Raw genomic sequence first — 283819 nt, forward strand, 5'->3', positions numbered from 1 at the left:
CAAGCGGTCAAAAACGGATCAGTTTGCATTCGAATGTATTCTGAATGGAAAAGGATCCGCTCAGAATACATCAGTTCAGTCTCCATTCCGCTTTGTCCATCTGATGAAACTGAGCCAAACGGATTCGTCCTGGCACACAATGGAAGTCAATGGGGACGGATCAGTTTTTACTAACACAATCTTGGCTATGTTAACGATGGATCCGCACAAAACGCGAGTGTGAAAGTAGCCTTATCAGGAGTGGTGACAGATCCTCTTTAATATACCATATATGGTGATAATAAATTAGGCCTCTTTCACACTTGCGTTGTCCGGATCCGGCGTGTACTCCACTTGCCGGAATTACACGCCGGATCCGGAAAAACGCAAGTGTACTGAAAGCATTTGAAGACTGATCAGTCTTCAAAATGCTTTCAGTGTTACTATGGCACCCAGGACGCTATTAAAGTCCTGGTTGCCATAGTAGGAGCGGGGAGCGGTATACTTACAGTCCGTGCGGCTCCCGGGCGCTCCAGAGTGACGTCAGAGCGCCCCATGCACATGGATGACGTTCCATGCGATCACGTGATCCATGCGCTTGGGGCGCCCTGACGTCACTCTGGAGCGCCCCGGGAGCCGCACGGATGGTAAGTATGCTGCTCCCCCGCTCCCCGCTACACTTTACCATGGCTGCCAGGACTTTAGCGTCCCGGCAGCCATGGTAACCACTCTAAAAAAGCTAAACGTCGGATCCGGCAATGCGCCGAAACGACGTTTAGCTTAAGGCTGGATCCGGATCAATGCCTTTCAATGGGCATTCATTCCGGATCCGGCCTTGCGGCAAGTCTTCAAGATTTTTGGCCGGAACTGAAGACATCCTGATGCATCCTGAACGGATTTCACTCCATTCAGAATGCATGGGGATAATCCTGATCAGGATTCTTCCGGCATAGAGCCCCGACGACGGAACTCTATGCCGGAAGACAATAACGCAGGTGTGAAAGAGCCCTAAGGCGGATTTCTGCCCTGCTGTGTGCCAGAAACTGAAGTCTATGCCCGCCAGGGGCTGGTATAGACTTTAGCTATAACTTACTGCTGCTTCAGAGAAGTCTATAAAGTTGCAAATTATTGTGCACATTTGGCGTGTGCCATAATGCGTGACTTTTATACTCCACAATAGTGGAGTGAGGGGCTTAGTAAATGTCCCTTCTCATAATCTATGCTCTACCCTTGAGGATATTTGTGTAATTGCTAGTTTACCAGGAATTTCCTTAGCATACTTGGACCACATCAAGAATAAAAAGCTTGGCCTAGCTAAACATCTAAATTAAAAGCTTCAATATTCCAATGGTTGTTCGTTCATGCAGGACTTGAGTCCAATCTTCTCTGAGAGATAAACATGGTGCTTAAAAAACTAAGCACACAAGTCAATCTGCGGAACTGTGCAGCATATCCGCTCTCCTCCTCTATTCTACAGTCTCCATAAAAAAAAACATCATTTTAATAACATTTTGTTCGCAAGTGACTCCTGTACACGATACTTTGTGTAGATCTGTAGGGGAACAATTGCACTGCGTGTGGAGGTGGATTAGTACAAGATGGCTAACACTCCAGGATACAGCAGCCACATGAAGCTCACATCATGCAGTGTGGGTATCGCTTTCATCACTCGCATCAGAAGTGACTTTTGCAACATGGCTGACACCAGGTACAGAGTCCACATTTACATCTTCATCATCTGACTGGATTATGGGCGACTCTCCACCATCTTCACTGTTTTCCTGACTGGCTGAATCAGTGCATGTGGAGGACAATGAAGAAAGTTTATGTCGGAGTTCTGCTTGGCTGGGAACCTGAAGTGTTAATTCATTTCGACAAATGTCAAAGTCGGGCCCTTGAGAGGAAAGAACACAAAAAACAATTAAGGTATGAGGTCTGCTTTCATGATATTAAAAGCACTCGTGAAGAGAACATTGGAGAAGTATTTAAAGGGAGTCTATCACCTAAAATGACCATTATACACCCCAAACATGACGATATCCATTACATTCCCCATTTTATAATCTTACCTTTGATATTGCTGTCCGTCGCCTATTCGCTCTTAAAAACACTTTTAATCCATATGCTAATCGGGTTCTGAAGGTGCCCAGGGGCGGCGTTTATGCAGCCGGTGCCCAGGCTCCACGGCGCTGTTCAAATCAAACCCCTCCCCTTTCACCCCTCTGGCCCGCCCTCGGTTCTTCAGATACCATCCTCCAGTCAATGAGCAATCCGGCGCCTGCGCCTGCGCCCTCCATTACTCACTAGGGCAGAGGCAGCAGAGCGTTTAATGCGCATGCGCCGGCCCGTACATCCCGATCTAGCCGGCGGAAGTAAACTGCCAAAGTATCGGGATGTACGGGCCGGCGCATGCGCATTAAACGCTCTGCTGCCTCTTCCCTAGTGAGTAATGGAGGGCGCAGGCGCAGGCGCCGGATTGCTCATTGACTGGAGGATGGTATCTGAAGAACCGAGGGCGGGCCAGAGGGGTGAAAGGGGAGGGGTTTGATTTGAACAGCGCCGTGGAGCCTGGGCACCGGCCGCATAAACGCCGCCCCTGGGCACCTTCAGAACCCGATTAGCATATGGATTAAAAGTGTTTTTAAGAGCGAATAGGCGACGGACAGCAATATCAAAGGTAAGATTATAAAATGGGGAATGTAATGGATATCGTCATGTTTGGGGTGTATAATGGTCATTTTAGGTGATAGACTCCCTTTAAGGGAACCTGTCACCACAAAATGTAGTGCAATCTGCAGGCAGCCCGTTATAGAGCAGGAGGAGCTGAGCAGATTGATATATAGTTTTATCGGAAAAGATTCACCAAAACATGTAAATTTACTCATTTAAACCTCTGCTCTTTTTATGTTTAGGAGTCATGTGGGTGGTCTTATTGCTGACTGATGGCTAGTTCTGCATGACAGCATATAGTAAAGGCTGTCAGTAGGGCCGGCCACATGTCTCCTGAACATAGAATGAGCAGAGGTTTAAATGAATAAATTACAAGGGTTACTGAATCTTTTCCCATAAAACTATATACCAATCTGCTCTCTGCCTGCAGATTGCTTTTCCTGGTGACAGGTTACCTTTAAAGGGAAGCAATGGAAACAAAGCACATAGCAATCATCACATTTCAGCTCTTATTTTGCATGATGTCACAGGCCTAGGAAGAGGCTGTGACAGTCTCTTCAAACAGAAAAGTCAGGGAGTCGGGCCCCCACTTTTCAGATACTGATGACCTATCTTGAGGATACGTTAACAGTATTAAACACTCGGAAAACTTTAACGGGGTTGTCCTATCTAGAACATTTATGATGTATCGATACGATATGCGATACATGTCCAATAGGTGCGGCTCCCAGCTCTGGGACTCATTTCAGTGCACGCTGCCATTTTCGGAAGTCCCAAAGCATATTGCGTGTTTCCTTCTTCAAAAATATTAAAAGCCCATAAAAACTAGGAGGCGTTTGTGTTTCTACGTATTTTATTTCATTTTACACAATCCAGAACCCTAACACCCCACCCGACTGACAGTAGGAAATAAATATTAGATCACCATCTACCAGTAGATGTTGATGTCAGGCAGGTTCCTTGCTGCCTACGGTTTTCTATGTTTGTATTTTATGATACCCGTCTATATTTAAGTCTTGACCAACATTATGAACCTCACACTTTCCCTGACAGCTAATGTACACTATAAGGGAGGAGTGTCAGTATGGTCATGCATCAAGAAGGGCATGTCTGTAGAGCAAATGCAAAGTGAAACGAACTGTAGCTGGCATTGGAATATCTGTTAAAAAAAAGGGGAATTAAAAGAATTTCAGGAACAAAATCTCCATATACCTACCCCTGATAGATCTTACGCGCTCCACAAGGAGTAAGGCTGGAGCTACATGGCCATCCTGGCAGTGACAACAGTCGAGCTACCAAAGATCTCCTTATAGCGCAGCCATTGAAATGAATGGGGACACAGCGCCACTTGCCACAAACCCAGATATGCAAAAAAAATACAACACTTCTGGGATAGTTGCAACCCCATTCAGTTCATCTGCTGCACTGCTAATATTGATCTTTGGTCACAAGACAAGTGTTGTGGCCAAGATCACCACGTAGCTCCAGCCTAAACAACATAAAACTGTCTAAGGCTACTTTCACACTTGCGGCAGGACGGATCCGACAGAGTGAACAGCCTGTCGGATCCGTCCTGCCGCAAGTGTGAAAGTTCCCTAACCACCACTAGTGGTGGCCTACAGGGTACTTTTATCTTTATTTTAAGGAAGCTTAACATTTGTACCCATTTTGCAAATGCCAAAAAAGTTTAAAATCATAAAAATATTAATCAGCTCCTGTATTGTGAAACTAGTTCTGATCAACAAAATAGACAATTTTCAGCCATGATAAGTTATAACTTTTTATTTAAACACACAAATAAATTCATTGTCCTTTTATTATAGTATAAATTATTTAAAAAAGGGCATAACCAATCTTCAGATTCGAGCCATAAACATGACCATATACTAGTCTGCTCAGACCCCATATATTCATGGTCATCTTCACGCTTCACGCTAGGTTAGCCAGCATCACAGAAAGAACACCCAAAACATCTAGCTGCAGTCCTCAATGATGCCTCGGGGTCCTTGGGGCTGTTTAGAGATCCTTCCTACAACTGCAATATAACCCCTACTTTATTAATTGGTTACCACAGTTTCTACTAACATTCAGAGTAACAAAACTAAAAGAACAGCCAATACTAACTATAGACTCAATCACCTAAGAATGGACATTTACTGTATAATACAGGCCTAGCTTCACAAACGATATATGGGTGTGGGAAAAGGATCTGTGTGCTCTTTTGGAGAACTGTACCCAGCAACATCAAACAGTGATGTCAGTAGTATGACACGTGACCACTGACATTTCATAAACAAAGACCAGCAGGCGACTGCAAGAGAATCTATGCTGGATTGAGATCTTAGGTCATAGGGTCTCAATACCAGAAAAAATGCTTCCGTTTTGTCCCCATTCATTGTCAACGTAATTGAACAGAACGGAATGCTCCAAAATGTATTCCGTTCTCATATCAGAGAGCAAACCGCAGCATGCTGCAGTTTGCTTTCCGTCCTGGGATGCGGAGCAAAACGGACTGGTCATGACCCACAATGCAAGTCAATGGGGACGGATCCATTTTCTCTGCCACAATAGAAGACGGATCCATCCCCCATTGACTTTCAATGAAGTTCCTGTCGGATCAGTCTTGGCTATGTTAAAGATAATACAACCGGATCCGTTCAGAACGGATGCAGACGGCTGTATTATCAGTAACGGAAGAGTTTTTGCTGAACCCTGCAGGCTCGAGCAAAAACGCTAGTGTGACAGTAGCCTAACCCCTTTAAAAGAATTTTCCAAGTGTTTAACACTAATGACCTAACCTCAGGATTGGTGAGAGAGTCTCCAGGCATCCCCAATGAACAGCTTTTTAAAGGGGCCAGAGTGTTACGGTAAGCACTGTGGTCTTTTTGCAGCTTACCAAGCAGGGTATTGCAAATCAGCCCCATTCATTTTAACGTGAGCTGCACCTAGGCCATGTGACCGATGAACATGACGTCACAGGCCTAGGAAGAGACTGTGGCAGTCTTTTCAAACTGAAAAGTAGGGCCCCCACTTATCAGAGATACTGATGACCTATCTTGAGGATATGTCAACAGTTTAAACACTCGGAAAACTTCTTTAACGGTGTTGTCCTATCTGGAACATTTATGATGTATCAATACGATATGCGATACATGTCCAATAGGTGCGGCTCCCAGCTCTGGGACTAATTTCAGTGTGCGCTGCTATTTTTGGAAGTCCCAAAGCAATGAGTGGAGAGGATTCCGCACATGCACAGTGTGCTCTCCATTTATGGTTGGGCCCCACTCTGTAGATAGGAGCAGTTTTAGATGTGGGACGACAACTATTGTACATTTATGGCATATCATAACCATCTGCCATAAATGTCCCAGATGTGAATACCTCTTTAAATTCTCCTTATTGACAGAATACAGGCACCATAAGCATTACATTTTAAATGATGTTACTGCTATATCTGAATACCTTGCAGCGTATAAAAAGTCTAAGCATCAAAATCGACAGGATTTTTATGAAACCCAAAGGCTCTCATAGCTACAGTATGTTACATACTCATTAGACTACTGCCAGAGAATAATATAGAGAATATGAAGGTTACCAGTACCTATCATAGGGGAAAGCATGGCGTTGTCTTCTGAATTTAAAAAGACATCTAATGCTTCCTGATCAGACATGTCCATCAGGTCCATTTGCTCCAACATGTCCACATTGACCTCCATGGAAGACATACTTCCTATTGGTTCTATAACAAAACAATAAGATCATTCTGAATGTGCGATTAACAACCACTCATTTACAAAACCTACAAGGTGGGCAGGTGCACCATCAGAAATCACAGACATCACATTTATTAAAGGTTTTAGATCTGGATCTGCTGCTCTAGCAACTCTATAGAGGCATTTCATACTTCATTGCTGGTTAGAAGGCCCCAGGTTGCCTGTCCATGATCCGTGTAAACAGTCCTGGGTCAACCTATCAATGCTTGTCAAGATGTGGGTGGTCACCAACTTCCTCCTCTGCGCAGGCGAAGGATGGTAACTGAACCGCTCCAGCGCCTGTGAAGAAAGGAAGGCAGCCAGGAAAGCAGTCAAATGTGTAAATCATGTGACTGACACCATATTGGTTGCCACTGTCCGGGCAGAAGTGGCTCTGCACTGTTCACATCGGTCATGGATGGGAAGCTGAGGATCCTCTAACCAGGAATGAGGTGAAAGATACTCTGTACAGTTGGTAGTGCCACATTATGTTCTTTAGAAGCATTTAAGAAGGAATGTTAAGAAGTGGCTAACCACTTGAAAACTTGCTGTGTTTCTGCCTCAGTAAACCTGTGTACACACAATTAATCTATTCATCTAAGTCAAGAGGATCCATCATGGGTCATTAAGAGTGATGAACACATGACGAAGACACAGGCAGTTGTTTAGATGCATGAAATTATCAGATGACTGGTAAAAATCATTAGCAAAGTTCAGAAATACTGTTCGTAAGAGTAACTTTCTTGATTGTGAATAATATGAAGATGACACATTTCCATTACTGCTGTCTAAGGCATTATTGAACACAAGGGTCCAACGGCAATACTGGTAGCAGGATCCAAAATCATCATACCACCAGCAAAACCCATTTCTGTAGCTTTGTTTAAAGGGAAATTGTTATTTAAAGAACAATTAAAGGGAGCCTGTCACTAAACCACCAACATACCATTATGCACCTGGGATTTAGCCTTCTAAATTTGACCTTGTGAAAAATGTTCATTTCCAGTTTAGCTAAAGAAGTCACAAATTAGTCTGAGACTTCTCTCCGTGCACATTTCACATATGAATCTTGCTCGTACACCTTGGTTCAAGGTTTATGCGCAGTGGTTTAGTGAGCCCAAAGCTACTGGCACGCTCCTTTTAAACGGAGAGCTACATATTTGGCACTGCTTGTATAAACTGCTCAGTGATCCAGGCGTTTCTGGTTAATGCTCTTGGTGCCTAAACAATAAATAAAACCAAACAGTAATAAAATATATTGATAATATATACAGTAATAACGTGCCTCGTCTCTCTGCTATCTGCAGGTATCCAGTGGACAAGTATTGCTCCATGTCCTGCTGGAAAGCCTCTTCAAAGAACTTTTGTCGTTCCTTCAGCTTCATCTGCTGGGCATACTCCATGTCAAAAACCCTCTGAGTATGTTCTGAATCCAGATCAGCTATATGGAAATAAAAAGAATCCACATGAGTCTCCAAAACACAGCATAACATGTAGGTTTTAGCACATAACCTAAGGCGTTGTCATGATCATTCCCACAAATCAAGCTGTACTTGTCTCAGTATTACTGGATTCATTCTACCCTCTTATCTGCACACAAATAGGGGGGAGGAGAGGGACTAGGTTTATCAAAACATCAATCAACACTGTAGATAAAGGAGAGGTCCACTTTGTACCACCCCTACTTGTTGAAGGATCCTATTATAATAAGCAGATCACAAAGTTTCTGTTTCCCTCTGCTGGGATCTCAAGTGTTCAGCTGTAATCTGTGGAGAAACACAGCAGTAAGTGTCCCATATTCATGGACAGCCAGCAAACTAATATTACACAGTGCCCACTCAAATCAATGGGTTGTCAGTGTAATGGAGGACTGGACAGGTCCTCCAAAGCATAAGACAAGTGCTCTCCTCTCTGGCTAAGAAGTCTTTTTTTATTATGAATCAATTCGTACAAATCATTTAGATCATCTCCATGTGTGCGGCAATTACAGGTGGCTTAATAATCTGTTCTTTATAATCAGATTCTGTCCTTTCTGTAATAAAAAGGAGCTCTTTGTATACAGACTTCCTGGTGAGTCAGTGACAAATCTATGTTCATGCACAGCAGCAAAAGCTGCGGGAGGAGGGCAGCAGCCTGAGCCAATGAGGAGACAGGAGGCGTGTCTCAGACTCCCTGCAGACACTATACTGGGGTCACAGATCACAGCCGGTCTGAGCTAATAAAGAGCAGGCAATGTAGTTACGGACTTCACGTTAAACTGTACTGAGGCAACAGCTTACAAGATGCATAACTTTCAACTATGAAACGTTAAAATTCTTAAAGCCCTCCCATACAGTCATCATATGCGTTTCCTGGGCTTTAGAAAACAAGTGGGCATAGCTTCAAAGAATTTACACACATAACCTTGTTCCATGCTGAAGTACAGAATTTACACTGATCAGCCATAATATAAAAACCACTGACTAGCGAAGTGAATAGCATACCACAAAGTGAAGGCTAGCCCATCTGGTCCAGTTCCACAGAAGAACTACTGTAGCGCAAATTGTTGCAAAAGTTACTGCTAAAGCTACTTTCACACTTGCGTTCGGAGCGGATCCGTCTGGTATTTGTACAGACGGATCCGCTCCTATAATGAAAATGATGGTATCTCTTCAGACGGATCCGTCTGCATTATATTTCACTAAAAAAGTCTAAGTACAATTTGTATTCAGACGGATCCGTCCAGACTTTACATTGAAAGTCAATAGGGGGGGGGGGATCTGTTTGAAAAATGCACCATATTGTGTCACCTTCGAACGGATCCGTTCCATTGTAACTCTGGACAGATCCGTTTGCCTCCACATGGGCAGGCGGACACCCGAACGCTGCAAGCAGTGTTCAGGTGTCCGCCTGCTGAGCAGAGGACAGACGGTGCCAGACTGATGCATTCTGAGCGGATCCGCATCCACTCAGAATGCATTAGGGCTGGACGGATGCGTTCGGGGCCGCTTGTGAGAGCCTTCAAACGGAACCCACAAGCGGAGCCCCGAACGCTAGTGTGAAAGTAGCCTAACCATGATAGAGTTGTGAGAACACACAGTGCATGGCAGCTTTTTGTATATATAAGTTCCACAGATAGGTCACATATGTGGATTGCTGGGTGTGTGCTCATCAAATACTTTCAGAACAGATGGCCTATGGATGAACTATGGGAAGAAGACAACCCTAACCTGGCACCTACCATGTACCTAAACATGCTACAGACCAAGCACACTCCTTGGTAATGGTACTAATGCACCATGCAAAGAAAATTCAGGAATGGTTTGAGGAACGTGAATATTTGTAATTTTCTTTCTGTTACAATAATGCTCCAGTTGTGAGATATTCTCTTCATTATAATGACCCCCCTGGTGCTTAAAGTGCATAATAATGTGCATAGTCCACCTACTCAGGTGGTTGCAAATGCTCAGTTCTATCCTTCAACTGTCTGCAACCAGCGGTCTACTGTTAGAACCTGTGACTAGAACCAGCCCTGTACCGCACATGGATCCAGAGATCACCCAATTCATTGCTTCAGTTGCTCTGCTAGATTCTCTTGAGGCTGGCAGCGCAGAGAGAGCTGCAACCGAAAAAGACGTCCCCCCCCCCCCAACCCCCTCCTGAGCTGCCAGCCTGAAGAGAATCTAGCAGTGCAACTGAAGCAATGAATTGGGTGAACTCTGGATCCATGTGAGGTACAGGGCTGGTTCTAGTTTTGTTAGAAATAGATTGTCATGTACTATCGGACGTCTGATTTGGATTTTTTACATCATACCATAACCCTTTTAAAAAGGACCTGCTGCTACTCTTTGTGCCACGTAGTACCACAGAACTTGTGGTCTTGGGGAGTCCATGCTTCAATGGGTCAAGCTGTTTTGGTGGCATGAAGAGCCTACACAATATTAGTTAATGTAATGGCTAATGTATAATCTTCATTTCTAGACAAGTTACGCAAAGAAAGGGTAAAAGTTGATTTCTGATAATTTCCCCCCCCCCTGTAAAGTAGCAAACTGAACAAGGAATACAGCATTTGAATTGTGGGCAATCATTCACAGCTGCTGAAACATGACCTCTACTAAACTACCAGGTATCAGAATGGCCATCTTCTGCTGACTACCAGTTTCCTTCACTAAATATAAAATGAGCATTTCCTTTCCGTACATCCTATGAATATGGTGTTAACAGTACCGGTAACTATAAATGGAAATTGTTAGACAAACTTCTCCCTTCACAAAAATAACTGAGGCTGGAGAATTGGCTTCAGCAGCAGCCACAACCCCCTCCCTTCCCAATACACTAAAGATAAAGGGGGGATGGGGGTTATCAAGCCTTGCACTCCAGAATTCTGGTTTTCAAAAGCCACACAATACAGCTTTGTGACATTTTCTTACAACATATTGCATTTTTACACCATTCAATGGATGTGAGAGTGGCCATGGTTAGCCTGTCAAGCTACTTTAAACCAGTTTTATTAAAAGTTGCAAAAACTGTGACAATCTTCGTTCAGTAAAGGAGCGCCGTAGAAAGTGGAGTAACATCTCCAGACAGGAAAGGGATGCAAATGAGCTCTTAACAAGCTCTGCCTCTAATGCCACCAGATGTTAAGGCAGCTATACTACAAGTCAATGTTCAGCTCTTTAACTAAGCCTTGAGACATGACTTGGATATTAAATAAGCCAGCATCTCATCTGCAGACAGCTGTTTCGGGATGATTGCCCCTCATCAGTGCAGAGCAGAGAGTGTACTGGCTTGACTGGATGAGGGAGGCCTGTCAGGGTTGGGGGTACTATCTCTCCTAAGGGAGAGAGCGCCTTAATCAGCATGAGGAGACTTATAGGCCATACATGCTCCTCTGGAATTCTGGGAGGGAAGGGATGCAAATGAGCTCTTAAACTCTGCCTCTAATGCGACCAGATGTAAGGCAGCTATGTCAATATTCAGCTCTTTAACTAAGCCTTGAGACATGACTTGGATCCCCAGACAGACATGTTAGACTTGATGCAATAAATTTAATAAACATCGTGCAACATTTCAGCAAGGCAGACTCCTGAGAAGTGACTTTAAAAACTCCCCTCATGATAAATCCCTTGTCCAGATGGGATAACCCTTTTTTTCTTTTCTATTTTTTCTTTTCTAATTTTACTTAACAGATATATTTTTTCTGTTTCATTCTAGCAGCCATATTTGTAAGAGAGATGTGCGGCCACATTGGACTTTTCAATCAGTTACTTAGCAACTACTCCCCTCATTGTGTTACATACGACTGATTATGCTGATCGAGTGACAACGCATGGTTAGTTTCTGAGGAGATCCTTCAAAAGGGACAGCCATAATATGACTTCACTTCATGGCTATAATAACAGAACCGCTCTGTAAGCCAAATAAAAATAGGTTGTCCAGAATGTTTATAGTCCGCCCTCAGTTATTATGAAATTAGACATCTCTTACTAGGGTTTCCAGTGGAATCATTTTGTATTTAAAAAAAAAAAAAGGTGCAAAAGGAGGAGTTTAAAAAAATAGCTATTACTCAAATCGTCGTTTACCCTCTCCCTCCATTTTGACATCATTGTCCACTTTGTGGTTCTGGGCTAGACACATAGGAAATGGCTTGGACTGTCCAATCACTGGTCCTAGCAGTGACCCAACTCACCCAATGACTGGCTGAGCAGGGAGTCCAAGTCAGGCACCAGAAAGAGATCACTGCGGCGAGTAATATTTTTATTATTATTTTTAACCCTTCCTGCATCTTTTTTTGTATGAAATTATTTCACAGGAAAATCCCTCTATAGGGAACACACTTAAAAAACAAAACAAAAAAAAACAAACAGAAATGCAGTAATGTCACATAATGACACTGCCACGTAAGGGAAACCTAGTATTCGTGAGTGACAAGGCCACAGCAGGGATGCCTTTTGCAGAGGCACAGCTGGACCCCTGCATCACACAAACAGCAAACCACTGGCCCATTGCTGCACAAGGGATCGTGTGTACAGTCAGCACAATTTTCAGGCGATGGTCATGTGACATACGCCCGCCGATCTGATATTGATGATAGGTCATCAATAATTTATCCACTAAACAACCTCTTTAAACTGAAAAGAATCTAATTCTCAACATGTGAACTATACGTGTTAAGCACACACAAGCTTTACGTGGATATCTAGTGGTATTTTTAAGCAAGTAACATCTTAATTGTTGTTTAATGCTGTTGTCTGCCGGCTGAAGTGTTATCTGTACGTAATCATGACCTTGCCCAGTGCGCTGCCAGAGGAGACTTAAGGCTTGTTGAGAAAAATCATAGAAATCTTCATATATGAGATGTGAAATATTGTCAAAGAGATTCCATAACCCCATGTCAACAGAGAAAAGGAATTAGCTCACAGGCCAACCCGAAGATCTATTATTACACAGTCCAGAAATAGAAGGCCGCATAATGCACTTTTCATTCCCCGAGATCAGATTAAAGGAGTGAAGATCTCCAGAAAATTGGAGAATGTGCTGTAATGACTATTCGGACACAGTGCCGAGCACTAAAGCGATCTGCTGGCAATTAAGACCTTGTTTTTTCCAGCCAAATGCGAATCCAAGCAATCATTCAGATAAAAGGAGCTCATGCATCCAGCTCAAGGCCTGATTTGCATATTCAAAAGCTGTTTCTTTCATGGAACTAATCACATATCCACACTTCTTTCTATATGGGTGTATTTCATAAACTTATTTGGGATGGTCCCACAAAAAAAAAAAAAAAAATAGTATACAGTTTTCAAACCAGCACCTGGATCTGAATATTTTTTTTAACTGCATGTCATTAAAAATTTACTATAGCCACTGAGCTATTCAATAAAATGTATCTGTATAGCGCCACCTGCTGTTTGTTTTTTTTCTCATTCCTTTGATCTACTCACTGAGAAGGCCGCACATGCTCAGTGTTATCCTTCAACAGCTTTGTTAGAAAGAGATGGTCATGTACCGACGTCTCCAGACATGTCTCATGTAATAATTCTGGAACGTCTATTCTTATGCCTGTGTTGTGCCAATCCTTCATTATTTCTGCTAGAAATATTTATAAATGAATTACTAGCAGCTTGCAGTTAAAGGGGTTGTCCGGAATTGCGGACATTGTTGTAAGGGTACAACAAGCACATAAATATTACATACATTCCTGTCATACCTTTGCCAGAGTTTTCTAATGCCCTGTATTTCTTTCATAAATTCTCAGCCGGAAGTTCAGATTTTCAAAGATTCAGTGACGTACCGGACTCCTTACTGGTGTACTAAGCCTCTTCTTCCGCTTAGCAAGGAGCCCGGTGACGTCACCAGCACACAGGATCGTTCTGCAGCTAGCAAGGAGGCTGTCAGGAGGAGGTAAATGTCAGCTAAACCACGCCCCTCTTTGACATCACCGGGCACAGAGGGCGTTAGTCTGGGAAGAAGGAGGCAGTATTTGGAGGAGGGACGTCGCCTCACTAAGGAACGCCCCCCTCTGCCGGTGACGTCACCGGCCATAGAGGAGTGTTATTAGGAGTAGAAGGAGGTTCTATTGGAGGCAGCAAACTATGCTATTTAGCATAGTACACGCGTCCCATGGTCAATTGCAATGAATAGGATGTGCTACAATATGGGTGCTAACCACGCCTCCCATGTCCCTACATGCCAGTCAGGTCGCTCCCTGCCACTATTGTCTTTTATGCAATGCTAGCAGAGAGAAGATACATGGAAGCAGGGAGGGATCCAGTTTGTAGGCTTAGAAAAAAGTGGTTTTAGGGGAGGAATACTGATGAGGAGTATGAGTGGCAGGAGGCGGAATACTGATTAGGGGGAGTGGAAAGGCTTGTGAGATCCAGCTGCAGAGTCCCGCAGCCTTGTGGGACCCATAAGGCAGTGTGGCCGGAAATGACATAGCACAGGAGCTGCTATGTAAACAATACTGACAGCAGTATTAGGGACTCATAGGAGCAAAGGGGATGGAAAAAAAAATACACAGAGCATCAGAATGACTTTACTGCGTAATGTCAAGGTGATTATTAACGTTTTAAAAATTACTTTGATCCCGGACAACCCCTTTAAGGTACAAATGGGTGTTACCAGTCGGGGTCGGGGGTTTTCCCTGCACAGTCCGACACCAGCAGCACTGAGTCAAACAAACACACCCGCTACATCATTATTGAAGTCTTATGAAATCACAGGCAAGCACATGTGCAGTTCAGTTATTCAAGGTAGGTAACAGATGGCACAGGCGCACGAAGAAAGGAATGTATGCCTGCCTGAGATTTCAAATGGCTTCATGATAAAATCAACGTGGCAGAGAGAGCAAGAGAGGGGAGGAGCGGGGCTCCTTTAGCATGGGCTACTTTCACACTAGTGTTTTGGCTTTCCGTTTGAGATCCGTTCAGGGATCTCACAAGCGGTCCAAAACAGATCAGTTTTGCCCTAATGCATTCTGAATGGAAAAGGATCTGCTCAGAATGCATCAGTTTGCCTCCGTTCAGTCTCCATTCAGAACTGGAGGCGGACACCAAAACGCTGCAGGCAGCGATTTGCTGCAGGACCCCAGAATGCCGAGCAGCTGTTTGAGAAGGCAGCAGCGCTCCAGGAGCGCTGCGGCCTTCTCACTGTTTATCGCAGGCCCAGTGACGTCACGACTAATATCAACTGGGCGGGGCTGAGCTCTGTTCACTTGAATTGAGCTTAGCCCCGCCCAGGCCAGTTGATACTAGTCGTGACGTCACTGGGCCTGCGGTAAACAGTGAGATGGCTGCGGCGCTACTGGAGCGCAGCTGCCATTTCAAACAGCTGATCGGCGGGGATCCCGGGTGTCGGACCCCTGCCGATCAGATGCTGATGATCTATCCAGATGATAGATCATCAGTTTAACCGCCTCCGGACCGCCTAACGCAGGATCGCGTTCCTGAGGCTGCAGCTCCAGGCACAGTCACGCATATACGCGTCATCTCGCGAGATTTCCTGTGAACGTGCGCACACAGGCGCGCGTTCACAGGATCGGAAGGTAAGCGAGTGGATCTCTAGCCTGCCAGCGGCGAACGTTCGCTGGCAGGCTGGAGATGCGATTTTTTTTAACTCCTAACAGGTATATTAGACGCTGTTTTGATAACAGCGTCTAATATACCTGCTATCTGGTCCTCTGGTAGTCCCTTTTGCTTGGATCGACCACCAGAGGACACAGGCAGCTCAGTAATAAGTAGCACCAAGCACCACACTACACTACACCCCCCCCTGTCACTTATTAACCCCTTATTAACCCCTGATCACCCCTTATAGACTCCCTGATCACCCCCGTCATTGATCAACCCCTTGTAAGGCTCCATTCAGACGTCTGTATGTTTTTTACAGATCCACGGATACATGGATCGGATCCGCCAAACACATACGGACGTCTGAATGGAGCCTTACAAGGGGGTGATCAATGACAGGGGGGTGATCACCCCATATAGACTCCCTGATCACCCCCCTGTCATTGATCACCCCCCTGAAAGGCTCCATTCAGACGTCCGTATGTTTTTTACGGATCCACGGATACATGGATCGGATCCGCAAAACACATACAGACGTCTGAATGGAGCCTTACAGGGGGGTGATCACCCCATATAGACTCCCTGATCACCCCCCCTGTCATTGATCACCCCCCTGTAAGGCTCCATTCAGACATTTTTGTTGGCCCAAGTTAGCGGAAATTGTTTTTTTTTTTTTTTTTCTTACAAAGTCTCATATTCCACCAACTTGTATCAAAAAATAAAATCTCACATGAACTCACCATACCCCTCACAGAATCCAAATGCGTACATTTTTTTTTGACATTTATATTCCAGACTTCTTCTCACGCTTTAGGGCCCCTAAAATGCCAGGGCAGTATAAATACCCCACATGTGACCCCATTTCGGAAAGAAGACACCCCAAGGTATTCCGTGAGGGGCATATTGAGTCCATGAAAGATTGAAATTTTTGTCCCAAGTTAGCAGAAAGGGAGACTTTGTGAGAAAATACAAAAAAAAAATCAATTTCCGCTAACTTGTGCCAAAAAAAAAATAATTTCTTTGAACTCGCCATGCCCCTCATTGAATACCTTGGGGTGTCTTCTTTCCAAAATGGGGTCACATGTGGGGTATTTATACTGCCCTGGCATTTTAGGGGCCCTAAAGCGTGAGAAGAAGTCTGGGATCCAAATGTCTAAAAATGCCCTCCTAAAAGGAATTTGGGCCCCTTTGCGCATCTAGGCTGCAAAAAAGTGTCACACATCTGGTATCGCCGTACTCAGGAGAAGTTGGGCAATGTGTTTTGGGGTGTCATTTTACATATACCCATGCTGGGTGAGAGAAATATCTTGGTCAAATGCCAACTTTGTATAAAAAAATGGGAAAAGTTGTCTTTTGCCGAAATATTTCTCTCACCCAGCATGGGTATATGTAAAAAGACACCCCAAAACACATTGCCCAACTTCTCCTGAGTACGGCGATACCAGATGTGTGACACTTTTTTGCAGCCTAGGTGGGCAAAGGGGCCCACATTCCAAAGAGCACCTTTAGGATTTCACAGGTCATTTTTTACACATTTTGATTTCAAACTACTTACCACACATTAGGACCCCTAGAATGCCAGGGCAGTATAACTACCCCACAAGTGACCCCATTTTGGAAAGAAGACACCCCAAGGTATTTTGTGATGGGCATAGTGAGTTCATGGAAGTTTTTAATTTTTGTCACAAGTTAGTGGAATATGAGACTTTGTAAGGAAAAAATAAATCATCATTTTCCGCTAACTTGTGACAAAAAAGAAAAAAGTTCTATGAACTCACTATGCCCATCAGCGAATACCTTAGGGTGTCTACTTTCCGAAATGGGGTCATTTGTGGGGTTTTTCTACTGTCTGGCCATTGTAGAACCTCTGGAAACATGACAGGTGCTCAGAAAGTCAGAGCTGCTTCAAAAAGCGGAAATTCACATTTTTGTACCATAGTTTGTAAACGCTATAACTTTTACCCAAAGTTTATCAAAAGACATGTAGAACAATAAATTTAGAGAAAAATTTATATATGGATGTCGTTTTTTTTTGAAAAATTTTACAACTGAAAGTGAAACATTTAATTTTTTTGCAAAAAATCGTTAAATTTCGATTAATAACAAAAAAAGTTAAAATGTCAGCAGCAATGAAATACCACCAAATGAAAGCTCTATTAGTGAGAAGAAAAGGAGGTAAAATTCATTTGGGTGGTAAGTTGCATGACCGAGCAATAAACGGTGAAAGTAGTGTAGTGCAGAAGTGTAAAAAGTGGCCTGGTCATTAAGGGTGTTTAAGCTAGGGGGGCTGAGGTGGTTAAACAAACTGCAGAACCCATTTAAGGAACCAGGGAAAGGTGGCACTACTAAACTGTAATGAATACTGAAGTATCACTACTACTAGATGTTAGATATTGATACTCTAAAGCACGGAGCAGCAAACTTCAGCACGGAGCAGCAAACTTCAGCACTTCAGCTGTGGTGAAACTACGATTCCTGGCATGCATACTTGCTTAGCTGTTTTCAGACCTCCCATAGAAGTGAATGAGAGTTGTAGTTTCACCACATCTAGAGTGCAGAAGGTTGCTGAACCCTACTCCAAGGCATCCAACAACGAGTTAAACTATGGTGGTCCCTGAGCCCCCTAACAATCTAAGGGTACACAAGGGTTTCCCAGGAAGCCACTGTTTGACTACAAACAGCTGAATAATACCATAGAACCGGTAGATCCTACATATTTATACCTGAACCTCAGTGGGAAAAAGAGCCGCTTTGAAGGTATGATCCGATTCAGCATCATCATTCACTTGCACCTCCAGAAGCAATAATTACAGAGAACGCCTCTCAATGGAGCACATAGTACTAAATGTATGAAGGCCACAGACAATACGTGTGGAAGAATAAATCAATGTAAAAACAGATGAACAGTAGGCAGATGGATCGTTTACAGTGTGCATGGTAACTACATACACGTTCTTTGTAAGGTTGAAGTGTCTGTCATTAGGAGTGCCCTTTTACGTGTAGGCAGGCAGTATCCATGACCACATATTAAATCTGTGCTTATTTTATGTTCATGTTCTTACAGCTTAGCAATCAAGAGCCAGAGCAAACGCCAGTCAGTCTTTGAAAAGTCTCACAGCTATAAGGAATGTAAACCAGAGCTTGTCATGTAGGGCCCCTCCAGAGCCTCCAACCACAGAACAAAACCATTTCAGTCTCCACTATATTTGCTCTACACAGCTCTGCCAGAACTGTACATACGGGTCAATAGTCTTCTGAAGTAATTGTTCCAAGAGAAGTGAATGATGAAATATTTGAACTGCCCATCATAATATTACCTTGGAGGATTTTTCATTACTTTATTAACTTATATTGCTGGACTGTGCAAAAAGACAGATTCCTATAGATTTTAGCATAAAAACCTGATCAAGTGAATAACCCGCTTAAACAGCCGTAGAGGGACAATTAGGCTTTGGTAGAAGAAACCACACAATCTTATGCTTTTGTTGGCACCCTCAAACATCCCCATAGGCTTCTACACAACCTATATATTTAAATAAAACCAGTCCCCTACATTATATAATATTACTATAATTCATAGAACTATAAAGAGAGCCGGACAGATCCTTGGAGCCAGGGAGCCACTGCTTCGGAAAATGTGCTCCTGGCATCTACAATTCTTTTTATGTCTGTAAAAGATCCTATGACTCTAATTGGCTCATGGACTGGCCTGGCTTGTAGAGCCTGGAGTATTTTATTTATATATATATATATATATATATATATATATATATATATATATATATATATATATATATATATATATATATATATAGCATATGTTGGGCTGCACTTTGCCCATACGTTGTATTCTACAGCAAACTGTATGCCGTGGGGCTAAGACTTTGTGGTGCCTGTTCAGTTCTAACAGTTGCACCCAGTTTAGGCAATGTTTTGCAAGCAAGACACATCAGCAGCTGCAGAAAGCTCACTGATGGTTCGCTACAATGGAAAAGTGAAATGAGAAAAGCGAAAAAGAAAAAAGATCCATCTTCCATTTCTATATAATTAACATGGTCCTGTTAGCGGACAGTCCTTCTGTAGCTCCGGGAAATAAAATAAAAAAATATATATATACAGTACAGACCAAAAGTTTGGACACACCTTCTCATTCAAAGAGTTTTCTTTATTTTCACGACTATGAAAATTGTAGATTCACACTGAAGGCATCAAAACTATGAATTAACACATGTGGAATTATATACATAACAAAAAAGTGTGAAACAACTGAAAATATGTCATATTCTAGGTTCTTCAAAGTAGCCACCTTTTGCTTTGATTACTGCTTTGCACACTCTTGGCATTCTCTTGATGAGCTTCAAGAGGTAGTCACCTGAAATGGTTTTCACTTCACAGGTGTGCCCTGTCAGGTTTAATACGTGGGATTTATTGCCTTATAAATGGGGTTGGGACCATCAGTTGCGTTGTGGAGAAGTCAGGTGGATACACAGCTGGTAGTCCTACTGAATAGACTGTTAGCTGCTTTTTTCTTGCCATAATACAAATTCTAAGTAAAGAAAAACGAGTGGCCATCATTACTTTAAGAAATGAAGGTCAGTCAGTCCGAAAAATTGGGAAAACTTTGAAAGTGTCCCCAAGTGCAGTCACAAAAACCATCAAGTGCTACAAAGAAACTGTCTCACATGCGGACCGCCCCAGGAAAGGAAGACCAAGAGTCACCTCTGCTGCGGAGGATAAGTTCATCCGAGTCACCAGCCTCAGAAATCGCAGGTTAACAGCAGCTCAGATTAGAGACCAGGTCAATGCCACACAGAGTTCTAGCAGCAGACACATCTCTAGAACAACTGTTAAGAGGAGACTGTGTGAATCAGGCCTTCATGGTAGAATATCTGCTAGGAAACCACTGCTAAGGACAGGCAACAAGCAGAAGAGACTTGTTTGGGCTAAAGAACACAAGGAATGGACATTAGACCAGTGGAAATCTGTGCTTTGGTCTGAGGAGTCCAAATTTGAGATCTTTGGTTCCAACCACCGTGTCTTTGTGCGACGTAGAAAAGGTGAACGGATGGACTCTACATGCCTGGTTCCCACCGTGAAGCATGGAGGAGGAGGTGTGATAGTGTGGGGGTGCTTTGCTGGTGACACTGTTGGGGATTTATTCAAAATTGAAGGCATACTAAACCAGCATGGCTATCACAGCATCTTGCAGCGGCATGCTATTCCATCCGGTTTGCGTTTAGTTGGACCATCATTTATTTTTCAACAGGACAATGACCCCAAACACACCTCCAGGCTGTGTAAGGGCTATTTGACCATGAAGGAGAGTGATGGGGTGCTGCGCCAGATGACCTGGCCTCCAAGGTCACCGGACCTGAACCCAATCAAGATGGTTTGGGGTGAGCTGGACCGCAGAGTGAAGGCAAAAGGGCCAACAAGTGCTAAGCATCTCTGGGAACTCCTTCAAGACTGTTGGAAGACCATTTCAGGTGACTACCTCTTGAAGTTCATCAACAGTGTGCAAAGCAGTAATCAAAGCAAAAGGTGGCTACTTTGAAGAACCTAGAATATTACATATTTTCAGTTGTTTCACACTTTTTTGTTATGTATATAATTCCACGTGTTAATTCATAGTTTTGATGCCTTCAGTGTGAATCTACAATTTTCATAGTCATGAAAATAAAGAAAACTCTTTGAATGAGAAGGTGTGTCCAAACTTTTGGTCTGTACTGTATATATAATCACTTAATTCCGGTTTAAACCATTTTATAAAATTCCAATGGCCCACATCTACTAAGCAACTTACGCCAGGCATACAATCTCAAACAATTCAAATTTGAAAAAAATAAAATAAAATGGTGTAATTTCTGAGCACATGCAACATTTAAAAAATACACAAGTTTCTAATGTACTGCAAAGTGTTAGTCAATGGAGGACGCTGATGGACAGTACTGGTCACATGACCATCCATCAGAGACCATTTTGTGACCGGAATTCTGGGCTCTGAGCAAGAATCAAAGCAGTAAACAGAGTAAGGCCTCATGCACACGACCGTTGTGTGCATCCGTGGCCGTTGTGCCGTTTTTTTTCGCGGACCTATTGACTTTCAATGGGTCCGTGGAAAAATCGGAAAATGCACCGTTTTGCAGCCGAGACCGTGATCCGTGTATCCTGTCAGTCAAAAAAATATGACCTGTCCTATTTTTTTGACGGACAACGGTTCACGGACCCATTCAAGTCAATGGGTCCGTGAAAGAACACGGATGCACACAAGATTGGCATCCGTGTCCGTGATCCGTGGCCGTAGGTGACTTTCATACAGACGGATCCGAAGATCCGCCTGCATAAAGGTTTTTTCAGAACGGGGCGTGGCTTGACCGTCCGGCAAGATGGCAGCTTAGCGCAAGAGCTCCGCTGCCTTGAGCTACTGCAGGAGCCTCTCTAGCCCGGTGCCCGTGTCCCATGGGGAAATCGCTGCCTTCCAAGCAACCTAGAGGCAGTCCGGCACCTAATCTGCGTAGTCACAGTATCGCAGCCTACCTAGACCGCCGCATTCCAGCGCCGACCGCTCCGGGGGACCTGAGGCGCGAAACAGATACAGGTGCCATAGTAGGTGGAGACGGAGGGGAGAATCTTCTGCCTCAACGGCCGGGTCGCACGGACAAGCAGCGGGTAACCGGCTCCCTCCTGTCCCCGCTAGCGGAGGAATATATTTATCGACCTGCACTGCAGGAGGGGAACTTCGGGGTAGTAGGACACTTGCAGGAGCCCGAAGTAGCGGCAAGTATGCCGCCAAAAATGGCGCCTAAGCGCAATAATAACCCGACCACACCGTCCCAGCGCAGAAGGGACTGGGCTGAGTCCCCTGAAGACCCCTTAGACCACCTTCAGACCAGGGGGAGAGTGGGGGGAGAGGGACTCACAATCTGACATGATTGAGGACATGGATGATGGGATCCCGCAGTTATCGCAACCGTCAGCTTCCTTGCAGCAGTCCCTGCAGCACCTCCCTACCAAAGAAGATTTTAAGAACCTTATTAAAGAAGTGAAAGCTGCATGTAAAACAGAAATCTCGTCCCTGCGTCAGGACTTTCAACAAATTGCGGCCAGGGTAGACTCCCTGGAAACTGAGCAAGATGTCACCCGCAAGTATATTTCTCATCTACAATCTACTATATTGAGTTACTCTCAGGTCATTCGGGATAATACCAGGCATTTGGAAGACCTTGATAACAGGGGTCGTAGGCACAATATTAGAGTGAGGGGCCTGCCTGAACAAGATTCTGAAGAAAATGTGCAAGAAGTCCTAAATGACTTATTTAATGCTATATTGGGGTCCCCACCTTCTACCATTATTAAAATGGACCGTGCCCACAGGGCCTTGCGCCCCAAAAATGCTTCAGCGCAACCCTGAGATGTCATATGCTGCATCACTGACTTTCAGCTTAAGGAGGCTATAATGTCTAAAGCTCGCACGCTTCATGCCATTGATTTTCGGGGTGTCCAAGTACAGCTATACCAAGACCTGTCATGGCTGACCCTACAAAAAAAGGCGGATATTGCAACCGCTCCTAGCTTCCATGAGGCAGAAAAAAAATCCCATACCGGTGGGGATATCCATTTGCGCTTATAGCCAACAAGAATGGGAAAGCTATACCTTTGAGGACCCATGCGGACTTGTCTGCCTTCTGTGAGACACTGGGGGTTCCTATACCCCCCATTGAGGACTGGGAGATCGCTGACCCGATGGTAGCGCCTGCACCTGTCTGGGAGCAAGTCCGGAACAAGAATCGTAGATCCCCGGCGGGAGGGGACACCAGGAGATCCACAATGAGAGATGAACTGACCTGATTTGCTGTGTCCTAAGTAGTATCTTATTACTCGTCTCCTAAAAGTTGTTTGCATTTTTGATCGGCGGCGGATGTTCTCCTTGTGTTTTTTTTCATACATTACAGTTTGATAGCACCGTTTTGTAGAGCTTCCATAGAGCTCAACTTCTATACATACAGTTTTTTTTTTTTTTTTTTTAAATATAATCTTTATTAACTTTTATCACTTTTCATATCACAATCAAAAGCAAGGTACAGAATCATGAAGAATGGACAAAGGTAGGCAGAAAGATACAATAAAGTTATCTCATGTCGCAAGATTCTTCATATAAATCAAGTTCGCCTCTAGCATGGCCTGATATATAATGACCTCACAATCAAAATTCTGACCTTTGTAACCATTTTCGCCTAGCTCCCCCTTGAAGATAACCCCCGAACCCTCCCCACCACCTCCCCCCCCCCCCCCCCAAACTTTTCTCCTTCAGTATACCGGGTTCCAGCCAAATTTATACCTTAATCGGACAGCAGCCTCCCTAAAGTCCCCGCCACTTTTCGTTTCAGATACCACTCTGAAGATAAGAATGGCGTCATTAAGCTCTTCAATTCCACGTCTGAGTACACTATTAACATAAAGTCCTCCCATCGTTTGAAAAACTGGCCGATGCGCACTCCTCTAACCGAGTTCGCCTCAACCCTTTCCATATCAAAGCATTTTTTAACATGCTCTAGTATTTCGTTCATTGAAGGTACTTGCGGTTTAAGCCAGCTGTTTAGTAGACATCTTTTGGCCGCCAGAATGATAATGTGAACGATTGGTCGTACTTGCCTATTCTCTGGGAATGTATGAAACAAAATACATTCGGGAGTACCGGGGATGGCGACCCCAAGATGCCTCTTAATTTGCTGTCTCACTAGACTCCAGAATGTAGACGAGGCCGGGCACGACCAAATCCCATGTAGCATGTTAGACCCTTGTAGGAGACATTTAGGGCAGCACGTCAATCTATCCTGTTTTACCGACAGAGGGGAGAAGCGAAAGCCATATATTGCCTTATGAATAAGGCGAAACTGAGTTTCCCTCCATCCCTCATTAATAACTGTCTTTCTGATCTTCTCCCAACCTGTCAGTATTACCCTTTGTATGTCGCTTTCCGGGAAGTCCCTCTTCCAAGATGAAAAGAGAGTCTCCGCAGTGGGTTTATGTCTGGTTTCACTGATTCCCTGATACAGTTCCGATAGTGATTTCTTATTCCTTCCCTGTCCTAGTAAGTTGTCAAAGCCGCTCGCAGAGAACAGTGGTCTAGGGTCGTGGATCCTAGTGTATAAAAAGCTTTTGACTTGGAGAAAAGCAAAAACATGTTGCGGATGCCCTAAAAGAAACTTCTCTTTTAAGTCTGAGTAAGTATAGAACCGCTGTTCCTGCACATGCCACAAATCCAATGCCTTTCTGATGCCAGCAGCCTTCCAGGCGTTAAAGTGTTTAAGTTGTACACCCGCTGGGAATTCTGGATGACCCCACAGAGGCATATATTTAGATAGGGAGAAGGGCAGTTTGAAGATTTTACGAACTTCTTTCCAAGTCGCAATGGTGTCCTTTATTATTAGGCTTGTTTTTATCAAAGGGGGTTGGTCTGAGTACTTTGTATGCAAAAGGGCCTTCAGGCACCAAGGCTTTACAAGTTGGGATTCTAGCGATCTATTAGTGTAGAAATTGGTGTCAAACAACCAGTCAATGCAATGTCGCGTGAGACTCGCCAGATTATACAACCGTAAATTAGGGAACGCCATACCTCCCTTAATCTTGGGCAACTGCAATTTTGATAATGCTATTCTGGGTCTCTTCCTTGCCCACAGAAAGCTATTAAAAGCTCGCTCCAGTAGTTTGACGTCCTTATGCTTAAGCAGGATTGGGACTGTCTGCATGGGGTAAAGAAGTTTTGGGATGATAATCATTTTCAGTAGTTGGCACCTCCCTCCCAGGGACAGGGGAAAACTCATCCATCTCTCTATGTCTGAAAGAATCCTTTTAAAGAGTGGAGGATAATTTAAGTGATAAAGGGACTCTGGTTGTTTACCTATATGGATTCCTAAATATTTAATAGACGTCGGGGCTATTTGAATGGGGACACCCAGCTGCTGGGGACTTCTTTTGCAGCGCTTGTTTCCTAAAAAGAGGATTTCAGACTTAGTGGCATTCACTTTGTAACCAGATACCGAACCGAAATCTTCCAATAACTTAAATACCCTGACTAAGTCCCTTTCTGGGTTTTCCAGGAAGACTAATAAATCGTCGGCGAAAAGTGAATGTCTAATGGATGCCTCACCAATCTTAATACCTTCTATATCCTGACTAGAACTGAATCTGCGCGAAAGGGGTTCAATAGCAAGATTAAACAGTAAAGGAGAGAGCGGACAGCCCTGCCTAGTCCCTTTATACAGCTTAAACGGTGCCGACAAAAAGCCCGGCGTGCATATCCTAGCCTGTGGGTCAGTATACAGTGCCGAGATATAATTACGGAATGGACCACTGAACCCCATATAATCTAATACAGCCCCCAGCCACCCCCAGCTCACGTTGTCAAAAGCCTTTTCAGCGTCTACCGACACAATAGCCGCCGAGGGGTGGGCTAGGGGGTGCATTTTTACTTCATCTAGCACCACCAAAACCTTACGCAGATTAGTCACTGCCGCTCTCCCCTTTACAAACCCAACCTGGTCTGGAGCAACCAATGAGGGCATAATACGCGCCAAGCGATCGGCCAAGATTTTAGAGACGATTTTCAAGTCTACATTTATTAGTGATATCGGTCGGTATGAGGCCGCTGACAGAGGATCCTTTCCTGGCTTCGGTAGTACTTTTATGTGAGCTGTGTTAGTGTGCAGAGGTATGGCTGCTCCCTGTAAGTATCCCGTATATATCTGGGCTAAAATCGGAGCAATATCCGATGATAGAATCCTAAAGAATTCCCCAGAGTATCCATCTGGGCCAGGGGCCTTACCCAGAGATACATTTTTGATGGCGTTGGTGACTTCCTCTACGGATATAGTCGCGTTAAGCGAGTCTCTATCAAGGTCAGAAAGTGTGGGTAGATTAGTCCCCTCCAACCATTCAGACCGGTTACCAATCAAATGTTCCGGTTTCTCATATAAAGATGAGTAGAAATCCTTCAGTATGGTATTAATCCCTTTGGGGTCCGAGCATAAATTTCCTGAGCTATTTCTAAGAGTATTAATGTTTGTCACTGGTCTATGACCTTTCGCCAAGGTAGCTAGTAACTTGCCAGCCTTATTTCCGTGCCTAAAGAAATGGGCCTCCCATTTAGATTGGGCCAATAGTTCCCAACTCCTAAGGACGCCTTCATATCCCAGTTTGGCTGCTTGCCATTTTTTAAGTAAGAGTTGTGAGGGCGAATGTCTAAACATTGTGTATGCTGAACTAAGCTCATCACTTAACTGTCTGATTTTATTTTTTAGGGATGCTTTTTTGTTGTACATGTATGCCATGATTCGGCCTCTGATAACCGCTTTCCCTGCATCCCACAACAACTGCGGGCTAATGGAAGCCTCATTCTCTGACTTGTACTCAAGCCACCATCCTCTAAGAAGGTCTCTAAAATTTTCGTCTTGGATTAGTGAAGAGGGGAATCTCCAAATAAAATCTGTGCCTTTTAGGGATTTCTGATGTATTAAAAGCGATATTGGCGCATGGTCAGAAATCACCATCTCTTCTATGTTGGGCTCTATACATACAGTTTTATCACTGTACTACTTTCTGTGCCAGACACGTTCAACCATGTCACCACGGAGGGGATTGATCTTATTTGCCCTCTTCCTTTCCTTTGTTCTTTCGGGAACTGGGGAAAAGAGACAGGGCCGTATCCGAAGTTTCAGGCCTTTTATAGACGCCCCCGTCTGGACGTTACAGTCCAATGTTTGGATTATTCCTACCAATTCTATGCTAATGTCCTGTGTACCCTTTTGTACCCTTGTGTGTCCTATGTCCTACTTTATGTTTGCTATACTCAAGGATATTGACTATGCTCTTTTACAGATTGTCAGTGGAAGCGTCTGGAGTGAGGTCTCCTGGGTGATTGCCTTCTGCTCTCCAAATAGCAAGTATATGGTCCACTCATTTTTTCCGCCATGATTAAATGTATGTCTTTAAACGTCAAAGGCCTGAACTCCAAATGTCAAGAGGAGACTAGCCTTGACAGAGTGTCGCACCCAGAAGGCGGAGGTGGTTTTTCTCCAGGAGACACATTTTGACGCTTTGGGGTCATTCAAATTTGCAGCTGGGCTATTCCCCAAAACGTACTCGGCTTGTAATGATAAGAAAAAGGCTGGTGTGGCGATTCTACTATCTGTCAATTGCCCGCTTCAGGTATCCTCACAAATATATCGGATCCCCAGGGTCGCTATATCATCCTACAAGCAACATTGCATGGTGCCCCAATTGTCCTATGTAATCTATACGCTCCAAACTCCAAGCAGATCTCCTTCCTCAATAGGGTGCTCACGAAGGTCACTCGTTTACTTCCAGCAGCACTTATTGTGGGAGGCGATTTTAATATCTCCTTCTCAGAAACGTTAGACAGGAAGACACTGTCCGATAAACCCCCTTCCAGAGAGCAGGCTAGGATTTCACGCCTCTTTAGACGAGTGGTGCGAAAATTTGAGTTATATGACCTGTTGCGAGTGAACTATCCAACAGCTCGGACATTTACGTTCTACTCACACCCTCACAGTACGCACTCCCGTATTGATTACTTCCTAGGTAATATCCCAATAATGCGCTTAATGTCGGACGCTGATATAGGGTCTATCACTTGGTCTGACCATGCACCCATCTTTCTAACGCTAAACTCTAGACATCTAGTTACTAGGGTCTGCCACTGGCGCTTAAATGAGAGTATTCTTTCCAATCCTATACCCAGACAGTCCCTACAGGAGAACTTGTCAGAATATTTTAGTATTAATCAGCAATCAGTTTCTTCCGTGTCTACCTTATGGGAGGCACACAAAGCCGTCTTCAGGGGTAACTGCATAGCCATTGGAGCTAAAATAAAAAAGGATAGAAATATGCAGTATAGTTCACTCAAAAATGATCTGGAGAGCTTAGAGGGTCAGTTGGGATCCCGCAATTCTCGCCACCTTTTAAGGCGCATTATTATGTTGAGAGCTAAGCTGAGAGAACTTGCATTGGTGAAAACAGATGAGCTGCTTTTGTATTCCCGGCAACGCTATTATGCATGAGGAAATAAATCACATACGCTTTTGGCGAAACAATTGCGAGATTCTAATCTGACGAATGCCCCGACAGCCCTTGAGACAGGCGGACGGTACCATTACCTATGACCCTAATAAAATAGTCGCTCTCTTTCAGAAGTATTATGAAAACCTCTACTCTCTCCCACAGCAGGTTCCTAAGGACCCTCAGAGGCAGCGGGAAATCTTTTCCTCCTTCCTCACACAGTGTAAACTACCTAAATTGCCTAATGACTTGGCAGCTACTCTTAATACCCAGATCACAGCAGAAGAAATCTCAGAAGTAGTTAAAAACCTTCCAAACCGCAAAGCACCTGGACCGGATGGTCTGCCATATCTTTATTACAAGACATATGTAGATACCCTCCTTCCGTATATGGTCAAGATTTTTAATTCTTTCTTGGAGGGCTCCCCTATACCGGACTCAATGCTTCAATCTTTTATCACCCTCATACCAAAACCGGGGAAAGACCATATGGACTGTGCCAACTATCGCCCTATAGCCCTCCTTAATTCAGATTTAAAGATATTTACAAAACTATTAGCAAACAGGCTTGTTAATCTGCTCCCGAGTCTGATCCATAAAGACCAAGTTGGCTTTGTGCCGAACCGCCAGGGAGGTGACAATACTAGGACTATAGATCTGATAGATATTATTAAATCGGCGGAAACAGCAGGCGTTAATTCTGGGCCTTGATGCAGAAAAGGCCTTTGGTCGCCTAAGTTGGCCATTTATGTTTACCGTGCTGCGGGGTTTTGGTATAGGGGGACCCTTCCTGAGGGCCATCAGTGCTCTTTACACTCGCCCAACAGCTTACGTGAAAATGGCACACGCCCAGTCAAAGCAGATAACTATTCGGAACGGAACTAGACAGGGTTGCCCGTTATCCCCCTTACTTTTTATACTTTGCATAGAGCCTTTAGCGGCGCTAATACGGGCCCATCCTGACATTCAGGGAATAGAAGTCAATAAGGTGTCCTTTAAGGTATCACTCTTCGCTGATGATATTCTCCTTACACTGACAAACTTACACATTTCCTTACCAAATCTGTTTAGGATTATAGGGGAATATGGCAGATTGTCTGGGTATAAGATCAACACTTCAAAAACAGAGGCTCTGCCTATTAATGTCCCACCGGAGTCACTGAGAGACCTACAAAGCAATTTCCATTTTAAATGGAATGATGTCACCCTTAAATATTTGGGAGTTCAGCTAACGAAAACATATCATAACCTCTATGCTCATAATTTTGTCCCTCTCTTCCGAGAACTCAACTCGCTTATGGCTAAATGGATGCCCCTGCCGATTTCCCTAATGGGACGTATTGCAGCGGTCAAGATGACCATACTGCCTAAGTTATTATATGTAATGGAAACTATTCCGGTTTCAATAACTAGAAAAGACCTGAGAGCTTTGCAATCTTCCATCCTAAGGTTTGTTTGGAATGGGAAGAGACACAGAATTTCATGCAATACTCTTATCGCCCTTAAATCACAAGGTGGCTTGGGGCTCCCTGATATAACTAAGTATTACTGGGCGACGCATCTCCGTCGTATACCAGCGTGGTCTTCCCTCTTGGCATTTTCTAGATGGATGGAAATTGAAAAGCTATGGCTAGCTCCTGTTCACCCCAACGCCCTCTTGTGGTCTCCACTACCGGCCACTTATACTGCCCAATTGCTGGGTCCTATGTCCTTAACATTGAATGTATGGAAACATTGCAGGCAGAAATTTCCGTTAGTATCTGATAAGTCCTCCATGACTTCGTTTTTATTTAACCTGATATTCCCATTAGGACTGCAGTACACGTCCTTTAAGCCGTGGTTCTCCAACAAATTATTCAGACTGGCTGACATAGTGGAGTACAGAACCCTTGAAATTATACCGTTTGACTTGCTCAGGGATAAATACAACCTACCGGAGTCCTCTAGGTGGCAGCATATACAAATCCAACACCTGTTTAGAACCTTATTTAATGATAAGAAGGTGTCTACTCCGACAATGTTTGAACGACTTTGTAAACTTTCCACCTCCACCAGGGGTCTTATATCAGACATATACGTTCTTCTTTCAACTCCAGAACCCCCACAGGTCATGCGACATGCATATATGTCTAAATGGGAGAGATACCTAGAGAAGGAAATATCGCCGAGCGACTGGCAGCTTATATGGCGGAGAGCAGCACTGTCATCTACCTGTGTGACCTATAGGGAAAATGCTTATAAGCTTCTGATGTTTTGGTATCATACACCTCAGATGCTTAGACACTTGAATCCTACTATCTCTGATGCTTGCTGGCGGTGTGACTCAAGCCGAGGGTCGCTATTTCACATTTTTTGGGATTGCCATGTCATCTTTCCTTTATGGAGAGAGGCCCAGCAACCTCTATTGCAAATTACTAATATAAAATTCTCACTGGATCCGTATATGTTCTTACTGAACATGCCCCCAGTAGTACTAAAGAAAGCACATGCTTGTGCTTGGTATTACACATATTGTCGGCTACTAGACGCCTTATAGCTAAATATTGGAAGAGACGTGACATACCGACTAGGTCGGATCTGTTCTCCAGTATTATGGAGGTTAGACGTATGGAGTATTTATCTGCACTTATCAATGATTCTATGGATAATTTTCATAAGATATGGCAATCTTGGGACATGCTCACAGAGACAGCTGAATAGTATCCTTCCTACCGCCCCTCCCAACCTTCTGTCTACCCTCTTGTGTCTTGTCCTGTCCTATGTTACGACTGCTTAGAAGCAGGCATTTATGACTCAGTTTTGCCATTGTAAAAAAATAAGTTCGTGAAAACTCAGATCCGACAGTATATTCTAACACAGGCGTTCCCATAGTGATGGGGACGCTTCTAGTAAGAATATACAACGAACTGTGTACATGACTGCCCCCTGCTGCCTGGCAGCACCCGATCTCTTACAGGGGGCTGTGATCCGTACAATTAACCCCTCAGGTGCTGCACCTGAAGGGGTTAATTGTGCGTATCATAGCCCCCTGTAAGAGATCCGGGGCTGCCAGGCAGCAGGGGGCAGACCCCCCTCCCTCCCCAGTTTAAATTTCATTGGTGGCCAGTGCGGCCCCCCCTCCCTCCCTCTATTGTAATAATAACATTGGTGGCACAGTGTGCGCCGTCCCCCGGCCCCCCCCCCCTCTATTGCATTAATAACATTGGTGGCAGTGTGCGGCCTCCCCCGGCCTCCCCTCCCTCCCTCTATTGCATTAATAACATTGGTGGCAGTGTGCGGCCTCCCCCGACCCCCCTCCCTCTATTGCATTAATAACATTGGTGGCAGTGTGCGGCCTCCCTTCTCCCCCCCCCCCGATCATTGGTGGCAGCGGAGTTCCGATCGGAGTCCCAGTTTAATCGCTGGGGCTCCGATCGGTAACCATGGCAACCAGGACGCTACTGCAGTCCTAGTTGCCATGGTTACTTAGCAATAGTAGAAGCATCATACTTACCTGCTGCGATGTCTGTGTCCGGCCGGGAGCTCCTCCGACTGGTAAGTGACAGCAATGCGCCGCACAGACCTGTCACTTACCAGTAGGAGGAGCTCCCGGCCGGACACAGACATCGCAGCAGCCAGCAGGTAAGTATGATGCTTCTACTATTGCTAAGTAACGATGGCAACCAGGACTGTAGTAGCGTCCTGGTTGCCATGGTTACCGATCGGAGCCCCAGCGATTAAACTGGGACTCCGCTGCCACCAATGATCGGGGGAGGGAGAAGGGAGGCCGCACACTGCCACCAATGTTATCAATGCAATAGAGGGAGGGAGGGGGGGCCGGGGGAGGCCGCACACTGTGCCACCAACGTATTAATACAATAGAGGGAGGAAAGGGGGGGCGGGGGGTGCGCACACTGTGCCACCAATGTTATTATTACAATAGAGGGAGGGAGGGGGGGGCCACACTGGCCACCAATGAAATTTAAACTGGGGAGGGAGGGGGGTCTGCCCCCTGCTGCCTGGCAGCCCCGCATCTCTTACAGGGGGCTATGATACGCACAATTAACCCCTTCAGGTGCGGCACCGGAGGGGTTAGTTGTGCTGATCACGGCCCCCTGTAAGAGATCGGGTGCTGCCAGGCAGCAGGGGGCAGTCATGTACACAGTTTGTAGTATATTCTAACTAGAAGCGTCCCCATCACCATGGGAACGCCTCTGTGTTAGAATATATTGTCGGATATGAGTTTTCACAATGTAACTAATATCCGACAGTATATTCTAACATAGAGGCGTTCCCATGGTGATGGGGACGCTTCAAGTTAAAATATACCATCGGATTGGAGAAAACTCCGATCCAATGGTATAAAAGGGACTCCTGACTTTACATTGAAAGTCAATGGGGACGGATCCGTTTGCAATTGCACCATATTGTGTCAAGGTCAAACGGATCCGTCCCCATTGACTTGCATTGTAATTCAGGACGGATCCGTTTGGCTCCGCACGGCCAGGCGGACACCCAAACGACTTTTTTTTCATGTCCGTGGATCCTCCAAAAATCAAGGAAGACCCACGGACGAAAAAACGGTCACGGATCACGGACCTACGGACCCCGTTTTTGCGGACCGTAAAAAAAAACGGTTGTGTGCATGAGGCCTAAGTCATTTAAATTATCAGACTTCGGTGCCTTTATGTACTGTTTTTAGTACATGTGCAGAAATACCGTGCCTTGCAAAATAATTCACCCCCCTTGACTTTTTTCGTATTTTGGTGCCTCACAACTGGAATTAACATGGATTGTTTGAGGATTTGCATCATTTAATTTACAGAACATGCCTACAACTTTGAAGATGTTTTTTTAAATATATTTATTGTGAAGTAAACAACAAATAGGACAAAATAACAGAAAAAGTCAATGTGCATAACTATTCACCCCCCTAAAGTCAATACTTTGTAGAGCTACCTTTTGCGGCAATCACACCTCCAAGTCGCTTTGGATATGTCTCTATGAGCTTGCCACATCTTACCACTGGGATTTTTGCTCATTCATCCTTGCAAAACTGCTCCAGCTCCTTCAAGTTGGAAGGTTTGAGCTTGTGAACAGCAATCCTTAAAGTCTGACCACAGATTTTCTATTGGATTGAGATCTGGGCTTTGACTAGGCCATTCCAACACATTTACATGTTTCCCCATAAACCACTCAAGTGTTGCTTTAGCAGTGTGTTTGGGATCATTGTCCTGCTGGAAGGTGAACCTCCAGGTCTTAGCCTCAAATCACGCACAGAGTGGTACAGGTTTTGCTCAAGAATATCTCCGTATTTAGCACCATCCATCTTTCCCTCAACTCTGACCAGTTTCCCAGTCCCAGCTGCTGAAAAACATCCCCACAGCATGATGCTGCCACCACCATGGGGATGGTGTTCTTTGGGCGATGTGATGTGTTGGGTTTGCGCTACACATAGCATTTTCTTTGATGGCTGAAAAGTTCAATTTTCTGACCAGAGCACCTTCCTCTATACATTTTGGGAGTCTCCGACATGCCTTTTCGCAAACTCAAAACGTGCCTTTTTGTTTTTAGTTGAAAGTATTGGCTTTCTTCTGGCCACTCTGCCATAAAGCCCAACTATATGGAGCGTAAGGCTTATTGTCGTCCTATGTACAGATACTCTCTGCTGTGGAACTCTGCAGCTCCTTCAGGGTTACCTTAGGTCTCTGTGCTGCCTCTTTGATTAATGTCCTCCTTGCCCGGTCCGTGAGTTTTGGTGGGCAGCCGTTTCTTGGCAGGTTTGCTGTTTTGCCATGTTCTTTCCATTTGGTTATAATAGATTTGATTGTGCTCCATCTACCATTGACTTGTACTTCTCAACAACATTGTCCCTTACTTGTTTGGAGAGTTCCTTGGTCTTCATGGCAGTGTTTGGTTAGTGATGCCTCTTGCTTAGGTATTGCAGCCTCTGGGGCCTTTCAAAAAAAGGTGTGTATATGTAATGACAGATCATGTGACACTTAGATTGCACAAAGTTGGACATCATTTTTACTAATTATGTGACTTCTGAAGGTAATTGGTTGCATCAGAGCTTTTTATGGGCTTCCTAACAAAGGGGGTAAATACATACGCACATGCCAATTTTCTGTTTTCTATTTCTAAACAATAGTTTTATTTATATATTTTTCTCATTTCACTTCAGAACACAATAGTGTAAGTTGGTGATCGATCACATAAAATTCAGATTAACGAAACATTAAACTAAAGGCTGTAATGTACCAAAATACGAAAAAGTCAAGGGGGGGGTGAATACTTTTGCAAGGCACTGTAAATGTACAGTGGCCAACCCCTTTAAAGGGGTTGTCCAGTGTTTATCGATTGATGACCTATCCTCAGCACAGAACATCACTAGATGATCGCCCACACCCCAATTAATCAGCTGTTCAGGTGTAGCTCAGTCATGTGAAGTTGGCCCCGTTACTACACAGCACCGTCAATTGCGTAACGGAGGGAGGCCATCACTAAAATGGGAGCAGCATTACAACAGTGAGCTCTCTCCATTACACGGTTCACAGTAAAGTCAGGACAACCCTTTTAATACCTGCTGATGAGTGATCACTGGACCCATCAGGACTGTCGCTACTTAGTGGGGACGTCACTTAGTTGACAAAAGAGTCGCAAAAATGTATCTGTAGGCATTATAAACTAAATGACCAATATGAACCAACCCTTTTCGTCCAATTAGAGCAATAGAAGGACTGGCAGAATATCTGGTTGCGAGTAACATCCAGCAGGATCACAGAGCAGTGTTCGATTACTGTTCCTGCTGACAGAAGTGTATCTATGGAGGAACAACAGAAAGCGGTGTAAAACGTGACACCCATTTATATCAGATTACACAATAAGCTATACTATTAGCCACGTAAAACACAATACACTTCCACATCCAGATTGTGCACTAGTACAAAGAAGTCAACATTTTCTGTCACTTTAACCAACTCTTCCTACACAATTATTTTCTAGTCTGTTCACTTATTTTACCATTTAAAATGTGCAGCTGCACTGTCACATCTCATCTCCATCCAAACTTAAATAGGCAACGGATATACTGTCTAATGGATGTCTAACTGTGCCCTGGATTTCCCCCAAAAGTCCTGGGGGGACGTTGGCCATCATAGCACAAAAGACCTATTCACTATAATTGCAGCTAGGCCACAGTTACTTCAGTCTGCACAGAGGCATCCCTGAGTGATACCCAAAGCCGTTAAACCGATATATATATATATATATACATATATATTTATCAAAAAATATACCGCTACTGTGGTTAGACTTCTATTACACTATTTACATCCATATTGCAGACAATCATTCTATACACGTCGGAAACTCGCTAGACCTAATCTTTCAACATACCTTTCATACATTGGTAAATGAATCAGGATGTATAAAATAAATCATGGCAGAACGTTCTGCAGTTTTCGAATATACTTTGTATCATTCCTGCTATTATCTCAATTTCTGCTTGCTTTCAGTGAAAAGAAACATTAATTAAAACCCAGGGGCTGAAATACTGTGCTAGAGCTGTGAGTTTGTCACAATTGTATCTGGTCTAGATGTCAATCGCACAGTTATGAAGGAGATCAGATTGTTGCCCGAGATTTATCAGTAAGGCTACTTTCACACTCGCGTTTTGGCTTTCCGTCAATGGGGACGGAGCCGTTTTTACTGACACAATCTGGCAGAATAGAAAACGGATCCGTCCTCCATTGACTTTCAATTGTGTTCAAGACGGATCCGTCTTGGCTATGTTACAGATAATACAAACTGATCCGTTCTGAACGGATGCAGATGGTTGTATTATCTGAACGGATCCGTCCACGATGGATCCGCACAAAACGCGAGTGTGAAAGTAGCCTAAGGCCTAAAGGTCCCTTTACGTCACCTGCACACATTGCAGAATACAAAGCGCATTACAGTACCGGCAAAGTATATAAGATTACGCAAATCGCTAATTTTTTTCTGTGCACAAATTCTTTCTGAGCGGAAATTGACCTGCCATGTGGATTTCCAAATCTGCAGCATGTCGATTATGTTTGCGGTTTTAGCTGCAGATTTCACCCTTTTCAATGAAATGGTGAGATATGTGGCAAAACACCATCAAATAAGCACCAAAAACTATCTTCAGAAATGGCGGATTTTGGTGTGGATAAGTTGCAGAAACACACATAAATCCACAGGGAAATTATGTGCGTGCCCCCCGTACTCATGTGGAGGTGACCTTACACTAAACTAAGCAGACGATTGTCAGGAAGTGTTCCTTATCGAAAATTGCGTGCTCATCAATGAATGAGACTGCTGTATTTACATGCAGCGATCCCCCCACAGTTTGGGGAGGAGGCGATCGCTCGTTCCGATATACAATCACTGTTTGCCAGCAGCAGAGTGCTGTGTAGATGGCACGATCTGCTGCCAAACTATGATTTAGGTGTCCGCACAAATGATCACATTACTCGATGAACGTACATTTCACAGCACTTTTACACCGGTAGATTATCGCTAATAAGCTTTTGTTAGCGATAATCTGCCCAAACATCGGACGGTCTAAAGGGGCCTTTCTTCATAGGTCAGTGTTTGACCAGCAATTTTCATTAGTGATTAGTGGCAAAGACCAAAGGCAGAGGCTACATAGAGATAAGGTATAATGGAAAGATCTGCACCCGTTCTGTGTTTTTGACCCATATCTGGATTTGGCTCACAATTACTGATGGAAATCACTGACCGAACACTGACTGTGTGAATAAGGCCTATGTTAACGTGTGCATATTCTGAAAATTTAAATCCCTGCAACTTTCCGTACAGATAATTTCTGATCATGTGTTAAGTATACTGTGGTCAGCGACCTTCTATTAGGGCACATGGACGTCATAAAGGAGATTCCAATCTATGAGCCAAGATGGAGAGCAGCTCTTCAAGAGTTTCTCGTGCTCATGTGGATTCCACCTGTCCATCTACCACTACAATACGCCTGGAGTGACCACTGGGGGAGCAAGGTCTGGCTAATAATATCTTCCCCTAAAAAATCCCACTAGACAAACCCTTTCTAAAGGGGTTTTCTGTAAACAAGAAGATATCCTATGGATACGTGATAATTGGAATTGCATGGAATTGGACATTTAGCATAGCCACTGAGTTATATGGCGGCACCTGCTGTTTTTTTTCTCTTATTTCTTTGTCCAGCTCAGCGAGATTGCCTCCTGAGCTGTGATAGGGAGAGCTGCAGCAGAATGGACACGCCCATTAGCTGCAGCAGAAGATACTCCCCTCGAGCTGCAGCAGAATGGACACGCCCCCTTAGCTGCAGCAGAATGGACACGCCCCCTTAGCTGCAGCAGAATGGACACGCCCCCTTAGCTGCAGCAGAATGGACACGCCCCCTTAGCTGCCAGCTTGATATAAATCCAGCAGAGCAATGAATGTGGAGATCTCTGGATCCATGTGAGGTACAGGGCTGGTTCTTGCTTTGTTAGGAAGAGATTGTCATGTACTATATGATGTCTGCTTTTCATTTTTTACATTAGTCATGGGATAACCCCTTTAAGCACTCATGCACACATGCCTTGTTGCGGCTCTGAACAACCCCGGAGCTCTACGGACCTGTAATATGACAGCCGTAGAAAAATAACTACACATTTACAATAGTAAGCAATTACATTACAAATTACAGCTCATGTCTAAATACTGCCAATGAACATTATCAAAAAGATTGTAAGGCAGATTTATAGAAAGATCATAATATGTTGCTTTTAGAAGGTTGACAATGAGAAAAAAAAAAAAAAAAAAAACGTGTCCAGGAAAATAAGGATGCTCATTCATGCTAAAAGGTCAGAAGCAGCAACTGTAGTTGACATTTAAAGTCAGAGCGGTCATTAATTTACCTGTGAATAAAGGTCTCCAGAGATGCTGAGCTGTTTTTACAGAATACCCGATTGCCTTCTGTATTAGATGGGAGTGATATGTAATGCAGCATTATATAAGCACAAATACAATACCTAGCACGGTAAAAGATTTAGCGAACCAGCATTTCTACATCAGAGTTAGAAATGGTCCTGGAGCCGAGATGTCCGACACCTCGCCGAGTGGAAATAAGGTAGTTTACCTACATCCTCGTGTATGATGCAGCTATAGCATAGTTGTGCTGTTGGGCAACAGGCCTAGCCTATGGACAGGTCTGTGTTAAAGGGGGATGTTCAGTTTTCTTTCAATGATGGCCTATCCCTAAGGAGTTACACAGAACAGCTGATTGGCAGGGGTGTGGAGTGTTGGACCTCCTAAACATAGGTCTTCACTTAAAAAAGGCTTGACAACCCTTTTAAACATTTTGTGTTCTTAGGTTACGTTCATCTGTCTGTCAAGAAGTTTAAAACAATCCCTGAGGTATTGTGAGCCATTTACTATGCCCCATATGTCAGAAACTTCCACCAAAAAGTAGCAAATTGTGACTTTTTAAACTTCGAAATTTAGATGCAAGTGGCATTTCTATGTTGTCCTCACCACATTCTGAAAAGGGGGTGTGGTGGGTCCAATCTTCTGGCACAAATGATAACTGAAATGTATGCCAGCTACGAGCTGGTGTACATTTCAATCTAGGGGCACGGACTGCCTGAGGTTGCTCTTACTCTATGGCCAGGAATGTGCCTCACCACAAATTAATTGCATCCACTGGCAGCATAGGGTGATATCAAGACTTGCGTACAAATGCCTGTCTTGATAAATGACCCCCATTGTCTTTGGTATTTACAACCACAATTCCCCAAAATTTGGGGTGCTGTGTAAACTGTAAATAAAAACAGAATGCAATGATTTGCAAATCTCAGACCCAAACTGAATTCACACATATCATATAACACATATCAGATGTTGAAAGTGAGACATCTTACTTTTTCATTAAAAAACTAACAAAAAAAAACCATTTAGAACTTGATTGCAGCAACACATCTCAATCTGGTACTAATCAAAAACAAACAGGAGCAATTTGCTACTAGGTCACATGACTAGGTATAAACATAGCATGTTAGAGGGGCAGAGTGTCTCAGAAGCAAAGATGGGCAGAGGTTCACCAATCTGCGAAGAACTAAATCTAAAAATTGTGGAACAATTTCACAAAAATGTTTCTCAATGAAAAATTGAATGTGTTATCGTCTACAGTACATAATGTAAAAAGATTCAAAGAATCTGGAGAAATTCCTGATGATCAATATTGGATGTTCATGATCTACAGTCCCTCAGGCGGCACTGCATTAAAAACAGGCATGATTCTGTACCGCAGGAGCTCAGGAACACTTCCAAAATCATTGTGTGAACACAGTTCACAGTGCAATCTTTAAATACAAGTTACAGCTGTGCCATGCAAAGAAGAAGCCATAGGTCAAAGTGATCCAGAAACGCTGCCGTCTTCTCTGGGCCAATGCTCAAAATGGACTGAGCATTGGTAAAACTGGGCTGTGGATAGATGAATCAAAATGTGAATCAAATCTTTTTGAAAACTAAGGACACCGTGTTCTGGAGGCCCAAGAGGAGAGGGACAATCCAGCTTGTAATCAGCACACAGTTCAAAAGCCTTCACCTCTGATGTTATGGGGTTGCATTAATGCCCATGGCATGGCAGCCATGGCAGGTTTTACAACATATGCATCCATCCAGAGGTCTCTTTCAGCAAGACATTGCTAAAACACATACTGCATCCATCTCAACAGCATGGCTTCGCAGAAAGAGTCTGGGTGATGAAATGATCTGCCTGAAATCTAGACCTTTCGCCAATAGAAAACATTTGGCGCATCATGAAACAAAAAAAGACAACCCGAGACTGTTGAGCAGCTAGAATCCTACATCAGACAAGAATGGGACAACAGTCCTCTCCCAAAACTCCAGTGATTGGTCTCCTCACTTCCCAGAGGTTTACAGACTGTTGTTAAGTTGCTCTGTCGCCAGGTCCAACCTTATTAAACCAGTCATACTGGCTGGTAGGGCTCATCATGCCGATTAAAACAATACCTTTCTTTTGTCTGTATGCTAAACAGCTGCATAGAAATGTGTTTTTATTCACATGCAAATGAGAGGTTCGAACACCACGAGACAGGATACCCCCTGTGCTCTGCACACTCCCCCTCCCCTTGATTGATGGGGCTAGACATGCTGAGGGCAGAGCTGTGTCCTAGCATCTATGTACTTTAGCTTCACCACAATGACATATGCTCAGAAAGCTAATCTACATATTACTGCTTTGTTAACCATATAATATATAATTCGAAAGACACCAGTAATATGTGTTAGCTTATAAGCATAGAAAAAACACGCACCTCTATGTGGTAATGCTATAGCTTTGTGATAAGTTTATGGAATTGCATGCAGAAATCCCAGGTTTAAATCCTGGGAGAGACTTCCAGTTTTTTTTCCCTTCAGATATTTTTTTTTCTTCTACATTTAGGGCTTTTTTACACAAGTGTGTCCCTTGTGGGAATCGCGCTCCAGGTAAGAGAGATCATGCTGTCTGAACTCCAGAAGCGCACGGCATTATCATTATTGATAATGCTGTGTGCCTCTATCAGACCTTTCTGTAAGGAAGCATACTGACATAAGGCTGTCACTATGATTCCATTACAGAAAGGTCAGGCAAAGGCACACAGCATTATCAAACTATCAATCATGATAATGCTGTGCGCTTCTGTAGTTCAGACAGCATGATCTCTCTCTCACATGGAGCGTGATTCCAGCAAGGAACATTCTCCTATGAAAGAGCCCTTAAAACTTAAAAAGGGTACTCCTCACCCCTCTGGCAACAGGGGGGGGGGGGTGGGGGGCTTGCCAACAGCAGGCCGTGAGGGAACGAGCTTCCCTAGCATCACCCGCTGTGGAATGTATTGGATAAAACTGACATAATGCTGTCAGTGTTCTACAATACATTTCAGAACTGTAAGGGTTACATAGCATCATAAATCAATATAATGCTATGCGACCCTGACAGTGCTGGAAGTTCAGGACGTGTGATGCACTGCAAGTCCGGAGCGTGACACTTGTGTGAAACCAGACAAAAAATGAGTAACCCCATGTGAGGAAGTCAGCCATATTACCAATTTCTTATAAAATATACTGTACACGCTGTGCCATTAGAATTTCCTAGTTTTGGCCTGGAGTCTCTTCCCCCATTACTTCACAGCTTCTAATATACTAATGTTCTCAGCAGAACTGCTTTACATTTAATTAATACTGTTTAGAAGCTAATGGAAGTTTACCTCGAAGTACCTCTAGGGCGCGACAGTACATTAAATATATGTCTTACACTAGTTTGCTAACGGCAAATAACAGAGCACCTGCTTCCATTTGCACATTTCCCCACAAGCAGCAGAAGTACTCCTAAATCCTTGGCATCCACGTTCAGAAACGTCCTATAACTAGACTATGGCATTAACCACTTCCAGGCCATTCCCCCCTTTCGGACTAACTCCCCAGAGGGTCTCCCAGCTAAGACTAGGCCAGCTCTGCAGACTCCCAGGGGTCACACCGGACCGCTGGGACCAGAGCAGGAAGCAGCACTGTCCTTCCCTGATCTCTCTAGACCACGCTCAATAGTGAGATTGGGGAAGGCAGGGATGGGAAAATTAAAAAAAATTCTGCCGTCTCTATGGAGAGCCCAGCTGTGACTGACAGCAGGCCCCCTACTCCCACAGCTGCGATCTCTACATGACTGTAGAGATATATGTTGGACGTATATAGTCTAAGGGACTTTGGCAGGTAGTTAAACTGTAGGTAAAAATGTACAATAAACACAACAAGTAATACAAATCCAGTATTACAGATGACCTGTCACCTCTCCTGACATGTCAGTTTTACTAACTACTTGCATTCCCCCTGTAATACAAATTCTGGAGCATCTATTCTTATGACTCTATGCTGAGCCATTCTACAGGGTGGTCCATTTATATGGATACACCTTAATAAAATGGGAATGGTTGGTGATATTAACTTCCTGTTTGTGGCACATTAGTATATGTGAGGGGGGAAACTTTTCAAGATGGGTGGTGACCATGGCGGCCATTTTGAATCCAACTTTTGTTTTTTCAATAGGAAGAGGGTCATGTGACACATCAAACTTATTGGGAATTTCACAAGAAAAACAATGGTGTGCTTGGTTTTAACGAAACTTTATTCTTTGATGAGTTATTTACAAGTTTCTGACCACTTATAAAATGTGTTCAATGTGCTGCCCATTGTGTTGGATTGTCGATGCCACCCTCTTCTCCCACTCTTCACACACTGATAGCAACACCGCAGGAGAAATGCTAGCACAGGCTTCCAGTATCCATAGTTTCAGGTGCTGCACAGTATATGCTGTGAAGATACGAGATGTGCAGCACCTGAAACTACGGATACTGGAAGCCTGTGCTAGCATTTCTCCTGCGGTGTTGCCATCAGTGTGTGAAGAGTGGGAGAAGAGGGTGGCATTGACAATCCAACACAATGAACAGCACATTGAACACATTTTATAAGTGGTCAGAAACTTGTAAATAACTCATGAAAGAATAAAGTTACGTTAAAACCAAGCACACCATTGTTTTTCTTGTCAAATTCCCATTAAGTTTGATGTGTCACATGACCTTATTCCTATTGAAAAAAAACTAAAAAGTTGGATTCAAAATGGCCGACTTCAAAATGGCCACCATGGTCACCACCCATCTTGAAAAGTTTCCCCCCTCACATATACTAATGTGCCACAAACAGGAAGTTAATATCACCAACCAATCCCATTTTATTAAGGTGTATCCATATAAATGGACCACCATGTATATTATTCCTGATAGAAGTTTAAAAATAAATTGCCAGCAGTCTGCAGTAAAGGTACTGCTGGGTGTTACCAGTAGTGGTTGTGACTGACTCTATCCAATCAATGCTGCTGGTGTCAGAGTGTGCAGGGACACACCCCCAACTGGTAATGTCCATCTATACCTTTACAGCAAGCTGCTGGCAATACATTCATAACTTCTAGTCAAAATAACAAAGGAATTGTTATTACATGGGGAATGCAAGTAGTTACTACAATAAACATATCAGGAGCGGTGACAGGTCCTCTTTAAAGAAGCACTCCAGCAATTTTTTTGTAAGATGCAGGGAGAATTTATTATGTCACTTGTGGCAGAATTCTTGTGAAAACAAGAACGGACATTTTGGTATATGCCATTTTTTCAACTCTTTATGCTTTTACACCAATCTTAGAGATCTGAAAATAAGAACATAGTTACATATGTTAAATTAGATGCACCCCAGATTGATCAATTGTGACTTGTCAAATGTCTTTATGATGGTGGGTCCGCTATATACAGGCACTTGTCACGTGCATTCCGTGCTGTGGAGGCGGACCCATTACCTAAATGGGTCCACGATCGCAAGATACGGCCAAAAGATAGGAGATGTTCCATCTTTGGCAAAGCGGAGGCACAGATCAGAAGCCTATGGAAAGACTATGAACTGTAGTTTTTATTGGTACCTATTTGGGGTATATACTTTTTGATCACTGTTATTCAAATTTTTTGGGGGTAATTACGTGACAAAAAAAATATAAATGCCATGATTTATCTGATCAGTGGGGTTACAATACCTATTACTCCCAGTAACACTGTAGTCTTCTCCAGCTTTTCCTAGGCCATGTGATTTTACGTTCATTGGTCACATGGACTAGGTGCAGCATAGCCCTTTTGAAGCGAATGGGGCTATGCTGTGCTTGGGGAGCAGAGAGAAGGCTACCGCGCTACTGCAAGCGCCGATGCCTTCTCGTACAGCTGATCGGTAGGGGTCCCGGGTGTCGTTCCCCACCAATCAGACACTGATGACCTATCCAGATGATAGGTTATCACTCTTGGAAAACCCCTTTAATAAAAGCCAATGCTGTACTACATAGGCAAAGAAGGTTTTCTGGAGTGCTTCTTTAAAAATACAAAAATAACATAATGCAATGTGAATATGTGAACCATGCATTGTTTTTTAAATCTTATTTTTAAGCCAATTATGTTTGGCAGCATGAGAACAGATGTTTCCTTATCTTCTTACCCAGTTGGAATATCTTTATAGCGCATTTTAGAACACACAATTTAGCTCCTTGTTATGGCAATAAATAACATTCATTATATTTTTATTTTACTCATTTTGGTCTAGAAAACATTGTTTAATTTGTCTTTATTAAAAAAAAAAAATGTTTATCCGTTTCTGAGATACAAGGGTTAAAAATTTGTCTGTTTTGCAAGCTGGTACAGTCTGTTTTCTTTGAATCTGTCCAGTTCATGTGTAGCTCTTATCTCTGATGTCCTGACTTAAAGGGGCCGTCTCACTTCAGCAAATGGCATGTATAGAAGTAAGTTTATTCATCTTTGATGGGGGTCAGATCAGAGGTCCAACATGGGGGTATGATGTGAAGTCTGATGAAAAATGTGTTTTCTTATTTTCCTGAAACCTTAGTGAGTGGTGATTCTTATAATGTGAAAAAAAAAAAAAAAAAAAAAAAAAAAAAAATAATATATATATATATATATATATATATATACTGTATATATATACTGTATATACACACACACACAGACTTAGTGCTCGTGAAATTTCCCAAGACGTTTCTTTATCAGCATGCATAAATTACCACACAATAAGAGATGATTTTATTTGCCATCTCTGAAATGGAGATTTGGCGAGATGTATGCCTGTCAAACTGATACAAGTCCTCAACCTAGCCTAACAGAAAGGCCACAGTTCCACCTGCGTGGGTCACAGATGTCTCTAATATACAGGAAGTATGCATGTACTTAGATCTTGCATGCCCTTTATATGCAAGGCTACGTGCATATACTACGGCATTTCTGGACAAACTGTTCATTTTCCACTCTCACAATGATACACATTGTATGAGAAAAACTAAAATAGAAGCACCGTTTATAAACCATCACTCTTGGGTAAAATTCTAATGTCATAGAACTTTGCCTCCTAGTTCACATACCTTCTATTCTTTGTAATGTAGCGTAACAGAACAGGGCACAGGGTACAAAAACTACTTGTTCTGTTGATCAGTGGGGCTCTGTACTGCCTGAACCCTACAGTCACACTTCTTTAGATGTTTGATACATGTCAAGAGGGTTTCAGAGGAATAGCCCTTAAGGCTAAGACTACACGACGAGATGTGCCGCGCGACAATTTTTATAATTATAGTCTATGGTGTCGCACTGCGACATGCTGCGCCTGCGACAGTAGCAAAACATCCATCCAATATGGATTTTTATGCGACTGTTGCTTCGCAGTTGCAGCATGTCGCAGTGCGACACCAGACTATCATTATGGCAATTGTTGCGCGACATTGGTGTGACATCAATGTCACGTGACATATGTTGCAGTGTAGTTGTGACTTATTGCCGCGCAACACATGTCGTCGTGTAGCCCTAGCCTAAAGCATACCTGAGTTTAAAAAAAAAAGTTTGCATAATGGCTGTGCTTCTTTGTACAATCATAACTGTAAAGGAACAGTTATGTTTGGACTTCCTAAAGTCTCTTTCAGCCATATTATTCTCTGTTCAGCTGCACACCTAGATGCATTTCTATCACAAGCAGGGGTGTCTCTCTTCTGTCAGTACTGTATGCAGTGACCTCACTTCCCACTATGTTTTCTTCTAGGAATCTGAGAAAGCTGATAAGGAGAGATAAAGCACACTTACAGAAAGGCACGAGTTTCCTGTGTTCAGAAGCAGTTGTTTATCAGACTTATGATCTCAGAGTTCCAACACCCCCCCAACTTCCTCTCAGTTGTCCTCTGAATCTCTGTTTCCAGGTACGGATCTTGCCTAACAACAGGCAGTAGACTGCAACTTAGGTGGAAGTGGGACCCCTAGTGGCCATGACTTTACAGCTTTTCTTTTTCCAGGTGGAAGCAGGCATACTTTTTAAATGAAGTGATTTAGAAATTTGTTAGTTACACCATTCTCGATCAAATGAAATTGTGTGAAGAACAGTGACTCTAAACATTAGACTCCTAGCACCGTACATGTACAGCTCTAGGAGGGACTTTAAACATGGCGCTCGCTCATCAGCACAGCGGGCACTATAGCTGGAGGGTCTCACCAACAGAGGCCTGCGGCTAATGTCTGCAGATCGCAGGCATTTAACCCTTTAGATGCCGTGGTCAAGCGTGAAAAAAAAAAAAAAAAGGGCCGGCTCAGTCATGCGGCGACTAGGAAAGCCGGTCCTTGATTCTAATGCACTGAGTCTCTCTGAAGAGTCCCAGCGTATTAGAGCTGCAGGTGGCAGGCCAACATAGGATAACTGCAAATTGAGCTTATACTGTAGTTCTATGGAATTACAGTATAAGCTAAAACAAATCTAACTACTGAATATTGTAGCTTTCTACAGGGGCTTAAAAAAAAAGTTAACACAAAAGAAATAATTAAAATCACCCGTTTTTCCTAGAAAAAAAAAAAATTGGCACATAAAAACAATAAAAACAGTAAACTTCATGGGTATTGCCACATCCAAAAACGCCTGTACTAATATAAAAATATTTATCCCATACAGCGAATGGTATAACGGGGGAAGCCCCTATATTGCATTGCCTCCCTAAAGAGTCATACTTACCCGCTCCCGTTCCAGTCCCCCAGCTTGTTGTCTTCTGGCCTGGCCAAGGACCTTGTGACGCAAGCCGCTGCAGCCAATGACTGGTTTCAGCGGTAATGTGTCACCTTGTGTCATTTTGTTAAGGCAAGGGTCCTTCCCTTAAGGCCTCTTTCACACGGCCGTGGCGGAAACATGTGCGGGTGCGTTGCGGGAACACCCGCGATTTTTCCGCGCGAGTGCAAAACATTGTTGTAACGGATCACCCGGCACCCCGACTGAGTACCTCCGTTGCTGGATGCTCCTAGCGTTTTCTTGAGGTTTCCAAGCACTCTGGCAGACACCACAATCACCGAACCGAAGCAGCATATAAATCCTCTTCAAGCATATGAATGCTGTAGACAGTTGAATAGGAAACCATACGAATAGGTTTACACTCCTAGCAGTCAAACTGGGACAGCATGCAATAAATCCTCCCCCAAGAATGAGATGACACTTCACCTTGAGGGTTAAAACAGGAACTGCCTTTATTTAGACATAGCACACCTACTTTAAACCCCCCCAACAGCCTCATTTGCATACAATAGGGCACATGGAGGTCTATGGTACAAGGAAGGGTGGGGCCCGACAATAGCAAGGGCTGATGGGAGATGGAGGAGGGACAGGAAAAGGGGGAGGAGAAGAGGCACAGAACAGCAATGCCTTTAACATCACAGCAAGAGCAAGATACACACAGCCCACAATACATCGCAACACAATCCAACCGAACCCATAACAACATACACAATATTCAAGACAGCCCGAATGCAATCTGCTACACAGTCTCAAAGGCCATTGTTCCCAAAAGTCACATGTCCACGGATGGTCCCCAAAGGGCCAGCAGCAGCAACACAAAACACCACATGCCCAAATTGCATTCAAACGTACAAATTTACCAGGGGCCATAGTCAGCAGGTAGGAGGCGGGTAGCCAGTCCTCTCCAATGCCCAGTGGCGTTCCGCCACAATTGTCATGCGTTTTGCACTCGCGTGAGAAAAGTCGCGCATGTTTGGTACCCAAACCTGAACTTCTTCACAGAAGTTCAGGCTTGGGATCGGTATTCTGTAGATTGCTATTATTTTCCCTTATAACCATGTTATAAGGGAAAATAATACATTCTGAATACAGAATGCTTCGTAAAATAGCGCTGGAGGGGTTAAAAAAAAAGTAAAAAATATTTTAACTCACCTTAATCCACTTGCTCGGGTAGCCGGCATCTCCTTCTGTCTTCATCTTAGCTTTGTGTAGTAACAAGGACCTTTGGTGACGTCACAGTCATCACATGATCCATCACCATGGTAAAAGATCATGTGATGACTGTGACGTCACCAAAGGTCCTTGTTGCTACACAAAGCTAAGATGTAGACAGAAGGAGATGCCGGCTATGCGAGCAAGTGGACTAAGGAGAGTTAAATTATTATTTTTTTAACCCCTCCAGCGCTATTTTACTATGCATTCTGTATTCAGAATGCTATTATTTTCCCTTATAACCATGTTATAAGGGAAAATAATAATGATCGGGTCTCCATCCCGATCGTCTCCTAGCAACAGTGCTTGAAAATCGCACCGCATCCGCGGATGCTTGCGATTTTCACGCAACCCCATTCATTTCTATGGGGCCTGCGTTACGTGAAAAAACGCAGAATATAGAGCATGCTGCGATTTTCACGCAACGCACAATTGATGCGTGAAAATCACCGCTCATGTGAACAGCCCCATAGAAATGAATGGGTCGGTATTCAGTGCGGGTGCAATGCGTTCAACTCATGCATCGCATCCGCGCGGAATACTCGCCCGTGTGAAAGGGGCCTAAGAGTTCATATTCCCAGAAAACCCATTTAACAGTCATATTAAAATTGGGAAAACCCACCCGAAAATGTGTCAAGTGAATATAGTTGCCACACAACTCAGGGAACACAAGTGCATTTTAACCCCTTAGTGACATGACCTCGTTTCCAGCGGTCATATTAAATTTTTTCTTTAATTTAGCTGAATGAGAGCTTGAATTTTGTGGGACGAGTTGTAGTTTTATTTATTTTTTCTTAAAAGGAAAGATAAAAAATTGCAATTAACATTATTTTGTGGGATTTATCTTTACAGTGTTTACTGTGTGGTCTAATAACATGATAACTTTATTATATGGGTCACAACAAATCTGATGTTGCCAAATTTATATATTTTTTCTCTTTGGACTGCAGCCTGTCAGCTCCCCCAGTGCCCCATCCTCCTGCAGACTGTCTAAGACAGGCATGTCCAAACTGCGGCCCTCCAGCTGTTCCAAAACTACAACTCCCAGCATGCCTGGATAGCTTACAGCTATTAGAGCATGCTGGGAGTTGTAGTTTTGCAACAGCTGGAGGGCCGCAGTTTGGACATGCCTGGTCTAAGATCATACCAGTTAAAGGGGGGGGGGGGAATTTAGCTTCATATCTTGAGCTGGATAAAAACAAAAGATATAGGACTGGATTAACCCTATACAACCAGGCATATAACCTGGTAGAGTTGCTGATGCTGATTAAAATGATAGCTACCATTCATCTGTAGGTAATAGTATTGTGGAGAAATTTGAACTTTCATAAATATGCTAAGGAGCTATTGGAGCACCAGGAGGTGAATTTATGTGGTTTGAGCACCGCTCCAAAGATGCCCATCTGGTGCTTCATACTGATGTCCCTCTCGTGTTTTTAAGGAGAGGGGCGTCAGTATTGTACATCACATGCCTGTTTTTCAGTGTGAATGTGGCTTTAAAGAGGTTCCAGGATCCTCATATTGATGACCCCTCCTCAAGATCCTAACTGGTGTGCATCCAACACCCAACCATCAGCTGTTCTCTGCAGGCTGCAGAAAACGGGGTTAACGCAGTTCAGCTCCTATTCTAATGAATGGTCACCCAGCACAGCTGTGCTTCCGGCTCAATTCACAGTGCTGATTTGGCACTGAAGGCTACAGACAACAGTTGATTTGTGGGGTTGCAGGGAGTCAAACCCCCACCAATCGGATATTGAGGATAGGTCATCAATATCAGGTAGCTAGAAAACTCCTGCACACGGCCGTTCCGTGCATTAGGGACCGCAATTTGTGGTCTCCAATGCATGGGCACCATCCGTGCAGCTGTCGCGACGGATCCAAACCCATTCAACTTGAACAAGTTCTATTTTTTTGCGGTGCAGAGGCATGGAGAGGACTCCACGGAAGCACTTCGCATTTCTTCCGTGCTTCCATTCCGTACCACACCTCCGGATTGCGGATCCATTCAAGTGAATGGGTCCACATCCATTATGCGGTGAGCACGCGGTCGATGCCCACATATCGCGGACCTGCTGTTTGCGGGCCAGAATATGAGGCCTAATACTACGTTTCCTGTGCAGAGACTGCTGCAGGAAAAATGCCTGGCAAAGTAATCAGTTTGCCAGGGGTACCAAAAGGGGGACCCCATGCATTTTTGAAAGGGGTTGTGTCTGATAAGGCAACCCCTTTAAGGGTAGGTTCACACTTTGCGTTAAAATGTGGCACTTGCTAATACATGCTCTTTTACAGTAGTAAATTTAAATAAAATTTTTCCAACCCATTCACATTTCACCAAATCTGACTGCCATATTTTTTCCATAGTGTAACATCGAAATGAAATGGCGTAAAGCGAAAACCTGCCTTAAGGCATCAAGCACACAATCGTGTTGTGGTCTTCGAAATATGGACACCTTCCGTATGCACTCCACGTTTTTTCTTACTCCCATCACTAGAAATGATTATTCTTGCCCGCAATACGAACAAGAATAGGACATGTTCTATAATTTGCAGAACGGACATAGGGATACGGATAGCAAGCACTCGGATGACATCCATGTGCTGTCCGTTTTTTTTTTTTTGCAGATCCACAGAAATGAATGAGTCTGCGTGCTAGCTGCAAAGCAGACACATATGGGACATATTAAACACATAATTAAAGCGAAAAAGTCCCCTATGTATCAATGCATTACATTCTGAATGACAGTACTATCTGTTGTACGTACACGGCATGCTGAATCTGGTCCTTGACCACTAGCCAGCACAAGCTGCTTCCTCCAAGCGTTCTACACAGATGTAGACCGTGGCATTGTATTCCATGACTCATCCCTATTTGTTGCTTCTGCACAAGCAGTGATTTTAGTGAAAGGTACTTCCCACGGGGGGTCAATGATAATTAATTTAAGAGAGAATATAAGAAATAACACCAAGGCGCTTATCAACAGGCACCAGGAAACCCGTATCAATTTGCAAAGGAACCAATGTATTTGGTCACATGGCCAAGCAGCCAGAATTCACCATCGTTCACTACAACATTCCAGGACTCATTCGTTTCACACTACCCATCAATAAAAGAAATATGTGAAGGCAAAGAAAAATCCTATTACACGCCCAGTGAAAAGAAATCAATACAATCCAATTACTACCATTTTATGCACTTTATTTTACGATTCAAAAGGTCAAATAGCAAAATACAACATTCTATTACCTCTATAAGCCTCCCCAAAAACGACAATTCAGAGCTAGGATTAGATTTAAGAGGCAAGCATGCAAATTATAAAAAAGGCAAGAAATACCATGTGTCCGGATTTCAGCAAATTACCTATGGCTTAGTTAAAAAAAAAAAAAATTTAAAGTGAAAAAATAAATGAAAGAAAAATAAAAAAGGAAATCAAGTCGCACAACCCTTGCTTCTTGAACCAGCCTGTGCCAGGACTGCAGTGCAGCGCCCTGTTCTGGACAGCTGTAAGTCTACACCCCTAGACCAAATCTCCTCGTGGCCCAAGAGACCATAGGCAAGCGGTGGTACCTACAGGAATTTCTTTGGCTGCTCCCAGTGGATCCCGGGGATGACATTGCTGGCAGGCTTCAGCGAGCAGACAGAAGATGTGAGCTGTCCAAGCCTTCAGTTACCAGGCAGGGTAGAGCATCCTCTAGATGACAGAACAAAGGCTGGAGAAGGAGATTCGGGCAGTCTGCTATATAAATGAATAGTGCCGAGCGCCACAGTTTTTCAATTGGTTGCTGGAGCACATGGGCTCAGACATGGACACTACTGGCTCTGCCTCGACAAAAGGCTGAATATGAACTGTCAGGCTCTCTGGTGCACACAGATTCATGAATCTATTAAGGGGGGGGGGGGGGGGGACGTACCACATGCGGCTAAAAAGAAAGGGGTGGTTATTTCTTACCAATACTACCCAGTGCAAGCCTCCAACAGAATAAATATAAAAGGGCCATACAAGCAAAAGAAAAGCAACAGACGGATTATAGATAAAAGATTGGGATTTTAGGAAACGGTTACATTTTTATTGAGAGGTTCCATCACATCTTTCAGGGATGGAGAGTGCCAAGTTTCTGAAGACCCTCTTAGGGGTCCTTGACATTCCTGTCACTGAAACGAGAAAATGGTAACACGCTGGCATCAGATCACAAGTGCTTCATAGCCTCAGATTTCTACATTCAGAGCATACCCCAAAACAGTACAAAATATTCTGTAATCATTTTAGGAATATGCATTATAATGCTATTTGTACAATGAGCTACGTGACAAACTCATCTCTGCTAAATCGGTGTTCTTTACTTAGCACTTCTGTATCTGTACTATCTTTCTGTCTGATGAGTAAATAAGACTGCATGCACCAATGAAGTAGTAGTAATCCTAGTGTGGTACGCGGCTGACGTTAGCCAAAATCCTTACACAGTGAAAGAGTCGCCACAAGTCCCAAAAGGATACAGGGTCATAGTATAAACAGCAACAGACAGGACCCGTATAAAATCAAATGATCCTCAAACCACTCCATGAAACATCCACATTTTCTTCATGAATAAGCCGCAGTCCGCAGAAAATTACTCGGAATATGTGACAACCCAAAACATACCCTCCAAGTAAGGCTACTTTCACAAAACCGGAGGAAACCGCTTCAGTTTGATTTAATACAACCGTCTGCATCCGTTCTGTTCGGATGCGGTTGTAATAAATCGAAAGCGTATAATCCGGCACTACCACTATTGTAAGTCAATGGGCGCCAAAACAGTTTTTTCCTGTCCGAAAAAAAATTATACGGCACCATTGACTTAGGGTACTTTCACACTAGCGTTATTCTTTTCCAGTATTGAAATCCGGTAAAGGGTCTCAATACCGGAAAAACGCATCTGTTTTGTCCTAATGCATTCTGAATGGAAAGCAATCCGTTCAGTATGCATCAGGATGTCTTCCGTTCCGTCCCTTGTACAGTATGTGACCGGCCAAAATACCGCAGCTTGCTGGGGGTTTTTTCCAGCCAAAATACCAGAACAATGCTGAACTTGCCGGATACGGCATTAATTTCCATTGAGCTGTATTAATGCCGGATCCGGTACCAAGTGTTACGGAAATTGCTGTGTCACCGGATCTGGTTTTCTGGTGTGCAGCTGGATATAGGAGGAGCTGGTGTCGCAGCTACCTGTTTGCGTTTTTGCTCCAGCCTGCAAGGGAGTCGGCAGCACGCCATCTAAGGCTACTTTCACACTAGCGTTCGATCGGATCCGTTCTGAACGGATCCGATCATAATAATGCAGACGGAGGCTCCGTTCAGTACGGATCCGTCTGCATTATTTTAGCATATAACAGCTTTAGTGTGAAAATAGCCTCGTACGGATCCGTCCAGACTTTCAATGTAAAGTCAATGGGGGACGGATCCGCCTGAAGATTGAGCCATATTGTGGCATCTTCAAACGGATCCGTCCCCATTGACTTACATTGTAAGTCTGGACGGATCCGCACGGATCCGCACGGCCAGGCGGACAACCGAACGCTGCAAGCAGCGTTCAGCTGTCCGCCTGTCCGTGCGGAGGCGAGCGGAGCGGAGGCTGAACGCCGCCAGACTGATGCAGTCTGAGCGGATCCGCTCCATTCAGACTGCATCAGGGCTGGACGGCTGCGTTCGGGTCCGCTCGTGAGCCCCTTCAAACGGAGCTCACGAGCGGACAGCCGAACGCTAGTGTGAAAGTAGCCTTAGGCGAGTATAAAGTTTTTTGTTTGTTTTTTCTTGTGCAACAATAAAAAAAAAATGAAATATAAGCAGCTCCTATGTACTTATACATAGAAGCTGTATGTTATAAGAACATAGACACTTCTCTGTACAGTAACAGAATGTATGGGCTCTATGTACAGTACTTGTATGAAATGTTTTTGCAATGCAACTTGCTATGTAGCCTCAGAAATCTCTTTGCTTACCTCTATTCCAGAGGTTCTTCACTGAAATCCAATTGCCAATTGTGTTTTTTTTTCTTTGCAGAACATCAAGCAGTACTCGGGCGCCCGAAGTTCCTCAGGAGGAGGTCCCTGATGAGCCTGCCACTACGGGTCCCTCTCGTCCTGCTCAAGCAACTGGTCAGGACTCCGATGTTTCCCTACCGCTGCGCTCTGGCAACGCAACGATACGATGGACCAATTAGCCCCATTATTTGAGGCCATCATGTGTCGCCAGAGGGCAGGTAGGAGCCATCAGGCAGACTATGAGGATCTCACGAGGCTCATTTACGAGTCCTTGATGGGATTCACAAATAGAGTTGCCAGATTGGAGGATAATTTGCATCGTCTTCAGGAGGGGGCGGTGTTGACGTTGCAAATGAGTCCGATGCATTTTATTTTAATTGGTTATTCCCTGTGATGGAACAGTTTACGCCTGACCAATTGTTTGAGGCCAGAAGACAAGTGGACTGTGCCTTGTGGCAAGTGCAACACCGCCCCACATCCTTTCCTCCTCCCAGCCCCATCCCCCAACTATCCCCCTTCCCAGCCCCACCCTCTTTCCACGTCCAATCCCCATCCCAGTCCTAAACCCCTGAGCTATTTTCTCACCACTTTTCTCCTTCTCCTCCTCATTACTATCCTCCAACCTCTTTCACCACTCCCTCTTCCCTAGCTCGGCAAACTCCATCTCCTGCCCCATTCTCCACTTTAAATACTCCCACTGTTGCACTTGCCCCAATGCGCACTTATTTGTCCACAGTGGCAGAACAGCAACAGGACTGAGGGGTCCCAACCCACCCGCGCACTGCCCTCCACCCCCCACTCTTCTAGTCCCCCAGGCCTGTTTTAAGACAATTATAAAAAAAAATGTTTTATTTATTTATTTATATTTTCGGATAATTTTTATATATTAGTAAAATGTTATATGTTTTTGGAAATCAATTAGTCTTTTTTTCTGTTTATATTATTTTTTCAAGTTGGGGGGATTAAAAAAAAAAAAAAAAAAAAAAAAAAAAAAAAAAAGGGTTCTTTTTGAACCCTTAAATTTTCCCTGCACTGGTGGAGCGACACAAGTATTTATCGCTCCACCAGCCTAGGGAGATAGAGGGCTCTAGTGCTCACACATTCTGCCTACACTGGCAGGGCAAAACAAGTATTTGTCGCTCCTCCAGTGTGGGGAGAGTATGTTGAAGACTAGTGTGGAGAAGAGAGGCCTGACAATCTCCCAACACTGGCAGAGCGACACAAGTATGTGTCACTCCTCCAGCGTGGGGAGAGTATGTTGACAAGAGGACTATTGTGTAGAAGACAGGTCTGACATAATCTCCCAACACTGGCGGAGCAACACAAGTTTGTCGCTCCTCCAGCGTGGGGAGGTCAATATATGCATAAAGACTCAGTATATGGTATAAAAAACTGTTTAATAAACTGAAACCAATTTTACAAAACCGGTTTTGAAAATCAACAAACACACTACTGTACCCACCCACCCACCCACATAACCACGCAACCAAACTGCATCAAGAATATATTCAAATTCACCTATAATAATAATTTAAATCATTTGGTTCTGCCAGTCCACACTTCCTGCATCGAAGCAGAAATATTCAGCAAAGGAGTCTCTCATCCTGGGAACTGCTACAGTGGTCCTTAGTCCAAAACTTTCAATACTGGCCAAATCGCTGTCTTCAGGGATCTGCTTGACATGTAGCGGTTATTTTAGTGAGGAGGTAGCTGTGTAACACCACCCATGCCTTTACTACCTCATCAACAGTTTCTATTTTTAGTTGAATGGGTTTGGTGAAAATCTGCCATTTAGCCACCAGAATGCCGAATGTGCATTCCACCATTCTTTGGGCCTTAGTCAGGCGGTAGTTGAATACGCGTTTGCTCCGGTTTAATCCACGGCTGCAATAAGGTTTAATTAGATTGCCACACATCTGCAAGGCTTCATCAGCAACCAACACAAAGGGCATGGGGGGGGGGGGGGGGGTACCTGGTAGAGGTTGACAGCGACGGCCATTAATATAATTGAAAAATATTTTTTGTAGTTAAAAGTACTCTGAACCAGTGGCTTGGGGATTGATAGGTTCAACTGGCACACCTCCCCAAATTTTTCTGAAATTTCGATCCACTGTTGCCTGGTTTGATGTGGTATAAATTCTGCATGCAACTGCTCCCACAAAGCACGGCACGTATGCTTAACAATCAAGGAAGCTGTGGATATTTCTAGACTAAACTGATAATGGAGGGACGTCAAACTTTCTCCTGTTGCCAGAAATCTATCAGAAGAAAATAAAAACAACCAAAAAAACAATACAAGCTATATAATTTGGTTGGCCTTGTTTGGGACCATAAACTGGCCATACCACCGTTAAATGCTCAAATGCTTTCCTTTGTTTTGTGGTTATTCTCACAGGGAAAAGGACATTTTTTGGAAATATAGTGATGGAACGGGCTCTCCATGGAGAACGATGGGTGTATGCTTCTGGCTAGCATTGCTCACAGTGAAGTCAACGTCCTCTGACCCTAAGTTCACACCTGAGCGTTTTACAGCGCGTTCAAACGCGCTGTAAAACGCTCAACACATGAAAACCAATGCTTCCCTATGGGAATGGTTCTCACCTGGGCGTTTTACAGCGCGTACGATCGCGCTGTAAAACGCCCGACGCATAATCAAGTACTTGAGCTTCTTTGGGGCGTTTTGACGCGCGTTTGTGGCCATAGAACACTGCAGTCAATGACACAAACGCGCGTCAAACGCGCGTTTACTATTACAAAAAACGTGCATAAAAAGAAACGCTCAGGTGTGAAAGCAGGGTAATGGTCGAGATAGGGGTAAAGCCTGACCATAGGAACCGGTGAAGTCATAGTGAACAATACTAATGTAGAGCCTCTAAAGCCCTTGGCCTGCGCTAGGGTAGAGTATCAAATACACAAAAGTTTCGTACAATGGGGTAGGGAAATATGTCTGGGTTCAGCTTTGAAACCGGAAAAGCTATGTTAAAAAAAAAAAAAAAGAAAAAAAGAAAATCATACAAAAATAACAGTTACTAGCAAAATATAAAAATTTACCAAAAATGAATAATTACCTTACGGTAAGCATTAACCGTTCTGCAGGTCAAATACTTAGACGGAAAATGGTCTTTCGATGCAATGAAAGCAGTCAGTAGCAGATAGTCAAAACTGGAGACGGTCATCTATAGGGTAGTTAAAAAACTTGTCCGGATAATTCCGCAGTTTGGGAAACAGAACTTCAAATGATCCCCTTCTCATTCTGGCAGAAGTGATCAGATGCACCCAATAGCAGGGGGCCGTCTGGCTCAAAGACATCGCCACCAGCGGGAAACCAGGATTATAGCCTGAAATCCAAACTAAATGTGGTCCGGCATCATCCTCGCTATCTTCTCAGGCAGCATCTGAGGGGAACGTAACCTTCGGTTGTCCTTTATAGTCACTGTACAATTTGCATCTGAAATTGGTTCATTTGATCTTTGAAAAATGTAAATACCAGATCCGTTTTTTCCATTTGAAACCGGATAATACGAATCCGGTACTTCACGTCTAACGGATCCGGGAAAAAAAGATATCTGTTTGCCGCATCCGGCAGGCAGTTCCGGCAACTGCTAGTGTGAAAGTAGCCTTACATTGTTTTTAGTGCCAGATACGGCTTGTTCAGTTTCGCAAACCAGTCACAAAACTGCAGTTTGCAGAGGTTTTGTGTCCGGTCCCAAAACGCAACAAACCGGAACGGAATGCATTCTGATGTATTCCGTTACAATTTGTTCAGTTTTGTCCCCATTGACAATGAATGAAGACAAAATGGAAGTGTTTTCCTCCAGTTTTGAGATCCTCTGAGATTATCTCAAAACCGGAAAGAAAATCGCACATGTGAAGATAGCCTAAGCGGGCTCTAACAATATCCTACAGCATGTATATACATTACCGTCGGACAGACAGTTTTTAGAAGGTATTCAGCCCTGCAACACATGATAAGGTCTACCACCTGTTTCATTTCATAGGAAGACTGAAGTGCTGTCTTTAAAGGGGTTGTCTCACTTCAGCAAATACTGTAGCATTTATCCTGTAGAGAAAGTGAATACCTTCCTAATGTATTGTTATTATCCATATTGCTTCCTTTGCTGGCTGGATTTTTCCATCCCAATATACACTGCATGTTTCCATGGTTACGACCACCCTGTAATCTAGCAGCAGTGGTTGTGCCTGCACACTATAGGAAAAGGTGCTGGTCTGGCTGGTGGCCAGGACCATGGGGGAGCACATAGGCTGGTGCTTTTTCCTATAGTGTGCACGCACAGCCACCACTTATGTATTGCAGGGTGGTTGTAACCATGGAAACATGCAGCGTACAATTTAATAGAAAAATAAAATAAAGCCAGCAAAGGAAACAATATGAACAATCACAATACATTAATAAGTGCATTGTATTAACTTTCTCTACATGATGAATGCCTTTTGCTGAAGTGAGACAACCCCTTTAAGTATAAAGACTGAAGCAGTGCTAGATGTCTGGACACACTCTTGGCAGTGCTATATAATACAGTACTAGACTATGGAGCATGGCATATCAAGTCACATGCACATGACTGTATGTATTTTGCAGTCCGCAATATATGGAAACCGTCTAAACCTACAGTTTATATTGGTGTTGGAGCCTATACCAAAAATAATCCACTAAAGAAATAAAAATATATTTTCTTTATTAAAAACTCAATTAAAATGAGTTAAAAAGTTAAAATGAGAGGAATCCACGTGATTGTAGGAGGAAAACTAGTAGGGGACTAACTGACATGAAGACAGTTACAAACTTATATAAAATATAATAGATACCGGGAAAAGGAATATTGAAGTTGCATCATATCCAAGTGGATTATGCCTGAACGTCAAGGCACATAAGTACACACAGCGACTCCACAATAAGCAGCATATGAACTGGTACCACAAGCCCAAAAATAGTAGAACAATGAAAAAAGTACATCAAGTACACACTGTCTGCATGAAGGTCCCCCAGTTACCCAACGTGTTTCGCCAACGGCTTTGTCAGGGAGAAATATGGATACCGTCCTGTTTCGCATTTTTTGCAGACCCATTGAGTTCAATGGCTCCGTGATCCACATTTTGAGGCCAAGTATAGGACATGTATCATTTTGCGGAACAGACAAACGGATGCAGAAAGCAAACAGATCATATGTATATCAGTTCTACAAAAGATAGAATATTCAGCAAAATGCGGACCACGCACCCACTGAAGGGAAGGTTTCCACAACAAAATGTGGATAAACACAGACCACATAGTATTTTCAGGATCTGTGTTCTGAAAAATCTGTAAAGAAAATGTGAAAAAAAAAAATGACACTTCTGACTGCACATACTCTCAAAGAACTATGGGACACATTTATTAAGACCGGCACGCCCACAATTTTAGATCTGGCGTAAGTGGGACGAAGTCGCAGATAACGACGCAACGGCTATCTGTGCCTGAAAAACACCCAAATTTTGTCCATGTCTGGTGGGCAGACTTCCATGTTTGATCCCAGCATTGTGCTCAGTACTTGGAGTAAGACTTTAAAGGGGTTCTCCAACTTGTGTTTTTATGTAGCCCCAAGACACCTTTCATGCCAGAAGTTTACAAGCGTGGACTGAAGCGCAATAAAGACAACGGTGGACCCACAGATCCAGAACCGAGAGTCAGGGAGCAGGTAAGTATACTTTCCTTGACAGGTCCTGCTTTTATTTTAATAAACACTTGAAAGTTTGGGAATCCCTTTAAGCTCACAAGTGTATTTGGGATCAGTATCGCACTGGTTGCACACATGGAGTCAATGTATTTCAATGGGCCATGCATACCACCAAGTACAGTGATCTATGCAGGCGTGTGTTTTTTTTTTTTTTTATGCTGAGCCCCCCAGAAAATAAAAATAAATGCATGTGCCAAGAGATACCTATGCTGTATGTGGACTGTAGTAAGGGTGTGCAATATGGTTCTACATTATGGATCGAAGTGTAAATGCATGAGGCCTCATGCATATGACCATCTCCGTATTTCAGTACGCAATTCACAGTTCCACAAGATACAGATACCTTTCCTATCAATAGAAATGACTATTCTCGTCCGCAATGCAAACAAGAATAGCACATGTTCTATAAATTTGCAGAACGGCCACTAGGAACTGCAAAAAAAATAAAAATAATAATAATAATAATAATACGGATGTGTACATGTGTTCTTGTCCGCAATATGGACCCCAATAGGAAATGTTCTATACTTTGCATTACGGCCACATGGAACCGCAAACAAAACAGATCTGTGCATAGTCCCGTAACAACGAATGGGTAAGTGTGCTAGCCACAAAAAATACAGGTAGCAAACAGATGAAAAACACGGTTGTGTGCACTTTCTGTGCAATGTAGAGGTGTCCTGTACATTGCACAGGCAGTATGGGAAGGGGGCTTGGGCCTCCTATTCACTGGGTGCCGGAGGAGATTGGCATAGTTTTTAAAACATCTCATTGAAAAGCCCTTTTATTCTTCAAGAAACAAAACCCTGAAGGTCTGCAAGGCTTTCCCGTGGCTGTACTTTACTGAACACAAAGTGTGAATTAGCCCTAAATGTAAAGAAGCAGGAAAGTGTATACTAAAAGAAGAATTCCAGGCGACAATATAAATTAGAGGGCTTATTTCTCATGGACGTGTCCTGTTGTGATGGGTTCCTTTCAACATATTGGTGATCTAATTACTCAAGGGTTCTGTGGATAACAGCGATATAAATCTGAAGTCAATATAGATACAGGCATCCATCAGTCACAGCGGTAAACCCAGTGTGAGATTACATTACACCAAAGACCAAACTCTGGTAACAAGCACACTAAAACAAATAAAAACTTGCAATCCCCACAAATGCTGCCAAATACACTGAAACCACTGACAGGTTCCCTTTAATAAACACTTTGGGGGACATTTATTAAGACTGGCGATTTAGGCTAGGGCTACACGACGACATGTCGCACAACATATTTTGCAATGCTAGTCTATGTGCGACTGTTGTGTCGCAGTCGTCGCATGTTGCAGTGCGACACCATAGACTAGCATTACAAAATATGTTGCACGACATTGGTGCGACATAAATGTCGCACGCCATATGTTGGAGTGTCGTTGTATCCTATAGGTTACGCGACTTAGTGTTGCGCCGTGTAGCCCTAGCCTTAGACGCCGGGGTTAGTCCCTCTGCGCTGACGGTGGATGTGCCAAAGTTATGTGAAGGTGCAGGCCTCTACATAAAGTCTCATTCACACGTCAGTGTTTCACGTATGTGTTCTGTACGTGTTCTCCGCGGACAGCACACGTCCCCAATTATTTGAATGTGTGTATTAACACATCAGCGTTTTAAAACGGTCCGTGGTTCAGTTTTTTCAGCACAGATGCATGTCCTATCTTGGTCCTTGTTGCCGGATCCCTCACGTCCATTATAGTCCATGGGTCCATGAAAACCCCGGATGCAACACGGATGCTATCCGTGTTTCACGGATCATTAAGAAGAGATGCTTTGAAAATTATTTTTCAGCTGTTTAGTGTAACATGGATGCAACACGGTCAGCAAAAAACAGACACACGGACCCAACACGGATCCTCCACGGATGCATCACTGACCACTTGCTCGCGAATTTGAGCACGGACACTGAAATGAGTTTTAACTTTGGAGCTTCCTCCAACAGGCCGACATACTAAAATGTACCCCGGCTCCTTGCTGGCGTAGATCCTGTCATTCTTTTTTTTTTTTTGTAATGTGTAGGGGCAGTGATGAGGACCATTTTTGTAATATATTTTAATTACTGAAATTGTACATTTCTTTCAGAAAAATAGCTCTAAAGTGGTTCATTTTGAGCCTTAGCAACGCTCCTCTGTCTTCTGTTTACATAACTGCAGAGACTTGCTCACACTGACTGTGTTATGTAAGCAGAAGACAGAGGAGCGTTGCTAAGGCACAAAACGGGCCACTTTAGAGCCATTTTTCTAATAGAAATGTATATCAGTAATTTAAGTATATTACAAAAACGGTCAGTATCGCTGCCCCTATACATTACAAAAATAAAAAAAAGAATGACAATTACACTTTAAGTCATTTTCCACGTCAAAAGCTGGCTCAGAAAATGATAAATGAGAGGAGCCTGTCGGCCCACCCTGGCGACATGTCACTTTTCCTGAGTGCCGAGAAAAGGGGATGAGAGGCAAAAAGTAACAGATTTTGCCTTAAAAACCATTGCAACAATATCTGCAACGTTAATGCCCCAAAAAGTGGTGTATAAATGTCCCCCTTTGTTCTTTTTGCATCATGCAGGACCTGGTCTTGGCATTTGATCTTCTAGGTCGTAAAATACGTTGTGGCCCATAAATATTACACTTGTACAAAGGCAAAAAACTCTCTGCACCAAAGCCCCTTGCTAGAGCCCTCTTCCATGGACTGATAGAGCAAGCACTGATAAGTAACAAGGTAGTTCATTCCTGATTATTGCTCGCTCATTAGCTGCATTTACATACAGCCATCAACTATTGTCAATGACGCATGTGTGTAAGGCAGCTCAACACTGCATTATAATGTCCTGCAGCTTCTAATGGTCATACTACACAGAGACAGGAGGGCAGAATCTCCTCTTCTGTGCGTGCAGTGCATGGGAGACATTATGCCAGCTATGGAGCTGAGCTCAAGAAAAACCTGCCTATTAGATATGAGACCTGCAAATGAAAAATACGCCGATATATCCAGAATACGGGTCTCTCCAATGAACGGACACACAACAGCTCATTCTTAAAAGTCATTTGAAATGACTCCCTTTAAAAAATGCTCCTGTGTCTAGATATTACTATTACATACTTATGGCACCCCTCTAGGTCCCACCGCCTATATTCTATTGTTCAAAGCCAGTGAGGTGACTCCTGCTACCAGCCAATAAGAAACTGCACACTAAAAAGTGGCGTATTTTCACCACCGATGAACACTTCCTTAGCCTTGGTTTACAGTCTTGCCTCTCATTATATTTTAGTACACCGCAGAGGCCCTGACTTATTACTGTAGGGTTACAGTTCTGTTTAGTAAATTAAATGTCATTTCAATTAGAAGGGATTTTAAAGGCCCAGGGGGTACAGAAAGCATACACAATTTACACTTGAAAACTGCTTATGATATATATCCTGGAAGCTATCAATCAAGTCTGCAGAGATTATTGCATACTAAAATAAATAGCCACAAAATAGCACATTTCAGAACCAATCCTAAATAATCTGTGCCCTTCATTATCTAAAAAAGAAAATGAAATGGTCTGTGTCAAAAAGCTCTGGACTGTCTTGACTTGATCAGGGCTTACGTGTAGGTATTACAATCTAATTTCTTGACCACACACTGCATTTGCAAAAAAATTTGACCAGCAGATTGTGCAAATAATTTTCATTTTCTGATGTAAACTTGTTAAATAAAAAAAAAATAAAAAAATAAAAGTTCTCTATTCCTATTGGTTAAAAGGGTTTTATTTATTTTTTTACCGGTTGACCTATCTGGAGGAGCAGTGTCTGACCAGTGAGGGTCCAACAACCAAGACCCCGCCGATCAGCTGTATGAGAAGGCACCAGCATTCATAGTAGCTTGGCGATAGCCTTCTCTCAGCTCACCAAGCACAGCGCCGTAAATTGTACAGTGCATGGAATTGCAGCTCAGCCCCGTTCACTTCAAAGGGGCTGAATTGCATCTAGGCCATGCGACCGATGAACATGATGTTACATGGTCTTTGCTAAGCTGCAAAAAGGTTGCAGCGCTACTGCAAGTGCCAACGACTTCTCAAACAGTTGATTGGCGGGTGTCCTGGGTTCTGACCCCCACTGATCAGATACTGATGACTTATCTAGATTTTAAAAAATCTCGCAAAACCTCTTTAAATGCATTGCATCGGTTTAGACAAAAGAACCAATATTTATCCATTAGATCTCAGGACATTGTCTGTAAACCCATGTGACTGCTACAGCCAATCACTGGTCTCGGCAGTCAGACACCTTATACACCACTGAGGCCAGAGACTGGCTGCAGTGGTCGCATCGGTATACGAGGACGTCATTGCTGCAACCAAGTAAACTGACCAGTGTGGAGTAGGCCGGGATCTAACAAGAGAGTGTTGGTTCTTTAGTAATTTTCAATAATTTTTTTTCTGGGGCCAAAGTTTTCATTATCTTGGAAAACCCCATTAAGAAAAGAGAGATGGTCATCTTCCAGACAGATATGGTGCTGCAAACTGCCGTAGGGAACAAAGGAGGTCAATATAAAAGGCAGATTGAAATCCAACATACACAAGCCTCCAACCCAAGAAAACATGCTATCACATTCTATATTTTATTAAATAAAAATTACAGAATCCAAGGGGGTCATTTATCAAACTGGTGTAAAGTAGAACTGGCTTAGCCATAGCCACCAATAAGATTCCACATTTCATTTTTTACAGCTCCTTTGGAAAATGAAAGGAGGAATCTGATTGGTTGCTATGGGCAACTACGCCAGTTCTGCTTTACACCAGTTTGATAAATGACCCCCAAGTGTTTATTACAAACAATCTATTTTGGTTTGGATTATAACTAAAATATGTAAAATTATACTCCAAGGATAAGGGTACATGCAGTTTGATCTGAAGGCAGCATGTTTTAGAGCAGTTAGAGTGGAGCCAATGATATATAGCTTTGTGGGAAAAGATTCTGGAGGAGATTTATCAAAATGGGTGTAAAGGAACACAGGCTTAGTTGCCCATAGCAACCAATCAGATTCCACCTTTCATTTTCAATAGGAGCTCTGAAAAAATGAAATGTGGAATCTGATTGGTTGCTGTGGGCAACTAAGCCTGTTTTCTTTTACACCAGTTTGATAAATCTCTCACTCAGTATAATGTTAAATTCTTGTTCTTTCTGGACTTAGCGTTCAAGGGGCAGTCCTAATCAATGATTTACAAGGAGAATGGGAATTAGAATTAACCACTTCCCAACCGCCCATAGACTATAAGCGCCCTGGGGGGCAGAATTCATCTGAGAGATTGCAGTCGCTAATCATGCAGGGGGGCCTGCCGTCAGTGACAGCAGGGCTCCCCATAGAGAAGGCAGTTGACTGTTCCTCAATGTCCCTGCCTTCTGGATCGTTTTGTGTACAGCCGAGAAGGCGCTATGCGCTTCCTGTCCCGATTCAGCAGTCATGTGACCGCCGGAGCCAGGAGACTGCAGGACCAGGTCTTCTTTACACCGCGATCAGCCCTGCAGTGAGGCTGTACAGCGCTGTATAATGCTGTACAACCTCTCTGAAGCGTTTATTCTGTAACTGGGGCTACTATGCCAGTATGCCATAATCATATTAATCTGCAGAATAAAGTTATATCATATATATCACATGGTGAACCTCAAAAAATAAGGGTTAAATGTGACCACGGCATCTGAGTGGTGAAAATGCGGGAGTCACATGCTCCTGAGCCCAGCTGAGATGGGGGAAGCTTTTATGTTCCTGTGATAGCCCAGAGCCTGCTTGAGGTTCCGCTGCCCATAACTGGCAAGCTACAATACAGGCCTGCAGGAGGCAGCACTGCATTGCAATATACTGAATGCTGTGTTCTGCAATGGATAAATATACATCACAAAATACAAGTGGCAATCTAATAACTCCATATTATAGTCACCTAGGATGGCAAAAAAAAAAAAAAAAAAAATAGAATTATAAATAAAAGATATAAATAAAGAATAAAAGAAAACCCATCATTAGCATTAACGCATCCGGAAACCCCTGTACTATAAAAATATTCAAATAGTTATCAGTGTAATGAAAATCAAAAAGGCCAATTTTTCATTTTTTTTATAATCATTTCACCTCCCCCAAAAAAGTAGTTTGCTATGGATTTCATGCTTTACAATGCTTAAAGGGAACCAGTCACAGGGATTTTGTGTATAGAGCTTAGGAAATGGGTTGCTGATCACCGCTAGCACATCTGCAAAACCCAGTCCCCATAGCTCTGTGTGCTTTTTTTGTGTAAAAAAAAAAACTAAACAAAAAACGATTTGATACATATGCAAACTAAGCTAAGATGAGTCCTGTCCCTGACTCATCTCACATATAGGACACATCTCAGGTTAATTTGCATATGTATCAAATGTTTTTTTTTTGTTTACAAAATAAAAATCACAAAGAGCTATGGGGACTGGGTATTGCGGATGTGCTAGCGGCCATCTAGCAACCCATGTCCACAGCTCTATACACAGAATCCCAGTGACTGGTTCCCTTTAAAGTAAAATCTGCTGAGAATCTTCTACAAAATCTGTGTTAAAACCTGGATGCAGCTAATGCAGATTTTGAATCAGATTCGTAGCGTATTTTGTCGCAGATCCTCTGCAAAACCCACATTGTGAATACCAAACCTCAACCTGTTATCTAAGAACGTCTCTTGAGCCAATGGAAGATTGGAGATCACTGCCTTATAGAAATACATGATACGTTCAGTCATCTCAAGCAGGAGTCAAAGTGGTTTCTTCTGTTTCAAGTTTTTCATAGTGACTACATTACTATTTTCACGAAGGTTATAAAGTATGCAAATTAAACAACATAATGGCAAGTTTCTTCACAGGAGACCATCATCACAATCCTCTGCTGGCTGCTCTTCAGTAACAATTACAGTCCAACCTCCTGAATCATCACTACATGAATCAAAGAACCAACTGCTTCATTCCAACCATTTCATTAGGTTTGATCCTCTGCGCTTCCTGTAATTACAGCTTACCGTTCTATCCTAACTACTTTTCTATTTAGGGAAATTCAGAAAAAAATTGATCTACTAAGCTTAGAGCTACAAACATAAATCACGAGGAGACTGAAGAAGGACCTAGCATCCAAAGTGAATGTCTGCAGTATGTGCACAAATGTGGTGCTTATTTTTAATGACACAAATCCTATTTGTGGGATCATCACCAATAAGTAGATGAATTCCACCCGATACGGAGGGTAGTACAAAGTGTAGCCGGACCGCGGTAACCACATTCGGATTACTGTTTATTGCTGGCCTACTTATGCAACCTAAACTAGGGCAAGTCTAGGTGCCTCCCAGCAAGGGAGCATACGGTTGCATACGGTTACTGTGGCTTGGCTGCACCATGTACGGGAAACCAAAGAAGATACCACCATGTACGGGCAACCAAAGAAGATATTGTAATCCTTTAGCTCTGATCCACTTACTGAAAATCTGCCTTCAGATAGCAGTTTACATTCCTAAAGGAAAGATGTAAGTTTGGTATTAAAACTGCACCCAAGAGTAAGGCCTCATGCACACGACCGTTGTGTGCATCCGTGGCCGTTGTGCCGTTTTCCTTTTTTTTTCGCGGACCCATTGACTTTCAATGGGTCCGTGGAAAAATCGGAAAATGCACCGTTTTGCAGCCGAGGCCGTGATCCGTGTATCCTGTCCGTCAAAAAAATATGACCTGTCCTATTTTTTTGACGGACAACGGTTCACGGACCCATTCAAGTCAATGGGTCCGTGAAAGAACACGGATGCACACAAGATTGGCATCCGTGTCCGTGATTCGTGGCCGTAGGTTGCTTTCATACAGACGGATCCGAAGATCCGTCTGCATAAAAGCTTTTTCTGATCTAAGTTTTCACTTCGTGAAAACTCATATCCGACAGTATATTCTAACACAGAAGCGTTCCCATGGTGATGGGGACGCTTCTAGTTAGAATACACTACAAACTTTGTACAAGACTGCCCCCTGCTGCCTGGCAGCACCCGATCTCTTACAGGGGGATATGATAGCACAATTAACCCCTTCAGGTGCGGCACCTAAAGGGGTTAATTGTACTATCATATTCCCCTGTAAGAGATCAGGGCTGCCAGGCAGCAGAGGGGAGACCCCCCCCTCCCCAGTTTGAATATCGTTGGTGGCACAGTGTGCGCCCACCATCGCCCCCCCCCTCCCTCCCTCTATTGTAATAAATCGTTGGTGGCACAGTGTGCGCCCACCATCGCCCCCACCTACTGGTAAAAGACTTTTTTTTCATGTCCGTGGATCCTCCAAAAATCAAGGAAGACCCACGGACGAAAAAACGGTCACGGATCACGGACCCCGTTTTTGCGGACCGTGAAAAAAAAAAACTGTCGTGTGCATGAGGCCTAAGACTGAAGAATCCATCGGCAAGTTTCTGAAGAACCTTCTAGGTCAACTTGCAAGCTCAACGGCCTACATGAAGCAGAGGGTGGTAACTATTGGGGATGGAATGAAAACTGTATACGTCTGCTGCTAGGACCTTGACACCTGGGCATGCAGAAGTATCCCGCATGCCACGCCGACTCAATGCAATTGCTCAAGGTTAAAAACTCAAATTGACTCAGGCCACTGGCTCCATGACTTCACTTCCCATATTATTTTGTGTGTTCTAAAATGGAAAGCAATCGTGGGTAGATCAAAGCCGGTGTTTATGGTACTTAGCGATAACTATACATGTATACCGATGTATCATTCAAATCAATATCTTGTGCAGTTTATTATGCATTTTTTTTTAACCAAATCAAAACAGTACAGAAGTAGAGAAAGCTGGAACAATTCATCGAACAATTTTAATAGGCCAGTAAAATCAGCAGGAAAAAAACCAAGGCGTATTCAGCTACAAGTGACAACAAGCCAACCTGAACAAATCAGTAGCTGCTCGAGGTAGACTGCCATTTCTCATTATTAAACTGTAATTGCCTCTAGTTCTTCAGCTCTAATGTACCATAGGCAATTAAAGGAGATATTAGCAGAAAATGGTTTGAGAGAGAGAAGCACAGTTGCTTCTTAAAATGTGTCTAAACAAAACAATCCATCATGGATGTTCTGTAGCTAAACATTTAGACAAAAGTAGGCTAAAAGCATCACCAATTAGACACCCAATACAGAAGAACTGCAGGTAATGGTCGCCTCGCTTTCTGCAAATCTTCTTTAGATGCTTGACAAAGACCTCTGTTTGGAGCAGTACTCAGAAATGAGCGACAATACTGCAGATACTGGAAGTCACACACTTGACAAATGCAATCATCTGCAAACACTGACAAGGTAAAAGTCCTCTGTGACTTATCAAAAGTTTTACCAGAATTCAGTGACCATTTAATATCCCATATAATGTACTAGGAAACTGTAAAAAAAAAAAAAAGTAAAAACTGTGGGGTGGAATGGAAAAAAAATGTGTGTTTTGTTTCAGTTTTCACTTTTAAGGCGTACACTGTGTGCTAAAAACGACTAACTTTATTCTAGGACTCAGTTACAATTAGTGACAAAAAATGTATATAATTTTTGTTATGTTTTACTATTTGAATGTTTTTTTTTAACTTTCTTAAAAAATTGCTTTGCATCGTCACAGCTTAACACCTGTAACACTTTCATTTTTGCATCAAGGGAGCTGTGCACGGGCTTATTTTTTGAGCTGTAGTTTTTATTGGTATCATTTTGAGGTACATGCTAATTATTTGGGAGGAAAGACGATCAAATAAATGGCAATTTTTGGATCCCTGGGGCATTTGGAGACCAAACATGGCATTGCTATTTGGTTTCTACTAGAAGTTCTCTGTATCTTCCCTTCCCTGCATCCTATAAGCAAACGAAGACTGGGAGAACATCCGTCTCGGTCCCAGGGTCTCAAAGACGTAAACTGTGCATTTCTGAGATGTACGATCATTCCATATTTTCTTATGAACTCCCGGTTTCATGATGTTTGGGGAGTTCTTTTGTTCTAGGAAGAGCAACTTGGCCCCCCAGCAGATGGTCAATCCTGCTAGTGGAGCTTGCTTCCAGCTAGGCTGATGGAGGTGGGAAATATTAAGCTTTGAAGCAGGCCCACCTCCCATAAGAATGAACGGAGGGGGGCCACGTATGTACGGTGCACCCTCCTTCACTTTGCAGGCACCTTTCTAAAGATAGGTGCGGGTCCCAGCACTGGGTTCTGCACCTATCAGACATTAGGGGCATATACAGGTCCTTCTAAAAAAATTTGCATATTGTGATAAAGTTCATTATTTTCTGTAATGTACTGATAAACATTAGACTTTTCATATATTTTAGATTCATTACACACAAACTGAAGTAGTTCAAGCCTTTTATTGTTTTAATATTGATGATTTTGGCATACAGCTCATGAAAACCCAAAATTCCTATCTAAAAAAATTAGCATATTTCATCCGACCAATAAAAGAAAAAAGTGTTTTTAATACAAAAAAAATCAACAATCAAATAATTATGTTCAGTTATGCACTCAATACTTGGTCGGGAATCCTTTTGCAGAAATGACTGCTTCAATGCGGCGTGGCATGGAGGCAATCAGCCTGTGGCACTGCTGAGGTGTTATGGAGGCCCAGGAGGCTTCGATAGCGGCCTTAAGCTCATCCAGAGTGTTGGGTCTTGCGTCTCTCAACTTTCTCTTCCCAATATCCCACAGATTCTCTATTGGGTTCAGGTCAGGAGAGTTGGCAGGCCAATTGAGCACAGTAATACCATGGTCAGTAAACCATTTACCAGTGGTTTTAGCACTGTGAGCAGGTGCCAGGTCGTGCTGAAAAATGAAATCTTCATCTCCATAAAGCTTTTCAGCAGATGGAAGCATGAAGTGCTCCAAAATCTCCTGATAGCTAGCTGCATTGACCCTGCCCTTGATAAAACACAGTGGATCAACACCAGCAGCTGACATGGCACCCCAGACCATCACTGACTGTGGGTACTTGACACTGGACTTCAGGCATTTTGGCATTTCCCTCTCCACAGTCTTCCTCCAGACTCTGGCACCTTGATTTCCAAATGACATGCAAAATTTGCTTTCATCCGAAAAAAGTGCTTTGGACCACTGAGCAACAGTCCAGTGCTGCTTCTCTGTAGCCCAGGTCAGGCGCTTCTGCCGCTGTTTCTGGTTCAAAAGTGGCTTGACCTGGGGAATGCGGCACCTGTAGCCCATTTCCTGCACACGCCTGTACACGGTGGCTCTGGATGTTTCTACTCCAGACTCCACTGCTTCCGCAGGTCCCCCAAGGTCTGGAATCGGTCCTTCTCCACAATCTTCCTCAGGGTCCGGTCACCTCTTCTCGTTGTGCAGCGTTTTCTGCCACACTTTTTCCTTCCCACAGACTTCCCACTGAGGTGCCTTGATACAGCACTCTGGGAACAGCCTATTTGTTCAGAAATTTCTTTCTGTGTCTTACCCTCTTGCTTGAGGGTGTCAATGATAGCCTTCTGGACAGCAGTCAGGTCGGCAGTCTTACCCATGATTGCGGTTTTGAGTAATGAACCAGGCTGGGAGTTTTTAAAAGCCTCAGGAATCTTTTGCAGGTGTTTACAGTTAATTAGTTGATTCAGATGATTAGGTTAATAGCTCGTTTAGAGAACCTTTTCATGATATGCAAATTTTTTTAGATAGGAATTTTGTGTTTTCATGAGCTGTATGCCAAAATCATCAATATTAAAACAATAAAAGGCTTGAACTACTTCAGTTGTGTGTAATGAATCTAAAATATATGAAAGTCTAATGTTTATCAGTACATTACAGAAAATAATGAACTTTATCACAATATGCTAATATTTTGAGAAGGACCTGTACTAGCAATTTGCCCCCAATGTCTGAGGTGAGACAGTCTCTTTAATAGGCAGTTTTCTATGGAGGCCTTTACAGGGCCCCAGGCTGCCATAGCAACAGAATGGAACCCCAAGATAAGGACGCAGGGGCCATGGCACATTTTATTTCTTCTACAGAACCCCCCTGTTCGTCCGCTGTTGGCCCCGTATATTTTGGCGCCTTATATTATAATGAGGCGACTTGGTTATACTAGGCAGAGACTTTTTATTTTCCCAGGGAGTGGTTATCTTCTCCCTGGCTGTGAGCGCATCCAATCAGAGCGCCCCGCTCTTAGCCAGGGAGAATGAGCTTAAGGATGTCTACACGCTCAAGTTCTCGCGAAAACTTGAGCTCATGATTGGATGCGCTCACAGCCAAGAGGAAGATAACCACTGACAGGGAAAATACAAGTCTCCGCCTAGTATAACCGAGAATAAAAGTCTCCGCCTAGTATAATCAAGTCGCCTTATTATAATACGAACGGGGGTTCTGTAGAGAAAAAATAAAATAAAAAAGTGCCATGGCATTAGTGGGGGCCACCCTATAAGGTAGGATAATAATTAGACTAGAGCTAGCCTGATAAAAGGTCCTCTTTAAATAGCATGAAACACCAAAACTAATTCCCATATAAACGTATTAAACCCATATATAATCAAATTACCAACACCAAAAGAAATATATGAATCCTCACTAGATCACATAAAATAATATACCAATACAAGGTGTAATCACAGACACCTTCACAGACAAGGTGTAATCAGTCACTACATAACTTTATTATAATCAATCACTATAATTCACATGATTAGCAAAACACAATATTAAAATCAAGATTAAAGACAATAGGGCTAATGGTGCATGATTGGTGGACTATTAAATAACATGCAAGTGCAAACATGCGGTCAGCGATAGAACTAAGTCGGACACCCGCCGATCAGATGCTGATGATCTATCCAGAGGATAGATCATCAGTTAAAACAAAGTGAAGAAACCCTTTAATAAATTGGGATTGCAGAAATGAGGGTAGGAGTATATAAAATAACTTACCTTTTACACTTTCAATCTCTTTCCTAGAAGAAAACACAATAATGTTACAATCAGAGACTACAACTTCTGTAATTCTTACTGCCAATCTATAAACTATAGAAGACTTGCAACCAGATATTTATAAAAGGCTTTTTACTGTACATGAACATGGGACATGACTTACTTCTCTGCTGCCATATTCGGTCAGGAGTAATGGAGACTTAAAGAGGAGAAGATAGAAACGCATATGGATATAAAAAAATAAAAATAAAAAAAAACACACAGCTTCAACATACTGCATAAAAAAAAAAAAAAACTCTAGGCACAAAAAAAATCCACTACCAACATCTGGATTTTTTGTACCATGAAAAAACATCAAAAAGTTGGTGCAAAAATCACCATTAAAATGCAAAAGTCCTGAAAAACACCACAAGAAAACATCTTTTGCAATGCATTAGGTGAATTCAAAGGCGGTATTTTCACACTGGACATGCAGAAAAATCTGCAGTGGAAATTCCTCTGTAGAAAATTAGCTAAGTTCCGTAGAAGAGAGGATGGAGGAGGCAGGCCGGGAGGATGGCGCGTCACTCACTACGTCATGCACTGGCGGCGCCCACTTTATGAATAAAGCAGGCGTGACGTATTGAGTGACGCGCCGCTCGCCCAGCTGGATTATTATATTTTAACAATGCCTACATGTTAGATAATATTATACAACAGTGAGCGGGGCCGGTGCATTAGAATACAGGGACTGCACCGGTCCCCATCGTCATTCTTAATATCTGTGGATGGCACATAGCAGAAGATGAGATATATGGGGGGGGGGGGGGGGGGGAGAGATCTATGGATGGCACATAGCATAAGATGCTATATATGTGTCATCCACAGATCCCCTTCATAACAGTGCAAATAGACCTAGCACAATTCCCTTAAAATATCGCATATCGTTATCGCAATTTTTAGGGCCCTAATCGCTATCGCACAAAATTCCCATATCATGCAGCCCTAATATATCACAATAGAAAACCATGATTGATGAAATAATTAATTGATTCATACATAAAAGAGCATAAATGCCTAGTCCCCAACATAATGATAATGTTAAAGTGCATGTGCAAATATATCAACAAGTCGTTCCCTCATATATAGTAACAATCAAGTATTATATACCCATTATAGGGAAATACATATATGAGGGGAGCAACAGGGGACCTACGAGTACAAAATCCCACAGAAGAGCCGTAATTGGCAAAATAAATAATTTGATCATATGAATTCATATATAGGAGAGCATAAATGCAGAATCCCTAGCATGATAATGATGTTAAAGAGCATGTGCAAATATATGACTGAGTCGTTCCCTCATATAACACACAAGTATCACATACCCATTGTAGGGAGATTCACCTCAGCAGAGCCGCACACCCCGACGCGCGTTTTGGCAATGCCTTCCTCTGGGGGCGCCACCCTGTCATTTCCCTCATCTATGTATTTTGAAATTATCTCCTCAGGAGTAGACCGCACTTCACATTTGATGCATGTCTCTATTTATGTCATATCGTGTAATAAATAAAGTATTCTTTGATTTGTAATCTGTTTAGTCCCCGTTTTTTCCGTGTAGGTATATTCAATGTATACCGAGTAGGTTTTGATTAGGGTCTGTTATAGTGCCCAATTTTATTTCTGGGCTAATATTTGACTTTAATGTTTTGTAACCTGTGTATGCTAATCAAATGGGTGTAAAGCAGAACTGGCGTAGTTGCCCATAACAACCAATCAGATTCCTCCTTTCATTTCTCACAGCTCCTTCAGTCTGATAAATCTCTCTCATAGTGTTTATCTGTAGCGCCTCGTTTTCCTGCACTCCACCACAGTCAAGTGACATTTCCCACTATGTTAGTTCCCTACCCTGATATCACGTTGACATCTGAGTCCTGTAGACACCTCATCATCAATGACCTTCCCTCTGAAGCGGTGTTCTACTCATTCTCCTGCATCCTGCCCTGTAGACATGTCAGCAATGATGCTGTGCCTTAAAGAGGACCTTTCATGGGTCCAGACAATATAAACCAAGTATCAGGGTATGTAGGGCATAGTGCACTTACTATTTTTTTTCTGGACGCCGCACCGTTCGCCCGCATTGGCCCCCGTTGTATTCTCCCGCCTGGTATGCTAATTTTATTATCGGTACGGGGAGGAGGAGCCTGCCCTGTTACTCAATGGGGTCTCCTTCTCCCTGGCTGTGAGCTGTCCAATCGCAGAGGAGAGTCACAGCCACGGCGGTGAGTTTTTTTTTCTCCCTGGCTGTGGCGCTCTCTGCTGCACAGGACAGTCTCCTCCTCCCTGTACCGATGCTAAAATTTGCATACCAGGTGGAAGAATACGGGGGCCACAGCGGGCAAACAGAGTGGCGCCCAGAAAAAAAATTGTAAGTGCAGTTAGATCCCTGCACTATGCCCTAGATATCTTGATACTTGGTTTATAATGTCTGGACCCATGAAAGGTCCTCTTTAAAGGAAATGTGTCATCAAAAATTTTATCTGACAGTTAGTAACACCTCTCCTTTTTCTCTAATCAGTTTTTTTCTGATTGTAGATTTTTTTATTCTATTTTCTGAACCTGATTATGGGGGTGGCCATCTTGTATGAGCTGTTCTTAACAGCATTTAGAAAACTGCTTACAGCAGCCCCTTGGTCCATAGACACAATGGTCAGGAGCTGGCCTCATTGACTTCTATGGGAGCGTTTTCTAGGCATGCTCTGTGACCTGTGCAGAGGTCATTGTACAAGGAAAGAATATCTGACAATCACCTATTGTGAAGGGTGGATCCCATCTTATCTATACACAGAGGTGATCTTATTACAAGCATGATTAGAATGAGTTAACTGCAGTAAAGTGATCTGTACATACCAAGAAGTGGCGCCAATTATTAGACATAGTGGCCAGTGCAAAAACTGCAGGATTTTTTATTTTAGTATAAAATGTAAAAAGTGACATGGAAAATTAAAAAATATCAAAAATTATTTCAAAATATGTTAAAACCTAAAAAGTGATTTAAACAGCAGGTCATTTTCTGATGACACATTCCCTTTGACGCCATGTTTGCCGAGTCCTTAAGGACTCAGGACGTACCGGTACGTCCTAAGTTTAAAAGTACACTGCGGCGCGGTGGGGGTTAATAGGAACAGGATGCCCGCTGAAATCATTCAGCGGGCATCCTGTCACAACGCCTGGGGGGGGGGGAAGGTATCGCGATCGCAGCAAACCGCAGGTCAATTCAGACCTGCGGTTTTTACCTGCGGTTGCGGCGGGCGGTGCCATCGGGTCCCCATGCGGCTGTGGGAGGGACCCGATGGAATGGAAGGCATTGCGCTGCCTTACGGTGACGAGCCTGTGAGATCCAGCCCCCTGGATCTCACTGGCCAGAAGCTGTATGAGTAATACACACAGTATTACTCATACAGCCAACGCATTCCAATACAGAAGTATTGGAATGCATTGTAAAGGATTAGACCCCCGAAAGTTCAAATCCCAAAGTGGGACAAAAAATAAAGTGAAAAAAAGTTGGAAAAATTAGGTTCCCCCCCCCCCAATTTTTTTTTTAAAGTTTCAAGTAAAAAGAAACAAACACGTCATTTTCACCAAATAAAAGTAACAAAAAAAAATTGGTAAAACATTAAAATTTAAAAAGAAGTATACATATTCGGTATCGCCACGTCCGTATCGACTGTCCTATAAACATATCACATGACCTAACCCCTCAGATGAACACCGTAAAAAATAAAAACTGTGCTAAATAAACAATTTTTTTGTCACCTCACATCACAAAAAGTACAACAGTAAGCGATCAAAAAGGCGTTTGCCCACCAAAATAGTACCAATCTAACAGTCACTCATCCCGCACAAAATGAGCCTCTACCTGAGACAATCGCCTAAAAAATAAAAAATTAAACCATGGCTCAGAATATGGAGACACAAACATTTTTTTTTGTTTTAAAAAAGCTGTTATTGTGTATAACTTACATAAATAAAAAATAAAAAAGGTATACATATTTGGTATCGCCGCGTCCGTATCGACCGGCTCTATAAAAATATCACATGACCAAACCCCTCAGATGAACACCGTAAAAAATAAAAACTGTGCTAAATAAACCATTTTTTGTCACCTTACATGACAAAAGGTGTAATAGCAAGCGATTAAAAAGTCACACGCACCCCAAAATAGTGCCAATAAAACCATCATCTCATTCCGCAAAAATCATACCCTTCCCAAGGTAATCGCCCAAAAACTGAAATAATTATGGCTCTCAGACTATGGAAACACTAAAACATGATTTTTTTTTGCTTAAAAAAAGAAATCATTGTGTAAAACTTACATAAATAAATAAAAAAGTATACATATTAGGTATCGCCGCATCTGTGACAACCTGGTCTATAAAAATATCACATGATCTAACCTGTCAGATGAATGTTGTAAATAACAAAAAATAAAAAACCGTGCCAAAACAGCCATTTCTTGTTACCTTGCCTCACAAAAAGTGTAATATAGAGCAACCAAAAATCATATGTACCCTAAACTAGTACCAACAATACTGCCACCCTATCCCGTAGTTTCTAAAATGGGGCCACTTTTTTGGAGTTTCTACTCTAGGGGTGCATCAGGGGGGCTTCACATGGTGTCAAAAAACAAACAAACAGTCCAGCAAAATCTGCCTTCCAAACACCGTATGGCATTCCTTTCCTTCTGCGTCCTGCCGTGTGCCGGTACAGCTGTTTACGACCACATATGGGGTGTTTCTGTAAACTACAGAATCAGGGCCATAAATATTGAGTTTTGTTTGGCTGTTAACCCTTGCTTTGTTACTGGGAAAATGGATTCAAATGGAAAATTTGCCCAAAAATTGAAATTCTGAAATGTCATTTCCATTTGCCAATAACTCTTGTGGAACACCTAAAGGGTTAACGACGTTTGTAAAATCTATTTTGAATACCTTGAGGGGTGTAGTCTCTTAGACGGGGTCACTTTTATGGAGTTTCTACTCTAGGGGTGCATCAGGGGGGCTTCAAATGGGACATGGTGTCAAAAAAAAAAAACAGTCCAGCAAAATCTGCCTTCCAAAAACCGTATGGCATTCCTTTCCTTCTGCGCCCTGCCGTGTGCCAGTACAGCTGTTTACGACCACATATGGGGGTTTTCTGTAAACTACAGAATCAGGGCCATAAATATTGAGTTTGGTTTGGCTGTTAACTCTTGCTTTGTAACTGAAAAAAAAATTATTAAAATGGAAAATCTGCCAAAAAAGTGAAATTTTGAAATTGTATCTCTATTTTCCATTTATTCTTGTGGAACACCTAAAGGGTTAACAAAGTTTGTAAAATCAGTTTTGAATACCTTGAGGGGGTAGTTTATAGAATGGGGTCATTTTTGGGTGGTTTCTATTATGTAAGCCTCGCAAAGTGACTTCAGACCTGAACTGGTCCCTAAAAATTGGGTTGTTGAAAATTTCTGGAAAATTTCAAGATTTGCTTCTAAACTTCTAAGCCTTGTAACATCCCCAAAAAATAAAATATCATTCCCAAAAAATCCAAACATGAAGTAGACATATGGAGAATGTAAAGTAATAACATTTTTTGGAGTTATTACTATGCATTATAGAAGTAGAGAAATTGAAACTTGGAAATTTGCATTTAAAAAAAAAAAAAAAAAGTAAATTTGGTATTTTTTTTTATAAATAAAAATGATTATTTTTTTTACTTCATTTTACCAGTGTGATGAAGTACAATATGTGACGAAAAAACTATCTCAGAATGGCCTAGATAAGTCAAAGAGTTTTAAAGTTATCAGCACTTAAAGGGAGTCTGTCACCTCCATATGGCCATATACAGTGCTTACATGGCGCTGTAGCACACCTATACAGGATTGTAATGGTACCTTTGTCTTTGGACTTGCCCCAGCAGGAAAAACGAAGTTTAATTCATATGCAAATGAGCACTCGCAAGTGCCCAGGGGCGGCGTTCAGTGTGTAGGTGCCCAGGCTGCTCTGCCTTCTTTTCACTTTACTCCTCCCCAGTCTCTTCCTTTGCCCGCCCTCCAAGTCTCTTGCCTCATCGATAGGTCCGGACTTGGAGGGCGGGCAAAGACAAAGACTGGGAGGAGTAAAGTGAAAAGAAGGCAGAGCAGCCTGGGCACTTACACACTGAACGCCGCCCCTGGGCACTTGCGAGTGCTCATTTGCATACGAATTAAACTTCGTTTTTCCTGCTGGTGCAAGTCTACAGACAAAAGACAAAGGTACCGTTACAGTCCTGTGTAGGTGTCCTACAGAGCCATGTAAGCACTGTGTATGGCTATATGGAGGTGACAGACTCCCTTTAAAGTGACACTGGTCAGATTTTCAAAAAATGCAAAGTCCGTAAGGTGAAATAGGGCCGAGTCCTTAAGGGGTTAAGGTGGGTTTTTTCCAGAAGGGCTGAAAGCAGGTTTGGATCTGCGATGTTCAAGCTGGGAGAGGCAGGAGCGGCAGAGACCTGATGCTATACACACTCCCCATGAGTCTCAACAGGGATGTAAACACAGGGCGCGGGTCACATATCACAATTAGGCTGGAGAAGTCAAAACGCACTTAGAACTTCATCACCTGACTTGTGTAATGCAGTAAGGTTGAACGCTGGTGTTATTTTTAGTTTTTGTGAAACCGGAAAACCCTTTTAAGTAGGGCCTAACAGTTGAAGGGAAATTCTCCCCCTCCCCCCAATATGCTTGCTGATATGTTCAGGAATGTGTCTGGCAGAAAATTTGACTTTCCTAACTTGTGAGCAGCCAGAATGCGCAGCCGCAGGTCCTCACTGAGCTCCTTTGTCTTAGCCATGACTGTCCACAAACCAACTGCAGAGAGCTGCTGTTTTTCACCTGTTGAGTTGATTAAAACAGCTGTTCCCAATTAATCAGGGTAATTAGGATGCTTTAGAACAGCTTGGACTATTTGGAATGGTATGGAACTTTTGATTTTCCCACAGACTGACAGTTTGTGAAGGGTATGAATAATTTTGGACTGGACACCTTTTGCTCAAATGTAAATAAAAGCTGAGAAATGGGTTTTTTTCCCGCAATAATGCCTCTTGTACATAGTCTTATTATCTTTTGGGAGACACCCATGTCATTTCCTGTCAAAAAATGACTTGCTGGTTGAATAAGGGTCCATTCACACGTCCGCAAAATGGATCCGCATCCGTTCCGCAATTTTGCGGAATAGGTGCAGACCCATTCATTTTCAATGGGGCAGGAATGTGCTGTCCGCATCCACATTTGCGGATCCGCACTTCCTCATCCGTGCTTCCATTTCCGCAAAAAAACAGAACATGTCCTATTCTTGTCCGCAATTGCGGACAAGAACAGGCATATTCTATTAGTGCCGGCAATGTGCGGTCCGCAAAATGCAGAATGCACATTGCTGCTTTCCGTGTTTTGCGGATCCGTGGCTCCGTGTATCCGCAAAACACGTTGCGGACGTGTGAATGGAGCCTAAAAGTAACTTTAAAGGGAACCTGTCACCAGGATTTTGGGTATAGAGCTGAGGACATGGGTTGCTAGATGGCCGCTAGCACATCCGCAATATCCAGTCCCCATAGCTCTGTGTGCTTTTATTGTGTAAAAAACAACAACGATTTGGTACATATGCAAATTAACATAAAAGAGTCATATCTTACTTGTGTGACCAGAGAAGAATCATATTTTCAAGCTCTGACTCATCTCAGGTTAATTTGCATATGTATAAAAAAAAAATTGTTTTTATACACAATAAAAGCACACAGAGCTATGGGGACTGGGTATTCTGGATGTGCTAGCGGCCATCTAGCAACCTATGTCCTCAGCTCTATACCCAAAATCCTGGTGACAGGTTCCCTTTAACCCCTTAAGGACACAGGGCGTACCGGTACGCCCTATTTCCCGAGTCCTTAAGGACCAAGGGCGTACCGGTACGTCCTGACTTAAAATCGGCATTCCGGCGCCGCGGGGGTTAATCGGAACGGGATTTCGGCTGAAATCATTCAGCCGGCATCCCGTAACAACGCAGGGGGGGGGGTCATTTGACCCCCCCGTATCGGCGATCGCAGAAAACCGCAGGTCAATTCAGACCTGCGGTTTTCTGCGTTTCCGGTCCATTCGGGTGTCCGGTGACCCGATGAACCGGAAAAAGACTGCGATCGGTGGCGTAATTATACACCACCAATCGCAGTCCGAGGATTTGAGGAGGCGGTGCTGGCCCTGGTGCTGAACACTGCTGTCCAGGGTGCTGATTGGTGCAGGGGAGAGAGGCGCGAGATTCAAACTTCCTGCGCTCCTCTCTCCCCTCCTCTTCCTGTTCTGCACGAGCACCCGGCAGCATCGTCCAGCACCAGCTCCTGTGTCCCCCTAATCGCCATCCATCACCCTCCTGCACCCATCGCCACCCAGGTAGGTTAGGGTCAGTGAGGGAGAGGAATCGTTAGGCAGGGAAAGAAGGGAAAAGTTAGTTAGGAAAAAAAAAAAAAAAAAAAAAACTTTTAACTTTTACACAAAACTTTTTTTGATCCATCTATCAGACCCCAGACCCCCCCCCCTGCCACTTGCCCCCCCCTACCAGCCCCCCACCACCACCAGCCCCCCCACCCCCTCCACCCATCCCCCAACCCCCCCCCCCCCCACCACCACCACTAGCCCCCTCACCACCACTTTTTTTTCTGCGTTCGCTGACTGGTCGGCACTTTTTAGCGTCCGTCCACTGTTAGCGCATCGCCTGCCCCACCGCTGATCAGCGTTGTACCGCTAATCAGCAACTTTTTTTTTTTCCTAACACTTGCCCTTTTTTCCTTTTTTAGTACGCGAACACCCGTTGCCCCCACACACACGCACATATAATAAAGTTTTACACACACGCACACCTACACGCACACACACCCATGGCCCGCCGGGTGTTCTCGGCCGAGGAGGCATATGCCCAGATTGCCTCCGACTCCGAGAGCCCCAGTGAGGATGAGGATGACCCCACATTCCTCTTATCATCAGCATCCTCCTCATCATCATCGGATGACGATGAGCCACCAAGGCGGCGGAGACGCCGCCAGGCGGAGCCAGGGGCCGCACATGCTAGGGATCCTGTGGCCCACCCTAGTACGAGCCGCCCTGGGGTTCGTACTGGTTTCCCGGCCCACCAAATAAGTTCACCGGAGACCCCTGCCGATGAACTTAGCTGGTGTCCCCCAGTGGACTTTGAGCCTGAGATTCCGGATTTCGCTGGCAATCCTGGAATCCAGATTCCCACAGTGGGGTTTACTGAAATTGACTATTTTAGTTTTTTTTTCAGTAACCCACTGGTGAATTTGATGGTGGAGCAGACGAATCTGTACGCCCAACAGTTCGTCGCTCAAAACCCAGGCTCAGTTTTGGCTAGACCCGGTGGCTGGACGCCGGTCAGTGCAGCCGAAATGAGGACATTTTGGGGCCTCGTGCTGCATATGGGTCTAGTCCAAAAACCCAGTGTCAGGCAATACTGGAGTGGGGACGTCCTGTACCAGACCCCACTGTACAGTATGGTCATGACACGCTCCCGGTTTGAGGCCATCCGGAAATGTCTGCATTATTCCGATAATGCAGCATGTCCACCCCGAGGTGATCCTGCCTATGACCGGCTGTATAAGATACGGCCTGTCATCGATCACTTTGGGGCCACATTTCAGCAGGCCTACGTACCTGGAAGGGAGGTCGCGGTTGATGAGTCGCTCATTGCGTTCAAGGGGAGACTCAGTTTCCGCCAATATATTCCCACAAAGCGAGCGAGGTATGGCGTGAAGCTATACAAAATTTGTGAGAGTACCTCAGGGTACACTTACAAATTTCGTGTGTACGAGGGGCGAGATTCCCGTATTCAACCCCCAGAATGTCCCCCCACTCTGGGTGTTAGCGGGAAACTCGTGTGGGACCTTATGTACCCACTGCTGGATAATGGTTACCACTTGTACGTGGATAACTTTTATACCAGCATTCCCTTGTTCAGGTCCCTTGCCGCCAGATCTACGTTCGCTTGTGGGACCGTGCGGAAAAATCAGCGCGGCCTCCCTGCCTACCCCCTCCAGGTACCTATCCCCAGGGGTGAGACCCGTGCACTTACCAGTGGAAACCTGTTGCTGGTCAGGTATAAGGACAAGAGGGATGTCCTTATGCTGTCCACAATCCACGGTAACGGCACCACCCCAGTCCCTGTGCGAGGTACCGCGGCAACGGTCCTCAAGCCCGATTGTATCGTCGACTACAATCGGTATATGGGAGGAGTTGATCTCTCGGATCAAGTCCTCACGCCATATAACGCCATGCGCAAAACCCGGGCATGGTACAAAAAAGTTGCGGTCTACTTGGTGCAGGTTGCCATGTACAACTCTTTTGTACTATCCCGAAGCGCTGGCAGCACAGGGACATTCCTCCAATTCTATGAGGCAGTCCTCAAGGACCTGATCTTTTCGGACCGGGAAAGAGCAGGCCGGAGTACCTCGGGAACTGGAGGCGCCCGGATCGTCCCTGGCCAACACTTTCCAGGTGTGGTCCCCCATACTGGAAAGAAGGGACGAACCCAAAAAAAGTGCAGAGTGTGTCGCAGGAGGGGGATACGGAAGGACACCACCACTCAGTGCGACACGTGCCCCGATCATCCGGGCCTCTGCGTTATCGATTGCTTCAGGGAGTATCACACTTCCATGGAGTACTAAATTTTTATAATCCCCAACAGTTCACTAGAGAACATAAAACACTATGGCTCTCAGACTTTGGAGACACGAAAACTATTTTTCTTTCCCCCAAAAATATTAGTTTTAGTGCAGGCATCCTCAAACTGCGGCCCTCCAGATGTTGTAAAACTATAACTCCCAGCATGCCCAGACAACCTACAGCCATCAGCAGGGCATGGTGGGAATTGTAGTTTTACAACATCTGGAGGGCCGCAGTTTTAGGATGCCTGCTTAGTGTCTCCAAAGTCTGAGAGCCATACATATTGGGCATCGTCGCGTGCGTAAAAGTCGTCGCTATAAAAATAACTTTTGACCAAACGCCTCGGATGAACGGTGTTAAAAATATAAAATAAAAACGGTGCCAAAACACCTATTTTTGGGCAAAATTTCAATTTAAATCCATTTTGCCGGTAATAAAGCAAGGGTTAACAGCCAAACAAAACTAAATATTTATTGCCCCGATTCTGTCGTTTGCAGAAACACCCCATATGTGGTCGTAAATGGCTATATAGCCGCACGGCAGGGCATAGAACGAAGGGAACGCCATACGGTTTCTGGAAGGCAGATTTTGATGGACAGTTTTTTTTTTGACACCATGTCCCATTAGAAGCCCCCCCTGATGTAGCCCAGACTAGAAACTCCAAAAAAGTGACCCCATCTAAGAAACTACACCCCTCAAGGTATTCAAAAGTTACTTTACAAACTATGTTAACCCTTTAGGTGTTCCACAAAACTAAATAGCGAATGTAGAAACAATTTTAGATTTTAATTTTTTTGTTACATTGCCTCAAAAAAGAGTAATATAGAGCAACCAAATATCAAATTTACCCCAAAAATAGTCCCAAAACAACAACCACCTTATCCCGTAGTTTCCTAGATGGGGTCACTTTTATGGAGTTTCTACTCTAGGGGTGCATCAGGGGGCTTGAAAGGGTACATGGTGTAAATAAACCAGTCCAGCAAAATCTGCCTTCCAAAAACCATATGGCGTTCCCCTTCTTCTATGTCCTGCCGTTTAGCCAAATAGTAGTTTACCACCACATATGGGGTGTTTCTGCAAACTACAGAATCAGGGCAACCCATTTTGAGTGTTGTTTGGCAGTTAACCCTTGTTTTACTCCTAGAAAAAATTGATTATATTGGAAAATTTTCCAAAAAATTGAAATTTCATAATTGTTTCTCCATCTGCCATTAACTCTTGTGGAACACCTAAAGGGTTAACAAAGTTTGTAAACCCAGTTTTGAATACCTTGAGGGGTGTACTTTCTTAGATGGAGTCACTTTTTTGAAATTTCTATTCTAGGGGTGCAACAGGGGGCTTCAAATGGGACATGGTATAAACAAAACCAGTCCTGCAAAATCTGCCTTCCAAAACCCATATGGTGTTCCCCTCCTTCTATGTGCTACCGTTCGGCCAAACAGTAGTTTACGACCACATATGGGGTGTTTTTGTAAACTACAGAATCAGGGCAACCCATTTTGAGTGTTGTTTGGCAGTTAACCCTTGTTTTACTCCTAGAAAAAATTGATTATATTGGAAAATTTTCCAAAAAATTGAAATTTCATAATTGTTTCTCCATCTGCCATTAACTCTTGTGGAACACCTAAAGGGTTAACAAAGTTTGTAAACCCAGTTTTGAATACCTTGAGGGGTGTACTTTCTTAGATGGAGTCACTTTTTTGAAATTTCTATTCTAGGGGTGCAACAGGGGGCTTCAAATGGGACATGGTATAAACAAAACCAGTCCTGCAAAATCTGCCTTCCAAAACCCATATGGTGTTCCCCTCCTTCTATGTGCTACCGTTCGGCCAAACAGTAGTTTACGACCACATATGGGGTGTTTTTGCAAACTACAGAATCAGGGCAACCCATTTTGAGTGTTGTTTGGCAGTTAACCCTTATTTTACTCCTGGAAAAAATTTATTATATTGGAAAATTTTCCAAAAAATAGAAATTTCAAAATTGTTTCTCCATCTGCCATTAACTCTTGTGGAACACCTAAAGGGTTAATAAAGTTTGAAAAAACAGTTTTGAATACCTTGAGGGGTGTAGTTTCTAGAATGGGGTCATTTTTGGGAGGTTTCTATTATCTAAGCCTCACAATATGACTTCAAACCTGAACTGGTCCATAAAAAGTGGGATTTTGAAGATTTCTCAAAAATTTCAAAATTTGCTTCTAAACTTCTAAGCCTTGTAACATCCCCAAAAAATAAAATATCATTCCCAAAATGCTACAAACATGAAGTAGACATATGGGGAATGTAAAGTCATCACAATTTTTGGGGGTATTACTATGTATTACACAAGTAGAGAAACTGAAACTTTGAAATTTGCTAATTTTTCAAAATTTTTGGTAAAAAATGTATTTTTTTATGCAAAAAAAATAACTTTTTTGACCCAATTTTAGCAGTGTCATGAAGTACAATATGTGACGAAAAAACAATCTCAGAACGGCCTGGGTAAGTCAAAGCGTTTGAAAGTTATGAGCACTTAAAGTGACACTGGTCAGATTTGCAAAAAATGGCCCGGTCCTTAAGGTGAAAATGAGCCCGGTCCTTAAGGGGTTAAGTAAAAATTTGATTCAGATTACTTTATTACTTTATTTGGGGCCTCTTTCGAGTGAATCTCCCTGTACAACTTTGTGTTGTCCTGTTCCTATGTTATTCCTCCTGGAAATGTATAAATGAATTATTAACTGGTTGTTACTATTCCCGTTGTTGAGTTTTTTTTCCCCTACACAGTATGATATTGTCAGCACTAATCAGAGTCACAATGTGGGAACACAACCTCAACTGGAAACACAAAGTAGTAAATTTATTTATAAATTTCTAGTAGGAATAAAACAAACAAACAAACAGTCATGTCAGAAGAGCTGACAGGTCCTTTTTAAATTAGCAGGCTAAGGCTACTTTCACACTAGCGTTCGATCGGATCCGTTCTGAACGGATCCGATCATATTAATGTAGACGGTGGCTCCGTTCAGAACGGATCCGTCTGCATTATATTGGCAAAAAAAAAAGGTAAGTGTGAAATTAGCCTGAGCGGATCAGTCCAGACTTTTACATTGAAAGTCAATGGGGGACAGATCCGTTTGAAGATTGAGCCATATTGTGGCATCTTCAAACGGATCCGTCCCCATTGACTTACATTGTAAGTCTGGACGGATCCGCACGCCTCCGCACGGCCAGGCGGACACCCGAACGCTGCAAGCAGCGTTCAGGTGTCCGCCTGCTGAGCGGAGCGGAGGCTGAACGCCGCCAGACTGATGCAGTCTGAGCGGATCCGCATCAATCAGACTGCATCAGGGCTGGACGGAAGCGTTCGGGTCCGCTCGTGAGCCCCTTCAAACGGAGCTCACGAGCGGACAGCCGAACGCTAGTGTGAAACTAGCCTTAGGTGGCTACACAGATATTTAGAGTTTGTTATAGCTGACTTAGGACCCCAAGCAAACAGCTGTAATTTGTGATGGAATCTGGAAGTAAGCGATGAACATCCCACAGCTGAAATTAAAGAATTTCTCTGGGAGCAATTTAAAACCACTAGAAACCAGTCGTTGCAAGGATACCATCATGGCAGAGTAGCCTGGCAGGAAGGGGAACAGGATTCCCATTCCTATCAGGCTGCCCAGCCATGACTGCAAAAATTGGATTTATTGTACTCACCGTAAAATCATTTTCTCATAGTAGGCATTGGGGGACACAGCACCATGGGGTATATGCCCAGCTGACACTAGAAACAAAAAAAGTGTTGGCTCCACCCAGGTGGGCTATACCCCTCTGCCAGAGCCGAGAGAGATCAGTCGGTACAAAAGCAGTAGGAACGTCACACCTGAACCAAAAAAGAAAAACTGAAAGCCAACAAGTCTTCAACTGGGGAAACCCGACAACCAACCAGGCAAACGCCGGGACCTCAAACAAGAAGAAACTCAAGAAGGGTGGGATCTGTGTCCCCCAATGCCTACTACTAGAAAAGGATTTTACGGGGAGTAAAAAAAAAAATCAAATTTTCTCGTGCATGGCATTGGGGGACACAGCACCATGGGACGTCCAAAAGCAGTCCCCGAGGGAGGGAAGAAAAAAGCGCCATGCCACCAATCTAAAGCACAGCTGCTTGCAGAACCTTACGCCCCAGACTGGAATCAGCAGAGGCCAAGGAATGAATATGGAAGAACTTAGAAAAAGTGTGAACTGATGCCCAGGTGGCGGCCCGGCTGACCTGGGAAGCCGACGCCTGATGACGCACCGCCCAGGAAGCCCCAACCGCCCTAGTCGAATGTGCGGTCAACCTGGAAGGGGGAGCCCGGCCCTTCGCGACATAGGCCTCCTTGATGGCCGACCGAACCCAGCGAGAAATGGTGGCCTTGGAGGCAGGCAAACCCTTACGAGGGCCCGCCGGGACCACAAAAAGAGTCCGAACGACGGAAGGGCTCCGTGAGGCGAAGATACAGGCGAAGAGCCCGAACCACATCCAGGCAATGGAGGGATTTCTCCCTAGGGTGAGAAGGATTAGGGCAGAAAGAAGGAAGGACGATTTCCTCATTAATATGAAACGAGGAGACCACCTTCGGGAGAAAGGAGGGAACAGGACGCAAAACCACCTTGTCCTGATGGAACACCAGGAAAGGCGAACGGCAAGAAAGCGCCACAAGTTCGGAAACCCGGCGGATGGAGGTGACTGCCACAAGGAAAGCCACCTTAAACGAGACAAACGACAGATCTCTGCCAAGTCCTCGAAGGGCGATGACTGGAGGGCGTCGAGGACGAGATTCAGGTCCCATGGCTCCACCGGAAAGCGAAAGGGAGGGGCTCGCGAGCAACACCCTGGAGAAAAGTCCTAACCTGGGCCCGCGAAGGCCACAGGACGCTGGAAGAGGACCGAGGGGGCCGAAATCTGCCCCCTGAGAGAAGCCAGACGAAGACCCTTCTCAAAACTGGCCTGAAGGAAGGCCAGAATGTTAGGGACGGAGAAACTGAGAGGGCGAAAACGCCCGGATTCGCACCAGGCAAAATACGCTCGGGTCCAGGTCCGATAGTAAATGCGGGCCGACTGGGGCTTGCGAGCGTGAAGCATCGTCTGGATGACCGAGTCTGAGAGACCACGGGACTTCAGAACCGCGGTCTCAACAGCCACGCCGTCAAACCAAGCTGAGGTAAATTCGGGTGGAACAGAGGGCCCTGGGAAAGTAGATCGTGGCGCAGAGGAAGTCGCCACGGAACGTCTGCAAGCAGAAACACCAGATTTGCGTACCACGCCCTGCGGGGCCAATCCAGAGCCACCAGGATCGCCAGAACACTGGCTGCCTTGAGACGCTTGAGCACTCGGGGAAGGAGAGGAATGGGGAATAAAGATACAGAAGGCCGAACTGAGACCAAGGCAGAACTAGGGCGTCGACTGCGAGAGCTTGAGGGTCCCTGGACCGTGCCACATAGCACGGGAGCCTGCGGTTGAGGCGCGACGCGAAGAGATCCACGTCCGGAGTTCCCCAACGGTGACAAAGTTGGAGGAACACTTCTGGGTGTCGCCCGGGTCGACGAGCTGACGACTGAGGAAGTCTGCCACCCAATTGTCGACCCCGGGAATGTGTACGGCGGAGAGGACCGAACCGTGTTTCTCCGCCCACAGCAGGATGCGGGAGGCTTCCTGAAGGGCCATCACACTCCTGGTGCCCCCTTGGTGGTTCAGATAGGCCACAGCGGTGGAACTGTCCGTCTGAACCAGTGAGATGGTGCCAGGAAAATTGCCCTGAGTTCGAGAACGTTGATCTGCAGGGAAGACTCCTGAACAGACCAAAGACCATGGACAGTGAGGGACTCAAAGACCGCCCCCCAACCCGAGAGACTGGCATCCGTGGTGATCACCCACTAACTGGGGGGAATTAAGGACCGGCCCAGGGACACCGTCCGAGGATTCAGCCACCAGGAGAGATCCTAGCAAAGCTTGGGAGGGAGATGGGTCCGGCGATCGAGGCCTGCCGTGGACTTGTCCCACCTGGATAGGATGAACAACTGAAGGTCCCGGGAGTGGAATTGGGAATAGGGAATGGCCTCGAAAGAGGCCACCATCCTGCCCAGGACAAGCATACACATCCTGATGGTTAGAGGGGACGGGTCGCTGGAGACGAGTCACCCCCGCCTGAAGAGAGGCAATCTTCTGTGGGGGAAGGAACACCCGCCCTAGGTGAGTGTCGAAGATCATGCCCAGAAAAGGCATCCTCCGGCATGGGACGAGGAGGACTTGGAGTGGTTGATGAGCCACCCGAATTGGGCAAAAGCCGAGAGGGTGATGCGTAGGCTGGACAAGTTGTCCTCCAGTGACGGCGCCCGGATCAGAAGGTCTTCCAGGTAAGGCACCAATGCCCATGCACGGAGAAGGGCCACGAAAGGCGCTAGCACCTTTGTGAAAACCCTCGGGACAGGAGGCCAGGCCAAAGCGCAGGGCCACGAACTGAAAATGAAGAGAACCTACCGCGAAGCGAAGGAACTTTTGATGGGAGGGGGTAATGGCGACGTGCAGATAAGCGTTCTGAATGTCTATGGACGACAGGAACTCGTCCGCCTCCATGGAGGCGATCACCGCCCGGATGGATTCCATGCAGAAATGACATGACACGGACGAAGTGATTGAGTGCCCTTCAGGTCTAGGATAGGGTGGAGCGAACCGTCCTTCTTGGGAACCGTGAACAGGTTCGAGTAGAAACCCTGAAAGCGTTCTGATACCGGAACTATGACCCCTAGAGAGCGACGGTAACGAATGGCCCGAAAAAACTTGTCTGCCCTGGCGGGGGACCTGGGAGGCGATGTCAGGAAGAACAGTCCCGACGGAAGACCGGAAAATTCGATCTTGTATCCGAAGGAAACCACCTCCAGAACCCAAGCGTCCTCCACACTTGCTTGCCAGATATTCTGAAAGGCGAGCAGACGCCCCACCTTGACCGGAGCCGAGTCATGCGGAAGGTGGCTTCGTGGACTGGGGGCGAGCAGGTTTGGGCTTAGCATGCCAGGAGGGCTTGGCCTTAAAGTAAGGCCTGGTGGACTTCTTTTCTGATCGGCCGGGAGGAGCCCGAAAGGAACGAAAGGACTGCACCCAGGAAAGCGGCGGCAGCGAGGCTGGTTCTGGGGATGAAGAGAACTCTTCCTGCCAGTGGCCTCAGAGATGAGCTCCTCCAAACGCTTCCCAAAAAGCTTCCCACCGAGGAAGGGAAGGGAAATTAGAGCCTTCTTGGAGGCGGAATCCGCCGCCCAAGAACGAAGCCAGATGGTGCGGCGAATGGCCACAGAGTTAGCGGCCGCACGGCCGGAGCGGCGAGCCGATTCCATGGAGGCATCGCAAAGAAACTTGGATGCCTGGTAGATTTGAGAGGCAAGTACTGACAGTTCCCCCTGGACTGAGTCTGGAGGTAAAGCTCGGATAAGCTGTTTTGCCCAGATAGCGCAGGCCTTGGCCACCCAGGAAGCGGCAAACGCAGGACGGATGGCGGCACCCGCTGCCACGAACACTGACTTGGCCAAGGAGTCGACCCGTTTGTCAGCGGGATCCGACAAGGAAGCCGCGTCAGCCAGGGGAAGGGTAGTTGCCTTCGCCAGGCGAGCCATCTGAGGGTCTACCTGAGAAGGAACCGTCCAGAGGTTGACGGATTCCTCAGAAAAAGGATAAGGGACATCCGAGGCCTTGGTAAGGTGAAGGCGCCGATCAGGGTGACGCCACTCCTTAGCCAGAAGTGCGTCAAGATCCTTGTGATTCGGGAAAACCACAGTGGACCGTCTAGAACGGCGGAAGGACACCGACTCATGGGAGGAGGAAGAAGGATCGTCCTGCACATGGAGCGCGTCCCGGACGGCTTTAATGAGATCCTGTATGGTCGCAGACATCAGAGTCAGAAGCAGAGGAGTCCCCAGGAGCGGCGGAAGCGGCTGAAGAAGAAATCTTGCCCGTCTCAGACTTATCCGGGGAATGATCCGGGGAAGCTGAGGAAGAGTGGGACCCGGCCGAGACCGTACGAGGTCGCTTGCGGGATCGCGTGCCAGAGCGAGAACGGACGTCCCCAGCAGGGGAGTCCCTGCTAGAGGCGTCCGCAATCTTGGCAGGCAAACTGTCCAGAGACTGCGCCAGGGATTGGGAGAGGCTGGCAAGGTTCCCTATGGCTTGGGACAGGGTAGCAGCCCATTCCGGAAGGACCGACACGGAGGGGCCCGCAGGGGCGGATCTGGGGTTGAGACACTGTTCGCAGAGGGAGTTAGACTGGCCGCATGGTAACTTCCTATTACACAGTGAACAAGCATAATGGGTAGAAATCGCGGCAGGGGGAGTGGGGTCCTGACCAGAAGAAGACAGGATGGAGGGATAGGGCTATGATGGAGCCTGCAATGAAAAAGAGTCAGCCAAAAAGGCTACCTACCAGACCCAATGGTGCTGTGTCCCCGACAGAGAAAGCCGATCGCAGTAGCAGAGCAGCAAGATGGCGAACGGGTGAGGCACTGCAGGAGAAGGAAAGAGCCGGCAGAAAGGAACGCCCCCTGCAAAGGCCCGCGCAGAGACAGGGTTGGAGGAAAAGCCAAGCGCCTCCCAGGGCTCCACCCATGGATGGGAGTGTGAATGAGAGAGCCCGGGAAGCCAGGAGTGGGCGGATAGAAAGCTCCGCCCCACGTGACCTGCGTCCTAGTCGGCCGAAAAGCCGGGGCCTAAATTAGATTGTGCGGCCGGAAATGGGCGATCGCGGTGGCATCCGGAAGAAGCCGCGGAGCGGGAGGGACACAGCGCCAAGGGAAAGACTGCGCCCGTGCCAGGAAGCACCCAAAAAGACCCCTAGAGGTGAGGAAACGCTTCTTAATTGTGCCCCCAGTGCCGGACCCAGAAGACATGGGCCTCCTTGCAGACACCCTGGCCCCAAAATGACCCCCTGGAGGTGGGGGAAGATAGGGAGGAAGGGCCACCGAAGCAAAAATGCCTCAGGCACTAAGAGGCCATGGGAGGGGGGGGAGAAGGAGGGGGGGGGGAGGAGGGAGGGGGAAGGGAACTATAGGGTCCCCGCAATGGATCCGGATCCCTACTTACCTTCCGATGTCTTCAGGTGCAGCAATGACCACCCCCTCAGCGGACTCAACACGGGAGCCGTGGGTCTACCAGAATTCCACTGCGGAAGCAGTTTCAAGTGGGGACTGGGTGGTTGCCAGGTACCTGAGTACGTGCCCGCAGGGGGGCAACTAAAGTGGAACACGATGGAGCCACCCCTGCAGCAGGCCGAAACCTGCAGAGAAAAAAAAAAAAAGAGAAAACAAAATAAAAAAACAAAAATAAAAAATTTGCAGGATGACTTGCGAAAAAAGATAGCAGGTCATGTCTGCCTCCTACGGACACTAGAACTAGACTGATCTCTCTCGGCTCTGGCAGAGGGGTATAGCCCACCTGGGTGGAGCCAACACTTTTTTTGTTTCTAGTGTCAGCCTCCTAGTGGCAGCTGGGCATATACCCCATGGTGCTGTGTCCCCCAATGCCATGCATGAGAAATAGGACTGAGTCATTAGTATCTATTGTAGAACAGAGACATCCCACGTGCCAAGTCACGGAGAAGCAGCCCGACAAGAACACTCACCACTGTACTGCATGTGTTGCGAAGCCCCTTGCCTATCCAGCTGGACAAAACCTGTCCTATCCACTTTCTAGGATGCGTCGCTAGCAGCCATTTTAAATCATTACTGGAGAACCTGTTTAAAAGGGAACCTGTCATGTGGATATTTGATTATAATCTAATTATATACAATCATTAACTACTAAAAAAGTACATTAGATGTATTCACTTACTGGTGTGACAGATGGTTACCTCATAATATACACACAAAGATGCCACATGCTAATGAGTCCAGCGTGATGTCAGTGAGTTCAGCGTTTTTTTAATTCTGAGATATAGCCACTCCCCTGCCCACCTGCTGCTGATTCATATGGAAAAAAACTGTCAATCAGCAGCAGGTAGGCAGGGAGAGTCAGGAGCTCATAAATATTCATGACTCATCATTATCAGCTGGAGCTTTTCAATACAAGATGTTGGCAGATTGACTGGGTCAATTAAAGAAAGTGACCCAGCATTTTGCTAAGAGAATCAGTCACTTATTTATGTTGCCCTTAGTTAGGACACCATAAAACTGGTGACAGGTTCCCTTTAAGCACTACACAGACACTGAAAACATTAGACTGTCCATGTAATGCACAGACAGCCCCTTCTAAACAGAAGCTCTTTGAACCACTTCCCTGTTTGGTGGTTAGGGCTACAACGTGACTTGTAGTTGAACAACATAAGATGGCAATCAAAGGTTACAATAACGCCTGTACAAGACATTTTATTCTCTAAAAAAAGTCTTAACATGAGTTAGACTTTCCCCTGCTCCCTGCTTTTCATAAGCACAGTGTGAATGACACAGGCAGCACACCGATACTGCTGGTGCCGGAAATATCCGTACAGCAAGGAGTTTCGTCATTTGTAAGGAACCTATTTTTCAATCAGGGCTCTGTCACAAGTCGCTGTGTTTTTAGTGTGGCAAAAAAAAACAAAAAAACACGCATACAGTTTTTGCAAAAATACACGCGTTTATGGAGCGTTTTATTTCAGCAAAGAGAAAAAAAACACACAGCAAAACTGAATTACATTAATTCCAAAATAGAGGTACATTAATTAAGGAAATGTGAGTTGACTGTGTGGTTTCCCGTACATCTGTCATCAGAGCTGGAAAATAAATGTGCTGGTGTAGCGATCTGCTTTAATGAAGAAAACTACATTCAAATGCAGCGCAACAAGCAGAGAAAAGCATCCAAAGTTGAACAAAAAAGCCAACGTGCTTTAGGGATTATCCTGCATATTTCACTTGCAGAACAAAGACATGACAAAGAGCAGCGGAGGGAGGAATGATCTCACTTCCTGCCTCTCCGCAGTTGGCGCAGTTCTAATTCTGTCCACAAAGCACAAGTGTTCTGTACTAAAAACGGGCAAATGGAGTCTAATTTTATCATAAATTAAAAAGCATCTCAATCTCCTGTCTTTAAGGTTAGGAAGAAATTAGTAGGTAACCAGTTTGGGGGAGGATGAACATTTGAGAATCTCTGTGCTTGCGCTTTATTACACTGAAAGCACCCATTACTAAAACAGCTTGGACAGGCTCATTCTCTTCAGTAATGGTTACTATTCTTCGTATGTTGTATATGTTCACACAGCTACAGGCACATAAGGAAGAAAAGGTTGGGCCAATCTTGAAGCTGTATGCTTTATGAATAAACACAACTTTTAGTGAATATCTGTATCATGTTTTTAAGGCCTCATGCACACGACCGTTTTTTTTCACGGTCCGCAAAAACGGGGTCCGTGGGTCCGTGATCCGTGACCGTTTTTTCGTCCGTGGGTCTTCCTTGATTTTTGGAGGATCCACGGACATGAAAAAAAAGTCGTTTTGGCGTCCGCCTGGCCGTGCGGAGCCAAACGGATCCGTCCTGAATTACAATGCAAGTCAATGGGGACGGATCCGTTTGAAGTTGACACAATATGGTGCAATTGCAAACGGATCCGTCCCCATTAACTTTCAATGTAAAGTCAGGAGTCCCTTTACTTTCACACTTGTGTTCATAATGCAGACGGTGGCTCCGTTCAGAGCGGATCCGTCTGCATTATATTGTTAAAACAAAGTGTGAAAGTAGCCTCAGACGGATCCGTCCAGACTTTACATTGAAAGTCAATGGGGGACGGATCCGTTTGAAAATTGAGCCACAGTGTGTCATCTTCAAACGGATCCGTCCCCATTGACTTACATTATAAGTCTGGACGGATCCGCTTGCCTCCGCACGGCCAGGCGGACACCCGAACATAACTTGAAGCGTCCCCATCACCATGGGAACGCCTCTACGTTAGAATATACTGTCGGATATGAGCTACTTCGTGAAACTCATTTCCGACAGTATATTCTAACACAGAGGCGTTCCCATGGTGATGGGGACGCTTCAGGTTAGAATACACTGCAAACTTGGTACAAGACTGCCCCCTGCTGCCTGGCACCACCCGATCTCTTACAGGGGGATATGATAGCACAATTAACCTCTTCAGGTGCGGCACCTAAAGGGGTTAATTGTACTATCATATTCTCCTGTAAGAGATCAGGGCTGCCAGGCAGCAGGGGGCAGACCCCCCCCTCCCCAGTTTGAATATCGTTGGTGGCACAGTGTGTGCCCATCGCCCCCCCCCCCCTTCCTCCCTCTATAGTTAAAAATCGTTGGTGACACAGTGTGTGCCCATCGCCCCCCCCCCCTTCCTCCCTCTATAGTTAAAAATCGTTGGTGGCACAGTGTGTGCCCATCGCCCCCCCCCCCCTTCCTCCCTCTATAGTTAAAAATCGTTGGTGGCACAGTGTGCGCCCACCATCGCCCCCCTCCATCTCCCCCCCCCCCCCATCATTGGTGGCAGCGGAGTTCCGATCGGAGTCCCAGTTTAATCGCTGGGGCTCCGATCGGTAACCATGGCAACCAGGAAGCTACTGCATCCCTGGTTGCCATGGTTACTTAGCAATAGTACAATTGTAGAAGATTCATACTTACCTGCCTGCTGCTGCGATGTCTGTGACCGGCCGGGAGCTCCACCTACTGGTAAGTGAAAGGTCTGTGCGGTGCATTGCTAAAGAACTGTCACTTACCAGTAGGAGGAGCTCCCGGCCGTTCACAGACATCGCAGCAGCAAGCAGGTAAGTATGATTTTTAACTATAGAGGGAGGAAGGGGGGGGGCGATGGGCACACACTGTGCCACCAACGATTTTTAACTATAGAGGGAGGAAGGGGGGGGGCCATGGGCACACATTGTGCCACCAACGATTTTTAACTATAGAGGGAGGAAGGGGGGGGGCGATGGGCACACACTGTGCCACCAACGATTTTTAACTATAGAGGGAGGAAGGGGGGGGGGCATGGGCACACACTGTGCCACCAACGATTTTTAACTATAGAGGGAGGAAGGGGGGGGGGCATGGGCACACACTGTGCCACCAACAATATTCAAACTGGGGAGGGGGGGGGTCTGCCCCCTGCTGCCTGGCAGCCCTGATCTCTTACAGGAGAATATGATAGTACAATTAACCCCTTGAGGTGCCGCACCTGAAGAGGTTAATTGTGCTATCATATCCCCCTGTAAGAGATCGGGTGGTGCCAGGCAGCAGGGGGCAGTCTTGTACCAAGTTTGCAGTGTATTCTAACTAGAAGCGTCCCCATCACCATGGGAACGCTTCTGTGTTAGAATATACTGTCGGAAATGAGTTTTCACAAAGTGAAAACTTAGATCAGAAAAAGCTTTTATGCAGACGGATCTTCGGGGGCACCTTAGCTCTAACGAAATGTTTCAACTGCAATTCGGATAGTAATCCTGTGCCTGCGCCGTGCAGTATATCTGCTTTGGCTTCCCCAGGAGCACAGATAACGATTGTGCCTGTACAGACACTGTGAATCAGGCGGCAGGCATGGGATTACAGGGCCAGGCAAGATGTCTGGCCCCGTCAATCATGGGGAGTGGCAATTGAGACACTGCGTCGTAGCCTGCCGCTCGGTGTACTTAACACCTCATCTGCATAATGATACAAACGTTAACTGCAGGTGAACTGCGTAAGTGATCTACATAAGAAATTTATGCTTTTTACTTGGCAAGCAATGTGGTTAATAGGGATGATCTTGCTGAGGGTCCTCTTTAACTCTTTCAGCCCCGGAGGATTTTCCATATTTTGCGTGCAGTTTTTTTACTCCCTGCCTTTCCAGACTCTTTCGTTCATATAGCCGTATGAGAGCTAGTCGTACTTTCTGATGGCACCATTTAATACTGCATAAAATGTCATGGGAAGTTGGACAAAATCCTAATGCGGTGGAACTGGAAAAAAAATAAAAAATAATAATAATTCTGCCAGTTTTATGGTTTTTGCTTTTACGGCACTTCCTAACTGACCTGTTCCCTTCATTCCACAGCTCCATATGATTGCAGGGATTACACATTTATATATAGTTTTTCAGCAGGCACATAGCGTGGTAGGGGTTATCCTAGTTTAAAAATAATACCTTCCTCCTCACTGTCAGCACCATGGTTGTTGATAAAATTGTACTTTGTATTATTCCTTTGCTGACAGGCAATTTAGAGCACCATAAGGCAGGCTGTTTCAGTACGAGCACCCCCCTCCCCTTGCTTCACAGCGCTAGACCAAGTCATACTCTAGAGCGGTCAATCAAGGGGAGGGGGGTGTTTAGACTTCACATAGCCGTGCTCCTACTGAAAAAGCCTGCCTCCTGGTGCAAAATTGCCTGCAGCAAAAGATACGATTTTTATCAACAACCGTAGCGCCAACAATGAGGAGGAAGGTATTATTTTAACCTGCAGAATCACCCCTACCAGGCTATGTGCCTGCCTTAATACAGATGATCTGGTGACAGGAGGGAGATTTTTAGATCATCCTAGGTGACTATAAGAAGCAATTATTAGATAGCTTCTCCCTTACATTCAATGCATCTTTGCAATTCATTGCAGACTTACTATTTTCCCCAAGAAGCCTTGCATTCATGGGTTTCTTCAGAGACACCCATGCTATCTAATACAGTGAACGACTTCACCAAATCGCCATGCGGGGAGCTGTTCAGGACACAGGAGCGCAGCACTCCTGGGTTTCCTGCTGTCAAATGCTGTGGTCACATTTGACAATGGCATCTAAAAGGTTAGGTGTCTGCGATCGGCGCTATCACCAATTGCAGACATTATCCCGGAGTGTCTGTTGTTTAAAAATTTAGAAACCCAAAAGACTATGTGCCTGCTAACAGGCGCCAACTTTAAAGAGCTGTCTTCCCCTGTGCATATATGGCGGTGGTTGGGAAGGGCTTAATAGCTGGTGGACTGGTGGTTTCCTTACGATCCAGAAATGTCCCGACTCACATTCAGCTTCCCTTTCTGCCTTGCACTGATCATCACTGCAGCCAAAACATTACATCACAGCTGCAGCATTGTAAGTGCGTAATATATATATATATATATATATATATATATTGTGGGGATTCGCTCTGGTAGTTAGGATTAGCGGGTGCAGCACAGAGGCAAAGTGCAAGTTCTTGGTCCAAAACATCAGTGTTTATTCACACGTGAAAGCAAAACAAAAACGCAAGTTCACATACATGAAAAGTTCATATACAAAAAACAGTCACCTTTTCTCCTGGGTTTTACTTCACACCCTGTTGGAAGTTCTGCTTTGTCACGTCCACAGACCGGCGTTAGGCGGCCCGTTCGCCCTCACAGGGGTCTGAGCCCTCCAGCCCGGCTCAAGTTGCGGATCCCAACACAGCCCTTAGATCACAGCACACAGACCTCCTGAGCTCCACTGTCAGACGGAGGTAATCCTCCCCCACCTGGCAGTGCTGGCTGGTTTTTATGCCTGGCAAAACCCGGCCTGGAACATGGGGAGTAGTCACCCACCCAGCACTTTGACTACTCCCAGTAAGAGCCGTCCCGGATCAGCTATTACAGCCATACTAAGATACTAGGTGTCAAACAGCAACTGCTGCTGACACATAAAAAATGTCTCTTATTCCACCGAGGTCAGGAACCTCGGTGACACGTACCCATCATCTAAAATGATTCCTTGTACCTTCTTACAATATATATTTTTTTGTTGTTGTTTTTCCCAACTAAATTCAAGTCAATAACAATTGTCTCAATGTGTGAAGACTCACGGACTACTGCTGTATATAGTCAAAACTGCAACCACAAATCTTCAGAAGTACTAAATACTTGGATCATAAGATCAAAAAAAGTCATGGTTGGTTATCTGCAATCCCGCGATGGATTCGTGAGCGTTTTGCCTTAGTTATTGCCATAAGTTATAGTTCACACAATGATGAGATTTCTCCATGCATTAAATAATTTCTACATAAAAAGATGCATCACATGCTTCCTTTATAATCAGGAACTGTATGCATTATCAAAGTGTGTAAAACCACTGTTACTAATAGATATAGCTGATAAGGGAGTGACAACCAAAACAGCTTCCATGGAGCTATGGCAATGCAGAAAATAATTCTCGGAACCTCAAAGTAATGTACAAAGGACAGCCCAACTTAATCAGGCCATAAGTGTGCATAAGAAGCTGCTTTCACAGCATACGGCCTCATGTACACAACCGTGGTGTGTTTTGCAGTCCGCAAATCGCGGAACCACAAAACACGGATGGGGTTCGTGCGCGTTCTGCAATTTGCGGATTGGCACGGACAGCCTTTAATATAAATGCCTATTCTTGTCCGGAAAGCGCGGACAAGAATAGGACATGTTATATTTTTTTAGCGGTCCACGGAACAGAGCAACGGATGTGGACAGCACACAGAGTGCTGTCTGCATTATTTGCGGCCCCATTGAAGTGAATAGGTCCGCATCCGAGCTGCCAAAACGGCGGCTCGGATGCGGACCAAAACAGCCGTGTGCATGAGGCCTAAGAATGTGACATGATCGAGTCAAGGAGCCATGGTAATCTTGTCACACTAAATGACATATACTTTAAATTCGGTGGGGCAGATTTATCAAGACTGGCGTTTCTAATGCCAGTTTTGATCTGCTTAGTGATGGAGTGGGGTGCACGCCTTATGGCTTATTAGCACTTCTCAGCAGGTCTGTGGGCCAGAATCTGAAATCTATGCCAGCTAGGAGATGGACACATTTAAAATTAGTTGCGCTGTGCAGGCCTCTCGCCAACCCTTTTATAAAAGATGGCAAAAAGTTACAAAGGTTTGCAGAAAACCAGGGCTTGGTGCAAAAATATTCAGCTTTCTGGAACCACTACTTTGCCACAAGGGGCTTGACAAATCTTCCCCTGTATATAAAATACTAGCAGAGGGACCCAGCTTTGCACGGGTATATTTCATCCATTTAATTTAATGCTTGTGTAGGTCATTAAAAGATTTTAACAGTATCCCCCTTAACAGTGAGCTCTACAGCACCCCACCCTTTAACACTGACCTTTATAGCGGACCGTCCCCTTAACTGTGACCTCCACAGTTCCCTGTCCCCTTAACAGAGAGACGTCCACAGTGCCCGCCCCCTTATCAGTGACCTACACAGCAGGCCGCTCCCTTAACAGTGACCTTCACAGCAGCCTGCCCCTAGGGTGGTCAGAGGTCCGGTTTTAGGCCGGACAGTCCGGCTTTAAGACTCCCTGTCCTCCGTCCAGCGCAGGGCCTGGACAGACACAGGGATGTTCTTTTGAACAGCTCACTCTCAGACAGCAGCACTGTGCTGTCTGAGCATGAGCTGCAGGGAGAAAGTCACCCTACCTCAATCCCCTGCAGCTGACAGAAGTTGATTTTTACCTTAATTTTTTCAATCCCCGTCAGCTGCAGAGAGGGAGTGTAATGACCGGCGTCACGCACAGGGAGGGAAAAGGGAAAGCCCTGCCCAAGGGAGAGGGAAAGGTGGTGACCCCTGACTCACCTTGCGGCTGGCACCTGACGTCCCTAGACGGGTTCCTCACCCGTGCGGCGATCACGTGCCTAAACCCTGGCTTTCCCTAAAATGAGCCCTAGGTAGTGAACGGGCCGGTGGGATCGCTAGTCCGCACCACTGACACTAAGTGGAAAACACCAAGGAGAGGACAGACAATACAGACAAACATAAACCCAGGTGGGCGACAACAGCAGACCACAAAGGTCCAACAGGGATCTGGAGGGAAACGTTCTGGATCAACAACCAGAGAACGCAGCAACACAGCTCCAGTGGGTCAGTATAGAAGTCCAGGCAGGAAGCTCTATATCTGGCAACCAGAGAAGTGTGAGAGGGAAATATAAGGAGGTTGGGAGTGCTGGACAAGGAACAGCTGAGGAGAAGGAGCTACGGATCCCTGAGTGAGCCAAAAAGGGTTGCAAAGCAAACCCAGAAAGCTACCATGAAGAAACAGCCCTATCTTACTACATAGAGCGCGCAGCCAACCGCTGCGACTTCCTGACCCCGGGTATAACGGAGTCAGGCGTGGTTCTTGACACCCTCGTGACAGGGAGGTGGCGTGGCTTAGAGGGACCTGGGGGCGGGGGGTTTTAAGTCTGTCTTTTAAGGGTTGCCTGAATGGCCACCCTATCTGCCCCTGAACTGTGACCTCCATAGCACTCCGCTCTCTTAATAACGTCATCCACAGCTCCCTGCCCCTTTAAAGCTGACCTACAGCAGTGAAGAAAAATGGCTGGGTTGTTATGGAAACCTAGTGTAAAACTGTGTGTATGTGGAGACTAAGGACCTGTGAGCTTCTATTGGCTGATAAGGGACATGTGACCAGGCTTTTATTGGCTAATGCATTTTTTGGGAATATCTTACACAAGAATGTCCTTTTGAACCGCTCACTCTAAGACAGCAGCACTGTGCTGTCTGAGCGTGAGCTGCAGGGAGAAAGTCACCGTCCCTCTCACCCCTGCAGCTGACAGAAGTAGATTTTTACCTTCATTTTTTCAATCCCTCTCGGCTGTAAAGTGGGAGGGGGCGTGGCATAACCAGATTGGGGGTGTGACTTAGTGGGACCTAGGGGCGTGGATTTTAAATCCATCTTTTGAGGGTGGCCTGAATAGACACCCTACCTGCCCCCTGATGTGATGTGCCATATTTGCATTTTTTGGTAATATCTCAGGAACAGTACATGCTAGAGAGAGCTGTGACACTCACAAGAGTTCTTTCCAGGTAGCAAGGGATGTGTATACTAAGTTTAGTTGAAATCAATGGTTGCGTTTTTGAGTGATCGCGGAACATACATATGTCCTTTTTTATATATATATATAGATTGACACCAACCTTTTCATTTTCTTGTAGTTTTCTAACTGTCTGTACTGCATATGCTGGAACCGCTGAAATTCACACTGTTCACATAGTTCCTCCAAGTCTGACAGGCGTTTCTCTACATCTTCAAAACTTCCTTCCAGCATAACTGATCAATGAACAAAAACACAATTAGATCAAAAGGTAGAAACAATACTTGGTAAATCCTTAAAGCGTACCTAACTTTTTAACAAACATATTAATCAATAGTACAGTGTAGGGTTGTTGCGGGTATCGAAATTTCGATACCCAATCGATACTTTTGTCCCGGTAACGATACGATACCGGGATTTCCGTTTTTTCGATACTGGGCTGCGCTTCTGCGCAGTCTAGTATCTCTGAACATGAGCGCGCTGCTATCGGCGCGCTCATGTTCTCTCTCAGCAGCACGGGGAGAAGGAAGCTGTCCTCCCTCCCCCCTGTGCTGCTGCAGCTGCCACCAATGAGAAGAGAGGGACGGAGGAGGGGGGGCAATGAGAAGAGAGGGGCGGAGGAGGGGCGGCAATGAGAAGAGAGGGGCGGAGGAGGGGCGGGCGCACTGCGCCACCAATGATAGGATTATTTCCACACAGAGCGGCGCCCAGCGATGCCCCAGCACTCACCATTAGTCCTGGGCGCCGCTCCGTTCGCCTGCAGTGCTCCATTACTGTCTCCTCTCCTGCTCCACATGCTGCTGATTACTATCGGAGCGATGGGAGGAGACATCAGCTTCACTAGTGGGCGTTCCTTCTCCCTGCGCTGCGATTGGACAGCGCTACAGCCAGGGAGAAGGAACGCCCACTAGTGAATCTGATGTCTCCTCCCATCGCTCCGATAGTAATCAGCAGCATGTGGAGCAGGAGAGGAGACAGTAATGGAGCACTGCGGGCGAACGGAGCGGCGCAAATGGTAAAATCAGCGGTGGGTTTTGCTGCCGGTTTCCATGGGTTTCGCTGCAGAAATGCAGTAAGATTCACAGCAGACTTACCCTTGAGTGCGCCCAAAGCAGCGGAAATTGAGCAGATTTGCTTTTGGGTTTCGGCTCCAGCTCCTGGTGAACATGAAGCAGTATACCCCTCCTCTGTCACTACCTGACATACTGTACCAGGTCCTGTGCCAGTCTTTGTATAACCAGGCTGTCTGCAATGTCCTCTCAGGAAATCAGGTTGTACATAGACTGGCATGGGATGAAGGGAGGGCAGTATAGCTATTTTTATTTATTTAGGACTTTTGCTGTGGCTGCATGGGTAATTCAGCAAAATGTGAAACATTTTAGGATTGCTGAGGATATGCCACCTACTTCTAAAACGGGGCTCACAAAATGAACGAAAGCGAAGCGGACAGGTGCAGCCACCCTCGATTCACTTCTGTGGAAGTTCCGAAAATATTTCCGGCAGTCCTATAGAGGTGAACGGAGGAGATGGGCATGCTTGGAGCACTCTGCTGTTCTTGGATCTCCCACAGAAGAGAGCGGAGAGCACGCCGCGCAGTGCGCTCTAGTTCTCTTTGGGGGTCCCGTTCCAGAGGACATTGGTTGTATATCCTAGTGACGTGCCACCCCTTCTAATGGAGAAAATCTGCAACAATCCTGTCAGAAATGGACAGGCTGTGGATTTAAAAATGTATGCAGATGGCTTTGCATAAATCTTACTCACTTTCTCCTACTATAATCAGCTGCATATTTTTGTATGCAAATCAAAATGGAAAATCCGCAGCGCTTCAGTAAAAGGGGGTCCACAGCATATCCACCAGATCCTCAGCCATGTTTGTGGTTTTTAGCCATTGGTGGTGCAGTGGTGCAGTGGCAGCTTCTGATCGGAGCCCCAGCTGTGTAAGCCTGGGGCTCCGATCGGTTACCATGGCAGCCAGGACGCTACAGAAGCCCTGGTTGCCATGGTAACATCCCTGATGCTGTGTGCACAAGGCACAGAGCAGCAGGGACAGTGGGAAGTCCTATTCACCCTGATAGAGATCTATCAGGCTGAATAGGAAAAGGGATGAAAGATCCCAGGTTCTAGCCCCTAAGGGGGAAATTGTTTTTTTTACACTTTTTATTTAATAACTAACAAAAAACACTAAAATATGAAGTATAAATCACCCCCTTTTCCCAATTTCACATATAAAATATATAAATAATAAACATATTACATCGCCATGTCAGAAAAGTCCAAACTATTAAAATATATTAAAAAAATCTAGGTGGTGAATGCCGGAACAGAAAAAATAAAATAAAAACTGTGCGATTCGCCATTTTTAAAAATGAGGAATGCACGTGGCTTTTTTTGTTTATTTTTTTCGCGTGGTATCGAATGGTATCGAGTATGGCAATACTTTTTCATGGTATCGAAACCGAATCAAAAAAATGGTATCGCAACAACTCTAGTACAGTGTGTGTACAAACACTAATCGGAACCCAAGCCAAGTTAGTTTTAAAGTGGCTTTCTACTTTAAAAATCAACTATAGAATTTATTCAACAAAGTCACGCTTGACTTCGCGAATAACTTACTTCGACTCATCGGAGCCCATACATTCAAATGATGTACGGAGACGAATCTCTGTACAGTATTATGCCGAAGTTTTGAATGAAGCAGATGAAGCATCAGAAGCTTGCTTCGCCCAACACTACAAATAACATCTAAATCAATTTAACAAAAATGGTTCCAAAACTTTCCATATCCTTTAAAGGGAACCTGGGTTGCTAGATGGCCGCTAGCACATCCGCAATACCCAGTCCCCATAGCTGTGTGTGCTTTTATTGTGCAAAAAACCCGATTTGATACATATTCAAATTAACCTGAGATGAGTCAGAGCTTGAAAATATGACTCTTCTCTTATGTTAATTTGTATATGTTTTCCCACAATAAAAGCACAGAGAGCTATGGGGACTGGGTATTGTGGATGTGCTAGCGGCCCGGTGACAGGTTCCCTTTAACCACCTGTTTTGCCTGAGTTCAGTGGGAAAAGTAGCTAACTGGAGGGGGGAGGGCTGCCATCTCTGAATGGTACCAGCTAGAAACAACTGGTCTTGTTTGAAAGCTGACATTCCAGGCTTTCATACAAAACAGTCCAAGCAAACAGACGAGAAATCACTGTTAGAACCTGTTTTTACTTTCACTTTCAGCTGCATTCACAGTATGTTGGTTTCTATCAGTGATATCTCCCCTTGTACTGATTGCTGGAATGTCAGCTTTCAAACAAGACCAGTTTCATGTTTCTAGCTGCTACCATTCAGGAGATCTAAAGCAGCCCCCTCCTCCAGTTAGCTACTTTTCCCACTGCTGGAGCTGGACTCAAAACAGTTAGGTGGTTAAAAGGCTATGTACACCTTTGGGGCCATTTTTATTTATTTATTACTGCATTGTACTTATTGTGAGCTAAAAATAATTTATTCAATTTGTCTTTATTAAAATCTGCAATCCTTTTTTGTGTACATAGCTGAGATGCTGTAGTAGCAGCCTGTGGATTTTCTGTCTTTTCCGTTATCTAGGGAGAAAACAGACTCCTAATCTCTGCTCTCTGACATTATAAACATCAAAGCTCAATCCTTATTTTACTAAGAATGTGGCTAAATGAGTGTTTGTGACCTCTCAGTAGTTTAGAGATAAGGGTTGTTAGATGACAAAGTAAGGCCATGTTCACGCCTCAGTTATTTAAATCTGTTTTTGTGAGCCAAAACCAGGAGTGGAGGCTACACAGAGATGAGGTATAATGAAAAGATCTGCAACTGTTCTGTGTTTTTGATCCTCACCTGGTTTTGGCCGACATTAACTTATGGAAATAAGTGATCAAATAACTGACGTGTGAACAAGGCCTAAAAGTGAAAGTACCAGTCACACAGCTAGAAAAAAAAGTTAACCCTTTGTGACAAAATGGCTAAATATTTTAATAAACGCCAATTGAAAATATGATTTTTAGACAAAAATGAGTAAAATGCAATCAAACAAAAACTGCCTCCAAAAAGGTGTACATAGCCTTTAAAGCTTAACCAAAAAAAGACTTAAAGATATGTCCTACAAATTTGGTCCCACATATCCTACTGTTTTAAGTTTTCTTTTCTGGGTGTCTTCTTGTTATTTTTATGTTTTCATTTATTTTGAGCCACAGGAAAAGAATCATTAAAAGGTCATCTGTCAGCAGATTTGTACCTATGAAACTGGCTGACCTGGTACATGTGCACTTGGCAGCTGAAGGCATCTGTGTTGGTCCCATGTTCATATGTGCCAGCATTGGTGAGAAAATGAGGTTTCAATATTTGCAAATGATTGTCTAGGAGCAACAGGGGTGTTGCCATTACACCTAGAGGCTCAGCTCTCCTTGCAACTGCTGCATCCTCTGAACTTTGATTGACAGGGCCAGGCAGTGGTGATGTGTTCCCTGCCTGGCCCTGTCAAAGTGCAGAGGGCACGGCAGTTGCAGAGAAAGCAGAACCCCTAGGTGTAATGGCAACCCCGCTTTTGCTCCTAGAGGCTCATTTGCATATATTAAAACATAATTTTTCTCAGCAATGCGGGCACATAGGAACATGGGACCAACACAGATGCCTTCAGCTGCCAAGTGCACATGTAACAGGTCACCCAGTTTCACAGGTACAACTCTGCTGACAGATGCCCTTTAAAGGCTCAAGAACCAATGCTGATATTTAATGAAACACTAATGGTCTATTGAGGTCAAATTTATGGCACTAAATCTAAAGAGTTATCATAGGGGCTGGTACGGATGGTACAAGAGGAGGCCGACTCTTTGCAGATGAGCATGCTATGAAGATAAACCAGAGGAGTACAAATCATTCAGTGTTTTCTTCAACACAACTGTTTATCTCTTCCACTGAAAACAGAAATGTGCATTGTGTCACGGCAGAGCAGATGACCACAGCCATACACACTGATTTTTAGGAGAATATCCTCAGAAATAACAGCTTAGCAAGATTTAGGATTATACAACATGCTCTACTGGCCAACAAATTATTTTCTTATTCCGCTGAAGAGTTCGAAGGAGAATAATAGAAAGACATGACTGTGAAACTTTGTTTTCCGTCTTGCATAACGGGACCCAGACGGATCAGTTTTGATTCCCATAGACTTCTATTAGGACTGAGAGCAAACGGACTGCCTTTTAAAGGTTTCCGTTTTGCATTCCGTCATAATACAAGTCTATGGGCAGAAGAACGGATCCGTCCTTCCGTCTTATGGATTCCGTTATTTTCCGTTATAACCATGTTATAATGGAATCCCTAATGCTAGTGTGAACCCACCCTTAAAAGGTAAGCTGTCACCATGAAAATACAGTGTAACCTGGAGCGAAGAGTCTGAGCGAAGGCAGCATGATATAGAGCAGGAAGAGCTGAGCAGATTGATATATAGTTTTATGGGAAAAGATTCTGTAAAACCTGTATTTTATACTCTTAAATTCCTGTTCATTCTGGGCTTTGCGGTGAAGGAGGCAGTCCTATCAGTGATTGACAGCCTTCCTTCTATGACTGTGTATACAGAGATAGCTGTCAATCACCGATAGGACCTCCTACTTGACTTCAAAGCCCAGAATAAACAGGAATTTAAATGTATAAAGTTTAAATATAGTTTTACTGAATCTTTTCCCATAAAACTATATATTAATCTGCTCAGCTCCACCTGCTCTATAACCTGCTGCATCCAGCTTAGACACCATGTTCAAACTGACAGGTTCCTACACTTTTTTCTTACTGATGACCTATCCTCTGGATAGGTCATCAGCATCTGTTCATTGGGGACCTCCGTCCATAACCAGTTTGAGAAGGCAACGGTGATCACAGTTGCGCCGCGGCCTTCTTGCCGCAGGCCAGTGCCGTCACAACTATTTCACGTGGCCTGGGCTCAGCTCTACTGAAGTGAATGGGGCTAAGCTGCGCCCAAGCCATGTGGCATAGTTGTGACGTCACTGTCCTACGCAAAGTAGCGTGAAGGCCACAGCGCTACTGCCTCCTCAAACAGCTGATCAGTGGGGATCCTGGGGATCGGACCTGTCGATCAGTAAGAAAAAGGTGTAGAAACCCTTTAAAGGATTTGGCCACCTGGGACTTAAGGCATATGATTAAAGATAGGTGTGGGTGAGGGAGTGGCCTTGTCGGCAATGTAGGAGGATGTGTGCGCTAGAGCTCCCGGGCAGCGCCTGCTAAAATCCGTCTCCATCCTGTGGCTGTGGCGAGCTGAACAGCCGAGCACCATCACACTAAATAGGGAGATCTCCCTACTACCCCTGGCCAATATGTTCGTGCAGGAAGGACAAGGAGGCGGCGGGACCGACCCCAGCGAAGCAGCATGGCGCGATCGCTTCGCTTAAGGCGGCGGAGGTAGCGGTGTGCCTGGAACAATATGCACATGTCCCCCCCTCTAAAGAGACTCTTGCATCGGAGGATAATGTGCCCGGAGTCCTGGCAGAACAAGTGGTGACTTCGGCCGCTCATGCTGCAAAGGGAGACTCCTGTTCTCAAGATGGCGGATCCCACATGGAGGAGGTGAAGGCAAGTGACGGGGGCCCCCCACCGAGCATAGTTCTCTATGCAAAGCCCAAATACAACCCTCTATCCCCATGCTTCCACTTCTGTCTGATCCTACCACTAAGGACATTTATGCATCCGTGCACCAATGTAGTGCAGCCTTGATGACCCTCAATACATCCATTGGGTCCCTCCAAGAGAATGTGTTCTTTTTTTTAGACAGGACATGAGGAAAGTTAACGAAAGAATGGCTGAAGCAGAGGGACGCGTATCCCGCCTGGAAGATCAGGTCTCCCCTATGAAACGTGATCTGGCTAAGTAATCCACAATATCACCCTCCTAATAAATAAAACGGAGGACTTGGAAAATAGATTGCGCAGAAACAACCTTCGCATAGTGGGAGTTCCTGAAAAATCCGAAGGGTCCCACGCTGTCCAGACTCTCTTTCTCCCTTCTTTGCTATAGAGAGGGCGCACAGAGTGCAGTCTCGCTCACCACCACCGGGAGGCCCTCCTAGACCAATGCTAATAAGGATTCTACACTTTCAAGATAGAGATGCCATTCTCCACAAGGCAAGAGAACACCAGAATCTATTCATAGATGGACAAAGAGTCTCAATTTTTCCGGACTTCTAAGCGGAGGTGCAGAGACGGCGTGCACGATTCCTTGCGTCAAGAAACGACTACGCTCACAAAATATCCAATACTCCATGCTTTATCCCTTAAAGCTGCGGATAATGTTTAAAGGGAACCTGTCATGTGGATATTTGATTATAATCTAACTAATTATATACAATCATTAACTACTAAAAAGTGCCTTAGATGTATTCACTTACTGGTGTGACAGATGGTTACCTCATAATATACAGACAAAGATGCAACATGCCGCATGCTAATAAGCTGATTTGAGTCCAGCGTGATGTCATTGAGTCCAGCGTTTATATAATTCAGAGCTATAGCCATTCCCCTGCCCACATGCTGCTGCTTCATATGTCAATCAGCAGCAGGTAGGCGGGGAGAGTCAGGAGCTCATGAATATTCATGACTCATCATTATCAGCTGGAGCTTTTCAATACAAGATGTTGGCAGATTGACTGGGTCAATTAACCACTTCAACCCCGCTAGCTGAAACCCCCTTAATGACCAGGCCACTTTTTACACTTCTGCACTACACTACACTACTTACAATCATGCAACTTACCATCCAAATGAATTTTACCTCCTTTTCTTCTCACTAATGGAGCTTTCATTTGGTGGTATTTCATTGCTGCTGACATTTTTACTTTTTTGTTATTAATCAAAATTTAAAGATTTTTGTGCAAAAAAAAAGTCATTTTTCACTTTCAGTTGTAAAATTTTGCAAAAAAAACGACATCCATATATAAATTTTTCGCTAAATTTATTGTTCTACATGTCTTTGATAAAAAAAAATGTTTGGGTAAAAAAAAAAAAAATGGTTTGGATAAAAGTTATAGCGTTTACAAACTATGGTACAAAAATGTGAATTTCCGCTTTTTGAAGCAGCTCTGACTTTCTGAGCACCTGTCATGTTTCCTGAGGTTCTACAATGCCCAGACAGTACAAACACCCCACAAATGACCCAATTTCGGAAAGTAGACACCCTAAGGTATTCACTGATGGGCATAGTGAGTTCATAGAACTTTTTATTTTTTGTCACAAGTTAGCGGAAAATGATGATTTTTTTTTTTCTTACAAAGTCTCATATTCCACTAACTTGTGACAAAAAATAAAAACTTCCATGAACTCACTATGCCCATCACAAAATACCTTGGGGTGTCTTCTTTCCAAAATGGGGTCACTTGTGGGGTAGTTATACTGCCCTGGCATTCTAGGGGCCCAGATGTGTGAGAAGAAGTTTGCAATCAAAATCTGTAAAAAATGACCGGTGAAATCCGAAAGGTGCTCTTTGGAATGTGTGCCCCTTTGCCCACCTAGGCTGCAAAAAAGTGTCACACATCTGGTATCGCCGTACTCGGGAGAAGCTGGGGAATGTGTTTTGGGGTGTCATTTTACATATACCCATGCTGGGTGAGAGAAATATCTCGGCAAAAGACAACTTTTCCCATTTATTTATACAAAGTTGGCATTTGACCAAGATATTTATCTCACCCAGCATGGGTATATGTAAAATGACACCCCAAAACACATTCCCCAACTTCTCCTGAGTACGGCGATACCATATGTGTGACACTTTTTTGCAGACTAGATGCGCAAAGCGGCCCAAATTCCTTTTAGGAGGGCATTTTTTGACATTTGGATCCGAGACTTCTTCTCACGCTTTAGGGCCCCTAAAAAGCCAAGGCAGTATAAATACCCCACATGTGACCCCACTTTGGAAAGAAGACACCCCAAGGTATTCAATGAGGGGCATGGCGAGTTCATATAAATTAATTTTTTTTGCATAAGTTAGCGGAAATTGATTTATTTTTTTTTTTTCCTCACAAAGTCTCACTTTCCGCTAACTTGGGACAAAAATTTCAATCTTTCATGGACTCAATATGCCCCTCACGGAATACCTTGGGGTGTCTTCTTTCCGAAATGGGGTCACATGTGGGGTATTTATACTGCCCTGGCTTTTTAGGGGCCCTAAAGCGTGAGAAGAAGTCTGGAATATAAATGTCTAAAAAATGTTACGCATTTGGATTCCGTGAGGGGTATGGTGAGTTCATGTGAGATTTTATTTTTTGACACAAGTTAGTGGAATATGAGACTTTGTAAAAAAAAAAAAAAAAAAATATTTCCGCTAACTTGTGCCCAAAAAATGTCTGAATGGAGCCTTACAGGGGGGGTGATCAATGACAAAGGGGTGGTCACCCATATAGACTCCCTGATCACCCCCTGTCATTGATCACCCCCCTGTAAGGCTCCATTCAGACGTCCGTATGATTTTTACGGATCCACGGATACATGGATCGGATCCGTACGTCCATACGGACGTCTGAATGGAGCCTTACAGGGGGGTGATCACCTCATATACACTCCCTGATCACCCCCTGTCATTGATCAACCCCCTGTAAGGCTCCATTCAGACGTCCGTATGTGTTTTGCGGATCCGATCCATGTATCCATGGATCCGTAAAAATCATACGGACGTCTGAATGGAGCCTTACAGGGGGGTGATCAATGACAGGGAAGTGATCAGGAAGTCTATATGCGTGATCATCCCCTTGTCATTGATCACCCCCCTGTAAGGCTCCATTCAGACGTCCGTATGCGTTTTGCGGATCCGATCCATGTATCCGTAAAAATCATACGGACGTCTGAATGGAGCCTTACAGGGGGGTGATCAGGGAGTCTGTATGGGGTGATCAGGGGTGATCAGTGGTTCATAAAGGGTTAATAAGTGACAGGGGGGGTGGTGTAGTGTAGTGTAGTGGTGTTTGGTGCTACTTTACTGAGCTGCCTGAGTCCTCTGGTAGTCGATCCAAACAAAAGGGACCACCAGAGGACCAGGTATATTAGACGCTGTTATCAAAACAGCGTCTAATATACCTGTTAGGGGTTAAAAAAATCACATCTCCAGCCTGCCAGCGAGCGATCGCCGCTGGCAGGCTGGAGATCCACTCACTTACCTTCCGTTCCTGTGAGTGCGCGCGCCTGTGTGCGCGCGTTCACAGGGAATCTCGGCTCTCGCGGGAGGACGCGTATATGAGTCCACCCAGAAGAGCAGGGCCGCCGGCAGGACGCAATCCTGCGTACGGCGGTCCTGTAGCGGTTAAAGAAAGTGACCCAGCATTTTGCTAAGAGAATCAGTCACTTATTTATGTGGCCCTTAGTTAGGACAAAGGAGAAACCCATTTTTTTGACTCCCCGGAGGAAGCCAGCTACTGGGTTGAACAAATAGAATCCCTGTCGTCTGAACGCTATGAAAACGACTGATAGAAGAGTGGGAAATGCCATGCCTGGGACTTTTCCTGAGACACCATGGAAGACTATGGGGACAGGCGGATAAGTATAATGTTTAATGCTTGTTATGAGTCTGTTCTTACATGATCACTACCGTGTCCTGGAGCAGCGATCAATCTGGTGCTATACAACAACACAGACTTTAGTATTCATACCTGTGTTATTGTTACTTGTCTTGTTGACATGTCAAGGGTTAAACATGCCATTATGCCACGTGACGCCCTCTTTTATTGCTGCCCGGATCTCATTATCAGAGTTCTGGTCCGTAAATGCGGATGTGTTACCGCTTCCTATGTTGCGGGTTACAGGAACTTTTCCTGTGCCTCAGGTCCTGCTTGGGGACCACCAAAAGTTAGTTCTTTTATAGGAATTATTATGTTTATGGTTCATCGGGGGTTAAGTTCTGCAGAGAGACAGTGCATGCTATTGTTCATTTGCATACGGCGATTGTTTTATATGGGTACCTAGTCCGCCCTCTCTCCTATGCTTATCACGGAATGATGGCGGATAAAACTCACGTTTTGGCATGGAATGTTAGAGGCCTGGGAGATCCTTCTAAACGTCAGGCGGTTTTTACGGCTGTCCAGACATATCAACCAGCTATAATGTGTCTCACTGAGACTCACCTGTCTAAACAATCCCAAAGACTGCTTCATAAACCATAGATGTCACAGGCCTTTCAGTCCACCTTCTCTACGCATGCTAGAGGGGTTAGTGTCCTGGTTCATAGAGCCATTCCCTTTGAGTGTCACTCTAGTAAAATTGATACTGAGGGCCGATATGTTTGTCTGCACTGTTCTATTTTTGGGGTACAATTTCTTCCAATTGCCATATACAATCCACCGCCATACTCCACCGGTGTAATAAAAGAGGTAATGACATGGATAGTGCAGGGCCCCCAGGCGCCAGTCCGGATGGTGGGTGACTTTAACAAATATCTGAACCCTTCTTTGGATAAGTTCCCGCCACCTAATGATCTAACACATACTGGGGAAACCTTCTAGGTAGGAAACTTGCCACAATCTCTTTTGTAACCAAAGTTTGGTTTAAATTTAAGGAATTGGCAAATCTAACAGGTTTTAGCGAGATTACACCATTATGGCGAAACCCCCAATTACCTGAGATGTTCAGACTAGAAGGCTTTTCCCCATGGGAGGAGAGGGGCATACTATTTTGGGCCAAATTCAAGCTCAAGGATTGTTTAAATCTTTTACCCAGCTCCAGGAAGAGTTTGGCCTACCCAAAACGGCATTTTTTCCAATTCCTCCAATTAAGACATGCATGTCAAACACAATTTCTGAAGGGTATGGTAGTTGACACCTCCACTCCTGTGATAAAACAGCTACTGGAGGGTAGGTCCACTAAAGGCCTGATATCACGTTTATATAAATTTATACTTGATGCCAATGCCTCAACTCCCTTGGTGGTAAAAGGAAAGTGGGAAGAGGATGTAGAGACAGTGGGCCAGATTTATCATGACTCTGACAGCTCACTCCACTTTCACATATGGCTAAAGTCAGTTTTAGCCAAGTCAGATTTATGATCGGCCTTTTAAGACTGTAATAAATGTGGTTTGACGGTAGCAGTTTATCCGTCAGTAAGCAGCTTTACAAAAGTCGCACATCTTTATGAAAAAGTCGCACGTTTTATGAAAAAGTCGCATGTTCTATTAAAAAGTCTCATAAGATAAGCATGGTCCTCACTGGAGTGAAATTGCGACTTTTTTGGGACTTTTTGCGACTTTTTAAATAGTCCCAATAGTAAATCTGTCTAGAGATTCATTTACATAAGAAAACACGCCCACTTTCAGAAAACTGGCGAGCATAGTGCAGAGCAGAAAAAAAGTTGCAAATTTGTGCGCAGTTTTAGCCTTTGGGACTTTTTTGAGACTTTTTCACTCCATTATTCTGACCTGAGCTAATGATAAATCTGGCCCATTATCTCAAGAGCAATGGTCTGACGTTCTGGCTTTGACAACTAGTCTTACACTGAACGAATCTCAGAGATTGTGTATTAGGTATAGCTGAGACAGAGTGTATAGAACCCCAAAATTGCTATTTAAAATAGGCGCACGACCAGGCTCCTCATGCCCCCGCTGTGGAGAAATAGAAGCAACACTGTTTCATATGGTTTGGAATTGCCAAAAATTAGAAAAATTATGGGAACATATACGTAAATCATAACCGTTACGACTCCGTTAAGATTGCCTAATGACCCAAGAGTCTGCGTATTGGGTATTCTGAACTCTAATCGAGAGTTCTAATTGCTAAATACTGGATACGAGGAAATCTACCTAACAAGAATATATAAATAGGCTGAATACAGTTTTACGCCTTGAAAGAGGGGTCTATGTCAAGAGAAAATGCCCTAACAAATTCCTGTCGATATGGAGGGGTTGGGTGGAGACCGGGAGTCTGGCCTCTGCGGCTCTATCGAGGGATTGCATAGGTGGGCAATTCTCTCTATTGGGCCAGTTATCTTAGCACACGCTGTCGAATAGGGGATGTCGATTGGTCACTATAATTTCAATTATCACTGTAATGCCCTTCCCGAGATATAACTAATGGTGAAATTAAAGTAATGCAGCTGTCTCTCTGTTGGATCAAGTAAAGGGGGCAGGGGGGAGAGGTTGGTTGGTTGTTATGTTAGGTAATTATATAACAATTATGCAATGTCCTGTACACTTATAACAAGTATCTGTCTTTATATCCTATATTACGATGCTTTCATGTTATTATGACGACAGACTCATAATATTGATAAGATTTGTATGGACTGACAAGATCTTTGCTATTGTATACAAATCTTTATTTTGTTAATAACTTTATTGATAATCAATAAAAAAATTAATGAAAAAAAAAAAAGATAGGTCCCAGAACATGCACCGTGTGTTCTCCATGCAACGACTTAGAAGTTCTGAAAATAGTCAGAAGTCCCATGGCGGTGAATGGGAATGGAGAGTGCACTGTGTGCATATTGATGGCATACGCGATACGCCATCAATGTCGCAGATGGGCCAACTTTAAACACCCATCATTAAAATAGAAAAAAAAAAAAAATCTCCAAAAAGGCCACGTTTTTATTGTAGATTTAAAATGTATGGCTCAAATAAATATAGTTGGCAAATAACAGGTGACTTAAGAGCATTTTAAACAGGACCTGTCATCCGTTTTACTTATAGGAGCTAAATGCCTGTACTTGCGGGGTACCCCCCGCTGTTGCTGCTACAAAGTTTTTTTTAAACATCGCTCCTACGCCCTGCTGCGCCCTCCTGAAGTTTTCGCGCTCAGTATCCAAATACAGAGCATCGGAACAGGCAGGAGGAGACGCCAGAGTTTCTCAAAGGGAGTCTCGTTCTCCTTGGCTATGCCGCGATCCAATCACATCGGAGAGCGTCACAGCCAGGGAGGTTTTTCTTCCCTGGCTGTGACTCTCTCCGCTGTGATTGGAACGTGGTACAGCCAGGGAGAAGGAGACGCCCATTGAGAAACCCTGGAGTCTCCTCCTCCCTGTTCCGATGCTCAGTATTTAGATACTGAGCGCGAAAACTTCAGGAGGGCGCAGCGGGGGGGAAGGGGCGATGTTGAAAAAATGAAAAGAGAAAAAAAAAAAAACACAACACACACACACACACAACGGTGGCAGCATCAGTACAGGTACAGGTATTTAGCTCCTTGAAGTAAAACAGATGAAAAGTCTTCTTTAACCCACTATTGATGTAATTAGTTACATTTTAGCCTGAAATGGGAATCCGGGTTGTAGCAAGTTATCCCCTATCCACAGGAAGGTACGAATTGAGAGGTAGAGCATGTGCTTTGCCGCTCCATTCATCTCTATGACAGAAAATAGCTGAGTGCTGTACTCAGCTATCTCCGCAGCTCCCATAGAAATGAATGGAGCAGCAGGGGCCCTGTTCTTGTGATCACTGGGGGTCCCAGCAGTAGTACATCACCCATCTAATAGTTATCACTAGAGATGAGCGAAGAGATTTCGGGTGCTACATCCAAAGTCGCTTCGCTAAAAAATTTGTTGTTATAATACTGTATGGAGATTAGTCTTCATACAGTATTAGAATGTATGAGCTTAGTTAGTCACGAAATCGCGCGCAAAGCCGAATTCGGTTCTAAGTTTTGAAGTGGTTTTTCACTGTAATAATCAATTACCGAAGTTATTCAACGAAGTCTCGCACGTCTTTGTGAATAACTTACTTACAAATATTTTTGCAAACTGGGTTCTGATTGCGCTTCCGAAGCCTGTTTCGCTCATCTCTAGTTATCACCTATCCTGTGCTACAACCAGTATACCCCTTTAAGGACAGTAACATTTTCCCCCATTTGTATTCCAGTAGTCATAACGTCTTATATATAATGTATTAAATAACTTTCATTTATATTTTTGTGGGGGAAAGAAGAAATTTTTTTTAAAAAAATAATGCATTTCATTTTTAAAATAAAATGCAGCCAAGAATGATGCAAAGGCATGATGTGTGAACAGGTACAGTATTATTGAATAAGCTTTTATGGAGAAGCAAATAACTACAAAGCCAGGAGAAATACCATACACCTATTTCAGTGCTCCTCCTGACTGCCAGAAATCTTTTATATGAAAAGAAAGAAATATAATAGATATTCCTCTCTGGTGATAATCGGTATCGCTATTACTGAAATAAGTGGCATCACTAGAGAAGTGGTCTGGATATTTTACATTACAATTCAGATATGGAAAGGATGGGGACAGAGTAAAGAGGAAACTTTATTGAGGTCCATGTGTGTGGGGTGTAACTATTTGGTGTGACTTATTTGATGCTGTCATCTAGACACTGGCCAATATCTGGCATCAATGAACGGCCTAATTAGGCACACAGGGGTGATTAAATGAGCAAACGCATGTTCTCACTTCTCTATCGTCTCAGACTGAGGCCCCATGCACACGGCCGTGTTTCACAGCCGTGTGCGGGCCGTGGAACCGTGGCCTGTATCCCTCCTGAGAGCAGGAGCGCACGGCGTCACTGGTTGCTATGACGCTGTGCGCTCCCTGCTGCCGGCACAGTACAGTAATACACTGGTATAGATCATACCAGTGTACTACTGTATTGCGGCGGCAGCAGGGAGCGCACGGCGTCATAGCAACCAGTGACGCCGTGCGCTCCTGCTCTCAGGAGGGATCCAGGCCGCGGTTCCACGGCCCGCACACGGCTGTGAAACACGGCCGTGTGCATGGGGCCTGATGGAGAGAGGGATTGATAACCCAGAGAGAGAAGATCTAGGTCTCTTTCTGCTCCCACAGTCAGTCAGCCACTGCTCCCCTCCTCCTCCATTCTAGCTGAGGATCACAAGGAGGTGATGGACTGCTTTAACCTAAAATATGTAAGGCTACAACTGAGCAAGAGTCACATTCCTGGTTTGTGTTAAAAGTGACAATCTAAGTTTTAAAACAAGACAAGGATAGCAGTACTAGCTGCAGGTGCTCTAACTGGGATCCATGTCTTAGGACTGTGTTTCGGTCGTTTAGATTGTCAGCTTTAAAACAAGACCAAAAATGCTGCTTGAGCTCCGTTATACACTAAGAAAAAGTTATCCGAAGGGGGAGGGGGGGGGGGGGGGGGGTTTATAGGGGTTATCCACTTTATAGTTGAAATAGATGGATTGGCTCACTCTATCAATCACAACGCGAGGGTGCTCCCCCAAAAAAAGATATCCCCAATCTTTCAGAATAATTAGATACAAATAAAAATGACATGAGGGGCACACCTGCACCTAGAAATCACATGGAAGGCCAGCCAAAACGTATGTGTAACAATAGTTTTATTAAAACACACTATATGTACAGAATGTATATAAATATAAAGTGAGGATCCTCAACTTTCACATAAATCAATACGTAGACATAATAATTAAAATATCTGTGCAACAATTTAAAGTTGACTAAATGGTGCAGACTTGTTATATTTCGAATGCACAAGGTGGAGGCACACTGACTCTATTTAAAGTTCTGACTATGGTCAGTGGTGGTATCCAATCCTGATTGAAAATGTTTTCACAGCTTATATGGCTTGCTTTGCAGAAAAACCGCTCTATGTAGCTGGTATACAGTCTAATAATGCCGCACCTGTGTGGCCGGTAAAGGTGTTTATATGAACAGTCTTTATAGTGAGGTTTTTTCACAGCCCATATCTCTGAAACTGCTGTTAAACCGTACTTAATGTACCCACATTACTCACTGTTCTGATGTGGTACAATACCCGATCCTCCGTGCTTAGCGTAGCGTCCCACGTGTTACAGCATCGGTGGTCTGGGTTCCGGTCTGTTCTTTTTAACTGGCGAGCGGATTGTTGGGACAGGGTAAGCAGTGATTGAGACGCCGGGGTCAAACTTATTTGGGACCCGATGTAGATTTCGGCGTTGTTTAGTGTCTTTTAGTTCAAGGCACTTTGCCACTTCACCGCTTGTGTTCCTTTCTGTCCAATGTGTGGATAAGCGCTTCCGGAAGTTCTGTAGTGGTGCGCAGGTAAATCCGCTGCGGCTTTTTTCCTTTTTGGTTGAGACTTGTTACCAGACGCGTTTCGGAGTTGGCAGTGACTCCTTCCTCATTTTTATTGTTATCCACTTTATATTAACATTTTCAAAATGTGCCAGAGACACCTCCACACAAAAGGTTTGAAGACAAAATGTGTGTCGAGGTGAACGCAGGTTACTTGATCATTATTTACATGGGCTGGTATTTAAATTATACGTTTTTTTTGTCCTTACTATTATCTTTTTTTTTTTTTTTTTTTTTTTTTTTTTTAATGGGGCACTTTACTGTGTATGTATTAGGTAAGAACTAGTTTATCTCTTTATGCCAAGTTTATCTCTAAACTTGGTTTAGCCAGACTCATCTTTATTTTTATTATGTGATATATTTTCAATAACATTTGTTTTAACTTTTACATTATTTGCCTTTTTTTTTTTTTTAGCAATTTTTGAATTATAGAGAAGTTAGAAACAGCACTATATTCAGTTTACTAATCACTGTTTTTAAGGCACCTGCATCTTTGTCCCCAGCACAAGGAGGCATGAAGGTGTTTTTTGCCACTCTTCTTGCTGGTGATATGTCTACAGTTTGCGCAGTAAACTGGCTAAAAATATAATCATTCTAAGTTATCAGATGTGCTCTACAGAATTCAAGGATGGAAACATGAAATTCACATGTAAAAGTTAACCTACCAAGTTTAGCTGTCACTGATTCAAGATCCGCAAGGAAGACTGGTATGTTTTGCAGCTGCTCCTGTAGTTCCACCAAGCCACTTTTCTTCTTCTCCCAGTGAGCAGACAGCATCACCACCTCACTGTCTATTAGCTGGAAACATGAAACAAATAAAAATAAATAGCTTTTTAAATGTTGAAAACAATAAAACAAAAAGTTCAATATTCCATTGGAAACAAAAATGTGAAAATGTTAGGTCTAATGATACACCTACATTTATTCTGGAAACTTTATGCTGTGTAAGGGCATGGTAAGAAACGTCATCAGTGTAAATGCTGACACCTAGTGGCAGAAATAGTGCACTTTTCCATTACAACAAGACAACATCTCTAATTTACAGCCTGCTGTACCACTACTAACCCCTTAGTGAGCTGAACAATTTTTTAATTTTTTTTTCATTGTCGCATTCTAACAGCTGTAACTTTTTACATTTTCCATCGATATAGACATATGAGGTTTATTTTTTGCAGGACAAATTGTGGTTTTTAAAATGCGCCACTTGGGGGTACGCATAACTTACTGATTAACTTTTATTAACTCTTCTTGGGGAGCATAGGAAAAAAACAGCAATACTACCACTGAGTTTTTAACACTAAACTTTGTGGCCTTCCTTGTTTGGCATAAATACCATGAAAACTTTACTCTCTGGGTCAGTACGATTACAGCCATAACAAATATATACATTTTTTATTTTATTTTTATTTATTTTTTTTACTACTTTTTCACAATAAAAACTTTTTTTTTAAAAGAAGAAAATGTTTTTGCATTGTTAGGGCTTGATGTTTGCAGGACGACTTGTAGTTTTCTTTTGTATCACTTTGGGGGTACATAACACTTTTTATTCCATGTTTTTTTTTTGGGGTCTGGAAAATGAGCAAAACACAGCAATTGTGGTTTTTTTTTATTTTATTTTTTTTATTTACTGCGTTCACAATACCGGATAAATTAGATGATAAATGTGTAGTGCAGTTTGTTATGCTCATGGAGATATCAAATATGTGGAGGAGATTTTGATCACTGTTGTTCAACTTTTTTGGGTCGACAAGGTGACTAATAAAATGGCAAACTACGTGTTTTTAGAGGTTTCCCCCCCCCCCACCATTACAGCGTACACTGTGCAGGAACATACCCGATAGCATAATCGTGCACTTAAATGGTATTCTCATAAATAATATTTTCTCCTAAAAAAAAAAATAAAAAAAAAAAAATAAAAATCGATGGATTTGACTTGTAAAACAAAATCATTTCCTCATCCAAAATACCTTTATACAATGAAAACAAAAAAAAGGACTTGTTTTAGACACTGACGTTACATATGGCCTGGCGACACCTCATCAGAAGACAGACCGTACCAATGGGGTTTCTATTAGGTTACATTGTGACTTATACCTGTGTGACATTAAGATGGTTGTCAGGTGTGCTGCCAAACACACCTAATGATGGTAAGTGAGGGCACGCAGAAATCCAGAAGGTTTGGATTTCTGCTGACTGTTGCGTTTCAGGAAAATTGCAGGTCGCTACACAATCACATTCACAAATCATCAGGGCAATGTAGCACAGCAACATTGCCATCTTATATCGCATGCCTTAATTCACACTAGTAATATTTACCTCTCCAGCTTTAGCACATTCTTTTGCCCCTTTATGTAGTGCAGCCCAGGAATCTTCATACCTAGAAAAGAAAATATATGAGAGCAATCATAAAAACGCATGTCATAGTGGTAAGGTTTAAACTTCAAGCGCCAATATAAGAAGCTGCATTAGTACATCAACAATACAGATGACACTGACCTGATGACCATAAATTTATATAGACTTCATTATCATTTATTAAATCTTACGTTTGTGGGTCAAATAATGCATGGGGGACATATCACTGCTGCGGTCAGTAATTGGCTGCAGTAGTACAACTGACCCTCATCAAATCATATGTTAACGAGTGGGATGGGTGCAGCAGTGAGAGACGGAAGGAGCCGGAACCCAGCACAGCAGGTAAGTATGCTTCCCTACAGAAATGTGGTGGGAGGGACGAAAAGATTTTCAGTAGAGCAAACAATTTTTCTATCTTGGGTGCAAGGCACCGGCCGTGCCACTCTTCATAGCTTTCCTGTGTTGTGCTGTGTTTGGAACACTGCTTAAAAAGCTCAGCTAAATGCGGCTTCGGCAATATAGACCACTGCATTTCCTTTGCCGCCACATCAAAGGGATTCGATATTGGTGAAGCAATTACCTGCTAAGAACTTCTATCCCGGCTGGAAATTTCACAGAGTGTTCAGTTGGCCTATGAGTTTAGAAAGAAAACATTCATAAGTGGTTACTTCTTACATGAGGTACATAGAGATATTCTGACAACTGAGCCAGTCATTATACTACAGATTCAAGGCTATTCCCACTAGTCATGGATGGCATATACCTAGGATCATTGGGGGCACGACTGCCTTCACTACCACAGAACCGTTGAAAGAAGGGATGCAGCTATTTTGCCGCATAGCAGCTCTAAAACTACCCTGTGTGTTATGAGCCACCACAGAGCTTGGCTCTCCATGAATCATAATGTTATGGAATTTCCTAACTATCCTTATATTAAATTAGGGAATACCTCTATAAAGGTGACCTCTAGTCGCCACTATAAAGGATCAAAATAAAGTTCGTAACCTTATTCTTTCAGTAATTGCTAATTCTCCCACAATTCTGTGTAGCAGATCTAGGAACTGCACAGGTCATCTAGATAAGCTGTCTAGATACACAGTCAACTCACATTATGATGACCACTTTCTACTTTCGATGTTGGCAGCGCATAGCTCATGAAGTGACGTGTCATGGGCTGGCTTGGAGGGTATATAAAAAGGTGTGCGATAGGCTGCTTGCAGACATATCGCTCATTGCTGACAATGGTAAAAAAAGGGGGATTTACCAGAGTTGCAAAAAGGGATGATTATTGGCTTTCAGGCCAAGAGTGGCAGTATTTCTGAACCGTTCGTGTGCCGCTGTGGTGAAAGTGTATTGTGAGAGGACAAATGGCACCATTGAGAATAAACATGGAAACTGTGGAGCACCACTTGATTGAGTGGTGAGATGTGAACATCGCTATGAAGGTGTGCAAGGGCGGATCGACATGCTACAGTGGAGCAAATCACTGCCAAAATGAACCAGGGGGCTACCAGACGTGTGTCTAAAAAACAGCTCAACAAAGCCTACCGCGTATGGAGCCCCGAAGTACATGGATGGTCACTGCACCTCTGCTAATGAAGATGCATTGGTAGAAAAGGTTTCGATTTTCACTAAAGTACTGGAAATGGACCTCCACTGATTAGCAAAGTATTGCCTTCTCTGATCAGTAATGTTTTCTGTTTCATAAAACAGATAGTTGAGGTGTCAGGCGAAAAACATCAGAGAACAAACACCCATCAACCACTGCTGGAAGAACACAAGTTCTGGGGAATGTTTTCATGGCATGGGCCCACTTATCCATGTGGAAGGCTATCCCAACTGATTTGGGTATGAATCCATCTCTGTAGATCACGCACACCCATATATGCTTATTGTTTTCCCTAGGGGCAGATGGAATCTTCCAGCAAGACAATGCGACATGTCACACGGCTAGAAATGTCCAACCTTGGTTGTAAGAGCATGACCAAGGCTTCCAAGTAGTACCCTGGCCCCCTATTTCCCCAGACTTGAACCCAATTGAGCATCTGCGGGACCACCTTGATCATGGTGCTCCTTCTATGGATCTTCCCCCATGCTCCCTCCAGCAGTGGTGGGATGCAGTGCAGTCAGCATGGATCCAGATACCTGTGCCAACCTACCAGGACATTGCTCAGTCACTACCAGCCTCTCTAGCTGCTGTCCGTGCTGCACATAGCGTTACTCTGGACATTAGCTGGTGGCCATAACAACATGACTCTCTATATAGCCAGTATAAACCCCTCTTTTGTACTTTTGCTCCCCGCACCAGTTCTGAGTGCTGAATGCTGCTGCAGAACAAGGCATTACCTTCTATAGTCTGGGCTATTGCAGGTATATATATTTAATGGGTGCAGCCACCTTTAATATAGCAGGAGAAGACAAGAGCTGCTGCAGGGGGGACCACCAAGATAAAAGGAAACACATTTTTTTATTTGTACCTGTGCTGCTTTTTGATCTTCACATCTCTTGATTTGTCACCCAAACTTTTCAACCTGCAATTGAAACATTAAAATAAGCTTTAAACCCTAGAGGCAAGAAAAAGCTTTCAGCTCCTTTCATACAGTTGTGGACTGCTGGACATCAGCATATTTAGTTTTTTTTCCATTGTAGACCTTACAGTAGGCCAAATATCAGTGAAGACAGAACGCAAGCGCCTGGAGTGGTGCAGATATTTTCCACGTGAGAAGATAAGAGTTATGTATACTGAAAGTTCATCATGCAGTGGAAAATATGAGTATGAATGTGACTGACTTCAGTAAACAGCACAACGAGAAAATAAGCACCCATGAAAAAAGGAAAAACTTGACCCAGACAACCAATATTTGTTCTGCCTCCACCATGTGAGAGTGTTTTCCACATACATACCGCCCAGTGATTGGGCTCTGCATATTTAATGTGGCAGGTTCCCTTTAAGGGTAAAGCTAGATTTCGGGAAACCTGGGGCATAACTGCATGAAATGCAGCAGTTTTATTAGAACGGTGTTCAGATATGCTTTGAGCTACAGAAGGCTGAACATTAGGGTGTGGGTTTAGTTGACACTTTGTTGTCAGACCAAGTGGTTTGTAAGAATAGATGAGATTACAAAAGACAAGTACTCATTTCCAGAAAATGAGTTACACAGCAGGTATTGGGCAAGGATACATAAAAGTCAGACAGGTGCCGATCCCAAAGGCGAGATCCGCACCCATCTCCAGAATGGGGCCTCTGAGGTGCGTGGCCACCCTCACTTCTCTGCTAGCTGAGCGCTGGCTCTCAGAGGATGGCAACACAAACCGTTGTTTTTCTCATAAAACACACACACAGTACTGTGCGAAAGTGTTAGGCAGGTGTGCAAAAATGGTGCAAGTAAGAATGTTTTCCAGAATAGAAGTGTTTATTTTTTAGCAGTTAACAAAATGCTAAGTGAATGAACAAAAGAGAAATCTAAATCCAATCAACATTCGGCGAGAACGCCCTTTGCCTTCCAAACATCATCAGTTCTTCTAGGAACACGTGCACACGGATTTTGATGGCACTCCGCAGGGAGGTTGTTACAAAGATCTCAGTGGATTGAGGTTTGCTCATATCCTTCTGTCTGACAGACCATGCCTTTGTGGAGGCCATATCATCACTTCCAGGACACCTTGTTCTTCTCTACACTGAAGATAGTTGTTGGGGCGCTTTCACACAAAGTCAGGTCATTAAAAACGGACACAGTTTTCCTTGGCCACTTTGCATCAGGGCATGCATTCATTTTCTGGCCATATATCCGTTTTTAATTGGCATTTTGCATCAGCCATTAAAAACGCATGTACCGTAGTGCATTGTTTTTTTTTGTTTTTTTACATCGCAAGTGTCAATGTGCATTGAAGAGGATGAGTTTTTTTTATTATAATTTTTTTAACCTTTGAATGGCTTCTCTTTTAAAACAGTGTACCCGTTTTTAACAGCAGTTAAAAATGATCCCATTTATTTCAATGGGGTCCATCTGGCCATGGGCAAATTGGGACATGTCCTATTTTTTGACGGCCACTATATGCGATTAGCTGCACAGACTTCAATTGGTTCTAAAAATGGTTACTCAATTGTCCATCACATAGCCAGTTTTCCTGTTCGCGTGAATGCAGCATTAAAGGGGTTATGGAATAGCACAAATACCCCCAACAACACCTGGGCCCTTCCTATAGACTATGCTTACCCGATCCCCGGCACCTGTGTCCCTCTGGAACCCTGCACGGCCACCGCTGCATCTCCCCGTGGCGTTGTTGGGGGTCTTTGTACTACCGGATAACCCCTTTTATGACAATAGCTGTATGTTTGGGGTCATTGTCCTGCTGCAGAATACATTTGGAGGAATTCAGACACCTCCTTGTTGGTACTGCATGATAAATAAGGATCTGCCTGCAACAAACTGCCTTCTGTCCAGACTCATTAGTCCAGAGCATCTGCTGCCATTTTTCTGCACCCTGTGTTCCTATGTTTTCATGCATAGTTGAATCACTTGGCATTGTTTCCACATCGAAGCTATGACTTGGGTGCAAATCTTCAATTTAGACCACTTCTGCCCAGAGTTCTCCGAATAGTAGATGGGTGTACTTGGGTCCCGCTGGTTTCTGACAGCTCTGAGCTGATGGCAATGCTGGACACCTTTTGAAATCCAAGGGAAGTACATGATAGGTTTTTCATCTGCTGCACCAAGCTTCCTTGGCCAACCAATCCATCTACGGTCCTCAACGTGGCCCGTCCATTTGTGCTTCTTCAAAAGAGCTTGGCAGACAGATACTTATTTATCATGAAATACCATCGGGGAGACGTCTGATTGGTACCAATTTATTCTGCAGCAGGACAATGACCCCAAACATACAGACAATTTCATTAAGAACTATCCTCAGTGTAAAGAAGAACAAGGAGTCCTGGAAGTGAAGATATGGCCCCTAGAGAGACCAGATCCTAACAACATCAAGTCTGTCTGGGACTACATGAAGAGACAGAAGGATTTGAGCAAGCCTACATCCACAGATCTGCGGTTAGTGCTCCAAGACGTTTGGAACAACCTCCCTGCCGAGTGCCATCAAAATATGTGTGCAAGTAAGTGCACCTAGAAGAAATGATGCCGTTTTGGAGGTAAAGGGGTATCCTACCAAATATTGATTTGACCTAGGCCTCTTTCACACGGGCATCATGGATTTGGGCCGGATAAGATGCGTGTGTGTCGCGGGAAAATGTGCGATTTTAATGCGTTTTGCACGCGCATGAGAAAAATCAGCATGTTTGGTACCCAGACCCGAACGTGTTGTGTAGATTTTATTATTTTCCCTTATAACAACATGGTTATAAGGAAAAATAATAGCATTCTTAATACAGAATGCATAGTAGAATAGGGCTGGAGGGGTTATGCAAAACAGAGAACAAACCACGCATGCATAGCGTTCTCTCCATTCACTGCTATGGGACTTCCGCTATTTTCAGATGTTCCATGGTAGGAAACGGAGAGTGGCCGTGCATGCACAGCTTGTTCTCCATTCATTTCGGGGCCCCGTTCTTGATATAGGATTTGGTGTCAGAGATGGAGCCCGTACCTATCAGACACTTATGGTATATCCTATCGAGATGCACTTTTCACCAACAATATCTTTTATTGAGAGGGAAAGGATTTCCATAAATATACATTACAAAAAAATAAAATAAAAAGAAAATAACATCTTTATTAGTAAGTCAACCTGATATCACAGACACGGACATCAGTGCCAGAGTAGAAGTAGAAATTATTGCACGTCCTCCATTTCACACAAAAATCCGCGACTCTTTGACGCTTTGTTAAAAGTGGGTGGGGCCTAAGCGGCCTAGTACATTTATCATTAGTCAAGTTAGTTGTCTAGTGCAAGTAATGCCTGAAACGTACACAAGCTCCCATCATCTCACGTAGCTTTCAGATTCTGGCTCATGAACCAGCCAGGTTGCACCAAAATGATTAACCCCTTTAGTGACCACACAGATTTTTTTCATCATCACTTTTCAAAAAGCTATAACTTTATTGTTTTCTCATCAATGAACCTGCATGAGGGCTTATTTTTTGCAGGACAAGTTATAGTTATAAAATGCACCATTTTTGGGTACATACAATCATTGATTAAAGCCAGCTGTCTAGCTTGAACCCCCCCCCCTTGTTTACATCAGGCGTATTAGTGGTCACTAAGGGGTGGCATGCATCTCTTAGGATACTTTCAAATATGCGTCATTGCTGTCCGATTTTGAGATCCGACGCGAGATCTCAATATAATAGCAAAACGCATCTATTTGAATAATACAACCAGCTGCATCCGTTCAGGACGGATCCGGTTGTATTATATAAAAAAGGAACATACCGGATCTGACACTAAAACCACTGTAAGTCAATGGGTGCTGGATCCATTTTTTTCATGTCCGACATGCTTTACATGTTTTTTTGGTGCCAGATCCGGCATGATCAGCTTCCCATGCTGCACACAAAAACGGTTTTGTGTCCAGCGTGGGAACACAACAAACCGGAACGGAATGCATTCGGATGCACTCTATTCAGTTTTTTCCCCCATTAAAAATGAATGCATTAGAATGGATCTCACCCAATGTGTCCCTATAAATACAGAAAGGTGTGAAAATAAGCTCATCTGTATTGTATTACGACATTAAAGAAGTTACGTTAGTCAGCCTAAAGTCACAATTTATTCATCCAGATCAACCCATCCTTCCCGTTTAAAATGAGGTGTGAAGGATTACAGCGGGCAAGCTCCTACAGGTTCACACATGTTTCTATAGCAAGACAGAAAATTCATTTAAGTGCCTGCAAATGCTGAGAAGTCCTACAAGAACCTGGCTTTCACACTTGCAGCAGGACGGATCCGACAGGCTGTTCACCATGCCGGATCCGTCCTGCCGCTATTTCGCCGTGCCGCCGCTCCGTCCCCGTTGACTATAATGGGGACGGGGCGGAGCTCCGGCGCAGCACGGGGAAAGCTGCCGGACTAAAAAGTCCTGCATGCCCGACTTTTTAGTCCGGCGGCTTTCGCCGTGCTGTGCCGGAGCTCCGCCCCCGTCCCCATTATAGTCAATGGGGACGGAGCAGCGGTCCGGCGAAGTAGCGGCAGGGCGGATCCGACATGGTGAACAGCCTGTCGGATCTGTCCTGCCACAAGTGTTAAAGTACCCTAAGGCTGGGTTCAGACCTGAGCGTACTGACCTGAGCGCTCTGTATGCGCGATTCTCCGGCGTCTCACATACGCGGCTCCGGTAGTATGCAAACGCCCATTGTCGCGCGTTCCCGGAAGTCTATGTACGGGAACGCGCGACAAGACGCCCCAAAGAAGCTCCTGTACTTCTTGGGGCGTCGGGCGTTTTACAGCGCGATCGTACACACTGTTAAACGCTCAGGTGAGAACCATTCCCATAGGGAATCATTGGTTCTTGCCTGCTGAGCGTTTTACAGCGCGTAGAAACGCGCTGTAAAACGCCCTAAGTACCAAGTCCACTGCCAGCGGCAAGCCTTTTTAAGGGCTCCAGAACATGGCTGTATTATGGATACTTACAAACTTGACAGAAAACAAAATTGAGGCATGCTTCTACCGACTGTCTGTATAGAGCTATGGAGTCTGATGGAACCTATACTCTCCTCCAGCGCAGAAAGTACACGGTCTGCGGAATCTGGTCAGGTCAGAGATGTCGTGCTTAGGTTAAGGCCTCACACACACGACCGTACCCATTTTGCGGTCCACAAACCGCAGGTCTGTGTATCACCCACGTTTTTTTGCGGACCCATTGACTTCCATGGGCCCACATGATGATCTGTGTGCTTTCCTCATCCATAGGTCTGTTCTGGAAAAATATAAAATATGTCCTATACTTGGCCGCAAAATACAGACCATGGACTCATTTAAATCAATGTGTCTGCAAAAAAGAGGGATGCAACACAGATGGTATCCGCAATCTGCAGACCGCAAAATACATATGGTCGTGTGCATGAGGCTTGTTTTACAGTGACATGATTGGCCGGGAAAAGCGGCTGGACCTCCCAGGCCGACTGTGCTCCCCTGAATTGGCTATCATGGTGTTTTATGATGCAGTCAGTTCAAATCTGATCACAGATCTCCTTTACTGTGTTCACAAGAGATCCATGAGAAGATGACTGACCATCATAAAACACTAGGAGGCGGTCAGCTCAGAGGCAGTGGCTGGCCTGGGAGAACCGGCAGACACGCGGCCGATTATGTTCGAATGGAAAAGCTCTTAGGCCATTTTTACACAATCTGAACTAGTGGAGAGGAACCTACAGAAAAAAAGAACAACCAAAACAGGGGGGGGGGGGGGGGGGGATCTGACAAGTGACAACTGCAGACTGCATACAAGTCAATTCACTGCTTTAGACTACAGCTGTAGCTCAATAAAAAAATTCTACAAAAAGTTTATGTATAGTAAAGCCTAAGGGCTCATGCACACAAACGTGTGGTCCGTGCCCAGGCTGCAGACCGCAAATAACGGTCCACAATGCACAGGCACCGGCTGTGTATTTGCCGTTTGCAGATGTGGACCTATTCACCGCAACATTCAGTAAGCACCAGAAAAAAATAGAACATGTTCTATTTTTTTGCGTTACGTAGGCACTAATCGAATCCAGTCCGTGTCTCTGCTCCACATCTTGCGGACTGCAGACCCATTCAAGTGAAAGGGGCCACGTCCGTGATACAGAGGGCACATGGCCGGTGCCTGTATTAGGATTATTTATTATTAAAGCGCTATTCATTCCATGACGCTGTACAATAAGCATGAACAAGACGAGTTACAGACTGGTACAGAAGGAGAGAGGGTTCTCCCGCGAGGGCTTACAGTCTACAAGTATATGTCGCGGCCGGGATAGCAGAGTAGAGGTGATCCGATAGAAATTAATAGGAAGGCCGTGCGAGAGACTTTTTATTTATTTTTCCCCACTCGCGCAGCACTCCCATTCATTTCTATGGGATAACCGCTACTCTGGTATCCTGGCTGCTACACATTTTGTGCAACTAGTGTCGCCGTACCCTTACGCTGGGTTCACACCTGAGCATTCGCGATGGAGCGCTCTGTATGCGCGATTGTACGGGCATTAGCAATCGCGCATACAGAGACAAGCGAACGCCCATTGTCGCGCGTTCCCGCTGAAGTCTATGTACGGGAACGCGCGACAAGACGCCCCAAAGAAGCTCCTGTACTTCTTGGGGCATCGGGCGTTTTACAGCGCGATCGTACGCGCTGTAAAACGCTCAGGTGAGAACCATTCCCATAGGGAATCATTGGTTCTTGCCTGAGCGTTTTACAGCGCGTAGGAAAGCGCTGTAAAACGCTCAGGTGTGAACCCAGCCTTAGGCCTCTGACAGATCGGCTCCGGATGTGTTCAGTGAATCTCGCACCATTTTGCAAGCAAGTTCAGTCAGTTTTGTCTGCAATTGCGTTCAGTTGTTCACTTTTTTCTGCGAGGGTGAAATGTGTTTTGATGCGTTTTTCCTGCAAGTGATCAAAAACCTGAAGGTTTACAAACAACATCTCCTAGCAACCATCAGTGAAAAACGCATTGCACCCGGACTTGCTTGCGGATGCAAGTGTTTTTCACTGAAGCCCCATTGACTTCTCTGGGGCCAGGGCTGCGTGAAAAACGCAAAATATGGCTACATGCACACGACCGTATGTGTTCTGCGGTCCGCAAAAAAAATTAAAAATTAAAAACAAAAACGGATGACATCTGTATGCCATTGTTTTTTTTTTTGGGCGGATCCATTGAAACAATGCCTAAAACGGACAAGAATAGGACATGTTCTAATTTTTTTCCGGGCTACGGAAAGGACATACAGATGCGGATAGCACATGGTGTGCTGTCCGCATTCTTTGCAGACCTATTGAAATGAATGGGTCCGCATCCTATCTGCAAAAAACGGAACGGACACGGAAACAAAATACATTCGTGTGCATGAGGCTTATAGAACATGCTGCGCAGAACTGATGCGTAGAAAAAAACAAAACAAAAAAAAACAGACCCATTGAAATGAATGGGTCAGGATTCAGTTGCGGGTGCTATGCGTTCACGTCACGCATTGCACCCGCATGGAAAACTCGCTCGTGTGAAAGAGGCCTTAGGGTACTTTAGCAATTCAGCCACACACTTCAGAAAAAACCTGCAGTGGAAACTGACCTCTGCTACAGAGTTTAAGGCTACATGCACACGACCGTATGTGTTTTGCAGTCCGCAAATTGCAAATCCGCAAAAAAGACGGATGATGTTCCGTATGGCATCCGTTTTTTTGCAGATCCATTGTAATAATGCCTATCCTTGTCGGCAAACTAGAAAAAAATAGGATATGCACTATTTTTTTTTGCGGAGCAACGGAACGGACATACTGATGCAGACATACTGAATGGGTCCGCATCCTATCCGCAAAAAAACCCCCCAAAAAACGGAACGGACACGGAAACCAAATACGGTTGTGTGCATGAGGCCTCAGTCTGCAGCGTGTCAGTTTATTCTGTGGATTTTCATTGCAGATTCCACTCTTTGCAATGTCAGGAGGAAAATCTGTTTCAAATCAGTAGCATTTTCACAAACAAAAAACTATAAAAATGTGGTTTCGTCGCAAGGATACTGACCTGGAGAATGAAGGTCACAAGTCAGCTTTACTGCATAGGTGACACGGTAGAAATAAAACCCATAAAATTGTGGTGTAATTGAGTTTTTTTTTTTTTTTTTTTTTTTTTACAGCTTCCCACTATGTTGTAAGGTGCCATTAAAAAGTACAACTGTCCCTCAAAAAACAAGCCCTTAATCAATTTTGTGAATGGGAAAAAAATATATATATATAAAATTATGGCTCTGGAAAGGTAGGGAGTAAAAATCAAAAATGCAAAAACAGAAAATCGCCGGGTGCAGAAGTTGGTAACCTGCGCAGGAATTCTAGTAGAACCCCCAACATCCATCGGACAGACAGAAGCTGCCTGAACATTGTATAGTGCAGTGTTTCCCAACCAGCGTGCCTCCAGCTGTTGCAAAACTACAACTCCCAGCATGCCTGGACAGCCTTTGGCTGTGCGAGCATGCTGGGAAGTGTAGTTTTGCAACAGCTGGAGGCACACTGGTTGGGAAACACTGGTATAGTGGCTGCACTGCTCAATCGATGAATGGCATACTGGGTATCATCACACACACCACCGTATGGGGCGATACTCTGTGTTACAGCGGGTATGGCTGCTGCACACCTTTAGGCCAGGGCTCCATATTATCTACAATATGTGGTGGTCACACGCAAGGTGACAATCCAAGCCACCATGTGATACGGTAGTAACCTTGGCGGAAGGCCTGAAACTTGATTACTGTGATAACCTCCAAACATCCAGCCGTGTGACAGCGAACGGCAGACACAAATGTGTTCCCAGAGGCCACCGCGCCAAGCTACTAAATCACTGCCGCATCCTGGACTTTGCTCACAGCATGCTTATGGCCCGCTTAACCCCTTCCTGACACAGAAGTTTTCCATTTTTGCGTGGAGGCATAACTATCTTTCTTGTTTGTTTTGTGGGACAATTTGTACTTTCTATTGGCACCATTTAAGATTCAATAGGATGTAGTGGAAAGCTGGAAAAAACTTCTAAATGGGGAGGGAACTGGGGAAAAAAAATAATAATTCTGCAACAGTTTTATGGATTTCATTTTTATGCCATTACCTATTCGGTAAAACTGATCTATCCCCTTCATTCTCTGGGTCAGTACGATTAGGGTCCATTCACATGTCCGTAGAGTATTGCGGATACGCAATACACCCGGCCGGCACCCCCATAGATCTGCCTATCCTTGTCCGAGAGAATAGGACACGTTCTATTTTTTTGCGGAGCCACGCTCCAAAAATGCGGTTGCGGAGAGCTCTCCACAGCCATTCCTGCCCTATTGAGAATGAATGGGTCCGCATCCGTTCCAGATATTGTGGAACGGATGCGGATGAGTGAAAGGACCCTTACAGCGATAACCAAATTTTATCATTTCTCGTCTGGTTATCCAATATCTAAAATACCCCTCCCAATGCCTGGGCCCCTTGTATGGATTATACTTGCCTCGGCACCCGCATCGCTCCGGATCCCTGCACGGCCGCCGCTGCATCTCCCTGTCGCTCGGATGAAAACATCCAGCATGGGGGGTGCTGCCAATAGCTGAGGCGGTGACCCTTGAGGCTGGTCCCTGTTGCGGCCTGCTATTGGCTGAAACCCCCGTCGCAGGATGTTTTGATCCAAGCAATGGGGAGATGCAGCGGCGGACGTACAGGGATCCGGAGCGACGCGGGTGCCGAGGCAAGTATCATCCATACAAGGGGCCCAGACATTGGAAGGGATATTTTAGATATTGGATAATATTTTATTTTTTTCTTTGCATCGCCATATTTTGTATGTTTACACATGGAGCTGAGGCATTTTTTTGTGGGACATCTGTAGTTTTTATTGACACCATTTGATCACTTTTTATTTGTTTTCTTAGGGGAGGTGAAGCAAAAAAAACTAAAAAAAAAAAAAAAAAAAACGAAGAATCAGCCATTGCGAATTTCATTTTCTATTCTGCTGCTCACCGTACGGGATAAACACATTTCTATTTTAATAGTACAGTCATTTTGGGACACGGCGATGCCCCTGATCTTTATAGGGAAAGGATGGTGATCTGAATTCATTTTTTCATTATTTTAAAAACTTTTTTTTTTACTTTTTTTGTCTGATCGCATCCACTTTGCTGGGATCAGCAGCATATCCGTCCCATATACTGTAGCTCACACGGTTTTGCAGAGGCAACTAAACCGGTTCCCTGTGGCATTCGTCCAGTTACTGCGCCAAGCATTCTACGGCATAAGACCCTGTGTGAACAAGGACTTTCCATTTATCTCTAAAGGGGTTATATGGAAATGAGATATCACATGGTACATGGCAGCCTCTTTAGAACCATCTCCCCATTCATTGCTCGGCTAGGTTTATCTCAAGCTGCCAGCTTAGGGGGCGTGTCCTGTCTGCTGCAGATGGAACTGAGCATGTGCGGCCATCTCAGTGAGCAGGACAGAGAAATTAGAAAAACAGCAAACAGCAGGTGGCGCTATACAGCTAGATGTCACTGAATAACTCAGCAGCTATACACAATTTGTAATGACATGCAATTATAAAAATATTCAGATCCAGGTGCTGGTTTGAAGAATATTTTTGATTGGACAAATATTTTAAAAAAAAACACTGCTTATGTATTCCCATCAGCCTGGTTGGTGGGCAGAAAATACAGAGCAGGATTTTAGGTTTTAAATCAATAAAAAAAAACTGCCGTTGCTCTGACAACTTGCAGCTGCCCAGCCCTGACCACAACAGTTACACAAACCAGCCATTGCAACATGTGACCTGCAGCCAGTCCCAGTATCATCCATGCCACAGCACACATTTACCCGCTGGTCAGGTCCTGCTGCACGGTGAGCAGCCGCTCCCTCAGGTTCTCAAACATCCTGCTGCGACAGGGGACATGCGTCAGCCGTGCGCCTCTGCGGTGCCGCCGCTGCAGCTTACCCTCTAGCGACAAGCGGGGATGTTTTTCCTCACAGCGTCACAGTCACAAGGAGGGAGGCGGGGCCGGAAAAGCAGCTCGCCCCGCCCACTCAGGCGCTGCTCACGCGGTTTTCTTTGGGTCAGGCTAGTGAATGGCACGCTTCTGACGCTAGAGGGCAGCACAACCCGTGGAAAGGCTGCTGCTGGTTTCATGATGTCTCTGCTACTTCCCCAAATTTTGTAATAAGGCGCCATGATGCCGACTATAAGATACAATTACATAGATAATTCCTACTACCGTACAAAATACGTGCTGGTTCCTACCAAAGGAAACATAAAGCCTTCAGTGCATTTTAAAAATAGGAAAATAGGTTTTTAATATCTATCTCTTGCTGTTCCATACCTAGAGCCGGATGCTGTTCTGCTGTCAGGTCCTGACAACTTGTCCCCTTCTGATTCCTGTCAGGAGCCATGTTGTCACAATGTCTTTACGCCACGTGAATGGCATAAAAGTATCATAAATGCCAAATTGGCAACATAATTTGTGAACTTTTGTGACACCTTTCAAAAGGGGGTAGGCCGCAGCCTTCGAGATTTAGGTTACATACACACGACCGTATGTGTTTTGCGGTCTGCAAATTGCGGATCCGCAAAAAAAAAAAAAAAAAATGACATCTGTATGCCATACGTTTTTTTTTTGTGTGGATCCATTGTAACAATGCCTAAAACGGACAAGAATAGGACATGTTTTTTTTTTTATTGCGGGGCTACGGAACGGACATACGGATACAGACAGCACACGGAGTGCTGTCCGCTTTTTTTGCGGACCCATTGAACGGAACAGACACGGAAACAAACAACGTTCGTGTGCATGTAACCTATGGAACATGCTGCGTTTTTCACGTGACGCAGAACTGATGCATGAAAAAAACTGCTCATGTACACAGACCCATTGAAATGAATGGGTCAGGTTTCAGTGCGGGCGCTATGCATTTGCACCCGCGTGGAAAACTCGCTCGTGTGAAAGAGGCCTGAATGACACTAGAAACTTGCATGGATTCGAGTTTCTGGCGCAAAAACCGATGGAAGGCCATCTTACTCCATCTGTCTTTTTTCCAAGAATGGCGTATGAAATGCCAGTCTTAGGCTACTTTCACACTAGCGTTCGATCGGATCCGTTCTGAACGGATCCGATCATATTAATGCAGACGGAGGCTCCGTTCAGTACGGATCCGTCTGCATTAATAACTTAGAAAAATTTCTATGTGTGAAAGTAGCCTGAGCGGATCCGTTCAGACTTTCAATGTAAAGTCAATGGGGGACGGATCCGCTTGAAGATTGAGCCATATGGTGTCATCTTCAAGCGGATCCGTCCCCATTGACTTCCATTATAAGTCTGAACGGATCCGCTCGCCTCCGCACGGCCAGGCGGACACCCGAACGCTGCAAGCAGCGTTCAGCTGTCCGCCTGGCCGTGCGGAGGCGAGCGGAGCGGAGGCTGAACGCCGCCAGACTGATGCAGTCTGAGCGGATCCGCATCCATTCAGACTGCATCAGGGCTGGACGGAAGCGTTCGGCTCCGCTCGTGAGCTCCTTCAAACGGAGCTCACGAGCGGACAGCAGAACGCTAGTGTGAAAGTAGCCTTAGGCTACTTTCACACTAGCGTTCGGAGCGGGTCCGTCTGATGTTTCATCAGACGGATCCGCTCCTATAATGCAGACGTTTGCATCCGTTCAGAACGGATCCATCTGCATTATAACTTAGAAAAATTTCTAAGTGTGAAAGTAGCCTGAGCGGATCCGTTCAGACTTTACATTGAAAGTCAATGGGGGACGGATCCGCTTGAAGATTGAGCCATATGGTGTCATCTTCAAGCGGATCCGTCCCCATTGACTTCCATTATAAGTCTGGATGGATCCGCTCGCCTCCGCACGGCCAGGCGGACACCCGAATGCTGCTTGCAGCGTTCAGGTGTCCGCTCACTGAGCGGAGCGGAGACTGAGCGCTGGCAGGCGGATGCATTCTCAGTGGATCCGCCTCCCCTGAGAATGCATTAGGGCCAGACGGCTGCGTTCAGGGCCGCTTGTGAGCCCCTTCAAACGGAGCTCACGAGCGGACACCTGAACGCAGGTGTGAAAGGAGCCTTAGTAAACCCTCCCCCCTTGTTTCTTTCTCTTGAATAAAAGTGCCCTTGCTCACATTTAAAACGATCTGTCAGCATAATCAACCCTATTAAATCAGGCATCATGACTGGTGGGGTTGATCCTGCTGAGCAATGGCATACATTTCTGATGTAAATCGGTTACGCCGTCCATGTGCAGTTAAAGCTTTTATTATTATGTAAATTAGGTTTGGTGCACAGAGTGGACGGCGCCTCGGTGCACCTGTCTTAATGGCTACCCCATCCTCTTGATTGACAGAGCCAGACATCTCTCCTGGCCCTGTAATCCCTGCCTGCACCGTGACTTAGGCCCCTTTCACACGGGCGTTGCGGATTGGGGCCGGATGCGTTCAGGGAAAATGGTGCCATTTTGACACTAAAACAAGTCAGTTTTCACTGCGAATGCGTTCCATGTTTGCGTTTTTTCCACGCGGGTGCAAAACATTTTAATGCGTTTTGCACGCGTGTGAGAAAAATCGTCATGTTTGTTACCCAGATCCAAACCCAGACTTCTTCACAGAAGGCTGGAGGGGTTAAAAAAATAAAATAAACTAATTTAACTCACCTCATCCACTTGTTGCGCAGCCCGGCTTCTCTCCTGTCTTCTTCTGTCACTGCGCTCATCACATGGTCCATCACATGATCTTTTACCATAATGATGGATCATGTGACGGACCATGTGATGAGCGCAGTGACGTCATCAAAGGTCCTTTTCCTGTGCACAGCAAAGAAGAAGACAGAAGAGAAGAGCGAACAAGTGGATTAAGGTGAGCTATATTATTATATTTTTTTTTTAACCCCTCCAGCCCTATTGTAGTAAGCATTCTGTATTCAGAATGCTATTATTTTCCCTTATAACCATGTTATAAGGGACAATAATAATGATCGGGTCCCCATCCCGATCGTCTCCTAGCAACCGTGCGTGAAAATCGCACCGCATCCGCACTTGCTTGCGATTTTCACGCAGCCCCATTAACTTCTATGGGGCCTGCGTTGCGTGAAAAACGCTGAATATAGAACATGCTGCGATTTTCATGCAACGCACGAAAAAATCACCGTGAAAATCACCGCTCGTGTGCAACACTGAATGAAACTCGCAAGCAAGTGCGGATGCGGTGCGATTTTCACGCACGGTTGCTAGGAGACGATCGGGATGGGGACCCGATCATTATTATTTTCCCTTATAACATGGTTATAAGGGAAAATAATAGCATTCTTAATACAGAATGCTTAGTACAATAGGGCTGGAGGGGTTAAAAAAAAAATATAATAATATAACTCACCTTAATCCACTTGATCGCGCAGCCCGGCTTCTCTTCTGTCTTCTTCTTTGCTGTGCACAGGAAAAGGACCTTTGATGATGTCACTGCGCTCATCACATGGTCCGTCACACGATCCATAACCATGGTAAAATATCATGTGATGGACCATGTGATGAGCGCAGTGACGTCATCAAAGGTCCTATTCCTCAAAGAAGAAGACAGAAGAGAAGCCGGGCTGCGCGAACAAGTGGATGAGGTGAGTTAAATTAGTTTACCCCCTCCAGCCCTATTGTTCTATGCATTCTGTATTCAGAATGCTATTATTTTCCCTTATAACCATGTTATAAGGGGAACTAATACAATCTACACAACACTGAAGCCAAACCTGAACTTCTGTGAAGAAGTTCTGGTCTGGGTACCACATTCAGTTTTTTATCACGCGCGTGCAAAACATATTGCACCTTCGCAATAAAAACTGAACAACGGAATGCAATCGCAGTCAAAACTTACTGCAATTGGGTACCAACTCGCGCGGGTTTGCCGCAACGCATTCGGACCTTATCCGGACACGCTTGTCTGCAAGGGGCCTTAGGCTGGGTTCACACGGGCGAGATTTCCAGGTGGGTGAAATGAGTGAGGTGAATGCATTGCACCCGCACTGAATCCGGACCCATTCATTTCTATGGGGCTGTGCACATGAGCGGTGATTTTCACGCATCACTTGTGCGTTGCGTGAAAATCTCAGCAGGCTCTATATTGTGTGTTTTTCACGAGAAGTGAATGGGGCTGCGTGAAAATCGTAAGCATCCGCAAGCAAGTGCGGATGCGGTGCGATTTTCACGCATGGTTGCTAAGAGTTCACCTCCCCAAAAAATTAGATAAAAGCTACCAGAAAGCCAAACGTACCCAAAAATGATGCCAATAAAAAGTACAGCTTGTCCCGCGAAAAATAAGCTCTCACGCAGCTCAGTCAACAAAATTTTTTAAAAGTTAGCGCTCTTAAAACCATGACAGAAAATTCTATGTTAGAAAATCCAGATGCCACTCCTTCCCTTCTGAGCCCTGGTGTATCCCCAGATAGCGCCAATGTTAGGTTAGGAACCACTCATAGAGGCAACCTTGGCTTGGTGAGTGGGCTTATGCCTTTTGATCAAAATGTACACTAATGCCTCATTCAGCATGCAGCATAGGAGGTGGTACACATGCGCTATTTAGCGCTGTCTCCTGCAATAGTAGCAGGGATGAGATCAAAGCATAGCAGTGGATGTGCGATTCATTTCTTGTCTTTTCTCCCTTTATCACATGTATAGAGATTCTGTCCCTGGATCAGCACTCCTTCCATACGCCAGGTGATTTTAATTAGCCTAGTATTCTGCAGTAGGGGTTAAATTAGCCTATCATGCTCTCAGTTGGAGTTCCTGTGAGCTTCAGATGAGGTGAGCTTTGACGACTGTTCACATGGTGCGGTACTGCACGGGGGTCACTGTGCTGTTTCTCTGGCTGGTTGGTGGGGCCCAGTGCTAGGTATGGCATGGTCAGGCTGCTGGGTCCCGCCGCAGCGTCGGTGGTCGCCGTGCAGCGCCGAGCCAATGTTAGGTTAGGACCCACTCATAGAGGCAACCTTGGCGTGGTGAGTCACAGGGGCGTAGCGTGGGGGGGGCCAGGGGGGCCATTGCCCCGGGCGCCAAACTGCAGGGGGGCGCTCCGGCGCCGGCTGAAAGTTTTTATATTGTAAGTTTTTTTCACGTTGCGGCGCAACGGCCGGCCAGAGTCTGAGGCAGAGAGCTGTTTAGTGCGTGCGCCCACCCGGCCCTGATGCAGATGATTCATTTGTGCGGTCGCGGCGGGCGGGCGCACTACTGGTTAACTGAACTAGCTAGACTAATTAACATACATCATGATTGGCGGCTGGCGCCGCCTCCTTCTCCTCGCCGCCTCCTTCTCCTAGTGGCAATCATTAGGCTGGCCGCTGGCCTGGCTCCCTCCGGCTCCGCCCACTTTCCAGGCGGGAAACAGTGCAGAGTGCGGGAGCCAGAGCCAGCAGAAGATTGCCAGGAGGCAGGAGCATGAGGCGGCGCCGCGGCAGAAGAGACTGAGTCAGTCGGAGTCCACTAGCAGCAGTGTGCACTGTGTCACTTCAGACTCCAGTCAAGACAAAGTACTGTTGAGTCTGACCACTGTGACCAGGCCCTGAGTCTGATGAGTGAGCCCTGAGCCGCCCTAGAAGAGTCCAGAGTGACAGAGTCCAGACTGAGACTGTCTACTACAGAGCAGAGGTAGAAAGGGAGTTAGTGGCACTAGTAGTGATTAAGTTGGGTGGCCATGTCAGATGTCACAATGATGACCTCCCTGCCTGTCCCTGAGTCTGTGTGTGGGGGGATGGTGGCTCAGCTGGTGGGTTTACAGTGTGCACCACTGTTTGAGCCAGGCTGAGCAGCATGCAATAATAATGGTAATAAATCAATCAATGAGTGAAGTGCCAGATCTCTGCCAGGCCAAATAGGTGGCGTGGCAGTCTGGCATTCATGGTTCTGATGTGGCAGCCAGGATAACTGTAGAGAGGCACTGAGACAGTACTGCCTCTGGGATGCCATCTGCCCACCTCTATACCAGGCCTATGCTGGGGCTGGGCTGGTATGGACATCAGAGATGGGCGGAAGATGGCATCCTAGAGTCAGTACTGTCTCTGGTCACCCTTCACCAGCACCCTGACTGCCACCTGCTTGGCCTGCCTGGCTCTCATGGCACTTCACTGCATACCTGCTGTTTGGCTATCAGCTTCCTCTTCACTTCACCTCATGTCCAGACAAGTATCTCTGGCAGTCGCTGACCAAGTTTTAGGCTAATTTCTCATTAGCGGCAGGGCAGGCTGTCGGATCCTGCCGGTGATTTACATGTGCCCCTGGACTGACAATCCATCCCCATTGACTATAATGGGGGCGGTGGTGGAGTTCTGGCGGCCTCTTACTGTGCGCTGCCATACTGCCACCACCCCCATTATAGTCAATGGTAATGGAGCGTCAGTCCAGAGGCACGTGTAAACTAGCGGTGGGACAGATACGTCAGGCTGTTCAATCGCCGGAATGCTGGTTGCTAGGAGCAACGTCCAGTACTGCAGCCTGTGCTTTCACTTCAGTATTCATGCGGGCTCCCCTCCCTGTTTAATTCTGATGGGGTTAATGGTCTTGGTCTGGGTGTGTGTGGTCACAAGGTGGTCTAGCTCTTTATAGACCTTTGTGACTGAGTTTAGGGGTGGTATGTCTCCAGCCTTGCTGGGATGCAGGAGCCATGTACCTCACCTTGGTGATGCCCTCTGCCCTGTTTGTGTGGCCACCTAGCCAGGGGACTAAGGCTATATGCACACAACTGAAAAAAAACTCAGTTTAGGGTACTTTCACACTAGCGTTTTTCTTTTCCGGCATAGAGTTCCGTCACAGGGGCTCTATACCGTAAGAGAACTGATCAGGCATATGCCCATGCATTCTGAATGGAGAGTAATCCGTTCAGGATGCATCAGGATGTCTTCAGTTCAGTCTTTTTGACTGATCAGGCAAAAGAGAAAACCGCAGCATACTACGGTTTTCTCTCCGGCGAAAAAAACGGAAGACTTGCCTGAATGCCGGATCTGGCATTTTTTTCCCATAGGAATGTATTAGCGCCGGATCCGGCATTGAGAATACTGGAATGCCGGATCCGGCCTGCGCATGCACAGACCAGTAAAAATGTGAAAAAATGTACAAGACGGATCCGTCTGTCCGCATGACAAGCGGGGAGACGGATCCGTCCTTGCAATGCATTTGTGAGACGGATCCGCATCCGGATCCGTCTCACAAATGCTTTCAGTCAGCGGCGGATCCGGCATTCCGACCGGATCACACTGCCGCAAGTGTGAAAGTAGGCTAAAAATGAACATTTTTAATGGACGTTTATTTCACTGATTCCTTTGGATCCATTCAATTATATGGGGGCAGTCTGTCATTTAAAAACGGACAAGATAGAACATGTTCTATTTTTTTAGGGCTGCTGGTTTCTGTGGAGGGAGGATGTCAAGTCTGTGTGCAGCTCTGCCGGTGACTGCCATGGGTCAGTCTACATGGGGTCCAGGCAGCTGCTTATTTGCTAGCACTTGGTATGCCTGTGGGACGTCATTCTATAAAAAGGCGCATGCACAAACGTTAGGGGGCGCCATACTAGGTTCGCCCCGGGTGCTGACAACACACGCTACGCCACTGGTGAGTCAGCTTATGCCTTTTGATCAAAATGTACACTAATGCCTCATTCAGCATGTAGCATAGGAGGTGGTACACATGCGCTATTTAGTGCTGTCTCCTGCAATAGTAGCAGGGATGAGATCAAAGCATAGCAGTGGATGTGCGATTCATTTCTTGTCCTTTTCTCCCTTTATCACATGTATCCACAGATAACAGTTTACAACCACAATTGGGGTGTTACTGTATTCAGCAGAAAGTGGGTAGCAAATTGTGGGGTGATATTCTCCTGTTATCTTTTTGTGGAAAAAAAGCATCATTTTCTTGTTAAGGGGAAAAAAATAAAAAAATTTACATTTTTCATTTTCACAGCCAAGGGTTATAAATTCTATGAAACGCCTGTTGGCTCAAAGTGCTCGCTACACCCCTTAGAAATTCTTTAGGTGGTGTAGTTTACAAAATGTGGTCACTTCTTTTTGAGGGTTTTCATTGTGGGGTACCTCCAGGGTCTCTTCAAATGCAACATAGCTCCCTAAAACCATTCCAGCAAAATCTACCCTCTAAAAACCATATGGTGCTCCTTGTCCTTCTGCACCCTGCCATGTGCCCATACAGTGGTATATGACCACATATGGGGTGTTTCTGTATACTGCAGAATCAGGGTAAAAAATATTGAGGTTTGTTTTGTCGTTAACCTTTGATGGGTTACAGGAAAAAAATGATTAAAATGAAAAATCTGCAAAAATTGAATTGTTTGAGAGGTGTAGTTTCTTAAATGGGGTATTTATGGGTGGTTTCTATTATGTGAGCTCCTCAAAATGACTTCAGAACTGAACTGGTCCTTAAAAAATTGATTTTGGAAATGTTGCTGCAGCCAGTCTATGGTCTCAGTGGTACTGTATACAGCAAGAGACAGCATGTACAAAGTTAAGCCACAGACATAAAGAACTATATTGCCGTTTATTTGCATATATCGGGGACATACATCTTGTTTACAATTTCACACCTGCAATCTAAAACCAACAGGCTCCATATATCTTTATAGTTGCGTATCAATTCAATTTTTTCACCATGATTACAACATCCAGTGGTGTACTTTCAATGGAGGTAGACCACATGAGGGCCTGGAGGGAAGGGGTCTGAGCATTGAGCAACTTGAGATGTGAAAACATTGCATTTTCATGCAGCCACCACTAGGGGGAGCTCAGTGCAGACAGATGATTACAGCGTCCATTTCAGTCAATGGTAAGTCCTTTCACACATGAATTAGCTTTTTGGGCATTTTTTTTTTTTTTTTTTAGGGCACCTGCATTTTCTGATGTTTTTTGTGTCTTTTTTTTTTAAGGTGTCTCTTGCAAAAAATGTATTCATGATGTTTTTTTCTTGATAAAATGCTGTCAAAATGACTAGAGATGAGCGAATAGACTTCAGATGAAACATCCGAAGTCGATTTGCATAAAACTTTGTTAAAATACTGCAGGAGCTCCGTACAGTATTAGAATGTATTGATTTCGATGAGCCGAAGTTATTGCTTCGAGAAGTCATACGAGACTTTGCACAATAACTTCATAAATTAATTTGTACTGTAAAAAAATAACATTTCCCGAACTCGGGTTCAGTTCCAAGTGGTACCTTAGAACCTAACCCAAGTTCGGGAAATGTTTTTTTTTTTTTTTTTTTACAAAATTGCCACAAAACAGTCCTATAAAGTAAGCTGACCAAGAGGGAGAACAAAGTATCTAAGATATCTATCGCAATGCACTAAATTCTCCTCACGACGTGATCCACTGTGATAAAACTGGTGCATTTTGTGCCTGACTGGTCGAAACTAAAACCAATTATATAAAATCTGCCCCTATGTGTTGACCTCATTGGAAGAGACTCACTGGGAGACATTTATCAAAACTGGTGGAAAGGAAAACTGGCTTAGTTGCCCCTAGCAACCAATCAGATTCCATCTGAGCTCCCTTGGAAAATGAAAGGTGGAATCTGATTGGTTGCTAGGGGCAACCAAGCCAGTTTTCCTTAATCTCCCCCACTGTCATGGAATATAACTGAAAACGTAGAGCTAAATTAATTATGACTGTCTGCAATTTCAGTCTGAATGTAATCCGCTCTATTCATTTATCTCCAGTCTAAGTAATAGTGCCCTCTATCAACCTGGCACGCAGCCGGGCTCATGCACAAGTCACAGGTTCTGCACTCATCAGCCTGAGTAGTGTGAACCAGTACCATTCCCACAAAGAAGTTATTATACCACAGAAATGAATTGATTTCACCTGGTCATTTCACAGCCTCAAGATTTTAATTGTATTTTCTTTCATCTGGTTTAACTGTGTACTGTACATCATACATTGCTGATTAACAGGCAGCGTAAAACTATCAGCAAGCAATTTCCAATTGTGATTTGTCGCGGCTTAGGGGTTGTTGAAATCATTACTTCCAGGCTGTCATGGCTTCCAGTGAATAATCCTTTCAATAAAAGGGGTTCTTCTGGGCACACTTCATTATTTGGTCAGTTATTTCCATCAGTTAGGGCTCATTCACACGACCGCCTGAATGGGTCTGCATCCGTTCCGCAATTTTTGGGGCCGCAAAAGATATGGACAGCCTACTATGTGCACTGCATCCATAGTTCTGTTCCGTGGCCCCTCAGAAAAGATAGAAATTGTCCTTTCTGGTCCACAATTGCGGACAAGAATAGGCATTTCTATCATGGGTCACCCATTCCGAACTGGCTGTAAATTGTAGCTGTACATTTTAAGGAATTTGATCAGGGAAAGCTTTAGGGAGTGAGAGACTGGGTCACCCAGTCGTGTGTTTAATATTACTGCAAGATTACAGTATGTTCAGTTATAGCGAAAGCATCTTACAGCAATAACGCCAATATTATACCTGTTTTATTAAACGGGTTGCATTACACTGCAAGATAAGGTTCAGTTATAGCAAAAGCATTTTACGGAAATAACGCTATTATTATACCGGTGTTATTAAATGCATTAGTTCAAAGACATTTTACCGCAAACATTGCATTGTTTTATCTGTGTTAGTGAAAGCATTACTGCATCAGACCGAGTAGTTCAAACAGATTTTGTTGCAAAAACTGTATTATTACCAAAGTAAATTGTCAATACCAATGTGCAGTGGATAGCCATACTTTTAGACCAGGCATCCTCAAACTGCGGCCCTCCAGCTGTTGTAAAACTACAACTCCCACAATGCCCTGCTGTAGGCTACCTGTAGGCTGTTCGGGCATGCTGGATTTCTGGGCAGGCAGATTGGAACAGTAGCCGTAACTGGCCCAGTATGCTCTTTCTGTACTGTTTTGCCCAGACTTCAGTGTCATCTCAGAGAAGGTTTTCAGTGAGTCAGGTGCCATTGTGACCCCCAGACAAAGTTGTCCTCCACCAGTGTACAAAATATCGCTTTTGTCAAAATAAACTAGGCATGGATTCGCAAGAATTTTCACACACAGATAAATAGATTTGCCTTTGCTGATGGTGCCCCATCATGCAACTGTCTGCCTGCCTACCATCATGTTCCATACTGTATAGCTGCTACTTCTACTGTCATCACTTAACTGCTACATCTGACTGCCTATCATCATGTTCCATACTGTATAGCTGCTACTTCTACTGTCATCACTTAACTGCTACATCTGACTGCCTATCATCATGTTCCGTACTGTATGGCTGCTGCTGTTGCTGCCATCATGCTACTGCCACTGTCTGCCTGCCTATCATCATGTTCCATATGGTATTGCTACTGCTGCAGCTGCTACTCCCCTTACTGTGACTTTCATTACCCCCTGCTTCCTCTACCATTACTGCTATACAGCCATCACTACTACTACTACCTCTAAACCGTCGCACATAATACTCCTGATTTGTCTGTTCCATGCTTTGCTCCTACTGCTGCTGCTACTATTGTGGTCACATGCTACTATTACCCTACCCTTTCTACATCCACACTGTACTGCTGCTCCAAATTTAAAAAGGATAATTTTTCTAGGCTTGTTCAGAACAAGTTATGGTCCATTGTAGCAGAATCCATAACGGAATTCTTAGATCACCCGAACCTTGTACACCGAACTTCAATACACAAGTTCGCTCATCCCTATTAGGCTGGGTTCACACGAGCGAGATTTCCACGCGGGTGCAATGCTTGAGGTGAACGCATTGCACCCGCACTAAATCCGGACCCGTTTATTTCTATGGGGCTGTGCACATGAGCAATGATTTTCACGCATCACTTGTGCATTGCGAGAAAATCGCAGCATGGTCTATATTGTGCGTTTATCAAGAAGTGAATGGGGCTGCGTGAAAACCGCAAGCATCCGCAAGAAAGTGAGGATGCGGTGCGATTTTCACGCATGGTTGCTAAGATGACAGCCTATTCACTGTATTATTTTCCCTTATGACATAAGGGAAAATAATAGCATTCTTTAATACAGAATGCTTAGTAGAAGGTCAATTGAGGGTTAAAAAATAAATAAAAATGAACTCACCTCCTCCTCTTGATCGCGTAGTTGGCGATCTCTTCTTACTACTTTAATCATGAGCTGCCGGCTAAAGGACCTGTGGTGACGTCACATCACATGGTCCATCACTGTGGTGATGGACCATGTGATGAGCTCAGTGACGTCACCACAGGTCCTTTGACAGGTCCTGAAGAAAGAACAGGAGATCGGCAGCTACGCGATCAATTGGAGGAGGGGAGTTCAATTTTATCCCTCAATTGACCTTCTACTAAGCATTCTGTATTAAAAAATGCTATTATTTTCCCTTATAACCATGTTTATAAGGGAAAATAATTACATCTACACAACCTTGAACCCAAACCTGAACTTCACACCCACGCGATAAAAACTGAACAACGGAACACAATCGCAGTCAAAACTGACTGCAATTGGGTACCTACTTGCGCGGGTTTGCCGCAATGCACCCGGGACGCATCCTGAGCCAAAACGTGACACCAGTGTGAACCCAGCCTTAAAGGGATTCTGTCATCAGATTTTACCCCTATAACCTAAAGATATCCTCATGTCCGGACTAAGAAGAAGAATCCTAAGCTGGCCTTATTAAACCTCACTGAGGCTCAGTTTTTTGGACAAATAGGTTTTTATAACCTGCCAATCACTTACTTAAGGTGCCCAAGGGGAGGTCCGTTAATACAGGGTGCCCGTCTGCACCCCTCGCCGTCCGGTGCCCAGCGCCGCCTTCCGTCTTCATCGCCGCCTTCCCTGTCTTCAGAGCCGCCTTCTACAGCTCAGCACCGCCTCTGCAATCCTCCCCGTCCCTCTGCCAGATCCCGCGCCTGCGCACTAAGCTCAGGCAATCTGCAGGTCATATTAGGGTTGAGCGAAGTGCGCATCACGCCGGCGCATGCGCACTTCGCTCAATGAAGCCGCTGCCAGGAGTCCGCACCGGCGCATCAGGCCGAGCCTAGTGCGCAGGCGCGGGATCTGGCAAAGGGACGGGAGGATTGCAGAGGCGGCGCTGAGCTGTAGAAGGCGGCGCTGAAGACAGGGAAGGCGGCGATGAAGGCGGCGCTGGGCACCGGACGTCGAGGGGTGCCGACGGGCACCCTGTATTAACGGACCTCCCCTTGGGCACCTTAAGTAAGTGATTGGCAGGTTATAAAAACCAGTTTTTTGGACAAATAGAGCCTCAGTGAGGTTTAATAAGGCCAGCTTAGGATTCTTCTTCTTAGTCCGGACATGAGGATATCTTTTAGGTTATAGGGGTAAAATCTGATGACAGAATCCCTTTAAGCAACCAATTTGGCTTAGAACCAAAATTTTATGCTACAGATCTGATAGCAGCTCCTATTGTTTTGAGTGCATTTCTTGACACTGTGATATCTAGAATCTCACCTGTCTTCTTTTCTTTGGTTGACACATGCTGCATCTTTTGTTTAATCTGTAAGTAAAAAAAAAAAGTGTTAATTTTTTTTGATGCATTGTCTCACTGACTTCATTGTAAAAATTGACACAAAAACCTGTCTATTTTTGCCATGTCAATGGAGCGACATATACGTATTTCCATTCATCATTTTTGGTAAGTTAAAGGGACTGTAGATGGGAAGACTGATGTGATGGATATCAAGTAATGTCATCCGGTGCTTCAGTTGTCATCTGTAGGAAAGTGAAAAGGGTGAACTGGCTGACAAGTTTATGCGGTCTACATTCCTTTTTATTTCATCCATTTTTTACAGCATAGCTGAATGCGAGTTGGGTGATGCCTTTCTCTATTTGATTTGGTATAATACAGTTTATGAATATTGTAATAAAAGCATCGAGAGCGGAAGCTTGAATAGAAATTGAATATTTATCATGTTGACAATTGTGAATGTTTATTAACATAACTTTATAACACAAAGTATTATTTGATCTGACAAAGAACAAAACTGTCTCAGCCGAAATGGAGGAGACAATCCCTTAATTATTCCCTGTTGGCTATATCCAGCTCTTGTAGTCACAGCTAATAAACACAATGAGCATATCTGTCAGAGTGAATAGGAGGGGAGGTCGTCAATGGCTGTTTATTCCAGCAGAATTCCTTTGCTGGGAGCAGTTTTGCTTATGGAAACAAAGAATAATTTTCATAGTAAAACAGTAATTTTGTGTACAAATCACAATAGAAAATTGTCTCCGTATTGTACATTTATTGTACACCATTGCTAGAGATTTATTAATGTAATATACAGACTAGACCAAGTGTGTTCTGTCTACTTTGCACGTGGTTTAAAGTGAGACCCACTTTTGTTCAACTGTTGCCCAACATGTGGAGACATCTTGTATTCATTGTCGGACTTGGACTCCTTGGGCCACCAGAGGCATTGATTCTGAGGGTCTAACTTTCATCCATATACAGAACATGTGCACAATCCCTTTTAGGGCTCGTTGTGATGCCCGGCGAACATAGCTTGTTCGCGTTCGCCGCGGTGGGCGAACATATGCGATGTTTGGTCCGCCCCCTATACATCATCATTGAGTAAACTTTGACCCTGTACCTCACAGTCAGCAGACACATTCCAGCCAATCAGCAGCAGACCCTCCCACCTCCTGGACAGCATCCATTTTAGATTCATTCGGAAGCTGCATTCTTAGTGAGAGGAGGGACAGTGTAGCTGCTACTGCTGATTCAATAGGGAAAGCGTTAGCTAGGGCAATGTTCTGTGTCCACAGACTCATCTGCTGTAAGGACAGCGTCCTGACAGCACCCCAAAAAGCCCTTTTCAGGGCTGGTACATCAGTCTGATTGATAGAGATATATATATATATATATATATATATATATATATATATATATCTATATCTATCTATCAATCAATCAATCAAATTATTGCAGTTGCCTGGCTGCCCGTGAGTGAGAGGCTGCAGGCTCAGTCACAGACAGCACTGTGTGCACACCATTCATACAGGGTGTGACAGAAAATACCTTGCAGATAAAAAAAAATTAATTTAATATTTTTCTGTGATATAATCACATTGCAAGCCAGTGTGTGTCAGGCCCACACAGACTGTATTGTGGCCACTGGCTAGTGGCTAGGCCTCCACTCATACCGTTACAGGGTATCACTCACTCAAATACCTTGCAGATAAAAAAAAAATTAATTTAATATTTTTCTGTGATATAATCACAGTTGCAAGCCCGTGTGTGTCAGGCCCACACAGACTCTACTGTGTCCACTGCCCACCACTTTTATAGGGTGGCATAGTACCTTGCACGCATAGTACCACTTATCTAAAAAAAAAAAAAAATGACAGGCAGAGGCAGGCCACCCCGCAGGGGCCGCCGTGGTCGTGGTGCTGTGATTTCCACTGGCCCTGGAATAATGCCCAGTGTTCAGAGGCCACGTACCCTGAACCCAAAAAATTCGGAGAAAATAGTTGACTGGCTTACACAGGACACCCAATCTTCAACAGCTTCCGCTAAGAACCTTGACGCACCATCCTCCTCCAGCTCAGCTTTGGTCACCACTCTCCCGCCCGCCGCCACCACCACCACCACCACAGCCGCTTCACTTGATCCCTCAGAGGAGTTATTTACACATCAGTTGGATGAAATTAGTGATGCGCAACCATTATTGCCAGAGGATGTTGATAACAGGGATATGTCTCAGTCAGGCAGCATTACACACATGGACGTACAGTGTGATGATGATGATGATGTTGTACCCGCTGCTGCTTCCTTTGCTGAGGTGTCAGATACAAGTGAAGTGGTTGATGATGACGATGTGTCCGTGGATGCCACGTGGGTGCATGCTCGAAGAAAAGGGGGAAAGTTCAGAAGGGGAGACAACGAGAAGGAGGTGACGAGTTGGAAGCAGGGGGAGGTCGATGCAAGGAGCTAGTGGCAGAGTCAAACAGCATGTATCGGCACCCGGGGTCAGCCAGACAGCACGCCAATCAATGCATGCTGTTGCCACCACCAGAATGCCATCATTGCAAAGCTCAGCAGTGTGGCATTTTTTTTGTGTGTCTGCCTCTGACAACAGCGATGCCATTTACAACCTGTGCCAAAAGAAACTGAGTCGTGGGAAATCCAACACCCACCTAGGTACAACTGCTTTGCGAAGGCACATGATCGCACATCACAAACGCCTATGGGATCAACACATGATGACGAGTAGAAGCAGCACACAAGCTCAAAGCCACCATCCTCCTCCTGGTCCAGCATCTTCAGCCACGTCAAACACTGCTGTCCTCCTTGCCCCCTCTCAACCACCCGCCACTCCGCCTCTCACCTTCAGCAGTTCCATCTCATCTGCCCACAGTCAGGTGTCTGTAAAGGAAATGTTTGAGCGTAAGAAGCCAATGTCACAGAGTCACCCCTTTGCCCGGCGTCTGACAGCTGGCTTGACGGAACTCTTAGCCCGCGAGCTTTTACCATACCAGCTGGTGGAGTCTGAGGCCTTCAAAAAATGTGTTGCTATTGGGACACCACAGTGGAAGGTACCCGAACAAATTTTTTTTTCAAAAAAGGCAATCCCAAACCTCTACTCAGTGATTGAAAAGGAAGTCATGGAATCTTTGGCATACAGTGTTGGGGCAAGGGTCCATCTGACCACTGATGCCTGGTCTGCAAAGCACGGTCAGGGCAGGTATATCACCTACACTGCGCATTGGGTCAACCTGCTGACGGCTGCCAAGCATGGAATGCGTGGCTCTGCAGCGGAGTTGGTGACACCGCCACGACTTGCAGGCAGGCTTACTGCCACCTCCTCTACTCCTCCTACTCCATCCTCTTCCATAACCTCCTCGGCTGAGTCCTCTTCTGCTGCGGCGTCTGGCTGCACATCAACTGAATCCCCCCAGCTCCCCAGGGGCTATTCCACATCCCGGATACGACAGTGTCACGCTGTCTTGGGGTTGACTTTCCTGAAAGCAGAGAGCCACACCGGACCAGCACTCCTGTCCGCCCTGAATGCACAGGTGGATCAGTGGCTGATCCCGCACCAACTGGAGATCGGCAAAGTGGTGTGTGAAAATGGAAGCAATTTGTTGGCGGCATTGAATTTGGGCAAGTTGTCACATGTGCCGTGCATGGCACATGTGTTCAATCTCATCGTACAACGCTTTGTATCTAAGTACCCAGGCTTACAGGACGTCCTCAAGCAGGCCAGGAAGGTGTGTGGCCATTTCAGGCTTTCCTACACAGCCGTGGCGCACTTTGCAGACATTCAGCGCCGAAACAACATGCCAGTGAGGCGCTTGATTTGCGACAGCCCAACACATTGGAATTCAACACTCCTAATGTTCGACCGCCTGCTCCAACAAGAAAAAGCCGTCAACGAGTATTTGTATGACCGGGGTGCTAGGACAGCCTCTGCGGAGCTGGGAATTTTTTGGCCACGTTGCTGGACGCTTATGCGTCCTTTTGAGGAGGTGACAAACCTAGTCAGTCGCACCGAAGGCACCATCAGCGACCTCATCCCATTTGTTTTCTTCCTGGAGCATGCCCTGCGAAGAGTGCTGGATCAGGCTGTAGATGAGCGGGAAGAGGAAGAGTTGTGGTCACCATCACCACCAGAAACAGCCTTGTCATCATCGCTTGCCGGACCTGCGGCAACACTGGAAGAGGAGTATGAGGAAGAGGAGTCAGAGGAGGAATGTGGCTTTGAGGAGGAGGAAGACCAACCACAGCAGGCATCCCAGGGTGCTCGTTGTTGTCACCTATCTGGGACCCGTGGTGTTGTACGTGGCTGGGGGAAGAAAAGACCATCAATGACCTCAGTGAGGACGAGGAACGGGAAATGAGTAGCTCGGCATCCAACCTTGTGCAAATAGGGTCTTTCATGTCTGTTGAGGGACCCTCGTATAAAAAGGATGAAGGAGAACGACCTGTACTGGGTGGCCACTAGGGATGAGCGAACCCGAACTGTATATTTTCGTAAAAGTCCGGGTTCGGTGTTCGTCGCTTTCTTGGCGCTTTTTGAAAGGCTGCAAAACAGCCAATCAACAAGCGTCATACTACTTGCCCCAAGAGGCCATCACAGCCATGCCTACTATTGGCATGGCTGTGATTGGCCAGTGCAGCATGTCACCCAGCCTCTATATAAGCTGGAGTCGCGTAGTGCCGCACGTCACTCTGCTCTGATCAGTGTAGGGAGAGGATGCAGCTGCTGTTAGGGCGAGATTAGGCAGTGATTCACTCAGCAAAAACACTTAATTCAGTGATCGATCTACAGCTGTGGATCATTGAACTGCTGCTATTTAATTGCTCACTGTTTTTAGGCTGCCCAGAGCGTTTTTATGTCACTTTTTTCTGGGGTGATCGGCGGCCATTTTGTGTCTTGTGGTTTGCCAGCACAAGCTGCCACCAAGTCCATTTAACCATCAATAGTGTGGTTATTTTTTTGCTATATCCTACATCAGGGGCTTGGCTGTGCTTGCTATTTTATTGAGGGGTGAAATACAATTGCCAAAATAGCAGTACCCTAAATCTGGTGTTTCAGCTGTGGCTAGCCAATTGTAAAACTGTCTGCTGTCTGGCAAAGGATATATTTTTGTTCTGGGTTAAATTACAATTCCCAACTTAGCAATTCCCTAAATCTGTGGTTTCTGCTGTATCAGGCCAACTTTAAATCTATCCATAAAAGGGTATATTAGATTGAAGGTGCGGATAGGGTCATCCTCAATAACTTCACACGCTACCGTGCATTTCCAAGTCTAATTCTGTCCGTAAACGTATACCTGTCATCCAGGGCCTAAATACTAGGCCTACAATTTATATTCAGCTAAATCTGTCGTTACTGCTGTGCCTGTATTAGTGTAATACGGTACCTAAATAGATAGCCAGATAGTGTTAGGTGTCTGTAATAAAAGGCCTGAATTTGAATTCAATACATTGGGCCAAATAATTTTTTTATTATTGTGGTGAACAGTAACAATGAGAAAAACATCTAGTAAGGGACGCGGACATGGTCGTGGTGGTGTTAGTGGACCCTCTGGTGCTGGGAGAGGACGTGGCCGTTCTGCCACAGCCACATGTCATAGTGAACCAACTATCACAGGTCCCAGTAGCCGCCAGAATTTACAGTGATATTTGGTGGGGCCCAATGCCGTTCTAAGGATGGTAAGGCCTGAGCAGGTACAGGCATTAGTCAATTGGGTGGCCGACAGTGGATCCAGCACGTTCACATTATCTCCCACCCAGTCTTCTGCAGAAAGCGCACAGATGGCGCCTGAAAACCAAGCCCATCAGTCTGTCACATCACCCCCATGCATATCAGGGAAACTGTCTGAGCCTCAAGTTATGCAGCAGTCTCTTATGCTGTTTGAAGACTCTGCTGGCAGGGTTTCCCAAGGGCATCCACCTAGCCCTTCCCCAGCGGTGGAAGACATAGAATGCACTGACGCACAACCACTTATGTTTCCTGATGATGAGGACATGGGAATACCACCTCAGCACGTCTCTGATTACGAAACACAGGTGCCAACTGCTGCGTCTTTCTGCAGTGTGCAGACTGAACAGGAGGTCAGGGAGGAAGACTGGGTGGAAGAAGATGCAGGGGACGATGAGGTCCTAGACCCCACATGGAATGAAGGTCGTGCCACTGACTTTCACAGTTTGGAGGAAGAGGCAGTGGTGAGACCGAGCCAACAGTGTAGCAAAAGAGGGAGCAGTGGGCAAAAGCAGAACACCCGCCGCCAAGAGACTCCGCCTGCTACTGACCGCCGCCATCTGGGACCGAGCACCCCAAAGGCAGCTTCAAGGAGTTCCCTGGCATGGCACTTCCTCAAACAATGTGCTGACGACAAGACCCGAGTGGTTTGCACGCTGTGCCATCAGAGCCTGAAGCGAGGCATTAACGTTCTGAACCTTAGCACAACCTGCATGACCAGGCACCTGCATGCAAAGCATGAACTGCAGTGGAGTAAACACCTTAAAACCAAGGAAGTCACTCAGGCTCCCCCTGCTACCTCTTCTGCTGCTGCCGCCTCGGCCTCTTCCTCCGCCTCTGGAGGAACGTTGGCACCTGCCGCCCAGCAAACAGGGGATGTACCACCAACACCTCCGTCACCAAGCATCTCAACCATGTCACACGGCAGCGTTCAACTCTCCATCTCACAAACATTTGAGAGAAAGCGTAAATTCCCACCTAGCCACCCTCGATCCCTGGCCCTGAATGCCAACATTTCTAAACTACTGGCCTATGAAATGCTGTCATTCAGGCTGGTGGACACAGACGGCTTCAAACAGCTCATGTCGCTTGCTGTCCCACAGTATGTTGTTCCCAGCGCCACTACTTCTCCAAGAGAGCCGTGCTTTCCCTGCACAACCAAGTATCTGATAAAATCAAGTGTGCACTGCGCAACGCCATCTGTGGCAAGGTCCACCTAACCACAGATACGTGGACCAGTAAGCACGGCCAGGGACGCTATATCTCCCTAACTGCACACTGGGTAAATATAGTGGCGGCTGGGCCCCAGGCGGAGAGCTGTTTGGCGCACGTCCTTCCGCCGCCAAGGATCGCAGGGCAACATTCTTTGCCTCCTGTTGCCTCCTCCTCCTACTCGGCTTCCTCATCCTCCTTCTTCCACCTGCTCATCCAGTCAGCCACACACCTTCACCACCAACTTCAGCACAGCCCGGGGTAAATGTCAGCAGGCCATTCTGAAACTCATATGTTTGGGGGACAGGCCCCACACCGCACAGGAGTTGTGGCGGGTATAGAACAACAGACCGACGAGTGGTCGCTGCCGGTGAGCCTCAAGCCCGGCCTGGTGGTGTGCGATAATGGGCAAAATCTCGTTGCAGCTCTGGGACTAGCCGGTTTGACGCACATCCCTTGCCTGGCGGATGTGCTGAATTTGGTGGTGCAGAAGTTCATTCACAACTACCCCGACATGTCAGAGCTGCTGCATTAAGTGCGAGCCGTCTGTTCGCGCTTCCGGCGTTCACATCCTGCCGCTGCTCGCCTGTCTGCGCTACAGCGTAACTTCGGCCTTCCCGCTCACCGCCTCATATGCGACGTTCCCACCAGGTGGAACTCCACCTTGCACATGCTGGACAGACTGTGCGAGCAGCAGCAGGCCATAGTGGAGTTTCAGCTGCAGCACGCATGGGTCAGTCGCACTGCGGAACAACACCACTTCACCACCAATAACTGGGCCACCATACGAGACCTGTGTGCCCTGTTGCGCTGTTTCGAGTACTCCACCAACATGGCCAGCGGCGATGACGCCGTTATCAGCGTTACAATACCACTTCTATGTCTCCTTGAGAAAACACTTAGGGCAATGATGGAAGAGGAGATGGCCCAGGAGGAGGAGGAGGAGGAAGAGGGGTCATTTTTAGCACTTTCAGTGGGAATGGGGAGTTTGCGGTTGGGCAAATGGACTGTTTGCGGTTGTTTGCGGTGCATTAAAAGGGGAGTTTGGTCTGTCAATGTCTGTGAAGCGGGCGTAACCCTTACACTACCTGGTCGATACAACATCATACCTGATCGTATACACATACTGGATGTTTTAAACCACGTTGTTCAAAATTTTCCATGGGAGTTTTGCCATGGATCCCCCTCCGGCATGCCACAGTCTAGGTGTTAGTCCCCTTGGAACAACTTTTCCATCACTACTGTGGCTAGAAAGAGTCCCTGTGGGTTTTAAAATTCGCCTGCCTATTGAAGTCTATAGGGGTCCGCCCGGTTCGCGAACATTTTGAGGAAACTTGCGTTCGCCGTTCGCGAACTGAAAATTTTATGTTCGCGACATCTCTAATCCCAATGCGCCTGCCCAATGGATGGTGCCCGTGCATTGCGAACCGCAATTTGCGGTCCACAGCAACGAGCCCTTAATTGCAGTGTTAAAATTGTCAGCATTGCAAATCATCAGTAAAAGGGGCTATCCTCTGATTAATGTAAAAATGATAATGCAATTATATAATATAGTACATGGCAATCTCTTTCTAAGAAACTTAGAACCAGGCAGCCCTTTACTTCACATGGATCCAGAGATCTCCCCATTCATTGCTCAAATTACTCTGCTGGATTTATTTTAGGCCTCTTGCACACAAACATATATTCTTTCCGTGTCAGTTCCAAAAAAAGAAACAGAAGGTACTCCATGTGCATTCCGTTTCCGTATGTCCGTATTTTTGTTCTGCAAAAAAACAGGACATGTCCTATTATTGTCCGCATTACGGACAAGGATAGTACTGTTCTTATTAGGGGCCCGCTGTTCCGTTCCGCAAAACATGAAATGCACACGGACGTCATCCGCATTTTTTGTGGACAGCAAAATACATACGGTCGTGTGCAAGAGGCCTTAGGGAGCATGTACTTTGTCAGGGGTGTGACCTTTCTACTGCAGCTGGTGGCAGTTGAAGGATGGAAATGAGCATGGGCTTCCATCTCAGTGAGCAGGACAGAAATTAGAAAAAGAGAAACCGCAAGTGGCGCTATACAAATGGATTTCGGTGAATAACAAAATTTTAAATTACATGCAATCACAAAAGTATTCAGATCCAGTTGCTGGTTTGAAAAATATTGAATATTTTTCATGGGACAACTCCTTTAAGGCTAGTTTCACACTAGCGTTCGGCTGTCCGCTCGTGAGCTCCGTTTGAAGGGGCTCACAAGTGGCCCCGAACGCTTCCGTCCAGCCCTGATGCAGTCTGAATGGATGCGGATCCGCTCAGACTGCATCAGTCTGGCGGCGTTCAGCCTCCGCTCCGCTCAGCAGGCGGACACCTGAACGCTGCTTGCAGCGTTCGGGTGTCCGCCTGGCCGTGCGGAGGCGTGTGGATCCGTCCAGACTTACAATGTAAGTCAATGGGGACGGATCAGTTTGAAGATGCCACAAAATGGCTCAATCTTCAAGCGGATCCGTCCCCCATTGACTTTCAATGTAAAAGTCTGGACGGATCCGCTCAGGCTAATTTCACACTTAGCTTTTTTTTGCCAATATAATGCAGACGGATCCGTTCTGAACGGAGCCACCGTCTGCATTATTATGATCGGATCCGTTCAGAACGGATCCGATCGAACGCTAGTGTGAAAGTAGCCTTAGTCTAATAGGTGATTTGTAAATCTGCAACAAAAATATACACCAGTTGCAAGAGATTGGCTTCAAAATAAGCACCAAGTTGTGTTCTTCTTATCCTTTGGGACCTTGTTCTTTTGGGGTTGGGGCCTGATTACTGTGTCAGACTTTGAGCCCATCAGATAATGCTCTGGTGGGCAAAATGCTTTTATTTTTTGATATTGATAAACCCAAACTAGATAACATCACTAAGGGCTAATGTACATGACCATATTTTTCTTCAGTGTGCTGCTCCTCATCTTTTTTACAGATGCTGAACCATTCATTTTTTGAGGCCGTATACACATATTTTTAATTTTTGTTTTGCAGATCTGCATGCTCGATCCACAAATCTCAGCACAGGGCCTATTCCTGTCTGTATTTGTGGATGATAATAGCCCCGTCTATTGATGGGAGTGAGAAAAATATGGAATGCACTCAGAAGCTATCTTCATTTTTTGTGTACTGAAGTACAACCATGACCATGTCACGTAATAGGTAAAAAATACGTCTCTCACCTGCCCCTTCTCTGCTGTGAGCACGGAATAGACGCACCAGAATGCGGATAACTTATAATCCAAATAAAGAGCAAAAATCCAGTTTAGGCCTCATGCACACAACCGTTTTCAGTTTTTTTTCGCAGACCCATTGACTTTCAATGGGTCCGTGGAAAAATCGGAAAATGCACCGTTTTGCAGCCGCATCCGTGATCCGTGTTTCCTGTCCGTCCAAAAAATATGACCTGTCCTATTATTTTTTTTTTTACGGACAACGGTTCACGGACCCATTCAAGTCAATGGGTCTGTGAAAAAACACGGATGCACACAAGATTGGCATCCGCGTCCATGGCCGTAGGCTACTTTTACACAGACGGATCCGCAGATCGGGACGCTGGTGATCGGGACGCTTCAAGTTAAAATATACCATCGGATTGGAGAAAACTCCGATCCGATGGTATAAAAGGGACTCCTGACTTTACATTGAAAGTCAATGGGGGACGGATCCGTTTGAAATTGCACCATATTGTGTCAACGTCAAACGGATCCGTCCCCATTGACTTGCATTGTAATTCAGGACGGATCCGTTTGGCTCCGCACGGCCATCCTCGAAAAATCAAGGAAGACCCACGGACGAAAAAACGGTCACGGATCACGGACCTACGGACCCCGTTTTTGCGGACCTTAAAAAAAAAAAAACTGTTGTGTGCATGAGGCCTTAGTTTCGCAGAGGTTAAAACGGTACTTTATTTAAGCGGTTAAAAAATACATCCAGTATAACCAGTCTTAGTCTAGGCGTTTCGGGCTACCTGAGATGTAAGCCCTTACTCATGACCTAGTAAGACACAACTGAGTGCAGCAGATATAGTGGGTCAACACCTGTGCCCCTAATTGGGCTATCACCTGACCCAGAGTAAATGCTGCCATCCACATGTATCAAATCTTTAGATAAAAAGCCAAATACTTAATTTACTAAAAACATGTCCATATTCGACAATACATCTGAGATGGGAAACATATATTACTATATCTGATTGCATTATTGCTGTAAAATTAAATCCAGTCTATTATTAAGTCCCTCTGGCTGACGGCTACTCAGCTGGAAAATCCAGAAAGACTCCCTGTTCAGGAGTTTCCTCCTGTGATCACCTCCTCTCCTAGGTGCTTTAACTCTTTCGATCCCTTGTACGAGCATACCGGACGTGTCCCCACCATGGGAAACCGCAAAGTGTAGGCTGGCTGCAGACAAGCCACGGCTCCCATTGTGCGGCAAGTCCGAAATATGCTTGCGTATTCTCACCTTGATGGCATTGGTGGTGCAGCCCACATACTGTAAGTTACAAGTTCCACATGTGATTAAATATACTGCATATGTAGTGTTACAGTTAAGATTTTATTTGAAAATCCTTGCCATTGGCAGTGGACTTAAATGACCTAGCTACCACAATATGGTCACAGCATACACATTTTACATGTCCACAATATGGCAGCATTTACTCTGGGTCAGGTGATAGCCCAATTAGGGGCACAGGTGTTGACCCACTATATCTGCTGCACTCAGTTGTGTCTTACTAGGTCATGAGTAAGGGCTTACATCTTAGGTAGCCCGAAACGGGTAGACTAAGACTGGTTATACTGGATGTATTTTTAACCGCTTAAATAAGTACAGTTTTAACCCCTGCGAAACTGAGCTGGATTTTTGCTCTTAATTTGAACCATGACCATGTGTATAAGGCTAGAGGTTGGAGGTAGCTAGAAGTGAATAGATGTCTCCTTGCGTATAGTACAAGGCTAATAATATATATTATACTATGTGGTATATGTAAGACTGTGTTTACATTTCTGCATCAGGTGCTTCATTCTAGATTCATTGAAAAAAAAACTAGGGAAAAACAGCACTCCATGCTTTTATCACTCCCCATTTTTTTTTTAAAGTTGCAGTCAAAAAATCTATATGGCATGCACCTAATTAATATAACTAAGGCCTCTTTCACACTTGCGTTGTCCGGATCCGTCGTGTACTCCATTTGCCGGAATTACACGCCGGATCCGTAACACCGCAAGTGAACTGAAAGCATTTGAAGACGGATCCGTCTTCAAAATGCGTTCAGTGTTACTATGGCACCCAGGACGCTATTAGGGCTGTTTCACACGAGCGGATGCCGTGCGTGACATCCGCTCCGTGTATGACAGCCAAGACCCGATGCAGACTGCAGAAGCACGGAGCAGTAACATGACTGATAATGCTCCGTGCCTCTCTGTGACCTCTTTACTACGAAATCACAGTGACAACTTTATCTCGCTGTGATTTCGTAGTAAAGAGGTTACAGAGAGGCAAAGAGCATTATCAATCATGTTACTGCTCCGTGCTTCTGCTGTCCGCATCGGGTCTTGGCTGTCATACACGGAGCGGATGTCACGCACGGCATCCGCTCGTGTGAAACAGCCCTTAAAGTCCTGGTTGCCATACACCTGGCTGCGAGTTGAATTATATCACCTTCAGATCGTGTTCACACCATAGTTAGAGCAGCGGTTAGGACCCCTTGCCATGCTGAGAACCGTGACGTGGTGCATGATGGGCTCCGATATCTCCATGACTGGAATATATTGGCAGAAGTCTCAGCTTTTAATACCTTTATTCATGTCTTGCCAGCATAGTCAGTGTCATATCTGTTTGGTGCATTCTCTCTGTGTGTTTCATATGATTGCTACATTCTGTGTAGTTTGCTCTTGTGGTGCATGTGGACCGCGCCGACATCCTCCATTGTATGCATAATTTGCTGGGGTTAGTCGATTACTGCGGTCCACATGCGGTTGTGCTGCTCCCCCAATAAAAGACACGCCACAGTGTCAGGGGTTTAGCAGCTCCTCCAGAATTGCCACTATATTTTTTTGTTTTTCTTTTTCCGTCCTGGTTGCCATAGTAGTAGTGGGGAGCGGGGGAGCAGTATACTTACCGTCCGTGTGGCTCCCGGGGTGCTCCAGAATGATGTCGGAGCGCCCCATGCGCATGGATGACGTGCCATGTGATCACGTCATCCATGCGCGTGGGGCGCCCTGACGTCACTCTGAAGCGCCCCGGGAGCCGCACGGACGGTAAGTATACTGCTCCCCAGCTCCCCACTACACTTTACCATGGCTGCCAGGACTTTAGCGTCCCGGCAGCCATGGTAACCATTCAGGAAAAGCTAAACGTCGAATCCGGCAATGCGCCGAAACGACGTTTAGCTTAATGCCAGATCCGGATTAATGCCTTTCAATGGGCATTAATTCCGGATCCGGCCTTGCGGCAAGTGTGTCCGGCCTTGCGGCAAGGATTTTTGGCCAGAGCAAAAAGCGCAGCATGCTGCGGTATTTTCTCCGGCCAAAAAACGTTGCGGTCCTGAACTAAAGACATCCTGATGCATCCTGAACGGATTTCTCTCCATTCAGAATGCATGGGGATAATCCTGATCAGGATTCTTCCGCCATAGAGCCCCGACGACGGAACTCTATGCTGGATAAAAAGAACGCAAGTGTGAAAGAGCCCTTACCACACCAATACTACCACCTACTTAACACAGAGAAATGGCATACAGAATAATAAAAAGTAAATAAACATCACATTCACTAGCCTAAATATACAATCTGGAGTAGGGCTCCGGACGGCCGTGCTATTACACATGCTGTCTACTACACATGACCGACACCCCAGTGTCTACAAGGGATAGGGCAAATCAATACTCATACTGCCTAAGATGCAGTTCCAAGTGGGGTCTCCCCTAATGTATGCGTGTTATACACCTCGGCCACACCCCGGGGTGCATCACACATGTCTTAAAATGTGTCTCTGAGATCACTACTCAGGAATGTAGCCTTATCAGCACAATAGGGGATGGGTACTACATTACATGGAATTATAAGGAATATCCTTACACAGATTACTAAAAGTAATATAAATGAGACAAAATTAAAGGAGACAAAACCAATCTGTACTTAAAAATACCCTTTAGGCCTCATGCACACGACCGTTGTGTGTTTTTGCGGTCCACAAACCACGTATCCACAAAACACGGATGGCGTCCGTGTGCGTTCCGCAATTTGCGGAATGGCACGGACAGCCTTTAATATAACTGCCTATTCTTGTCCGAAAAGCGCGGACAAGAATAAGACAGGTCATATTTTTTTGCGGGGCTACGGAACGGAGCAACGGATGCGGACAGAGTGTGCTGTCCACATCTTTTGCGGCCCCATTTAAGTGAATGGGTCCGCATCCAAGCCGCCAAAACTGCGAATCGGACCAAAACAACGGCCGTGTGCATGAGGCCTTACCCTGTAAAATCTCAAAGTCAAAAATTTTAGCAACATTTTGAGATTTTATGATTCTCATCACATGCTATTTTGCTGATACATGAGGTTGATAAATTCTACTCTAAGGGTCCTTACCCACATACATTTTCCAATGCCATTTTTTTAATCTGTATAAAAAGAACAGAATAAGTGCTGACGTTTTTGGGGACATTTTTGGGCACAAAGTGTCGCTTACCACTGCCGTTTTCTTCATGACGTTATTCCTCTGTAAAGGAGTTGTCAAAATGGTTGAAAAAAAGCCAAGAGGCTGTGATTTTTTTAAAACTATAGCAAAAGTCGCCACCTAATAAACAAAAACACAACCAGCAAGAAGTGCGTGTATGTCCTGTGTTCACAGAGACCTTCAGCTAACATCGGCAGCTGTCGTTTTTAACACAAAAAAGCCCTAAAAACATGAAAGTGCAGAAGAACACCACTAAAAACCTATGTTTGAAAACTCTATAAGAGTTTGATATTATTGCATTTTTTGTTTTAAAAGGAATGCTAAGCAGCACAGAGCATGCTGGTAGTAAATGTAGCTGGTAGACTAAAATGTAAATGTACGGTATTTATAGCAAGTGCAGTCATTTTTCATAGTACTTTGCCTTTTCAATATGTAGCTCACAAGAGCTTTGAACAAGGCAGTGACAAAAAATAGCCACACTCTAAAATACATTTAGCAAGAGTATGAGCGTCTTTTTAGCTTCATTCTTTACCTCCCATCAGTGGATCGTTAGACTGCTTTAACCACTTCAGCCCCCCTAGCTGAAACACCCTTAATGACCAGGCCACTTTTTACACTTCTGCACTACACTACTTTCATTGTTTATTGCTTAGGCTACTTTCACACTAGCGTTCGATCGGATCCGTTCTGAACGGATCCGATCATAATAATGCAGACGGAGGCTCCGTTCAGAACGGATCCGTCTGCATTATTTTGGCATATAAAAGCTAAGTGTGAAAATAGCCTCGGACGGATCCGTCCAGACTTTCAATGTAAAGTCAATGGGGGACGGATCCGCTTGAAGATTGAGCCATATTGTGGCATCTTCAAACGGATCCGTCCCCATTGACTTACATTGTAAGTCTGGACGGATCCGCACGCCTCCGCACGGCCAGGCGGACACCCGAACGCTGCAAGCAGCGTTCAGCTGTCCGCCTGTCCGTGCGGAGGCGAGCGGAGCGGAGGCTGAACGCCACCAGACTGATGCAGTCTGAGCGGATCCGCATCCATTCAGACTGCATCAGGGCTGGACGGAAGCGTTCGGGTCCGCTCGTGAGCCCCTTCAAACGGAGCTCACGAGCGGACAGCCGAACGCTAGTGTGAAAGTAGCCTTAGTCATGCAACTTACCACCCAAATGAATTTTACCTCTTTTTCTTTTCACTAATAGAGCTTTCATTTGGTGGTATTTCATTGCTGCTGACATTTTAATTTTTTTGTCATTAATCAAAATTTTACGATTTTTATTTGCGAAAAAATGACATTTTTCACTTTCAGTTGTAAAATTCTGCAAAAAAACGACATCCATATATAAATTTTTCGCTGAATTTATTGTTCTACATGTCTTTGCTAAAAAAAAAATGTTCTCACGCATATGGGCCCCTAAAATGCCAGGGCAGTATAACTACCCCACAAGTGACCCCATTTTGGAAAGAATACACCCCAAGGTATTCCGTGAGGGGCATGGCGAGTTCCTAGAATTTTTTATTTTTTGTCACAAGTTAGCGGAAAAAGTTTTTGTTTTTTTTCCCTTACAAAGTCTCATATTCCACTAACTTGCGACAAAAAATAAAACATTCTGGGAACTCGCCATGCCCCTCACGGACTATCTTAGGGTGTCTTCTTTCCAAAATCGGGTCACTTGTGGGGTAGTTATACTGCCCTGGCATTTTAGGGGCCCATATGCGTGAGAAGTAGTTTGCAATCAAAATATGTAAAAAATGACCGGTGAAATCCGAAAGGTGCTCTTTGGAATGTGTGCCCCTTTGCCCACCTAGGCTGCAAAAAAGTGTCACACATCTGGTATCGCCGTACTCAGGAGAAGTTGGGGAATGTGTTTTGGGGTGTCATTTTACATATACCCATGCTGGGTGAGAGAAATATCCTGGCAAAAGACAACTTTTCCAATTTGTTTATACAAAGTTGGCATTTGACCAAGATGTTTATCTCACCCAGCATGGGTATATGTAAAATGACACCAAAAAACACATTCCCCAACTTCTCCTGAGTACGGCGATACCACATGTGACACTTTTTTGCAGCCTAGATGCGCAAAGGTGCCCAAATTCCTTTTAGGAGGGCATTTTTAGACATTTGGATCCCAGACTTCTCACGCTTTAGGGCCCCTAAAAAGCCAGGGCAGTATAAATACCCCACATGTGACCCCCATTTTGGAAAGAAGACACCCCAAGGTATTCAATTAGGGGCCTGGCGAGTTCATAGAAAAAAAAAATTTGGGCATAAGTTAGCGGAAATTTATATTTTTTTTTTGTTTTTTCTCACAAAGTCTCAATTTCCGCTAACTTGGGACAAAAATTTAAATCTTTCATGGACTCAATATGCCCCTCAGCGAATAACTTGGGGTGTCTTCTTTCCAAAATGGGGTCATTTGTGGGGTGTTTGTACTGCCCTGGCATTTGAGGGTCTCCACAATCATTACATGTATGGCCAGCATTAGGAGTTTCTGCTATTCTCCTTATATTGAGCATACAGGTAATGAGATTTGTTTTTTCCGTTCAGCCTCTGGGCTGAAAGAAAAAAATGAACGGCACAGATTTCTTCATTCGCATCGATCAATGTGGATGAAAAAATCTCTGCCCCCCCAAAAAAAGGAGGGGAAAGGCGTCTGCCAGGACATAGGAGCTCCGCCCAACATCCATACCCACTTAGCTCGTATGCCCTGGCAAACCAGATTTCTCCATTCACACCAATCGATGTGGATGAACAAATCATTGCCGGGATTTTTTTTTATTTTTTTTTATATATACAAAGTGTTTGCCAAAGCATATGAACACCGCCACCTCCTCAGCTCATATGCCTCGGCAAACGTATCTTTTACTGCAGAGGAGAAATCTCGTCTTGCAGCGCCGCATACACCGACTTGTGTGTAATCTGACAGCAGCGCAATGCTTCTGTCAGAATGCACATCGGTGCTGCAGCTAGTCGATCGGTTGGTCCACCTGGAAGGTAAAAAAAAAAGAAAAAACCAGGTCGCAACGCAATAAATTTTATTAACTTTAGAACAGAACATATAAACTTTTGAAACTGAACTTTAACTTTTTTGCTTACTGGTGTGTGTTTTTTTTTTTTTTTTTTTTTTTTACCTTTTATAGGACAAACCTCTCCTTCCCCATGGGACAATGTGCAAAGCGCAAATCGCCCAAAGATGTGGCGAAGTACATTATGCTCTTTATCCCAGGTGAAAGGAGAGGTTTGCAGCAGCTCTGTGTGTAAATGGGCCCTAATAGCCCTGTGTGCCTGTCCTCTGAGATGCAATCCCTATGCTAAGTGTTCCTGTGTGTGGTACTTCCGGAAACACTCTCCAAAGTATAGGGCAGGGTGGTCAGGGCAGTCAGGACAGAAATAGCGGGTGTCACGCCTTATTCCACTCCTGCTACAGACACGACATCTTTTTCGGGGTGATGGTTGGGTTGAGGTACCAGGAACGACATTGGGGAAATGTCGTTCGTGTAGACGGCTAACTACACTGGTGGATGGGGCCACGGAACCTCCTGGGTACAGGAGGTTCTCGATGATCTCTTCCTGAAATTTGGGGAAGGATCCTGTTCTCTCAGCCTTACTGTAGAGAACAAAACTATTATACAGAGCCAATTGAATCAAATATGCAGACACCTTCTTATACCAGCGTCTGGTGCGTCGGGAAACTAAATACGGAGACAACATCTGGTCATTGAAGTCCACCCCTCCCATGTGAAGGTTATAGTCGTGGACTGAGAGGGGCTTTTCAATGACACAGGTTGCTCGCTCAATTTTGTATTGTCGTGTCTGCGTGAATGGAGGAGAGCATGTAAACGTCACGCTTGTCTCTTCATTTCACCGCGAGCAGTTCTTCGTTACACAAGGCAGCCCTCTCCCCCCTTGCAAGACGGGTGGTAACGAGCCGTTGGGGGAAGCCCGCGCGACTAGTTCGCGCGGTGCCACAGCAGCCAAGCCTGTGGCCCTTTCACAGAGCTTATACAATTTGACCCCATACCGGGCACGCTTGCTTGGGATGTATTGTTTGAAGCCAAGGCGCCCGGTAAAATGTATAAGGGACTCGTCTACGCAGATGTTTTGCTCAGGGGTATACAAATCTGCAAATTTCTGGTTGAAGTGGTCTATGAGGGGCCGAATTTTGTGGAGCCGGTCAAAACCTGGGTGGCCTCTGGGACGGGAGGTGGCCTCAAAACGTGCCCTGGACATAGCAGCAGAGAACATGGGCATGTGATGAATTGGGTTCGTGGACCAATATGACCGCAATTCATGCTTTTTGGTAAGACCCATGTTGAGGAGAAGGCCCAGAAAAATTTAAATTTAGGGAACTTGGACTGGTTTCCACCGGAAAGGCTGGGCATAATAGCTTCCCGGGTTGGCGGATATAAATTGTGTGGCATACCGATTTGTTTCTGCCACAACTATGTCCAAGAGCTCCGCAGTCAAGAACAGCTCAAAAAATCCCAGGGCCGAACCGATCTGAGCTGTCAACCCGAATTCCAGACTGGGCGGTGAAAGGGGGAACTACAGGTGCGGCTGAAGTTGGGGACTGCCAATTAGGATTTGCCAGCACCTCAGGGATTCTAGGGGGTCTACGGGCCCGTCTGTGCAGTGGCTGCGACGGGGTAACTAATGCACGTGCCACCGTACCAGCTTCAACTGCCCTTCTGGTGCTCGCCACTTCACCATGTTGTACGGCAGTGCTGGTACTAGGTCCAGGGAGGGCTGCGCTGCTGGTGTATGCCTCACCACGTAATCTGACAGCGCCAGCCCCACTCTGCTGCCCTTGAAGCGGATCCTGCACAACCTGTGGTCTAGCGACACGGGGCCGGGTACGCCTGGTGGTATCAGGGACCTCAACCTCCTCGTCCGAACTTTTGGTCAGACTGCCACTGCTTTCTATAGGTTCATATTCTGACCCGCTAGGGTGAGGGTTCCCATTCCTCATCCGACTGGGTCAGAAGCCTGTAGGCCTCTTCAGAAGAATACCCCCTGTTTGACATTTGGGCAACTAAATTTAGGGGTATTCCCTGAGACTACCCAAGAAAAAAAGCAAGCCTGTCTTACAAATGGGAGGCTAGCGAAGTACCGGAGGCCGCTGCGGTTGATAAAAAATATCAAAACTGATTTTTTTTTTTTATCGCCGCAGCGTGTGTAAAGTGATTGTGCAGTGATCAAAAAATATATATTTTTTGTCACTGCGGCAGGGCGGGCGTGGGCGAACGCACGTGTGGGCAACCGATCAGGCCTGATCGGGCAAACGCTGCGTTTTGGGTGGAGGGCGAACTAAGGTGACACTAATACTATTATAGATCTGACTGTGATCAGTTTTGATCACTTCCAGATACTATAAAAGTACAAAAGCTGATTAGCGATACGCTAATCAGCGAATAAGTGACTGCGGTGGGCTGGGCGCTAACTGATCCCTAAACTACCTAACCAAGGGGCCTAAACTATCCCTAAAACCTGACAGTTTACACTGATCACTTTTTTCACTTTCACTAGTGATTTGACAGGGGTGATCAAGGGGTTAATTGGGGTGCAGGGGGGTGATCTGGGGCAATGTGTAGTGTTTGGTGCTACTCATTGTAAAGCCTGCTCCTCTGCTGAGACCAACCGACGAAAAGGACCAGCAGAGGAGCAGGGAAGCCATTTAACACATCATATTTACTAATATGATGTGTTAACTGGCTTGTGATTCGTTTTTTTAAAAATCGCCAGCCTGCCAGCAACGATCATTGGCTGGCAGGCTGGTGACGTGACCCCCCTCTAACTTTTGCCGGCCCGCGATGCGCATGCGCGGGCCGGCTAAGCGCGTCTCGCGAGATGACGCGTATATGCGTGACTGCGCAGCGCTGCCGCCTCCGGAACGCGAATCTGCGTTAGGCGGTCCGGAGGCGGTTAAAATGCATAGGAATAGAACATTGTGTACCACGCAGCACATTGACATGGAAGTGCTGGCCAGGTGGAAGGCAACAACCTGTCCATTTGTGTGATTAGGTTGTTACTACATTTAACTGAATTAGGGCTCATGCACATGAACGTATTTTGCTTCCGTGTCCGTTACATTTTTTTTTGCGGACCATATGTGGAACCATTCATTTCAATGGGTCCGCAAAAAAGTGGAAGATGCTCTGTGTGCATTCTGTTTCCATATTTCCGTTCTGCAAAAAAAATAGAACATGCCCTATTATTGTCCGCATTACGGACAAGGATAGTACTGTTCTATTAGAGGCCAGCTGTTCCGTTCTGCAAAATACGGAATGCACACGGACATCATCTGTATTTTTTGCGGACCGGAAAATACATACCATCGTGTGCATGAGCCCTTTAGTGTTCTGTAAAATAAGACTGCAAATCCATGGTGAGAAGAAATTGGCCTCTACTAGTCAAAGAGGAAAATGTCCTTCTATTTAATGGCTGATAATGTTAATCTTACTTCCATATAGGCAAAAGAACAACTTGTGGAAAATAATTGTTGGGGCTTGGTGCCAGGGTTGGACTGGGATTACAAAGCAGCCCTGGCACACAAACCCCACTGGCCCACAAAAACAAAGCTATGCACAGTAAATACTGTGGAAAATATTGCTTAAAGGGGTTCTCCGGGAATTAAGAAAATAAAAATACTTAAATATTACTTTATAATAAATATATTCCCAAATACCTTTCATTAGTTATAATGGTGTGTTTTGTCTGGGGGGCATTCATCAGGGGAAACAAAATGGCTGCCATCCTTTTACTACACACAAAACCATAGGACGGTGGCCATTTTGTTTCCCCTAATCATTGCTCCCTAGACAAAATGAGCCATTATAATTTCCGGAGAACCCCTTTAACTTGGCTATGCTCCTGTGTAAACCATCAATACAAAAAAATATTAAATAAAAGTGCAAAACAGAAATGACTAATCACGTGGTTAGGTACATATGTTAATCTCCCCAACAGCAGCACATACCATGACAAAGGTATAAATACTTCCTCAGCAGCCTCAAATACTACAGTGCAGCAGTATCAAGTTAACTCTTTACTGACACAGATTTTTCGATTTTAATTTTTTACTCCTGATCTCCCAGAGCCATAACTTTGTTATTTTTCCGTTCACATATCCGTTTGAAAGCTTGTATCGCGTTACCCTTCCCCCTTATTTTTTATTTACCCCATCATACAACTCCTGTTTCTAGCCAGAATCCTGGCTTCAAAAAAAATAATATATATTTATAAAAAAAAAAAAAAAAACACTGCATCACTTGGCCTTTTGTAAACAGTCTGTTGTCATGGCGTTTACTACACTTTTGTGCCAGTTACCAGTTTATCTCCATAATCAAGTCCTTAAAGACTATCTGGTACAGGCTACACAGACCACACTCACTATATCAGCTTTTTTCCAGGTTTATATTTCACCTTACGAATTAGCAGAAATATATGCATACTACCAGGTACGTACGCCTGCTCACATAGTATTCTTACATACATTTTATCCCCCCCCTAGTTTAGAGTACTGGCAACAGGGTCACAGGCTCCCAAGTTAGGCATTTACCCCTTCTTGGCATGCCCATCGGCTAGTGGTCCCGCGAGGCCAACACCCCGCCTTAAAGTTTCGGAGGCAAACACCCATCGGGCCACACGTGAGCTAGTCGCCTCGCATGTCGCATAGAGAGGGCCTTACATGTCACTCCCTTCCCCTGTTTTCTGTATTACAGTCACCGAGAGGCCTACAATCCTGCCACTACGACGGGTGGCCTTGAATCACCTCGCGCCAACGCATAGATAGAGCCTCTAAAGCCACTTGGCAACTAGCAGGGCCTCACCTGTCACCAAACAAGTTTAATTGTTTCACCATTTGGCTTAGTCAGCCTGCCAGTACAAACTCTGTGGTCTTCATACACTAATTAAATTGTTTTATTTTAGTATGTCTCAAGAAGGGGTACAGGATTTCTCCCTACCTAGCATCCCGGCTAGAGCAATTTCTCCTACACGAGGAGGAGAGGTAACCAGTCCAGCATCAATCAGATCCTGGACAATCCCTCGTATAACTACTGAATTGAGGAGACGGCAAATCCCCTACCCCGCTACAGCAAGTAAAGCAGAGCTTTTCAAACTACTACGTACTTCAACTACAAAAATGGTCCAGCCACTCCAACCCGGGTGACATACATTCCATGTTGTCATCACTCATGGCGTCCATGAGCAAGGTCAACTCCAGACTGGAGAGGCTCGAGTCGGTCACCGCGGCCCTTACCCCAGCCGGGCCACCCGCTGCGGCTTCACCAGCACCGGCCGACTTGCTATTAGTTGCTCCAGCCATCACCTATGAGGACCAGGAAGTTAACCCTGCTCATATGATCCCTGAGCACCTTAAAAGAGATATCCTGGAAGGTAAGGACGTCAACCTGGCTTCTCTGCTGATTGCCTCCCAGGATATCGTTGAAAATAAGAGTTATGCCTATGATGATGTGTCCATTGTTGTTAGATCTAGGGACGCCCGACTAAACAGGAAACGGACTATCCCCGAGTTTGTCCTAGCATTTGGTATTTACCGGGATGTCATCTGCACGGTCTATCCCAATAGACGAGAGGAGTTTGATCTTTATATGCACAAGCTAGTAGACCTGGGCAACAAATATGGTGGATCAGCCTTTTATGACTACCATAGGTCTTTTTCTGCAAAAGTGTCTGGGGCTTTCTCCCAGTATGGTACAAGATCCAACTGGGGTAGGATCGATACCGTAAATTTTTGCAGACACTTTGCAGGTCTAAGGACACCGGCTTGTGCATACTGCTCCTCTACGGCGCATACGACAAATTTTTGTCCCACCACGGCGGACGAACATGCTTCCACGCAAGGAGTTAGTTCCTCTGGTGTTTCAGAGAAATTAACCAGAGACAAACTGGGACGCCCGATCAAGTTTCTGGGCAAGTCCCAGATATGTAATAATTTCAATGTCGGGTCTTGTTATTATAGTGGTTGTAGATTATTGCATATCTGTTTAAAATGTTTCAGGGCACATGCTAAAACCATGTGTCCGAATAAAATGTACCCTAAGCCATACCTAATGCAGTACGCCAGTCCTTCAGGGTGAGCGAATGTGAGGTCACGGGGGTCAGTTAACAGACCGAGGGTTGCTCTTACTACTCACAGTTTGTAATATACCCTAGGCAGGCGTACAGCAGTGATGAAGAGGCTGGCACGTAGATCCTCTGGGGCACTCTCTGGATATAGGGACCAGGCCGGGTGATAGGTGAGGTGCAATGGGTGTTGTAGGTTTAGCGTGCCTGTGGCAAGATCCCTTACAGTTCGTGACGCCAGTGCCGGTAACGGTGGCACACCGCTTGTTAGGAGAAATAATGGAGGTACACACGATTGTAGTGAACTAGAATTCCTCTTTACTGAACAGTTCAACTATGTACAAGCTTCAGACAGTTTCATATTAAGGATATTTGTAACAGGCAGGCTTTACATCAATGGCAGGTAGAATCCTAGCAAGATAACTCAGAGGGAATAAACTCACAGATCAGGCTGTACTTTCTGCAGAATCCTGTCTGGCTTTCTCCAAGGCCCGTATGCCTAATAGCTGACTTTATCCTTGGGTAGGGAAACCTTCCTCTGGTATAAATCCTCTTGCTGTCAATAAACTTCTGCCCTTCAGCTTTCTACTTGGCTGGATAAGATTAGCACTGCTCTGTACTTTGCAAGATGAAGGATAACTTCAGGAGGAAACTTATTCTCCTGGACACAGGTTAGGAACCTGGGCTATCTAGCTGCATGTTAGAAGCTGATCTAGCTACCACTTAGCTAAAGTGAACACTGGCTTCTACAGCTTGGGAGGAGAAACTACACCCCTAGCAGGCCTGGTACACAGGAGATAACATGACAATATGCATTATAATGCAACACAAAATACCATGACCATGTTCCACAAGAGGTGGAGAACAACATGACCCAATTGACCCTTGAGTAGAGCCCACCTTTACGTAGTGGGACACTACACTAACGTCTATTAACATTTCGGCATTTGCAGCATTTCTGTCACATCACCCGTCTAGACACTTGGTAGATTTGCTTATCTCTGGTATAACAGAAGGCTTCCACACGGGTATCCCACACATACCATCTGGAATGCCCTAATCTACAGTCCGCACAGCACAACCCTACAGCTGTTGACACTCTTATAGCCCAGGAAGTTGCTGAGGGTTTTTTATTGGGGCCTTTCCAGTCTCCTCCATTCAACGAATGGCGCACTAACCCCATTAGTATTGTCATAGGGAAATCTTCCCTTAAACAGAGACTCATTATTGACCTGTCTGCACCGCACTCATCGGCTAACCCCAGTCTCAATTCCCTCATACCCTCCAAAGAAATCTCCCTGCAATACACAACCATAGATCACGCCATTACAGCCATCATACAGGCAGGGGTCGTAGCATGGCTTAGTAAGACCGATATTACTCACGCCTTTAAATTGCTTCCAATTCACCCTACCCTATGGCACCTACATGGCATCAAGTGGTTCGGGAACTACTATTTTTTTCTCTCGCTTAACTTTTGGGTCCAAAAGTAGCCCTGCTATTTTCGACACATTTGCCGAGGCATTGTGCTGGTTACTATTGAACATAATGGAAGAAGCAAATGATAATGAGGGGCACTCCACGTTTTGGGAAAAGAAAGCAGCAAGTGTTCATTGGATATGTCAATAATACATATTTATTACATATTCATTATAGGGAGCCAATACATAAAACAGTAAAAACATCCATAAAATAAAACCATATACACAATAGATAAGGACCTCAAATAATCGCCGGAAAATCGTGAATATTCATAGGCATATGTTATAAAAATTCGTGAATATATAGCAATTCCCACAGTGTTCCTTTGAGCGATTCTATTTGCAAATAATCGCAGGAGATACTTTATGCACTTGGAATGATAGTTCCTATCTCCAGCCTAATGAAAGGCTCCAAATGATTCGCATGGAAGATCTTAGTATGTAAGGTAGTATCACACCACACGCTGTCCAGATTCGGTCCTCTAGCTTATTCGGATAATCCGATATATTAATAATCGTGAGGGAGATCTCTTACCATGTATCGTCACCAGCTAGATATTTCAATGAGATCAAAAATTCTGCCGATCTTACCCTACGCGGCGTCCCACGTGGTATGCAGTCTCAAACGTGACGTCTTACGTGACTCCTCGGCTTGGCAGCTGTAGAGTATCGGATCCTTCTCACGATTCTGCCTCTAATTCGAGACAATGGCAATAGTCCCATATGAGAGAATCCACAGGACTGTATCCTTCTTCTGTCGATAAATCCTGGTTATTGGGGAACGGCTGTCCCAGCAGACCCAGACGCGTTTCAGGGTATACACCCCTTCCTCAGTGGTGGTGACAGTGAGCACTTCACAACCTTTTATAGCTCCCCAAAAGTGGGTGGAACTGGTCTAATTGGGACATCATGGAAACCTGGTCTGGAATCCTATTACCATTTCTATCTCCATAAGAACAATATTGATCTCCAGTCCTTGGATCAAATCCTCTTATAATAACAGATTCCATCATGTATCCATTGAAAACTCAGTATAAAAAATTCAGTATAAGAAACAAATTGTAAAAACTACATAAAATATACATAAAATTTATGGCAAACACATCATTCAATATTGCCATTGTCTCGAATTAGAGGCAGAATCGTGAGAAGGATCCGATACTCTACAGCTGCCAAGCCGAGGAGTCACGTAAGACGTCAACGTTTGAGACTCCATACCACGTGGGACGCCGCGTAGGGTAAGATCGGCAGAATTTTCGATCTGATTGAAATATCGAGCTGGTGACGATACATGGTAAGAGATCTCCCTCACGATTATTAATATATCGGATTATCCGAATAAGCTAGAGGACCGAATCTGGACAGCGTGTGGTGTAATACTACCTTACATACTAAGATCTTCCATGCGAATCATTTGGAGCCTTTCATTAGGCTGGAGATAGGAACTATCATTCCAAGTGCATAAAGTATCTCCTGCGATTATTTTTAAATAGAATCGCTCAAAGGAACACTGTGGGAATTGCTATATATTCGCAAATACGATTTTTATAACATATGCCTATGAATATTCACGATTTTCCGGCGATTATTTGAGGTCCTTATCTATTGTGTATATGGTTTTATTTTATGGATGTTTTTACTGTTTTATGTATTGGTTCCCTATAATGAATATGTAATAAATATGTATTATTGACATAGCCACTGTACACTTGCTTCTTTCTTTTCCCAAACGTAGAGTGCCCCTCATTATCTATTGCTTCTTCCATTTTGTTTGTGTGGTCTGGGTGGACCGAGAGGTGTACACCCTGATCCATTCGGTTGATAGGTAGAGTCGCTGTTTTGTATTTTCTACTTTTGAACATAGCCAGATGCCCTACTGTATTATACTACCTGGATGATTTCTTACTGGTCGAGGAGAACACTTCCCCTCCCAGTAGCCTCACAGCTACTATCAATCTATTTGAGCAACTAGGTGTCCCAGTCTCCCCAAAGAAGACAGAGGGGCTAGACATGATTATCACATTCCTGGGCATTCAATTAGACTCAATCACGATGCAAGCAAGCCTGCCACACGACAAGATAGAGAACATTCTTACCTACATCAACCACTACCTCCAGCTCGGTACTTGCAACTGTAAAGAGCTACAGTCCCTGCTGGGTTCTCAAAATTTTGCCATGCATATAATACCTCAAGGCCGCTCCTTCATATCACGACTCCAGTATCTATTTCCACTCTTCCTACGCAAAACACACAGGTTGTCCTTGGATACCCAAGCTATGGCAGACTTACGCATGTGGAAGAAATTTTTAACCACCTGGAATGGTAAAAGTATGTTCCTCCCTCAATTGACTGACTCATCACCTACCATTTGGTCAGATGTGGCATCTACCACAGGTTTTGCAGCAATTTTTGGGAACGAATGGCTTTGGGGCAGCTGGCCTACATCAGTTCAGGATGTGGAGGATTTTTCCACTACCTCAGCTCTCTTCAAGATCTATCCCATCGTGGCAGCTGCCGTGGGGTCATTTATGGGTAGACTTGTCAGTAAGTTACTACTCAGATAACCAGGCAACCTGTCACATTATCAACAAAGGTCGTTCCAAATCCCTTATCATGAGATTTCTGAGGAAACTCACTTGGTTGGCTGCTTGTCATAATTTTTCCTGTATTGTTTCCATGTTCCATGTATATGTAACACAGCTGCTGACCGTTTGTCTCGTTTTAAATTCCAGGCATTCCATCAAGCACTCCCGTCAGCGGTGCTCACAGCCACGCCAACTCCAACTTTCCAGCAGCTAGTAATGGACTAGACGCCATTATGCATCATAGCAGAGCACTGTCCCATTTGGCACTGTCTAAAAATACATACAAAACATAGAACAGGGTCTTTACCTTATTCAAAAGATTCCTTTTGGAACATGACATCATGCAACCATTTGTCTTGACATCATTGTTGGTTTTCGCTTCTTTTTGCCACCTTAAACTTAAGATGTCATACAACATCATTAAACTTTATTTAACAGGCATTCAACATCATATGCTAACCCTACAACCAAACACAAGTTTCATGGCCTCTCACCAGATTAAGACTATCCTCAGGGGCATTCAGAGATCTGAACCCACACATACATCACAGAGGCTACTTATAGACAGCCATATTTTCAAAGCATTGTCTAACCTTCTTAATTTAAAACCTTTTGACATCAACAGGCATTCTGTCATCAAGGCAGCTATCTACATAGCTTTCTATGGATTCCTAAGGCCTGGAGAATTCACTACGACCAACACCACACAATCTACTCCTATTCGCCTCTGTTCCCACTTAACAAAACACATGGATCATTACATCCTGACTCTGCCTCATTCCAAGAACAGTCAGCAGGCACCAGTAGAAGTAGCATACTATCCTACGCACAATAGGTGGTGCCCGTCAAGATTCTTGATGCATACATACAGCATCATAACTCATTACCATCACAAACATTATTCATTTTATGAGGTTCGGTACTCACCACTACGACCTTCATGACCTACGTCAGGTCTTTACTCACTCAGCTGGGCCTCAACCCAGCTAACTACTCGGGTCACTCCTTCCGCATAGGAGCAGCCTCCAGTGTTAACATTCCAGTTCATGTTATTGAAGCACTGGGGCGCTGGAAATCATCCGCTTACTCACACTACATACCAAACCCAGTACAAGAATTAAGAAATGCATTCAAAGACATGTCTGGTTGATATGTGTATTTGTATTGGTCGTTTGTAATAAACTTGATTATTTAATTTTTGCCCTCTTCTTTCTCAGGCCTACCTCATCGTCGGTTCTGGCACACCACAACAGACTTGCCATTTTATACCATCCTACGTTCATTATGGTATTTTACTCTGTACTATCATGAGCCCCTAACACAAGTATTAAGGCCAGCTGGCCTGTAATTGTGGGAGGGGCTCGTTATTTACTCCTAGCCTATTTAAGGTAGGCCCCATACCTGGCTCCATACCGTTCGAGGTCAGCGTTAAATGACCCTCCCACCACACCTGCGGGGCAGAAACACACCTAAGTGTCCCAGATTTTATTACATCAGAGTGAGGGCTTGGTCCATATATAATGCTTGCATATATATTATTAAGTGCATTATTATATTTTTTTCTGTAATTTTTTTTTCATTCTGGTATTGGCTTGGAATGTCAGCTTTCAAACAATACTAAGCCCATATCTCTAGCTGGTACCAAACCAGAGATATGAGCAGCTAAATCAGCCGCCCCCCTCCCTGTCAGTGTGGAGGAGAATGAGGGAGCAGCTGACAGATGACTATTAAGAGGCTAAAACAAATGCTTACTGATTTTATGTAATTGCAGAGCTTTTAAAAAAACAGAAAAGAACCCGCGCTGACTAAGTATCAAGCTGGAAAATTGCAGTGTGTGGATAATATTACTTCGTGTGAGATGAAGATACACACTGGCCTATCTTGTCATTCAATGCAGGGATACCGATGTGTAAATGTGCTCTAAACTTTTGACTACTTGGAGTTCAATAAAGAACAGAACATGTGTAGAAAAAGCCAGCGGTTACTTACTGGTAGGCGTGCTTGATAGTAGATGTATTTATGCTGTTGGATTCATTCTCCGTTTCATACGGTACTTCTCTTGCGGTTGTTTCCTTTAAATATCAGTGAGTCTCCTGGCACTATCTTCTGCTTTCCTTGTGACACGCGCGTAGCTTCGGCCGGTAGCTCGCGCGCGCTCTTGGAAGCACTGTTTTGTTGTTGTCCTGGAAACCTAACGTGTAACGTCACACCTGAAGCTACGGAAGCTTCGCTGGTCCACAATACCTCCGACGCGTTTCGGAATAGTCGTGTTCCTTCCTCAGGGATCTCCCCTCTGCCCTCAACTAGACGGCAGTGCTGGTATCCATATTATTACTATTCAATTGCAGGGCTTGTCTCTGGTTATCTGGATGTGAGTGGGGGAGTGGTAGTGGAGGAGGTTATCTGCATTCTGATTGGTCCTGCTAGTTCATGTGAGGAGAGCAAGAACTTATGGGAAGTGAGGCAAATAAAGGATGGCTTCAAGGACAGGGCAGAGATCACCACAGGAAGTGCAATAGAGGCCATCTTAGGAAGATGCTGAAATAGAGGCACAGAGAAAAAGGATTGAAAAGGGCTGAATACAGACATCAGAAAGGCAAAATTAACTGAAAAATAAAGCTTCATGAATATATTACCTTCAGCATCACATATGTTAGGAATTTCTGGTAGGGAAATGGCAGTTACATTTTAACTTTCTCTACATGATAAATGCTATTTACTGCATTCAGACAACCCCTTTTAAGTGATGGCTGTAGTGTCCATCAAAGCATCTGCTATGTGTGTTTTAACACGTTAACATTTCACCTATCTAGCGCTGTCAGCAATTTGGAAGGGTCAAAAATGCAGATAACCTTTCTTTAATCCATCAGATTCTATGGACCATTTGTAGCCTTTCAGGAGCTGCCCTCATGTCTGAGTGGTCGGTCCACTCCTGCAGTTAGTGGTTCAAAGGGCATTTAGTGGTTTAAGTGGTTTAAAGTCAGTCTTCTAGTACATGAATGCAATCAACCAAACTAAACCAACTAGGATCAGCTTTTTGCAACTCTTACTTAAAATATTTGTTCTATGTATATTTCCATGTACATCTGTATTATGCTCAAGTAAGGACAATGTGACCCGATGTCTTCTCAATTATAAGGTTAGAGAAAAGAATCCTAGAACATAGCTAGAGATGGCTGCTATTTCTGACCTCATGCAGTATTAATATTGTGTGGAGCCAAGTCGGTATCTTAGGACGTTAACTATGAAGTGTAAACAAGAGAAGCTCTAGTGAAGAACAGCTTTTTATTGAAAAGCCAACATGTCATATGGGAAATGTGCTGTGGCAAAAATCAATTTTTTCCAAGGCATTTAACAGAGTCGTATAAACAAAATCAGACAAGGAAAATGGAGAAATGCTCTCACTTTGTAAATCTCTCTCCCTCTGTCTCACTCCTGATCTCTCTCTTATTCCCACTCTTTTCGTGATAAGTTTCCAAACTGGTAAAATATGTGGATTTCTGCCTAACTCTTTCCTAAAATGTAATTTAACATTTATGTTTAATATTTACACCAGAAATGTTACCAGATTGAGCTAATGATGTACAAAGCATAGGTAAGTGATCTACAATGATGTAAACCTTTAAAGGGGCCCAGAATGTTGATATTAAAGGGGTTGTCTCACTTCAGCAAATAACATTTATTATGTAGAGAAAGTTAATACAAGGCACTTACTAATGTATTGTGATTGTCCATATTGCCTCCTTTGCTGGCTGGATTAATTTTTCCATCACATTATACACTGCTTGTATCCATGGTTATGACCACCCTGCAATCCAGCAGCAATGGCCATTCCTGTGCTGTACTATGAGCACTCCTACGGTCCCAGCCACCAGAGAGGCTGGCACCATTTCCTATATTGTGCTAGCACGACCACCACTGCTGGATTGCAGGGTGGTCATAACCATGGAAATGAGCAGTGTATAATGTGACGGAAAAATTCATCAAGCCAGTAAAGGAGGCAATATGAACAATCGCAATACATTAGTAAGTGCTCAGGATGGGCCATCAATATCAGATTGGCGGGGGTCTGAAACCCCGCTCTCCTGATCAGCTGTTAGGGTACTTTCACACTAGCGTTATTCTTTTCCAGCATTGAGTTACATCCTAGGGGCTCAATACCGGAAAAGAACTGATCAGTTTTATCTAATGAATTCTGAATGGAGAGCAATCCGTTCAGGATGTCTTTAGTTCAGTCTTTTTGACTTTTCAGGACTGAGATGATACCGCAGCATGCTCTGGTTTTATCTCCGTCCTAAATTCCAGGACACTTGCCGGATCCGGCCCCTAGTGTTCCGGCAAAGCGGATCTGGCATTACGGTCTGCGCATGCTCAGACCGCAAAAAATGTGAAAAAATAAATAAATGCCGGACACGTTTTTCCGGATGACACCGAAGAGACGGGTCCGTCATTTCAATGCATTTGTCATACGGATCAGGATCCTGATCCGTCTGACAAATGCAATGAGTTTGCATAAGTTTTGACCGGCGACAGAACTGCCTGCCGGAATCCTCTGCCGTAAGTGTGAAAGTACCCTTACCTTGTAGCTCCATCCAGAAATGCCATCAGGAATTTCAGGGTCCCATACAATCAAACCACATGGGCCTCCCTGGCCCTTCTCACATACATTCATAGCCATAACTTTTTTTTACTTAAGGCCATTTTGCCATACACACTAGTTAAGAGTTTCATTATGGGCTAATGAAGGGAAAAAATGGTGCCATTTACAGAATATACAGTATAAACTGTTTACGGATGTCACAAGAGTGTCACGACCTATCGCTGAACCTGTTGTGCCTGTGGTCAGAAGATTGCAGTGGGTGGCTACTCGCTCAGTTTCAAGGGATCGCCTCATGACCTAGTGGTGGGAATGGAGTCCGGTCCAGGTTTTCCTTCTTTGGTTTGCGATCCTTTTTATCCCATTTAGAAATTGGTAGCTTTTCCTTTCAGCAGTTCTTTGTCAGTTCCCTTGTTGCCAGATATAGACCTTCCTTCCAAGATTTTCTATTCTGACCTCTGGTGGAGTTAGAGTTGCTGTGGAGCTGTTGGAACAGTTGGAACTGGTGCTGTCGGATCTCCGGTTCTCCCCTGTTTGTTGTCTCCCTTTGGGGATTGTATGTGGGGTTTGTGTTGTTGGTCCTTTCCCTGTTGTTACCCTAGGTGTCAGTGGTGAGGACTAGTGCTCCCATCACCCTAATCACTACCTAAGGCTTCTTTCAGGGTAAGCCAGGGACGAGGCACGTGATCGGCGTACGGGTGAGCAGCCCGTCTAGGGACGTCAGGGCAGCCAGGTGCCAGTGCTAGGTGAGCTAGGGGTCACCACTCCTCCCTCTACCTAGTGAAAGGGTACTCTCCTTCCCTCCTCTATATTGTACAGGTTATTATGATTACAGGATAGCAAATACGGTTGTGATATTGAATAGTAAATATGTTACAAGAACACATTAATTATAATAGTTTTTGCACAATTTTTTTTTTTACTATACCCTTATTAAAAAAAAGGGATTTCACAGAACCCCAGACCTACATAACAATTTAAAGCCTATACGTGAAACATTCCCTGCAGCTTGTATCAGACAAACAATAATAATTTGTGAAGTAGGTTGTCTTATTTAATTTCCAATACTCCTTCAGCTCCCGTTATCTAAATCCAATCTCTCATAGTTAACAAATGTTGTCAGAATAAACTCCTCGCATACTTGACATGTCGTAATAAAATGTCACCAGGAAAGGTGGACAATTTACATTTCCGCTCATAAAAGCTGTCTGCAAGGTAGGAGCGCAATTGATAACATTAATTATTCATTAGGGCTTGATATGCATAATAAAAAATACAATGTAAAATATACATATCAAGAGGCAAATAAAAATAATAACATGTCTATGTTTAGACAAGACAATTTTCTGCAGGTTTATAAAATCCTCTGACGGGTCCTGGATAGAATTCAGAAGAGACAGCAATACAGCTTTGTAACAGCATATTAAAGGGGTTATCCCATGATTAGTGTAAAATCAGACATATAGTCCATGAGAATCTCTTTCTAACAAAGCTAGAACCAGCCCCGTGCCTCACATGGATCCAGAGAGTTACCTATTTCATTCACAAATTGTTCTACTAGATTTATATCAAGCTGGCAGATCAGGGACATATCCCTTCTGCTGGAGCTCAGGGGGCATGTCCTTTCTGCCGCAGCAGCTCATGAGGGAGATGAAGGATGGAACTGAGCATGTGTGTCCACCTCTGCGACATGGACAGAATAATAAGGTAAAAAACAAACGGCAGGTGGTGCTATACAGATATATTTTAATGAATAGCTCAGTGGCTATGCTTAATATTTAGATATATACAATTACGAAAGTATTCAGATCCAGGTGCTGATTTGAAAATGTCAGAATATTTTTCATGAGACCAAGAATAGATTTCAATAATCTTTTCAGATATGCAAAATTTTGTTAAAACAAAGGTCTAGTTTGGAGAAACTGAAAGGCTAGGACTCTATGGCAAAACCTGTCTGCATAATATTTTCCGGCAAAATTGTGGTATCATTGCATGTGAACTCCACATTGTTCCATTAGGGAAAAAGCCCAGGAAGATCTGAGTGGTCTGGCCTCTTCAAACAGCTCATTGACGGAGGTGCCAGGGGTTGGACCCCCACGATCAAATATTAATTGTTGTGAGGATAAGTCATCGTTATTCTACTGAAAGAATACCTCTTTAATCCAAGAGGAAAGAAAATTGCCATGATCTGAGTGATGCTGTATCACAGAGGTACTACATGTCGGTCTAGTACAGATCTTTAGTGTCTACGTTTGTCTCCGTACAGCCTGTGGGGCCCTACATTTTTAAGTCTAAAAAAGCTACATATTGTTTTTAGCATTATGTGTACCATTTTGTATTTTTAAGAAGGTATCCTGGCCCTGGAAAAAAAACTCAAAGTGACTCCATTTTGTAGGTGGGTCCAAATTGACAGAAGATGGGGCAACACAAGTAGGCACGGCCAAAACAAATAGGCGGGGCCTGCAATACTATTGTGCAGTATAAAGTACCGCCCCAGCAGAACCAAATACCACAGTGCAGCCCAAAATACTGCCACCCTCACCACAATATTCAATTGTATCACCGTCCTAAGGAAAGGTGATATAGTTGAATTCAGGAGGGCACCTCCTGCCCCTGGCCAGGTGCATAATTACCTGATGCTCCTAGCATTAATTAATACTGAGAGCATCACATCATTATGTACCTGGCCAGAGGCGGTGAGAAGGGTATGGGCAGCCCCCTGGGCATTGGCCCACCAGGAAATTTCCCTGTAGAGTCTATGACCAGTATGCCGCTGTATACTACAGTTTGCCTATTATGGATCAGCATCACATTCATCATTTTACTTGTGATTGATACATATACTCATCTATTACTTAATCTCATTTCCCAACATTGCACCTGGTATCATTTACATACAGATTTGTATTAACTGCTTGATACTACATATATCATGTTACAAGCTCTGGACATAATTATGTAATTATAATATTATTATTATTATATAGTTATTCTGTTGATATCTGAACTGGTGTTACTAACCAATTCTACAGATTGCACCTTCTGTATCCTTAAATGGACTTTGCAAAGGGGTTTATCCATTTATTCAGAACAAATCATTGACAAAACAATCCAAGCGTGATACATGAAGGAAATTGTGTAATTTATAGCTGCTAATTGTTCTGATATAAAATTACAGCTTGATTATTGTGGTGACTGATACAAAGCAGGTGTTTTGTCAGTTCCAAGCAGCAATGGCTTTATTATAGCAACCGTAAACCTACACTAAGCTTTTCCCAGATTAGGCACCTTCTCAGATAACCTTTTCTATCATATCTAGAGGTAACGTCTGTACTGTCGAATAAAATGATTCATTTTTTTTCTCTTTGAATGGCTTTTCTAAAGAACAGACTTTATAAGCTCTGATTGGGCTGACACTGAAAATACCAGTTTACAAAAGGGCTGGGAATTAATCAATGGCATTTCCCATGGTGTTAGAGGCGCTTATTCTCCACTATTGATTTTATTGAATTGCTCTAAACTGTAATAGAATTGCTATAAGAAAACTGTGAAGAGTTATGCGGTTTGTAAGAGGGTCAGAAATTACTTAAAGGGAACCTGTCACCTGGATTTTGGGTATAGAGCCGAGGACATTGGCTGCTAGCACATCCGCAATACCCAGTCCCCATAGCTCTCTGTGTGCTTTTATTATGTCAAAAAAACGATTTTATATATATGTAAATGAGGCTACAAACTTTTCCGGAGCCCAGCACCTCCCCGCATACTCTGAAACTCCTCCTTGCTCCCCGACGTCACAAAGCTAGAGCGCTGTAATCTCGCGATGCACGAGCTAGCGCATGCGCAGTGTCGGCATACTGTTACTTCCCTGTGCTGGCATCAGGGAACGAACTGCACATGCGCTAGCTCGCGCATCGCGAGATTACGGCGCTCGAGCTTTGTGACGTCGGGGAGTAAGGAGGAGATTCGGAGGATGCGGGGAGGTGCTGGGCTCCTTCACAGTGGGCATGGCTGGGCTCAGAGTCAGAGAACGCTGGACTCATCTCTCAAGCATGGAGGAGACCGGACTCATTAAGGTTCATTTACATATCTATAAAAAAAGGTGTTTTTTTGACACAATAAAAGCACACAGAGCTATCGGGACTGGGTATTGTGGATGTGCTAGCGGCGATCTAGCAGCCCATGTCCTCAGCTCTACACCCAAAATCCAGGTGACAGGTTCCCTTTAAGGATATTTTTGACCAAGAGTGGCATGCAGTGGCGTGGTAAGGGGGAGCGGGGGTCAGTTCACATCTGGTGCCTGCTGTCAGGGGAGTGCCAGAGCCTAGTAGCAATGAGTGCTTCCAACAATAAAGATGGATGCGCTCACTGCTGGAGCTCCGAGAGCTGCGGTCCTGTCACTCAGCTCCCCTGCGCTCCTTCTCTCCCGCACTAAATGTTGAAGCAGGAAAACTTCTCCCTGCTCCACCATTCAGCCTACAGACACAGATCGTGCTATCGGCCTGTGGGGGAGGAACCTAAGCCCGGGAATCTGCCTACGCTCCGCCCACACAGGGCTGCAGAGCGATCTGTGTCTGCAGGGGAGAGCTGGAAGTAAGCTTCAGGAAAGGAACAAGGTGAGTAGTTCCTGTTTATTTTTTGTTTTGCTTTTTAACAGACGCGACACAGAGGGCATTTCTACCATGGAGGGGGCACAGAGAACATTAGTACTACAAAGGGGGCACAGAGGGCATTACTACTACAAAGGGGGCACAGAGGGCAATTACTACTACAAAGGGGGTACAGAGGGCAATACTACTACAAAGGGGACACAGAGGGCAATACTACTACAAAGCGGGCACAGAGGGCAATACTTCTACAAAGGGGGCACAGAGGGCTTTACTATTCTGAAGGGGGCACAATGGGCATTACTACTATGGAGGAGCACAATGGGCATTACTACTATGAAGGGGGCACAGAGGGCAATACTACTATAAATGGGATACAATGGGCATTACTATTATGAAGGGTGCACAATGAGCATTACTACTGTGAAGTGGGCACAATGGGCATTACTGTTATGAAGGGGGCACAATGGACATTACCACTATGAAGGGGCACAATGGGCATTACTTCTATAAAGGGAGCACAAAGGGCATTACTACTGTGAAGGGGGTGAGCATAACTGTTATGGGGCACTGAGTGGACATTATTACTGTGAAGGGGCACAATGGGCATTACTACTGTGAGGGATTATAATATGGGCGTAACTACCGTGAAGGGGCACATATTTGGACAAAACTACTGTAAAGGTTGTACGATCAGGGCAATACTACTGTGAAGGGGTACAGTTTTTTTAAGTATGGGGGAGGGGGCCAGAGAAAGGACGCGTCCCGGATGCCAAACACCCTAGGCATGCCACTGGTGGTATGCATGGCTCCCCACTCTGTGAGGACACAGATATAACATTGAACAAAGGCTTTTACTGGATTCATGAAGGGCACCAAAGCTTGGCAGTTACAACAGTCTTACAAGACACAACAGCCTTAGTGGTTATACTGTATACTCATTTGGGGCAACAAAATTATGATTACAAAGTTTCTCAAGAAGAGCGCAGTCTTAAATGCATCATGGTAAATAATGACACTATGGGGCACGTTTTAGATGCCGGTCTTAATAAAGCCCTGCACTGTTGCCAGCCTCTACGTAACTTTGACTGATCCACCGCCGCTTCTAAAGCTTCTTTGCTGTCTTACATTTAGACCATTTTCTACGCCTAAAACAATCAGAGAAAATGGTAAATGAGATGGGCCTGCCAGCCCGTCTCCTTTTCCTGCCCACTTTTTTATACCTGGCGTGAGCAGGCAAAAGTAGGGCACAAAGGACATTTGCGCTGCAATCTGCACCAGAAATACACCTAATTTAGGCATATTTCTGTTTAATAAATTACCCTCTATCTCTATATGAGGCAATGACTGTCTCTGCTTTGGCATGCATTGCCATCACTCTGGAGTCTCCTTCTAGCTTTGCAGCAAGGATGCTGGCTATAGCAATCTTAAAGACTATGGCAGTTGTCCGTCGTTGCACATCACTGCGCAGTATGAACAGGCTCTCTCAGACTGTGGTATCTCTATTCTCTCACTCATGGCACGCATTCTGCACTGTCTCTGACCAGTCATGGTATCTGTCTTCTTGCAACACAGACAATGGCCTATTTCCCACGGTCAGTATTTGGTTAGTATTTTGCATCAGTATTTGGTAAGTATTTGTAAGCCAAAACCAGAAGTGGAACCTACAGAGAAAAGGTATAATAGAAATATTTGCACCTCTTCTGTGTTTTGAACCCAAAAATACTGACCAAATACTGACCACGTATAAGAGGTGATTTGCAACACAGGTCCTTTGTTGCTTTCAGGGTGCATAAGCTGGGAAGAGCAAATTTGCTACCATCGCTCCAGTCTACACTTGACTCTCAAGTGGTTTGCCCCTATCTTAACACTTGAGTGGTATGCAAATTGGCAAGCAACACTCACCTCCACTTGCTAGCTAACTACTACTCAGTATTCAGTTGTCTCTCTCTCCGCAGCTGAATTGGCTGGCTGCCTGCATGCTGTGACTAAGAGGCCCTGTCTCTACTATGATAAATGGAGTTTCAGGAACAAGCTTCCTATGTGGGGAGGCATTGAACTTGATCCCTCCACTGACCTCTGATTCATCTCAGCTCCTGACAATTTCTCTGGCAGTTAACCCCTGCATGCCACAGTTCACAGTGCAGTTTTACATTTAAAATTGTATGGTTTATATCCAGATGGCATGCAGGTCCCATTAACCTTCACAAGCTACTTGGACACAGGCAATATATTATTATTATTATTATTATCAGAATTTTAGAAGCAAATCTGAAAAATGTTGAGAACATTTCCAAATCCCACTTTTTAAGGAACAGTTCAGTTATAAAGTCACTGTTGGGCTTACATAATAGAAACTACCCATAAATGGCCCCATTTTAGAAATTAAACCCTTTACGATATTGAAAGCTGATTTTACAAACCTTGTTAACCCTTTTAGGTGTTCTACAAGAATTAAAGGAAAATGTAGATGCCATTTGTGATTGTAAACTGCTGCATGGGCACACGGCACGGGCGCAGAAGAGAAGGAGCAATATATGGTTTTTGGAGGGCAGATTTCACTGGGGTAATTTCAAGTTGCCATGTCACATTTGAAGACCCCCTGATGCACCCCTAGAGTAGGAATTCCCCAAAAGTTTTTTTGCAGGAAGAATTGATGGTTTTTTTTTGTACCATTTTTGGGTAAATATGATTTTTTTGATAATTCAATATTACACTTTTTGGGGTAAGGTGACCAAAAAAATGTTTGTTTTGGCGCAGGTTTTATATATTTTTTTATGCCATTCACCTTAGGGGGTAGATCATGTAATATTTGTATAGAGCAGGTCGTTATGGATGCAGCAATACCTATTATTTTTGTTTCTTTATTTTAGTTTACACAATAAAAGCATTTTTGAAAAAGAATCATGTTTTTGTGTCTCCATATTCTGAAAGCCATGGTTTGTTTTGTTTTTTTGGACGATTGTCTAATGTAGGGGCTCATTTTTTGCAGGACGAGATGACTATCTGATTGGTACTATTTTAGCGCACATATGACTATTTGATCACTTAGTATCACACTTTTTGTGATGTAAGGTGACAAAAAATGGTTGTTTTAGCAAAGATTTTATTTTAATTTTTTTGCTGTGTTCAGATAATGAGGTTGATCATGTGATATTTTTATAGAGCTGGTCGTTACGGACACAGCAATACCCAATATGTCTGTTTTTTTTCTATATATTCGTTTTTTTAAATTTTATATGTTTTATTATAGGGAAGGTTTTTTTCGTTTACTTGAAAATTTATTTTTTTATTATGAAAACCACTTATGTTTTTCTACTTTTTATTTTTGTCCCACTCAGGGACTTCAACTTCTGGGGATTTGATCCCCTCTGCAATGCATTACAATACATCTATATTGTAATGCATTGCCTGTCAGCCTTTACACTGACAGCCTGCCTTTGAGACCCATCCTAAGGGGCTGGATCTCAAAGGCTTTCGTAGAAGGCAAGCCCGGATGCCTATGGAAGGCATTGGGCTGCCTTCTCAGACATTGGGTCCCCGTCACTGCAGCGAGGGGACCCAATGTGGAAGTGGCGGGAATACATACCCTCTGCAAACTCTCTGCATGCTGCGGTCAGCTTTGATTGGGGTTAATACAGTGGCATTGGTGTTTTCATCTTTGCCACCGTATGCAGCAGAAGCCGTAGCTGTATGTTGCTGGTCCTTAAGTAACTGATCCCAGTGCAGTAAATATGTACGGCGAAGGTCCTCTATGGGTTAAAGCGCCATTTATTCCATGGCGCTGTACACACATATAGCATTCGGACGTGGGGAAGATATAATAGCATGCAATAAGAGTCACAGGCACGTAGATAAGGAAGGGGGATAGGGGGGTTCAAACCCCCCCCCAGAGTGTATGTCCTCCTAACCTGCCAGAGAACGGCCCGGGCGTGCCGCTGCCTGCAATAGCGGCGCGGGCAGTGCGGCTCACAGAGAGGTGATGGAGGCTGCAGGGCAGGCAGCATAGGTGTGCGCACGGGGTGTGCCGGGTGTGCCTGGGCCACACTAGTGTCCAACCGGCGACCGCACAGATGGTAACTATGACACAAAGACACATACTGTAGACAGTGTATTCAGTCCACCCCCACTGCTCCTGTGCCCCGCCTCCGTGACTCCGTCTCCCGGCGGCCGGCCACTTAACGTCACTCACTCCGACGTCACGCGCCTGCTCCGCCTTCATTAAAAAAGTGGGAGGAGCATGCGCCTGCGGCGTGACGTAGTGAGTGACGTCACGTTACGCTGCCGCCGGCCGCCTAGTTTTAGTGGTTGAAGAGCGGGAGCCAGCCGGCCTACTCGCCCAGTGCCCAACTGCCCATGCCCAGGCAGTGAATGGATGGTGATGTGATGTCTTTTGTGCACTGTCTGTGAAAACAAAAAACTGATGTAATTGTGAATACTATCTGGAGTCCTGACAGTCCCAGTCCCAGTAAGTGTCACCACTAAATGTTTTGGATGAGCTCGCTAAGAGAAAAAAGACACTAGATATGTCATAACTTTGGTAAGTGATGCTTGTTATATCTCCTGCATTATATATTCTGAACTGTATTGGGCCAAATTCACAAGACTGAACAAATAAAAAGAATTGCCCATGGCAACCAATGAGATTCCATGCGTCAATTTTTAAGAGAACCTAAGAATACAGAAGCAAAGATCTAAGTGATTGATATGTGCAACAATTACAGTTTTTCTTGCTCCAGTCCAGGTGATTTGGGCCCACTTTTGTTTATTTTAAATAGACTTTTGGTTGGTGTCTGCTGCATATTTTTACTAAGTATTTTTTGAGAGTCTTTTTAAAACATGTTTTTTCCATATGGTGTCAAACAACTAAATCGGTATTGCTCAAGGTAAAGGATTGGTTTAGGAATGATATGGCTGGTATATTTTTTTCAAACCCTGGTGTGTCTGCTAGATAAAGTCTTATAATTTGAGAAAGCGGAATGCCCCCCAGGAAAAAAAAAATTAAGTAAAAATGTTATGGGTGTTAATATATGGACATGCAAAAAAGTGATTTTATGATGCAAAGTAAAGCATGAAGCACAATACAAATTTGGTTGTGGCTCTTAAAACCATTTCAGCAAATTCCATGTTACAAAATCCAGATGCTGCTTCTTCCCTTTTGAGTATTGTCGTATCCCCAAACCGCAATTATATCCTCCATATCTGAGGTATTTCCATATTCAGGAAATATTGCGTTACTGATTATTTGTTGCTTTTTCTCTCTTCCTTTTAATCTTTGCAAAAATGAAAAATTTAGGCTAAAACAACATTTTATTGGAAAAAAAATCATTTTTATTTTCACAGTCCTGTGTTAATAAAGTCTATGAAACATCTGTGAGGTCTAAACCATAACTACATCTCTAGCTGAATTCTTTGGGGTGGGTATATGTAGTTTTAAAAATGGGGTTACTTCTTGGAGTTTACACTGTACTGGTACCGTAAGGGTGTTGCAGGTTCAACATGGTGCCCAAACCTATTATAGTAAAATTTCAAAAGCCAAATGGTGCTCCTTCATTTCTTAATGCTGCAGAGTGCCCATACAGCAGTTAATGACCACATATGGCATAATCCATACTTGGAAGAAGTGGTGTACTAATTTTGGGGTGCTTTTTCTCTGGTTAACCCTTGTAAAAATATTATTGTTAACATATAATTTTAGAATTTCCTGCCCCAGTTCTAATACATTCTATGAAATACCTGTGGGATTAAAATGGGAAATGCTACATTGAAAAAAATGGGGCCTTATGGAGGTGTTTCTCATGCACCTGAAATGGTGCCTGAAAAACTTCGTAAAAGATAGGGGTCCGAAAATCCACAAGGTGGTCCTTCAATTGTTAGGCCGATATTCATTTCTATTTTATCACCTGCTGTGTTCAAAAGAATGGGTTAAAATTGAAAATATGCAAAGAAAAATATGAAATTTTATATTTCACCTCCATTTTGCATTAATTTCTGTGATTTATTTTTAAATGGGGTGATATATGGGGGGGGTCTAATATATAGGCTTTTCAGAACCACTTCGGGACTGAACTGGTCCCTAAAAAAACTAGGATTTTGAAATTGTCTTGAAAATTTGTAAGACACTGCTAAACTTGTAAGCCCTTTAACATCTTAATAACATAAAAATAAAAGTACGACTGAACAATGATGCCAATATAAAAGGGAAGAAATGAATAGGAGTGCAGCCTTCTCTTCAAACAGCTGCTAGGTGGGGTAGCTGGGAGTTGGACCCTGCCGATTTGATATTGATGACCTATCCTGAGGAAAGAAAAAAGAATGGCACCGGCAGCATCTCACATCATCCAATATTTTATTGCGACCTCAAGACAAATACAGCAGCAACGTTTCGGCTTGACAAAGGCTGAGTTTCAGCCGAAACGTTGCTGCTGTATTTGTCTTGAGGTCGCAATAAAATATTGGATGTGAGATGCTGCCGGTGCCATTCTTTTTTCGTTCATTATATGGCCTGTTGGATCAAGGGTCAACGGTGAGGCTGTTGCATCGTATTACTACATCGACCAAGGACCGTATAGTGCTGCTTCTACTTACATTTTACTGCTATCCTGAGGAAAGGTCATCAATATTAAAATCCTGGAAAACCCCTTTAAGTACTAAGAGGGACATTTATCAAATGAGATACACCAGTTTGGAGGGGAAGTTTGTGACATTGGGTCAAACAGGTAGCCTATGTTTAAGGGACAAAAATAAAATTAGATCTGGATTATGACACATTTACTATGCACAAAAGTTGTTTCTCCATGCCGAGACAACCCCGTGGTGTACTTTTGCAATTGTACTTTTGTGTACATTGCAATCTTGCCAAATATATTAACGTGCGCCATTTCATAAACTTGGCACAGACAAAGAAAAGACAGACTTAAAAATGACATAAAACAACAGCAAATGAGAAATGGCACCTTAAGGATTTTGTGGGCTAGGACTGTCTGGCTTAAGAGCAGAGAAATTTAAATTTGGAAAATTGCTAATTTTGTTACATTTTCATAAAATTGGGAATTTTTATAAATAAAATAAAAATATATCAACCAAAATCTATCACTTACATAAAGTACAATGTGTCACGAAAAAAAATATAAATCTCAGAATCAATGGATAAGTAAAAGCATTCCAGAGCTATTACCACATAAAGTGACATGTCAGATTTGAAAAATGGCTGGCGCTTTTTCCTTAAAGAGGTTGTCCCACGAAAAATATTCTACAGTTTTCCAACCAGCACTTGGATCGGAATACTTTTGTAATTACATGTAATAAAAAAAATTGTATAGTTATTTAATAAAATGTATATGTATGGCGCCACCTGCTATTTGTTTTTTCTTATTTCTTTGACCTGCTCACTGAGAAGGCCGCACATGCTCAGTTTCATCCTTCAACTGCTTACTGAGCTGTGATAGGGAGAGCATGGACACGCCTCCTGAGCTGCAGTAGAAAAGACACTCCCCGTGAGCTGCCAGCTTGATATAAATCTAGCAGAGCAATAAATGAGGAGATCTCTGGATCCACGTAAGGTACAGGGCTGGTTCTAGCTTTATTAGGCCTCATGCACACAAACATATTTTCATTCCGTGTCCGTTCCGTTTTTTTTTTTTTTAGGACCATATACGGAACAATTCTTTTTAATGGGTCAGCAAAAAAAAAAAAAAAAAAAACGGAGTTCACTCTGTGTGCATTCCGTTTCCGTACGTCCGTATTTCCATTCCCCCCAAAAATAGAACATGTCCTATTATTGCCAGCATTATGGATAAGGATAGTACTGTTCTTTTAGGGGCCAGCTGTTCCTTTTTTGCGCAAAATACATACGGTCATGAGCATGAGGCCTTAGAAAGAGGTTGTCATGGAATTTATCATGTCTGATTTCCATTTTTTTACATTAGTCATGGGATAACCCCATTAAGGCCAAAATAAAGAGTCACAAAAATAGAGAACACATGGTAGGAGGCAAATCCTTTTTATATGACTTTATGCTGTGTATATATAGCCAAATATATATATATATATATATATATATATATTCGAAGAAACAGGACTGCACTCCAAGTTGTGATGAAAAAATAAAAGTGGTTTTATTCACCCATATTATGGCATGTCTTGTGACGTTTCAGCTCTTGCGAGCCTTTCTCAAGCGTAGAGTAAGTGAAAGTAAACACATATAAAGCATTACAAAAAGTGTTACACCCATCAGGGTGTGGTTACAATCAGCTTAATTACAGACATGTGTTACAATTATAAAGTGCATGTTTGACATAGTAGCTAGTGAAATACGTTTTATCGTATCAGGATATAATTCATTTATATACAGAATAAAATATATCCAAGACCAGTGTTCCAGTTAGAATCATAAAGTGATATAGACATACTGAATAGGGATCCCAGGAACAGAACTCAGAAAGCCATGGAGCCCACATATACCATTGCGTATCTCAAGCGTCTCGATCTCCTCAATGCGCATGCCCAGAGTGACAACATCGTATGAATCCCCGTATAAGAGTGGTGCGCATGCGTTCTATCAAGTACCATCTCGCCGCACCATCTTGGTTAATGGAAAACAGCCCCAAGTATCCGCTCTGCGCCCATCATATAGATGGTAACTGAACGGAGTATGTATTCAAGACCATGACTATAGAACAAAACTCATACAGAGTATATTACAGACCGCAGCAGGGATCTCCTACAGAAACCAGCATCAGGACCGGGGTCCCCTTTGGATTTTGCACCCACTTTTCAGACTCGTGCTCCCGCTGGACTCTCTCTCTCTCTCTCTCTCTCTCTCTCTCTCTATCTATCTATCTATCTATCTATCTATATATACAGTAATTGCACACTGCACTGTTTTGATACTTGTGGAGTAGAAAGGGTCCACTCGCACATCCGCAATGCACCCGGCCGACTCCCCCATAGAAATGCAATTGCGGACAAGAATAGGACATGTTCTATTGTTTTCTGGAGCCGCGGACCGGAAGATCGGCTGGAACACTGTGTGCTGTCCGCATAAATTCTTGCCCCATAGAGAATAAATTGGTCCGCACCCGTTCCGCAATTTGCGGAACAGATGCGGACCCAATATTACGGACGTGTGAATGGAGCCTAAAACGGAATACTGCACAGCAATTGAGTCTGCAGTATTTTTGCCTCTGGTCGCAATGCTGTAAAATAGTTATTGAATGACCTCTAATTCCTAGAGTGAGGAAATTGCTAAATAACTCCCACATATTCCCAAGAAAGAAGTTTTAACAAATCCTTCCTGCAGAGGAAGAACATAAAAGGGAATAGAAGATAACACAGAAGACAAGAAGGTGTCTTTAGCCTCAGCTGATGGCTGGCGAGTCACTTAGAAATCCGCAGTCTTTTATCAATCAGCTACAAAGTGGATCGTGTGATAGTGCTTTTATCTTCCTGTCATCCCTTACAGCAAATGTGCCGACACACAAAATAGTATTGATATAGAATAAGTCCAATTTTCCCACGTAATTCATTTATATGCTCTGACTCATATTTGCTTTTCATTATCATGGCTAGGCTAGTGTTCTGGCAGTGAACATCTTCTCAACAAAAGCTTGTAATACTTGACACATTTTTCTGCTTTACAAATTTTCTTCTCTTAAAAAAATAAAAGCAGACGACAGCCATCTACATCAACATATTTGGGTATGTAGCACGGGAAATTGAACTGCAGTACTGTAGTCTACATACTGCAGTATTTTTTTAATTAGTGGAATTACCTCTTTAAAAAGGTTGTCTTGAGCAACTAACATTTCTCATGTAGAGAAAGTTATTACAAGGCACTTACTAATGTATAGTGAATGTCCATATTGTTTCCTTTGCTAGACAGTAATATACTATAACTGTCCCTATGCACAGTAGAGGAGCTTCCCCTGCCTCCCTGCACTGGCTGTAGTGAACGCTTACCGCTCACACAGGCACCGCTCCTGGCGGCTGGTTAATTACATGGCGCATTGGGAGCACAGGGGGAAAGCTCACAAGCAGGAACAAAGATTATATATTCACATATATTACTATATATCTCATGTATTATTACTTTATTTGCTCCACTATACAGTAAGAGGGAGCAGTGCGAGAAGACACCTACCAGTTCCCAGCCCGTCTTCCTAGTTAGCACACCACTACGCTGTTAGGAAGATGGATATCCCTTAGGCCTCTTTCACACTACCGTTTTTTTTTTCCGTTTTGCGGTCCGTTTTTTGCGTTCCGTATACGGAACCATTCATTTCAATGGTTCCGCAAAAAAACAGTGTGTTCCGTATGCATTCCGTTTCCGTATTTCCGTTTTTCCGTTCCGTTGAAAGATAGAACATGTCCTATTATTGCCCGCAAATCACGGTCCGTGGCTCCATTCAAGTCAATGGGTCCGCAAAAAAAACGGAACACATACGGAAATGCATCCGTATGTCTTCCGTTTCCGTTCCGTTTTTTCTGAACCATCTATTGAAAATGTTATGCCCAGCCCAATTTTTTCTATGTAATTACTGTATATGCCATACGGAAAAACGGAACGGAACAACGGAATGGAAACTGAACCACAACGGAAGCAAAAAACGGAACAACGGATCTGTGAAAAACGGACCGCAAAACACTGAAATGGACATACTGTAGTGTGAAAGAGGCCTTAGCAGCAGCTCTGAAAAAGACAGCTACTAAGGGACATTTCAGTCCTAGTATTCTAATATAGATAAAGGTTTTCCATAAATTAAGTATATTACAAAAATGTTCCCTATCCCTGTCACTACCTACAGGTGAAACTTGAAAAATTAGAATATCGTTCAAAAGTCCATTTTATTTCAGTAATGCAAATTAAAAGGAATTGCATTATTGCAGCTTAAAATTAGAATATTGTGAAAAGGTTCAATATTCTAGGCTCAAAGTGTCGCACTCTAGTCAGCTAATTATTCCATACCCCCTGAGCAAAGGGTTCCTGAGATTGTGACTTTGGGGTTTCATAAGCTGTAAGCCATAATCATCCAAATTATACCAAATAAAGGCTTGAAATATCTCGCTTTGCATGTAACGAGTCTCATATGTTATAAATACAAGAAACAGAACTGGATCGCACATCCTCAATACTATGCTTTTATCTAACTGCTTCTCAGCATAATAAACATCGCTTCTCAGCGTAATATATCGTATACCTACCCCTATGCTGCATGCTAGACATGAGGCATCAGTATACAATTTGATCAAAAAACATAGGCCCACTCACCGCGACAAGGTTGCCTCTTTGAATGGGACCCTATTCTATACTCACCCTATGTGATGGGGTTGGTTCCACACCTGTTCACATGGTGCAGTACTGCACGGCGGCCATTGTTGCTTTGGTGCCGTCCTGGTGGGTTGGTGGGGCCCAGTGCCATGGTGGCTTTGTCATACAGCGGGGGCGTTGTTTGACTGCTGGTTCCCACTGCCTGCTGGGGTGGTGCTGCAGCATTGGCGGCCGCCGTGCTGTGCTGCGCCAAATCTAGAATAGGGTCCCATTCAAAGAGGCAACCTTGTCGCGGTGAGTGGGCCTATGTTTTTTGATCAAATTGTATACTGATGCCTCATGTCTAGCATGCAGCATAGGGGTAGGTATACGATATATTACGCTGAGAAGCGATGTTTATTATGCCGAGAAGCAGTTAGATAAAAGCATAGTATTGAGGATGTGCGATCCAGTTCTGTTTCTTGTATTTATACTATCTCCTATATTAGTTTCACCTTTTAAGTTGCATTACTGAATTAAATGAACTTTGCATGATATTCAAATTTTTCAAGTTTCACCTGTATTTGAGGAGGGAAAAAATTTAACAGTTACTCTTTAAACAGGCATTGAGGCATAATTTAGGAGTATAGCAAAGCCAATATCTTATCTGGATACAGCTATGTTGGGGTGATTGCCCCTCATCAGTGTTAGGCCTCATGCACACAACCGTTTTTTTTTTTTACGGTCCGCAAAAACGGGGTCCGTAGATCCGTGACCGTTTTTTCGTCCGTGGGTCTTCCTTGATTTTTGGAGGATCCACGGACATGAAAAATAAAAAAAAAATCTAAGTCAAGTTTGCCATTGAAATGATAGGAAAAAACGGACACGGATCACGGACACGGATCACGGACGCGGATGACAATCTTGTGTGCATCCGTGTTTTTTCACGGACCCATTGACTTGAATGGGTCCGTGAACCGTTGGCCGTGAAAAAAATAGGACAGGTCATATTTTTTTCACGGCCAGGAAACACGGATCACGGATGCGGCTGCCAAACGGTGCATTTTCCGATTTTTATTATTTTTTTTTTTTTTCCACGGACCCATTGAAAGTCAATGGGTCCGCGAAAAAAAACTGAAAACGGCACAACGGCCACGGATGCACACAACGGTCGTGTGCATGAGGCCTAAAGCAGAGAGAACTGGCTTAGCAGGACTTTCTCTGGAATATGGGGGTACTATTGCTCATTGTGTAATGCTTCTCTTGGATAATGCAAATTTAGTTCTCTTTCAAAGAAGAAAAGATAGCTGTGCCTCTGACGCTATCTAGTAAGCAGATTTCGACAAAGGCATCTCACCCAGTTTAAGCCAGTTATCTCTTCTTTGCTCTGAGGGGAAATTATTCTGAAACAGCTGTCTGCAGATGAGATACTAGCTTTGCAATAATCATGTTTCAAGGCCTGAGTAACCCATTAGTTACCGCCAATACTCCTACTTCTACTCCTAATACTTTATGGTGGTCACCTTAGCCTAGGCCAATGCCTTCATACTGCTGCCTAGGCTAAGCGCTGCAATGGTCTCCTGTGCAGCAGAGAGCAGGGGATCAGCTCTGACATTTATAGCCGGGCTCCTGCTTTAACAACGTAGGTCGGCAGAAAAACAAAGGGTTAGATGACACAGTAAATAGTGGCCATAGCATTTAAGTGGTTTAGATGGAATGGGCTGCCTCTCTCAGGCATCATCACTGCTGTGAACGAGATCGAGGGGAGCCGATGTCTGAGTATGGCAGTTGGAGGCCTAATGAGGGCGACCTGGCTGTGCCCTGATAGTGCCTGTCAGTAAAGTTATGACAGTATAAAACACTGTACTGCATAAGGGCTACTTTCACACTCGCGTTTTGTGCGGATCCGTCATGGATAGGGATGAGCGAACTCGAACTGTATAGTTCGGGTTCGTACCGAATTTTGGGGTGTCCGTGACACGGACCCGAACCCGGACATTTTCGTAAAAGTCCGGGTTCGGGTTCGGTGTTCGTCGCTTTCTTCGCGCTTTTGTGACGCTTTCTTGGCGCTTTTTGAAAGGCTGCAAAGCAGCCAATCAACAAGCGTCATACTACTTGCCCCAAGAGGCCATCACAGCCATGCCTACTATTGGCATGGCTGTGATTGGCCAGAGCACCATGTGACCCAGCCTCTATTTAAGCTGGAGTCACATAGCGCCGCCCGTCACTCTGCTCTGATTAGCGTAGGGAGAGGTTGCGGCTGCGACAGTAGGGCGAGATTAGGCAGATTAACTCCTCCAAAGGACTTGATTAACTGATCGATCTGCAGCTGTGGATCATTGAGCTGCTGATCCTCAATTGCTCACTGTTTTTAGGCTGCACAGACCGTTTGTCAGTCACATTTTTCTGGGGTGATCGGCGGCCATTTTGTGTCTTGTGGTGCGCCAGCACAAGCTGCGACCAAGTGCATTTAACCCTCAATGGTGTGGTTGTTTTTTGGCTAAAGCCTACATCAGGGTGAAGCTGTCACACCAAGTGCATTTAACCAGCAATAGTCTGTTTATTTTTTGGCCATATCCCAGTCTAATTCTGTCACTAAATCCATACCGGTCACCCAGCGCCTAAATACTAGGCCTCAAATTTATATCCAGCTAAATCTGTCCCTAGTGCTGTAGCTGGGCGAGTTATTTAGTGTCCGTTCAAGCACATTTCTTGTTCTGGGTTGAAATACAATTCCCAATTTAGCAATTTCATAATTTAGTGGTTTCTGCTATATCAGAGCTATTTGAAATCTATCCCTAAAAGGGTATATAATATTCAAGGTGCACATTGGGTCATTCAGAATAACTTCACACACACCCGCTACTGTGTATTTCCAAGTCTAATTCTGTCACTAAACCCATACCTGTCACGCAGCGCCTAAATACTAGGCCTCAAATTTATATCCAGCTAAATCTGTCCCTAGTGCTGTAGCTGGGCGAGTTATTTAGTGTCCGTTCAAGCACATTTCTTGTTCTGGGTTGAAATACAATTCCCAATTTAGCAATTTCATAATTTAGTGGTTTCTGCTATATCAGAGCTATTTGAAATCTATCCCTAAAAGGGTATATAATATTCAAGGTGCACATTGGGTCATTCAGAATAACTTCACACACACCCGCTACTGTGTATTTCCAAGTCTAATTCTGGCACTAAACCCATACCTGTCACCCAGCGCCTAAATACTAGGCCTCAAATTTATATCCCGCTAAATCTGTCCTTAGTGCTGTAGCTGGGCGAGTTATTTAGTGTCCGTTCAAGCACATTTCTTGTTCTGGGTTGAAATACAATTCCCAATTTAGCAATTTCATAATTTAGTGGTTTCTGCTATATCAGAGCTATTTGAAATCTATCCCTAAAAGGGTATATAATATTCAAGGTGCACATTGGGTCATTCAGAATAACTTCACACACACCCGCTACTGTGTATTTCCAAGTCTAATTCTGGCACTAAACCCATACCTGTCACCCAGCGCCTAAATACTAGGCCTCAAATTTATATCCCGCTAAATCTGTCCTTAGTGCTGTAGCTGGGCGAGTTATTTAGTGTCCGTTCAAGCACATTTCTTGTTCTGGGTTGAAATACAATTCCCAATTTAGCAATTTCATAATTTAGTGGTTTCTGCTATATCAGAGCTATTTGAAATCTATCCCTAAAAGGGTATATAATATTCAAGGTGCACATTGGGTCATTCAGAATAACTTCACACACACCCGCTACTGTGTATTTCCAAGTCTAATTCTGGCACTAAACCCATACCTGTCACCCAGCGCCTAAATACTAGGCCTCAAATTTATATCCCGCTAAATCTGTCCTTAGTGCTGTAGCTGGGCGAGTTATTTAGTGTCCGTTCAAGCACATTTCTTGTTCTGGGTTGAAATACAATTCCCAATTTAGCAATTTCATAATTTAGTGGTTTCTGCTATATCAGAGCTATTTGAAATCTATCCCTAAAAGGGTATATAATATTCAAGGTGCACATTGGGTCATTCAGAATAACTTCACACACACCCGCTACTGTGTATTTCCAAGTCTAATTCTGGCACTAAACCCATACCTGTCACCCAGCGCCTAAATACTAGGCCTCAAATTTATATCCCGCTAAATCTGTCCTTAGTGCTGTAGCTGGGCGAGTTATTTAGTGTCCGTTCAAGCACATTTCTTGTTCTGGGTTGAAATACAATTCCCAATTTAGCAATTTCATAATTTAGTGGTTTCTGCTATATCAGAGCTATTTGAAATCTATCCCTAAAAGGGTATATAATATTCAAGGTGCACATAGGGTCATTCAGAATAACTTCACACACACGCTTCTGTGCATTTCCAAGTCTAATTCTGTCACTAAATCCATACCGGTCACCCAGCGCCTAAATACTAGGCCTCAAATTTATATCCAGCTAAATCTGTCCCTAGTGCTGTAGCTGGGCGAGTTATTTAGTGTCCGTTCAAGCACATTTCTTGTTCTGGGTTGAAATACAATTCCCAATTTAGCAATTTCATAATTTAGTGGTTTCTGCTATATCAGAGCTATTTGAAATCTATCCCTAAAAGGGTATATAATATTCAAGGTGCACATTGGGTCATTCAGAATAACTTCACACACACCCGCTACTGTGTATTTCCAAGTCTAATTCTGTCACTAAACCCATACCTGTCACGCAGCGCCTAAATACTAGGCCTCAAATTTATATCCAGCTAAATCTGTCCCTAGTGCTGTAGCTGGGCGAGTTATTTAGTGTCCGTTCAAGCACATTTCTTGTTCTGGGTTGAAATACAATTCCCAATTTAGCAATTTCATAATTTAGTGGTTTCTGCTATATCAGAGCTATTTGAAATCTATCCCTAAAAGGGTATATAATATTCAAGGTGCACATTGGGTCATTCAGAATAACTTCACACACACCCGCTACTGTGTATTTCCAAGTCTAATTCTGGCACTAAACCCATACCTGTCACCCAGCGCCTAAATACTAGGCCTCAAATTTATATCCCGCTAAATCTCTCGTTACCGCTGTCCTGTTGTGGCTGGGAAAGTTATTTAGTGTCCGTCAAAGCACATTTTTTGTTCTGGGTTGAAATACAATTCCCAATTTAGCAATTTCATAATTTAGTCGTTTCTGCTATATCAGAGCTATTTGAAATCTATCCCTAAAAGGGTAGATCATATTGAAGGTGCACATAGGGTCATTCAGAATAACTTCACACACACGCTTCTGTGCATTTCCAAGTCTAATTCTGTCACTAAATCCATACCGGTCACCCAGCGCCTAAATACTAGGCCTCAAATTTATATCCCGCTGAATTTGAATACAATACATTGGGCCAAATAATATATTTGTTGTTGTGGTGAACCATAACAATGAGAAAAACATCTAGTAAGGGACGCGGACGTGGACATGGTCGTGGTGGTGTTAGTGGACCCTCTGGTGCTGGGAGAGGACGTGGCCGTTCTGCCACATCCACACGTCCTAGTGTACCAACTACCTCAGGTCCCAGTAGCCGCCAGAATTTACAGCGATATATGGTGGGGCCCAATGCCGTTCTAAGGATGGTAAGGCCTGAGCAGGTACAGGCATTAGTCAATTGGGTGGCCGACAGTGGATCCAGCACGTTCACATTATCTCCCACCCAGTCTTCTGCAGAAAGCGCACAGATGGCGCCTGAAAACCAACCCCATCAGTCTGTCACATCACCCCCATGCATACCAGGGAAACTGTCTCAGCCTCAAGTTATGCAGCAGTCTCTTATGCTGTTTGAAGACTCCGCTGGCAGGGTTTCCCAAGGGCATCCACCTAGCCCTTCCCCAGCGGTGAAAGACATAGAATGCACTGACGCACAACCACTTATGTTTCCTGATGATGAGGACATGGGAATACCACCTCAGCATGTCTCTGATGATGACGAAACACAGGTGCCAACTGCTGCGTCTTTCTGCAGTGTGCAGACTGAACAGGAGGTCAGGGATCAAGACTGGGTGGAAGACGATGCAGGGGACGATGAGGTCCTAGACCCCACATGGAATGAAGGTCGTGCCACTGACTTTCACAGTTCGGAGGAAGAGGCAGTGGTGAGACCGAGCCAACAGCGTAGCAAAAGAGGGAGCAGTGGGCAAAAGCAGAACACCCGCCGCCAAGAGACTCCGCCTGCTACTGACCGCCGCCATCTGGGACCGAGCACCCCAAAGGCAGCTTCAAGGAGTTCCCTGGCATGGCACTTCTTCAAACAATGTGCTGACGACAAGACCCGAGTGGTTTGCACGCTGTGCCATCAGAGCCTGAAGCGAGGCATTAACGTTCTGAACCTGAGCACAACCTGCATGACCAGGCACCTGCATGCAAAGCATGAACTGCAGTGGAGTAAACACCTTAAAACCAAGGAAGTCACTCAGGCTCCCCCTGCTACCTCTTCTGCTGCTGCCGCCTCGGCCTATTCTGCTGCTGCCGCCTCGGCCTCTTCCTCCGCCTCTGGAGGAACGTTGGCACCTGCCGCCCAGCAAACAGGGGATGTACCACCAACACCACCACCACCACCTCCGTCACCAAGCGTCTCAACCATGTCACACGCCAGCGTTCAGCTCTCCATCTCACAAACATTTGATAGAAAGCGTAAATTCCCACCTAGCCACCCTCGATCCCTGGCCCTGAATGCCAGCATTTCTAAACTACTGGCCTATGAAATGCTGTCATTTAGGCTGGTGGACACAGACAGCTTCAAACAGCTCATGTCGCTTGCTGTCCCACAGTATGTTGTTCCCAGCCGGCACTACTTCTCCAAGAGAGCCGTGCCTTCCCTGCACAACCAAGTATCCGATAAAATCAAGTGTGCACTGCGCAACGCCATCTGTGGCAAGGTCCACCTAACCACAGATACGTGGACCAGTAAGCACGGCCAGGGACGCTATATCTCCCTAACTGCACACTGGGTAAATGTAGTGGCAGCTGGGCCCCAGGCGGAGAGCTGTTTGGCGCACGTCCTTCCGCCGCCAAGGATCGCAGGGCAACATTCTTTGCCTCCTGTTGCCACCTCCTCCTTCTCGGCTTCCTCCTCCTCTTCTTCCACCTGCTCATCCAGTCAGCCACACACCTTCACCACCAACTTCAGCACAGCCCGGGGTAAACGTCAGCAGGCCATTCTGAAACTCATATGTTTGGGGGACAGGCCCCACACCGCACAGGAGTTGTGGCGGGGTATAGAACAACAGACCGACGAGTGGTTGCTGCCGGTGAGCCTCAAGCCCGGCCTGGTGGTGTGTGATAATGGGCGAAATCTCGTTGCAGCTCTGGGACTAGCCAATTTGACGCACATCCCTTGCTTGGCGCATGTGCTGAATTTGGTGGTGCAGAAGTTCATTCACAACTACCCCGACATGTCAGAGCTGCTGCATAAAGTGCGGGCCGTCTGTTCGCGCTTCCGGCGTTCACATCCTGCTGCTGCTCGCCTGTCTGCGCTACAGCGTAACTTCGGCCTTCCCGCTCACCGCCTCATATGCGACGTGCCCACCAGGTGGAACTCCACCTTGCACATGCTGGACAGACTGTGCGAGCAGCAGCAGGCCATAGTGGAGTTTCAGCTGCAGCACGCACGGGTCAGTCGCACTACAGAACAGCACCACTTCACCACCAATGACTGGGCCTCCATGCGAGACCTGTGTGCCCTGTTGCGCTGTTTCGAGTACTCCACCAACATGGCCAGTGGCGATGACACCGTTATCAGCGTTACAATACCACTTCTATGTCTCCTTGAGAAAACACTTAGGGCGATGATGGAAGAGGAGGTGGCCCAGGAGGAGGAGGAGGAGGAGGAGGAAGAGGGGTCATTTTTAGCACTTTCAGGCCAGTCTCTTCGAAGTGACTCAGAGGGAGGTTTTTGGCAACAGCAGAGGCCAGGTACAAATGTGGCCAGCCAGGGCCCACTACTGGAGGACGAGGAGGACGAGGATGAGGAGGAGGTGGAGGAGGATGAGGATGAAGCATGGTCACAGCGGGGTGGCACCCAACGCAGCTCGGGTCCATCACTGGTGCGTGGCTGGGGGGAAAGGCAGGACGATGACGATACGCCTCCCACAGAGGACAGCTTGTCCTTATCCCTGGGCAGCCTGGCACACATGAGCGACTACATGCTGCAGTGCCTGCGCAACGACAGCAGAGTTGCCCACATTTTAACCTGTGCGGACTACTGGGTTGCCACCCTGCTGGATCCACGCTACAAAGACAATGTGCCCACCTTACTTCCTGCACTGGAGCGTGATAGGAAGATGCGCGAGTACAAGCGCACGTTGGTAGACGCGCTACTGAGAGCATTCCCAAATGTCACAGGGGAACAAGTGGAAGCCCAAGGCCAAGGCAGAGGAGGAGCAAGAGGTCGCCAAGGCAGCTGTGTCACGGCCAGCTCCTCTGAGGGCAGGGTTAGCATGGCAGAGATGTGGAAAACTTTTGTCAACACGCCACAGCTAACTGCACCACCACCTGATACGCAACGTGTTAGCAGGAGGCAACATTTCACTAACATGGTGGAACAGTACGTGTGCACACCCCTCCACGTACTGACTGATGGTTCGGCCCCATTCAACTTCTGGGTCTCTAAATTGTCCACGTGGCCAGAGCTAGCCTTTTATGCCTTGGAGGTGCTGGCCTGCCCGGCAGCCAGCGTTTTGTCTGAACGTGTATTCAGCACGGCAGGGGGCGTCATTACAGACAAACGCAGCCGCCTGTCTACAGCCAATGTGGACAAGCTGACGTTCATAAAAATGAACCAGGCATGGATCCCACAGGACCTGTCCGTCCCTTGTCCAGATTAGACATTAACTACCTCCCCATAACCATATATTATTGGACTCCAGGGCACTTCCTCATTCAATCCTATTTTTATTTTCATTTTACCATTATATTGCGATGCTACCCAAAGTTGAATGAACCTCTCCTCTGCCTGTGTGCTAGGCCTAAATATATGCCAATGGACTGTTGCAGTGGTGGCTGACATGAAGCCTGATTCTCTGCTATGACATGCAGACTAATTCTCTGCTGACATGAAGCCAGATTGTCTGTTACGGGACCTCTCTCCTCTGCCTGGGTGCTGGGCCTAAATTTATGACAATGGACTGTTGCAGTGGTGGCTGACGTGAAGCCTCATTCTCTGCTATGACATGCAGACTGATTCTCTGCTGACATGAAGCCAGATTGTCTGTTACGGGACCTCTCTCCTCTGCCTGTGTGCTAGGCCTAAATATATGCCAATGGACTGTTGCAGTGGTGGCTGACGTGAAGCCTGATTCTCTGCTATGACATGCAGACTGATTCTCTGCTGTCATGAAGCCAGATTGTCTGTTACGGGACCTCTCTGCTCTGCCTGTGTGCTAGGCCTAAATATATGCCAATGGACTGTTGCAGTGGTGGGTGACGTGAAGCCTCATTCTCTGCTATGACATGCAGACTGATTCTCTGCTGACATGAAGCCAGATCCTCTTTTACGGGACCTCTCTCCTCTGCCTGGGTGCTGGGCCTAAATTTATGACAATGGACTGTTGCAGTGGTGGCTGACGTGAAGCCTCATTCTCTGCTATGACATGCAGACTGATTCTCTGCTGACATGAAGCCAGATCCTCTGTTACGGGACCTCTCTCCTCTGCCTGGGTGCTGGGCCTAAATTTATGACAATGGACTGTTGCAGTGGTGGCTGACGTGAAGCCTGATTCTCTGCTATGACATGCAGACTGATTCTCTGCTGTCATGAAGCCAGATTGTCTGTTACGGGACCTCTCTGCTCTGCCTGTGTGCTAGGCCTAAATATATGCCAATGGACTGTTGCAGTGGTGGGTGACGTGAAGCCTGATTCTCTGCTATGATATGAAGACTGATTCTCTGCTGACATGAAGCCAGATTGTCTGTTACGGGACCTTTCTCCTCTGCCTGGGTTCTGGGCCTAAATTTATGAAAATTGACTCTTACAGTGGTGGGTGACGTGAAGCCTGATTCTCTGCTATGATATGAAGACTGATTCTCTGCTGACATGAAGCCAGATTGTCTGTTACGGGACCTTTCTCCTCTGCCTGGGTTCTGGGCCTAAATTTATGAAAATTGACTCTTACAGTGGTGGGTGACGTGAAGCCTGATTCTCTGCTATGATATGAAGACTGATTCTCTGCTGACATGAAGCCAGATTCTCTGTTACGGGACCTCTCTCCTCTGCCTGGGTGCTGGGCCTAAATTTATGACAATGGACTGTTGCAGTGGTGGCTGACGTGAAGCCTGATTCTCTGCTATGACATGCAGACTGATTCTCTGCTGACATGAAGCCAGATCCTCTGTTACGGGACCTCTCTCCTCTGCCTGTGTGTGTGCTGGGCCTAAATATATGCCAATGGACTGTTGCAGTGGTGGCTGACGTGAAGCCTCATTCTCTGCTATGACATGCAGACTAATTCTCTGCTGACATGAAGACAGATTCTCTGTTACGGGACCTCCCTCCTCTGCCTGGGTGCTGGGCCTAAATATATGCCAATGGACTGTTGCAGTGGTGGGTGACGTGAAGCCTGATTCTCTGCTATGACATGCAGACTAATTCTCTGCTGACATGAAGACAGATTCTCTGTTACGGGACCTCTCTCCTCTGCCTGTGTGTGTGCTGGGCCTAAATATATGCCAATGGACTGTTGCAGTGGTGGCTGACGTGAAGCCTCATTCTCTGCTATGACATGCAGACTAATTCTCTGCTGACATGAAGCCAGATTGTCTGTTACGGGACCTCTCTCCTCTGCCTGTGTGTGTGCTGGGCCTAAATATATGCCAATGGACTGTTGCAGTGGTGGCTGACGTGAAGCCTCATTCTCTGCTATGACATGCAGACTAATTCTCTGCTGACATGAAGACAGATTCTCTGTTACGGGACCTCCCTCCTCTGCCTGGGTGCTGGGCCTAAATATATGCCAATGGACTGTTGCAGTGGTGGCTGACGTGAAGCCTCATTCTCTGCTATGACATGCAGACTGATTCTCTGCTGACATGAAGCCAGATCGTCTGTTACGGGACCTCTCTGCTCTGCCTGTGTGCTAGGCCTAAATATATGCCAATGGACTGTTGCAGTGGTGGGTGACGTGAAGCCTCATTCTCTGCTATGACATGCAGACTGATTCTCTGCTGTCATGAAGCCAGATTGTCTGTTACGGGACCTCTCTGCTCTGCCTGTGTGCTAGGCCTAAATATATGCCAATGGACTGTTGCAGTGGTGGGTGACGTGAAGCCTCATTCTCTGCTATGACATGCAGACTGATTCTCTGCTGACATGAAGCCAGATTGTCTGTTACGGGACCTCTCTCCTCTGCCTGTGTGCTAGGCCTAAATATATGCCAATGGACTGTTGCAGTGGTGGCTGACGTGAAGCCTCATTCTCTGCTATGACATGCAGACTAATTCTCTGCTGACATGAAGCCAGATTGTCTGTTACGGGACGTCTCTCCTCTGCCTGGGTGCTGGGCCTAAATTTATGACAATGGACTGTTGCAGTGGTGGCTGACGTGAAGCCTGATTCTCTGCTATGACATGCAGACTGATTCTCTGCTGACATGAAGCCAGATCCTCTGTTACGGGACCTCTCTCCTCTGCCTGTGTGTGTGCTGGGCCTAAATATATGCCAATGGACTGTTGCAGTGGTGGCTGACGTGAAGCCTCATTCTCTGCTATGACATGCAGACTGATTCTCTGCTGACATGAAGCCAGATTCTCTGTTACGGGACCTCTCTCCTCTGCCTGTGTGTGTGCTGGGCCTAAATATATGCCAATGGACTGTTGCAGTGGTGGCTGACGTGAAGCCTCATTCTCTGCTATGACATGCAGACTAATTCTCTGCTGACATGAAGACAGATTCTCTGTTACGGGACCTCTCTCCTCTGCCTGGGTGCCGGGGCCTAAATATCTGAGAATGGACTGTTCCAGTGGTGGGTGACGGGAAGCCAGATTCTCTGCTATGGAACCTCTCTCCAATTGATTTTGGTTAATTTTTATTTATTTAATTTTTATTTTAATTCATTTCCCTATCCACATTTGTTTGCAGGGGATTTACCTACATGTTGCTGCCTTTTGCAGCCCTCTAGCTCTTTCCTGGGCTGTTTTACAGCCTTTTTAGTGCCGAAAAGTTCGGGTCCCCATTGACTTCAATGGGGTTCGGGTTCGGGTTCGGGACGAAGTTCGGATCGGGTTCGGATCCCGAACCCGAACATTTCCGGGATGTTCGGCCGAACTTCTCGAACCCGAACATCCAGGTGTTCGCTCAACTCTAGTCATGGACAGATCCGTTCAGATAATACAACCGTCTGCATCCGTTCAGAACGGATCCATTTGTATTATCTTTAACATAGCCAAGACTGGTCCATCTTGAACACCATTAAAGGTCAATGGAGGACGGATCCGTTTTGGCTCAGTTTCATCAGACTGACACCAAAACACTGCCTGCAGCGTTTTGGTGTCCGCCTCCAAAGCGGAATGGAGACTGAACTGATGCAAAGCGGATCCTTTACCATTCAGAATGCATTAGGGCAAAACTGATCCGTTTTGGACCGCTTGTGAGAGCCCTGAACGGATGTCACAAATGGAAAGTTAAAACGCCAGTGTGAAAGTAGACTAGGCTATACAGTATATTATAGAAGTAATTAGATCGCTTGTAAAAGTCCCCTTGTGGGACTAATAAATTGTAAAAACAGTTATTTTAAAAAAATCAAAAAAATCCTCTTTTTACATTGAGAAAATGCTTTTCAGTAGAAAAATTGCTAAAATAAAATCCCCTCCACGTATTTGATATCGCCATGACTTTAATGATCCATACTGCACAATTATCACATAATATATCCTGCACCATGTTCGGCAGTAAAAAAATAAAATAAAAAATTGCTATTTTTTTGCTTATTTGCCAACAAAAAATTTGAATAAATAGTGATCAAACAAGGTATAGGTCTTACAAAGTGATGAAGATTTTTTTTTTTATTATTGCTTGGTCACTAAGGCGGGGTGGTCAAAACAGGTTAGTCACTAAGGCCCCTTTCACACGGGCCAGTATTCCGCGCGGATGCGATGCGTGAGTTGAACGCATTGCACCCGCACTGAATCCCGACCCATTCATTTCTATGGGGCTGTTCACATGAGCGGTGATTTTCACGCATCACTTGTGCGTTGTGTGAAAATCAAGCATGCTCTATATTCTGCGTTTCTCACAGGCCCCATAGAAATGAATGGGGTTGTGTGAAAATCGCAAGCATCCGCAAGCAAGTGCGGATGCGGTGCGATTTTCACGCACGGTTGCTAGGAGACTATCGGGATGGAGACCCGATCATTATTATTATTTTCCCTTATAACATGGTTATAAGGAAAAATAATAGCATTCTGAATACAGAATGCATAGTAAAATAGCGCTGGAGGGGTTAAAAAAAATATAAAAAAATATGTAACTCCCCTTAATCCACTTGATCGCGCAGCCGGCATCTCCTTCTGTCTTCATCTTAGCTGTGTGCTGTAAAAGGACCTGTGGTGACGTCACTCCGGTCAGCACATGGTCCATCACATGGTCCATCACCATGGTAAAAGATCATGTGATGACCGGAGTGAAGTCACCACAGGTCCTGTTACTGCACACAGCTAAGATGAAGACAGAAGGAGATGCCGGCTGCGCGATCAAGTGGATTAAGGTGAGTTAAATTATTTTGTATTTTTTTTTTTAACCCCTCCAGTGCTATTTTACTATGAATTCTGTATTCAGAATGCTATTATTTTCCCTTATAACCATGTTATAAGGGAAAATAATAATGATTGGGTCTCCATCCCGATCGTCTCCTAGCAACTGTGCGTGAAAATCGCACCGCATTCGCACTTGTTTGCGGATGCTTGTGATTTTCACACAATCCCATTCATTTCTATGGGGCCTGCATTACGTGAAAAACTCCGAATATAGAGCATGCTGCGATTTTCACGCAATGCACAACCACCGCTCATGTGACCCATGTTATAAGGGAAAATAACACAATCTACAGAACACCGATCCCAAGCCCTAACTTCTGTGAAGAAGTTCGGGCTTGGGTACCAAACATGCGCGATTTTTCTCACGCGAGTGCAAAGTGCATTACAATGTTTTGCACTCGCGCTGAAAAATCGCACGTGTTCCTGCAACGCACCCGCACATTTTCCCGCAACGCCCGTGTGAAAGAGGCCTGAGGGTTTAAAAGGTCAAACTGACTTTTTCTTTTTAGAAAGAGGGCTAATTTGCAAACCTTTTTTCCCAGAGAAGCATTGCGTGGCCTATAAGACTCTTTATGCCTACTATGTGCTATTCACATGGAGAAACAGTACTCCTAGAAAGATACCAAGACACAATGATATGAAGGGAGAGAATGGACAAGAGCCCAGGGAACATGCTAAGGTAATCATGCAGGTTTGTAATCTGAGAAAGGAGACCAGGCTGCAGCTCCACATGTTCCTGGCTATGAATGAACACAATGAACAGTGCGGTCTTCATTAGTTAGATGAAATGCAGCTGTGGGCTAATTGACAGTGCGGTTCTTGACCGCAGCACGGCTGGAACCCAACCGGATCATGACCGTGACGTGTGGTCGTACCATTGTAGATGTAAATTCTGAAGCACTGTGAAATTTGCACACTGTCCTTGCCCACTGGCATCTCCCTGTTCCTGGGAAGACAGCTGCCAGAATGCTCATCTGTTCTGCCTCCCTGTGGCTCTGGTGGTCTATGTCCACCAGTATTTCCCTGCTCTCTCTCTCTCTGGGTCTTCCCCATGTTAGGCCTATGCAGCCGCATTACTTACTGCCTGCACTTCTCACTGCCCATAGGACACGTGCATGGTATCTCTGGCTCTTAAAAGACCAGTGCACATGTCCTAATCAGTCCATGGCTTGCCTTTCCTGGGTATTTCATACACCTTCCCCTATAAGAGAGTGCCTAAGCAAAAATGTTCCTAGTTTGCTTAGTCACTGTGATGTGCGTGTTAGTAGTATTTTCCCAATATAATGTGCCCTGACCTTTGGCTTGGCCCGTTTACCACATGAACTCTGCCTACCGTGACCTCGCCTTGTCCACTGACTAAAATTCTGCTCATCCTCTCTGGTGCCACGCACTGGTGTCTTTTGATTGTTTCTTGGTCAGCCGTCACCGAATGGAAACTACTCCAAGAGGTAGTGGCTTGGTTGTTCCCCTGCAGCGATGACCAGATCACCATACAGGGGTGTAAGGGTAAAAACGAGGGGGGTCCTTAGATAATGCCCTTAGAAGTAGCCAAATCCGTTAAGTGACACAGTGGGTCCACACCTGCTGCATTACGTTTTAAATCTGATTCATTAGCCCAGGAAGACGTCCAGTGACAGTACGAGATCAGCATTGGTCTGTGTGACCTTTGTTATTATATAGACCCTTTTAGTGCATTTGTAATCATATTATTCATATTATTGGTTTTAACCCCTTTCCAACATCCACCATACATGCATGGTGGATCTTGGATCTGTAAAGATGGTGATGTTGTACACAGCAGACACCTGGTGATCAGAGAAACTCCAGTCATGGACTTTTTTAATCCTTCAGATGCTGTGGTCAGTTGCAAACACAACATCTGAGTGGTCATTTACCAGGTACACTGTGATTCCGGTGATTGAATGGCACAATCCCGACGAGCTGTTCGGCTGTTATGGCAGTCTGAGGGCCTCAGGCTGCCATAGCAGGGCTTGATAGGATCACACTGATTCTCCCATAGACTGCAGTGGTAAATCATTGAAGTCTATGGTATAAGCAATTAGATGATTGCAAGTTAAAGTCCCCTGTGGACTAAAAATTCAAATCACCTTCTTTCCCGATTTTACAAATAAAAATAAAGAATAAAAAAAATAAGTCAATGACATCACTGCATCTGAAAATGCCAGAAGATTTTAAATATTAATGTATTTTTTCGTTATGAACAGCGTAACATTAAAAAATGGCCTATTCACCGTTGTTTGGTTACCTCACCTTCCATAAAAAAGTCATACGCACCCCAAATGGTATCAATGAAAAATTCAGTTGCCCCACAAAAATCAAGCCCATGCACAGCTTCGTAGACATGAATATAAAAAAAGTTATGGTTAGTAAACTGCAATAAAAAACTATAAAAATGTGGTATTGATGTAACCCTACTGACCCGCACAATGAAGTTAACGTATCATTTTTACCACATAGGGAATGCCCTAAAAACAGAACAGAAGTCACACTCCCGGCGCTCCACGTCCTGCCTCTTCTCCTTCTCCTCCCATTTGCCCTCCACTCCACCGTGCCGTCGTCGCGTTCATCTGGATCAAGGCAGGCTTCCATGGCCCAAATGTAAGCGTAAAAAATAATGACGCCGGACAATCCTCTTGCCCAAAGGCCGCTGGCTTGTCAGAACTGCTAGCCATCCAACTACTGCCATATAAATTGGTGGACTCGGAGGCCTTTAGAAAATTTGTAGCCATTGGCACACTGCAATGGAAGGTCCCCAGAAGGAAATATTTCTCCCAGAAGGGCATCCCTGTACTTTATGGCCTCGTTCAGCGGCAAGTTAATATATCTCTGGCACACAGTGTCGGTGCCAAGATACATCTGACCACAGACACGTGGTCTAGCAAACACGAGCAGGGAAGGTACATAACTTTTACTGCCCACTGGGTGAACCTTCTGACGGCTGTCAAGCATGTAACCCGTGGCACCCGTGTGGATTTGGCGTTACCGCCACGGATTGCATGCAGGCCTGCCTCTTCTTCTTCTCCTCCTATTACATCCTCCATCTCCTCCTCGGCTGACTCGTCCTGTTCCACTGCTACCGCCTCTTCCGCTGCGCCCCCCCAAGCTCCCCAGAACCTATTCGAATTGCTAGGTGAGTCCTGCCTGCTTATAGCTCTGCAGTCACAGGCCGATCAGTGGCTAACCCTGTTCAATTTGACAGTTGGTAAAGTGGTGTGCGATAACGGTGCCAATATGCTGAGCATGCTGAAATGGCTCGCCTTGCTGACATTCAGCGGCAACACCACCTGCCCGTCAGACATCTGATTTGTGACAGCCCGACACGCTGGAATTCCACCTTATATATGCTTGATAGGCTGCTCCAGCACCAACATGCATTTAACAACTACCTGTACGAACTCTGCAGCAGGACAGTTTCTGGGGAGCTTGGTTTCTTTTCACCACGCCAGTGGCTGCTCATGTGCGACGCATGCAGACTTCTGCGGCCATTTGATAAAATCACCAAACTGGTCAGTCGCAGCCAGGGCACCATCAGTGACATTGTACCTTACACCTTCTTTCTGGAGTGTGCATTGCGTCATTTCATTGATCAAGCTGTCGAGGAACAGGAGCTGGAAGATGAGGAAGTTGCAATGCTTAATGAATTCCCAGGGGGGCTACTCCATCTGAGACAAGTCAGCAGGAGTCTGAAGAGGAGTCAGAGGAGGATGGTGGCTGGGGGGAGGAGGAGGAGGAGGAGCAAGAAGAGCAGGCTTTGAGGGGGACTTCAAACTTTTTGGGGATCCTTGGTGTTGTCCATGGCTGGGGGAGGAGACCGAGGACGACATTCTCCTGGGCGATAAGAAGGAGCCAGGACGCTCCACCGCTTCCAATTTAGTGCTATTGGGGGTCTTCATGCTCCAATATCTGCAGAGGGACCCCCGTATAAAAAGCATAAAGGGCAAGGACCAGTATTGGGTGGCAACGTACTTAGGCCACCGCTACAAACACAAATTGGCGGACATGTTACCAGCATCACAGAGGGCTGGCAGAATGCAGCATTTCCAGGCCTTGCTGCGAGAGATGCTGCATTCTGCTGTTGCGGGCGCTGGCAGAGGAATTTCCACCCACAGCGAAACGGGTGCGGATACCAATCCTACCGCGCCTGCAAGAAGAGGGCAGTTTGAAGATGTGTTGGTCACTATGGATATGAGATCATTCTTACAGCCAACCCATTGACAGCCGCCCTCTGGATCCAGCCTCAGGGAATGCCTAGACCGATAGGTGTTCGACTACATCGGGTTAACTGCCGATGTGGACGCTCTGAGAAGCAAGGATCACCTGGACTTCTGGGTGTGCAGTCTTGACCTGTGGCCAGAGCTGGCACAATTTGCCATGAAACTCTTGGCTTTCCCCTTGTCGAGTGTCCTGTCTGAAAGGACGTTCAGCGCAGCAGGGCGGATCGTGACCGATAAGCGCACTCGCCTAGCTCGCGACAGTGTGGACTATCTCACATTTCTAAAAATGAATGAGGCATCAATCTCGGAGGAATTAAACACCTGTGACGAGCATATTTAATTGAATTTCCTCATGCCAGCCCACACATATCCTACACCACCAAGAACAAAGGATAGTCCCTGTCTTATGTAAATACAGCAGCATAAAAGGCCTTTTCTGTCCGGTGAATGCCAAATGTTTGGGGCCTGTACTCCACTGACCTGCAGTAAAATTGATATCCAAAGACCGTCTAATATACCTCCAGCCACATAATAACTTGATCTGCTCTGTACGGTGAATGCCTAATTGTTGGGGCCTTGGAGGAATTCAACACCTGTGACGACCCACGTGTTATCGAATTTCATATAATATCATTTGGGGTTTATTCAAGAGGGGGGATTTCGTTAGCCATGTTTTTAATCCAATTTTATATTTTTAGTTCTTTTAAACATATGTATTTGACATGTATTTGTACTGGCCTACAGTAAAATTTTTATCCAGCGACCGCCTAATGTACCTCCACCCACATAATCACTTGTTCTTTTCTGTACGGTGAATGCCTAATGTTTGGGGCCTGTACTCCACTGGCCTGCAGTAAAATTGATATCCAATGACCGTCTAATATACCTCCAGCCACATAATCACTTGATCTTTTCTGTACGCTGAATGCATAATGTTTGGGCCTGTACTCCACTGGCCTGCAGTAAAATTGATATCCAATGACCGTCTAATATACCTCCAGCCACATAATTACTTGATCTTTTCTCTACGTTGAATGCATAATTTTTTGGGACTGTAATCTAACTGGCCAACAGTAAAATTGTAATACGGTGAACGCCTAATGTACCTCCAGCCACATAATCACTAGTTCTTTTATGTACGGTGAATGCCTAATGTTTGGGGCCTGTACTACACTGCCCTGCAGTAAATTTGATATCCAGTGACTGTCTAATATACCTCCAGTTACATAATTACCTGATCTTTTCTGTACGTTGAATGCATAATTTGTGGGGCCTGTAATCTAACTGGCCAACAGTAAAAATGTTATACGGTGACCGCCTAATGTACTTCCAGCCAAATAATCACTTGATCTTTTCTGTATAGTGAATGCCTAATGTTTGGGGCCTGTATTCCACTGGCCTGCTGTAAAATTGATATCCAATGACCATCTAATATACCTCCAGCCACATAATCACTTGTTCTTTTCTGTACATTCAATGCATAATTTTTGGGACCTTTTAATCTAACTGGCCAACAGTAAAAATTGTTATACAGTGACCGCCTAATATACCTCCAGCCACATAATCACTTGTTCTTTTCTGTACGGTGAATGCCTTATGTTTGGGGCCTGTACTCCACTGGCCTGCAGTAAAATTGATATTTAATGACCGTCTAATATACCTCCAGCTACATAATCACATGATCTTTTCTGTACATTCAATGCATAATTTTTGGGGCCTGTAATCTAACTGGCCAACAGTAAAAATGTTATACGCTGACTGCCTAATGTACTTCCAGCCACATAATCCCTTGATCTTTTCTGTACGGTGAATGCCTAATGTTTGGGCCTGTACTCCAGTGGCCTACAGTAACATTTTTATCCATTCACTGCATAATGTACCTCGAGCCACATAATCACAATTTCTTTTATGTCAGGTGAATGCCTAATTTTTATGGCCTGTGCCCTAAAATAAAAATTTTCTAGGCTACAGCAGGGCACATTTTTGAGAATTTCCCTTTAAGACGGATAAAAATGGCCCCTGATTAAAATACTTATTTTTTGTGGGAATTTTAGTCATTGATCCCCCTCTAGTATGTCACTGGGACTATTTGTGCCCTTCTAGTAAGTATTTGGTGGCTGCAAATATGACCTGAAGGTTTTTTAGTTTCGCCTGCCATTAAAGTGAATGGGGCGATTCGCGATTATTTGATCGCGTTGGCGTATCGTCCCATGTTCATCCATCACTACATGGGACCAACACACATGTAACAGGTCAGCCAGTTTCATAGGTACAAATCTGCTGACTGATGCCCTTTAAGTAGCAATATAAACCTGTGTTCCGTGAATTAAGATACGTACTTTCAGGCACTGACTAATATTTTGAGAACTTCTTGTGTATACAAAAAATAGGATGTCATATAAACATACTTATAATTGGTGTTGTATAGATTTTTGAATATATGTGTGTGTGTGTGTGTGTCTATATATATATATATATATATATATATATATATATTTATTTAACACAAAGGTACCTTTTCATTGTATAATTTTCTGTATTAATATGTGGAAAAAAATTTAAGAAATTCTTACCATCAGTATCAATAAAAGTCAGTTTTCATTTTAACAGCTTAATGTACCTTTGTGAGAACAAACAAACATAAATGATTTTGATAGATGTCAAAGCCATGCTATCACTCAGAAGGTAATGGAAGGCATGGGTTACATAATTCTGTAGGGAAACGAAGATGCATATGTAGGCTGTCTTCTGCACTCCTTGACCTTTCCAGCAATCAACAAACAGGCTAAAAAAGTGAGTGAGATGGTTTCTGTCACTGGGAAGTCTTTGACCTCTTAGTTTTGATGAATAATCTCATACCAATATATAGAAACTTTTCAAAGTTTTCAAATTTTATAAACTACCGGTAATAGCATTACAATGTTATTAGGGTTCAGTGAAATTATATCACAGTGGATAAATGAACAGCAATGCTAATGCACAAACATACGCCATTAGTAAATTGTTCTAAAGAATTTTTGTACTTTAGCGAAGGACATTTAATGTGGCACTATGATAAAAAATGATGACATCAGAAATTCTTCCTATGCCATCAAATCATATTATGTAGCGCTTTGGCTTAAGACTAATATGAAACCTCGCATAACGTGTATTAGTGGTTTTAATAAGGCACTGACTGGGAGGACACTTTTCTTTGCATTCTTTCTATTGTATTAACTGGCATTGGGAGTGAACAAACTCATCTAGATGATCTGTCTGTATCGCTGAAGCTTGGGTCTATCCATGAGCACCAGTGTAATGTAATTTTAAGTGGCTTTAATTCGATGCATAGGCCCATATTGTACCAGAAATCTGGGGTAAGATGCATCTTCTTTTTGGCACAAATTGTGTGAATAAGGACAACATCTGCATGAAGTTTCTATATTTTGCCAAGTTTGTGTGTGTTACGGAAGTGTGTGTTAAACTGAACAGATTTGATTTAGGTTTATTCCTAAGGGCGTTATCCTGGCAGTCCCCTGGTTTTCACCCTTTGACCCCTATACAGGGATCTGGACTTTGTTGCATAGGAACCATCAGGCCGCTTCCTCTTGGAGTAATCAGGCCTTGTCCACATTTTTGTGTCCATTTCACATCTGTTAAAAAAATCAGTCCATGTTACATCTGTGAAGATATCTGTTTGTTTGATGGCTGACCCAGAAGTTGAGACATTGGTGCCGTCAGGCCGTCAGGGCGGGCAGAATTTGTGGAATCCAGAAAACAGTCTGAGGGCAGGGCAGGAAGCAAAGGGTCAATATGGTTATCAGGGTCAGGTCAGTCAGCAAAGGGACAGAATCCAGGAAACAGGCCTGGGTCAGTACACAGGCAGACAATGAAATATAGCACCAGGCTGCTACCTCTTGGACTAATCTCTGTTTGGTTGACTGCTGACCCACAAATTGAGACACCAGAGTGGACAGGCCATGGTCAGGGCAGGCAGAATTTGGGAAATCCAGAAAACAATCTCAGGGCAGGCAGCGAAGGGTTAATATGGTTATCGGGGTCAGGTCAGTCAGTGAAGGGTCAGAATCCAGGAAACAAGCAGAGCTCGGTACATTAGTAGACTATGACATATAGCATACCTTAGCAGGAACTAGTAGACTAAGAACCTTTTTTTCTCGGGTATTCTACAACAGGGAAAGGTGCCTTAAGTACCCCAAGATGGCCAGCTATAAGCTGGTAAAAATTAGGATGCGCGCATTGGCCATTTATGAGGCCTAAGACAGAGTGACAGAAGCTGGGTTGGCAAGCAGGCTGCAGCCTGTGTGGAGTTACAGAGTTACCCCAATGTGGCCCACGTTGTAACGCACCACAATTCTAGCATAAAGTAAAAGTAAGGCCTCATGCACACGACTGTTGTGTGTTTTGAGGTCCGCAAATTGCGGATCTGCAAAACACAGATGGTGTCCGTGTGCATTCTGCAAAGAACGGCATGGACAGCCATTAATATAACTGCCTACTCTTGTCCGCAAAACAGACAAGAATAGGACAGGTTATATTTTGTTTGCGGACCACGGAAACGAGCAACGGATTCGGACAGCACACGGACAGCATCTTTTGCGGCCCCATTGAAATGAATGGGTCTGCATCCAAAACTGCGGCTCGGATGCGGACCAAAACAACGTTCGTGTGTATGAGGCCTAAGCCAGGAAATAGTTGGTATAGAATTAGACAAAAGTGTCCATCCCCGCACCAGACTTCTTATCCATCCTGAGCCACTGTGATAAATGTGGTGTGGGTCTAGGTTTACACCATCTACAGGGTTAGTAAATCTTGGCCTATATGTGAAAGAGGCCTAAGAAACATTTAAAACTAGATTGGTTCCAGATTGGCAAGAGGCTTGGGCGCTGTCACCATAACTATATGCTGAGAGTACAGTGAGAGAAGCAGGTATACTGGCCATTCATCTTTATCATAAACATAAAGGGCCAGATTTATCATTAGCTCAGGTCAGAATAATGGAGTAAAAAAGTCCCAAACGCTAAAACTGCGCACAAATTTGCGACTTTTTTCTGCTCTGCACTATGCTCGCCAGTTTTCTGAAAGTGGGCGTGTTTTCTTATGGAAATGAATCTCTAGACAGATTTACTATTGGGACTATTTAAAAAGTCGCAAAAAGTCGCAATTTCACTCCAGTGAGGACCATGCTTATCTTATGAGACTTTTTATTAGAACATGCGACTTTTTCAGAAAAACGTGCAACTTTTTCGTAAAGATGTGCGACTTTTGTAGAGCTGCTTACTGACGGATAAACTGCTACCGCCAAACCACATTTATTACAGTCTTAAAGGACCGATCATAAATCTGACTTGGCTAAAACTGACTTTAGCCATATGTGAAAGTGGAGTAAGCTGTCAGAGTCATGATAAATCTGGCCCAAAGAATACAATGCCAAAAAGAAGGAACAATGGTGAATTCTCAATTATGATATGGATATGGAAATCAGAGTCATTGTGTGTTCTGTGCTTTTTCTATTACAGAGCCATATTTTCTTCATATAAGACAATGAGGTCTGAAAGTATGATCTGTATTAGTCCTCATGGACACCACTGCATGTACAGTATTTCTATGGGTCTGCAAAAAAACAGACAGCACATGGATGACATCCGAATGTCTATCCCGCAAATTATAGAACATGTCCTATTCTGGTCCACATTGCAGATGAGAATAGTCATTTCTGTTGATGGGTGAGAGAAAAATGGAAGGCATCCATATTTGCTGATCGAAAAATGGATACGGTTGTGTGCACGAGGCCTTAATGATTTTCAGCCTCCACTGTATTATGTGATGCCTCCATAACTCATCATAATAAATGTATAAATAAAGCAATAACCTATTATGCAGGTGAATTTTGTGGCCACAAGGTGGGGCTGCAATATCTTTATAAAGCTGAGGAGTGGTAATGTTGAAGGGTAAAACTGCTTACAGCATCTAAGGGCTAATTGTGGAGTTTTAAAACTTGAATACCTGGGCCCAAGTGGAAAATAATGGGTCTTGAATTGATGCTTGAAGTGGAATTTTAAACGCTGTTTCGAGTGCATTCCTTCAGATCATTCCTATGTTCCCTGGTCTTGCTCAAGATTGGCATATTATGTGAGCAATGATCCGCAAGAAGTGTTTGGCACTAGCACACTGGGCTGCATTGTGTCAGGCATAATATTGATACTGTTCTCTGAAATACTTTGGCATTTAGTTATGGCACAAACTTAATGCAACATTCTGCAAGAATAAAAATTGTGCACATATTTTATTACTATGTACCAAGTGAAACGCGTTATACCAAGGGCTGATTTCAAGTCCAATGGCTTTCTTAAAGGGGTTATTCACCCCTGGAGACGTTTTTTACAGCGTGGTGGTAATCATACTTATCTGATCCTGCTCCTTCGCTGCCCTGACGGTTCTGCAGGCCCCAGGTCTCCCCGCATCAAAATCTGTTTGATATGGGTCACATGACTGCTGCAGCCAATGACAGGTCACCTCTGTGGCCAATCACTCATGCGTCATGTCACTAGGTCACGTGATGCATGGGTGACAAGTTACTGCTATGGGCAGTTATTAGCTGCAGTGGTCACATGACCTGCATTAAAATGGATGTTGGCACGGGGGAGACCCAGAACATGTAGAGCAGTTGTGGCATTGATGGAGCTATAACCCAGCAGCGGGGATCAGGTCAGTATGATTGCCATTGCGGGTGCAGCCATGCCAGAAAGTCTGTGGAAAACATTGCAACCCCTTTAATAACTTTACTGCTACATTATTTCCAATTACAGACAATTGTCAATATGTTCTAGTTGCCGGCAGCAGGGGGGGGGGGGGGGGGGTAGAAGGAGATGAGCGCTTCCATTGTGGAAGCACTCAACTCCATATTCATCTGTATCGCCATCCTCAGGACAGCGATACAGATAGTTGTGCTGCGGCAGGGGAGGGAGAGGCGTCTCCCTTTCCTGTTCTTCTGATAGGCCGCAGGCACTAATGCCTGCGGCCTATCAGAGGCCGGCTCAGGCAGCGCGATGACGTCATTATCATCGTGCCGCCTGAGGCGGGCAGCACACAGCAGGGACACAGGCTGGAAGAGGCCTGCATCGCATCACTGCTGATAGAGGTAAGTATTAGTATTTTTTTGTTTTTTTCTTTGCGGGGGGAGGGGGGGGAGCTGGCACTTTGGGGGCATCTGGCATTTCTTACAGCCCCCTTTGGGGGGCACCATGGGGGAGAGGAGCACTATAGGGGCTCTAAAGCGGCTTTTTTTTATTGGCACACTATGGGGGGCACTATAGGGGAGAGCGGCACTATGGGGCATCTGTTGGCACTATAGGGGCATTATTTGGGGGCACTATGGGGAAGTGGGGACTTTTTTATTGGCACATTATAGGGGGCACTATGGCATCTGCTGGCACTAAGGGAGCATTTTTTACTGGCACATTATGGGAGGCACTATAGGGGAGAGTGGCACTATGGGGCATTATTTGGGGGCACTATGGGGGAGTGGAGCACTATTGGGGCATCTGGTGGCACTAAGAAGGGGCATTTTTTACTGGCACGTTATGGGGAGAGGAGCACTATAGGAGCATCTGCTGGGGGCACTAAGAAGGGGCATTTTTTTTTATTGGCATATTATGATGGACACTATGGGGAAGGGGGAGAGGAGCACTATGAAGACATTTACTGGGGCACTATGTAGGGGTATTTTATACTGGCATACATTATGGGGACATTAGCTCAACTGCGGGCACTAAGTGGGGGTATTTCATGTACGGTTATAAGGGGAATTATTACTACTAGGGGGTATTATGGGGAACTTTACTACTACTGGGGGGCTATGAGGAACATGATTACTAGTATGGGCACTATAGGGGCATTATTACTACTAAGTGTGCTCTGGCAGAGAATTATTTCTATTGGTGGGATTTTGGGAAACACTGTTACTTTGGGGGGCACCTTGGCATAGTATCAGCTTAGCACAATTTATTTTTGTGGGACATTATCTTTATACTATTAGTGTCTGGGCGCAGTTATTTTTTAGAGCACTGTGTGCCAATAATTGTTGAAGGGGGCACAATCTATGTGGTAGTAGTATTTCCAGGGGGATTGTTTCTGCAGTATAGTATTAGGGGTGGCAGAAAAGGGTGCTCAGAAGATGATGGAAATGTGGGAAACTAATGTCTGTTTGTCAATCTCTGCAGAGACTGGAGATGGCTGAAAAATCATCATGGCGGTCTGGTCTGAATGGAGAAGATGAGGAAAGAGAACGTCCACAACAAAGGTGACATCACTGGATGTAAGAGGTATGTGGCGCTATGTAGGAGAGGAGATGCTCCGGCTCCTCCCCGTGCCATTTGCAGAAGGAGGAATCAGAGCTGGGTGAGGACGGCCAAGGGGGGCAGCAGGCCACGGGCGGGTGGCAGATGGTGGGGGGAACCACAGGCCTTGATTAGGATCTGGGGAGGGAGGAGAGAAGAGGAGCTTCCTGGCTGTAGCCTGCTGTTGTCTATTGTATATTGTGAAGCAGGCAGTGCAGCCAGGACAGGCCCTCCCCTCTCCGAATGATGTGTAGAGACAGGCCTCGACTATAGAATTTCAGCTGTAGTGTTTGTTGAGAGTGGCATATTATATGTAGGAGGGGCTTTTAATAATGGGCGGGCAACAGAATCGGCGCAGCACGCTACACGTGCCACATTGGGGGGCAGTAAATGCAATGTGTTCCTGTATAAAATAAGTCTGCAAAATAAAAATGGGCCACTTGCAGGGCCGGACTGGGGATAAAAACCAGCCCTGGAAAAAGTTGCACACCAGCCCCACAGCATTGCGTCATTATTTACTTGTTTATAATAGGAGAAAGCATTAATTTTAAACACGTAAACACGAATATGAACTTTGCCCCACGATAGCTCTTTTGTAGAACCCCCATTGTTCATATTATCACAGTGTTTTCCCAACCAGGATGCCTCCAACTGTTGCAAAACTACAACTCTCAGCATGCTCAGACAGTGTTTTACCACGCCCTTTGACCCGCCCCTTTTTTGTTGGCTACCTATTTGATTGTTGCATGTAACATTTTACTTGACCAGCTATTTTAGATATTCTACGGCAGTCCTGTTACAATCCCCCCTCCCTCAATGAGCCTTTCGACGAAATAATAAAAATATTTATAAAATCTCACCCATATGCTGCAAAAAAAATAAAAAATCTGCAATGTAAAATCGATAATAAAGATCAACTACAAACATAAACCTATTTCACATGAAAACTTACAATTACTTGGCTTGACCCTTGGGGATCTCGGACACCACTTCAACACTTTGGCCAGGGGCTCGGCGGAGCTGATGTTGTGTTTTTTATCCTAATGAGAAAGATTTCATAATAAGGATTTGGAGAAGGGGCAGAGGGATAGCAGAGCAGGGAGAGGCTGGTGCTGCTACTAGGGGGCTCATACCATGGGGGAGTAATAAAGCCCACCATAATGCCCCCCCAGTAGAAATAATTCTCCTTATAATGTGCAAAACATACCCCTTTGTAATGCCCCCAGTTGAGCTAATGTTCCCATAATGTGCCAATATAAAATAGCCCTTCTCAGTGCCCCTAATCATGTTCCAGTAAGATGCCCCCCAATCATGTGCCAGTAATAAGAGCCCCCCCACCATCATGTGCCAGCAGCAAGAGCCCCCCCACCATCATGTGCCAGCAGCCAGAGCCCCCCATATCATGTGCCAGTAGCTGCCCCTTATGTGCCAGTAGCTGCCCCTTATGTGCCAGTAGCTGCCCCTTATGTGCCAGTAGCTGCCCCTTATGTGCCAGTAGCTGCCCCTTATGTGCCAGTAGCTGCCCCTTATGTGCCAGTAGCTGCCCCTTATGTGCCAGTAGCTGCCCCTTATGTGCCAGTAGCTGCCCCTTATGTGCCAGTAGCTGCCCCTTATGTGCCAGTAGCTGCCCCTTATGTGCCAGTAGCTGCCCCTTATGTGCCAGTAGCTGCCCCTTATGTGCCAGTAGCTGCCCCTTATGTGCCAGTAGCTGCCCCTTATGTGCCAGTAGCTGCCCCTTATGTGCCAGTAGCTGCCCCTTATGTGCCAGTAGCTGCCCCTTATGTGCCAGTAGCTGCCCCTTATGTGCCAGTAGCTGCCCCTTATGTGCCAGTAGCCCCCCTTATGTGCCAGAGGCCCCATATCATGTGCCAGTAGGCCCCCATATCATGTGCCAGTAGCCCCCATATCATGTGCCAGTAGCCCCCTTATTATGTGCCAGTAGGCCCCCCTTATCATGATTCAGTATTGTACCTATATAAAAAAATAAAAATAAACACTTATACTTACCTCCAGCGATGCGATGCAGGCCTCTTCCGGCCTGTGTCCCTCGCTATACGGCTCAGGCGGCGCAATGATGTCATCGCGCCGCCTGCACCGGCCTCTGATAGGCTGCCAGCACTAGGCCAGCAGCCTATCAGAAGAACAGGAGGGGACACACCTCTCCCTCCCCTGCCGCAGCATAGACATCTGTATGGCCGTCCTGAGGACGGCCATACAGATGACTTTGGAGATGAGCGCTTCCACAATGGAAGCGCTCATCTCCTGCTGCTGTGCCCTGCCGTCGGCCGCCGCCACTTGCCACCAGGGCCACGGCCTTGCGGCACTCAGGCCTACTGGGAAATTTCCCGGTATCCCGGCAGGCCAGTCCGGCCCTGGCCACTTGACTGGATTTCCCCCCCAGGACTAAGGCTGCCAGCCCTCCCCTGCCCACCGTCATCCAAAAAACAAAGGGACAGCAGTGCTTCACAGAGAACTCGCCCTATTCCATGTTCATTGGTTGTGCTCCTCTTTTGGAGTGAAAGGACTACAGATCTGTAGAAAGTATATGTAATCTGTACTCCAAATGCTCCAACCGATGAAAGCTGAAGGTTGGAGCTCTCTGAGCACTGCCGCTGACCATTTTGTTTTTCACCAAATATTTAGTTATCGTTTAGTAGAGTATCCTGCTCACTGCTGTGCTTCAGCTGATTGACCTGCTCGCATCTACTCAAGAGCAGAGAGTGGAACGTCAGTGACACGTTCTGATTTATCCCGCCTGCAGGTCTGCTCCATGTTCACTACTTTTTGGTACTTTTTGCTGTTTTAAACTGCAGACACTCTGTGATATTTGCCCCTAACACCCCTAGCACTGCATATTTATGCCCCTAATACCCATTTATTTTTATGTCTGTGCTTTCCTTTACCCTTTCAACTTCAAAAAGTTGTTGGTGAATGCTCATTTTAGGTGACAGCTTTCTCTTTTGACACCTGCATACCTATGCATGAAGTTTGGCTGAGCATGTATGAGTTTTCAATAGGGAGAGAAGAGAAAGACATGTGAAAGATGTTGGTATTGGTAGCACTCTTCTTAAAGGGAGTCTGTCACCCAATATAACTAAGAGCATTGTACCACAGAAGATTGCAGACACATCCCAAGCATACCTGTGTGCACTTTGTGTCTGTATTCCATGTCCAGGAAAATCACTTTTATTCTTCTGGTAAACAGCTCCTAAGTAGTGTTGAGTGAACTGGCGTTTTAAGTTCGGCGTCTAAAGTTCGGGTTCGGGTTATCGAAGAATCGCGTTATGGATTCTAAATTCTGTTTATGGTCCGTGGTAGCGGAATCCATAATGCGATTCTTCGATAACCCGAATCCAAACTTTAGATGCCGAACTTAAAGAGGACCTTTCACTCGTATACAAACTAAAAACTAACTCTATCTGTGGGCAGAGCGGCGCCCAGGGGTCCCCCTGCACTTACTAGTATGTCTGGGCGCCGCTCCGTTCGCCCGGTATAGGCTCCGGTGTCTCAGCTCCGTCTGTTGTACTGGACTGATCTTTTGTAGGAGGCGTGTCCCTTGCTGCACTGCTGGCCAATCGCAGCACACAGCTCATAGCCTGGCTATGAGCTGTGCGCTGCGATTGGCCAGTGCTGCAGAATAAAAGTGCTTTTCCTGGACATGCAAAAAGACATAAAGTACGCACAGGTATGCTTGGAAAGCGTTTGCAATAATCTATGGGGCAGTGTTAGTTATATTAGTGGAAATGAGGTGACAGACTCCATTTAAAGTTAATGGAATGATGTGCCTTATATTTGAATATTTAAAATTACTTTTTGTGTGTTTCCTCATACAGGATGGACTGCAGGAGGGTTTGGGTACACTGGACAACTAGTGGTTGGGAGCACTGAGGACAACTAGTGGTAGCTTCATGTACTGACAGCAGAACTGATGTGCATTGAGGTGGAAGTTTTGAGACACACCCAGGCTGTTTTAAGACCTTCTTGTTGATAAATGCTGGTGTCTGTGAGGACTAGAGGGAACTCCTCATCTGCTAGTATGGAAAGAAAAAGCCATTTAGAGACAAGTGGAGGTGAGTGGAGCATGCAAATTGGTACATAACCTAGGGACTGAGAGTGGCAAAGCTAAAACTTCCAGACTTAGGGTCTAACAGAAGTGGACATGGTAAGAAACATGAGTAAGTGTCACCTGGGAAGTCCAGTGTGGAGAACCAGTTGAAATGCACCAGCTAGGTGAGCGTGACTACGAGAGATAGGAACACGAGGGGCTGAGAGCAACTGGCCCCTTGGAAAAGCACAGTGACCAAAGCTAATGTAGAGTATATTCACGAGCAGCATCCATCACATGAAGTGTGTTTGTATCAAATATTTTGCCCTCAGTGCTGCCTGAGAGACTGATGAAGCCTCACTGAAGCAAAAATGAAAGTTCTTGTGTGGTAGTCCCTGTCTGTTGTCTCTTTTCCTGTGCCTGTATGTAATGTGTCTGGGGGTTCTACACACTGCTGTACATCAATTGCGGCACCTTATCTCCCAGTAGAACAAAAGGATCGGGTGAAGAAATTCAAAGCACCCTATCCTTTTCTCCCCCAATATCATCTGTTATGGAGAGTCTTTAGTCCCCATGCACATTAGAAGATCTGCTGGTCCTAAAGTGTTGTCCAACAGTACCGTAATATATATAGAGCCTAATGTGTACTGGAGCCTTAACTGTACTCGGAATTAATCCTGTTGTGCAGTTTGTCCCTTTTGGAGAATCTGTTGATTGAATGAACCAGCTGACCCCATCTCTTATTTCATGAGAGATGAAACCTTCCTTATGCAGCAGTGTTAGGACTCAAGCACATTTTGTAAACAAGATATCTATCCTGGGAGCTATTGGTATTACATGTACTGCCTTGATATAGATAGATAGATTTTCAGAAATTATAGTTTTCATATATTTGTCAGTTCAGAGATGATGTCAGGGCAGACTAGACATAGTCAGCCCTGACATTCTTTCTTCTGTAGTATTGCATTAGCAAAGTTTAGCTGCTGGCATGATATTAAAGATTGACTGTCACCCTGACTATGACTTCACTCCAGTGGCAATATTAGAAAACTGATTGTCTGAGATACTCCCTCACATTCTGCTGATGCTTATAATTAGAGGTTAGCATAGTCTAATGCAGAGGCAAGGAGGTTACATGATGAGGACTGCTTGAGTACTGAACTATCCACTCAAACAGACGTATAGCCAAATACCGCGGTTGGCGCGGTGCTCGGGCTCAGACATGTCCTCACGTAGGACATGTTGGCTAATCTCTCAATTTTAACACCAGTTTGAGGGCTTAGTAAGACCGCAGAGTGCACCTGTCTTTGTTTTTGTTGTATTATATATACTGTTTATCACATCCACACATTTGCTATCCTGTGTAGGATGTCCATTGTGGTACTTGTGGTCCGCTGCAGGCATCCTCCATTGTATGCATTTTTGCTGGGGATTGCCATTAGCAGCGGACCACAAGTGCAGGATCTGCCCCCCTGTATAGATGCACCACTGCATATGGGGTTGAGCACTTCCTGCTTTTTAACACCACGCCAATTTGCAGTTTGTATTTAGAATTTTTTGGCAGTGTAGAAACTCCTAGTCTGAATGTGCCTTTTATTTCCATCTACAGGCAGCATTCTGGTGCACATGTGAGGCCCGGGCTATATCAGCCAGTCTTGGGTGGGGCTCAGAGCTCTCTCCCTCCTCCCATTGTATGCATGGTCACATGCTGGAGATTACTGGGAGACTGCTTTCAGTCGGACCTTGCGCTCCTGTAATTCGCCCACTGGCTCCTGGTATTGTCCATATGGCCCAGGTAGGTTTAGCGTTAGGTCCCGAGCTACTTGAGAAACCTTGGCGCGGTGCTCGGGCTCAGACATGTCCTCACGTAGGATATGTTGGCTAATCTCTCAATTTTAACACCAGTTTGAGGGCTTAGGAAGACCGCAGAGTGCACCTGTCTTTGTTTTTGTTGTATTATAAATAGCGGGTTAGCCAAAAAAGTATATGTAATGTTAAATACTTTAGTGTTAAAAAAGGCAAAAGTATTATAGCAGTGATACCTTTATTGGCGATTTAAAGGGATTCTGTCATCAGATTTGTGCCCTATAACAGGTTTATAAAACGGCTTATAAAACTGGTTTTTATAAGCTGTCACTCACCTACCTAAGGTGCCCAAGGGGTTTTGCGTTAATCCAGGATGCCCGCCTGCACCCCTCGCCGTCTGGTGCCCTGCGCCGCCTTCCTCAGCGCCGCCTCCTCAATCCACCCGTCCCTCTGACAGATCCTGCGCCTGCGCTTGCGCACTAGGCTCAGCCTGAAGCGCCGCGGACTCCTGGCAGCGGCTTCATTGAGCGAAGTCCGCATGCGCCGGCCTGAAGCGCATGCGCACTTCGCTCAACGAAGCCGCTGCCAGGAGTCCGCGGCGCATCTGGCTGAGCCTAGTGCGCAAGCGCAGGTGCAGGATCTGGCAGAGGGATGGGTGGATTGAGGAGGCGGCGCTGAGGTGAGGAAGGCGGCGCAGGGCACCAGATGGCGAGGGGTGCAGGCGGGCATCCTGGATTAACACAAATCCCCTTGGGCACCTTAGGTAGGTGAGTGACAGCTTATAAAAACCAGTTTTTTGGGCTAATAGAGCCACAAGCAGGTTTAATAAGGGCAGTTTAGGATTCGTGTTATTAGCACCGACATGGCCATATGTTTAGCTTATAGGGCACAAATCTGATGACAGAGTCCCTTTAAGGGCACAAAGTGTTTTTTTGTAACCAGTGACAACTGCTTGGGGAGTATACAGACTTTCCTGTTACCAGTGATAGCAATCTCTTCAGTACTCATCTGTGGCGTACTGGAGAGACTGCTCTGTAAGTGGTGACAACTGCCTGTTGCTATTGATGACTATCATGCCATGTACATCACCTTTTTGTATGTGTAATCCCCAAGAACCACCAGAACGCTACCTCTTGAGATGGTCCTGGTGTGGCTGGCGGCTGACCCATGGGGTCGTAGATACTGGTGCAAAGCACCCAAGGATCAGGCAATATGCATAGTCTGGAGACGGGCCAAAGTCAGGGCTGCCAGTGTACTAGCATATCTGTAAAACAAGTCTGAGGTCAGGGCAGGCAGAAGTAGGGCAATCCAAGAAACAGGCTAAGATCAGGGAAGATGGCTAGAAATCAGGTAGTCAGGCTAGACGATGGTGCAAGAGTAGTCAGAAAGGGAAACCTTTGCTGGTTACTAGAGACTATCAAACCTAAAGCTCATGCACCCTCCAACTGGGGAGAGTGCATAAAATACCCAGGGATGTCCAGCCCAGCTGGCTGAGACAGAAGGGCATAAGAAGAAGCATGCAGGCTGCAGAGGTTGCCAGCAACATGCAGTGGATTGGAATGAGGCGGCCTGGTAAGAAATGCAGCGTTTTTGCCCGCAGGTGGAGAATGGGACCAGAGTGGGCAAGGACCTCTGTCATAACAGCCAGCCTCTGCCTGCTTTTAAAGAAGGTCCACGTGGGAATGCAGGATTGGGGAGTATTAATTCCTCTTTTTAACCCATGAACTCTTAACTGACCCTATAAACTCAGTATGGCTGTCCATTAACATATCTGAAACATTTGGATGACAGCGGCAGATACTAATTAAATGTGATCCGTGCAGAAAAATCTTAAAGAAACAGACACTTTTACAAAACTTTCGACAAGCCAGCTACTATCAGCATATCAGATTATTATCACAGTTCATACTGTGGCATAATAATTATTCATTTTTAGTGAATTAATTTATTTCAATCTCCACAATGTTCTCTTAAAGCGAATGACCTGTTCTAATGATCTTTTTCCTATTTTGTCTCTACAATATTTAAATTCCTTTTGCGTGCTGCATTGGATATGATTAATAGCTAAATCTGTGTGATCTCCAGTGCCTTAGGTTGTGTTATGAGAGTGTATCCAGAGCACATTAGGTGACCTCCCGGATGTGATCTAGAATATTTAAACCTCACACCCAGTGCAGCTTCTAGGAACTTACATTTACAACAGCGGCTGTCGTGTCAATCCATTGTGAGATACCTTTACAGATTCCCTAATCACATAAGCATAAATTATGGATAATGAAGAATGCAAAAATGAATTTATGATTTGGGGTTGTCCTACAAAATTTTTTATAGTTAAAGGGTTTGTGCAGGGATTTTATATTAATGACCTATCGTCAGGATAGGTCATCAATATAGGATCGTCGGGGGTCCGACAGCTGGTACCCTTGCCGATCAGCTGTTTGAAGAGGCGGCAGTGCTCCATGCGAGTGTTACTTCCTCTTCATTACACTGTCTGTCATCTCGGAAGCAAGTGTAACTACAAGTACTCGCTCCATTCACTTGAATGGAGCAAGTACTTGTAATTACACTATGCCACCTCAACAGGGGAGATGACGTTTAGTGTAATGAAGAGGAGGCAGAGCTTTTCCCGCCGATCTGATACTGACGACCTATCCTGAGTTTTATGTAAGATTGAGTACATGTATTAGCTTTAATGTGGCGCTTATCATAGCTTTGTCCACTTAAATATGGAACACTTGCTTTTTCCTGCTGCGTCGCCCCACCGCTTATTATTGGTGCTTTGTTTTTAAATGTCCTTTGGGTTATTTGTATTTGTGGGTCTGTTACCGCCAGTGCTTTTAATATATTTTTCTATTCAGTAAATATATTATTTCTTGCATGTGTTATTTTTTGGATGACAGACATCTTGTCAATGTCAGCAGCATTACAATCAGTTTTTCTGAATACATTAATCGTGTATAAAATGCAGACATCTTCCCTCTTTAAATGATAAAATGATTGGTATAGATGGGTTAACTGGTTCCCTGTTTATCCTTTTTGCAGATTCACACGATTTACTGGTCCATAGAATCCAATAGGAAAATAACTTCACTTGCTTCTATCATCATTTTGCCAAAGGTGAATCTCAAACACGGTAAATCAATTTTCCAACATAACCCAATGGCTGGTGAATAAGACAAATCACAAATTAGTGGACCTCAAGATTTGGTGAAAACATTTTAAATGCTGCCGGTTTATTTCAGCTTAAAAAAGTGTGGATTTGTATAACTTTTTATTTTGCATTTCCAAAGACAAAAGAAAAAGCATACCAGTTAGAAACTATTAGACTGTGACAGCAGGGAGGTGACAGCTTCCATCACTGTGTCAATTGCTAGCAGCTGGTGATCTCAGTGGATGTCCATCAGAAGCCATGCATGCGACTTCTGCTCTAATGCAGACGATCAAAAACATAAGAACATAAGAAAAAGAAAGTCTCAGTGACATTTTAGGCTGTAAATAATCAACTAATGGAACAACGAGTTGACTGTTCCATATCCATTTACTTTGCTTGACTGGAGACAGCATGTACCATGTTTCTGATTGGTATGTTGTGAATAGCAGAAATGAAAGAGCATGTCCTCATAATAGGAAAAAGAAATAGGGGGAAATTATAATGAAGGTAATATCTGAGGTGAGTTTGTGAAGTCTGTGTTGGTGTAATTTATGCCACATAATGTTGCATGTTGTTTGATAAATTTGTCTCATCCTAAGGGCTCATTCACACAACCGTGTTTTTTGTCTGCATCCGATCAGCATTTTTGGTGGGTTCGATGTGGACCAACTCACTTCAATGGGGCTGCAAAATATGCAGGCACCCCACTGTGGGCTGTCCGCATCGGTATGTTCGTTTTGCGGCCCTGCAAAAAAAATAGTGCATGTCCTATTATCGTCCGTTTTAAAGACAAGGATAGGACAGTTCTACAGAGGGCAGTACGTTCCATTCTGCAAAAACGCTGAATGCACATGACCTGTATCCGTGTTTTGTGGATCCGCAATTTGTGGACTGCAAAAACACAAACGGTCGTGTGCATGAGCCCTTACACCCTATTCTTCTACTGGAGTAAGATTGCAACTTTTAAATATTAGTATTATTGATAAATCTGGAGGGAAACTCATTAACATAGCAAACCATGCCCACTTTCCCACCCATACTTCAAAACTGGAGTGACTGGTGTAAAAATGTAAAAAGTTGAAAAAGTTTTGCACCTGAGGCCAAAAAGTTTCAAAAGCCCCATTCAGTATAAATACACCTGTTCTGAATGGTCCCTGAGTCTGTAACACTACAAAGCAAGCTACATAAAGTCCACAAAGCTCTCCAAACAGGTCAGAAACAAAGTTGTGAAGAAGTTTAGGTCAGGGTTGGGTTATAAAAAAAAAAAATCCTATAGAACACCATTAAATTCATTACAACTATATAAAAAGAATATGACACAACTACAAACCTGACAAGAGAAGGCTGCAAACAAAACTCAGACTGGGCAAGAAGGGCATCAATCAGAGGTTTAACAAAGAGACCAATAATAACACTGGGATCCACAGCATCTGCCCCATAGGATCACTATATCAGCGCAAATAGCTGATCTACAAAATATGACAAAAGATAGGACATGTCTTATCTTTTGTGGTGCAGAGGCACAGACCCAAAATTCCATGGGAGCACTTCATAGTGCTTCCGTGGTCTTCTGATCAATGCCTCCAATCTGCAAAAGACAGGAGATTACCAATGTCTGGCCATATCTGGAGGATCGCCCAGTAAATGGGTCTGCATTCGCACCACAAAGTGCACACGGCCAGTGCCCATCTATTGTGGACTGGCCATATACGTTTGTGGGCATGAGCCCTATGTCTAACAGGACTTTATGGAAGAGTGGTCATTGCTTGATTAAAAACATTATCTGGTCAGATGAGACTGAAATTGAACTTCATGGGAAATGCTATTTGTGGTGCAAACCCAACACTTCCCATCACCCCAAGAATACAATTCACTCACAGTGAAGCATGGTGGTGTCAGCATCATGATGTGGGGATGATTTTCATTAGCATGGGCTAGAGAACTGGTCAGAAATGATTGAAAGATGGATGTCAGGAAATACTAGGACATTCTAGAGAAAAACCTGTTTCATTCTACAAGAGATTTGAGACTGGGATGGAGGTTCACCTTCTAGCAGGACAGTGACCCTGAACATATTGCTAAAGCTACACTAGGGTGGTTTAAGGGGAAAAATTAAAATGACTTGAAATGGCCTAGTCAAAGACCAGACCTCAATCCAACAGAGAATATGTTGCCTGACTTGAAGACCGCTCTGCACTAACACAACCGTCTTGAAAGAATTTCAACACTTTTTTGCCTGGAAGAATATCTAAAACTCCCAGTGTCTAGATGTGCTCAGCTAACAGAGACATACTCCAAGAGATTTACATCTGTAATTGCTGCAAAAAGTGGCTCCACAAAGTATTGACTTTCAGCGATAATTACTTATGCACATTAAAGGGGTTGTGCTGGCCATACATATTGATGACCTATCGTCAGGCTAAGACCCCACCAATCAACTGTTTAAGAGGATGCGTTGTTCCATGCAAGCGCTGTTTCCTGTTCATTACACTTCGTCTCCTCTTGATCGATGGTGTAGTGCAGGCGTGCACAACCTGCGGCCCGGGGGCCACTTGCGGCCCTCGATATCATTCTGTGCGGCCCTCAACCATCTGGTGACAGACATGTATGTCTATGTCTTGTGGCTGCTCGCATGCATTTCTCATGTATTCTCCTATTAGATGGGAGTCCTGGAGGTGTAACCAGACATTTATGGTGTATACTGTATGTACAATATGCAATAAATACAGTATATCAGTTGGTAATACCCCTTTAACTTTTATTTTCGGCCCATGGGATTCCTTCAGTCTGACAATGTGGCCCCCAACCAGAAAAGGTTGTGCACCCCTGGTGTAGTGTAATTCAAGTAAATGGTGCAAGTACATGTCATTACACTACACTGCTGAAACTTCTGAGCTGACGGGCAGTGTAATGAACAGGAGGCAACGCATGGAGTGCCGCCTCCTCTTCAAACAGTTGATCAGCGGGGTGCTGGTGTTGGTCCCCTGCCGATCTGATATTCATGACCAATCCCGACGATAGGTTTAAAGTTCTCGGTTTTATGTCTTAATTATTGTGTATCAGTAGTAGGCATGTTGTGTAAATCAAAAGCTACAAACTCAAAAATAAATTTGAAGTCTGGTTGTAATGCAAGAAGGCAAGAAATATACCAAGGCGAAGGGCAAAATGCATATATGATGTTTTTTTTAAGTATCAATGGGGTGGGGGTCTTTTCCAGCCCTGTGATTGACCTATTCATTTTAATAATAATGTGGGTACTGCCACTGTACCCATGGGCTCTGCAAAAAAGTGCAGCTCTTGTACAAAACTGTCAAGATCCGAATTTTCTCTCGTCTTGTCAGTTCTGCAATGATCACACCAGTGGCGTACATAGAAAAGTAAGGGCCCCATAGCAAGGATCAAACCAGGCCCCCCACACAGTACAGAAGGGTTTTTCGCCTAAACCCCTTTCAATGGCCCTTGGGCCATTTTCTCCTGACCAAGTTTTCACCCCCAGTAGAAGAGGAGATGATCCCAACTGGGCCCCCCATGGTCTGCCACTATGTTAGTTACGCCCCTGAATGTATAAAGGGAAGGGGTTATTTGTACTCCCAAAATGAAAATGATAAAATCATATAACATGCAATGTTACATATAAAAATTACAACTTGTCCTACAAAAACAAGACCTAATGCATCTGCATCAACACAAAAATAATGCATTTTATATTGTGAATGCAGACATGGAAAAACAGAAACACTGGTCTCATCCTAGAGAATAAACATGGCTGGGTCCTCAAGGGGTTAAATTCAATTTTAGACTGATACTGGACGTGAAAGAAACAAACGAGCAGTTTTTCATGCATACAGTTATTCGATGTGTGGTATTGTTTAATTGCTTCTGTAAGTTTTTTTTTTTTTTTTGCTAAACATAGATGTATGAGTATCCAAGCAAGTCAGCCATATGGAGTTTACGAAATCAACACTGCTAGCAGGACTACTCCCAGTCTGCACCAACAATGCATAAGATACAGAGGGACATAGAAAAATGAATGTGTGGTGTGAATGTATTTACGCCTTCGTGCAAACATTAAAGGGCCACTAAAGAAGAAGTCAGATAACTAATAAGACATCGAAATGCGTCTGGTAGGAACGTTGGCTTCATGACACCTACACTTAGCGTGCGCTGGAAGAAATGACACAAAATTATTATAAAATAAGCTGTTAAAGTAGTTAAAACGGACAATATACTATTTGAAATCCCCGCTTAGCCGGCAAGCAGGGAAAAAGAGACTCTTAATTGTCCAATTCCCATCACGTGACCGACTGGAGGTAAGGTTGGAAGCGGAGGTAAGCAAGAAAAACCCACCGCGCTTTATACACATACTTCGCAGAGACCGACGGAACTGTGAGTATCTCTGGAATATAATCGTTTGATATCGAATATATATATATACCTCTACAACGATATAATCATTAACCGTCTAATTTTGAGAGAAAAAGCAAAAGGTCTTATTAATTGAAATGATATAACAAAGGAGAACTGTTCCAATGAGCTATTTGTATTGAACTACCTCATCGATTTTATAGTGGATGGAGTGTATAATGAAAAGTACCGACTAGTAAGAGAATTAATCTGTATCAATGGACTAAATACCTCCCATACCAGGGTCGAGCAAATTTTATATACATTGAATTTATGGAGTAACCAAATATTATTTCACGAATATTTATTCCTATCTTATCCATCATTTTAATTGTTCTTAATAGATTGTTGTTATATCACTCTAGTTATATTACTCTAGATGTCCGAGTGCCTATCCAAGAAATATTGTTTTTAAGTTATTAGTGACTGAGAAGGCAAAAAGTCACGATACGAGCATCGGTACCATTCACTTGGAGGTAGAACCACCCTAAGATTACATATATGCCTTGATTAAAGGGGTTATGTCATCTCAGAGTCTGATGGTATATCACTAGGATAGGCCATCAAAGTCAGATAGGTGTGGGTCCCACCTCTGAGACCCGTACCTATCTCCAGAATGGGTCCCTGAAAGTGAAGGAGAGTGCACCGCACGTTTGTGGCATGCTCTCCATTCATTTTCGGAAGTCCCATATAAATGAATGGAGAGTGCACTGTGTAAGTGCAGCCACCGCTCCATTCACTTCCATGGGACTGCCGGAGATTTCCAAACCAATACTCAGCTTTTTTACCCAGTCTCATAGAAATGAATGGCTCTTTGTTGACGTTCTGGAGATATGCTACCAATGTCTAAGATTGGACAACTCCTTTAATTAATATATCACCTATGTGACACGATCTCAGTCATATGCTACAGTATATAATGATATGTACTAACTAACAAGAGCCTTTCAGAATGATTTAAAGAGGACCTGACACCTTTCCTGACATGTCTCTTGTAGTAACTACAGGTACTTGCATTCCCCATGCCATAAATATTCTGGAGCATCTCTTCTTATGGCTCTGTGTTGTGCCATTTCTCTGTTATTTCTACTAGAAGTTCTGGTAGCACCCAGCAGTCTGCAGTTTTTATTTATTTGTCAACTTATTTTGTAATTTATTCCTAGCAGGAATAATACAGGATGCTCCAGAATTGGTATTAATAAAACGGACATGTCTAGAGAAGTTACAGGTCCTCTTTAAAGAGAATCAAGTAGATCAAGTCAAATTTATTTAGGCTATTTGCACCTATTAACAGTAGGCTACCTGCACATGTTGCATATCTGTATGCAGAAAATCCACATGAAAACTGCATTAAAAAAATACACATAAATCCTCACTATTTAACAAGGTTTTTATTTGTTTTTATGTATTTTTTGGTACATATTTTCTGTTTATTTTAACAACCCCATTGAAGCTATGGAAAAACCACTATATATAAGGAATGGAATCGAACAAACAATACAGATGCTGCAGATTTTAAAATCCACATGGCAAGTCAATTTCCACACATCCAAGATACATAATGTATACATGAGATTTAGCAAATCTCATTCACTTAGTTGGTACTGTACTACGCTTTTTTTTGTGCATGAAAATCCACGCAGAAAAAAAGCACGTAATCCACATTGTATGCAGATAACCTTAGTGTAGTAATGGCCGCTGGTACCTCTTGTGGTTTACCTCTAAATGCAACACTGCGTCTATACTTGCAACTTCAAACAATAGCAAGTTCAGTTGCAGCTCGGCAAATTAGAGCAGTAAACTGTGTACGGTACATATGGCGGCAAATGCACGTGTGAATATACTCTTAGAGAATTCATTAGGTGCATTACTAACAGCAGCTAGTAGGTGCATTTGCACTGAAAGCAGACCATAAGGGCTCATTCACACAACCGTATGAATGAGTCTGCATCCATTCTGCAATTTTGCGGAACAGGTGCGGACCCATTCATTTCAATAGGGTCGCAAAAGATGCGAACAGCACACCAGGCCCCGCAAAGAATATAGAGTATGTCCTATTCTTGTCTGCAATCGTGAATATGAATAGGCATTTCTATAATGGGCCGCCCGTTCTGTTCTGCAAAATTGCAGAACGCACACAGGCACTATCCGAACACGGAGCGGTCGCGTTAATGCGCCCTAAGGCTGGGTTTACATGCCACAGCTGCCACCTGCAGCCAACACCCGATGCATCAACGACCAGTGCTGCAACCTTTTGAAATGAATACTTCCATTTCATGTAAAAGTCACTGTTTAGGGCTTCAAGCAGCAGCCGCAGTACATAGACCCAGCCTAAGGCCTCTTTCATACTTAATTGAATTGTGTACATGTGTTGTCTGTGGTTTACATGGAAAACTCATATATCCATGAACTTTGTGTATATTCATACATGGTTTTCCACTGACAGTGGGTCAGTGATGACACCTCAGAAGCATTCACTATCTTTATCCATGATTACAGATCAGTCACGCACGTTATAGTCTAAGAATCCGTGAGACCCATGTATACAAGACAGATGCCATCCGTTTTGGTCCATGGTTTTCAAGGACTTTTCATAGGAGATGCCCTGAAAACTAATTTTTAACCTAGCAGTGTCTGAGGAATATAGATGACACACAGAGGGTAATAAACTGACAAACGGACCAAACACAGATCCTTCATGGAAATCTTCACGGATAAAACAATGACCATCTTGTCAGGGATGTCACCATGGCGTGCCAAAGAGGCTTAAGACAGTTTGTACACCAGGTTAAGTGGAATCTATTTACAGTTTTAAACTTGCCATCTTGCTAGCAGTGCTAGGTAGGGGCTGTGAAGAGCAAAACAAACATAACTTTTGGAAAACTTTTATCAGGAGAAGTGTGAATATGAACATCTGTAGTGGTCTCCTGGTTGGATGCTAAATCTGTCACTCAGAGGGAAGAGGCTGTAAAGCAGCTCAGTGCAGAGAACACTTCACTGTGAAGCTCGACCTCCTCAGTACTTTCAGGAGAAAAACCTAAATAATAGAATATAAATAGGAATAAAAATTCATATTCACACTACCTCTGATAATTAATAAAAGTTTGTCCGGCTCTCCCTGGCCCCTACCTAGGGCTTTCAGCACGTACTTCTTGGCTTATCGGCTGAGAAGTATAATGTGTCTGGCTCCATGTATTTTTACAAGAATGAAGAGTGTTGAGGAGCTGGTGATCCTTCCTCCCTTTGGGCCTGGAGAATAAAAGAGCACAGCAACAAACAAATCTCAAACACACATAAGCAGACACTGTGAGGCAGTGACAGGCATTATATATGAAGGAAAGCTATGTGTCTCTGAGAATGGTGCAGGAAACCTATTAGAGGAGATGCATATTATGCTTTGCTGTGTTCCACCTGAGACATGTCACCAAGGTGCCCGGCTTTGGTGGAGTAAAAGCCACTAGCTTGTGTGTCCAGTAGGATAGATGGTGGATGCTCTTGTTAACTAGCTAATCCGGGCCTGGCTTTTACTGGCAGTAAGTAAAGAGCTGGGTGGGTGCTTATTCCTCATGGTCCACTCTGGGTTTCACACATGGCCCATGTCCACGGTTGTGTTTAAAAGTCATCAACATGAAGCAGGGTGTGTCTTCTAGAGTTAGAGGCTACAGATCACCAAGTGCAAGGCACGTGTGGAGCAACACTGGCCTGTGAACGGATCTAAAGGAGACCCGAGCCTGCATTACTTATTTTTGGTTGTAATGTACCTGACCAGGCTGCGATCCGGCTTTACTAAACTGTAAGTTGGCTGGAACAATTAATAAACCGTATTGAAGTGACTTTGTTGTGTCCCTGCCTTTCTTCAACACTGAAGCAGTGTTATGTACCTGATAAAGGGGAACTATTCCCCGAAACGCGTTGTACTTCTGCAATAAAAGTATCTTTTCACTATCACCATCTGGACTGGATTCTTGTGCCTAGGGAAACCTTATCTACTAACTTTCGTATCTTACCACTTCTTGGAGACCTCGGGTATCTCCGACAAGAAGTCATCCCTTCGCGGCTGCAGATCCACCATCAAATCGTGACTCCAGTACACGTCTTGACAAGCTTTCACTAGAGTTGTGCCTACAGGTAGCACAACCATCAAAGGTGAGCCTTGCACTGGAACCATTTATTTTACCTGTCTACAAATGGTATTACTCTATGGTGCGCCCTGTTTTATCTTTAACAGCATAAAGTAAATCCTGTGGATTTAATTTCTTTAACACTGGTTGTATGAGCCCACGTCAACACATTACAACACCAATATTATAAATGTCAGATGGATGGTAAGGGTTTTGTGACAAGTTTTACATTGGGGTTTAGGAGTGTCATATCTGCTTCTCCATTCAGTTCAATTTCATAAATTTGCTCTTTCTAAGAAACAATTTAAAATGTTACAGCATAACTTTATTATTATTATTTTCATGAAACATTACATACTCTCCATATCACTGTGCTCAAGGTTGTCACTGGAAATGGAAAATAAGTCTTGTCTCTATCTAATGGACCTTTAATTTCTAATGGAAGCTTAGATGTTCCTATGTATCCTCATTACACAAGTATCCCATTTATGTTAAGACAAAAACTGTTTCACTATGTTAAGTGTTTGAATGCTTTCAGCAATTGAAGATTGAGGTTACAGGCAACTAAGAATAGCACTGTATTGATCTAAACTGTTCCTCCAGGATAGGATTTGTTACAGACTCTTGACAGGCGGACTGTTAGTGAAAGGCGCTTAATTACTCATTAAAAGCAGTATATAAGCTGTAGAAGTAAAATGAATTTAACCATATAAAGGAGTATGAATAAAATTGCAGCAAATGATGCAATGTACCGAAATGCAAATCTGTAATTGAAATTGGATAGACATAGATAAATGCTTGTTTCCTGCAGCCACCACTAGGAGGAGCTTAAGAGCTTATTGCATACTATTTTATTTTTTGAGTTTAATAGTAGTGTTTAGGCTCACCAAATACTTGAAAACACACACATAATGTAACATCATAATTTATTGATAGAAATTCATACAACACATAAAAATATCATAATTAATAAAATAGCAGCAATACATGAAGTGCTATGACAGAAAAGCTCCCCTCAGGCGCACAGGACCATATACTTAAATCTTCAGAGGATGTGCAATATCCATATACAGGTCCTTCTAAAAAAATTAGCATATTGTGATAAAGTTCATTATTTTCTGTAATGTACTGATAAACATTAGACTTTCATATATTTTAGATTCATTACACACAACTGAAGTAGTTCAAGCCTTTTATTGTTTTAATATTGATGATTTTGGCATACAGCTCATGAAAACCCAAAATTCCTATCTAAAAAAATTAGCATATCATGAAAAGGTTCTCTAAACGAGCTATTAACCTAATCATCTAAATCAACTAACTAACTCTAAACACCTGCAAAAGATTCCTGAGGCTTTTAAAAACTCCCAGCCTGGTTCATTACTCAAAACCGCAATCATGGGTAAGACTGCCGACCTGACTGCTGTCCAGAAGGCCATCATTGACACCCTCAAGCAAGAGGGTAAGACACAGAAAGACATTTCTGAATGAATAGGCTGTTCCCAGAGTGCTGTATCAAGGCACCTCAGTGGGAAGTCTGTGGGAAGGAAAAAGTGTGGCAGAAAACGCTGCACAACGAGAAGAGGTGACCGGACCCTGAGGAAGATTGTGGAGAAGGACCGATTCCAGACCTTGGGGGACCTGCGGAAGCAGTGGACTGAGTCTGGAGTAGAAACATCCAGAGCCACTGTGTACAGGCGTGTGCAGGAAATGGGCTACAGGTGCCGCATTCCCCAGGTCAAGCCACTTTTGAACCAGAAACAGCGGCAGAAGCGCCTGACCTGGGCTACAGAGAAGCAGCACTGGACTGTTGCTCAGTGGTCCAAAGTACTTTTTCCGGATGAAAGCAAATTTTGCATGTCATTCGGAAATCAAGGTGCCAGAGTCTGGAGGAAGACTGGGGAGAGGGAAATGCCAAGTACCCACAGTCAGTGATGGTCTGGGGTGCCATGTCAGCTGCTGGTGTTGGTCCACTGTGTTTTATCAAGGGCAGGGTCAATGCAGCTAGCTATCAGGAGATTTTGGAGCACTTCATGCTTCCATCTGCTGAAAAGCTTTATGGAGATGAAGATTTCATTTTTCAGCACGACCTGGCACCTGCTCACAGTGCCAAAACCACTGGTAAATGGTTTACTGTGCTCAATTGGCCTGCCAACTCTCCTGACCTGAACCCCATAGAGAATCTGTGGGATATTGGGAAGAGAAAGTTGAGAGACGCAAGACCCAACACTCTGGATGAGCTTAAGGCCGCTATCGAAGCATCCTGGGCCTCCATAACACCTCAGCAGTGCCACAGGCAGATTGCCTCCATGCCACGCCGCATTGAAGCAGTCATTTCTGCAAAAGGATTCCCGACCAAGTATTGAGTGCATAACTGAACATAATTATTTGAAGGTTGACTTTTTTTGTATTAAAAACACTTTTCTTTTATTGGTCGGATGAAATATGCAAATTTTTTGAGATAGGAAATGTGGGTTTTCATGAGCTGTATGCCAAAATCATCAATATTAAAACAATAAAAGGCTTGAACTACTTCAGTTGGTGTGTAATGAATCTAAAATATATGAAAGTCTAATGTTTATCAGTACATTACAGAAAATAATGAACTTTATCACAATATGCTAATTTTTTTTAGAAGGACCTGTATAAAGCTTGACAGAAAATGTCAGTAACTTAATGTGGGTTGCAAATAATCATCCAAATTCTACAGATGGTATTGCACAATTCAATAAAATCAATGCCAATCCATAAATGCATTCAACAAAGTCCCAACAGGGAATAACCCTGAGTAAACCATAGTGGGTGAAAAATACAGAATAAGGCAATGCAAAAGTTATGAACAATTGTGCAGTGTAGCAGAGAAGACAAATACAGACCAGGAGCCTGGAGGGAACACAAACACCGACACGTGTTTCGCCTCACTTCCTCTTGGGGGCGTACCCTACCGTTTAAACCACATACTATTTATACCCCATCTAATTGGTCAATTCATCCTATTCCTAATCTTGATGACAAATATCTGCAAGAAGGAGGAGGAGTCCTAATTTCGGCTAGCAGCACTACATATGTTCACAAAGATGGCCACCAAATCTAGTGAGATTATTCGCGATGATAATGTCAGGATCACAAGTGGCTGCCAGGCTTTCTCCCTATGCTCACAAGGGGCGGACGAGCGCCGAACCTCCCACAATAAAGCCTCCCTCCAGCCTACAAGGCCAGCAATCCATGACAATCGATAGTTCAAGGTCAAACAGCCACAAAATAACACTGGCGCCATTAGTGTAAAGGACAACTTGCCCATATCGCTATTTAGGAGGATATATATGTTGTATTTAAATCGCAGACTAGATTGGGGGATATTTGGGGGACCATCTTAGCAGCAATTTAATCATTTTATTAACCCATTATGTTGTCCTAAAAAATGTATAATATCTTGGTGATGTCGGGGCACTATTGCCGTTTCAATCACAGTATAAGGAAAATTCTTTCATCTCAGAATATAGTACCAAGGTGCATAATAAAGTGCATAGTTGGTCATGATTTCATACTAAACAATAAAAAAAAATAAAGTATAAAATATATAATGTATACATGTATATAAATTTCATATAAAATATGCAAGTGACAATCTAGCTATAAGTGAATAGTGATGGATGAACATCTGCTGGGACGGTTCGCGAACCGCAAGTTCGCGCCGGGTCCCATTCATTTTAATTGCAGGATAACCTGAAAAACATTCAGCTTATATTTGCAGCCAAGAAATCATTACTAGAAGTGCACAAATAGTCCCACAACAAGAACAGTGACATACCAGATGTATTATTCGAATTTGCGAATTTCATTCATTATTTTTCTGTGCAAATATGTGGATTCATTGTCATTTTCTGTCAGGTAGTCACACGTTGTGATGGCAAAGGCAAAAAAACTCTCCCTTTTTTAACGTGGTCGGGTTGTTGAACTGCATAAGCAGGGTCTCTCACAGCGCGCCATCGCTGCTGAGGTGGGACGCAGTAAGACAGTCATTTGGAATTTCTTAAATGATCCTGAGGGTTATGGAACAAAAAAGTCAAGTGGAAGACCCCCAAAAAATGTCCTCAGCTGTCCAATTGGCTGTCCGTCAAGACACTGGACGATCCTCGACCCAAATTAAGGCCCTTACTGCTGCTGACTGCAGCCCCATAACCATCAGACGGCATCTGAGACTGAAGAGTTTCAAAAACAAAAAACGTCTTCAAAGACCTCGTCTCCTTGAACGCCACAGAACTGCTCGTTTGGACTTTGCAAGAGAGCACCAAACATGGGACATTCAAAGGTGGAAAAAAAAAGTTTTATTCTCTGATGAGAATTTTTTTTTACCTTGATGGTCCTGATGGTTTCCAACGTTACTGGCATGAAAGGCAGATCCCACCTGAGATGTTTTCTATGCGCCACAGTGGAGAGGGCGCCATAATGGCCTGGGGTGCTTTTTCCTTCAGTGGAACAATGGAGCTTCAGGAAGTGCAGGGGTGTCAAACGGCCGCTGGCTATGTCCAGATGTTGCAGAGACATTCCTCATGACTGAGGGCCCTCGTCTGTGTTGTAACGACTGGGTTTTTCAACAGGACAACGCTACAGTACACAATGCCCGCAGGACAAGGGACTTCTTCCAGGAGAATAACATCACTCTTTTGGCCCATCCTGCGTGTTCCCCTGATCTAAATGATGATGGATGATGTATAGTCTTGTGTACACAGTGTCTTACCCTTCGGGCCTCGATGCGCTTAGCTGACTAATTCAACAGGGAGGAAAAAAAGAAGGCATGACACTTTGCCATGGCCACAAAGGCCTAGAGAATAAGGCACCTATTCCAGAGACCAATTTCCTAGCACTTATCAAATGGAGAGTCAAGAAAAAGGGGAGGACGGTAGGGGGATCTCAAGGTTCAAAGGGTTTGGACGAGATATAGAGAATGTGAAGAAAACAATTTAATAAACGTTGGAAAAAAGTATCTTTAAAATAAAAGAACACTACCAACCGTGAATTTATAGACTAAGATTTAAGAAAACCCCCAAAATTATATAAACCAAATAAGTGTTACATAGGAAGATCAAACACCTGTTTGAAAAGTAAGGTTTTCAGTGCACTGGGAATCATTTTCAGGGCCAGAGGTAGGTGGTTCCAAAAGCTGGCCCCTTGAGCCGAAAAGGATCTACCTCCAAGTCTGATCTTGTTAACTTGCGGGATGTTAAAATTCTCAGAGTTACTAGACCTCAATGTCCTCAACGGGGCGTACCTGGTGACTTTACGTCACAGGTACAAGGGCCCCACACCATGGAATACCCTATGCATGAAGCATCCAATCTTGAACATCACCCGTTGTTGGACGGGGAGCCAGTGCAAGGCATTAAGAGAGGGAGTGATATGCTCTCGGCGGGCAACACCCGTTAGGAGCCTTGCTGCGGCATTCTGCACAAGTTGAAGTTTATGCAAGTTCTTCTTAGGGAGTCCCATGTACAAGGCATTACAATAGTCCAACCAACTGCTGATCGCTGCTCCGACCAAGGCTTTCCTGAGCGGGGATTCAATGTATTTTAAAATCCTCCCCAGAAGTTTCAACTGGTAGTGGCAGGTACTAACCACCTGATTTATCTGAGGGGCCAGGGTTAATCTGGAGTCCAAGACCACTCCCAAGTCACTGACCTGGGTGGCTGTCTCAGGGACAGGTCCAAAAGACAATGGCCATTGGGGTGCTGAGGGTGTAATTTTCTGGTCACTGAATGTAATACATTCAGTTTTGGTGCCATTAAGCTTTAGATAATTGGCACTCATCCAGTGATCGATCTCCAAGAGACATCCGGCCAGATCGACTTGATCAACTGTTCCTTTGGCAAGCCTAAAGTACAGTTGTGTATCATCCGCATAAACATGAAACTGAAGATTGTGGCTCCTGATAATGTCGGCCAATGGTCTCAGATGTTGAACAAGACTGGGGATAGTGCTGAGCCTTGTGAACCTTTGGGGATGGATGGCAAGGGAAGTTTACAAAAATGGACAACAGTTCCAGACAGTAGATGGCCTTCGTGCGGCTGTCTTCACCACTTGGAGAAATGTTCCCACTCACCTCATGGAAACGCTTGCATCAAGCATGCCGAAACGAATTTTTGAAGTGAGAAACAATAACGACGGAGCTACTCATTGCTGATTTGAGGGGTGGTTTAGTTTTTTTTTGGGAGGTGTGGTCCTAAACTTTTGATCAGCTGAAAAACAGCCTGTTTTAAGTTTATTTGTTGTTTTCATTAAATTGAATGCTCAAAAAATGTTTTGTCTCGCTCCCATTACTTCGTGTTGCATGTTGAAGCTCTACTTGGAACCTTGTTAAGATCCAGCCATGATAAATTTGATTTTTTGGCATTTTTCAAGTGGTCTTAAACTTTTGATCAGGACTGTATATACCCGTGGAAAAAAATGGCTATGTATACCCACTGATGAAGAAGTGCAGCAAGCCAGAACCGCAGGGGCAACACGTGAGGTGCACAGTGGACCGATGAGGGGCCAAATAATAACACACAGTTCATCAGTTTACTCACGGTTAGCAGAAAGCCTCCCTGGGCTGGCAGCACAGTGTTGAGGAAGACAGCACGAAATCCTCCGGGGCACGCTCTGTGGTAGGGAAGCATCAGCCAAGATGGAGGTTGAGGTGCCCTTGGTGTCAGGGGTGGTTAGGGTGCTTGTTGCGGCTGAGTCCCTTGATGGTATTTGTCGTGACGCCAGTACCGTTAATGGTGGTACAACCAATGGTAAGAATGAAGTAGACAATGGTAGGATACAACTCACAACTTTTACTGATGTTGGTTCCAGTTGCAGTAGGTACATCAAACAGAATACAGCCTTTTGCAGTGTGAAAGGAATCCTGTTGATCCACTGTTAATAGGTTTGGCTGGGTTTAGCTTAGCTTGAAGGTTCTGTAGAAGTAGTTCTGGTAGGTAACTTTGCTTCAGGTCACTAGTAAACCAGAGCTATTTGGTGAGGTTGCCTATAATACTTATTTGGTATGCTTAGTCCTTTTGTCTCTGTATCTTCCAAGCCCTTAAACAGGTAGCTAATCTGTATTCTTCAAAGTATGGTAAGGCTGCCTGTAGCTAGATCGTCCTCCACCATGCGCAAAGGTGTCCATGAAGCCTTTTGTAATGGCTGTTATCACCAATATCTCTCTTTAGCTTGGTTAAATTTCTCCAGGGACGAAAACGCTATCCTCTGGTTGTAGGTTCTGGGATCTAAGAAGGTCACAGGAGGAAAACTCTCTCCTGCGCCTCATACCTTGGCTCTACCTTATTTCTGCATTTGGCTTCACCCACTAATGTGTGCTATGTAGCCCCAGAGTAACCACTGACTCTGCTCTCTCATCTAATCCTCCAGACTCCACACTCTCACTAATCAACTGCCAAACTCCACACTGTCTCACTAGGCCTGACCTAAGTATATATGTGAACTAAGTGCTATCCCCATCTAGTGGTGGAATGTATAAATTACACCAGACCAGCCTATGAACAGGGATACAACAGGTGTTGTAGTACAAAAATGACATGCAGTGGGATAATGTTGTTTTACAGTAATTTTGCAGTTCCCACGTGTCCTGAGTGTCACCGCCAGTTCTGTGAGAAGGTCTGACAGACGTCCTTCTCTACCTCTTGCATGATGTTCTTTGTTTTGGTTTCACTTTCTCATCTCATTTCCTTCTCCCAGGTGTCACCTATTTAGACTAATCCTCTTTCCTTTATATTTCCTCCCATACTGCCTCACTTTGCGGTTTATACTACTTCCTGGATAAAGTGTTCAGTGCTGGAGGCTTCTGCTGCTGCTTGTTCAGGTAAGTCCTTTCATGTATTGCGTTTCCTTGCTGGCTTGATTCTAGGTGACCCTGACTCCCTCCGTATGAAGTGCAGGGAGCCGGTGGTCGTGTCCCCTCACTATTATAGGGTTTTCAGGTGTCACACAGTCTTAGGTACGTGGGCATACAATCGTCTACCTTTGAGACCCTTGTATGTGCTTAGCAGTCAGGGTGAGCTCTTAGGGTTTTATAAGGGTCACCTATATGCGCCTTAGTTTGGGATCAAGGCAGTCGGACATTTATTCATTACTTCCAGCTATCTGCAACATCATCCGTGACACTGAGTGGGACGCTGCAGGAGCACGGGGCTCCGATACGCGTCTAGGAAATACAATAGCCATATAGCCACAGCAGGCTAATAAATAAGCAGCGCCCAAAAACATTTGAATTCGGATAACACCGCAGGACTACTCTCACTCCCATCCGAATCGAAAAGCCCGCTCCCGACCACGTGGGACGCTGAGCTGAGACGCTCGGGAGAGAGCACATCCCTCGCACGGAACTAACCACATGGGACACCGTGCCGGTTCACTGAGGAGAGGAAACATCGCCAGCATCGCTGCGCAGATCCACACAGCAGATGCCTATTATGACATCATACCTAGGAGTGGTAACGTACCTCTGATATTATTAAAGGTCCCACAAAACAGCAATATTATTGTATATTGTTCCATGAAAGAAACAACAACATCATTTACATAAAAACATCTTGATATACAAACATCCTGTAACCCTTGGAAGGCCTGGAAAGTATACCTTTTGGGAATACAGTGATTGATGTATCTGATTGACAATTCGATTGATACAACAGAATGATAATATTGGCATTTCTGAGATTTCTGGCTGGTTTTCCAGATTCACTAAATAGAAAAATTTCTCCTTTCTTCCTATTGTTTGGATCCAACATTTTGGACACCTGAAGGATCCATCCGATTTACTCCCAAATATTGCTACTATTCTTATCAATGCTGCTACCATCTTTGCTGCTACTAAAGATATATACTTTTAATACTAATACTTTTATTGTTGCTATAGGATCTTAGTATTGACATTCTTGATATATATTTTTAATTATTGTTATAGGACTTTTTAATTGCTGCTATAGGATTTTTTGCCGTTACATAATCATTGACATCAATTTATGCGGTTGATTAATATCTACCGGCGGTACCGCATCATATGCCCACTGTTTCACAGCATTATTGCAGTATTTGGATATCTCATTGATACAGTATATTTTTGACAAAGCTGCCGTATTAATTGTATTCGAATCATATATTTATATACAGATTGAGGGTAAATTCTCTCCCCTCTCCGTATATATATATTACTAAGATATATACCTTATTTTTATTTGTATTAAATTTTGGTATTTTTTATCTACGGACTATTCTTAGAGGTTAACCTTTTTTTTTATACTATATGTGTTTTAGCTACTAATAAATTAAATTAACATTAGAGACATGCTCCACTAATTTTTAGAGTGCCATCCATTTGTCTTTCAATTATATATTTTTTATAACCTAACCCTGACTTGTACTTCTCAACAACATTGTCCCTTACTTGTTCGGAGAGTTCCTTGGTCTTCATGGCAGTGTTTGGTTAGTGATGCCTCTTGCTTAGGTGCTGCAGCCTCTGGGGCCTTTCAAAAAAGGTGTGTATATGTAATAACCGATCATGTGACACTAAGATTGCACACAGGTGAACATCCTTTCACTAGTTATGTGACTTCTGAAGGTAATTGGTTGTGCCAGAGCCTTTTATGGGCTTTCTAACAAAGGGGGTGAATACGAACGCACATGCCAATTTTCTGTTTTCTATTTCTAAACAATAGTTTTATTTATCTATTTTTCTCATTTCACTTCACCAACTTAGACTATTGTGTTCTGATCCATCATATAACAAAAAACATTGAACTTAGGGCTGTAATGTAACAAAATACAAAAAAAAATCAAGGGGTGTAAATACTTTTGCAAGGCACTGTAGAAAACTGTTTTTAGTTTCATTAAAGCCCTTTGGGGGGATTTATCAAACTGGTGTAAAGTAGAACTGGCTAAGTTGCCCATCCTTTCATTTTTGACAGCTCCTTTGAATAATGAAAGGTGGGATCTGATTGGTTGCTATGGACAACTAAGCCAGTTCTACTTTACACCAGTTTTATAAATCTCCCCCTTTATTTGTACAAGAAGAACAACCTATGAACCAGCAACTGTGTCATGGGTGTCCAAGGACCATTGTGTGGGAAGCAATAGATGGTGGAACCCAAAGAAAAGGCACTGTAGCACAAATTGGCATAACAGTTAAATGGGTTTACCAACTGTTTTATACTGATGACCTATCCTGTTTGGTATCTGTTCAGTGAGGTCTTACATGAATTAAACTCAGCTCCTTTTATCACCACTTTTGAAAAGTAGCAAGAACCTCTAAAAGTTGCAAATTATGGCACAAATTTAGCATGTGCCATAATTTGTGACCTTTTCACTCCACTACTGTGGCATTAAACCTTTGATAAATCCCCCTATGTCTTTTCTCTGACTTCTAAAAAAAGTCCATGAATACTGTCATTTTTACAAGAATTTTTGGGGATGCGTTTACTATACACATTGGGGGACGTTTATGAAGGCCTGCAATTTAGATGCCGATCTTTGTCCCTCCTGCAGGGGCGGTTCGTCCGCCTAAAATACGTAGAGACGACGGGCTCTACATAATTTAGGCAGATTTTACAGTTGTCTAAATCTGTGCCAGCTCCCATGCTGGTGTAGATTTAGACCATTTTCTACATGTAAAACAGGCATAGAAAATGATAAATGAGATTGACCTGTCGGCCTGCCCGTTTCCCCACCCCCTTTTTTAGACCTGGTGTGAGCAGCGGAAAAGGGGGAAAAGTCATAGATTGCGGCACAAATAAACTTTGCGCCACAATCTGCAACAGATATACACACTGTACATCAAAAGGTGGTGTATATCTGTTCATAAATGATCACCATTCTTTTTTCTGACCTTTTTCTCTATAGAGAAGTTTATGTAAAATGATCTGAATAAACACCACACTGGGAGCTACAATTTAAAGAAAAAAAATGCCAAGAGATCAGAAAACTCAAGGAAATTCTAAAAACGCCCCATACAAAAAAGTGTTTTGTAATTTCCTTTTAGCTTTTGTGCAACATCTGGATGCATTCTTTTTGGCCCATTAAAAATGAATGGCCATTTTTTCTGATTATTTTATGTCCAAAACTTTCCACTGATTCCTGATTCATACTCGGCAACAAATAAGGAAGCAGAAAAGATTGTATTTAAAAAGAATGGGCATAAAAGAGTAATGAAGTATGTGGTTGTAACAATCTTCTAAAAGCTTATGTATAGTTGAAATGGAAGTTGCATGTTTCAACATTAATTTGTAGAGATGAGGATCAATTCAGTCCAGGTTCGAATCGGCTGAAATGGTTAACCAATTTGATTCGGGTCCAAATCAATCATTCAATCAATCAATTTTAACCGAATCAAAAAGTGCTTCAATCTGCCAGAAAATTTGTGTATAACACTCTGAGGTCTCCTAGGTCTTTTTCTTTCCAGTCTCTCACTTTTTTCTTTCAATTTTTTTAACCAATTATTATTTCTCTTCCCCCCCCCCCCTCTCTCTCTCTAGATAAATATCCAAGACTATTGACTTGAGATGAATTTCCAAAATGGAAGGACAATTTTGCCCTTTTCTCCTGAATAATGACCATGTTCTTTTGTATAAACAATCAATTTGAAAAGTCTGTTGAAATTTTGATTGGCTTTGTTAGTTTTCTTTCAGTTGTCAGTAACTAAGTACATAAGGCCGAAAAAAGACATTTGTCCATCCAGTTCGGACTGTTATCCTGCAAGTTGATCCAGAGGAAGGCAAAAAAAAAAACTGTGAGGTAGAAGCCAATTTTCCCCACTTTAGGGGAATAAAAAAATTCCTTCCCGACTCCAATCAGACAATCAGAATAACTCCCTGGATCAACTACCCTTCTCTAGTAGCTATATCCTGTAATATTATTAAGCTCCAGAAATACATCCGGGCCCCTCTTGAATTCCTTTATTGTACTCACCATCACCACCTCCTCAGGCAGAGAGTTCCATAGTCTCACTGCTCTTACCGTAAAGAATCCTTTTCTATGTTTGTGTACAAAGCTTCTTTCCTCCAGACGCAGAGGATGTCCCCTCGTCACAGTCACAGTCCTGGGATAATAGATGATGGGATAGATCTCTGTACTGACCCCTGATATATTTATACATAGTAATTAGATCTCCCCTCAGTCGCCTTTTTTCTAAAGTGAATAACCCTAATTTTGATAATCTTTCAGGGTACTGTAGTTGTCCCATTCCAGTTATTACTTTAGTTGCCCTCCTCTGGACCTTCTCCAGCTCTGCTATGTCTGCCTTGTCTACAGGAGCCCAGAATTGTACACAGTACTCCATGTGTGGTCTGACTAGCGATTCGTAAAGTGGTAGGACTATGTTCTCATCACGGGCATCTATGCCCCTTCTGATGCAACCCATTATCTTATTGGCCTTGGCAGCAGCTGCCTGACACTGTTTTTTGCAGCTTAGTTTGCTGTTTATTAAAATTCCTAGATCCTTTTCCATGTCAGTGTTACCGAGTGTTTTACCATTTAGTATGTACGGATGACTTGCATTATTCCTTCCCATGTGCATAACTTTACATTTGTCAGTGTTAAATCTCATCTGCCACTTATCTGCCCAAGCCTCCAGTCTATCCAGATCCCTCTGTAGTAGTATACTGTCCTCATCAGTGTAAATTACTTTACACAGTTTAGTGTCACAATTCATAGTTTATAGTGACCAAACTACAGTTGATTGGACATTGTAAAAAAAAATCTCCCCACCTCCCTTCGGTCAACCATCTGTTGGCCAATTAAAATCCCAGACTTCTGGCCTCATGCATGCTACAATATAAAATATCAGTATAATGGTACAAAGCTGTAGCATGGTACCCACAGAAGTCTATAAGCCACGTTGTACCTTATTTCCTTCTCTCATAGCATGTGGGGAGTTCTAGAACTTTCTACTCGTCAACAATTAAGAATATCATAATACTTTTCTTTCAGTAGCAAATAACAAACAACCTTTGGATTAACATATCATCATCTGCCAGATATGCAAATGCAATCATAATCATTAATCTCAGATTTACCGTGCACCTGTGTCTGTCATTAGAAAAAAACAGTACAAATAATGATGTGAAGGTGTCTCCTACTGAGCCAGTAACTGTACCATTAGTAATGGAGCGCAGAGTACATCTTGTAAAAAATGGCTAATTAAGTAGTTAAAGAACATTTATAGCTCTCTAGTTATACTAGGGAAAAATTAATATTTCATAAAAGTTTTTAATAATTGAAATCACCACAGCTCAATTTCGAATCACTGTTGAAACATCTAGTTACAGATACAACAGATGAGCCATTAGAGACTGTCAGAACACATAATTGACCAGAATTAACTTACATTTTCGACAAATTTAAGTCCAACTGCCGGGGATTAACCCCTTTAATGACCAGAGTATTTTTGTCCCAAAAGCCTAGACACTTTTTAGCAATTTTGCACACATGGTTATTTAGTGTCCCAAACCATATAATTTTAACAGTCATTTTTGCTGTTTTTAAATACCTTTTTTTTTTATAGAAATGCTTTTGTGCATTTTAGTTTATTAGGGGTAATGTGTACAAGGAGCCCAGCAGAGCAGCCAAGGCTGTGGAGCAATGGAACTGGGAACCAGCGCCAGACAGCGAATGGGTCCTGCTGTTTGCATGCCGCAATACGGGCACGGCCAGTTAATGACCATGTGCATGAGGCCTTAAAATGATTTTCCTATTTTATGTTGCTCATTTTGATACATTACATTATGCATAGTCTTAGGATATGGGGCAGCCATGGCCACAGTTTGGGTTGGTATGGGCCGTAAAATTTAATTTATTTTCGTTTACATTTCAATAACATAATGCCACCAAGAGTAGTGTTAGGCGAGAATGCTCGGCCGAACACCTTTTTCACTTGAGCATTGCGATGCTCGGCACATCACGGTGTTCGGTGTTTAGGTAGTTTTGAGTGTTGAAAGGTGTTAGAGACCAAACAGTCCTTTTAAGGACTATTGTTCTATCTGACTGCGAAATATATTAGCGCAACGGGCGCTAAATTGCGTGCAATTGTTTGGCTGCTGGTGACAGCAGCGACATTACATGCCCTACATCTTCTGTATAATGTTTGCCACATTACCTGCACTACATCTCCTGTATAACGTTTGCGCATCCTAAATATCAGTGACATTCAGTTTAATTTTTTCGCCGCTGGTGACAGCGACATTACCTGAGCTACATCTCCTATATAACGTTAGCCGCTTGTGACAGCAGTGACATTACTTGCGCTACATCTTCTGTATAAAGTTAGCCTCTGGTGACAGCAGCGACATTACCTGCGCTACATCTCCTGTATAACGTTTGCGCATCATAAATATCAGTGACATTCAGTTAAATTTATCTGCGCGTACCCTTACCAAACCTGCTCTACTGTACATGTGACATACTTGCAAGTATATATAATTAATTCAAGTACTTGGAGAGGGCTCACCTACTGCTCAGGCAATGAAAGGGTGCACCTACAAAAAGGATTCACCCAATCCTTTAAAAAATATTTCAAAAAGAGGTAAAGATAGTAGGGCACACCACCACTTGATGTCAAACGGATATTTATTATAACATATACTATCTAGAACATATAAAATACAATCAAATACGGTAAAATTGTTAAAATATAAATACTAAAATATAGTCATCAATACAAATCAAATGTAAGTAAATGGATTCGGCTACGGCCGCAAATTTCCTTATATGATGGTAGCTTCAATACATGTCTTTGAAGATTACAATTTAATCCTATAATTCCAATGCTGTTTAAAAAGTCACTTGTATCTATGTGTTTTAACACTGAGTTGTGGCAATGCCGCAGAAAAAAGAAGACTTCTACCGGAGTGGTTTTACTCACTATTTTTAGATAATGCCGGCTTCCTTATCACTCGTGGCGTCCCACGTACAGTGAGAGTCTCTTATAGGCTGCGGCAGAAAAAGATGAAGTGTAGACTTGCGGGATCCTCGGTGATTGTGAATTGGTTGTATCGTCTCACAGGTCACCTGGAAGTATATGCCCTCTGCGTTGTTTGTTCACAGTGTGCAGGGTTAACTTTCACCAGGAAATAAAAGACTCAACGTAAAGACGAATGTTCTTTTCCATAAAGTGCAACTTCACCGATCCCTTCTTTAAAGTGCTTATAGGTCTTCAAATCTGTATATCATGGGCTTCATTACCAAACGCGTTTCGGAGACTAAGGCTCCTTCTTCAGTGGACACTGAAGAAGGAGCCTTAGTCTCCGAAACGCGTTTGGTAATGAAGCCCATGATATACAGATTTGAAGACCTATAAGCACTTTAAAGAAGGGATCGGTGAAGTTGCACTTTATGGAAAAGAACATTCGTCTTTACGTTGAGTCTTTTATTTCCTGGTGAAAGTTAACCCTGCACACTGTGAACAAACAACGCAGAGGGCATATACTGCCAGGTGACCTGTGAGACGATACAACCAATTCACAATCACCGAGGATCCCGCAAGTCTACACTTCATCTTTTTCTGCCGCAGCCTATAAGAGACTCTCACTGTACGTGGGACGCCACGAGTGATAAGGAAGCCGGCATTATCTAAAAATAGTGAGTAAAACCACTCCGGTAGAAGTCTTCTTTTTTCTGCGGCATTGCCACAACTCAGTGTTAAAACACATAGATACAAGTGACTTTTTAAACAGCATTGGAATTATAGGATTAAATTGTAATCTTCAAAGACATGTATTGAAGCTACCATCATATAAGGAAATTTGCGGCCGTAGCCGAATCCATTTACTTACATTTGATTTGTATTGATGACTATATTTTAGTATTTATATTTTAACAATTTTACCGTATTTGATTGTATTTTATATGTTCTAGATAGTATATGTTATAATAAATATCCGTTTGACATCAAGTGGTGGTGTGCCCTACTATCTTTACCTCTTTTTGCAAGTATATATACCATTTAATATGCTCAAGGCGAGCAGTAAGGGACGGGGAAGTGGCCATGCTGCTGATGGTGCACTCAGAGGCCGTGGCCTTGGGCGCGGTGAATCTGTGCCTGCTGCCAGAGCGCAAGAAACAGACTCATCCACGATACCTAGCTTCATGTCCCAGTTTGCAGGGCGGCGCAGGACACCACTCTCAAAGTCACACCAGTGCAGCCAGGTGGTCGGTTGGATTGCAGCAGATAATGCTTCCAGTCGGTTAAGCACCACCCTGTCTTCCAGAAAGTCCAGTCTCAGTAGCCAAGAGTCTGGTCAACAGAATCCTCACCCTGATCCTCCTTCCTCCCACCATGGAGAGTCTTGGCAAACAAGTGATCCCACACTCTGACAGGGGCGGACTGAGAAGCCCCAGGGCCCCCGGGCAAAATAAATCAAGGGCCCCCTTACAGGCCCCACCCATGTTCTGCTGCAAGCCCCACCCATGTGTACAGGACCAGGCCCCTCCTGAGTCCTATCCTATATAGGTAAGTATTACGATTCGCGACTAGGGTGGCCACTTGCTTCACCCCAAAAAAAGGACATTCTAGGCCACACCCTCAACCTTATAAACCACGTCCCTCTCCCAGTAAGTGCCCTGGCAAAAGTAAAAAAATACGTCACTATAGCGCTTTTGCTTTACTGGACTCTACGGGATGGAAAAGCGCTGTATTATTAACTCCGTTCAGCAGTCCCGAGTCCCCCATTCACAGTAGTTATTAACCCCTTTCACTAGTCCCCACTTCAGTAAAGAGGGGACTGCTGAAGGGGTTAATAAATACTGTGAACAGGGGACATTTGAAAGGGGTTAATAATTACTGTAAAGGGCCTTCAATAGTTATTAACCCCTTTCAGCAGTCCCCCATTCACAGTATTTATTACCCCTTCAGCAGTCCCCCCTTCACTGAAGCGGGGACTAGTGAAAGGGGTTAATAAATGCTGTGAATGGGGAACTGCTGAAATGGGTTAATAACTACTGTGAAGGGCCTTCAGTAGTTATTAACCCTTTTCAACAGTCCTTCATTCACACTGGTATTTATCAGACTTTTTTAGAACTTATTTTTCTCCCCTTTTCACCCCGGCCCTGCCACAGCCCACAGCAACAGCAGCGCCGCCAGCCCAGCACAGTCTTTCAATTTCTTTCAGACCAGACATGGCTGAGACGTAAAGCTGCCTAGGCTACCACTTAATCCAAAACCCCTACCTCAGCGAACTCTGTGCCCACGCTCCTCAGAGTTCCCTTCCTTCTCCCGCAAAACCCGCAGCGCCAATGAGTGGGCGAACAGCGCTGCGGTGTGTGTGTGACATCAGTGCGGTGCAGAAGGAACACAGTGACGACTGTAGTGATGGGAAGTTCGGATCTTTCAGATGAATCGGTTCATTTGAATCGGCTCATTCAAATGAACAGATTCATGAATCGGATCTTCGGTTCACTTGCTGAGTCACTGACTGCTGAGCTGACTCGCAAGTGAACCGAAGACTCTAGGTGGTGCGCATGCGCGGATGCTATCGAATCGATTGACTTGCTGACTCAGTCGGCTCTTGGTACAATTGTCTGACTGAGTGAGTCAGGAAGAGTGATTATACTTATAGTGATAGTGAAGGGATTCAAGGGAAGCGGACGCCGGACAGGAGGACTCAGGAGTCAGGAGCTGTCATGTGTGGTGTGACTGTGCATTGTTGTCTGTTGTGCATGCAATGCATTGTTACCCACTCTGACAGCAGGACAACCAAGTGAATGCACGCACAGGGAAAACTGTATGTGCTGAGTTGATAACAGTATTACAGTAACACTGGCTGATAATAAAATAGTCCCCACAGTCATCACTCAGGAAAATAACTAGTGTGCAATTTGTGCACGATTTTCTAATAAACCTGAAGAGAGATTGTCACCCTGTCGGATCCGTCCTGCCGCCTCACGGCTCTTTTAACTCAAAGAATCGAATGAGTCACTAGCTAAGTCGGATCTTTAGATTCTTTTAACCTGTAGAGACTCATTCGATTCTTTCTTAGACTCCCTGTACTTGTGTCAGTGACTCAGACTCAGAGCTGCTAGTGCTTGCATTGCCTCAGCTCTGATTGGTTGGTGGGCGGGGAGGGGAGGGGCTGGCAGAAGCAGCTTCCACTCTAGGATCAGATTACACTCCTCCCGAGTCCCTCCCCTCCCTGCTGCCAGCATCTCACTCTCTATATGTGCTGTGACGGAGCTGACTCAGACAGTCTGTGCACTGCTGCGGCGGGCCCCCATCCCGGCCGGGCCCTCGGACCACGTCCGAACTGCCCGACCGCTCAGTCCGCCCCTGCACTCGGATATTCCAAGGAGCTCTTTTCATCGCCATTCCTTGAATTGGCCCTCTCGACAAGCCCGTTTGAAGAGGGACATGTGCACTAATTTCCAAACTCTTGAGCATCCACAGTCAGAAAAAGATGATGGTGGGGAATGGCAATAAGTGTTTCACGAAGTGGATGATAATGATGAGACACAGTTGCCAATAAGTCAACTGCAATTAGTGTCTCAAAAGGTTCATGATGAGGATGAGTCACAGTTGTCAATAAGTGAGGTTCTTGTTAGGTCAACAATTCAGGAGGATGACCAGAGTGAGGAAGTGGAAGAGGAGGTGGTAGACTATGAAATCACTGACCCAACCTGGGAAGGTGGCAAGCCGAGCGAGGACAGTAGTACAGAGGGGGAGGGATCCGTAGCACCGCAACAGGCTGGAAGAGGCATTGGGGTGGCAAAAGGGAGAAGGTGGGCCACACCAAACAGGCCCGCAACTGTTCCATGGAGCACCCCCTTACAGAAATCTCCCTTGCTAAGGGGTAGGTGTTCCGCAGTTTGGCGCTTTTTTTAGGAAAGTGCGGACGATAAAAGACTTGTAATTTGCAACCTGTGCCGTACCAAAATTAGCAGGTGCGTGAACTCTAGCAACCTCACCACCAAAAGCATGATCCGCCACATGGCATCAAAGCACCCTAATAGGTTGGCCGAACGCCTGGGTCCACAATCAGTGTCTACGGGTCACACCACTGCCTCCTCTTCCCCATGTAATGTGCTGGCCAATCCCCTGCACCTGGACCTTCGCAAGCACCATCAGCTAGCACATACAATTCTGTGTCCCAGCGCAGCTTACAGATGTCCATACCCCAGGTTTTTGAACGAAAGCACAAATATGCAGCCACTCGCCCACAGGCCATCACACTAAATGCGCACCTTCCCAAATTGCTGGCCCTGGAAATTTAGCCATTTAGGCTTGTGGACACTGAGGCTTTCCGCAGCCTGATGGTGGTGGAAGTCCCTCATTACTCAGTCCCCAGCCACCACTATTTTGCCTGGTGTGTCATCCCCGCCTTACATCAGCATGTGTCCCGTGCCCTGACCAACGCAGTTATTGGGAAGGTCCACTTAACGACTGACACGTGGACAAGTGCTTTTGGCCAGGGACGCTACATTTCCCTGATGGCACACTGGGTGAACGTTGTGGAGGGCGGGAGCGAGTCGTACCCTAGGATGCACAGGCGCTACCGACGCCAAGGATTATGGGCCCTACTTCCATCAGGATTTCCGCCACCACGTACATTAGTGGCTGCAACCCCCCCTTCTCCTCCTCCACCTCTGAATTCTCATCTTGCAGCACCAGTCAGCCATCAGTCAGTAGCTGGAAGCAGTGTAGCACTGCAGTGGTGAAGCGGCAACAGGCCGTGCTTAAACTAATTTGCTTAGGTGAAAAACGCCACACAGCCGCAGAGCTGTGGCAGTGCATAAGGGACCAGACTGAGCTGTGGCTCTCGCCACTGAACCTACTACCAGGCATGGTGGCGGCTTTGGAGATCGGCAAGCTCACACACATATCATGCCTAGCCCACGTGTTCAACTTAGTGGTTCAGCAGTTTCTCAAAACCTACCCCAATTTGCCTGAGCTACTGGTAAAGGTGCACCCATTTCCGCAAGTCATCTACAGCTGCCGCCGGTCCTAACGCTGCAGCAGCGTTTGCAATTGCCAGCTCACCGACTGTTGTGACGTGAGCACGCGCTGGAACTCCACGTTCCACATGTTGGCCAGGCTTTGTGAGCAGCAGAGGGCAGTATTGGAATACCAGCTGCAACATGGTCGTCGCCTTTCCAGTCAGCTTCTGCTCTTCACAAGCGATGAGTGGGAATGGATGTCTGACCTCTGTGAGGTTTTACACAACTTTGAGGAATAAACACAGATGGTGAGTGGCAATGCCGCTATTATCGTAACCATCCCACTTCTGTGTCTATTGAAACGCTCGCTGCTCACAATAAAGGCAGACGCTTTGCATGTGGAAGAGGTGGAAATGGGGGAAGACAGTACACAGGGTGATAGCCAGACCACCCTCAGTTCGTCTTCTCAGCGCGAATTGGATGATGAGGAGGAGGAGCTGGAGATGGTTGCCTCCGCTACAGAGAGTAGTACCAATGGATGTTTTATTCCATCTGTTCAGCGTGCATGGGCCGAAGAGGAGGAAGAGGATGAGGCAATTGAGAGTCATCCTCCTGACAAGGACAGCGAAGTCTTGTCTGTTGGGACTCTGGCACACATGTCTGACTTTATGTTATGCTGCCTTTCCCGTGACCCTCGCGTTATACGCATTTTGGCCAACACTGATTACTGGTTGTTCACCCTTCTCAACCGCCGCTACAAAGAGAACTTCTCATCTCTCATTCCTGTAGTGGAGAGGACTAGCAAAATGGTGCAATACCGGAATGTCCCCATGGAAAAATTGCTCCAAGGAGGGGAGATGAGGGGAATACACAGCAGTCCAAACAGAGGCAGAGCAACACTCTTAAAGGCCTGTGACAGTTTCATGACACCCCACCAGCACCCTCACCCTGATGCCTGGCCTAGTGTCAGAAGGCGGGAAAAGTTTTGGAAGATGGTGAAGGAGTACGCAGCAAACCGTGTCAGCATCCTTAGTGATCCCTCTATTTGGTGTCCAAGCTGGACACGTGGCACGAACTGGCACTCTACGCCTTAAAGGTGCTGGCCAGCCCCACCGCCAGTGTTTTGTCTGAGCGGGTATTTAGTGCTGCTGGGGGCATAATAACTGATAAGCGCATCCGCCTGTCGACTCAAAATGACAACAGGTTGACTCTTATCAAAATGAACAAGGCCTGGATTGCCCCTGACTTCTCTACTCCACCAGAGGAAAGCTGATGAACATAAAGGCACTTTAAATGTGGCTTTTATGGTGTATTTAATACACTGTATTCCCATGCCCTCGCTCCTAATGTTTTCGAGGGTCAGCTCAGCAGCAGACCCTCACCTCGAATGTTTTAGAGGGTCAGCTCAGCAGCAAACCCTCACCCTTAATGTTTTAGAGGGTCACCAGCAGGCCCTCGCCCATAATGTTTTAGATGGTCAGATCAGCAGCAGGCCCTCGCCTCTATTTTTTTTAGAAGGTCATATCAGCAGCAGGCCCTTGCCTCTAATGTTTTAGAGGGTCACCAGCAGGCCATCAATCATAATTTTTCAAGGTTGTGTATGATGTCCTCTTTTATGTGTAATAAAGGGTGTATTGGAGTTCCTTGTAATTTTTGGCAGCCCTTTCGCTTAGTGCATAGGCTTTATGAGCGTAGGAGTCCCACTACCTGAACAATTGTGCCACAATGTGAATGAGGCCCTCATTTATGTGATATACAGGTTGTATCGGAGCGCCTCTTCCTTGTAATTTTTGGCAGCACTTGCACCTTTTATACAAGTAACTATACAGGAAAGAATGTTTTCTAACAATGTTTCCTCTAAAATGGATTTTATCTTCGGTTTGGTGCGTATTATTGTTAGTCTGTAAAAGTGGCGTACTACTCGGACAACATCGTTCCCAGCAGCGACTTGGGAGTCTAAGATGCATCCAGACATCCTCTCAATGCTGTTCCCGAACCATTTCAGTGGTGTTTCCATCATTTTCTGACCATTTCTCCCATTGACTTCCATCTATAGAGCACCCGAGCATCCCAAAGTGTTATACTCGAGCACTTTGGTGCTCGATCAACACTAACCAAGAGGCTATAAATGACATTTACTTTTTACAATAGTTTTTTCTTTAGTTTTTTGTTGTAACTGGAGAATCAGTTATTAGCTGAGCTGTTCTGGGTTTGCCTCTATTGACTGCGCTCAATGAGATTTGAAAAGAGAAATCAAAAGCGGTTATAAACTGCTTCTGCTGTCTCCTCGGGACACCTCCCCTACTATTACTAGACTGCAGGAGCTTTAAAGAGACCCTCCAACTCCAGATAAATATTTCACACTAACTAGGGAATAGAGAATACAGCAGGAAATAATAGATCCATGTCTCAACAGGTAAAATGGAGGACACCAGATACAATGCCTCGAGAAAGTATTCACCTCCCTTAGTGTTTCCTTGTTTTGTTGCATTACAACCTAGAATTAAAATGGATTTTTTAGGGAAAATGTAATTTACAAAACATCTTACCACTTTGAAGGTGGTTGCTCCTAGAGAACCATTTGCATATATTAAAACTTCATTTTTCTAAGCAATGCAGGCACATATGAGCCCTTTAAGCTGCAAGATGGAGTACATAGATGTACAGTGGTCTTCCAGTCATGCATAATATTCTCCACTGGGTGGAGGTCTGGTCTTTGAGTAGGCCATTTAAATGTTTCCCGTCAGACAACTCCAATGTAGCTTTAGCCATATGTTTAGGGTCACTGTCCTGCTGGAAGGTGAACCTCTATTTTCTCAAAACTCTGACAGAATAAAACAGGCTTTGCTCAGGAAATGCCTCCTATTTATTGGCATCCATATATTCTTCAATCCTGACCAATCTTCCATTTTATGCCGATGAAAAGCATCCTTTCAGGATGGTGCTTACACCACCATGCTTCATTGTGGTAATGGTGTTCTTGGGGTGATGGGAAGTGTTGGGTCCCGATGGGTGTTACCAGTTGAGGGTATGTCCTGCACAGTCTGACATTATCCAATCACTGCTGCCAGTGTCAGACTGTGCAGGGACACCCCTAACCCAACTGGGAACACCCATCTGGACCTTCATTGCAAACCTCTGGCAATTCATTCATAAGTTCTAAAAGGAATAATAGAGGAAAGACACACAAGAGAGTCATAAGAATGGATGTTTTAGAACTGTTATTACATGGGGATTGAAAGTAGTTACGAAGACTAACATGTCAGGAGAAGTTGCAGATCCTCTTCAACTTCAAACTATTTGAAAGGTGCTCTCGTTTTCATCTTAATACAGTCTTGGTTAACCTACTTGCGCTAATGATTTCCATTGTTCTGCTCTGTTATATGAGCAGAATAATAAAAATAACAGAAGTGCCATATTCAACACATAACTGACATGAATGAAGCCAAACAGATCCTATTGACTATAGTGGCGTCTGTTTGTTTTGCATTCAGGAGTCAAATTTTTTAGCGGAGACAAAACTCCTTTATGCAAGACTTTTCTCTCCACTGTTTTTGACAGAATCTGTGATGAGTGCCCCGAATGGAGCCTCACGGTATATGTGAACAACCCCTAATTATGGTAGTTCTTCAATAATGCCTCAAATAACGGAGAGTAAACCTTGGGATAGTGCAGTAACCAGGTTTAAGGTGGCCCTCAATGCTTTACTGGGGTCCAAGGACACTATTAAGGTGTCAACACATGTTGCTATTCTCCAAACGAGATGGTGTGGTACACCCCAGTGGGAAATAAGTCCAGAGATTTAGGGTTTGCAGTAAACCAGTATACTTCTTTGCTGGAGCAACTCAAGTGTAAAACAATACAGACAATGCACTGAGCTGGCTTTTCTAGTATCCCATCTGGTACTAGATAGTGTTGAGCGCGAATATTCGAAAAGCTAATTTTTATCGCGAATATCGGCATTTCGAGAATTCACGAATATTTAGAATATAGTGCTATATATTCGTAATGAGGAATATTATTTTTTTTTTTTAACAGTACACATCAGGTGATCATCCCTCCCTTCTTCTAGTTTGTGGGCCAATGAGAAGGCTTTGTCACAGCTGAGCAACATCCCTAGCAACCAATAGAAAAGTTGCCTGCCCCTTACTATATAAGAACCTCCCCAGCAGATATTTTCTTATGTTTATTGCAGTTATGAAAGAGACAGCAGTGTCATTGCTGTGCTCTGTGCTTTGTTGTATTACATTAGACAATTAACTTATATATAATTCAGATGGGGGAGATAGTCAGTGTAGGTTAGATTGACCTATAGTGTAGCTGATAGGTTCTGCTGTCCATACATACATGCTACAGACATAGTGCTGTGATGTCACAAGTTGCACGTATTTCGAAAAAGCAGTTTTCAGTTGTAAACAAAAGTCTGACAGAGCTAGTCAAAAACTGTCTGGCTTTTCCCTCCAAAACTCAGCTCTGCCTAGTCCCTTATGACAGCAGTGGAAAATTACTAGCTACTCAGTGCACCGACTGTAAAGTCCCAAAAGTCTCTTACTTTGAACTGGCTGCGCATTAACCCTTTTAACAATTAAGTGCAAATGCAATGCAATAACAGTGCACATTAACAGGATATATCATATAAAATGCAATTCAACAATATAAGTGCAAACAACAGCATAAAATCACAGTGCATGTTAACCCTTCAAATTGCACTAAAGTAGTGAGTTGATGGATTTTTATAGCAACAATAGGGAAAAATGACAACAAACGTCCAGACTCCAAAGAACCCTTGCACCAGGGCACTACAGTAGGTTTACGCACAGTTTTTTTGAAGCAGGTTTTTTTAGTCCAATTTTCCTGCAGATTTTTCAGCCAAATACAGAAGTTAATTAAAAAAATATAAAAGAAGGACTTCTGCTTCTCCTTCCTGCACGATCCACTTCTGGCTTTGGCTGAAAAACCCGCAGGAGAATTTGCCTCAAAATCTCCTCCAAAACAAAACCTGTGTGAACCTACTCTAACATTTTTCAAAGAATGGCAGTAATTAATAAGCGTATAGTGCTTAGATACCAGTCAGACATGCTGCAGTTGTTATAATTATCAATTACAAGTGCAGACAAGAGAGCTGAGAACATCTCTTGGGAAATTTGAATACACAAGTCAAGGGACAATTTAGACACAAGGCTTTAATAGAGTTCTCAGGTTCAGTGTATGTCCTAGGAGGATATATTCAGCTAATAAGTGTACTCACTTCAGTGGCAGCAGTGCTGCAGGAACTAGGTCTGTTCACTGCACAATGGATGGAGCTGTGTAGTTCTGATGCCAACTTCCACCGCTGGAGCTACTGTAGAACAGCTGATTGGTGGGGGTGCGGGGTGTTCTATAGTGGAATAGCTATCCTGAGGATAGACTGTCACTTGTAAAAAAGAGTGGACAACTCCTTAAACATCAGGTAAAAAAAAAAGCATTTTAATATTGTTTCACCATCAACTTTGGCTTCTTTCCTTTAAACTTTGGGATAAGTTCTATATTCAGCTTTTTACTATTCAAATAACGTCAAGCGCACCAAAGAGCTTACAAAAATGCAAGCACCAATATAGAAAAATGAGCAGAACATCATTATACAGTATGCATTTTAAGGGGGTTGTCCATGATAAGAAGAAATTAATCTGCTTTATCCAAAAACAGCGCCACAACTGTCCATCGTTTGTGTTTGATTTTTTAGCTCATTCCTATTCAAATAAAAAGGGCTGAACTGCAATATCAGACACTGCCCTGTTTCTCCTGGACAAACCATTTAAAACAAAAAATTCATAGGCCTGTAAACCTTTCTAAAAACATTGTTCAAAATGAGTGTTTGAAGGGTCATGGCTACCTTAAAGGGGTTGTGAAAGAATGATTTTTAGCAAACCCCACCACTTGACTGGACCTATAAAGGGAAGATTACTTACCTGCTTCCCAGCACTGGCTCCCCGCTCCTTCCCCTCTAAGCCTGCAATGCTCCTCTGAGCTTCCCAAATGTCAACATCACTGCAGCCAATCGCTGGCCATGGTGAAGACTGGATCCCCCTGCATCGTGACAAATGGTCACATGACACAAGGGCATCCGGTCTCCTCCACAGCTAGCAACAGGCATTCTCAAACTGGATGTTGACATTGAGTGCGCTTCGCAAGCCTGGAGGAGAAGGAGCGGGGAGCTGGCGCCGGGGAAGCAGATAAGTAATCTTTCCTTCACGGGTCTGGCCTATAGTGTGTGTGTGTGTGTGTGTGTGTGTGTGTGTGGGCGGGGGTGGAGGGGTGGGGGGGTTGTTGCTAAGATCTCTCCCATTCTTGCATATCCCCTTTAAAGATGTTCCCTGGTTTAGAAACCCTGTTAGCGGAATATAGAGTTAATAGAGAGCCCTCATATATAAGCAGACAGCAGCTACAAATGACATAGAAACATAGAATGTGTCGGCAGATAAGAACCATTTGGCCCATCTAGTCTGCCCAATATCCCTGGTCCTATCTTATATGAAGGATAGCCTTATGCCTATCCCATGCATGCTTAAACTTCTTCACTGTATTTGCAGCTACCACTTCTGCAGGAAGGCTATTCCATGCATCCAGTACTCCAAATCAGCCCCAGCATTCCCCCTTTGCCTCATATCTCCCTTAGCCTCTTATATTAGCCCATATTGCCTCATAACAGCCCCCAGCAGCCCCCATTGCCTCTCATATTAGCCCCCATTGCCCCTGATCATCCCCCAGCATGTCTATATTGCCCCAGATCAGCCTCCAACATCTCCATATTGCCATTAATCAGCCCCCAGCATCTCCATATTGCCCCCGATCAGCCCCAGCATCTCCATATTGCCCCGATCAGCCCCCAGCATCTCTATATTGCCCCGATCAGCCCCTAGCAACTCCATATTGCCCCAAATTGCCTCATGTTTTATAAAATAAAAAAACACTTACCTCTCCTGCTCCGGACACTGCCACTCCTCACCTGCATCGCGATCCTCTTCCTCCTGCCACCTGCTGTGCACCGGTTGACACACACCGACAGCCGAGGACCAGGAAGCGGTGAGTACAGAGCCTTCACTGCTTCCTGGTCCTTTGGTACTAATGAGCGTTTCCATAATGGAAGCGCTCATTAGTTTTCACCCCATAATACGCAGGGGCATTTTTCCCCTTCTTTTGGGGGGGGGGGGGGGTGCGTCTTATGGAGTGAAAAATACGGTACTTTAGTTGCCCTCCTCTGAACCCTCTCCAGCTCTGCTATGTCTGCCTTGTTCACAGGAGCCCAGATCTGTACACAGTACTCCATGTGTGGTCTGACTGATGATTTGTAGAGTGGTAGCACTATGTTCTCATCATGCGCATCTATGCCCCTTTTGATGCAACCCATTATCTTATTGGCCTTGGTAGTAGCGGACTGACACTGGTTTCTACAGCTTAGTTTGCTGTTCACCAAAATTCCTAGGTCCTTTTCCATGTCAGTGTTACCCAGTGTTTTACCATTTAGTATGTACTGGTGACTTGCATTATTCCTTCCCATGTGCATAACCTTACATTTGTCGGTGTTAAACCTCATCTGCCACTTATATGCCCAAGCCTCCAATCTATCCAGATCCATCTGTAGCAGTATACTGTCCTCTTCCATGTTAATTACTTTACACAATTTAGTGTCATCTGCAAAAATTGATATTTTACTGTGCAAGCCTTCTACAAGATCATTCATAAATATTTTGAAGAGAACAGGGCCCAATACTGACCCCTGAGGTACCCCACTTGTGACAGTGACCCAATCTGAGTATGTACCGTTAATAACTACCCTCTGTTTTCTATCACTGAGCCAGTTACTTAGGGTCCATTCACACATCCGTATGTGTTTTGCGGATCCTCAAATTGCAAATCCACAAAACACGGACACCGGAAATATGCGTTCCGCATTTTGCGGACCACACATCGCTGACACTCTCATAGAAAATGCTTTTTTTTGTCCGCAATTGCAGACAAGAATAGGACATGTTCTATTTTTTTGCAGAACGGAAGTGCAGATCCGGAAGTGAAAATGATTGGGTCCGCACCTGTTTCGCAAAATTGCAGAACGGATGCGGACCCATTTTGCGGACGTGTGAATGGACCCTTACCCACATAGACATTTTCTCCCAGTCCGAGCATTCTCATTTTATATACTAACCTTTTATGTGGTACAGTGTCAAATGCTTTGGAGAAGCGAAGATATATGACATCCATTGATTCGCCGCTGTCAAGTCTAGAACTTACCTCCTCATAGAAACTGATTAAATTAGTTTGAGATGACCGATCCCTCATGAAGCCATGCTGTTATGGCATTATTTGCTTATTTTCATTGACGTACTCCAAGATAGCATCTCTTAGAACCCTTTTTGAATATTGGTACCACATTTTCTATGCGCCAAACCTGTGGAACACTCCCTGTCAGTATAGAGTCCTTAAATATCAGAAATAAGGGTCTGGCTATGACATTACTTAATTCTCTTAGGATACGGGGTGTATGCCATCTGGTCCTGGCGTTTTTGTCTATTTTAATCTTTTTAAGATGCCGCTGTACTTCTTCCTGGGTCAGACAGGGCATTTTTAATGGGGAATTTACTTTTACATTCTGCATTTCATCTGACAGTTTATTTTCCTCAGTGAATACAGTGGAGAAAAAAAATATATAATAGCTTTGCTTTCTCCTCATCACTCTCTGCAACTCCCCTCTCATTGCTCTGTAGAGGGCTGACACCTTCAGATTTATACTTTTTACCATTTAGATAATTGAAAAACATTTTAGGGTTAATTTCGCTCTTTGGAAATTAATCTCTCGGTCTCTAGTTTGGCTGCTTTTATTTGTTTTTTACATATTTAATTTTTTTCCTTATAGTTTTTTTTAGTGCTTCCTCGCCACCCTCCTGTTTTAGTGATTTAAATGCTTTCTTTTTTTCATTTATTGCTTTCTTTACAGTTCTATTTATCCACATTGTTTTTTCTTGTTCCTTAATCTTTTATTCCCATAAGGTACAGTACAGACCAAAAGTTTGGACACACCTTCTCATTCAAAGAGTTTTCTTTATTTTCATGACTATGAAAATTGTAGATTCATACTGAAGGCATCAAAACTATGAATTAACACATGTGGAATTAAATACATAACAAAAAAGTGTGAAACAACTGAAAATGTGTCATATTCTAGGTTCTTCAAAGTAGCCACCTTTTGCTTTGATTACTGCTTTGCACACTCTTGGCATTCTCTTGATGAGCTTCAAGAGGTAGTCACCTGAAATGGTCTTCCAACAGTCTTGAAGGAGTTCCCAAAGATGCTTAGCACTTGTTGGCCCTTTTGCCTTCACTCTGCGGTCCAGCTCACCCCAAACCATCTCGATTGGGTTCAGGTCCGGTGACTGTGGAGGCCAGGTCATCTGGCGCAGCACCCAATCACTCTCCTTCATGGTCAAATAGCCCTTACACAGTCTGGAGGTGTGTTTGGGGTCATTGTCCTGTTGAAAAATAAATCATGGTCCAACTAAACGCAAACCGGATGGAATAGCATGCCGCTGCAAGATGCTGTGGTAGCCATGCTGGTTCAGTAGGCCTTCAATTTTTAATAAGTCCCCAACAGTGTCACCAGCAAAGCACCGCCACACCATCACACCTCCTCCTCCATGCTTCACGGTGGGAACCAGGCATGTAGAGTCCATCCGTTCACCTTTTCTGCGTCGCACACAGACACGGTGGTTGGAACCAAAGATCTCAAATTCGGACTCATCAGACCAAAGCACAGATTTCCACTGGTCTAATGTCCATTCCTTGTGTTCTTTAGCCCAAACAAGTCTCTTCTGCTTCTTGCCTGTCCTTAGCAGTGGTTTCCTAGCAGATATTCTACCATGAAGGCCTGATTCACACAGTCTCCTCTTAACAGTTGTTCTAGAGATGTGTCTGCTGCTAGAACTCTGTGTGGCATTGACCTGGTCTCTAATCTGAGCTGCTGTTAACCTGCGATTTCTGAGGCTGGTGACTCTGATGAACTTATCCTCCGCAGCAGAGGTGACTCTTGGTCTTCCTTTTCTGGGGCGGTCCGCATGTGAGCCAGTTTCTTTGTAGCGGTTGATGGTTTTTGTGACTGCACTTGGGGACACTTTCAAAGTTTTCCCAATTTTTCGGACTGACTGACCTTCATTTCTTAAAGTAATGATGGCCACTCGTTTTTATTTACTTAGAATTTGTATTATGGCAAGAAAAAAGCCGCTAACAGTCTATTCAGTAGGACTATTAGCTGTGTATCCACCTGACTTCTCCACAACGCATTTGATGGTCCCAACCCCATTTATAAGGCAAGAAATCCCACTTATTAAACCTGACAGGGCACACCTGTGAAGTGAAAACCATTTCAGGTGACTACCTCTTGAAGCTCATCAAGAGAATACTGCTTTGCACACTCATGGCAATCAAAGCAAAAGGTGGCTACTTTGAAGAACCTAGAATATGACATATTTTCAGTTGTTTCACACTTTTTTGTTATGTATATAATTCCACATGTGTTAATACATAGTTTTGATGCCTTCAGTGTGAATCTACAATTCTCAGTCATGAAAATAAAGAAAACTCTTTGAATGAGAAGGTGTCCAAACTTTTGGTCTGTACTGTATGTACCTCTCACAATTAGATTTTAGGATGCTTTTAAAAATATCCCATTTTGTGGCTGCATTTTTATTTTTTAGGACTTTGTCCCAGTTAGTTAGGCCTATGGCCTCTTAGTTGGCTAAATTTAGCTTTTTTGAAGTTTGGTATTTTTGTTCCTTCCTGTAGAAACGCTCTTTTGAATGACAATTGGAAGGTTATTACTTTATAGTCACTATTTCCCAGGTGTCCCCCAACTTGCACGTCTGTTGTTGTGTCAGGCCTATTGGTTAATACTAAGTCCAGTATGGCCATCCCTCTAGTTGGGTCCTGAACCAGTTGGGAGAGGTAATTGTCTTTGGTTATTGCCAAGAACCTGTTTCCTTTATGAGATGTACAAGTTTCAGTTTCCCAGTCTATCTGGGTAGTTGAAGTCCCCCATAATAACGACCTCATTATGATCTTCCGCCTCGTCTATCTCGTTTAGTAGTAGATTTTCTGTGGACTCTGGTATATTAGGTGGTTTATAATAAACTCCCATTAGTATTGTATTATTGTTTTTGCCCCCATGTATTTCTACCCACAGTGACTCCACATGTTCATGTCCCTCACTTATATCTTCTCGGACTGTGGGCTTTAGACAGGACTTTACATAAAGGCAGACCCCTCCCCCTCTCCGGTTTTGGCGATCTTTTCTAAACAGACTGTAACCCTGTACATTAACCGCCCAGTCATAGCTATCATCCAGCCATGTCTCAGTTATTCTCACTATTCCCAGCCATGTTCTATTTAATTCTTTCATCAGGTAAATGGTGAATTACTAGTAGAATGCATCAAAAACCATTTAATTTATTGAAATGCATGCAGCCAATGGATTTAATTATTCTACATATTACTCTATATTCATATGCATAGTTTTGATGATGTCAATTAGTTTTATCTCCTGCAGACATAAAGAACCACAGGCCTAGGCTCTGCCATAGCATCTTTTTGGCTGTAAAGTTACTGGTGCAGTGGTCAAGCATGCATGCTGTCAACTGCTGAAAAGAAGCTGAGTACAGTGCTTGCTGATCTCTGTCCTTTCCATAGAGATTAATCAATAAGGGAACTGTGCACGTTCAACTATCAGTCCAATAGAACAGGGAAACACAGGACCCACATTCTTGTGATTGCTGGAGGTCCCAATGGTAAATCCCCCACCAATTAGATACTTATCTACTATCCACAAAATAGGGTATAAGTTTAAAAGTTGTACAAGTCTTACCAAGGCACACATAGTGCATTAGTAGTAGTGCCGCCATATGGTGCTCCATATTGTGCCGTTTTACCGGCCGGTTATTCTGACCTAGAAGTAATTTTTGTAGAGGGAAAATTTGTGCCAAAATTTGACATCCACTGAAGCATGCCAATAAATAAAAAACAAATGAAGCTGAAGGCAAACAAGAGTACATGAAGATACTCCAGAAGTCTATGGATGCCATCTTGGAGTTTGTACAGACACATCTCTTCTCAGATGTAGAGAATAATGTATAGGGATATATAGGGTTGGCACTGACTAACATGTGTCGACATTTCTGATGTATAATTTCATGTTCAAAGTAAAAACACTTATTTAGTCCAGAGCTTGAATTTGTTAAATAAGGTATGTGGCTCAGAAAGTCTGTTTCCATGGAAACGGACATAAAAAAATTTCAACAGTTAACTATCTATTGTTCTAGCGTGTCTGCTGATCAAAGCACTCAGGAAGGTATGGGGATCTAGGGGCATCAACAGAGTTTTATTTACTTTGCCTAGTAGAGCAACCCACCCATTCACAATAAAAATGGATAGTATAAAACCTCGTACCAGTGGCATGCCTAGGTTGTTTGGCACCCGGGGCTGTCCTTTCTGTGGCAGCCCCCCAAATACTTAAAAAAAAATTACCCCCTCACAGTAGTATTGCTCTCATTGTGTAACCTTCACAGTAGTTTTGTACAGATGTGTGCCCCCTAACAGTAGTTATGCCCACGTTGTGCCTCCCTACAGTACTTATCCCTTCATTGTGCCCCCCACAGTAGTTATGACCTCATTGTGCCCCCCTCACAATAGGTATGCCCTCTCTGTGCCCCCTTCACAGTAATAATCCCCATTGTGCCCCCTTAATAGTAGTAATGCCCATTGTCCCCCCTTTACAGTAATGATGCCCATTGTGCCCCTTCACAGTAATAATGCCCTCTGTGCCTCCTCCATAGTAGAAATCCCCATTGTGCCCCCTTAATAGTAGTGATTTCCTATGTGCTAGTAATGCCCATTGTGCCCCCTTCACAGTAATAATGCCCTCTGTGCACTGTGCCCCTTTCAGAGTAGTAATGTCCTCTGTGCACTATGCTCCCTCTATAGTAGAAATGCCCATTGTGCCCCCTCCATAGTAGAAATGCCCATTGTGCTTCCTTCACATTAGCAATGCCCATTGCGTCCCCTCTGTGTAAAAAAAAAAACAAAAAAAAAAAAAAACACACAGTAACTACTCACCTTGTCCCGCTCCTGAAGCTCACAGTTCTTTCTTCCCTGCAGACACAGATTGCTCTGCAGCATGGTGTGGGCGGAGCTTAGGCAGCAGGCTCCGCCCACACGGCAGCAGCGTGATCTGTGCCTGCAGGCTGAATGGTGGAGACGGAAGAAGTCTTCCTGCTTCACCATTCAGAGCGCTGCAGGCCTGAAGAAGGGGAGGAGCACTGGGAGCTGAGCGGTGAGGGACAGGACCGCAGCTCCCAGCGCTCCAGCAATGAGCGCTTCCATCTGTATTGATGGAAGCGCTCATTGCTTCTGGACCCTGGCACCTGGGGCGGACAGCCCCTCATGCCCCACCGCAGCACGCCACTGCCTGGTACTGTCATTGTCAGTGATCCTGTATCTGTTAATCTTATTCTCAGTCTTCTCTTCATATATCTAAAACAGCCACCACATACTCAGACTACTCTATGCTCTGTAGTGTAGGATACACCCCTGCTCTTAGGGATAAGAGACCTGCAGTGTAAGGTATAGGATGGACACAGTGGTGATGTCATCAGAGCCGAGTCATCTGAGAGCAGGGGGGCAGTGTATCAGTAGAGTCAGGAGGAGCTGGAACTCCAACCTCAATAAGTGACGAGCGGCGGTGCAGTAGGGAATAGATATGTGTCACGGTTCCTTCCATGACAGAGTTTAAAAGATCTGAGAGATTGGCTGCACGTGAGGTTATCTGACAGTCTCTGTTTTCACTTGTTGCAGTGTTGTTGTTGGTAATGACCACACCTCTTGTCTCAGGTGCAGTTTGTGGTCATCACTGCTCCTCTATTTAGTTTAGACTCATACTTCATACCATGTGGTTGATATGATCTGCCTGGAGTTGGAAGAGCTGGTGTGTGGTTCTCATCGGAGTTCCTGCTCATCCATTTTCTATTGACGATAAGTGTACTTCTCTTTGTATTTTGTTGTTCCCATTTGCTCATTGTTTACTAGGCCTCAGGGAGACGCTGGTTCTTTCATCTGTGAAGGAACCAGTAGTCTCAGACCCGGTCACTACTCCTAGGGATATTAAGGGTTACTAGGGCCTAGGTTTATGGTGTATGAATATTCCCATCTTCAGGGTCTATTCATACTGACAGGAGTCAGGGCTAGGTCCAGGGTTTCTTAGGTGGTAACAGTTTCCCTTTTCCCTAGCCTTGAGGCAGAGTTCCTGGTCATTTTCCATCTGTTGTCATTCTGGTGTTCCTCCCCTACTTTGTAACAATATGGCAGGAGACAGGGCCACAAGCTGCAGGCAGGAGAGAGTGTGAGACTCCAGCCCTGGCGAAAATAACATTTCTTTAAGGCTATGTACACCTTTGGGGGCATTTTGTTTTTTTATTGCATTGTACTTATTTTGAGCTAAAAATAAAAAAAAATTAATTACAAATATTCTCTTCTTTGTACTTAGCTGAGATGCTATGGTAGCACCCTGTGCAATTTCTGTCTTTTCCATCATTTGGGGAGCTGGCTCCTTATCTCTGCTCTCTGATATTATAGAGAGTATAAAATAGGTGTGTGGGGAGCGCCAATACTGTCAGAGTCACAAGTTAGCAGAATACCATAAAGGTAGAGACAGAAAAGGTATGTCAAAATCAGGGATCTATTAGGAGACCCAGCCCAAAGTAGGTTATAATGAGGTAAATGTACTAAAAACAACCAGAAATTAAACAAAATCTTATTATTGTTCATGCTAAAAGCCAAAATTAAGATTAAAATTAAAGTAGAGAAGGTGACTTACTTCACCAGGGAGGGGGTGCAAGATTAAACTCAATACACTTGTACACATCCTTCCCACATGTTCTTTCTATTTCGAGTGTGTGTGTTCCACTCTAGTTAGTCCCTGCTATTGCCCCTCCTTCTTCCCATCAACCCTATATAGCGGAACACACACTTTTTCATTTCTATACCCCTTCATCCACTCATTTATGTCTGATCATTCCAACTAGTTTGATTTCCAATAAACCTCTTTTATTACTAATGAAACGAGGAAAAAAGCCTCAATATACAAAGCTATGAGTCAGCAAAGAATTGGAAACCATATAAACCTACAATGTTGTTAATCAACAAATAAGCAATCCACTGGCCTATACCGCTGTCACCCACCAAAAGATGTAAAGCATGTCAGGTATACAGATGATATATATAAAGATAATCCAGTCCCTAAAAAGCAACACTAATAATGCTGCTATAACTCAGTATAGGACATTCAATCATCACCTAAATATATAACTATCAGACGGGACACGGCTCTAAAGTAGAATAAAAAAAAAAAAAAAAAAAAAAAGGGGTAATAGAGATGATAAATACACTAGCCAGAGACAGAAGTTAAGCAGAGGCTAAATCTAGAGACAAGAGGGAGGATTAGTCCCTCAAGGAGTAGCAATATAAGACCCTATAATAAAAGGTAAACTGAGCCCAACAGAGAAACAGTCAGAATCGATGTATACCACAAGACATGATGGGGGGGTGAGAACAGCAGCACAGGTCAGGATAGGAACCTAGACGCGCGTTTCGCCACAGCTTCGTCGGGAAGTGAGTGACATGTAGCCATAAGCCCCTATTTATATCTCCCATAAGTCCCAGGTGCATATGATGTAAGTAAAAATCGCAACAGCTGATGCCTAATACCAAGCGCTTCATACCTGTTGATGCACGCCGAGCCAGCAATGGCGACGCCGCACTCGTCAGGAGGAGGGGTGGAACGCACGCCAATGCGTTCCAGCCCGCCTCCCAAGCCAAAATTAAGATTAAAATTAAAGTAGAGAAGGTGACTTACTTCACCAGGGAGGGGGGGGTGCAAGATTAAACTTAATACATTTGTACACATCCTTCCCACATGTTCTTTCTATTTCGAGTGTGTGTGTTCCACTGTGGAACGCACACCTCTAGTTAGTCCCTGCTATTGCCCCTCCTTCTTCCCATCAACCCTATATAGCGGAACGCACACTTTTTCATTTCTATACGCCTTCATCCACTCATTTATGTCTGATCATTCCAACTAGTTTGATTTCCAATAAACCTCTTTTATTATTATTTTAATTTATTTTCCACTTTATAATAAAATGTATACTTTATAAACATGTGATTTACAATTTGAAACCGGAAGTGGTGTCATTTCCACTTCCTGTCTAGCCACACCAAACTTCCTGCATGTGACCAATTTCTATTGGATGTACAATACAGGGAGTGCAGAATTATTAGGCAAGTTGTATTTTTGAGGATTAATTTTATTATTGAACAACAACCATGTTCTCAATGAACCCAAAAAACTCATTAATATCAAAGCTGAATATTTTTGGAAGTAGTTTTTAGTTTGTTTTTAGTTTTAGCTATTTTAGGGGGATATCTGTGTGTGCAGGTGACTATTACTGTACATAATTATTAGGCAACTTAACAAAAAACAAATATATACCCATTTCAATTATTTATTTTTACCAGTGAAACCAATATAACATCTCAACATTCACAAATATACATTTCTGACATTCAAAAACAAAACAAAAACAAATCAGTGACCAATATAGCCACCTTTCTTTGCAAGGACACTCAAAAGCCTGCCATCCATGGATTCTGTCAGTGTTTTGATCTGTTCACCATCAACATTGCGTGCAGCAGCAACCACAGCCTCCCAGACACTGTTCAGAGAGGTGTACTGTTTTCCCTGCTTGTAAATCTCACATTTGATGATGGACCACAGGTTCTCAATGGGGTTCAGATCAGGTGAACAAGGAGGCCATGTCATTAGATTTTCTTCTTTCATACCCTTTCTTGCCAGCCACGCTGTGGAGTACTTGGACGCGTGTGATGGAGCATTGTCCTGCATGAAAATCATGTTTTTCTTGAAGGATGCAGACTTCTTCCTGTACCACTGCTTGAAGAAGGTGTCTTCCAGAAACTGGCAGTAGGACTGGGAGTTGAGCTTGACTCCATCCTCAACCCGAAAAGGCCCCACAAGCTCATCTTTGATACCAGCCCAAACCAGTACTCCACCTCCACCTTGCTGGCGTCTGAGTCGGACTGGAGCTCTCTGCCCTTTACCAATCCAGCCACGGGCCCATCGAGACTCACTCTCATTTCATCAGTCCATAAAACCTTAGAAAAATCAGTCTTGAGATATTTCTTGGCCCAGTCTTGACGTTTCAGCTTGTGTGTCTTGTTCAGTGGTGGTCGTCTTTCAGCCTTTCTTACCTTGGCCATGTCTCTGAGTATTGCACACCTTGTGCTTTTGGGCACTCCAGTGATGTTGCAGCTCTGAAATATGGCCAAACTGGTGGCAAGTGGCATCTTGGCAGCTGCACGCTTGACTTTTCTCAGTTCATGGGCAGTTATTTTGTGCCTTGGTTTTTCCACACGCTTCTTGCGACCCTGTTGACCATTTTGAATGAAACTCTTGATTGTTCGATGATCACGCTTCAGAAGCTTTGCAATTTTAAGAGCGCTGCATCCCTCTGCAAGATATATCACTATTTTTGACTTTTCTGAGCCTGTCATATCCTTCTTTTGACCCATTTTGCCAAAGGAAAGGAAGTTGCCTAATAATTATGTACACCTGATATAGGGTGTTGATGTCATTCGACCACACCCCTTCTCATTACAGAGATGCACATCACCTAATATGCTTAATTGGTAGTAGGCTGCATAAAGAGGATGATGTGGTCAAAATACTCATTTGCCTAATAATTCTGCACTCCCTGTATGTTTTATCCCTATATATATGCAGATATGTCTGCTATGCAAGTCTTTTTTATGCTCCTGGGACTTGCTGCTATCCCCGAAACGTGTGGAGCTCTTTAAATAAAAAAACTTCTGAAACTCTCTTCCTGAAGTCCCTGGCACCATTTTTGGGATATTGAAGTCATACCATTTATTCAAGGTGACCTCGTCGAGGCAGGAGAGAGTACAAGTGTATTGAGTTTAATCTTGCATCCCCTTCCCTGGTGAAGTAAGTCACCTTCTCTGCTTTAATTTTAATCTTAAATTTTGGCTTTTAGCATGAACAATAATTAGATTTTGTTTAATTTATGTGTGTTTAGTACGTTTATACGTTTTACCTCATTATAACCTACTTTGGGCTAGGTCTCCTAATACATTTTTTTTATTTTTCTGATGATCATCTTGTGCAGGGGCTCGTTTTATGCAGGAAGAGTTGACGTTTTTATTGGTACCATTTTTGGGTACATATGATTTTTTGATCATTCATTATTACACTTTATGGGGCAAGGTGACCAGAAAATTGGTTGTTTTTAGCACTTTTTTTTTTTTTTACAGCGTTTACCTCATGTGAAATTTTTATAGCGCAGATTGTTACGGATGTGGCAATACCTAATAAGTATACTTTCTTATTTATTTTAAAAAAAAAGATGTTTTAGTGTCTCCATAGTCTGAGAGCCATAGCTTTTTTATTTTTTAACCAATTGTCTTATGTATGGTCTCATTTTTTGCAGGATGAGGTGACTGATTAGTAATATTTTGAGGGGCATATGCCTTTTTTTTATCGCTTGGTTTTGCAATTTTTGTGATGTAAGGTGACAAAAAAAATTGCTTTTTTTGGCACTGTTTTTACCTGAGGGGTTAGGTTATGTGATATTTTTATAGAGCTTGTCGTTAAGGATACGGCAATACCTAATATGTATACTTTAATTTATTTTACTTTAACACAATAATAGCATTTTTGAAACAAGAAAATGATGTTTTAATGTCTCCATGTTCTGAGAGCTATAGTTTATTTTTTATTTTTTGAGAGATTTTCTTATGTATGGGCAATTTTTTTGCAGGACGAGGTGACAATTTTATTAGTACCATTTTATGGGACATACGCCTTTTTGATCACTTGGTGTTGCAGTTTTTTCTTTTATGGTGTTTATCGGACAGAGTGGCTCATGTGATATATTTATAGAGCCGGCCGTCGAGGACGCGGCAATACCAAATATGTCTATTATATATATTTTTTTTATTACTTAATTGGGGATTTATTTATTTTTTACACGTGAATACTTTTTTTAGAAAACACTTTTTTTTATTTTACACTTTGCATCCCCCATATGGTCACACAAGACCTCTGGGGGACATTCAACTTTTTTTTTTCACTATTGATTTCTCCTGTAACTGGGGCTGACATAGAAGCCCCAGTTTTAGGAGAACTACACCCCCCAGAGAGGCTGTACAGCAGTAAACAGCACTGTACAGCCTCAGTCTAGGGCTGATCAAGGTCTGTGGAAAATCCGACAGCTCCTGCACTCTCCCGGCCCCGGCGGTCACATGATCACCGGGCAAGGACAGGAAGCGCATAGCGCTTCCTAATCTGTATACACAGCACTCATTGAAGTCTGAGTATACAGCAATCTAGAAGGCAGAGACACCTGGGAACAGTCCCCGCATTCTCTCTGGGGTGCCCTGCTGTCACTGACAGCTTGCGCCCCGCTCTGCAGCTGCACGATTAGCGTGCAGCTGCCATCTGTGAATGGATGTTCCAGAACGTCCATTTTTGTTGACCATAAAATACCAGTATGGATAATGAAAATGACAAATGAATTAAATGAAAAAAATTATGAAAATTAAATGACAAAACGCTTTTTTTATTTTCATTTTGTCACATATTACGTGAGTTAAAAATTCAATTGCAAATGAAATTATTTCATTTTAATTTTGACATAGCTTTTTCACACAAGGGGTGGCAAAGGAAATGTCAAAAAGGTATTTGCATTTCTTCTTTAGTTTTTCCATTTTCATTTTATTTTTGGCCTTTACTTCCCATAATCATGTGGATACATTTTCGTGTTGTAAATATACAGTATTTGCTGCATATATACAAGGGTTTAGTAGGTTTTATCCATACAAAATAATATTAGGAATGAAGGTTAACAGACTGATATCTAGAGGACAAAACTACCTGAAGCAGAGAGGAAATTCGAGAGAAACATCCCAAGATCAGTGTTTCAATATCACTGTGCGTATGTGAAGTGAAAACGGGCTTATCAGGTCAGAGAATACAAAATGAAGGTATTTGCAGGTTATTTTGACCGAAAATCTGGAACTGATTCTATATGGCCATGTAAATAAGTGTCAAGTGCTTCCAAATGGAGTACAGTACAAAAACACATTATCCAACCCTATTCTATCAAACATAAGATATTCCTACTATGGGTGTCTGTACATCAGAGGGAACCACACCGATTAGGAGAAGAGGAATCATGTGACTCCTGTTTCCCAATTCTATGTGGCCCTATCACTTGTCTCTTTCTGTAACTCACATTTGTTTCAAGGAAAAGGCAGTGTAGCCACACAGAATTAAATAAATGTAAAAAAAAATGAAAATCAGACATCATATAGTACATGACAAGCTCATTCCAACAAATTTATAACTAGCCCTGTACCTCACAGATCCAAACGTAAAGCTCTCCACATTCATTGTTCCAATTGCTCTGCTAGATTTATATCAAGCTGGCAGCAAAAGGGTGTGTCCTTTCTGGTGCTTCTCAGGGGCGTATGCTTTCTGCGGCAGTTCTGACCCTATCACTGCTCAGGGGGCAGCTGAATGAAGGAACTGAGCATGGGCGTGGGCGGAGAATTAAGAAAATGAACAAACAGCAGGTGGTGCTATAAAGATGCATTTTATTGAATGACTCACTGGCTATACAATTTTTTTTAATTACATGCAAAACTCAAAAGTACTCAGATCTAGGTGCCGGTTTGAAAACTGTTTAATATTTTTCATAGAACAACACCTTTAATAGGAGTTACGGGACCCCCATTCTCCTGACAAGTGGCCCTGTCACACATTTAGGACTTAGTGAATTTTTCACCCTAAAAGACACCCCCCCCCAAAAAAAAAGTAGGGGGGAAATGGCAGTGCGTCTTATCGAATGCTGCCGTTTACACTGATACACCGCCGACTGCATGCTGCACAGCGCGGTCAGTGGTGTATCAGCGAGGAGGGAGGAGGGGCTGGGGGCCGGCATCTAGTTTTGTAATGGCAGCGAGGCCCGATGCAGTCATTGTATTCTATTGCACCGGGCCCCGCTCACTGTACTAATCGTATCTAACTGCAGGCAATGTTTAACTATAGAATATCTTCAATCCAGCAGCCTGTACTTACGTCCGTAGCAGGCAGGAGGCTGGGCAGGCACTGGCAGCGCAACTCACTACGTCATGCGCCTGCTCCGCCCACTTTATGAATGAAGCAGGCGGCGCGGACACGTGACTACTGAGTTACGCTGCCAGTGCCCGCCCCCTGTATTGGAGGTCATTCACAATACACAGGGACACTGTTATGGGGGAGATCTGTGGATGACACATAGCATAAGATACTATTTATCTGTCATCAACAGATGCCCCCCATAGCAGTGTCGTGTCATCCACAGATGCCCCCCATAGCAGTGTCGTGTCATCCACAGATGCCCCCCATAGCAGTGTCGTGTCATCCACAGATGCCCCCATAACAGTGTCATCCACAGATGCCCCCATAACAGTGTCATCCACAGATGCCCCCATAACAGTGTCATCCACAGATGCCCCCATAACAGTGTCATCCACAGATGCCCCCATAACAGTGTCATCCACAGATGCCCCCATAACAGTGTCATCCACAGATGCCCCCATAACAGTGTCATCCACAGATGCCCCCATAACAGTGTCATCCACAGATGCCCCCATAACAGTGTCATCCACAGATGCCCCCATAACAGTGTCATCCACAGATGCCCCCATAACAGTGTCATCCACAGATGCCCCCATAACAGTGTCATCCACAGATGCCCCCATAACAGTGTCATCCACAGGCTACCATTAGTTCAAAGCACACCAAAAGCACACCTTTTGGTTCAAAATATAATTTTTTCTTATTTTCCTACTAAAAAACCCAGGTGCGTCTTATGGGCCGGTATGTCTTATAGGGCGAAAAATACACTATATACTTTTGATACTCCTGTAAAAGAAATCTGTCATTTGGATTTTGCACACCAGCTCCACATTATTTCGCTGGTAACATGCCTTTATATACTGTAAGCTAGTAAAATTGCTTAGAGTAGATAAACTTTGATTCAATATGCAAATGACCCCCTAGTATTTATCTGGGCGGGCCATTTGTGTGAATAGTCATGGTCTCCTTCCTGTGAATAAAGCTCATTGAGGCATGGTTGATGTTCCAAAAATGGCCTAAGGTCTGAAATCTTGTGCATGTTCCATTCATTTCTGCTCCTTGGACATTCGCAGTTCCCCGGTCTGTCAACTTAGCGGGAAGCTTTGTCACTCAGTGCACAGATTAAGCTGGAGCTAGTTCTGCCGACTTCACTGTTCATGCGGAAATCAATGGCACATCCATGAAATTTCACAAGCACACCCCCTGACATCACACCATCTTTGAGACATCCATCACTCCTAAGCCGAGGTCTACAGCAAAGAGACGGTGATGACTAAACAGGGTTAATTGGCATATTGCATATAAGGTAATTTTTTCCACTATGCATTTATATGGAGTTTCTATGAAAGCTGCGTAAGGGAGGAACAAGAAGGTGCTGGTGGTTTAGTGTCCAAAATCCAAGTATGCCATACTGCTCACCTAGGTGCACGCCCGGTGAATATGGAGGATGCCACTGAACAATACCAGGCTGTACATGCCATTAATCGC

At 44.3% G+C, this 283819-nt stretch overlaps 1 protein-coding gene across 3 annotated transcripts; it reads right to left on the bottom strand.

The window, feature by feature from the left end:
- Positions 1-937: 937 nt before the first annotated feature.
- Positions 938-135559, bottom strand: DTNBP1 (dystrobrevin binding protein 1). 3 transcript variants are annotated; one of them, XM_044294241.1, is made up of 10 exons: positions 135407-135559; positions 124411-124464; positions 122514-122564; positions 121895-121955; positions 120244-120376; positions 102637-102769; positions 73096-73118; positions 7687-7842; positions 6251-6379; positions 938-1873 (listed from the first exon to the last, which is right to left on the bottom strand). In XM_044294241.1, the coding sequence occupies exons 1-10, from the start codon at positions 135460-135462 to the stop codon at positions 1620-1622; spliced, it is 1050 nt and encodes a 349-aa protein (XP_044150176.1). In that variant the 5' UTR covers positions 135463-135559; the 3' UTR covers positions 938-1619. The 3 variants fall into 3 exon arrangements, with proteins under 3 accessions (XP_044150176.1, XP_044150175.1, XP_044150177.1); XM_044294240.1 differs by having other exon boundaries at positions 946-1873; positions 6251-6388; XM_044294242.1 differs by lacking the exon at positions 938-1873 and adding an exon at positions 4572-4684 and having other exon boundaries at positions 6251-6388.
- Positions 135560-283819: the final 148260 nt, after the last annotated feature.

This window comes from Bufo gargarizans, chromosome 5 (assembly GCF_014858855.1).
Source record: "Bufo gargarizans isolate SCDJY-AF-19 chromosome 5, ASM1485885v1, whole genome shotgun sequence".
Taxonomy (NCBI): domain Eukaryota; kingdom Metazoa; phylum Chordata; class Amphibia; order Anura; family Bufonidae; genus Bufo; species Bufo gargarizans.

Coding starts and splice junctions, on each gene's coding strand:
- DTNBP1 (XM_044294240.1), bottom strand. CDS start 135,462: ATGTTTGAGAACCTGAGGGAGCGGCTGCTCACCGTGCAGCAGGACCTG. Junction 120,377..121,894: donor AATGTGCTAAAGCTGGAGAG/GTAAATATTACT, acceptor TCATGTTTCCAG/CTAATAGACAGTGAGGTGGT. Junction 6,389..7,686: donor GCAGATAGCAGAGAGACGAG/GCACGTTATTAC, acceptor GTTTTGTTATAG/AACCAATAGGAAGTATGTCT.